Below are 287,969 nucleotides of genomic sequence, written 5' to 3'. Positions count from 1 at the left end.
CACCATCGGACTGCCATTCCCACCCTCCCGGTGCTCCCTGCCAGTGGTGGCAGCAGTCACATGGAAGCCACACTGGTCTCTTCCCACAACATGAAACCCCTACGCCCTGCAGCTCTACCAACGCTCTACCTGCTTAAAACGCTCCTCTGCCAGAAGGAAGGAAACATGTTCAATCCCTGTTCATGAAGTCTTTCTCACCCAGAACTTTATGCAAATCCCCAAGTCTATATACTGAAATATCTAGTGCTGCTTTCAAATGCCAATATTTGATTCTCAGTTGGATATACATTTATATTCACTGTTCATACTCACTTCTAACCACATTCCACATGCAAGCCCCGCAAATACAATGTGTATGTGGCCAACAAACCCTCTCCCCTCTTTTTTGTGAATCCCACCCACACCCGTGCTTCCACGCTGCATCTCAAGACCCCGCAAACATAAGACTGAAGCCTGAGTCTGCTTTTATGTGCGCCTGGGATTTATTCATGCATGCAGAAACACTTGTGCCTGGGACCTAAGGCATGCCTATATATATTTGCTGAATGAGATGTGTATGCTTGAGGGTCTTTCATGCATGTTAGCAGTACAGGTAGAGTGACTATATCTGTCTGTGTCTGCATGCCACACAACGTATGGGCGTCTGGTCTCACGCATCGTGCCTACGTATAGCTATGTGCACACTTGTTCGCGGACCGACCACTGCATGCACCTGCGACGGCCCGTATCTTTGTGGGAATTTCTTACACTTTCTGACTTTCTCACTACCGGTGTAGCATGTCCACCAGGTATGAGCTACCTTGAATCTCACAAGTTTGTTTTTTCCTCAAAGCGCTAACCACAAGTATCCAAAGACCGTAGGAAACTCTCATTTAATATTTAAAAGCACACAGTTATAGAGGGAGGTCTGAAAAACGTGTAGTAGCCATGCTCTAAATACTCAGTAAGGAAATACAACCGCCCCCCAATATAGGTGGTTTTTTTTTAAGTAACAAGTGTAAACTTTTGACTTTTGAGAGGCTCAAGTCATGACTTTTTCATGCTGGAGGCTGGTCATGGTACAAAGCAAACCATACTCTCTGCATCTTAGTGTTTTTCACATCCATCCCTATGCCAGAGAGCAGCACAGAGAGCACTAATGAATAACGTCACTATTTCTAATAAAGCACAAGCTAAAAATATGTCCTCATGCATTCTATATGCATATGTAAATACAGAACCTATTCTGTGAAAAAGCTCTTGGAAATGTTTTAGAGAATTAAAAAATGCCATGCAATATCTCATAGACTCCTGACAAAGAAGCTAGTCCAGCATGGCAGGATTAAGGCGGAAAATGAAAGAAAAAATACTGCACTTTTAAAACCTCAAAATTACCATTAATAGCCTCTCTAATCACAACTATATTGCACTTCGGTGATCTCTTTCTTATGATGGAATATACCTAGTTTTGAAACAAGTACTCTGTGCACCACAGAAAAGCCAATTCTCTCCTCTAATTTCTAGCTGTGATATGTGCACAATATCAAATTAAAATTTATCACAGGTTTAGGACTAGGATGTTGGCTGTCTTGAACTTCAGATCGGGACAGATTTTCCGAGGTGTCAGCAGAAAAGGGGAATCGCCTGTGGAAAGAGTAATTCCACTGCCAAGTGTGTTTTTGTTTGCTTGTACTGGTGTTTCTCTACAGACTATAGACAGGGATGTAGATACAGACACAGATACCTGCCTGTTCTCCCTAGCATTTACTCACCTTCTCAGTAAGGTTTGTAGCTGGGCACTGTACATTTGAGGTTACAGCAGGTGAACTAGGGAGTACATGGGTGCATGGGAACACCCGCGTGGCTCTGCAGTCACGGCAGTGACTGTGGTCTAGACATACTCCAAAGAGGTGACAGATGGAGCTGGGTCAAAACAGTGAAATATCAGAAGTCCCAAAGGAGCAGATGAGCAAGCAAAGCTGAAGTGAAGGAGATAATATTAATAGACGGGGCTGTTGTAAGCTCGTACATTGGGCTCCTGAAGTATCTAGCTGGGAATATGGCTCTTCGACACGTGGGCAGGGTTGCCCCTGGAGGAAGGACTGGAAGAAAACAGCTGAAAAATGAAGGAAGAGTGGGGCTGTAGGGGTTAAAGTGTGGGCCGAAGACACCACAGCAGGGACAAGTGAGAAGGAATGTGGAGCAGATTGTGATGTGGTGCTCTCAAAGTAGTTCTAGGATCTAATGAGAGGATGTAAAAGAGAAGGCAATGGGGAAGGGAGAAGTAAGAATGGATGGAAAAAGACTAGGATGGAGAAAGGGCAATTTTGAAGAAGACTAGGACAGCTGAAGATGGGGTAGTAGGAAGCTGAATGGTCTGTGCTAGAAGAGAACAAGAAGAATCATGTATTGCAGAGCTTCTAATAAAACCACAGATCTCTGGATTCCCTACCCCTACTCACCCCCTGCCACCGGTCCTCTTCTGTCAGCAAATACGTGTGAATCCCCCAGCAAAGTAAATTTGTCTAATATTCCTGCTGTCCACGCACGGATGACAACTCACCGCTCTTATCAGTTTCCCTGTTAGCTCAGAGGGGCAGGGAGCTCTGTGGTAAAGCTAAAGGCTCCAGCCCTAATGGCATTTACAACAACATGATGCTGCATGATGGAAGGGGGTTTGATGTTTTTTTACTGTTTGCTTTTTTAAAAGCTAGATAATTGCACATGTAAAATATGCTTTTAATGAAGACTAGGTTGCAAAATCAATACTACATAATGAGAAGTGCTATTTTCTCATTCGTCTCCTTTGCATATGCATATGCAAAGTAAATAATTGCATACTTTTTTCCATGGGATCTCTGCCACATTTATTTTTCAGGGTGGAGCTGCATCAGGACTACATAGTGGAGGAGGACGCTGTCTACAGGGGTTTTTCCACATTTGTTTCAGCAAATGCAGTAAATGACAGTACAGGATCACGTGAAAAAGGATGAGCTCTTGGTTAAAGCAGCGAGTTCTGCTTTAGGAATGGATTCAATCCCTCCTTTGCCACATAGTTCTCATATGATGCTGCATAAGTCAGTTAAACCACACTTCTTGCAGGTGGCCACGAATTTCATGCTCCTAGTTTCTGGGTATCTGAATTGACATTTTGTGGTCTAATTTGCAGAAGTGCTGAATGATCCCAGATGAAACTGAATTCAGTTGGTGCTAGGCATATAAAGTGCTCTGAATGAAGAATATATCAACTTCTTGAGATAATCACGGGAAATATTAACCATCTCAAACCAAGTAACCAGAATCTACAAAACCTTAAACTGCAGATAATTCCAACCCAAGCCCATCCCAAAGCCATCACACCCAAGAGGTAACCAAATGTATTTATGGCTGGTGATTCTTTTTTATGGAAAGGGGAGGAAGAGGCATCCTTCTGCTGTTCAGCCTGATACCCCAGACGGTGTCCTGCCCACCAAAAACCCAATTCCAAGATGGTGCGGTAAGGTTGCTGTGACTCACCTGGCCCTCTCACAGAGACCCTCTACTGCTTCTTTGCACGTGTGTTAATGGTTCTGCCAGGTAGGACCATGAGCAAGTCGGATACGGCTGCACGGTGGTGGGAGTGACGGTGGTGGGAGTGACAGTGGAGGGGTCAGGGACTCTGAAAGTGTCCAGTTCTTCCAGGCAAAGGCACTGTCTCTGGCACACTGGAAATTAATGTGTGGTTGGGAAAGTGAAGTCACCAGGAGGGCTCAGGTGAGTTTCCAAGAACTGCTGAGTGCCAGTGGGGCCTGGGGAAAAAAGTGGGAAGAGAGGGCTCAACTGTGTGAGGAAGGCTTTAAACTTGGGGGTAGGCAGGTCAGTGATACGAGTCCAAAGGTAATTGTAACAAATGGTAGTTTATGGGGTTTACAAGATGACAAGGAAACATCTATAAATGCATGAGCAGGTGGAGGATGACCCTGGAAAGAAAGCCGCAGAGCCACAGCAGGCACACCATCAGTTTCTGTGCCCCAGCTTACAAGCAGCAACTTGTTTAAATCTCAGTAAGTGGCCCATTAGCCCTCCAATGTGACTGTACGCTACAGCAAACTAAGGACAAGAATAAAAGCGTAAAAGGAGCCTGTGAGAATAAAATCAGAAAGGCCAAGGCAAAAAAGTCAATATAATTAGCAAAGGAAAGGGAGGGTAACGAGAAAGCACTTCTATACATTAGAAGTTAGAGCAAGACAATGGCAAAAAAAATGATCTACCCTTCGACAAGGATGGAAAACGAGTAAGAGGTGACACAGAAAAAGCGAAAGTGATTAATGTCTTTTTCACCTCACTCCTCAGCAAAAAGAATTAACTGTGACCAGTTGGCTAAGCATTAATGTCTAAGGTTAAATGACAGAAAGAACAGAACAGACTACTTCAGTTATTTTTCAGTTAGCCAGACCTGACAGAAACCAACTGAGAGCATGTGGGAAACTGGCTGAGGCAATCCTAGAGCCGTGAGGGATCCTTTCCCGCAGCACCAGGGGAACAGAAGACGGGGGACAGGTGATTGCAGTGCCTGGTTGTAAAAAAGAAGAAAAGCAGCTTGAGGAATATAGGCGGAGAAAACAGCCTAACTTGAATTGCTGGAAATATACTGAAACAAATAATTAAACAAAGTTTTCTTTTGTGTATGGGAAATAATGAAATGATAAGTAGAGGCCAAGAAAGATTTGCCAGGAACAAATCATGCCGAACCAAGCTAATTTCCTTCTCTGACAAGTAGCAGGTCTTATGGACAATAGATATTGCATATCTTGACTTGAACAAGGCTTTCAACACAGTCTCTTGTGATTTCTTGTAAGTGAGCTAAAACGAAACTATTGTAAGGTGGACTCATAGCTCCTTGAAAAAAAAAACAAACCCTAGAAGAGGAATTATCGTCGGTTCATTATTGACGTGGAAGAATTATGGAAAGCAGTTCTGCAGATGCCCTTCCCAGGACTCATACCATTCACTATTTTCATTGTGTTTTGGAAGATGGCATATCAAGTATGGCTACCAAATTTGTAGAGAAGGTTCTACAAGCACTGTGGCAGGATTAGCATCTTGATCAATTGAAGAAATGGTCTGAAAACAATAGGATTTGGTGCAGTAAGAACAGGTGTAAGAACATTACGCTTAGGTAAGAATAAACCCCCAAATGGAGAGCAGCCAGCACGGCAAGACCTGCATAAAAATGCCTTGGGGATTTTGGAAAAGCTCAAGCTGACTAAAAATTAACAATGCCATACAGGTGTGGAAAAGCAAGTATTGTGCTGAAATGTATAAACTGGCTAGGTGAGATACGTGAAATAATTTCTCCACTCCTACTCAGCAATGGTGAGGTCTCAAACTGGAAAATGGACTGATTCACTTTGGTCACCGAACTCAAGAGAGGAATGGGCAATTAGAGAAAGTCCTGAGAGCGACACAAAGAACTAAAACTTTTTAAAAAATTACCCTGGAGGGCAATCTCAAAGGACTGGATTTGTTTAGTCTAGAGAAAAGAGGACTGAGAAGAAACATGATAACAGTCTTCAAATATGTAAAAGGTAGCTGCTCAGTGGAAAGCAGTAGGTAACTCTTAATGCTTAGAGGGGAGCAGAGATCTTAAATAGTATCTAGAGTTACAGTTTCTGCTATATATAAGGAAAAACTTCCTAGCTTGGAGGCTAAGAAAGCCTTGGTGCCAGTGGAGGTCATTGAGTCTTTAGTACTGATGGTTTCAAACACGTCTGAAAAAGTCATCATTTAGATATTGTTGAGTGTGTTTGGGAAGGGGGGTACTAGACCCAAGGGCAACAGCTTGTGAGGCAAGTGTACACAATAACTTGCAGACACATATTTGAAAGGCATACATGGCATCTGGAGCTGGGAGCCATGGCATCATGAGAGTGTCATCATCAGATAAAGCGTCTCTAAGTTCCCAGTAAGTTCTTTCCAGCGCACATAGCCTCAAAACAGGGAAAAAGAAATCAGATCTAATATGCAAACTTTGAAAGGTTTCTGATCCCTAAATAATTTCTTGAGATCTCTTCCTACCTTCTACAATTATAAATAGACACAGGCTGTGCCGGAATGGCTGAATTACTGCTGCAGTGGTTTCCTGTTACAGGTGAAAACCAGATACTAAGCCTTCATTGGTAACCTATGCAAAAATTAAAAAAAAATAAAAATCTAGCTACATCATGTGCATTTCTGGCAAAAGGAGCTTGAAATCCCATCACCTGGGAGACAACCAAGTACTAGCATTTCTCCTTTATGAGAGGACTGAAAGGTTTTGTCATGAATTTGAAAGACTGTTTATGTTGCACTGCCTTGCAAACACTTGGGAGGCAGCGGTCCTTGTCCTTGTCCTGGGGGCCTGCTGTTCTGAATAGCCAAGCCAAGAAAATGGTGTGAGAAGCAGCAAAGGTACAAAGAGGGTGAAATGACATGCATGAAGCTGCACAAAATGTGTATAATATGAGTGGGACCAAAACCCAGGTCTTTGTGGTGTTCACACCAGTACCATCCATCTTCTTGCACTGCTGGCAGACTGTAACAGTATTGGTTTCAACAGTTAGCTTTCCTTTACAGAGAACTTCTGTGAAGGTTGTATTTTATGTTGGCAATGACCACAAAAATATTGCTAAGGCATCTTTCTAGTGCTATGAAAGTGATAATGTTATTCTATGCAATTAAAATGATGCCTCCTACATATGTGATGCCTCTCCCCAGCTTTACAGCTGTTTGCCATGTTCTCTGTGAGGGTATTTGCTGATAAATTGTGTTGTGGGAATATAACAACATGAACAAGGAAATCTAAACTGATCCAATTGTTTAATCTAGTTTAAACCTACATTTTCTCAGAGGAATCCCTAACCCAGATTAATTTAGAGAAGTGACGAGGTTTGATCCCATCATCACCCTTATAAATCACACACGCAAACCCCATGCTGTTATGTTGTTATTAATAGTCCTGACATGTATGTGTATGCTTATAATCTTCTAAATATATGAGGAAAAACAAAAAAAATAAATCAAACAAATACGATTCTCCCTTGTTTCAGTGGAGCCCACCTGTCTCCTGCTTCCCGAGGGAAGCCCTGCATCATGGCTTCAGATTATTCTGTTTAATAAACTCTAGTTCATTAAAGCAAAGAATGTTCAGCCAGCCTTTGCCTCTCTTACGGAGACAGTAACTTCTGCACCAGCTTACCACATATCCAGGTTTCCCTGGACATTTTTTCTTTTTCCAGTAAAAAATTGCGTCTGGGCAGAAAATGGAGATTTCATACATTTCTTCAGAATCTTCAGATATCAGACAGTCTGACTGGAATTGTGACTTTAAGCGCAGCTGATAGATATCCGACTATTATTGACTGCCCTATTGCACACCTGCAGATCAGCTCTATGCTTCATGCACTGCCAGGCTGGTGTTTCCAAGAAGCATGAGAGCTATTGTGCGTATATTGTAGAGGTGATTGCCACCTGTGCAGGACTTCTGATGCAACAGGAATGGTTTGGTTTGGATTGGATTTACTATGCATTCGCAGACCATCTTATACCACCTTGCAGAGCAAGTCAAGATTTCAAAAGCCTCCGATTTGGTGCATATGTGTTACCCAAAACATGCGCAAGTATTTTTGTCTGAGAAATCCCCACAAAAAAATAGTCTCTGTAGGTCCCTGTGGAGATATTCGAAATACTCAATAAACGAGAAATAGTTAAGGCTAAAACCTAACTTACACTATGCATTCAAAGGTTCAGGGGAAAAAGCAGGTGAGAATCTGTTGAGAAGAGAGAGGAATATTTGGGAGAAACGGTCAGTCTATGCCAGGCGTGTTTGGCGGGTGAGGAGGCAAATCTACCCCTCCCCAGCCTGCCTGCCTGGCAAGTAAGCTAGCTGTGACATGCTTTACTCCCACTTTGAGAAGTGTTGTATATCCCACGTCATTCATTCCGCAAGATTAAGGAATTCTCTCTTGGCATGACATAAAGAGTATTCGTCAGGCACCTTCTCTGTTTCCCTCTCATGCTGCAAGCCAGAGAAAGATTGTCGTGGTGAAAAAAGGCCTTGCCATTTGTCTTGGTTTCTTTATTATGGAGTGAGAATTTATAATTGTCCATAACAAATAGGATCCTTTATTTTTCCCGGTATTAACTTCAGTGAACAGAGCTCACTGGAGTCATACTACAAAGGAATCTAGTCGTAGCAATACTATATTAAGAACTCTATTCAGTGAAATGTGAATAATCTCAATTAAAGAATTTTAAATCTTTCAGATAATACAGTTATTCATGCACGTGCAACCAGCAGTAGATGCCTATACTGTTACAACCAGAAGCTTCGAGTTCAGTTTTTACAGATGACTAATGCAGTTGTTGCTCAATTTCTACAATTAACACTTGTGCAAATGCACTGTCTTTTACAAAGGTCAGGCTGCTTACAGGTGTTTAACGTTACTCATATCATCTACCTGGGAAATGAGATCACCTGGGAATTATGTAGGTTTTAAGAATTTAATAGTAACAGGTTTTTTTAAAACTATTATGAAATTTCAGGTCATTTGTATTTCTGTCTGGATGGGAATTCAGTAGCAAAATGTCTTTTTGATAGCGCTTCAAAACCCCACACAACAACGAGACTTCCAAAGAGAAAGTAAAAGCCAGAACATTTGTCTGAACTCCCCCAGGAGCTGGAAGATTTGGGGGTTTGGAATGAAATTATAGATTTGTGTCTGAGGCTCCCTTTATTTTTTCGCAAGAGAAAAAAACAAGACTTGGAAAATTTATGAGACAGCCTGATATACACTGCACTGGAATGACTTTGAGAATCACTTGGCTCTTCCCTTCTCAACAAACGCAGCCAGTTGTGTCCCAGAAAAATGATAGATAGCTTATAGAACGTTAGCAGCTGGCTAAGGAAGCGTTGAACAGCTCAGTCTGAAACCAAGCAGGACCAACACAGTCATGGTGGGACAGGAAAAACATTGTAAGAGGCTAGCAAGCACGTCAGCTTCTGCCACTGTTTAAAGCACTCCCCCTTCATTCTAGCAAGGAAGTATGAAAGAGTCACTCCCGATTCTGCAAGGTGAAAGAAATGCATTCTCCAGGCTTCAGTTCAAAAACCATTCCACGTCCTCTTAATGAACATACAAGCATTTTGACTCACCCACCTACCTCTGCATCATTAGAATGATCCCCCATTGCACAATCAAGAGCAGAGAGTGGGGCTGCGTCCATGTCTAACTTTGATCTTTCTACGCTTCTCAAGTCACACATGAAAAAGCATAACCTTGGCGAAAACACTTAGCCGAAGATAATCTCTAACATGAAGGTATTCTGGGTACAAAACTGGTGTTTGGTCCTAAGTTTGATCTTGCAGTTGTAGGTGCCTAATAAAATGTGCAGACCACAGGGATGCTAGCTGGTGGTAGACCAGGCTCATCCGTGACCTTTGAGAACTAAGACTCCTGACAGATTTCTACACCACTCATTCTTCCCTTCCAAAAATCAGTGCATGGATCTATTATATTTAAATCGTGGGCATATTCAAACCAATCTACATTAAGAACTTAGTGGCTTTCGAAAAGCTAATGAAGCTTGTAGTAAATCTTTGGCGTAATATACTGCAAGTTCTTCAGTGAACGAAGTGACAGAACAGTACAAGTCTGTCTTAGTGACAATTACAGGCCAGTTCTGCATTCGTGAGCATGAAACTTTAAATTAGTCTGAACTTTTAAATGGGATTCTACCACAAGAAAAGGCCTGAAATAGAAATCAGAGCTTCTATACTTTTGTCTCGATGATTTTTGCAGGAAGGTGCTCAATCTAGAAATGAAAGCATACTCTGACCTCCAGACCGGAAAAAAGCATGGGCTGTGGGGATCAACCCAGGGGTATTTTAATAGCATATGCATCATTTCCAGTCATAACACTTGTTGGCCTTTCTGTGCTTTTAATGGCATCTTAGCTATCCCATTGCCTTCAGTGAACTTGCAGAGAGTTAACTCAATGTAGTACAGTAAACAGCTCTGTCTCATCTGTAAGAGGGAAAAAGCTCCCGCTTGTTCAGTCTTTTCTTTTTATTCACGGCTAAGTAACAAAGCAAAAGCCTTGGAAGACAACACTTCAAGCACGAATACCTGAATGTGTAAAAATCGAGGATCGGCTATTCCTCCCATACTTTGAATAAAAAGTCAGAACTCTCTCTCAGGACCGCAACCTCAGAGAAAGAGACAAAAATGATACAGCCAACAGCTGAAAACATTCTGCAGCATCATTTCTTCTAGATACCAATCTGCGTCTGAAATCTCTGACTTCTTAGCTTTTGAGAAAATCAGTAGGATTTGCTTTCTGCTTACAGCCCTGCTGGGTCCGTTCTGCAATTTAACACACAATTTAACAACAAAGCGAGCTTGGTAGGAGCAAGAGTGTGTTGAACCTGAGTTACTAAGCACAGCAAGTTAGGGCAAGCACGGAGCCTGGCAGCAAGGCACGCAGCCCTCCCAAGTGTGTGTGTGTGTGTGTGTGTGTGTGTACACACACGTGTGCGTGCACACGTTATTGTCCAGCAGGTGAGAACAAAAAGGTACTGTCTTTATGAGGTACCACAGTGATCCTCAACGGTGCATCCCATTAAAATAAGGATTTTCAGACTCGCTTCAGCAGCTGCAAGTGTCTGGGAAAGAGTCACACCTTTTTTTAGTGGAAGGTGATCTAGCTGTCACGTTTCCTGGGACTCGCAGTGTGTGCAGGGCAATTGCAGTATCGGCAATGCTGCCAAGAATGAGGTGAATCAGAACGGAACTTCGCTGTCAGAACCGTATATTGTATCAGCAAAATGTGAGGATCTATGTACAGAAGTCAGGATTAGGTAAGCCACAGAACAATTTCTATAGCAAATGTGTGTGAAAAACAATATGCGGAAGATACAGCAAAACAGATGACAGCTGCAGGAAAGTAGGAAGTCAAATAGCCCCTTGCAGAGATGTTATGAATGCTGATACACAAAAAAAATTATTCTAGCAATTCCCATTTCCACTGGTGAAATTAGATACAAAAGATGGACACCGTGAAACAATGAACTGTATCATTGCTTTATGGGATGTGGAATTGTCTGTATTGTGTAATAAGATGTTACAAGTCTGTGAGGCAGAACAACTTGTGCTATTCTCAGCAGAATAACTCAGGGCAAAACAGCAACTCCTTTCCTTGGTTTTTAGCAGCGGAGTCTGCATAGTTCCCTCCCTGCACAAAATTGTGCAGAGGATATGATACAATCAGTAATTCTCAAGATCACTTCTTTCAGCTGGCGCTTCTTCAATGTGTCACATTCCCAGTTCTCATGGAAAACCTAGATTATAAGATAGGAGGTACCAAACACCTACCTCCTGTTAATAGGGCAGTAATGCACATAATTATACCCAGCGCTTTACACCCTCTTCCCCTCCAATATTGGCAATGCAGCAGCTGACAATATTGGCACGTTTCCATTGGCACCACCAACTACTCATGCTCAGCGCTGTGCCAACATCCCCTGATGTAAAATTAGAACTGTAAGACCACATCCTGCCTTCCTTTGTTTGCTCACCTATTTAGGCAGCGGTTTCAACTGAGCCTGAACCGTCCACTCCTATGCGCGTAGAGGGAATGGTGCACAAAGGAGCCGTTCTGTCCAGCGCTCCCACAGCACGCTGCGATAACACAGATTGATACCAGTGGAGAGAACAACCTCTCCACAGCGGTCACAGACCACTGCAGACATTGGTGGTGCTCCGGGCAGCATTCACGCTAGGGATTTTCTTTGCCAACAGAAAGCCCCCTACAACACCGCTGGCGTTTCTCTGCTCATAGAATATGCACGATAGAGGCTGAATCTTAGCTGTAGCCAATGATTAAATGACGTCACGTTTTCATTTACCTGGGGTTCCAATACAATGATCTCTCAGTAATTCCTTCAACATCAGAAGAAACAAATACTAGCAATCATCTTTACTGGCTATGATCATTTCCATGGCAATGCTGTTATTTGCCTAGTGCTTTGTGTGTGCCAGGCACTCTGTGAAGAGGAAACAAGACAAAGCCCAAACTATTTACAGTGTGATGAACTGTGTCTGCAGCCTATGGTAGCACTTCCACAGTAATTCCAAAGGCATGCATGTGTGTGTACACACGCATACATGTTCATGGAGGAGTTGTGGGGCTTGCTTAATTTCCAGACAGATCAAATTTGGCTCAACAACCAGCCAAATAAATGCTGTCGTTGGTAAGCGGAGGTGAGAGGAACAAGCATGTGGAGAATAAAGAGCAGCAGAAGAGTGAGACCATGGTTTTGGTGGCAGCGTTAGCATAAACTGCGGAACTGCAGTACCAGCATCACTGTAATCTTGTCTTTTTGTTGGCTTAAAGTGCTGCGGAACTGTGTGACATCTGCTGCAGAGATGCGCGCAGGACACTCATGCAAGCATTACTGCAGGTGAGTGTGGGCTGTGGAACCAGGGGGTGAATACACAATACAAGAACAACCAAGAAATGATTAAAATAATGAAACAGAAGTTCAGTTACCTGTAAGAAACAGCAGCTCCGCCCTGTGTAGCATTTTTGGTGGTTTTAGACAGCCACTGAAAGAGCAGTAAAAATTGCACTTAGAAATACATAAGAAGCGAAAAATGTCCTTTAGCAGAGTGGTAAGGCCAAATTTGCCTTTTTTAAGCTTAACTGCCTGGGCTCTAAGCATTTCTAAGTCTTGAAGCTGAACAAGCCCATTATCAGTATGAAAATGCCAAAGAAAATGGAATGCTTTAAGTTTGCTTTCTTTCCTATCTTTCAAAAAAAAAAAAAAAGGCCTTTAGCACTTTGTAGTTCTACGAAAATGAATAACTAACAACAATGAAATTGTTCCATATCATATAAACAATGGTCCCATATCTTACTTTTTTGTAGACAATTTATATCTATCCTTTATTTGGCAAGGACAGCAACAGGTCTAGCTTTATCTATAGCTAAAAATATAAATACAGATATCACACAGCAAATGACTGTCAAAGTTTTGAACTGAACCTGTTGAAGTTCTGGTAGGTTCAATCCCGCTTTTTTCCATAATGTCACCAACAACTACTGTTTATTATCCATAGTAGGATGTCCCAGTTTAAACAGATTCTCTTTGGTTTCTCAAATTTGGCAGGCAATGCACAATGTGTGTACCCTGAAAGAATCCAGGTAATAGCTAGACTTTTTCATGTTGTGTCGCATCCAAAGATCACTTATTAGATAGATGATCACTGAACAACGCACCTTTCCAGAAAATTTTATGCTTTCTAATACTAAGCCCTTGTCAACGAACCAGCTCAGCTGTTTTGCTATTTATCTATCTGGACTGCACATGAAAGAATGATGCATTTGTTTCTTGCTCTTCGGCTGCCCTTCCAGACGACAAACAGGTTTCTGTACGGGACCCAGGAATAGAAGAAGGAGGACTAATATATAATATGTAACTTGGCATTGCATGCTTTGAGAGTGGTGTTTGGAAACAAGGAGAAAGTGAAAAACAATATGTTCAGTGGAATTTTCCTTCATGTATATATTTTATCTGCAGCTGCAATGTACGGAGGCCAAGTTATTTGAGGTGAACTGGAAAAGAAGCAATAAAATGCCATTAACTTTAGTACTTTAGAAGTTAGGGATGGAAATGACCCATAAGACCTCTGCCAGAGAAAGACTGCTCCTTCCAGGACCGCGATAAGTACACCAAATAGGGAAGAGAAGGAAGAACATGCACCATACTTAAACCCTGCCTTTCCATCCCCTGCTTGTCCATCCCCTGGGCTGCGCCTATCTCCTCATTCCCAGGTGGCACACTGTTCCAGCGGGCGCTGCTCTGATCCCATCGTTGCCCACCCACAAGCTGCGCCGGCGCAGGGAGCCAGCTGTGTGGAGGAAAACCGGGGGTGGAGGGGGAAAGTGGACCTTCAGAAAGGTCGCTGAGTTATCCCCGGCGCTTTTCAACAAACAAACAAATGTTATAATACGAGAAAATGACAGGCTTTTCCTCACTGAATATGGATGAGAGATTTAATATGAAGAAAGCCTATTATCAGTATATAGTTGCAGTATTTTCATAAGGATTTGTCCTTCAGAGTTGGATTATACAACTTTTCTTATTACAGGAATGTGAAGATTAAAGATCCCAAATGCTCTATATTTTTGAGTTGTTGTAATAAATGTGCCAGGAATCTGGCGAGATTTCCAAAATGCATTTTAATCCATAGTAGCTGAAAGTTGTGCACTGTAAGCAATTTTCATTGTTAGGTGGAAGTAAATATAAATTACTGAAGAATCAGAAAATCCTGTTCCAACTAGCAGTTTGCACAGTATTTCAATCGCATGCGTACAGTCTTTTGGAAGGAAGGAAGGCAAAAAATCTGTGATAAACTACCACTTAATGACACATTTTCAAAAACTAGATGTTGGTTGCATATAGAAAAGCTCTTCCCGCACCTCCTAAACTGCACAAACAGCTTTTCTATATGCAAACTAGCATCTGCAGTACATACGCACCTATATCCAGGATGGCGCATATGCAGAAATAGATGTGAAAATTGAGACTTGCAATTGTAGAGGCCAAGCTGAGGTCCCTTTTAAAGTTTGTCTTCAGGTACTAATTTAAATGCATAAAAGAGAGGAAATTGGAAGCTAATCTTTCTCCTCTCCCCACTGTACTTATTTCGGACTTTCCCCACTGCGTTAGATATGAAAGGGTCTGAGAAGAAAGTATTATCGTAGCTAATGCAGTGCCCAGGGTATGAGTCATATACCAGAGTGCCCGCTCCTGCCTGTGGACAGAGGGACTTGTAACACAAAAGGCTCTGAGGAGGAGGGACAGCACTTGAGCAGCCCCCAGCTACTGGGAGGCTGGAGGTGGAGCTGGCTGGTGATAACTGGATGGATGGTTTCCATCACATGGTTAATGACTCAGCATCGTTATCCCAAAGTATTTATTTTTTCATCTCTACCAGCTCGTCCAGCACACTTGTGCGGAAAAGAATGGGGGGGACTGGGAGAGGGGAGGCAGGCATTAGGGTCTGTAGCCTTCACGGAGTGAGAAGCACGCATATTTTCCACTGCTGCTTTGCCATCTCTGAGGTTGTAACACTACGACTGTAACACCATCAGAGAGATTCCCACCAACTTCAGTGAAGCCTGGGTCAGGGCTCAGGCACCTCTCAGTCAATAAATACACCCTTCTCTTCCACAGCAGCAAGGAATTTTAACCCAGTTGCCTGTGTGCACGCATATTGCTTCTACACGCACGCATGCAGCTGGAATCCCGTCACCGAGGTTGACAACAGGGAGGGTGCAAAGCAAACATCGACTACCCTGTTCCTGCATCCTCCAAAATATCAGGAGTTATGCCTCCCCCCAACACTGGCAACTGCTGAGTACAAATGGCCGTGACAAGAGTGGGAGTAATCAGCGTATGTGCAGTATATACTGATATGTAGCTGCTGCAGCCCTCGTTCCCTTCAGCTGGCTCCCAGAATAAGAAAGCGATAGTATGTGTAGGTTTATTTTAAGTAGGGCTAGAGCACACATATAGCTGGCTTGTACACAGTCCCCTGCAAATAGTGCTACTCGATGGGATATATTATGTCACCGTGGCCCTAAATACCTCTGCTTTGCAGACTAAATTCAACACATAACTTTTGAAAAACAGTAACACTTCCAGTATCTTTTCTGTTGTCAGTGGAGAGGGGAAGTGTTAATGTGGATTTTGGTGCTTATCTGTATTTACTGCTAGCCCGCTGGCTCTCTGTCACTAATGTTCATAAAGACACCCACAACAATGAACAGTGGAGCCTTGCTAATGCCTCCCACCAGCCACATGGCATGCAGAGATTAAGGTTGGAAGGTCACATATTCCTTCCCTTTGTTTTCATTCCCCATTTGGCGACGACCTACCATGCAAGGGCGCTCAGTTGACTGCACTGTTTGGACTGGAAGGCCTTTTTCCAGCAGGAGGTACGCTCGCTCCCTGGTCTTCGAAATGAAACCCGATCAGCAAAAAGAAGATGAGCCCAATCCTGCACAAAAGTATTTTAAAAAATTGATTGTTGTCATTGAAGTGTTAGCGACTATCTTGACCCCGCGTCCTGCCCCAGTTAGCAACGAACAGAGATTCTGGGGATCCCAGTTCCTAACGAGCACAATCGCTGAAGGCCAGTTTGTACCAGGCATCTCGGAGCTCCATGCTCCTCTTTCCAGCACTAAGTGATTGCACATTGTATCAGCAGCTGCTTTTGCCGCTGAGAACAATGCATGCATATGCTGACACAAGAAATAGCCCGTTAGCTATTTTCTACCTACTAAGAGCCACCTCTGTGTGCAGTCTGCTACATGAGCAATATCTTCTAGTGCAAAGAGCAGATTTGTTGGCTGGGCAGTCATACTGCATGTAAGGTCACTACTATCCACTGAGCTTTTCTACCATCTGTGCTTCTCTGTTCTCTCACTTAGAGGGGGCAGCCAAAGGCAGAATCCAGCTCTTAATTTAGACCCCAAATGTTATATAAAAGTTATTTATCCCAGATGGACTCGGTCCCAGAAGTCGCTGCTATAAAAGACTTGTTAAACAGTCAATTTTATAAACGAAGATGAATCAATGCCTCCCCACGTTGCCAATTTGTGTTTCGTATTCCCTGCTTCTAGGCATGTACTCACTTACTAACCCAGGTACACACCCAAGGAGTCGGAAGAGCCCCTTTGAACTTAACAAATAGGCCATGTTACCAACTAAGAAAATGCAGTTTGTGCTTAATTTAAATTTGCTGAAGTTTCAGACTTTCAGTCACCTTGCATATCAAGCAGAAACAGCCCGGAGAGACTAGAAAGACTATCAGCCAAATTATCTCCTGATGACGGATATTAATATTTGCATCAATTTCCAGGAAGAAAAGCGAGGTGGGAGCCAGCATTTTGAGAAGAAGCACCCGTTCTGGATGGCTTCAAGCAGGGTTCACTTGAGCCTGAATTTCTGCTGGGCAGCCACCAATTGCGGGTGCTGCTCCAAGGAGTCCTTTGGTCCAAAAAGAAAATCCCGGGTATCTCAACTTGATAGCTCAGAAATGAGGCATCCTAAATCACGGTACACTCTTGAAAAGATGGCTCAAAGTCAGCGCGTACTCAGGAAGTCTGAGAAACACTAGGAGACTTCCCCTCCGAGTCTCGTCCTGAAGGACAAGACTCGCATGCAGACCTGATGGCATAACACACGCTTGTGCTGCCTGATCATGAGCAAGGTTACCAGCAGTTATAGAAAAGATGTGCATAATGTCCATATCCTCACTTTTACGGATAAAAGCTTGGTAAGTGAAAAGAGGAACATCTCAATTACATGAGCAAGTATGGTATTTGTCCTCCCTTTAACCTAATGTTCTGAAGGGTGTGAAAGATTAGCATTAAGGATTGCCACAGGCCATTTGCTGTAACCCTATCTATACAACTTCCTGAAACAAAAGAACAAATTTCAGCTCCTAGGTAGAAGCCTTCAGGCACATGAGAATATAACCAAAGAATAGTTTACCGCAAACGTGGGCTACGTGTAGAAATGAGACAGATCAGTGGTTTACCTGACACAAGAAGAAGAGGTTCTGAAGGCAAAATGTCTCCTAAAGTGCCTGCATTTGGTGAGCGTAACCTCATGGAGGCATCTAAGATCTCATGATTATTTCCTACTCTAAGCATAAAAAAACACTGACGTTTTACTGATAACATTTCATGATGGCTGTGTCTAAAAGATGCTTTTTAAATACTGAACACTTTACCTGGCAGTACCCTCTCCTCTCTTTTTGGAGAATTAACCCCGGCCACAGTAAATTAAAGAAGAAAATCACATGTTAAAACTGCTTGAAAAAGTAATCACAGGGCTGAAGCATACGTTAACATACCCAATGCAGCACAGTGAAGTGGGAAGCCTGCTAATAGCCTTACAATATCAGACACAACAGGTTGCTAATTTAACAAGCTTCACTAATACAGGATTTCTTGGCCGTTTCCCCCTGAAGTAGGCATTTTTGCCAGTTTTAGTTCCTCACTAATTTTGATTCCTCACACTCATTTTTCTGAATTTTTCATCATGCTCATTTCCTACGTATTTATTTATTTGAGTGTAACAAATCCATCTTCCCAGTACACATGATTCTTAATACCCCCAGCACGGATTGTAGGAGGCTAGCTCTCTCAATGCGTAGGAACTAAGGGACTCTAGAGCATACCTGGGAAGTCGCTGGCTAGTACTCAAAGGGACTCTAGGTGCCACCTTGTTGCTGGGTGTGCCTTCTATAGAGCCAAGACTTCACATCGTGTGTTTTCAGAGAATCATAAAAAGGTGACTTGGAAGAATCGTCGCTGCCCTGCAAGTTCATTCATGTTACAGTGTGAAAATGTGAGCAGAAAATAAGCCAGCTTCTCCACAGTAAGCAGCAAAACTTCCCGTGAACTCACTGAGACCATTTGGCTTCCTCTGCATATTGAATCTGCAATTTTCTTGTAATCTTGCTCTACGCTACTAGTGAGATAGTGCTGCCTCTCCCAGCCTCTCCATGAGGACAGTTGGCCAGCAGCAGGTCCTGTGCATGCTGCCTACCTCTGGCACCAGTTAGCAGGACCCTCGGCCAGGAGAGGTCCTCGGACCTCTCGGTTAGAGGACCCTCGGCAGGACCCTCGGCACAGCAAGGCTGGCAGGGAGCGAGACCGGGACCCCACTGCAGGAGAGGGGGAGCAGTCTTTGCAGAAGCTGGGTGAGGTACGAGGTGAAAGTGTGCAAGCAAGAAGTGGAAGGCTGGGACTTTCTGTTCCCTGGCAGGGTAAAAGGTTGGTTGAAACAGAGAAGAGGTAAAGGAAGATTCGGGCTGGCCGGGAGGGCGAGGGGGAGGGGAACAGCAGTGGGAGGCAGAAGTCAACCTAGTGGGAATAGGATTTATTAGGAGATTGTTAATTTGTTCACTAGTGAGGGCACGTTAACCCTTGTTCACGGCAGCCAAGTACACACAGACTTGCACACCACACACAACAGCAGATGTATTTTTCACTCGCACAGGTAGCCTTAGCCCATGGACAAGAAGTAGTGGGATATTTTTCCCTTCTGAGTTCTAGGTCTTCCTCACTCTGAAAGGGATCAGGGTGTCTATATGGGCTGTTCAAGCTGAAAGAGTGAGATTCATCTCTAGGTGATCACAGTTCAGGTGTTCTGCAACAGGCAGACATCTAAGGGACAACAAAAATGTCACCCAGAATGAGGTAGCTGGAAAAGCTTTTCAAATCCAGGACTCTCTGAGTATCACACATAGCAGAAGACCAAACAGGACAAATTTTGGAAAGGAGGGTAAGCGGCTCTCCTTCTAATGGAAGAGAAGTCAGCAACAGGAGGTCTGTCATCTACCCACCTAGGAAGAATGAGGTCAAACTCATCTGCCTCTGCTTCATCAGTGGCTTTAAAGTTGTTGCTATGTCCTCTCCCTACCTCTGAGCTCCCCCATCATCCTGCTTCAGGTGAATAATGACAGGACCCAGAGGAAATGGTCTGAAGTTGCGGCAGGGGAGGTTTAGATTAGATATTAGGAAGAATTACTTTACTGAAAGAGTGGTCAGGCACTGGAGCAGCCTGCCCAGGGAGGTGGTTGAGTCACCATCCCTAGAGGTATTTAAGAAACATCTAGATTTGGCACTTCAGGGCATGCTCTAGTGGCAGAGATTGTAGGGGTTTGGGTTTTTTTGTGTGTATATGGTTGGACTCGATGATCTCAAAGGTCCTTTCCAACCATGAAGATTCTATGATTCTATGATTCTCTCCTTTGCCAGCTCCCATTTCTTGCAGACATGATGTGATGAAGCATATGGGAAGGATGTGCCCTACCAACTGGATGCAGGATTTGTTTAAATGAGATTTACATTGAAAAGGTACAGGGACCTGCTCAGACACACCCAAGCGCACCCGTGTTCTGCAAAGCTGTCTAGTGTTGGCAGAAAGGCATTGAGGAGGGCTCGCATCATCCTCCAGCTTCCCAAGAACTGGAAGATCCCAGGGAGACCTCCCTATGAAGAGGGCCATGTCTCTGTTGGCAAACCTAACCACCGCCGCTCACTGTTATTGTGGCTGTGTTGGTAGCTGTAGCAACCAACCAAAGGACCAAAGGCAGATAGAGCATTTAAGAACCATTTCTTTTCTTTTTAAACCTGTGTCACAATGATAAAAACCTGCGATCTCTCATTGCTCCACTGTTTCCAGCCCTGCCAGTAATGGCTATGGAACAGCAGGCAGAGTCCCTAGCTCCAACTCTTTTCTCCTGTGGGAAAGCAGCTACTTTTTCTACCGCAGAAAGTAAGCTTTGGTTTTGAATAAACTGGGGAATAATGCATCAGAGGGTGCCCCTCCGATAGATACAGCAGAGGGGAACACAGCTGTTGGGGCTAGGCCTAACAGGGCATAGCTGCTTTATAGGGATATAATCCTTTCCTGGGTTACTTTCTATTTAAATGGCTTATGCCTTCAGTTCTGTTTGTATCGCACGTTTCTAAGGCAGGGGAGAAAGACCTGGGCTTGTAATCTGAGACACTTCTTGTTCAGCGTCAAAAAACCCGCATGAATGCAAAGGCTAGGAAGGAGGGTTTCATGAAAAGCGTCCTTTGGGATTTGCAGCTATCTGATGATACTGACCCTGGGCCTTCCCGATGGCCAGCTAGCGTGTTTCGGGTTTAGTCAATACTTTGCATTCACATCCAGGACAAGTGGAGTTCAAATTCTTCCCAACAGACTAATTAGGCAAAATATTTAGAAATGCTGTAATTCCATTCATACTTTTGCCATAACATTTAGAGAAACAACGATGCTTTTCATATTCTCTGATACCAAGAGCCTCTGACAGCGTCTACGCTGGAAAAACACATAGTCCCCCCAGTGTACACACAGTTATACCCAGGCCTTCATAGCTTTTACGACAGAAATACCTGCTGCACCAATGCACATGCTCCTCAGCATCCAACATTTGCTCATATGGGCACACCTGAGAAGCCTTTAATTGGATTCAGAAGGGCTTGCATCTGTTCAATAAAAGGGCAATATCGTTTACAGCAGTAGCAGAAAGATAATCAGACAGGTTTATTCTCTGCCAAAATAGGCAATGTATATTTACAAAGCTTTTCTAGTTCCTTTGTTGTGCATTCTTTCCACACACCATTACAGAAAGATCATGTTAACAGCAGCGGCCGCTGTGTGGTATCATATTGCCTTTTTATTTTTCCAAATAATTAAAAAAAAAAAAAAAGAAAGAAAAGAAACGAAATCCCGGAAATGTTAAACAAACTATTCTATTTTCATTAGGCTGTAACAAAACTATTAAAAACCTCCTCGTCTTTGGGGTGGGGGGGGCAATACTAACATTCTCCTGCCTTTTTTTTTTTTTCTGGATTAGAGCGTGTCATGATGAAAACATCACTGCGTCATGATCAGCGTGCTTAAGAGTGCAGCCAGCCACTTCCAAAAGGGTATAAAAGCTAATGCCCAAGAGTTTATAGAGTGACAGAGCCAATTCTAGTACTGATTTATTGAAACTCAAATTGGAGCACTTAGATTTCATTTCTGCCAAATGATGTCGTTGGAATGCCTAGTTATTTTCTCATGCGAATAACCGAAAAAAAAAAAAAAAAAGCAAGCAAGCCCTGGAACTCTTAAAGGCCTTCTCTTTTTGTCAGGCTGCAACAAAACCGGCACATTTCCTGGTACTTCTCTTTTGCCAGTGCTTTTTAAACCATTAAGGTATTGTTTGTTTGCTTTTTTTAACATAAATCCTGAATGGATCTTCTGGGTCCAGGTACATGACGCAGCAATCCAGGGAGCCGCGGGCTCCTCCCTTGCCCTGCTCCGCTCCCGTTCTCTGGTGTGTGCCTAATCCTGTAAACACCTTAAACAAGAGCTGGCTTCGGGTTCTACTATTTGTGCTATCAAGTGGGAAGGCATTTTATTTTTCTGAAATGAAAGAGCCAATTTATGCCCTTTTATGGACCATTTGAGAACTCGCTGCAGTGGAAACTTTTCTGCAATAAAGGTTCCCTTGTTTATGAGCCCTTTGTGTTGCAAGTTGCAGTACCACTTGTTACACTTAGGGAGCATCCTGCAGGCTCTGGTAAGGAAATCAGACCTTCTCATTCCTTCTCCCCAGGATTCAACACGGGTTTTCCAACGCTGTCTTTAGCCTGCCGTCAAGTTATTACAAAGCTGGTGAAAAATACTCTATCTAAAGCAAGTTTGTTCCACACGTGGCCTGAAACGGTCTTCCCCAAAACGAATAAGTGCATATTTATGGAGTAAACCATACCATGGGATCCCATACAGTAAAACACCTTTTATTTGAAAGATGAAACTTCCTGTGACCCAAAGCTTGGCCCAGTTCCATTGAGAACCACTTACCCCAGCCCCGTCTTGTTTAAATGGTGCCCCCAAAGCTCTGAAATAAGCCGAAAAAGCTATCATTAACAGGAGCAATTCTGCTCTCTGTTAAAACCAGTTCCATCAGTATTGATGCTGCAGTAAAAAAAAGCAGTCTTTATGCATAAATTGGTCCTGCCAGAGGTATTCATGTTGCCTTTTCAGTTTTGAAACAGTGTTTTTGTTCCCAATTTACAAAAAGCTTCCTTCACGGCTGAGTCAAAGACCAACCTGACAACCAGGGAAAGAAGAAATTTAGCTAACAGGCTCTATCAGGGTTATAATAAAACTACAGAATGTGTTTGTATCTCCATCTAAAAAATGAATAGAGGGAAAAAAGAGACAAAATATCTATCCATCTATCTGTCTGTCTGTCTGTCTATCTATCTATCTTTCTATCTATCTATCTAATTTTAAAACTTCAAATACTACTTAAGAGAGCAGGATGTGGTAAATGTTATTTTTGAAATGGGAACATAAAATTTCAGTCAGTGATATTCTTTTGGCAGCATTATTTAACCACAAATGACAGATAATAATCAACTGGAGGAGCTGGGGGTCTTTTAATACCATTAAGCTATGAAGCTGTAGAAATGACAGCAAAATAATTACTGTTGTGCTTGTTGAGTCGTAGGAGCTAAGCTCCATGTTTCCATGGATATAGAGTTTCCGGTTTGGTCTCTTCCTATTTAAAGATCAATACTGAGCTAAGGAGAAAGCAAGATTCAATTCAACATTTCCTTTGGTGTCTAAACATTGATATTCTGAAGCAATGGGCAGCCTGAGCACACACATACAACCTGGGCTCAATCCAGACCCCCCCATTCACCGGATGCAAAGTGATTGAAAAATCATCTTAGCCACCCTCCAGGGCGTCTTTACTCCACCTCCAAAACCATGATATGGCAAGAGGTAGAGGTGGCTGGGACAGGGCTCCTTGGCTTTTGTGACTTCCAGGAAGACGTGTGGAATCACACACCATCAGCTCTGTGCCCAAGAGGTTCTGTGATCACCAGTGGGTCAAACTGTTCTCTCTGGTGCACACTCCTGCCTCCTCCCCTTTCCCCACATGCATATTCCCTGTTGACGTTCCCCTCCATCTTGATATCCTCGTGGTCACACTAGTGCTCACGTGGCCATATGGTCACTAGCGTGACCATGAGGATATTGAGGCAGAGGGGAACATCAACAGGGAATATGCATGGAGGAAGGTGGTTGCATGGACAGATCAGTATAAAACTGTCCACAGGGCGGTATCATGAGTACTTTGACTTACTAAACCAGCCCTAAAGATGGAGTTAAAGAAGAGCCCAATTTTCATTTCTCCATACCTATCCCACACTGAGCTCACAAAATGGAGAAGCTCATACCAGACAAGCAAATACCAAGCTATTGCTGGTTTATCCATTCTAGGCTTACAAAATCAGCTGGCATTTGGTCAACGAGGTTATTATTTATTAGGATGTTTCACATTCAGAGCAATGCTCTGCTATTCAGTGTAAAGGTGCCACCCTCACTAAGTCAACAGGCTGCGGGAGAGCAATGTCTGCGCAAAACAAATCGCACCTCAGAAATATGTGTGCCCCAGACTGAGGAACTTCCAGAGCTGCAACCATGACACCAGCAAAGGCAAACAAGTCAGGCAAGAGATAATGAGAAATCGTTGTGGAAGATAAAAATGGTGAGAATTTATGGAGTAGGTGGGCAAAACACACTTTCAGACCAGGCACTCAATTGGCAGAAAATGGTAACAAAAGCTGTTTGACATTTCATGGTGCAATTAACTTGTGTGGGGGCAGAGAGTAGCTATAGCTTGCACATTTTTAACTGACCTAACTCCAGACTCTCGACAGTGCCATTGGTGGGGTACGGCAAGGCTGCCTGATGCCAACATCTGTGAGCATGAAGAAGGATCGGGGTGTTTCCCAACACTTCCTGGCATCCGTCTCCTGGCAGCCCAGGCTGTCTGTGTCCCTTCCCGGTCGGTGTCCTCCGTGCCTTCCTTTTCCCCACTACATTACTGGACAGAAGGAGTCAGGAAAAACAGAAGCTTTGAAGGCAGTAAGTCAGCCAGCTGGACTGGAATTCCTCGCTAAGAGTAGTGATTTAGATGAAGGGGTGCTAGCAGAGGAGGATTAACATTATCAGTAGCCATCATTTAATCAAGGACATATGAGAGAAAGAGAGAGAGAGAAACGATTTTAGCAGTGTGGAAGGGGCTGAACTTCAGCTGTTTAATAGAGAAAGCTCAGAAATACCATGCTCGGAAACTCTGCAGGTGGGGTGACTAGACAGAGGTGTTGCCAGCCTAATTTGCCTCCCACTCTTGAACAGAACACACAAGCAATGGTTTCGCTTCAAGCTGCAATGCTGTTTTTTTGAATCCTATTATCACCCATTCCTACATTTCTGAGCAATTCTCTGCTCAGGCTGAAGTTTCCTCACTTTGTCTCTGCGTCAAAAAAGATTTCGTCGGATCCTTTCAGCCACAGCTGAATTTTGCAAGAACAAAAAATACATCTGCAAGACGTGTGGGACCTGACAGCCCTTCCCATCTCCTCGTCACATCGAGGAGCACAGCCCTTTGCAGCGGTCTTCAACGAGGCTGAGCGCCTGCATCTTCCCCCTCCCCTCATCTCAGTAGGATGTGCGTGGTGCTCAGCCACTTTGGAAAAAATCAGGCTATTTCCACAGAAATTAAGTCATCTCTTGGCTAAATCCTATCATGTGCTGTTCAGCAGATGTAGGGGGCCTCTTTTTCCGGCCCGTATAGCTGATCAGGTTCTCCGCGCTCAAGAAAGCGCTAGCACAGAGGACCAGCTCACCATGTGGGCAAGCTCACGCAAGAGCTTACCGCGGCATGTGGTTTTGGGGGGGTGGCTAGTTTATTAGGCTTGCTAGCACGACAGCTGCCTTTGGAGGAAGGCCCGGGTGTGTTTTCGTTTCTAGAACGTACTGCCTCAACCATCCCGAGGAATCTTGGTTTGGCCAGGAGGAGCCCTGCGACTCAGGGCCTTTCAGCAGCGTTTCTTCCTCCCTAATTTGGGCAGGATTTAGCTCTGCAAGAGCAGCGTGGCTGAACCTTAAGACCATTCTTTTTTAATTTTTTTTCTTTTTTTTTGTTTTATTTTATTTTTAAATAACATATCATTACACGCAGCACACAGACTCATGAATCAACCTGATTCTGTTGTGACAAGTTTAGCTCTGGGTGTGTGATCTGTCCTAGGAGATCACACATTTTTTCCTTCTTATCCCTTTTAATAGTAAAGTACTCTTGCCTGCCCTCCCTTTCTTCTTATTTAATCATCAGCTCTTAAAATGACGCGGAGAATAACACCTCCATTTGCCCAAACTGTTCAGCCTGTCATTTGACATCTTTCTCTCACAATCACAAAACAGTTTCCCCATTTACTCTCCTCTTTGGCATGGACCTTCTGGTTCCTTCTTCACTTCTTCCTTTCTGCGTGTGTCTAATACCAACTTGTCTACCACTGTCCTGCTCTGGCATCAAAAAAAAAAATGGAAAAGAAGACAACTAAAGACTGTATCGAAAGAGCCTTCTGTGGAAAAAAGAGGAGGCTGAACAACTGTTTATGTCTGCAAATCAGCTGACAATGGGCAGGTAGACAGTAGGCCGACATCTGTGATCATTGAGTTGATCAGTGTCCTTTCAAGTCCTTTGCCTACGTCCTTTCTTTTTGCTCTTTCCCACCCGCTTTTTTGTCATCTCAATAGTTGGCCACCATAAGGTCTTTGGGACAGGGACTCTTTTTATTATATGTGGCTGTGGCGTCTGGAAAAACAGGTTCTGAAAATGTAAGCAATAAATTGGACTAATTTATATCACCCTATGAAATGTTACATGCAGGTCAATTACCATTATACTCCAGATCTAAGATTCACCTTCACTCATAGGACTTGACATCTCCAGTACTGATGTATGCTGCACAATTCAGCATACCATAATTGTCTTATGACCTTGTAATTCTCTTTTTTAAAGATCAATACAGTTCAGTTAAAAGATTTTATGAGAGCAGAAATAAACACTGCAAGCTACCAGCTGTCTTCATCAGGCAGAATGAAAAACCAGTCCCATCATCACAAATACAAAAAGATCAGATGGCAAAGGACGGAGTAGTGTTGAAGAGAGAGTAATGGCATCTGAACACCCCTGCCAGTGACCTTTACAGCTCCTTGAAGCAAAAATACCAGCCTGGAGGATATGTAAAATGCTGCTGAGATGTACCTTGAAGAAAAAAGGCCATGCTCCTGAACTGAAGTGAAAGCAAGTGGGCTCCTCGAGCACTTTCCAAGGTGGAGCAGAATTATGCCCTGTTGTCCCTGCTGGGCTGCAGCCTGCGCTAGTCTGCTACCTAGGAAGCTGCAGAGGGTGGAAAATCACCAGGTCCAGGAGCTGTCCCACCATTGATTTATGCTGAGGCATTCATTATTGAGCTAATCTCCGCTGTACAAAGAGACTGTCAATAATGCCCTTGGAAACAGACCTCTGCCTGCAGAGCGGGCACAACCCTGCCCCTTCCCCAAGCAGCTGGGAAGCAGGCTTTGGGACTGTCTCACCTCCAGTCACCGCAGACAGTCCCCTGCTTCACTGCCACCAAAAGGGGCAGGGGTCTGGTCTTTCTCACTCTCCTCCACCGCTTCCTTCTCTGCTCCAAACCCTGCCTCAGTGCTCAACTCAGCCCTCAACGAACAAGTGTGGCTCACTACACCATTAGAAAAATCTTTGCTGGGTTTTTTCCTCTCCACTGCCTCTTGGCGAGGACGAATGAGAAGCCCTGTCCTGTGGACTGGGCAGTGGGAGCAGGGAAGAGGGAGGGAGGAGGCACAACCGTCGTGTCAGCCTGCCGGGAGTCAGCCAGCTCAGCCCATCTTGCTCAACGACACCCTCAGACCGTGGGCCGTGACAACCCCTTCGTACAACTGCACCTCTTTCACCTCCTCAGCCTCTTGCTCCACCTTGCACCCCATCTTGCAATTGCAGGTCCTGACAGTCCCACCGGCGGCTTCCGCCTTGTCCTTGAAAGCAGTGAGAGACCCTCCCCATCATGGCAGTACACAGACAGGCCCATGGCACCCATGTGGCTGTGCCCTCACGGGAGCGGGCATGAAAAGGGGTTGGCGTGCCGTGGGTCAGCACTCGGAGCTGGGGGCCTCTTCATCCGCAAAGCTGGCAGCTGACTCCCACTGCCTGGTCTTTGTGGCCTGTCTTTGTGCCTTGACATACTTTCTTCTGGCCACCAATATAAATGACAAATGGCTGCAGTAAATTTTCATCTTTGCCCTCCTATTGTCTGTAGGTTGTTAATTGTACATGGCTGAAGTTATAAATCGCTGCAATAAATTGTCATCATCGAGTTATCACCTTTGAATTGTTCATCAGTTAACAGCATCCAAAGAATAGCCAGAGTGACAGGGAGCAGGTTTTATGACTCCTCTGTTTATGGCTACCGAGCAGGCAGCGTCTCCCCTACCTCACACACAGGCATATCTGCACACCGGGACACCCAAAACCACTCCACCAAGGACAACCATAGGGAGGAGCAGCAGCAGCGGTGCGCAGCAGAGGGAAAGATCACGGCTGGACTGCACCTTTCCTCGCACCCCGTTGACTCGGTGCCACCTACAGATTTCACTAGATCTGCTCTTGTTTCATGCGACCTGCTCTCGTTTAACGATTGCATGGCTGCCGGACTAACGAAGACGGCCAGGCCTCATCTCTCTGTTCACCACTGCTGTAGCCAGCGGTCTCCTCTGCTCTCCAGATGAAGGAACTGTCTCCTGCCCAGGGAAGCACCGCTGGGTTTCCCCGTCGCGTGGAACAGAACGGCTGCCCTCTGGCCAGGGCTGAGCTTTAAAAATAATAGCTACACTACCGCAAACTATCATGAGGCAAATAAACAAGTCATCCAGACATCAAAAATTGTCAAGGAGCTAGTCTCCTGCTGCTTCTCCAGCACTGAAATAAAGTCCTGCTACTCTGGATTTATACCAGTTATATTTGAGGCGAGTTTTAGCCTCAGGTTTCCAAATCCTTTTATTGAATTAAGGGTAGAATTCCTGTTTCCAAAGTTTCACATCAACATGACAACACTGAAGCAAACAAGAATAGTCTATTTAAAAGCAGACAAACATTTCGCAGATGAAAGACAAACACTGTAGGTATTTATTAAGGCCCTAATCCAGCCAAATCTTTAATCCACTTAGCAAAAGAAAAAAGCTTCAAACAACCATTTTCAAGATTCTCAAGAACTCCAAGGCATCTGAAATACTTTACTTCATCTCCTTCCTCAAAGGTATCCCCTCGATGAAAACTTCTTGGCTTTTCTGGATACTGCTGTGATGAAAGACCACAGGACCTTTTTGTGTTTTCGCAGCATCACAGAGAGAGACCCTCTTTGCAGCCCTTTCACTGAATCACTTTTTTCTTTCCCTCTCAAATCCAGGCTGGTCTTGAAAAACTCCGTAAGTGGTTGGATTCAACACCGTATTTTGGAGTAATCCTGCCTCATTTTTTTTTTCCTTCCATGGCTTTTTCATGCAAAAGACCTGGAAGTTGGTGGCTGAGAATGCCTAGGTAATTTCTGTCCTAATGGAGTAGCGTTTTTGAAGGCTTCAGACATCACCACCACAAAATATTTTCACATGAAGGATGCTCCCTGCATACACATAACATATTCCTCTGCCTTTGCCTTTCTTCTTGGGGCTCTTTTTGCAACTGCTGTTACAGAGCTGCCGCGCCTCTTCTGCCACAAAATGGCAGCTAATGTGGCTTACGTATATGTGTCCCCATCTGACATTTTTTTTGTTCTTGGTCTAGCTTCCTCCAGGTGTCTTCAGTTTTGTCTTTTTCAGGCCAGGTCAGAGTGACTGCCATGAAATCCAGATTCTCTTTCTGTGACAAAACTCAAAAAGTATATTCCTCTGGTGCCTATTCTGAGAACCTAGAGAACAGTTCTCCTCAACGTAGCCAGTATGGTAAAGAAGCTTATATACAATGCAAATTTTTTTCATTCCAATGGCTTTCTTCCTAACAAATAACGAAATTTAAGTTTTAGGAGAAAAGCTGTTTGAAGAGCTGCCTAAAATATGAAGTTTTCCGGAATTGCCTTGTTTCCAAGAAGAAAAAGAACATTCGCCTGTTTTTAGATTAGCAGAGGAATAAATACAGATGATTAAATATATCATGAGTCTGAATTTATTTTTATTTTTCTGATGATCAAATGCTGTGAGACTGGCTTTGTTGTGCAAGGTTTTTCCCATTAGTTATTTTTAGGGGTTTTAGATTGTATTTTCCCCTAACTGGTGACATAATGTCTTGTTAAGACAATTGACCCAGATAAGACTATGCCAACTTCATCAGAATTGGTCTTATGCATCTGGATTTTTGATATTTTGGTGGGTCACAGACCAATAGTCTCTGTGGCATGGAAAATATTTAATTTTTTTTAGACTGCCAGCTTCAGCAAGACTCCTCCAAGTTGACACTAGTTAACAGTGACCTAATTCAAGCTTGATTGGACAAAGATGCCTGGCCCTAAGGGAAACAGTGCAAGGCAACCCGCAAAATTCAAGGGTGAGGCAGAAAAGCCTTGTCTTATGGGTCAGCAAGCAACCTGAGGGAATATTGCTGCTTCAGAATATCACCAGCTATCATTTGGGGAAACGCAAGTCATTGCATCAACATTTTAAAAGCTCCTTCAGTAGCTGACTAATCAATCATCTTCCTTCTCCAGACGAAAAAAATCTCTCCTAGTAGAAAGCAGTATGCCAGCAAAACAGTGCCACATCTGCTCTGCACTTCCAGCCCCTACTACACAAGCGTGCAGAAGACTCTGAGAACTGAAGAGCTTGCACTGCCCTCGTATTTTTAGTATCTTCTTTCTTACTTTTCTGTTCCTTAGTCTGGTTTCCAAAGGGCACAAAGCTACAGCGATTACGTTGTTCGCCCAACTATTCCCACAATAGTTCCCACAATAATATTGCAACCCCGTGGTCTCTCTCTGCTAAAACTGACCGAGAAGGGGAGGCTTCAAAGAGGTGAGAGGTGAGGTTTCTGTGCCTTCCTTCTAACCTGGCAAGGGAGAGGTGTGGGACCAGTGCCTCCATGGGAGCGAGCAGGCAGAAGCCAGCACCTTGTGTGTGCCAGGCGGCCCTGGCCAACTGGCCAACCTGTGGGCAACAAACGGCGGGGCAGTCAGCACACCTACGGCCAGCTGCTTGCTCAGCCAAACAGGCAGGAAAAGCATTTAGGAAACCGATGGTTGAGAGAGAGGGGGCACAAACCCACAGGAAGCAAAGCTTCTTCCTCCTGGAACAACTTCCCTCATCTTTTGTTTTAACCAGTTGTGTGGGCTGCCTAATCTCTTTTTAATTTTTAAGGTGCAAAAGTAAAAATGTAGCAGCGTGCTGGTCCTGCGTACAACTATAATGCAGATTTTAAAAATACAATCACCAAAACGAAGGGGCACCCAAAATAACCCTTTGAACTGAGTATGAAACTACCAACAGACTCAGATCATTAATTTAAGTGTTCAATACGATAATTTAGGTGAGATTTACAACAAAACTTTGTATTCTGCCTTCTAGAGTTGAGCTCAAGATTGCGTAGGGCTGGTATTCACTTGGTGACTTAACTTTTACTAAGATTGATTTACTTTTTGTTTAATAAAGTATTTTAATCCTGGATCGGTGTAGTTTTACTAATAATTGCATCATACTGATCATGTGTCTCTTGGTTTTATTTTGCTTTTAAAAAGCATTTTAATAGCATTTCTAAAATAAAAGCTGGCACTGACTCACTTTTATTTCAGTACATAACACGGGTCCAGAATATTACAGGGCCTGCTATGGAGACCAGGTTTCCATCTGACTAGGTCTCCCTAGGGAACTAGGGGTTTCATACTGTTGTTATATTTTGCTCGTGCATTTAGAGTTGGCAGTAAGTTTCTGGGGGCCCTGGTCCCCTCCCTCCTGCCATTGACTCACTGGATGACTTGCATTGCTGTCCAACCTCAGCCTCCCCCTCCTCCCAGCCTTACTGCTCACCCCCAAAACCAGGTTGGTATCTAGTCGTCGTTTTATTAATGGGATTACATGATCAATCCTTAAGCAATGACCGCTGTTAGAAGGAACACAAAGCCACTTTGATCCTGACAAGCAACTACCCTTTTAACTTGATTGCTGCAATTTAGTCCCGAAGTAAGAGAAGCTGTGGAATTCTTTGGCTTAAAATTTAGCTAGAGAGCAAATCAGAGGAATAGTTATGTATTGAGCCTCCAGAATGCTGGCAGAGCCCCTTCCAAACTTTCCAAATTCATCCCCAGACGAGTCTGCTTAGAACTTGACTGGTGGAAGGGTACAATACACTGTGCCCTTTTATGAATTAAGGACAATGAAGTATTTGAAATGTGAACTATTTTTGGACCTTGCCAATGTGGAATCTGACTGTAGCTACTGAAGGAAATCTGGGCAGGGCCAGAGTGTCGATATAGGTAAGTTGCACGTGTCCAATTCCTGTAGCAACCCTAATGTTTACTCTAACAGACGCAGTGTCTCCAGGTATAAAATCCAGCTTACTTCTTTTATGCAGTCAGGAATAGCAGTGATGTAAACTAACTCCTTGGATATCGATCGTCCCAAGAGATACGCTGTTCCTGACCGACCACTATGAGTAAGATCGTGACGCAGAGTACAACCCAAAACCCTCTGAGCAGGGGATGAAATATTCAAAATGAGAAAAGGTAAACTGCATAAGCAACCTATACGCAAGACCTCCGACCAGAGCAAGCCAGCAGTGCTCCAGTAATATCCGCAGCTCGGTTCCAGCATGGTGGCACGGGCACGTTTCGCAACAAGCAGCTCTATTTATGCAACTGTGGCAATGAGTCTCCAGCTGATCATGAAAAGATCACTGCCACTGCACCTTCCTGGATAAGGATGACTGTGCCACAGTGGGCATCTGAAAAGCTGGCATGGCATGTGCTTAGAAGCCTTTAAGCACCCTTTGTATAGTATGTCAGTCAAAATGCTGCTGCAGAGGTTGACACGTCTTTTGCCTTAAGCACTTCTCCTGCTCACGTGTGCATTACTGCTGCTTTAAAGCCCTGAACAGATACTTTGGCTTTAAATCATATAGGTTCAATTTCAGTAGCCTTCAACTTGGCAATCTTATTCCAAGTGTTTTTTACGATGGCTTATGTCAACCACTGGAGCCCAAAATCACAGATTAAAAGCTAGACCACTAAGAAAAAGCTGTTTCTGAGGATTCAGAACTCTTTTTTTTTTTTTTTTGCAAGGAGAAGCAATAAACAGAAGACCTTCCTGACATTTTACTCAACAATATAACGCTATCTTGAGACGGTGGAGGGGTTTCACAGGAAAGGGGAAAACAATGTGTGTGTTTCAAATTCAACTCCTTGCACCGTTGTTTCTGTGTGGCTACAGAAAAGAATATGAGAATTTTTCTAAACGGCTTGTTGGTATGGCATGAAAATAATTGATGCCAAGTGCTCAGGAATGAGTCTAGATGAAACAAATGGACTACTTAGAAAATCTGTGCCTTCTTGAAAAAGACAAAAGCTCTAGAGCATCAGAAAGATCCTTCAAACTCAAAACCAAGAAAAAGCACTCTGAAGGCTCAGCAGCACCTTTCTGACATTGTGTTCCAAGGTTTTTTCTATATTACAACTCTGTAGTGCATTATCATTCCAATACTGTTAACCTTCATGCTAATACATCCTTTACACAACCGTGTGAAGAGCTGTTTATGGTAATACAGCTATTCCCAGGCACTAAGTGGGATACTTTCATCACAACAAGTGATTTTTGTCTTGGTATAACTGCACTACCACTAATGACTATACCTTTATTAAAACAATACCAAACCATAAAAACCCACACTTCTAACCGAGACAGTTACATTGGCAAAAAAATGTAAATGTAGGCCAGTCCTTAGCAATGATAATGTTGAAACACTGGCAACTTTATGAACAGATGAACGCTCTGTTGAAAAAAACTGTGACTAAGAAGACTGAAGATTGAGAGTATGGCTCAGTGGGATCTGGCTAGCACCCTATAAAACAACATCACACTTCCCTTATAAAAACCCTGCCACCGAAATACCACCCAAACATTAGAGTGCTTGGGAATGAGCAATGAAGGAATCAAACTGCTTCCCTCCTGCTGAATATAATCCTTCATCACTCACTCCCACCTCATTATCTCAGTCACTCATGGCCATGCATGAACTGCTCTATCTTAGGCCACAGTTAAGTCTTCCAATACCCTCCGGTTCTTGGGAGATTATGTATTTGCTGTTCAACCCTGCTGCTCCTCCACTTCCCGTCACATCCAGGACCTCCTCCTCAAGTCCCCACTGTTCTCTCATCTGTGTTGTTTTTTCCTGCACTCTCTTCACAAATATCACCAGTACATGCATGTTCTCCCAGCAAACTCCCTCCATTTTCACCCTCCAAGGAACCACGCCTCAGCCCATACTGCCTGCGGTTCAACAGCTCTCAGACGCTTCATCTCCTTCAGGTTGCCCAAAGGTTGCTCTCCCTGAGTCTGTACATTCCCCGCACCATGTAACGTTCCCACCAGGGCATTCAAGCCCACGCAAGACCGTTACTCCTGTGTGTGGTAAAGGATTCTGGGGCACTCACACATGTGGCAAAAGCTTTGCTTTGGGAAATGCGACACATTTGCTGAAACATTAATGCAAAGCTTAGAAACATAAAAGCATCTGCCAAACACTGATTAAAAATTTACCGTAGCTGCTTATGAAAAACATAAATGCTTGTTTGAGGCAATGCTATACACTGTTGAGAAACGTCACCATTTCATTGACTGAGTTAACTTACCAAGTCTTTTTTAAGCAATGAGGTGTGGTAAGTCACTGCCTCTTGCTTTAAATTAGGAAAACCTATTTCCTCTTTCATTCTAAAGCCTATTTCTTATGGGTTTATATCCTGATGATAGGGGGGATCTAATTAACCCTTTACATAAGCTCCGCTAGGCCTATTCCTGCATACCTGCTTATCTTAATGTGAGCAAATAAACTCCGAAGATGACACAGGAGCATTCACATGACTCAGGTTACTAACTCCAGAAAGCCACTGCTATTTCCAGGGCTGAAACCACGGTGTGAAAATTATTGCATAGTAAAACCATTTCAATATATGTGTACTAGCCTTTTAGATAATATTTAGAAATTACTCAGAAATAAGCTGCTCTTAGGATAAAAGCTGACAGTATAGGATCAGGATAATCTACAGTTTATGTAGACTTTGCAGCTCCCAGTCAGCCTGTGCTCAGCCCAAAACAAAACTAAGGACCTCAGGATTTACACATGCACGGAGTTCCTCCATATCTGTTGAATTTAATCCAATCTTTCCAAAGCTCTTGTCTGCTACTTTATACATTCCCCACTATGTTAAACAAAATCCTCTTCTCAGTATCATACCACATAGGCCATTAGTCTTTGCAACTCCTTGTAAGGAGTATGTGATTAAAACAATGCAGAGCTGATGAGAATTATCACTGTCTAAAATGTCTCTCTCTTCCCCATGGGTTCTTGGCGGGTCACTGCTTCCATCCCAATTCCCTGAGATCCTCCGCTCCTGGGCACAGCAGAGGGGCTACAAGGGGAGGAACAAAGGTGGCTCCAAGCCACTTTCGCGTCTCATAACCCGCGCCAGGCCTGCTTACGCCGCGCTGGCTTGCAGGCAGCCCCCTGGGGGCCCTGATGTCAGCTGAGAGTAACCGGTTGCAACACATTCGAGTTCCTCCCCGCCAGCTCCCCTTGGCCCCGCTTCCATGCCAGGGGCTGCAGGGGGGGGTGGTGGCAGCGAATCCCTCTGCCAGCCCAGGAGCTATACCTACTGGTGTCCTCACCCTGAAGGCAGAGAGCAGCCAGGCTGCTCCCGCACGAGGCAGAGGGGCCAGCTCCCAGCAAAGGCCGTGGGCGCTGCGTCGCTGGGAAGTGGAAGGGAGGGAACAAGGTAGTAAGCCTTGTTTTCCAGTGAAATTTTTCCTCTAACTACTCATCCGAGGACGTTAAAAGGCCTGTTTCCATGACATAAAACATCACCATCCCTTAACGGCGCTTATAAACAGGGCACACAGTATTGCAAAATGATTTCCAGGTTAATAAAGTGGAGGAATCACTAGGATGAGATAAGAGAAGCACTGTTAGTCTCACTGTTCCCCATACGTAAGGCACTCGGTTGTTCCAGCATCACCTCCAAGTATAGCTGGAATTAAGCTACAAGCCTTGTTCTCTCAAAGAATTTGAAACATTAAAAAATGTTGAAATACACGGTTTCTTCTCCCTGCCCTTTTTCTACCTCTGTTTGTTTGCTTGCTAATGATTACTTCAGCTATTTGTGTTGAAAAAGTCACCAATTTGGCCGATAAAAAAATATCATTAAAAAATCATTGTTTTGTTTGAAATCATGGGATCTACCCTCCGTGCTCTAGCCTGGTGCTTGGACACGCACGTTCAATTCCCTGTTCTGCCACAGACTGCCCGCATCACCTTGTCCACGTCCTTTTCTCTGTGTGTGGCAACAGAAGGGAGGTGCTTGCGTTTCCTCTGGGGAAAGAGAACATAAACCGAGAAAGTAAATCCAATAAAGAAAGCACGATATTCCAATACCTTAGACAGATAGAAATATGTGTAAATGTAATGCGATCATTAATTTTCTAGTCACTGGATTAGCACTCTGAATAGGCAGTGATAACATTTGCTACAGCACCCCATTACCTGTATAATCAGTACTGGCACAGGAGGATTACAAAGCCTGCGACCATGATTATAAAGACTCCTGATTTCTGGAAGCTTTAAATGTCACTGATAACACAAATCTTTGTTAAGCCTTTCTGGTTTATGCGGTGATGGTGTCAGTGGGGAGAGGAGGAGGGAGATGAGAAGCCGGGGCAGGGGAAGCCGGGAGGAAGGGAGTGGGGAGGTGGCAAAGTGTGTGTAAGTCTCCTTTCTGTGTTGATACACAGCCCAATCAGAGGTCACTGGAATTAATGGAAAGATTCCCACTGATTTCAGTAGACTTTGGACACAGCCCCAGAAGCTTCAAAATGTAAACAGATATGGGTACGTGCCTGCCAGTGTAATTTCCCCTAAATAAAACCACTCCAGCATGAGAAGAGCCCCTCGAACACATGTTTGTGGGAGGCAAGCTTGGGGAAGAAGAGCACGCCAGCCTGCAGCCATGTGTCAGTAACAAAGGATCACCACAGAGCCTGGGTCCCTCAGCTCTGAAGAGGGATATTGGCACTCAAGGATGCCGTGGCCTGTGCTCCCCTATGTTGCTGGAGCTGTCACACACTCCACAGAGGGGTCTGGCTCTCCAAGAGGCACGTACCACCTGGATGTGGCCAGCAGCCTTAGCTCCTGCGTAGCCTTACTCCTAGCTGCTGCCGCTGAGCAGTTCCTCCACTGAACGTCAGCAGAGCCTCGAGCCAAGCAGAGGGGAAACTCAGTAGGTGGGCTGGCTTGGCTCCAAGTTATCAGCAGGTACCCAAAAAGGAGGGGGACTTCTAGCACGAGCTGTTGCGTCAGAGATGGGCCACAGACAGGGAAAGGGTGAATGTAAAGGGAATACCAGGATCAGGCTGCAGTTTCCAGTTCCCTCCAAGCTGTAAGAGCAGGCAATAGTGCAGCCCTGAAGTGCAGGCTGCTGCTGGAGGGCATTGTATTATGTCCTGCTGTTTCCTTTGAGCTAGGTCTAGCTTTCACAAGGCCAAGCAAGAGGCAAACCAGGGAACCGAAATGGCTGAAAATTAGCCCTACAAAGGAGCTGAGACAACCCCTGACCACACAAATACTGGTGCCAGCATGGGGAAGGGCAGCACAAACTGGCCAGAGTCAGGGCGTGGAGCAGAAGGTACGTCCAGGGGTGGTGGCATTGTCCTTTCAGATGCAAGGAGAGCAGAAGTCAGGAGGCTGAGGATAGGAAAAGGTTTCTACAACTGGACTCAAAGCACGTCCTCCAGAGAGGGAACAGAGACAGAAGGAAATGAGGAGTTTGATCCTGCTCCCAGTGAAACCAGTGGTTCAGGCACTGACTGCAAGAGCAGCAGGATGGGCTCCAAGGACATATGCAGGACCTAGGAGCTCCTGGCAGAGAAGCCAGATGCCCGAGCTCCTAGTCAGTATAGCAATTAAACTCTTGCTGAAGGGCATTGCCACTGCAGTCACCAGGATTGCACCCATTCACTCAGAGTCCACGTTGTCCTTCAAAGAGCAAGTATGACTGAGAATTTAATTCCACACCTTGACTACAGAGGATATTGTGAAATCAATGTCAACACACCCCGCGTTACGTTTATTGCTCCTCTGGCCATTTTGCACCCATGCCTCGTTAAAAGTAAGTAGCAATGGAGACTACCCAAACATTTTGAGAGGTCTGAGACTTTCTATGCAACTCTCATTTCAATTGCCCAATTTCTTTAGGAATTTTACACTTATCTCAGTCAGTCTATTAACTCTAAATATTATAATGATGATGAGAATATTCACAGCAGGAAAACAGTTTTGACCTGGCATTAAAGACACAATGATTAATGTCCATATTTAGCTGTTCATAGTAAACATTTTCCTCCTGCTTTCAGAACAGGAAAGTATTTCAGCACATACCGGGATTCGTTGTAACATCATTAATCATGATGAATTACCCTAGTATTCATGTGGATGCAAAATATAATTCCTTGGGAATTTCACTGTAGCTTAGCATTAATTTGTATTTACGCTATTACAAACTCCCATTCCCTTTCAATCCTTCTTTTTTGCAGTTCCCCCAGGTTCTCTTGCATAGTCACATACTGTAACATTTCATTTATTTAATATTGCTTTCTTAAGTTTGTATTATTTGTTTGTTGTTCTTTGCCGCTTTCACCCACTCAGCTATTCATTCATTCCTGTTAGAAATTAACAGGCGATGGCAAAAGCAACTTGTCCTCAGTGAGAGTCATAAATTCACCACCACACTTCACTAAGGATACATGACAACAATACAACACCACAGTCTCCTCTCTCTTTCCCAGCTCCCCTACTCAGATTTTCAGTCCTCAGTCCTGTAAGTCTACGTTGCACTTAAGCGTCTAAATCTCTGTCACCAGCTGGTTCTTATGATATCCCATTCTTAAATTCAGGCACTACAAGTTACCAATCTTAATAAATTATAGGTCTGAAAGTGAGGGTATCCCACAGTCTGGGATCAAACAACATCTCATCTTCACTGGGAACACTCACAACAACAAAGTCATTCTCTCCTTCTTCAGTTTTAATGGGGAAACCAGTATAAAAGACCTTGGAATTAACAAAAAGCATGAGGCCTACATAAGTTTATGCTTAAACAAGCTGTCCTGAGGGCAACTACTGAAGTAATCTGGCTGGAAAGACCAAAGAGCAGATTTGTTTGAATTAGTGCAAGGAAAAAAGAAAGAAAATTTCCACTGCCCCAGAAAAAGAGTACTGCAAATACATCCCAATAATTTGTCCTCCAATAATAGCTATTATGTTTAACATGAAAAAAAATCTTTATTCCTAGCAGGCTTAGATAATATACCTCAAAATATTTCCTTGGTGCGTAGATGTGCATTTTGAACATCTGATTAAGACATTCTTAGCCATGGGCACTGTGTATTTTTCTTCATACGTCACCCTTTTTACGCAATTATGTTGCGTGTTGTACGTATTTGATGCATGGAATATTTATGTGAAAAGATGCTAGCAGAAACATAGGCTCTGCCATAACAGATGAGGCAGCTTGTCCATCAAGCCCCAACACCCAGTCTGTAAGGAAAACATTCCCTGTTGGTACAGTAGGAAAAAATTACTGTCCAAGAGAGGTCAGAACCAGAATTCTGGATCTGAAATCACTCAGATTTTGAGAAAATTAGGACCCATCTCCAAAGCACTCATTTGGAGCCCTTCTCAAAAGGCTCCAAATTCTAATTACAAGTCCCTCTACTGTACTCAGGAAAGATTGAATACAGATTCAGGAAACTTCCTTGAAGTTCAGCTTCCTGAAGCCCTTAATTAAATCACCGTATTAGAAAAATTAAACACAGAGAAGGAAAATATCACATGGGAAAACTCCACATATTATTGTGGTATGAATAAAGTCAGGTTTCCTGCTGTTTGTTGCCCTTTATCCCCTACCCAAACCAATTCCCTGCTCCCTTTCCTATGAATCATAGAATCATAGGGTTGGAAAGGACCTCTGGAGATCATCTAGTCCAACCTCCCTGCCAGAGCAGGGTCACCTAAAGCAGGTTGCACAGGAACATGTCCAGGCGGGTTTTGAATGTCTCCAGAGATGGAGACTCCACCACCTCTCTGGGCAGCCTGTGCCAGTGCTCTGCCACCCTCAAAGAAAAGAAGTTCCTCCTCATGTTTAGGTGGAACTTCCTATGCTCAAGTGTTTGCCCATTGCCTCTTGTCCTGTTGCCGGGCACCACTGAAAAGAGCCTGGCCCCATCCTCCTGACACCCACCCTTTAAGTATTTATAAGTGTTGATAAGGTCCCCCCTCAGTTGTCTTTTTTCCAGACTGAAGAGACCCAAATCGCTCAGCCTTTCTTCATAAGAGAGGTGTTCGAGACCCCTAATCATCTTGGTAGCTCTCTGCTGCACCCTCTCCAGCAGTTCCCTGTCCCTCTTGAACCGGGGAGCCCAGAACTGGACACAGTACTCCAGGTGCGGCCTCACCAAGGCAGAGTAGAGGGGGAGGATGACCTCCCTCTACCTGCTGGCCACACTCTTCTTGATGCACCCCAGGATGCCATTGGCCTTCTTGTCCACGAGGGCACATTGCTGGCTCATGGTCATCCTGTTGTCCACCAGGACTCCCAGGTCTCTTTCAGCTGAGCTGCCCTCCAGCACATCAGCCCCTGACCTGTACTGGTGCAGGGGGTTATTCCTCCCCAGGTGCAGCACCCTACACTTGCCCTTGTTGAATTTCATAAGGTTCCTCTTTGCCCAGATCTCCAACCTGTCCAGGTCTCTCTGTATGGCGGCACAGCCTTCCGGTGTGTCAGCCACCCCTCCCAGCTTTGTGTCATCGGCAATCTTGCTGAGGGTGCACTCTATCCCTTCATCCAGGTCATTGATGAATATATTGAAGAGGACTGGACCCAGTACTGACCCCTGGGGAACACCACTCGTCACTGACCTCCAACTAGACTCTGTGCCCCTAATCACGACCCTCTGAACTCTGTCTTTCAACCAGTTATTTATCCACCTTACTGTCCATTCATCTAGCCCACTCTTCCTAAGCTTCCCTAGGAGGATGCTGTGGGGGACCGTGTCGAACGCCTTGCTTAAGTCAAGGTAGACCACATCCACTGCCCTCCCCTCATCTATCCATCCAGTCATGCCATCATAGAAGGCTGTCAGATTAGTCAGACATGATCTCCCCTTGGTGAATCTATGTTGAGTACTTCTGATAGCTTTCTTTTCCTCCACATGCCTTGAGATGACGCCCAGAACGAGCTGTTCCATCATCTTTCCAGGGATCGAGGTGAGGCTATGAGATTCCTATCAAGCAAGAAACAGCACTCAGTGCAGCTAGTCCAGGGCTACGTATGGTCTGATCAGCCTTCAAAATGCTTGCTACTAAACTGACAAGCAAATGCCTGAATTCTGCCTGCCAGCCCCTCGGTGATGGTATTGAGTTGACCTTCCCTCTCTCCAGATTGTGATGTTCATGAATTTAATACCTTTGAAAACTCAACCTCTCTATCTCATGTAGCCAAAATTAGCCAAAAGTGTCCAAAGTGATAGAGAGGGGAAGAGGAGATTGACCGTGATTACACAAACCTCAATTCCTTAGGAAACCAAGTTACAGCTACTGAGGACCAGTGTCACTTCTGACTCATACAGGCATTGACTTAACCAAGGTGGGGCAAGGGGTCTTTACGCTCACCTTTCTCTTCCTAGCACAGTCCTTTGTCTCCCTTGGCACGTGACATTGCCACGTGTCTGCACTGGCTGCCTTGTTAGGTAAGAGCTTTTCTTCCCCAGCTAATACAAACTGTATCATCTGATGGCATTAGATTGCTCTCTGCTATCAAACACTAGATCTGCAGTTATCCATAAATCTTTGGTTACCAATTTTATTACACAAAACGGTGAGCAATTACTTAAATTTACCTTATGACTCATTAGAGATCAGTTCATTAAGTAACCCCTCCTTGTTCATTATGAGATATAAATTCACTCACGTACAGCATTTCATTGTATCTATATCCATCTCCTAACGCACACGTGTATTAATATTTATATATGAGATAACTGCTGGCATTTATCTATGTGCAACTTGTGAAATATCAAGTTGTTGTGAGATACCATTGTGTGGCTCCAGAATTCACCATTTGCTGACAAGGACTATACCACTTATTGCAAGACACAGGAGCAAGGCTGGTAAATAAATCCTACCGGTTTGTCACAGTATCACAGAAAGCTTGAGGCTGGAAGGCATCAAGCAGGACCGCCTAGAGCCAGTTGCCCAGGACCATTTACAGATGTCTTTTCAAGATCTCCAAGTTGGAGCACTCCACAACCTCTCTGGGCAACCTGCGCTAGTGCTCGATCACCCTCACAGTAAAAAAGTGTTTCCTGATGTTCAGAGGAAAACTCCTGTGTTTCGGTTTGTGTCCGTTGCCTCTGGTCCTGCCACTGGGCACCACTGAAAAGAGCCTGGCTCCATCCTCTTTGCACCCCCCCTTCAGGTATTTCTATACGTTGGTGAGTTTCCCCTGAGCATTCTCTTCTCCAGGCTGAACAGTCCCAGCTCTCCCAGCCTTTCCTCATAGGAGAGTTGCTCCAGTCCCTTCATCATCTTTGTGGGCCTCCACTGGGCTCTCTCCAGTGTGTCCCTGTCTCTCTTGTACTGGGGAGCCCAGACCTGGACACAGTGCTCCAGGTGTGGCCTCACCAGGGCTGAGTAGAGGGGAAGGATCACCTCCCTCAACCTGTAACACTCTTCCTAGTGCAGCCCAGGATACTGGTCACCTTCTTTGCTACAAAGGCACATCACTGGCTCATGTTCAACTTGGTGTCCACCAGGACCCCCAGGTCCTTTTCTGTCAAGCTGCTTGCCAGACAGTCGTTCTCGATCACATACTGGTACATGAGGTTATTCCTTTCCAGGTGCAGTACTTTGCACTTCCCCTTTTTGAACTGAAAGAGGATCTTGTCAGACCACTTCTCCAGCCTGCCACTATCCAGAGGTCCCCCAACTGGACTTTGTACACTGATCACCACCTGCTGGGCCCAGCCATTCAGCCAGTTTTCAATCCACCTCAGTCTTTGTCTACTCAGACAAGAGCCATGTGAAGCAAGTTTTCTCCTGTTTTAGATTGGCAAATGCTCCATGACACGGCAAAGGAAGCAAGGTACTGACTCTAGCCTTCAGACCTCCATGGGAGGGTACATGGGGAGACTCCCAGGGCCACTGGAAGAAGACAGAAGCAGATAGTCAATGCTCTCACAGTTGGGTGGGGTCCAGGCTACTTCACACTGTCCAAAGTTAGAAATAGCTGACCAAGATGAGCTGGAGAGTGCTGAGAAGCAGCACAAAGCTGCAGCAAAAGAATGACAGGCACCCACAAGTGAAAAAAATCCTTTGGAAAATCGAGGCAGGAAAAATATATAGCATGTTACGCTTTATTTGAGGGGGGGTGTGAAAGGGAGGGTTAGTAGGTCAGCCTATTTCTTGTGCTGTCAAAGTAAAAATTAGGCCCTTTTAGACTCTGACTAAAGTTTAGTACCTCTAATATGTCCTGCACCTAACACACAACCCTGAAAAACTACACTGTAATCATAACACAGGTATATTGCTGCTCTGGAGGAACATGTGTGTGTGTGGTACGAGGTATGGAAGGCATTGACAATAACTGTATAAAGGGGTGAAAAAGAGGGAGCCTCTGTGCTGAAAATGGGCGAGAGGATGTAAGCCAAAATGTTAATGATATCATGGGACATGGAGTGGAAACAAGCGGGAAGTATTTTACTCCCTTGACAATTTGTTCTCGACTCAGTCAATTTAGTAAGGATGATTTGTGAGATTTAAAATTGGTCCAACCTTCAAAGTCCACTGATGACACAGCAAGAAACACAGCTCAGATTGTAGACTTCCTCTCTGGTCAAAACCAACAGGGCCAAGGCTCATCTCTGCTGTCATCGGACAACTGAAAGCCAAGATAAAGGCACATGCCATGCCACGCTGCTAAACTTTGAGCTTCCACATCTCCAAATGAAGGGCATCACGAGGCCCTGATCTGATATCACAATATTGACAGGAGGTGAATGTTCACGGCAACAGCTGCCAAAGGGCAAAGTATTCCTCCTTAAAGATAACATCACCCAAAACAGGCCCGCTTCTTTTTTTAAAATAGACTAACAAGCCACTGTATCTGGGTGGATCACATGGCTATTGTGTGAGTCAGACCTTGAGATTTATTCAATTATTACTCCATTAAGACAAATTGTCAATGAAGTCAGTTTAATCTGAAAGGGGAAGTGGAGAGTGGAACAAGGGAAACTTTTACCCCCTGGCCATGTAGATCTTATTTCAGTCTTATTATATGGCTGAAAAGCACCTCAGGTGGTCCATAAGGCTCTGCTTCTGTGAACACATTCTGCACAAGTTTTCGTATATGTTTAATTTTACTCAGGAGTATCCTCAGCCAACCAGGATTGAGTTTAAGAGATATACGATGATCAGGCCAAATGACAGCATTTTATATTTGGACCTATTTTAGCACTGCTTCTTTGGCTCTAAAACATAGTTTAAATCCACATCACCTTTAGTCTTCAATTTTTTAAGTAATCTTCTCTTGCAGTTGTAAAACAATTATATCCTTTAAAAGGTCCAGTTCTGCATGCACAGCAGTGGCTGGCTTTACTCTGCTGTGAGAGGAAGAACTGACCTTAATGCTCCACTTGATCAAAAGCGATTGTGTTTTAAAGTAAGAGTTAAAGTTAGGATGAACTAAGGAGCTTCAAATAATTGCATAGGCAGCTGGCATAATAAATCGTTAACTTGCTATACGCTTTCTCCCACACACTGTTAAACTGATCAAACTGGCAGAATGCTTATAAGCTACACCTCTTCAATAACAGTGTCCAAAACAAGCAAACTCTGCATGGTTTGGTTTGTACTATTCTTGTTTAATCTGGAGCAATCTTGTTTAAAAAAGAATTGATCAGTGCCCAGCAAGATTTTGTGATTAAAACCAAAACAAAACATGTTGGGTCAACTTTCCTCCTGATGTCATTTTACTCATTTCAATAAAACAACACTAGGAATGCCTATGATCTGTGCTACATACTTGCCAACAAACTCTGATCAATGTACTACTAAGATAATAAAAATACTAACAAAAAAGCAGAGACTGAAACTGGCCTCTTTCCTGCTCCCAGTGAAGACAGAGTAAAGATCTGCCATTTGTTTGGAACAGCCAGCGTGAATAATAGCAATGTGAATGCCAATTAAACCAACCAACTTTTTCCCCTTTCATTTTTGTAGTTTGATGATACAAACGGCCACTTTTATCTTTGGTGCTTCTTCAACAAACCATTCCCTTATTTTCACTTGAAAAGCACTGTGGGCTGGATTGTGCTGCCTCTCACCAATTTTACAGTGGTTGCAGTGAAATTATCCTGTATTTACACTGCCAGAAACATCAGAGAGTAGTAAAACCCTACCTGTAAAGACATATGTTGATACTCATTCAATAGTGGATGCGTAAAAGCTAGTCACAACTCCACTGGAGGATACACCAGTGTTAGAAGCTACACTGCCAGCCTCCTTGGAAACGCGTTTCTGCTTCTCTGCCATCCCTCCTAGTGTGAGGCAGAGCGGAGCAATGACTGGGGCATCGCAGTCCATTCCTGAGATCAAACTCCCAGCTCTACTCTGCACTTTGGGCAAGACCTTTGTCTTAGTTCTCATCTTGCTTAAAACATACCCTCACAGGTGCTTTGAGACTTACAAAAGAAAACCTTGATATATGAAGAACAGTCTCGGGCAAGTAGTAATCTGAATAATTTAAACAGTTACGTTCTCACACACTCACAGCTGCTTTCAGAGAGGACAAAAACCAGATACACTTGAGTCAGCTGTGATTTGCTGACCTTGGAGGAGGAACTAAAAGCGATTACCCTGTTTCTCTTGGCATTTATGAAAGACATGTTACCATATATAAGAGGGGGAGGGAATGAAAGAAAGTGAAGCACTCATGTCATGATTAAATGTTGCCTAGGCTAAAATTGGATAATTGATTTCAGTGTGATTCAAAGTGGCTCATCCATTTTGAAACACGAAAGATCTGTTGCATCGTCTTCCAGGAAACAAGGGAACGGTTGAGGTGCAAGACATTTGCGGGGATTAGGGACCAGCTGGGAGGAGCTGATGAACGGAGAAACAGTGGAAACCCGTTAACCCTAATTATCCGTTACTTACAGAAAATTCCCTACACAGAGGCTGCTATTGCTATTGCAGTCTGAAAATGCGGAGAATAAAGAAATAAATAAGAAAGATGGGGGGTGGGTTTTGAGGGGATGACACTTCAGTTGGTGTTTACTGAGCCATCTCTTGACAAGCAGTGACCTGCAACCATTTCTCACTGTTTTCTCCGTGTTCCACACAAAGAATAGACGGGCAGGAAAGTAACAGTGGTGCATTTTGAGGTATGTGCATGTATATGTAAATAAACAAACAAATAAACATGCAGAGGTATAGGTATATATGTGCATTTATATACATATATATGTGTGCATATACATACTTCAAAGTATATATATGTAGGTATGTGAAGTATCAATGGCATACGTACATATACCTGTCTCTCTCTTCAACTTACATATATCTGTCTCTCTCTTCACAGTAAACAGAAAACCACATCAAACAACACCAAATTGTGCCAAAACACAATTCTACAAACAGTAGACTTCACTTCTATTGTGAAGTCTACCGTCTTGGTTCACTCCAACTTTTTACACTTAAAACCAATTCTATCTAACCTATATTTTCAAGGTTTTCCAGCTTGCACCCCTAGAAAATTTCCAGTGGAGCTGCAGATCCCTCTGTAGTGATTCCATTCCCATGCCAGTAGGCTCACTTTCTTTAAACACCTCTCAATGACTGCACAGGAACAGTCACAGACCAACAAGAAGCCCACAAACTGCAGGTTGACAGTTGCTGCGTGCATATATATACCCTATTCAGTGGTGATTTTTTCACCTGTTTGTCACTCAGGCTCATGAGAAGACCCATACAGCCTTTTTGTTAAATTTGCACAACCACCTCAGGCTCCCATTCTTCCATCTGGGAAATCTCACCCACAACGAGGTCATGCAGTGCTGGAACAGCTCTGGACTAAGCGTGGACACACAGATCAACCCCGCAGACTGAGGGCAGGGTGCTTAGCACAGCCCTGACATTCTGGACTCGGCACACATCCTTTGCACAGTTATTCTACACAGGCACAGAGGCCCTCTTTATGGGACTTGGGACATCTGCCCGGCAGCTGGAAGTTCAAGGCAGGTGCTCACCTTCTTCCTTTTGGGACGGCACAAAAGTTTCTGGGTAGAAGAAGGTAAATCTGGACGTGTGACAGTCCTGCTTTTGGATGAGATGTTGCGCACGCAGAAACGGTGGCAGATTTTAACTGTTATGTTTATGTTGAAAATAAACAGATTCTCTTAAAATCCTGTTTAAATCTTAAAAAATCTGACCTATATTTCCTTGGTTTGACCCTTATGTTAGCAGCCATCGTTTAGTCCTTTTTCTTTATATCACTTTACATCTAATTAGCAGTTGAACCATTCCAGTTGTTAAGCATCATCACCCTTACAATATTTTCTACAATTCTGCAGCTGTAGAATTTGTCCATACAAAGTCTTTGAACAATGAAAGAAAAAGGAGAAGGAAACTCAAGAAATATTTTGTCCCGCGTAATAGTTAATTATAACTACAAATCTGAAATTTGCAAGTTTTCTTCTGTCCAGTCTGTCAAACACCAGCACCACAAAATATTTAACAAGATTTGGATTCTGAAAAGATTTATTTCTAGACTTAACTTTAAGCAAATAATTACTTGCATTCGTAAATCCAGGGTTAGTTTTCTGTGGAAAGAGGTGTCAGAATGCCAATACATATGGCCAGGGACATTTTAGCTGATTGAGAAATACATGTGCTTTTTTTCTCTTTTTTTTTTTTTTTTCCTGGAAACAGATATGTCCATTCTAGAACTTTCTGTCCCAAATTAACCCTATTTAAATTTAAATACTGGAAAAATTTCTCCCAGAAATGGGGTCTTTATCTTCCTTCTTTGCATCAGAAGTTATTCCAAACCTCTGGCCAGCAATTTTACATGTTCTGTATTGATTTTCCTTTGCTGGCACCTTCCAACAAGGCAGCAAAGCCCAGAGGCGGCTAGCTGAGCTCAAGGGTATTTGCAGCATTTATTGCAATAGACAACCCCCTCGACGGGAACCCACATGGGAATGTTTAATCTGGCCAGTCAGAACAGGCCAGTTAAACATCAGCTGGAAAAAGCACTTGACAACATCCTGCGGAGAAGCCGCTAAGCACTGACAGGGGCTGATGAGCAAATAGATTTTCCCAACTCTGTTTCCTGTGACTTGCTCTTCAGAACTGTTTAGTGGATTACAATACGCAGCTCATAAATATTAATTTTTATTTTTGTTTATACCATCGCAGTGGTTTGAAAGACGTTTTAAAGATAAATTAAATGAGATTCCTCTGAAGAGGTCACTGTTCATCAAATACAGAGCAAATCTACGGGTGAAGAAGAAAACACCTGGGAGGAAGGACTGAATGGCTATGTGACAGTCAGATGCAATGAATAGCTCTTGAAACCTGAAGATGAACAGGAGTCCCTCCAACCTGCAGGTAGAATTTAACATGAATTTTAGTGGACTGTCAAGGCTGGAATCAGGACTACAAAGGTCATCAAGGGGAAGCCAGCGTGACAAGAAGCCAGCAACAAATTTTAGACACTCTACGCGACAGGGAACCCAGGCAAGGGGCTGGAAACTACTGTCCTCCTGTCCATCCTCCTTCTGTCCTCCTAATACCAACAAAGTGAACAGAGTTGCGAGAGAACGACTGCTGCGTAAATTAAAACATGGGATAATTCTTCAAGCCCTTCTCCAATTTTAGAGCAATGTAGCTCCAATCATTCTAACTAAATTACCTGTGATCTTCATGGGGCATCTCAGCCCCATTAGCCTCATGTGCTCCATGAGACCAGAATCAAACTCTTTCTTTTTCCAAACTAATAGGCAAAAAAAAAGCATTGACTACACAACATATATTACAAGGATGTACAATTTGCTGGAGTAAGGAGCACAATGACATGCTGACTAAAGCATAGATTGGCATCACTGTCATTGACACACTGTCAACGATGGGTTCACGTTACACCTGAGCACAAATGTTACTACGCAGAACAACAGTGTAATATCAAAAGCTAGATCACATTACTCACCCAGACTGAAACAACAGATTTATTGACAGAGAGTAAGCTGGCTATGGTAGTGCTGCTATTACCCCGAATCAGTACAGCTACGTTCATGAATCAGAAAGATTTCTGTAACTGTTTTTCAATAACTGAGTTCTTCAGTGAATTCTTAGTTCGTAGCAACAGCATGGTTTTATACTGTGAGATGGCAACAACATTAGCACGATTTTAAGGAACAAACAAAATGGCCCCAGTGTCTATAAACCAGCAATCAGCAGCCTCCCATGTACTGGAAAAATATCCAGGAGGGTGTTACTGACACTGATCCAGAACCAGGGCAAAAAAATGCGTGCTTAGATATTTCTGTAATGCATGTTCATTTTCCAAACCAGCTTTTAGGACTCTGGTATTAAAAATGACTGAATAAAGGAAGGAGTTATACTATTTTTATTTTAATTTTCCCCTCATTTGAAAAAAGGAAAAATGTAGTGAAGTGTCTACATCTACAAAAATCCTGATTTCTTTTTCTTCTCTGCTTAGGAGGAGTGTTTATTCAAACAAACAAAAAAAAATACAAATAAAAGAACCCATATTTTTTTGTTCATTTTTCAATTCACTGCAATTTGAAATATAATCATAAATAAATGTTTAAATATAATTAAAAGTAAATATAAATAAAAGTAAATATAAAACCCCCAAAACATCGAAAATGTGAGACTGCTTCTAGCAATATTTAATAGACAACTTTGCATACAACGCCTTTGTGCATATCTTGGTAAGCAAACCTGGGCTTGCTACTCTGCAACATCAAATCAAAAGTGCAAGGCAAATTCCAAGTAACACATTTAAAATAAGCATCAAAAGAATATGATCACAGCAAAATCACATATATTATAGCTCAAACAGTAGTTAGAGGGTGAAGGGAGGAACTGTAGTTTGAGGATCAATGGCCTGAATTTCGCAGGAAGTCTGATAAGATGATCATGATGGTCCAAATAGGTTTAACTAGCCTTTTAGTGCATTTGAATTATTATATCCCTTTATTACAAGATCAGATATTCTTTTATCTAAGAACACCTACCACATTCAGTGCTCAGGACTGACAGCACAGAGCTAAAGAATAAGTTGACTTTTTTCTTTTCGTCTTCACTTGTTAGCTTGTGGCTTCTGCATTATACTCTATATACGTATACTTCCAGTCCTTCACTGAGAGGTCTCCTGGAGGTGTTCGCATCCCACTTTCACGCTGACAGACAGGGGTCTGAAAACACTGTTCAGTGGTCGCCACCTGCTTCGAGTCAATGAGGTGGGTATTCTATGAATAAATAGCAGGTGACTTTAATTAGAAGCTTGTCCTAAAACACACATGCAGAGGGGGCAAATGATCAGGTTAGTCTTCTTTCATTTATCCATTCTCAGGGTTTTGGTTTATAACTTTAATACTGTTTTTTAAAGCATCAGGGAGAGTCAGGGAGACCGATACCCCCCACAAACAAATACACATCCTATCTGAATGCACTTGGTTTTTATTAAGTGCTAGTTTTCACTTTTTTCCCCAGCTATATTCATTTCAAGAGTTCTTCCAGGTAAAGTAGGTGATGTGACCTCTCTGACATACCACATATTTGTCCCCATCTTTACAGAAGAGCTCTTCTGCTTCTGAACATAACTACATGTTGTCCCTTATCCACGCATACTAGATGATAGATATAAAAGAAAGGGAAACATGCAAATAGTTTTTTGGAGCAGACTGGCAGTGGATACAGCTCTTGTGCATTTAGCTGTGAAAAGTTTGTTCTGTTAGAGCTGTTTTTCAGATTACATTGTCCCTGAGTCATTTGGAGAGAAAGAAGACTGTGACACCTCTTGTAGCATGAAACAAACAAACCTTATTTCTTGCGAATAAATAGAAGAAAGGGAAAAAATGAAGCTGTGATGATCAATTTAAGGAAGTAGAAGAGAGCTGTTGCCTCTTCTTTAAAAAACTAATTGCAGTTTCCCCGTAACTATAGTAGAGTTTGTAGCGGCCTCCTCCCTTACTTTCTCACAGCAGATGCCTACAAAACCAGATTCATGGATCCTCTCTTCAAGCCAGGTGGTAATGAAATGATGATACAATATTTCCAGCTCTTAGCACAACCTGCAACTTGTAAAATGCTGAGGTGTGCCCATAAAACACAGACAAAAGTAGGTGGGGCTACTACTTAATAGTAGTCATAATAATAAGATATTAACGATACCGAAAACTGAGTGGTATTTACCATGAAACTCACAGAGAGAAAAAGTCCTTCGGCTATTTTCCAATTTCATTAGAGATTAGCTTGTTTCTTTTTTTACTCCTGCCCAACATAACACTATTCTGCTTTCTGCACAGACTTAGAGGCTTGCGTGTGCTGTAGTTGGCACCGTTTTACAGTGAGGTGTAATTTATCTTTTAAATTTTGCTGCGATGGCTGAGGCCGATCGTCATTTGTATTAAGACCCCGCAGAGGTCTTGCAGCAGGTATAAATGACATTTATGCTCACAGCACAGTATCGTTCTGCTGCCAAAGTCCTTGCGTTGGCAGGAAACACAGGCATGGGGCCCTGGCTGTCCAAAACGTGCGCTGGGTCTGGCATTCCTCTACCACGCACGGGCGTCCTTCTGGAGAAATTCACGCCTCTGCTTAAATAACACGGGAAAACCATTCCTTGAGATGTCAGTGAAGGCACACAGTCATGGGCCTTGGATTTTTTTTCCCTTGGTCTCCATTCACCAAAAGTACAGTGGCTCCGTCCGTTGTCAAGCGATCACTGCGGAGAGGCCTTGTGAAGTGACAGAAAGATTTGCAAAGGGTTGGTGAGATTCTGAAATTTTTCATACACCTTAAATTTTACTGTCACTGCTGTCAATATTTGTTGAAGCATTTTATGGAAGAAATATCTTGCTAAAAATCTAGCAATAAAACTGGGCAATCATTACAATTAAAGTCCTTCAGGTCAAAAAAACCCACAGATTATAAATATTCCTTTTTATCTCACCCGACAAAAATGGCTGCAAAACCAGGACAGGCTTGTAGATGACACTTGCACCTGAAGCACAGGTACAAGAGGTATGATATTTTACTTTTCTGTAGCAGTAGTTTTCACTCCAAAATGTTAGGTACATTTACTCTTCTAAGTGCAAATTCTGAACATCTCCTAGGATTAAAACAGCCGTATATACAAAGATTGAGGAGCCTGACAGAGAAGCTGAATCTTGGACACTGAATTTACTTCAGCCTGCCGCAATTTGGTGAAAAACATGCAATGGAAGTCCTGTCGCTCTCTTTGTTCTGCTGTTGGACGAGTGCCATTGAACACCATGAGAACGGTTTCTGTATCAAACTGCAGTTGCTGTATTCCTCCGGGCTCTCTAGTGTGAAGACATACCACTCTGTTGTAGAAAAGTCTGATTTGTCTGGTTCCAACATACAGCCCAAGAGGCAGTAAGGTGTGCCTACAACAGGATGGGTTAAGCTAAAACTTGAATTCCTGCTCACTTGAAAAATAATTGTCGGACAAAATGCAGTTTTGCTGACTCCATCGGTGCTGCCCATATCTGCAAGCATAAATGAAGGGTAATGCAGCTGTTCATCTCAAAACCGTTGTGTATTTTGACAGTGTGGTTTTCCCCTCTTGCTTCCCTCTTTGCTTGGCTCAAACAATGAGTCCGTCCGCTGATGTGCAGAAGAAAAACACAGCACTCAGATGCCAGAAACTATCTGCTGCTTTTTATCAGCTCTTTTGCACCCCTCCCTTCTTGCAACCTGCTAACAGTATCCGTAAGGATACGTCCAAAAAATGAACATTTTAGGTGTGGAGATTTCAGAACTATTCAAGCCTTGTCCTGTGCAGACCCTTTGCAGAGATCTCTTTTGCTCTCAGACAAGACAACTCCTAGTTCTGGGTGTGCACACCTGACGCGAGCTGCAGATGCCACCTTCTCTATAGCTCTGGGGACCAGGCTCTCCGTTGTTTGCCTTCTGTAACAACACCTCAGTTTCTTATAGGATTGGTTTTCTCTTTTTTTTGTGTGCGTGTGCATGCAACAGCTGGTTATGCAATCATTTCGGGGAGGGGGCCTGGCAGGCAGACTCCTCTGAGATCACACTCATCAGCCTAAAAAACCACCACTGGTGTTTGTGATACGAGCTCTCATCCAACAATGCTGTGGTGCGGAGGAGCCTCAAAAATACCCCAGAATGTCAAGTAAATGCCCCTCTCTTTGTGTAAACAAACGCACAGTCCTCACAACAGGATTTGTTTATGCCAGTCAAAGAAAAAAAAGCATAGGGGCGGTATACGTTACATGTATTATCCTGTCTGTCACATCACCTTCGCTGTCTCGTTACTTATTTATTTATGTTCAAGCCAACTTGTATTCCGTCTCAGGCATGGCAAGTGCTTATATCTCAGGAACCGTGCCCACATTTTACATACCAGGAGCTCGGCTCAGCCTGGGGCTGCTTGCGATTCCCATTACTGTCAACGGGAGCTGCACATGTCCACCCGGGAGGCAGCGTCCCTTCAACCTCCTGGTGCCATGTCTGCTGGTGAGCCAAAAATTAATATTTTATAGCAGAGAAAAATAACTGGAAGCAGCCCTGCTACACCGTAGTAGCCGGCGCTGTGCGTGATGTATAGCATGCTGCCTAGCAATGTTGCTAAGCAACGCAGCACCATCCAAGAAAATCCCGCATTCGCTCGTAGTGGCTGGTGGGGTGGGTTAGACGTGACACTTTGCACACAGAGCTATGCGGAGAGAGGTGTGCATTGCTCAAGACTATTACGGCCATCTCCGATGGCTAATACGTCTCCCCTATTATTCTCCCTGCACTGATGAACCACTTCACAATGCGCCGGGCGCCGCAATAATTTTCCGCTGAAAAAAAAAAAAATACCTCCCCCCCACCCCACCCCCCACGCTTCCTGTTTCTTAATGCTCTTCAAACCTGATTTAGAGAGTAGCGAGTAGTGGAATTTTACAGCTACATCCCATGATGCTCTCGCGCTCGCTCTCAATCCCATGGCCTGGCTCATACCTCAAACTAACCGTAAAGTCAGATCACAATGATGTGACTCACTATTATAACTAAAGATAGATCTTGTCAAAAGCAGTCATGAGCCCTGGATGCTAGAGGTTGTTTATTCAGCGTTGTGTTTTGGGGTGGGTATTTTTCCTCTCTCTCCTGCCTCCCTAACTTTTGACATCCAAAGGTCTATCCCATGTTAGTGAGTATGTGGGTGAGCCAGCAGGTACGGCACACACTTTCGGTGATCTAGGGGAAGCCATGGACGACCTGCACAGAAGTCTCACTGCGGGCGTGAGTTCAGCCTCACACAGGTCCCAGGTCAGAGCTTCACAGTGGCACGGACTGGGGACTCCCAAACACCGTGTGGGCACGGGGCAGGACAGCCACAGAAAGGAAGGAGAAACATTTTTAAGAGAGGTTTCTTCTAAGTCTAACAATCTTCTTTTTTTTTTTTAATAATGTTTACATACCAGCTGTTTTCAAGTGTAAGCATTCGTCTGGAGCATTTATGACCCACACAGAACAAAGCAGCACTGGTGCACGAGATGAAGAGAGGCAACCTAGACACCAACCCAGACAAGAGGGGCTCTCATCCCAAGAGCAGCAGCTCCTGCTAAGGCCACAGAATGGCTCAGCATTGGACAGGACAGGCCACCCCCTGTGGCCAGGAAATGGGGACAAGGAGAACACAGGCTCTGGTGAAGCTCCATGGGCATAACAGGTCTGTGGGGCAAACACAGCTGGGACCTGGGGAGATACTGTCATGAAGGAGAGCAGCTCTTGCTGCTGCAAAGCTATCTGAATTCCCCCCAGCCTCAGCCACCCAAGCATGGGGAAAGGAGGATTGACTTCGATTACACCATAAACATAGATACGGAAACTGGCAGGTGAGGGAGCTGGAAATAGTTCTTTTTATGGACATATTGGATCCATTTCAGCCCTGTATAATTCCACTAGTGTCAAAGGCATTACATCAGGGGCAAAACCAACTCATTATTTTCAACCTGGCCATTTCCTTTTATGCCCTTCATTCAGGAAATCCCTATGCAAGTGCATGATTTTAGTCATGTGAATATTCTCACTGGAGGCAGTGTGACTGCTCATGTTGAACACATGCATATATACATGTGGGACTGGTGCCTAAAACAGCATTGGAGGGAAAGAAGAAAGAAAAGTAGTGTGGGAATACCTGAACAACAATGTACTGTGAGGGTCTGTGAAAAGTGTCTGCCCTCTTGGGTGACAGTAAAATTTCCGGCTATGTTTTCCCTTTTAAGCTTGACAATTTCTATAAGACCAGCGGCATGTTTAGGAAAGCATTTTAAGGTATGGCTGCTGTAAAGGGGGGGCTGGTGGTATGGAGAACAAAATACCCAAAGGGCTCCTAAAGTATTTGAAAAAAATTTTAACAAAGCAGCTAGTTATGCAAATGTCCTTTGGGGACTGCAATCTATGTCTGTGACTTTCACAACCTTGCCCTGATTCCCTCTCCTGCACTTGCAGGGAACACCCTAGGGGTCTTCATAGGAAGCCTCAACATACGTATTTTTCTGCATTGCTCCTGGCTTCACATTTCTGGCATTCCTCAAAAATCATGACTTCCAAACACCAAGAATTACGAACTCCAACCAGTATCATGTCAGCAATGTTCTACAGAAATCTTCTAAACAGTGACTCTCATATATTTATATCTCGCAGCAACCTAGAAGACAGACCAGGAAAACATCAACCAAAGAAATTTGGTTGAGGAATCCCCGTTCAGTTTCTCTGTTACACCCAGACTACTTTAAAAATCCCCGTTTGCAAAAGCACTGCTTTGACCACTTTACGAAGACCTTTTTCAAAAGGCTGCGCGCATGTTGTAACGTCTGGCTGCAAAGTGAAATGTAACTACAAATCTTGACCTATCAGGTTTAAGCCTTCGACATGTGATCTGAAGAAGGGTGACTTTCACAGGTACCATACCGCAAGATAAACGATTCAATGAAGTTCCTGAAATCAGCAGTTACTCTGGTTTGCAGCACAGTAAATGAGATCAGGTTTGCCATAATAAATGAGTCCATAAAGAAGCTGCTCACATACATTGCAAAACAGTCTAACAAGAGTCAGAAGACTTGCTGAATTAATTTGTCATTACTATGGGGTAAGAGCTACTAGAAATAGTTATGTCTCTGACTCCTAGAATAGACTTTAATTTCTTATGCTCATCCAAATGAGGGAAAACACCATCTTCATTTTTTCAAGTGCCATGCCCACCAAACTTCCCCTTACTTGCATGTGGACTCTTAAAATTTGCTAAGAAAGCAACCAGCTCAGTTTCGTCCCTACTTTCTGTCTCAGGTTTATGTATTTGCCATTCAAACGAGACAGGCAAATCCATGAAATTCATTTCACAGGACATTGAGCAAATGGAATGTAGAATAATGTTCTTTAGTTTCTGACATATGATCGAAGACAAGTTTGCTACAAGGAAAGAGAAGGAGACATGCCAACAGCCCTGAAATGGATAAAAACCTTGTTACAATAACCATAGTTAATACGCAAATAAAGTTATATTATTAGTATTGGCTTCCCTCTTGTGGTAATGAGTAAGCTGTAGCCCTAATATGTAACCAGAATCTGCTGAGGCATCTGTCTAACACAAAATGCTGCAATATGCTCATTGGGCAAGATCCTTGCATCTATGCCCAAGACAGCTAATTGCAGTTCAAGGCAGATGTGAAGACCTACATGTGGCAAGTGGATGGCAGGCTGGGGTCTCAGCTCTACAGAAATACCTCTGACTTGAGAATTTCAGAGATCTACCCCGCTATGACTCAGGCCAGTATCTGGCCCAAGTTTAAATGAAGGAAGACAGGTCTTTCACTCGAAGGTGCACTTTCAGTCCTAACTGAGAGGGTGTTTCTTGTTCCAGATCTGTTCAGTCAATGACCTCTGCTGATTCTGACACTTTAGTGGGCATTTCTGTGACAGACCTCAAGAATATGGACCAACACCACTAATTCACTGTGATGTTGCCATTCTTACACCAGAGGTGAGTCTAGGTTAACATCTCACTTTCCATGGCAGTGATGGAGCAGGCATGATGGTCCTCCTCTTCTCTATTTTCTCCATAGCCACTTGCACGTTACCATAATTTGACTGACATTTGTGAATTTACTTTTTTTTTTCCAACAGCAGTGTGTGTGAGAAGGTATCATTGCTATTAATAAAGTGTGTTTCATCAACAGAATTTAAAGCTGTTTATAAAGGATGTTGGTCTCATTCTTGCTTTTTTACAGATGGGGGAACTGAGGCGCAGAATAATTAGAAGCCAATCAGAAGGCCCAATGCAGAGCTGAAAATAGATCCCAAATCTCCTGAGTCTCAGTGCAATGTTCTAACCACTTCTCTGACAATGTGTGAAATGGTAAAGCTCAGCTATTAGTACTACCGACACCAAAGCATGTCTATTGTTCATGTATTTTCCCAAACCAGTTCTTTTTACCGTTGTTCTTTCATGGACGACCTCCAAAACACATCAAAGTCAAACGTTTAAGTGAGTCCCCACCACCTTTTCAAGTATAAAGCCTTGCAGAGTAGTGCTTATTTCACCAACCTATAAAAATCTTATCATAGCTCACCCTTAAATTAATTTTTCAGGTTTTCTAGGGTATCTTAAAAAAGTGTAGATTTTTTTAAGTCTACACTTTAAAAGTGTAGATATTTTGCCAAGGAAGCTACAAGCACCTATTTACAACAGATAACTATGGTAGCGTGGAAAAGAAACTAGAACACCATGAGCACCCCAGAAGTATCACATGCACAATAAAATCATAACGATTAATCATTTTATCATATAACAATGCTAGATTGAAACCTCCCTCGGAGGGCAGGAAGATGTAGGCTTAGATGCTTGGTTTTGCAAATATCCCTGTGAAGAGCTTTCCATAGGGTGTTCTGATGCTAAGGTCAGTGAGTTCAGTCACCTAACACGATTAATATTGCTCCTGCTCCTATTCGGAATGCCCCTAGCCATTTTTGTAGTTTTACAATAATTCTTTCCAGTTTGGAGGAAAAAAAAAAAAAAAAACGTTTTCTGTCCCCTACCACTGAGTGAAAAACCCTTTTCTTAATGGGAAAATGAGTCAGGTCTTCCCCAGGCAGCAAGATTTTAGTGGATGGGTCTCTGCCTGTAAATGCTTAGTCCCTGCAGAGTCAACGTGACAGAGCACTTGAACTTACCTGCCCGAGCGGAACTGCTTATGGAGCAGAGGTATGGAAAACAACCAGGTGAATTAGATTCAGCGAGAGCACCAACTGTTCCTGTGGAAGATAAAGGGCAGCCCCTGGGAGAGAGGAAAAAAAAAAAAAAACCCCAACACAAAAACCAACAAACAAAAACCTTCCTTCAGCAGCTGCAGGAACAAAAACACAGTAGCAATGGGGAGGTGAGTCGGGTCATAGATTTTCTGTGACACATTCTCTGAGCTGAACTCGAGCACCATGAGAGGAAAACTCCTCCACTTCTTGTAAATAACATAAACGTTTTACAGAGGTCAGGAACTTGTTTGCAGCTACACCCTGGCTTCTTAGGGGCTCTCCCAAACTGACTCTGGGAATCCCAGGCTCAGCCAAAGGGAAACAGCCGGGTGCAATTACTGACCTGTGGGTGCAGAACAGCATTCAAAACAGGCCAAAAACCTTATGTTTCAGGTGAGTTGCAAGGTGAGGGAGAAAAGTATGCAGTGTTTTCCATAGTGTTTAAAAATTTTGGGTCACTAGTATAATTACTAGAGGTTATTATGAGTTGTGGGTTTTGTTTCTTTTTTTAAAGCAGCTGGCCGTGTTCTGCTGGAGGGTAAGTTTGTTGTGTTTTGTGGCACTGACACGCTCTTATCCCTGTGAGGACCCCAGATATGTTGTTGCAAACCTCATCTCCTTTTTACCTCTACATGCTGCAAGTTCTATGTGGAATGGTCTAAGTGTTGCTACAGGTTTTGTGACACTTCACGCAGCTGGGCCCTGATCTAAACGCATCCCTACCACTACCACGGTTGAAGAATCATCCCATTCTTTCTAGAGATGTGAAAGTGCTGATTACAGTGAACTCTGTGGCTGTTATGCCTGTGTGAAGCCCAGGTGTCTTCAATGTAAGCGCAAGGGTGTGTCTAAATGTATCTAAACTCAGACCAAATATTTCCAAGATTTCTCAAATAAAAGGAAAATAAAACATATTTTGCATGATTTCAGTTCTAGTCTGCCTCAACAGGAGAAAAAGGTGATGTTTATAACATTACCGCATTTACTGAGTACTTAAAGGTTACAATCCTACAAGCACTAAAATGGCAGACCCACAAGTGAATGCTCTTCCAGGTGTTTCTCCTGGAAGAGCTTGTAAGTGTTCAAGTGCTCACTAAGTGACCAAATTGAAAGCAGGGACAGAAGTAAAAGTCAAACGATGAATGACTGGCAGTTTAATTGCTTTGTAGGAGGGAAAGAACTCCTAAAAACTCCCATATAATGATGGTGGAGGAATACCATTATTATAACAGATATCCAAATACCATAACAGGCTTTATCAGGGTTTAAATTTTCCTTCTAGTAGAAGGCATAAAGGTACAAACTGCTTATCACCTGCGGGATTTTACTTGTCTAAAATTAACCTGTGAGAGGCGCTCTGATTTTAATTCTTGAAACCACCATCAGGATTTGACCCACTCCCTGGTTCATTAAAGTACCCTCAGCTCTCAGTGACTTTAGTCTCAGTAAGCCAAATTTTCTATGTATTAAAATGCTACAAGATCACAGAATATTTCATAACTACACTAACAAAATTTGGGATACGGAAACCCACTTCAAATAATTCCATTTTCTACACCATTCCAAAACTTCAGTGTACGCACACTGTCACAAAAAAAAAGAAATAGATACATTTATTTTTTGCTAAAAAAACACCCAATATTTTTCTACATTTTAGACATGCTTTTCTTAGTAGTGTAGTTATTAAAATTATTGAGAAGCATGGTGTTATGCCAGGCTTAAACCTGTCGTAGACTATGCTTGTGCCTTTGAATGCCACCACAGCAAATGCAGCCAGGGATAGAAGAGAGAACTAAATTCCAATATCCAGAATCAAGCTTGTTGGTGATACTGTCTTATTTCTGGTGGGACAGTAAACTGTATTTCCTAAAGAGCATTATTCTAATTCTCTGGTTTTGACGTAGCCAAAGCGATCTCTTCGCTTTCAATTTGTAGCAACAGCAACACCTACTGTTTAAAGTCTGCCCTACAGACCTCATGCAGCATGCTTTCCATTAACTCCATGCTTTATATTTCAATAGCCCATCTGAGCTACTCGCACCACAGAAACTAATTACTTGAACTTGGCAAGAGCTCTGCGAAGCAGGCAGGCCTTTTACCATCTCTTATGGAAAAAAAGATGGAAGAATTAGGGAGAGTTTAATCATTCAAGATAGCGCAGTAGCAGGCAGGACCTGAGTGAGTTGCTCAAGGTCACACAGAGAGACTGACGAAGTCAGAGCTGCCTACCCTATCCTTTACCTGGAAGATTGTGTCTTTGCCCCAGGAGTCGCTTGGATCTAGTTTATCCGAGGGGGAGGAAATTGCTCATTGCGTTTCAGTGGTAGCTTCGCTGTGTTAGAGGGCAGCAGAAAGGTCTATGAGGAAAGCACAGCTGACATCTTTTCTGTTGAAGAACTCATGCAACGCTTGCTCTCCTGCGTTGCCTGAAGGGAGGGATGCGTGCGGGTGCGTGAGTGACAGGGCCCTTACAGGCACGTGAGAAAGCGCTGCTGGTCGCTGCGCCCCGTTACAGCAATTGCAGGACCCTCAACCAGCCCCTGTCGCCCCAACCGCTCTTCCCATCCTGTGTCCCTTCCACCTGCAAAGCCACCAACACTGGGGCTGAGGGTAACCCCACACGTGCCGGGCAGCCGGAGGCACCCAAGGGGAGCCATTACCCTGGTCACTCCGGTCCTCTCCTGAGCCCCCCCCCACTAGGCTCTGCCTGAGGAAAAGCCACCTTCAGCACCAGGCTTTGGGAAGTGGCGACAAGGAGGACATGTCACCCGGAGCTCCGGGATGCCACAGGGGCCCCTTGCCTTCACCCGAGGGCAGGCTGGCCGGCCTCCTCCCTCAGCCTTGCCCGGCTGCTTCTGCTTCGCCCCCAACCTCCAGCAGGGCCTGGCCAGGCAGCTAGGAGGGCGCTGGAGAGAGGGAGTGCGGGCAGTGAGAGAGAGGGGCGGCCCTGAGGAGGCGGTAGCGGCCGCCCCCCCTACCCGGCCTCAGACACTACAGCCCCCGGCAGCCAGCGTGGCGGGACGGGATGGCCCCTCCCCGAAGGACTACATTTCCCAGCGTGCCCGCGGGAGGAAAGGAACGGCGGGGCGAGGGGGGCGGTGTCCGCGCCTGCGTAGTGCCCGAGCCGCGGGGAGGGGAGCGGGCCCGGCTGTGACCTCGAGCGGCGGTCGGGCAAGATGGCGGCGGCGGTGGGGCGGCTGTCCCTGAAGGTGAAGCTGGCGCGGCAGCTGAGCACGACGGCGGCGAGGCCGTTCTCCAAGCTGGTCAAGGTAAAGGGTGTGGGGGGGTCACCGGTGCGGCGGGCGCCGGTTCCCTGGCTTGGGGCCGCTTTCAGCGCCCGATCTCTCCGTCTCTCTCGCCCCCAGCCCCCTATCCAGGTGTACGGGCTGGAAGGGCGCTACGCCACCGCGCTGTACTCCGCCGCCAGCAAGCAGAAGAAGCTGGATCAGGTGGAGAAGGAGCTGAGCCGAGTGTGGGTAAGGTGTTTCCCCCCACCCCCGCCCCCCAAAGCCTGCCTGTGCCCGAGCGGGCGCGGGGGAGGCAGCAGCGGGGCTGGGCCGCCGCCTCTCCTCAGCAGGGAGGTGGGCTCGGCGCTCGGGCGCTGTGGGGGTCCCACTGCCGGCTGGGCTGGCGTGTGTGCCGCCTGCCCTGTGCACCCGGGGATGAAGTTGCTGGGAAGGGATGCAGGAGGAGGGTCAGCTCTGAAAGAAGCATACTGCAAGTGAGCTACAGCCAGGGCCATTTCACTCCCGTCAGCTTCAGACCTCTTCATTCTTACTCGGGGGATGACCGTGTTGCCTGTTTTGGGTGGTTCGGTTAGGCCTTGTAATGCCTGGAGAACTCCTGGTCTTTATCATTTGTTTGTTGATCCTCTTAGACTCTCCTGAAGGACCCCAAGCTATCCAGTGTTGTTATGAACCCTCATACCAAGAGTGCAGTTAAACAAAAAGCTGTGAATGATGCTTTAGCAAAAGAGAAGATGTCCCCTATTACTGTCAACCTGATGAGTGAGTAACCATTTGAATTCTGTACAAGTACAAGACCAGTACTTATTTTTACTGGTATCTAACCCAGTCTGCTCCTAGTGGGTGCTTTAAACCCTTTCAATGCATCTGCCTCTTCCAGATTTGCTTGCTGAAAACGGTCGCTTGCGTTACACTCCAGACATCGTTTCTGCGTTTGGGAAGATCATGAGCGCATACCGAGGAGAAGTGCTGTGCACAGTCACCACTGCACAAGTGAGTTAGGAACCTCTAGATCAAGCTTAACAGGTGGCAGTGTAAGAGGCAAACTTCTTTAGCTTAATTTATGCTTATAAATATTTAAAGGATGGGTGTCAGGAGGATGGGACCACGCTTTTTTCAGTGGTGCCCAGGGACAGGACAAGGGGTAATGGGCATAGGAAATTCCACCTAAACATGAGAAGGAACTTTACTTTGAGGGTGGCAGAGCAGTGGCACAGGCTGCCCAGAGAGGTGGTGGAGTCTCCTTCTCTGGAGACATTCGAAACCTACCTGGATGTGTTCCTGGGCAGCCTGCTCTAGGTGACCCTGCTCTGGCAGCGGGGGTGGACTAGATGATGTCCCTTCCAACCCCTGTCATTCTGTGGTTCTGTGTGAATTTTGCTCTCTGTAGTTTAAGTACTTTCTATACGAGTAGCAAGGAAATATCTCACCTGTACCAAGATGGAAGTCTTTCTGCAAGTAGTTTTTTGATGTCGAACGATTATTGGTCAAAAATTAAACATGTTCCTCCCATTTTAGCTTAACAAGCAACGTCTTTCCTTCCTATGTGTGAACCCAGTGGCTGATAAAAGTCAGCCTGGTCTGCAGATACAACTGCCCCTGTTCTTATTTCTGGCACTGGGATCATACAGATAGGTCAGATGAGCTATTGGCGAGAGCAAGGCAGGTAACTTGACAGGACTGAGAATGGCTGTGGTGCTTGGTGCTTTACTTCATGGGGAGCAGCTACCTCATTCACCACCTGCAGTAATCAGGACAAGTGGCTAACTCTGAAACAGCAGGAAGACTTTTTCAAATTTATCAGATGGGCAAACCTGGCTGGTGCCCAGGAAGGTGAGAGGGAAGATGTAAACGTTAGTCTGGAGGCACGGTGCTTCTGGCACTTCAGTAACTTCTTTGTTAATGGATCCGTCCCCAGGTCTGGTCAGCTAGGTACGTAATGTAAATCCATAGCCCTTGGGTAGGGCTACAGAGAACTGCCTACCTGGACTAAATAAAGACACTCATCCTCTTCAGGTTGGCTGGTTCTCTGTAGGCCACAAGCACAGATTGTCAGTCTAGTCGGTAGCCTTCAGGGACATGTGAACTCACAGGCCTGTGCAAACCTTTCCACAAGTTTTACTAAATATTTCATGTGTAAAGCTGCTTTCCTGCTGCTTCTTTGTTGTTGTTAGCAGTTTACGAGCCAAAAAAACCTATTAAATAGAAATTATTTAAATAGCCATTAACGGAAAGCCACTACTCTTCGTTGAAGTGCCTTTTTGTTTCTGTCTCAGTGGTACCTGAGCAACTTGTAGGGGAAGCAAGGACAAATTCGCATTGTCTCTCCCACAGGGATGCAGAGTTCTCCTGTGGTGATGGAGAGAGGCGTACTTAGCCAGCAGTGTTCCGCAGGCCTGCAGCAGGGCTGGGAGCTCACTGCCAGTGACCCCAGTCCCTGCCCAGTACTTTACGTGAAACCATGTTTCTTCTCAAGCTGGTAATTTTAACAGTTAGAAACAGCAAAATTAATCTTTCCTCATACAGCCTGAACGCTGCTGTGAGGTAGAGCTCAAGGTTTTCTGTGAAGCGCTTGCTTTGGCACGTATGGATTCCTGATGCTTGCCATCTGAAGATGGCAGCATCAAACTTTTGCCGGGAATATATACACAAATAACACAGTGTTTCGTGAAAGTAGGAGGGCACAAAGTGACTGCTGTCTCTGTGCTGTCCTTTGGTTCCTGTCCAAGAAGGCTACTTAATCTGCCTTCCTGGTGGAAGTGTCCGTCTTTGTAAGAATCTGAACAGAAAATTTGGGTTCTCATTATATCATTTGAGTATGTTTAAGTCCTTTGTTTTCCTTGTTTTCTGTTGATATTTTTCAGCCATTGGATGATGCCAGCCTTACTGAGCTAAAAAGTGCTCTGAGTGGATTCATGGCTAAGGGAGAGGTCTTGAAGCTGGAGACTAAGGTCTGGATTTTTGATTTCTAAATGAAGTTCATGTTAAGCTTGACTTCTGTCTTTCTGATCTTAAAAAAAAATAATAACAACTTTACTGAATCCAGTTGCTATATCACATAGTTCTGTGTTTTTGTAGGCATGCTGATGCTTTAATTACCAAAATCTTAACTTTGGAATACAGTGACTACAAAGTTATCTTTAAAAAGGGTCTCTTAAAGGGTTTTGGTTTTTTTTACTAGTATGAAAATTGTACACGAGGCTAACATTTTTCCTAATAGAATTTCTGTTCAATGTTTCTTCTTTAGACTGATCCGTCAATCCTTGGTGGCATGATTGTCAATATCGGGGAGAAGTACGTGGACATGTCAACAAAGTCAAAGATCCAGAAACTCACCAAAATCATGAGAGAGACTGTCTAGTAAGCTGTCCTAGTCATTCACAGCAAAACCTGTCAGATGGAAACAATAAAATTATTTCTTCTTGAAAAGATGGTGTAAAGTATTTTGATTCAGAAACGCAGCACTGAGGGAGAGAGGTGATGAAGCTGCAGTGAGTTTCACTTAGTCCTCACCGAGCGTCTCATGACACAGCTTGAAAACCTAACTCACCGTGAATGCAGGTGGACCTTGGTCTGAAGGGAGTGGAGAATAGTGCTCTAGGAGCTGATAAATGGGGTCCTGCTGCTGAGGTTCTGCCAGTCTCCAGAGAAAACTTTTGCGCAGGATATTGTCGGGGCGGCGGCGCAGCAGTCCTCTGCTGCACATTTCTGTGTGTGGGAAGCATGAACGTTGGAGCTGCGACTGGTGGATTCTTTCATAAATACAACAGTGGCTGTTAAACAGTCAGTGCATTGTGCGTCAGGCCCAGTTTACTTCCATGCCTGTATCACTGGAGGGAGTTTTGTGTATCTCTTTCTTAAACTAATTGTGTATCTTTTAAACTAAAATTGCCCTTTAAGAGCTTACTAGTGAGAGGCTAAGGTGTTTGTAAGAGAAAAATACACGAATGTTTGGAACGGGCCCGTAGTTCTCAACTAACGAGCACTACGGCAGTGTAGGCATGACCAGCTCTGTGTGCTTCCTGGCTAGCATTTGGACAGGAATTTGTAACTGTCCCACTTCTGCCTTGAAGTGCTGGGCCTCTTGGACAGGCTTGTAAAGGAGTGCAAAACGCCTGTTTCTCACTGTCGGTCTTCGGACAAGAACTGCTGTTTGACTTAATTTTGGATGAATACCGTTCCTGCAGGGATGGGGCAATGAACTGGCAGTGCTAGCTCGCTCCGGTTGGATTATTATTGAAACCTGTTAACCTGGCACATTTGTTTTTATTTTATTTTTTTAGAATATTCTTCATAAATAGAAGCAGTCCCTGCAGGGGGGAGAGTATTTGGCCCTTTGCTTTCTCTGGTATTTGGCTCTGGGAGTACATTTCCCCCAGAGCTGCTGGCTGTACCTCCTGCCTGGAGGGGATGTAGGAGAAGTAAAGGCTGAGCTCAGCTTCTGGGACCAGAAGTGGTGGGAATGGCTGGGGGTGGAAAGGCCCTGAGGCAAAATGAAGTGCTGGTTCTGGGGGGGCTGGGAGCAGAGCAGCAGGGTGGGCTTCTGCTGGGGAAGGGGAGGGAGTGCTGAAGGGTGTGGGGTCAGTGACGAGGGTGGGTGGCCCCTGCTCAACTGGATCAACTTGGCCTGGACAAAAACAGCCCTAAACAGCTGTTGATGTGTTCCATCGCACCTACCTCTGCAGCGGCTGTGGTTTCCAAACTGGAGCTCTGGCTCCAGTGCTGTCCCCTTTGTGCCAACCCGGCCCCAAAACAGCTGGGGAAAAATAGACATCCTCGAGGTGCAGGCGTCAGCGGGTGCTGAGATAGGCGAAGGGACCCGCTGCTAAACAGGAGGGTACCAAGGGTATTGCCCTTGGGGCAGCTGGCCAAAGTCAGTAATTATTAACAAAAATTAGGGGAGAGATCAGCGTGGGACTTCCCATACCGTCAGGCAGCAGAGCCATGGGCGGTGGGTGAGGTGCCTGGCCACACCGCAGGGTAATACCCACACGGTGATGGCACCTGGCCTGGCAAGCAACTGCCTTGGGCTGGGTTTGGATTTGTGGTGGTTTTTTTGGGGGGGGAAGGAGTAGGGTGGGGTTGTTTTTTAATTATTATTTTTCGATAATTTATTTTTGCTGTCTTACTGCAGATTGGGTCAATTCTCAATTTTCAAATGTGGAAAAAAGGCAAACAAGGTGTTAACAGAGATGGAACGTGGCATGTGTCAGGCACCAAACGCTCTAAGATATTCCTCCGCTGCTGGGTCTAGCACTTTGCTCGTACCTACGTAGTCCTATTGTCAAAAATACCAACCTGAAGATTTACTTAATGTGTCTGACGCCGTATCACTTCTTCAGCGCGTCTCAAGAATGTAACAGTACGCAGTTAAACTTAAAAAAAAAAAAAACCAAACCAAAACTGGATTTATTCTTGCATAATTTCACTTGCACAACTACAGTCTCATCTGGGTCAAACAAATCGCACAGCCTAAAACCTTGTCGGCAGTTTCCACCTCGGTGGCCGCAGTCTGGGAAGCGGCACAATTCCTCAAACAGGTGAATACATTTTAAGGACTTTTGCTTAATTGGACTGTGTCTGTAAATAGAATTATTTAACCAAGAGCGGGTGAGGAAACAACACATTGAGAGCAACCCAAGTACAGTTGAAATCGTCTTATGCGAAACAGTGGTGTCTGATTCATAATTATTCATTATACCGATTAAGAATGCTTTAAAAAAACAAAAGAAACCAACTTCACAGTATCAGCGTTTTACTGTAGAATAGTTAGATGTGATGTAAATGAACAATACAAAATAATTCCATTTTCTCTGAAAAAAAGAAAAGTAACTTTTTCTCCTATTTGGCCAGATCTTGACATACACGTAACAGTTATTTTTATGATGCCTTTGTAATTTTTAGGATGTTATGAATACTACAGACAGTACAATACTTCCTTTTTTAAGAAAATAAATGAGGAGACTAATTGATATGACTTGTTTAGCAGCAAAAAGTGCACCAAAAGGTAACACCACCACCACCAGAGAGGGGGATTCCCCGATTCTAAGTATTAATATTGAAAGAAATACTATGGCTATCTTTTTTTTCCCCAACAATATAACGACAACGAAATAGAACTTACCCCTTACACAATCTGCAAAGGCGGCTTGCCGGAATACTGAATTCCTTTTTGGCAACTTGAGGTCTGGGATAGGGTAATTCCACAAAGCCAAAGCCTTCCAGGAAAAACCTGCCCCGTGGAGGGGTTGACTTTGCCTTTTCCCTGTGGGTTGGGGGTTGTCTCGCCGTGGGGGGAGCCTGTACCTGCGGCGGGGGCTTGCTGCGGCCCTCGCCAAGGTGGGATGGATGCGGGGAGCACAAGAGGGTTGATGGAGGTCCCTCTACCCCAGCATGGCCTTTCAGATGGTGCTGCGCGGACACCCCAAGAGCAGCCCATCTGGGGGTGAGGGCGGTGGTGGTACAAACCCGGGAAAGCCTGGAAGAGGCGGTGAGACCGAGCGAGAGTGGAGACAGAGGGTTGGCCAAGCAGCCGCACCAGCACCAGGAGGGTGCTACGGACCTGCACCCAACCTTCTCCCTTCCTCCTGGCAAGAATGGGTCATACCATGGAGCACCCACCACAGCTGGGAGGGATTTCCTTTCCAAGCCATCACCCCATGGACGCCCACCCATGACTTTTTTTGGGAAGGGAGCAGAGATGCTGCTGCTCACCAAGCTCTTCTTTTTTAGCTCTGCCCCTATTTCTTCCCTTTTTTCCCCTGACTCCCTGGCATGCCAGCCCTCCCCTTTCACCTGCGCCCACCACGACGGGCAGGAGCTGCTGCCTGGGGGGTCTGACGGGGGGGCTCAGGCGAAGAACCAGCTCCCTTCACTTACACAACGCATTAAGATCCCAGAACCGACCACTAAATCCAGAGTCAAGGACACTCCTGCAGCTTTACAAGCAGCACGAGGCCTTCACCTACAGTCGCAGCAGAACCTTTGACAACTATATCAAGCAACCAGACAAGTTTAACTTATTCTTACCGCCGGTCTTTATTTTTTTTTTTAAGTTAGGTCCTAAATATATTCTCCTATGTACAGAAAAATAACCTCCCAAGGACGGTCCTTATTTTAAAATACTGAAATGAAGAAACAAAACTGGATGCCTACGAACACTTTTCTGTTAGATTTACTCAGTATTTGACAATGACAACGTAGCTGGTTTTTTATGTTCTATATACAAATTATCACACACACATATATAAAAGCGTGTATTTAACTATAGATACATCGATACGCGTGTAGGACAAGAGTGTTGGGGCTAAACAAACGCCAGGCTACCTGTGGAACGTACGTACAGAGCCAACCCCTCAAAGCTAAGGGGATTTAACCAGATTCCCAGCTTTTCTGTGTTTCAAGGGTTTTGACCGCTGGATTTGAATAAACCGAAATATCCCAGTGGCAAACAGAGCAGTATGAAAGTAGACACCACTGTTGCAGTAAAAGTCTGTCCTTGTCCCATCTTAGTTTTGAAAATGTATTTAATAATATTACAAAAACTGCATTATCCACAATGTTACCCCCCTGCCCCAGCCCTACTCGCACGTAACAAAAAGTGATTTACTTATTTTCAAAGGCTAAAAAAAAGTTGTAAAATGAACATTTAAAAAGTTCCCTCATAAAAACTCGTGTCGAGAAAAATATCTAATAATTAAGCGCATCTAGAAAAAAAGTTCTGTAATTTATCAGTCGTTTGGCTTAGCGTCAGCTCAGCGCCGCGCTCCGTCTTTCAAGGTGCCCAAGTCAGCTCACAGGCTGCGTGCAACCTCGCAGGCCTTTACAGACTGGCTTTTTACCAGCTCTATGCTTGGCAAGCCACTTGCTCTTTCCAAGGCCAAGGTCAGCCTAGTGGGTTTTTTTTTTTACTTTTACAGTGCTTCCAAACGTGTTACAATCTGTAAGTATATGAATCACGATTTGCCCAGTAAATACAATTCTGGTGAGTTTAGAGGCTAAAACCCCTTTTGGGAAGATAAGGAAGAAAAGAGATCCGGCTGCAAAGACTATAAACTACTTTGGTATTTTATCTTAATCTTGACTTTTTATTTGATGTCCTATTGCAGTCTCCCAGTCTTTACAGCACACGAACCAACTTCATAATGTAGGCTCTCAATTATCGAAGCTTTTTTGAATGCCTCCATGCGTCCCCAGTATAGCACCTCAGGCACCCGGCTGGCTTTACGTACACCTTTGCACTGAATTGGGGCACGAATTAAAAAGTTCAGCATCTGCTGAAGTGCTTCGTGGAGCCAGGGGCCGCGGGGCTGCCACAGAGATGGCAGCTGCCAGATGAGCTGTGGTGGAGACGCCTGGAAAGGAGCCTCTAAACCAGCGCTGTTTCACACAGCTGAGCTTCGGGCCGTGGGGTTAAAGGGAAAGAAAGAGCAATGCTTTCCAAAGGACTTAATTAATTACAGGACAGAAGCTCTGGTTTACTCACAAGATGTACGCAGAAGAAAAACGGCAATGGAGCAAGGCGGTGAGATGAGGTGAGACGCATTTTCCAGTCACCCACTGCGTCCATTCGTGCAATGCAGACAATGTTTGGCTTGGAGGGAGCCAACGGGCCCAGCAGGCAGGAAGAATCACGGCCAGGAGGGGACCTGGGTGATCTCAAACATGATCTTCAACCCCCCCCCGGCAATGAGCTGGAGCCTGTAGGCTCATAGCATGGGCAGCGGGAGCTCACAGGCTGGCACTGCTGGGAACGATGGCATGGGTGGGTGCTCAGGTGGACCTCTGAAGGGGAAGAGCTGAAACTGCTCTGGAGGTAATGATTTCCATCTGCATCCAACCAAGCACAGAGGAAAATGAGCTCAGGTGGTTTCCCCGAGAGGCATCTCTGAAGGGCCGACTCCGGGCCACAGGGAGAAAATGCTCTGGAGGCAGATGGACAAGACCAGGCTGATTCTTACTGGTAATCAGAACAATGATGGAGAGGTCCTGAATGCGGGTGACAGGACAGACATCCACCCTGCTGATGTGTAACAGCATCACCGGCAAATACCTCACACAGCTCCAGCCTGGGGAAACAAGTCCTTTGAGAGACAAAAATCTGGCACGTTGATGCTGGCGCAGCAGATTCCCTGTGCGGAAAGGGCACGTACCCATGGAAAGGTACATATCTCCTGGATGGTCGTGAGAGCTGCCTGGAAGGCACCAGGAAAGCAAAGAGCCTGACAGCAACATTTACAAGCCCATGAAGTCCTTGGGAAAGCATCTTGAAACGACACAGAGCCTAAGCACCTCAGAGGTACATCTCAGAAGGTAATTCCTGGAAAGCTGAGTGTAAGGGCTGTTAGAAACACTGGAAAAGCTCCACTTCTAGAAAAAAGTGCATGCAAACTCCTGCAGAAATATAGAGCTGCACTAAACCCAGTGTGGTTCTCCCAGGCTGAGGACAAACACATGGTTTGTTATTAATCACTATTGTTACTATTACTATTATTATGGATGCTTGGGGTCCTGGATAATTGAAGTTCTGCTGTGAGGATGTGGATCTGATTTTAAACTAAACCCACTCAAAACAAAAAAAAAAAAGAAAGGAAAAAGATTCCTTTCTCTGAGGTATCATGTCCTGTCTGCAGCCACAACATTGACGTTCTGCCTGTCCTCAGGTACCACTATCTCTCAGAATTCACATTAATAATTTTTAAAAGTGGTTCCCTTCCAGTTTCTGACCCATTAATTCAGTTCTAGTACAAGACTTAGAGCCCAGAAAGCACTAGAAAGAAATACCCCTCTCCCCTCTAAAATGAAAGTACATAAGGGAAGAATGCAATTCCCAGAATTAAAGCTTGGAAACCAAACCACCGGTTTGGTGGTGCAACTCTTTCCGTCGCATGTTTTCTTACAGCTGCGGATTTTGCTCTTTCTTCTCTTAGGGTTTTTTTCTCCCAGTCGATCCAAAGCAAGACCACGGTTCCAATGCAGGCAGTGAACGCATTGAAAAGTCACAGTATTATTTTTAGAAAGGCCTGACTGCCAGCCAAGGAGTGTGATGCTGACAAATTACTTCTAAGCAAATGGTCTGCTCCGATAAAGCGGAGCCTGCTAAAAAGGTAGAAATGAAACCCCATTTTGAGAGCCAGTCCCAGTGGCCCACGTACCAGTTCTACCTCACCGGCGCCTCATTTTAAGGCTGAGTAATGGAGAGACCTTGTACTCAGCCTCTCTTCAAGGATGAATTCTACCAGCGCAAATGCAGCCAGCCAGTCTCAGAGCTCCACAATACGCAGGTTTACAACCTCTGCGTTTTAGTGGGGACGCTTATCTGCGTGAATCCGCTCTTTCAATCCAAAATGCGATCAAGTATTATCTGGCCTTTGATTTTGTCGTTGGGGTGGTTCCGCATAACACTAGGAAAAGTTTACACACGTCTTGATGGGTCCGGAAAGGGACCTGTGAGCTAAGGTGTGCTATTTTACGAAGATAACCAGAGATCAATAACTAGGGTCTGAAAAATAGGGTCTACATAAATACAGGTATTCACTGCCGGTAGCACAGACGAGCAGAGCTTGGCCTGGCAGCCAGCACATGGCGCTCCTAAGAGGATGGCTCGTTGTGGTAATGCCAGCTGACTTTCTAAATACACGAAGAGATACCTAACTCCCAAGGTATCGCTGTGTGCCTCTCCCTTCCCCCAACTCTTCAGAACACGGGTGGGATTTAAACAAGCCCATGAGAACTTGCTGTTTGCTCTATGGAAGCACTGGCAGGCATACAGCTAATGAGCCTCTTCCTTCAGTAAAAGGCCTGAGCTTTTACAGCACGAAGTCCCGGGTGAGCAGGAAGGTCTATGCAGCCACGGTGGGTAGAAAAGCAGAAACCTGCAATCCGCACAGTGAACGCAAAGTGATGCGCAAGACTGTAGCATCCCTGAGCGGGGAAAACCAGGCAAGAGACAATGGGTTCCTAAGAACCTTTGGCTAACCCTGACGGAAAGCAGTTCCATCTAGGAAAGCCAACGGTGCCAAATATCCTACAGAGCACTGAGGGCGAGCAAGCAGGAAAATAGCGACATCCCGATGCACAGTCAGCTGGCTCTAAGGGAGCCACACTCTGTCCTCAATGCACAGGGATTAGGACAAGCGTCCTCTTTAGGATTATAGACCAATTATGAGGGATTCGTTAGATATCTGTGAGCCGAACCCCAGCCTTTCATCATCATAATGTTTGCCTAACTCCGATTGACATTAACGGGAGTTAAACATTGCTGTGCATCGAGGGTGAGTGGGCAATCGCAAGCGGTGGCGGTCCGGAAGGTGCTCAGTTCTGTTACAATTCCCCAAGATGGGGCAATCATATACGCCCACGAAAAGGATCGCCCACGAAAAGGATCGCAATCCAAGAGGAGCCCCTGCAGCTAAGGGTCCCCCGCTTCCGACACCAGTTGGGTCTCAGAGGAAGGTGCAGCTCCTCGAGGCTCCCTTTGAATGCCTGGCCAGGATTTCTGCATTACACCCACGGTCTTTTTTTGTCCTGTTTGTCTATTTAGTTGTTACTATAATCCATGCTGGTGAAATGATACCATAAAAATGTGATGCTACTTTTTGAACACTGAAATGAACGTTCACCGTATTTGCAGCTACTGAGTAAAATTAGGACAGCGATAAAAGGTTAGACAATGACATTTAATGTTACTCCATTAATAGATTTTATCACTTTTTTTTATCCTACCACAACAATGTGTATTTTCATATACATTATATTTAATAAAATGTATTGATATGGAATTAGGAAAGCATGGGTTTAGTACTATTTACATATTTTAATTGAAACAATTTTCTTAACAACATTGAAAAATAGAAACTTAAAGTTCTCTTAATCGTGTTTTCAGCCAGTTAGTGGTAAACAAATGCATGCCTAGGAAGTTAAACTCCCTCTAAAACGTGGTCAGTTGAAAGTTTCTAACTAAAGTGTGTATCTCTGTTTTGTTTCAAAAAATACATAAGTATGTCTGTCATTTCTGATACAAAATTCTACACTATCTTCAATAAATAAATAATAAAGCGATTCTGAAAAGTATGAAATGTAAACTTTGTCGTCCCTCCAACATACATATTTTTTTTTTTCCCATTGCTTGAAACATTACAGTGGTCTTGTAGGAAATTATAGTACACAGACACTTCCCAGCACAGTTTACACTTATTACCATACTGTATCTACCTATCCGTTATGAATATATCCTAATTTCCTAATGGAAATCAATAAGACTTGTAGTGCTAGAGAACACCGCCTATACAGGAAAGGTGGAAACCAGTACTGAAAGGACATGCAAGGAACACCAAAACCTAACAACAGGCTCCACAAGAACGTTCACATGCTAATGAAACAGGCTGACACCTCCCATTCGGAAATAAAGTCCTTACAAAAATACCAGTGTATGCATGATAGGTCATGAACAAAGAGGAATTTTACTCTTAGGGGCCTATTCTCTCTCGGGTCCAGACTCGGCAAAGCACTTACGCGTGTTCTCAAGGGAAACAAGACGTATGTGCACACTTAGAGCTGGTGCTTTGCCAAACGGGGAAAGTTTGCTGGATGTGGGGCCGCACGTGTGTATTCGTAGAGTGAAATGGATACATAAGCCCTGGCATTCCCCCAGATGACAAGGCTTTTACTTTGGGGTTACCCACTCTGCACCATCACAAGCATCCAGTACCGCTGCCACCAAACCTGCCATCACCCCGGCTTGCCACGAACACCTTCGTGAGCTACAGTGTGCCGCTGCCCTGAATTCCGTAACACCATGTCAAACACAGTTAGGCACGGCACTGTTTAATACCCAGTCACCACTGATTGCTTTGCAAACTAGATTCTGTGGGGTAGAAATTAGCTTCCTGAGCTAGAGTCGTGATTTTTTTTTTTTCTCCCCCGCTGCGGGCGACAGATCATCCATCTGCAGTCACACGATCGAGCAGCAGTAGTAAAGTAGCATCAAAGTGGTATAGCACAACCTTCAGCAGGGCGCTGCGTTTAATCCTTCGCTTACTGTTAGAACACTTACCGTCCTATAGAAAGCCGCAACTTCCCAAGGTACCGAGTGGGTGGAATCTTCTGGCGTGCAATTCATCTCTGTGCAGAAGGCCCGTACATAATTTATTTTCAGGGGCAACATGAGTCATGAAGTGGTATGTTAATAGAATCTTCTCTGTTTATAGATATAGACTATTTATTTTCTAAGTCTTTTCAGTACCGTCATGAAGATCTTCAAAGATCTTCTTACTGCGTAACTGCTCCTTCCATTCACGTTACATTTACACACAACTTTGCTGAGCAATAGGCACAGAATTCCTTAAGGGGGAAAACCCTGCAGAAAGCCTCCAAAACGTAACAACATTGCCTTCTTCATGTAAATTAAAGACTAGGGTAACTGGAGCAAGCGCAGCAACCTATGTGGTTTGCCAGCCTTTCAGACTGGAGCACACCGAACAACTAGGTTATTTCATAAACCCAGGAAACTAACCTCAAGTTCCACATAGAGAAATCGAGGGAGATCTCCTCACTAAATTGGGATTCATTTTTCAGTGAGAATTATCAAGGCACAAAGATGCTCCTGTTTGCTTTGATAACCCTCTTACGTGTGAAGGGCAAGCAGTAGTTTCATATCACACCAATAAGGATTTTGCTTCTGCAGACACCTATTGCAGTGAACTCAGACTGAAATAAAGCATCGGTCCCTTTCCTTCTAAGGCTCATCAAACAATTGCAGGTCTAGTCGGACGACTATCTCTCCTGTTGGGACTTCATGCAGAAGGAGACACTTTGTAACTGGTCCCTTTGACCCCTGATCCTTCTTAATGTCTGCCACACGGATCTCTGTTCTGCCCAAAAAGTCTGAAATGCAAAAAGACAGCATGCTCAGAAATGACACGACTGTTTTACGTTGCAATAAGATGCTAATTTGCAGAAGGACCTAAGCTTCCATCTGCACACAACAAAAGAAGAAAACAAGTCTTCGGTCCAACTATATTTTTGGAGTTGAAGAAGGCCAAAGGCTGCTGATCTGCATAGAAGAGGATTTTAGCTGGATCATATTAGACAGCAGCAGCATTAAAAATAAATGGCCCCATAAGCAGAAAAATCCACTATGTAATTCACAGCTGCCTTGCTTCAGTAGCTTATTTATTTTATGATATTTTAGAAAAAAGGCCAAAGGCCGCTGCACAGTTCACAGTGAGTGTGAAGCCCTCTGGAGATGATAGAGCCAAGGAGCGCATCACACCAGCGACAAGGTCAATGGGCCAACTGGTGCTGGCCACATGAATGACAGCCCTATCCGAATACTTCCTGAGAGATCATGACTCCAAAATACACTCTTCAATGCTCCGTACATTTATCCCAGGTTATTAAATAAGAATGGGATAGGAATCCTGGGTTCATTTCTGTTGCTGTTATTGCATATTACAGGAACTTGAAGAGACATTTCTCTTCCTCCCGCATTAGTCTATCCATTTGCAAACAGCATCCAGAGTTTTTTAAAGACTTAGCAGAATTGCAAACCACACTTTAGTTGTTGTCAAGTTGCACAAGAAAGGAAACCCCCCCAAAAAACAGAGACAGGTTGATTCTTTTTGCATGACTCCGCTGGGGAGCAATGGTGAGTTAGGGGCTCCTGATATGCAAAGGGGTTCAGTATCGGGGTTGGATATTTTGGTTACAGGCCCCTTCCAACCCAAACCATTCTCTATGATTTACCTCATCAGGCATATACCTCTTTAAAACGGGAGATTTGAAAATACCCTTGGAAGGGCGGCAGCCCCCTACATACCATCTGGGGAGAACTGGTCCCTCTCGAACACCGTAATGCAGAGCACGTCCTGCTCGAGGTCTTTGATAAAGAACTGGCAGTTGGAGTTCCACTTCGGGTTGAGGGTGTCCTGTATCGTCTTGGTAATGTGGCACTGAGAGCCCATCGTCACCTCACAGTACGGATTACTCTTTCCTGGGAAGACGGAAATGAAAAAAAAAAAGAGAAATGGTGTTTTTAGGTGTGTGATCTTCTTCCTAAATGTCCTTTTACTCCTACAGCCAATGGATGGGGGAAAGACTGTGGCCTCGCTGCCATTACAATGAACAGGGACGCAGTTGTTCAAGGCGCTGAGCACCTTGCACTCTTCATTTCAGGACTTTGTGGCTTATGATCTCTTACGATATGGCTTAGGTGGTGGAAACTAAGTTTGTCTGAAAGAAATGCTTAAGTGCAGTGCTGACTGCTACCGAACTGCACAAAATGACTTTGGCATATTTTAAGCTCTTTAAAATGGCTTCATTGAACAAAACCATGTTTTGGACAGAACCTCCTTCAAAGTTGTCTGACGAATAGGAATGTCTTCTTCATAGAGCACATTATGGAAAACGCAAGGCACTTACCATGGGACCTGCAAGGTTTTAGTTCAATGCCTTCAACAATATTCACCATCAACCTCCCAATGCCTGTTGCTCTTTGCGAGCGAACTGTGGTGAAACAGAAGAGGAGAGAGAAAAGTCATTAACGTGTTTTCCTGCCCACGGACTTTTCCACAAAAAATACATCCCATGCTGTACCTAAGTAGGCTTTTTCTCTCTTCTTCTTTTCGGTCTCTATGTAAAGTTCTGAAGCAGCTTTGATCTTCTGAACCCAGGCAGTCCTTCAGAAGGAAACGGAAAAAAATGTTGCAAAATACCATTTCCATTTTTGCTCCCTGGAGCACAGCGGACAAAAGTAAATCCGGCCCTCCTTCCCAACCAAGGCCCTGGCCCCATCACAGGCTCTGCTACACTGAAGCTGTGTGCCTGGGAGAGATCCTACGGGAATTTATAGCACCTGCAGAAACCTAACCATCCCAAGCTAGCAGATCCCACCACACAAAGAAAACTCAAGAGAATGACAAGCAGGAGGGACTTGGTGAGAAACCAAAAGGTATAGATAACAGGTTTGCTTTCACCAAGCTTTTTGCTTTATTGTAATAAACTAACTTCTTATAGCAGAAGATACAAGACAGCTATGTCTTGATCCTAGAGGTTTCCTACCAAAATCCTTCTAAGCCTCAGGACACATGAAGCATAACTCAGGAAATACACTGATGATGAATGACCGTGGTTCCCTACGGGCCCTTCTGGGAAATCATTTCATATTTAAGAGACCGAGTGGAAAGACTGACAGAGAAAAAGCATAGAAGAAGGGGTCCCATGGGTCCCCAAGGGCTTAGAAGAATTGCTGTGACATATGAGGGAACCTGAGACCTGAGTCAAGGCAAAATGAGAGAATCTAGAAGTGGTGGATCCATTTCTGATCCTGAAATGAAGAGCTGCTGCTCTACAGGGCATTGCAGCCACTTACACAGATTTGGGTCTGAACACTCACCTGCATTCTGCACAGAAAGCTGTTTAAGAAAACACCTAAGGACAATTCTGCCTCCCAGCTCAGCCCTAAATGGTGAACGGCAGCTTCGGAAGTATACCAAGCCTTTGATCCACACAGGTCTTTTAAGATTAAATAGGCAAATTAATCACTTGTTGATGCTAATGTTGCTCTTAGTTAAAAGCAAGTGAATGATGAAAACCTGGAGGTATCTCACCTAAAATGCTGCGTTTATTTAGTAAGCAATTCTAGCATAAAAGAAAGTCAAAGGCTGTATCCCGTATAAGTAAAGGCATTTGACTAGAGCGCCCAAATTTGGACAGCAGTTCCCATGAGTTCTCTCTATGATGCCTGGAGAGAGGCAGGCACCTCCAGAGGGCGTTCAATATGTGAAGATCCTTCCACTGTCTCCAACCGTCTCCTTCCGCTGACAGTTCAGCGTAGGGCGCCTAAGCATCTCACTGAAGTTCCTTGAGCTGGGTAGGATGAATGCGGTGCAGAGTTTAGATGTTTCTGACTTATCCCTGTGAGTGCTCTGACACAGAACAGGTAATTACCACTACAGTCTGATTTGCGCAACACATCCTAAGTTGAAAAGGCCGTGTCAATTTTCATCACCAAGGGTCTAACCATGATGCTCATGCATTCTGTGGCATGGAGGGACAGACAACATCCCAAAGGACAATGGGAATCCATAAAAGTATGATCTTTTGCAAGAAAAACTACGTGTATAAGTAATAATGAATAACACAGGCAGGCAGGGAGCAAAGACGTTTTACACATTTTTCTGCATCAGAATTTTTAGGGGCCGTATATTTGCAAACTGGCATAATGCCACGTCTATCCTATGGTTGTGGTTTTTTCTGTACTTTCAGGTTTCATTTTTTAACAGAAGTTATCTTTCAAGACCTTGCATTTGTGCAAAGAAACCTCTTCCATGTGAGTGAGTGTAATGCTGTCTCTGTAAGCTTGCCAGAGACAAAAATCACCAGCTGAGGTTTTGGGGTTGCCATTCTTTTGACTGTTTCAGTCTGAACTGAACCAGGTTAAAACTAACTGGGTTTTGTTTGGTAGGCTTTTGCTTCAAGTTGTAATTCTGACCTGTTTCTCAATCTCATTCAACATACGGCCATACAAATGCTTGCACTGGCTGGCACAAACAAACGGATGTTAAGAGAAGAAGGTAGGATTGCATCTTTTGCCTACCTTATTCTAACGTAAAATGTTGTGAAATATGGCCTGTACATCAGCCCTCCTAGGCATTTCACTGTTGGTCTTACTGGAATTCAGGAAACATCTTTCGTTTTCCCTTCTTTTCATATATTGACTATCACAATAATCTCGAGCAGAAGGAATTCTCCAGTCACGTAAGATAAACTGCTCAGAGACTGCTATGCATGTGTACATCAAATACATTCACACCAGACTTTCCAAATTCAGTATTAACGCAGCCTGCGCAGGTACTTACCTTTCATTAATGCTCTCAGCCCGGAGTGTATAGACTCTGTCAATGTGGGAGATGTGGAAGATGGGCTCATCTCCAGAAGGGTCTGTGGGTAATTTTACTAGTACCTCATTTAGAAAAATGGGCTGTAAAACATTAGGCAAAGCTAGAGTTCTACCGCACAGTATCTGAATAGATGCATTCAACACAGAGCAATTTACAACAGATTTCTTTTGTGCCTCCATATCTTTCCCCTTCTGCCTGCCTCCCATCTATCTTCAGATATGTCATTTTTGGAATTTTCTTATTGTCAAAGATGTAGGTGCCTCCAGAGTCTGGGAACACTTCTCTTGAAGTAAGAAAGCAGTCCCATGAAGCGCAGCAATCTCTGCTTTCCCACAAAGAGCAGCGAACGCTGCTCTCCCCATCACTCCCCGAGACATGTGATCTCTGTTGGAGAGGCTGTTTTAGCAAAACTTCAAAAGCACCTCCTCTTATCTCACTAAGGCAAACAACCTGCTTTCTCACCATCAGTCCCTGGAGTCCCCAGCATATGCCAAAGCTTTCAAACCTCTTCTATATAAAGGCTATTGCCTGCGCGTCCAGTATGGGAGCTGCTGCCTGCTATACGCACTGTTAGCAGCTCAGTTATATCTTAGTCACCATTAGTTTATCTTAGTCACCACTTAGTTATCCGAGTCACCGTTTAAGAGTGGTACTTACAGTTTTGTACATTTTGTATTGCAGATTAGACTTGGGGCTGAAGACTTTGTCTGTCCCAGAAGAGCCAAGAGGTTTTATGATCTGAGTGAGGAGGAGGAAATCGTTGAAGAGAAAGCCGTACAGTTCCTTGTTACTCTTGGCTTTATAGAGTTTCCCACTGTGCAGAAACTTGCGTGGTCCCAAGCAGTTTGTAACAGAATTAAATACGAGTTGCTGCGAAAAGTAGAAGAAGAACAACAACGCACTGTATAAAGTAAAACAATCGAGGTTCCCCTGAAAGAGATCAAATATAGTTTTGAGTCCTGACATTGGTTTTAATTTGTGTCACAGGGATGACGAGCAATGTTTCTGTCTTGTGCATGATAAGCAGTGCAAGTTACAGAAATGCTACATGAAAATTAACTTTAAGGCAGCCCATCAGTTGCAGGGGGCATGGCCTGGACAGGCAGAGAAAAGTCAAAAGCATTTGTGCCTCCTTTTGAGTTTCTCTGCCACGCGCATGCATCTCTGTGAGTGGAACGGAGCTGATGATGACTTGTCCTGGATTATAGAACCATAGCATCGCCTAGGTTGGAAGGGACCTTTCAGACCATCTAGTCCAACCATTAACCCGACACTGACAAAACCCATCACTAACCATAACTCTAAGCACTATGTCTACCCGTCTTTTAAATACCTCCAGGGATGGTTATGCAAATGGTCTCTCCAAATGCTGAGCTTTCTTAACAAGGCCTGGATTTCTGAATTGTGTTTGGAACTGGCAGAATTTAAGACTCATCCGGAGGTTGTTACCAGATGAGTAGCAGCTTGCCCGTTCCTAAAGTGTCATTTTCAGGTTTATTTTCGCTTGGTGTTCTTGCCCTCCTAGTTGGCCAGGTAGCTTGATCTGGAGTAGCTCCTTTTACAGATCAGAAACTTCTCGGTCAGAAAAGGGGAAGGCCGGACCACTCCTTGCCACTGATTCAAGGCTGCTGCTACTGGCATCACCATGTCAGCAAGCAGCCAGTTGGTCTTTCAGGTAATATTTTTGGCATTCTAGAGCCAGGCATCATGTACAGAAGATAAATGCAGCCATCTTCCTTCAGGGAGTATTTATAAGACAGCTGAATGTGACTTTGACCCTTCTGAAATTGTCATACCTGTCTTTCCAAAACAATTAGATTTCATAAGATGAAACACAATGTTTTCCGGTTTATAATCCAACCAGTGCTTCTTTTTTTTTTTTAAAAATTTTCTAGAAGAGAACTCTTAATGCATATTTTGAAAACTAAGTTGTGATCTGTCTGCCTCTATTATTTTTACCAATAATAGGGAGGCCAGCAAAATATCCTCCATCCTTTTGCAGGATATACCGACACAATTATTTTCTTTATAGTTTCAGTAGAGAAGATTAGCATGTTACCTTAAAAAATAGTATGCAATGGTAGGTAGTGATTCTCTCTGTAAAGTCTTGAGAGAGGCTTGATCAGTGTTCTTGAGTTTCCAAAATGCATACAAAGTTTTATCACAAAAAAAAAAAAATCTGTGATGAAAGCACTCCAGGATGGTCAGGTATAGCTTCAGGACGAGATACAGCAGTACAATAACCGCTGTATTATAAAGAGCTATGAAACCGGAAAGTTGTGGTTGAAAATTGCGGCACTGAACCTGGCACTGGTCCAGCGGCAGGCAACAAAAGCAGCATTTATCATATAGAAGGCAATAACACCAGCAGCAAAAAAAGGATTACGTGCAGGAGTGAAAGGGAGCCAAAGAAAGATGAAAACAAAGGACTGAAGATTATATGACTTGATTAATTACACCGTTTGTCCCCTGATGCAGTGCCGTAAGTGAGCCATGGTTCCTTCCCGACCGGTGAAGAAGCGTACCCACATTTGCATTACTCTAGACAGAACATTTTTTTTACCTCCGACAGGCCTTCACACTGAACATGAGCCTGGATCCACTCCAGCCTATCTGAATTTTCCTTCTCCCGCACACCTTCATTTACTTGAGAACATAATTCTTCTGCTTTCTCAAGAGCATGCTTCAAGTGACTGTGGTCTGGGTGGTTTTCAGGAGTGTTTTCTATTATCTACAGATAAATAAAATACATTAGCCTTTTCTGTTATCTGCAGTTAAAATGTATTTATAGTACACTTCTCTTTTATTTCTTTACTTTCATCAGAGCCAGCCAGTACGTTTCAAATTTCTTTTCCACCTTGACAAACATGAAAAATAGGAAACAAACTCACAGTCTGTTTCCGAGTAGCTGAAGTGAATGCCCGCCTGCAGAGCCTTTACATCAGTACGCTGCTCACTCTCCTGACATAACTATGCAAATTCCAGCCATATGCGGAAATACACCCACGACTGTTTAAGGACTCTCTTAAATGCCAACATCCAATTTATAGTTCTTCCCTGCGAAAGTCTTGGGCCAAGTTCAATAACATTATTCAGGATGGTAAGCGTTAGGCAACAAATGAAAGTTAGGAAAGGGTTGTAAGTCATCCGTCAACGTAAGCTGCGCAGTAAGGTAACTTGAAACAATTTGGCGTTCAGGCTCGCACACTGAATGTCATTTACGAGACTATGGAGGAGGGAACGGCACTGTGGAAAATGGCAAAGATGAGCGTAAGATTGACTCGTTACTCCTGTTATCTGAATTTTAAAGTTTTCATTCAGCTTTTACTCCCATCCGGTTCTTTGTGTGCAAGTTTCACCTCTGTTTCTAGTGGAAATCCAGAGTCATTTTGCTGAAGCCAAATGAGTTACTACCACATCTGCTCTAGTGTGATCAAATATAAAAGCATACCCCATGTTCCCTCGCACATCAGATACCTAACAATGATAAAGCTGGAGACAAATAAGGAAACTTCCCTGTAACTAAGCTATAAGCAAAGCAGCATCAAAAACATCATCTTTGCAAAAGAACGTACATTTTTAATTATTAGTGGGTATCTTGTTACCCGTTGCATAGGCTTTAGTAGAAAACTTGATAGTGGCATTCCTTTACAGCGAGGATCCATTGCTAACCTCTGAAACATTAGAGAGGTAAAATGGTGTTAGTCAGTTTGTTTAAAACCCTGCAAAATGAGCTCCTCCAAGAAAAAAAAAAAAAGGTAAGGCAACAAATGAACACCAGGCCTCAGCTGAATCTGTTCTTAGATCACAAGCGATATCAGTGCAGTAGAATTTCCTGTATTTTTTACAAGATATTCTTCACTGCCTTTCCCGTACAAGAGAAGGGCCTCTTCTTACTGTCCCAGCATTTTACAGCAAAACGATTATTAAACAAAGTCTTTTATGGCTCTGTAGTCGTTTGAAAAAGTATATTATTTAAACGAAAACATGTACTCCTTCAATGAGTCTGAAGATTCTTCATTCTAGCCCAACACAGAGCACTATTTGAGGCTATGTTTTGCAAATAAGCAAAATGATGAGCTAAATTTACGGTGTCCAAAATTCAGGGTGATTGCTTCTTTTCTTACTTTAACAAACTCCTTGAACTCGGGGACTTCATCTGTCTTCTGCTGGATGAGCGCTGCCCCATTGAGCTGGCAGCTGCAGAACCGAATGTAAGGCTGCATGTGTGGCAGCTGAGCCGTCAGTATGTCTCCGATCATCTTCACTGGCATCTTCTCTCCAGACATCTTCTTACGCACACGCAAAGCCCTAAACATGGAAAGGTCACGTGTGTTTTATAAGCAGACCGCTATAGAATGACTCCTCATTGATGAAATAAATGGTTTGATTCTTATTCGTTATTGAAATAGAGACACCCCTGAATATTAAATAGATCAGCCACAAGATTTATCGCATATTCTAAGAATACAGTAATCAAGATTGCACCCTCAGCCAATACCATTTTTCCCTCTTGTGGTAACCAAACTGTTATTTGACATTAACTTAACGCAATGCCAGATCAGATACAATATAAAAAGGAATGTAATTTCCTTTTCTATTAGTTTAGAGAGTAACAGACATGCTCGTGAATGAGGGATAAAAACCTTACCACTACTTTAAGCTTAAAGCCACTTCTAGTTTTAGCCTGGTTTCCTAAGGAAAGGATATCTATTGTCACTGAGTTGCCTGCATTTGTTCTATCACTATCATAACTTTTCAACTTGTGGGGCATTTTCAAACACATTTTATAAAAAAGGAGATATCTCAAAGTTACAGACTCGATGATCTTAAGGGTCTTTTCCAACCTAAATGGTTATAAAATTCCCGTAAGTTCAATGAAAATTAACAGCTCAGTAGGGAAAAAAGCAAGTTTATTAGTCCTCTTGCTTATGAAGATACAGGTTTAACTCAATCCTTACTCGGTTTCTCTGGCAATGACCAGAGGAGCAGCCTGCATGCACGTGCCTCCAAATGAGCCACAGCATTTACTGCGTCTCGCTGAAGCAGTAGGGACGGGTGAGAAGGATGCAAGTGGGAAGACTGCATCCATCAGAGGCCACAGAGAACGACAGGAGAAATAAAGGTACTTGCACGGCGTGGAGTTTCATGGCAGACAGCTGGAGACTTTGGAAGGAAGGGTGCAGGGTACACTGGACACAAATCCCTAGGAAACCAGGCTTTGTTGGCTCCACTTCTCACTAAACAACTCATTCAGGTGCTATAAGCCTACAATAACTGAAGGAACGCATCAGCTAACTCAGAATAAGGGAGGCAGAGGTTGCCGTGCCTTGTTTTGCATTCACGGATAATAGGACTGGAACTGGGTATGGGCTGTGACAGAGGAAGTAAAGGTCTACGATGGGACTGCGGGTAGCCTTGACAGGCGCTACTCTTCAAGAGAGGTTGATCTTGCCTTCTGGAGCACACGTACACCAAGAGCAAAGTAAGCGCAAACACTTACTCAGCAAAGAACTGATGGATTTTTCTCCACAACAACAATAAGTCATAGCACACACTGTTAATATTTTGCTTTTTCCAACAAGTGAAAAAGCATGGCCCTTTTGGTTACTGCTTGCTTAAGCGGCAAATATTTTCATGCAGCTAAAAGGAGAAGCAGGGGGAGAGGCCCACGATTTTGTTATTGCTAAGTATGGGGGAAAAAAACTTACTTCAGTAGTTTTATATTGCACATAATCAGCTCCTTCCAATTAACAAAAATCATAGCAACTTCTTTTTCTGTTAGCAGCTCAGATTCCATTAGTGGTTTCTGGAAGATCTACAGATTCAGAAAATTAAGCAATTTAGAAAGTATATGGTAAATATACTTACTTATTACATCAGTCTTAGTTAAGACTGATGTTGCTCATTTCCTTAGTCTGGAGGTGAGAAAACTTCACATCAGAGTAGCACTTGACACTCAGCGGAACAGACTTCAAACACGCGCTGTGCCCTAGAGATCCACAGTGTTCCCTGATAATAGGTTTGTCAGCAGCGTATGGCTTTAAAAGAGAATACTCTAAATTTGTGTTGGTGGTATTGATTATGACCTGGATAATGTGTTTGAAACTTAGGAATTTTAGTCAGGGGTATCCGGCAAAACATCCCAGGATTACTTTGATAATACAACTTAAAGTACATTTTACGTTGGACTCTTGTATGGAAGTCCTGATTTATGTTATAGTGTCTCAGGTTTGCATATCTTGACCTCTTTTTCAAAAAAGGGCCTTCCCTCTCTGTCAAAAGAATTGTCTAAGTCAGTTGCCTGTACTAATTCCCTTTTTTTCCACATAAGAGATGCACCTTATAACATTTAAAGAAAATCACAGAAAGTGATAACTGAGTGCCACTGTGAATGTGGAAACTGGCACATAAAGTGCTTCAAGCTTTAAGATCTTATACACGAGAAATAAATATTCAAAATCAGGGCAAAAAGGGATCACTAGAATGATACTTTAAACATCAGCGTTTTGGTGACAGCAACACAAGGGCTTAACATTAGTTGCACCCACACCCATACATGCATGCATATATCTATAGATATAGATATATAGATGAAAATTTTATAGAGATCATCCCTAGGAAACCAAACACCGCAGTGACACAAAGTGAGTTTGCACACTGAAATTATTGATTTACTTCAAAAAAAAAAGAGTGATTAAAACCTGCTCCTAAAGCTGCTGTGCCATCTTACCTCTGTGACCAACTGCAGATCATTCACATAGTTCTCTTCTGTGACAATGAGCTCATGGATGTATCCCTGCCTTTTTCTTTCCGTAGGTGTCAACATATCCAGAAGATGCAAGTCGGCACACCCTGGAAAACATAAAAGGATCCTGGATTTTACTTACGGTCATTTGCAAATTGATTCAGACTTGTAGCAGTTCAAATAACACTTAATGAACGGTAACTACTGCCTGTTTGGTTCGCTTAATCATTATTCACGTGTAATGGCACAACGTTATCAACGCTCCATCTCTTAGTGACTCAAAACATTGTATTTAACACACTAAAAAAAAAAAATCAATCATCAAGGCCGTTACTAAGTGATAACTTTTCTCTGGTGGACAAGCTTAAAAGTCCCCCTCACCACTACCTGCCCTTTTCCAACCTCACTCCGAAGTTCACCGTGCCCTGGAGTTGTGTCATTCAACCGGAGCCACACTGTAAAACAAATCCCCAAAGCGACGGCTCTTAATAAAAAAGGGGGCAAAGACTTCATGTGGTATTACTGCCAAAGAAAATGTAGAGATATTGTAAAAGGGAACAGAATTAGGAAAGAGTGCTACAGTGACCTTTAGGGTCTGATGGGCACTTTGGAATTTCAGCTTATTTATACTCTAAATTCCAGGTCAGCCTTTATCCTTCTAGTCAAAGTAGGCATCCTAATCAAGAAGGTCCTGCAGAGCTTATTTACCTCTTTGCACTTCAATTAAAATTTGCTTCCAAATTTTGAAGGACGTGAGCCAGAACACATGAAGGTTAGTGGAGATCGCTCCACAGGTTTCTCTGATTTATAGGCCAAGCCAAAGGGCTTTATTATTGTTCTCCTTTATTTTCAAATGCATGGGGAAAGTTTGTAACTAAGAACTCATCTTCCATCAGTTTTGTCCTTTAATTTTTGCAAACCATCTCCCTTGTGTTTATCCTATGTAGATGCTAGAGCTTTTGTCTAAATTCTAGAATCTCAAATTTTATTTTCTATTCAGAATTAGAACAGAACGTTTCATTACAGTTTTTTCTGGAAGCCAATACTTTTCAGCTGAAGTTAATTAAATTCTTCTGAGACTGTCAACAGAATGTTTTCTTCCAGTTTCACTTTTAACGCTACTTTTCTTACTTTTCTGCGTAACATAAAATGCATTTCAAAAAGCAAAGGTAAGGTGTTTTCAAACAGGTTGAAAACATTTTGCTTTAAAAATGCATCATTTACAACTATTTCTACACAATCAAATTTCTTCAGTTTAATTCTTTCCCCTACACCCCAGTTAAATATGGGCAAATTCTCTATTGAAATCGGCCCATTGAAACAAACCTTCCCTATGGAAAAAGTTCTGACAGAAAAATATTCAAGGGGATCTTCACTTCATGGAGTTTCAAATGGTCAAGGCTTTTTTTTTACGTTGTTCACCAGCATCGACAATGAGACCAACCTACTGAGATCTGACAGGGATGAGTTTTGATCATTTATTCGCATACGCTTTCAAAAAGTGAACCACTACTGCTCCTAATCACATCACTCTCCGGCCCACTCCATCGGTTCTTTGCATATGAAGTTAATACTTAGATAGTATTTGCTGGATTTTTAGCTTCCTGAATGTAACTCAGGAGCTGATTCTGCACTGTGCCACTAGCAAGGTCCATGTGTATCACCATTAAATTTTTCATGGACTATGTATCTTCAACTACTGCTTCAACCACTCCATGTTCCTGAAAAGGTAATCATAGATTTGACTCAAAAAAAAAAAAAAAAAGAAAAGTAGATACAGACAGTCGAGGTAGTTTTCTTTGTGATTAAGAAGCTGAGCTGAAAACAGATCCGATTGGAAGGATAAGGATATTGATAATGCTCCTTTGAGATACAGCACATTGCAGTCCTTTAGAATAAGTAGTCAAAACTTTGCTTGAAATACAAAGTAGGTTTCGAAAAATAGCAATTTTTGTGCCAAAATAATCAAAGCACTAGGCACACTTCAAAAGCCAAAAGTTCAATTTCTGTTTAATAAATGGCTGCTTCAGAGCATTTTCTTAGTTATCATGTAAATCAGAGGTACAATAAACAGAATTAGTTCTCCGCATGCACTGTCAGCTTCATTAAAAGCGAACAAAGTGTTTAATTATTTTTCCCCAGAGACTGGGGAAGTTTGCTGTTCAAAGATGCCGATGACCTTGGTTTGAAGTGTGGTTTCCAACCACCAGCCTTTTAGAGGAAGCATTTAACATTTTGAATCGCAATATATTTTAGCGGCTAGCTTGACAGCCAGCCAACTGGGAAGTCAATGGGCTACTCTGAACTTCAACAAAGGCTCTGCTTTTGAACACCAAATACTTGGGAAAATAGCCTGCTTGAATCTGGGCAGAACATGCAGGAGACATTTTTCTGATAAGGGATTTTCTTCATGAGGTGCACAAGCACTAAGATTTTGCTTGCCTTTGTATTAAAAACACCAAAGAAGAACCGGGTTCCTTTCCAAGGGGAAATGTCAGGCCACAGGGCTCTAGCTAGTTTTTCATGGACGCCAAAGGACTGTGCAAAGTACTTTTATGAACATCCAAATTCCACTTGCACCTGTAATAATACTATTCATGAATCCAACCCACTAAAAGAGACTCCTGCTAGGGCTGGAAAGTGCCCTTGATATCAGACATTTGCACTGACAGATGGGAAAGCTCTGCTGTGGGTAAAGTATGGCACCATACCTCAGTGTAGAACTGGTTAACGTTTCTAACTTAAAGCACACAGACAGTCCCTCATGCATACAGCCATTCAGGTTCTCAAAATCAGACACTGGGATTTGTCTTCAGTTATGGAGTGCCCCATTCTTTCATATTTTCTCTCCTGTTCTGAGAAAGCACAGTGTTGGATCCCATCTGGAAGGCGCCCAGTTTGCATCCTGAGCTACAAGCAATCTATTAAATTCAGAAAAAAAGGAGGAAATTACACTAGCTAACTTGGTATGTTCACAGTACTGTGAATATGCAAATTTCTGCCCTTTAATTGAATAACCAGTATGAATTTTGCATTCGCACACGCTCACCAGACTGGTTACTCTGTCTGGACTTACAGAACCAACATAGAAAATGCTGTAACTAGAAGTCCGTGCTTTGACCTTCTACCACCATAGAACCTGTCGGACTAAGGGATGCTAGAAAGGCAAAAAATAATTTCAAATATCAGTCTAAAAAGTAAACTTCTTGTTCCTTTTCCTTACAAAGTCAGCCCTGAATATATGGGTCTTACAAGCTAAGCACTAAGCTTGAAAGCAATGCTCAAGAGATGCTGCTTTTTTAGAAGGGTGGTTTTGCTGTGGAACTTACTGATCTACGTACATGGGCACAACTTCTGATTTCTTCTAATTCGGGGAGACTTTCTAAACAAGTTAACTGCCAGATTTCACTGTAAACCTTACACTGGCCCAGTCCGTAATGACAAGATCACAGTAGACAGGAATCTGTTCTACCATAGGGAACCAGAAGCAGTAAAAAATTATGTCACGGTTTTCCTCCAAAACCTTAAGCGGGGAGAAAGAGCGCTCCTGGCACCATGATAGCATTCCTTCACTCAGATTACAGCATTTCGCCATTCCGTCTTCTTATCAACTAGCTTCAGACGCAACCACCAACTTCCCGTAAGCATCTTGTGGGACAGACCCTCCACTGAGAGACTGTCTCCAGCTTTTGCTGAGGACAGCACAGTCTGGTGACCAAACAGATCCCTCCATCTCAAGCTTCTGTGATGCCAAATCCCGTTTCACAGCTATTTTCAACAGTTCCAGCATGTTTATAATTTCTCAACAGGTCTACTTGAGTTTATTGGTAGTTTTCCTTTGGGATGGATGGAAGCAGGCTCTAGCAACAAGTCCGAAAAAGTCTCATTTGCAAAATATTAAGCATTACTTTGTTTTTGCCAAGACCAGACAGCACCAACACATGTGCCTCCTCCTCCTGTTCACACCAGTCAGCTATTGTCGGGTGGAGGGACTGCCACTGCCAATCCACACAGGCCAAGCAACAGACTCAAGAACGTTTTGTAACATTTCAATTTTCCTTTTTTTTTTTTTTTTTTTTAATTCTAGAACATGCCCAAGTGCTAAAGGCAAGTTTTGTAGTCCTCAACAACATACGCTTGTGATACACTACCAGCATCTTCATTTTGCAATAGCAAAATCTTTCTGCAGTGTTTTTGGTTAGTACCTTAGTTTCTATGAAAAAAAAAATGTTTTAGTATTCAATCAAGGGAAGGAGGCAAAGAAGAAAGGCGAGACAGTTGGGAAGGAAACCTACTAAATCCTTTCAGAAAAAAACAGAACATGTTTACCACTCCCTTTCCAGGATCCACTCGGAGAGAATAAAATCCTACATGCGAGGGCATGGATGCATATAAAAGTATAAATAGGCGGAGTTAACTGATTCCTGGACTGGTTTATCTCACATCAGGTAACGTGAAATCTCATCTCTGAATTACGACCCAGGACCTATCTTGAGCCCCTGGCCACTTACTGTACAGTAAAGGCAAATGAGCCAAGAGCATCAGCCACAGATCCAAGCCGAACTGCACACTCCAATTTTACATTGTCTTCCACAAAAATAAAGATGCTGTATAGGTATTTCACCTGGAGTCAGAAATGTGGTAACTAAATGTAGTGTTCCAAAAGTTAAAATACAATATTTTATTATTTTTTTTTCACTTTCTTAGGCAGACCTCCAGCCATTGTCTTTCCCGGCTTCAGGTCTTCCCCCAAAAAAAAAGAACTGCAGTGAAGGAACCAAACCAGATTTATTTGAACACTCATTTGGATCCAGAATAACTCCAACATATGAAACAATTCAGCAGAGAAAACTGCACTCAACAACATGAGCGTGTCGGAGAAAACATGAATCCGGTTTCAGCTGTCCAGGCCAGGGCACGGAAAACCTTTATTCGTGATGCTGATTGGAGCCCAGTTCAGACCAGCACTCTGCCAGCGCTGGCACCAGTTCACAGCCCTATACTGGTGGGTATCAAGCGGAGCCGGCAGCATCAGGTCAGCAGGCTGTGAGTACAAACTGGCACCTGGACGGACGGACCAAACGCAGAAGCTGGGAACTGCACAGCGTGTAGGCACAGAGCTTTCTTCTTGCTGCCAGGGCCAGCTGCTGCCGAGCGCTTGGGCTCAAAAAGGTAGGTAGAGCACAAAGAAACAAATGAGAGGCTTGTGCTAGAAAACGAAGCCAAAGCCTGTGATCGAGGAGCACCATAAGGCCACAGGGAATTTAACACCTTCTGAAAGCTTTACGCCCACTTGCTGTTGCACAGGTACCTCCAGTATAAACATCTTTCCGCCTATAGACACCAACTGCTACCTTTCCCATTAAACGCTTAAATAAAATTATTCCACAAGATTGAACTTGCTCTAAAATCTGACTTCTTATTCCGTGTCGCTCCACAGGATTAAAAAAAGTTACAGAAGAAGAGTTACAGGTTTGATTAAAATTACTTGCTGGCTCTATGCAGACATTGCAATCTGAATTTTTGTGCTGAGCAGCAGCACAACTTGGCTACGGGGTGCTTCTCCGGGTTTGTTTTTTTTAAAGAAGTTTCCAAATTAAGATGTATGGCAAGGGGAGGGGAACAAAATAGCTACGAAACTTGATGTAACAAGTTACAGAAATCTGTTGTGTATATCAGATTTATGTTTCCACATACTATTAATGTTACTAGGCTATGTCAGATAGTTAAGATAACTCTCACAATTTCTCCTTGCATGAACGATCGCTCAAAATGAATCCTTATTCATGGTAAAGTACTCCTTTGCAGGCTATCAAAACAAGTACAAAAGCCCATAAAGTCTACAAGCAGGAAATGAAGTCTTTGTGAAAATAATTTACGTTTTTAACTGCATCGAGGACAACCTTCCGAAACCATTCTTTCAGGGTTTGAAATCAAAAGGTCACCTTAGCGCTATTTAGCTAAGCACCAGCTTGTTATCTAGATGTCGGTGTGCATACGCTTAGCTTGCAATTCAACTGATTAAGTAATATTTGAGCTGTATTGTCCCTAGACTTACTGTAGTTGTCTAAAAAAAAGTTAAAAATAAGCCATTTATTGTAATCAAAGAGAATTGCTTATGAGGAGACAATTAACGAGAAGTTAAATAGCTGGAGTCAATAATCACAAAGAATTAAAAGAACTGCTTTAAAACCAGAGAACAAAACCAGAACACGCAGTTATTTTGCTGCCTCGCGGGAAGGTTATGGTAATGGGCCATTTTAAAATGTGGTCAGTGAGCTCACGGGGACTGAAAGACGCCACTGAAGCTCTGAAAGAATCGAGATTTAAATAAAACTGATTCTGAATACAAAGCAAAGCATTCTTGATAAACCCGCGTCTTAGACTCCAAATTGTCTTGGACAGATTTAAAGCATCGGAATTGATATTAACAAATGCCCCTAATAAACGCTTGCAGAAATTCCTCCTCAGCAGCTGAATACAGAAGAAGGACAGGAAAGACACTGAGGTGCTGGAGCGAGTCCAGAGAAGGGCAACAAAGCTGGTGAGGGGTCTGGAGAACAAGCCTTATGAGGAGCGGCTGAGGGAGCTGGGGTTGTTCAGCCTGGAGAAAAGGAGGCTGAGAGGAGACCTTATTGCTCTCTACAGCTACCTGAAAGGAAGAGAGGTGGGGGTCAGTCTCTTCTCCCACGTAACAAGAGATAGGACAAGAGGAAACGGCCTCAAGTCGTGCCAGGGAAGGTTTAGATTAGATATTATGAAAAATTTTCACACTGAAAGGGTTACCAAGCATTGGAACAGGCTGCCCAGGGAACTGGTAGAATCGCCATCCCTGGAGGTATTTAAAAGACGGGTAGATGTGGTGCTGAGGGATACGGTTTAGTGATGGGTTTTGTCAGAGTTAGGTTGATGGTTGGACTCGATGATCTGAAAGGTCCCTTCCAACCTAGACAACTCTATGATTCTATGAAATTCATCTCAAGGTAAACAGAAAAACTGTGAACAAAAAAACCCACCACCACTTGGAGTAGTCTCTCAATCCAGTCTCCTCTACATCCCTCAAGTGACAGCTCATTTTCCTGAGCTCCTGTGCAAAGGGAAAAGGTACTTCACAAATGAAAATTAATACAAAGAATGGGTTCAATGGACTAGGCAGCAGTGAGACTGCTCTTTTCTTTATGTTGACTTAAAATACAAATAAAATTGAAAATCATCTGAATGGTTTCTTGGTTTTGTTTATGAAAATCTTGTTTCAGCCTTGACTGGGACTAGTGCTCATTGGCTTTGCAGCCACAAATTCAAAGACTGCAGAAACAAGCGTGGACACATTTCCATCACAGGAGGCAAGCGTTCTTTTGGAACTAGGTTTGCGTGCTGCAGTCCGGATCTGCAGCTCTGGGAGAGGACCGTGTGCCTTAGGAGGTTAAAGATCTTCTCAGATGAACCAGGAAGGAGGAGAGAGGGTCAAAACTGGATTGAGACTGGAACGCTATTTTTTTGATGGAAATAGTCCATTTTCTTTATTAAAGAATTGCTTTCATACTCCCTTTCTCATATTTGTGTGTGTGTATATGTGTGTGTGTGTGTGTGTATATATATATATACACACACACACACAAGCAAAAAGCAATCCAGACAGGTAAGGAATAATACATGCAATATCTTGTTTCCTGCTATTCAAGGGAAATAACTGATTATGAGGAAGATTAAACACTACCATGCCAAGCTATAGTAGTACACTTAAGAACTTTAATAATTGAGTAAATAAACATTATAGGTATTTCAACAATGTATGTCAATATAAGCCACAACGGTTTGAATATCTTCGTCTAGAACATTTTAAATGTGTTTTGAGGTTCTTGTGGGTTAACTATTCTGAACAGTAGTAGAGTGATTGACAAAGCTGTTGCTCTATTGAGTAATACACAGTACTCTTCTGTCTGAGGAATCCTAGCACAACGTGTGTACGTGCGTGTGTGTGTACATGCACGTCTGTGTGTCTGTCTGTGTGTCTGTCTACCGAAGGACAATTTCAGGCTTTTCTTTTCACTTCAGCGGAAAAACTGACGCCAAGAACTTTTAGAGCACTGTGATTTTGAAAATCTTTTATGAACCATCACTCTCAGCAGTTTTAAGAAGCATGTTAGGAAACATGTAGCCTGCAGATAATTATAATAGCTTTATTTTTCTTCTCACTTGAATTAATGAAAAAAAGAGCAGCATCTGAATCCCCTATATCCAAAGTATCGCCAATATTTCAATACGTAGAGAAAGTATGTTTCTGGCCTGAAAAAACAAAATGTCCCTTAGGGCAAACGCCTTTAGTCAAGTTATAAATCTTTCAACACAACAGCTCATTATGGGAAAATAGAGATACCCTTTCATTAAAATAACATTTTAATGCACAAAATATTGAAAGAATGGAGTAAAATCTGGCTACATCATTCTCAGTAAGCAAAACAATGAGTACTGAAAATTACAAGTATTATGTTCTGTTCAATTTCTGTCATACCAGGCAGCATATTTTTCAGCAAGTGGCTATGGTGGGGAAGAAAACTAGTTTGTTTTTTTTTTATGGCACAGAGGTAAATGATAGATTTGTGCATGTTAAATACTATCCTAAAAAGAAAGATAATCTGTGCAATTGTGCATGTTTTAAGACTAGAGCTTCTGGCATAAAACACAGAGCCTAAGTCAATGTAAACCCATAGTAAAACAACAAAGTATTCTTAATTCACCTACCAGTATAGTGTCAAAAAATATCAACTGGTTTGTAACACGTAGAAAGCACTGAATAAAGAAAGGTGCAAAAGGTTGCAGATAATCACGATCAATCTCAGTAATTATATTGAAATAATATTCAAAGAAACAAGACAAGTGTCATTCTGAAATTAAACAGGTAGGCTTTCAGGCTATTCCGGTGGCAAATTCATTACATGCACTAATGCCACTTGGTGAATTCTGTGTGTACACAGCAACAAGACAACAAACACATTTTAGTCTATCTTTTATATGAAGAATTTAATTATCTATACATGTAACTAATTTTAAAGGCTGTATTACAGTTGTTAAAGCTGCAGGTTTTTATATATTTATATAATTTACATTCATATTGATGAAATACTGAAGTGCAATTGAATAAGGAGCTTCACTTGTTCTTTGCACTGCATGACGGGTCGGAAGGAGGGAGATGGGGTAGGATTAGAAACGCTACAACACTGCCTGCATGAAATTTAGAAATAAATGAAATACATAAACCAGAACATAACTAAATGGTAAAGTAATTAGTAGAATGGCTATATTGTGCTTGAGGCATTGGGAAGAGAGGGATTCTGCACTGACAGCACCAGGCATTTCATCAAGAGCTTGTAACTAATGCTGGAAAGACAAACATGGCTTAGCTACAGCACATCTACTACATAAACTTGACTGTAAGCTCCGTTTAATATTAATTTGTATAAATTCCACAGTCTAGTTTAAAAAAATGTAAACATTGGAAATTAATTGCAGGGAGATATTTCTATACATTCTTTCTTGTCAGGAAAATTACTTGTTCAAAATGCGTTGTTCCATAGTCATAAGAAAGTAAAAATGAGAAATCAAACTTCATGTAACCAAGATGAAAAATCAAGAAGTTAATTCTCAAATCCCACATGAATGTAGCATTCTATTGATCTCTGATAAGAAAATGCAAAAAAAAAGAAACATCTGAGACAAACACAAAACAGGGTGTTTTCTAATGGTATGCAGCTAAAAGTAATGTGCAAAATAAAATTAACATAACTGGGATAACAACATTATGCAAGGTTAATATCTCTTGCACTGGAAGGAAGTTAATTTCTTCTCTCCACAATGTATTACACACTCAACAAGGAACATCTGATACATACAGTACAATAACTACAACAAAATACCTTATCTGTAATAGGGCACATTTAAAGTTCCTTAAACTGATTTAACTCCTTCTGTTCTTTTGTAATTAAAAAAAAAAAAAGGGAAAAAAAAAGAAGACATATTGACAACACTGGACAAGTGAACAATAAAAAAGAAAGATACATAAAGTCTCAAATTTATGGACATTTGGAACAATTTTAATAGCACATGCAGCATTCCTTGATAGTGGGTCTTTTTGCACAAACAAAATTGCAATGAAGGAATTTAATTTATACTTTTCCTTTAAAAGGCTAAAATACATATTTAAAAATAATTTTAAAACTACTGAAAGCACCTGTGCAAAGGTGGAAAAATTAGTTTGGTAACTATGAAAGCCACAAAAGGACCCACTATCCTCTGATTTTTTTGTGTTTTTTTTTTTTTTGTTTCATTTTAATTTTGCGTCTATATCTGTAGGTAATTAACTCAAACATTGCGATTACATGCAACTAATGTAAAATGAGGTAAACTGCTCTGCAGTGTGTTCTTCTACTCAGAAGGCAGTAGATGATCATGCTGGAAGCCACATGATCAAGGCTGCATCTCCCATCATCCCTCTGGGCAGTGATATGGGATAGTGGGTCTCTTTGAGGACTTTCAAGCCTGAGTGGGGGATGGACAACATATGATTCCTAGAAAAAGGAGGAAAACAACACATAAGCAAAACAAAACAATGAGCAAATTCAAGCTAGGAAAATGAGTCAGGCATGTAAACAGCATGGTGCAAAAATGATAAAGGGTAACATGCTACAAAGGGAATGGGAACTAAAAATAAAACAAACATAAAATAAGGTTTGCATTACAGAAGGTCTTCAAAGAGACTTTGACAAGTGCAGCAGTGGTGAAGCTTTGAGTTCTGCAAACCACAGCAGAATCACAGCAATGCTGCATGTTTCATCTGGAAGTACTACACAAACAATCACAGCAAGGCAGCAGAGAGGGTCACTTACATTGCTGGCTTGGGTCCATGTCTGTTGTCAGCTTCACATAGTTGGATGGAAAGAGACCCACTTGTCCATTCACCTCCCCTTTCCACCAGTCTGGGTCTTCCTTGTTAAGGACGTTTATAATCTGGCCTTTATTGAACGCTAGCTCATCGTCATTCTGTGCAGTGTAGTCATACATGCCAATTACTTGGCACACTGTAAGATAAAGGAAGAGGTCTATCGCACTGGTAACGTTTCAGCAAAACATAAGCTATGCATAAACTGACTACGAACACTACAGATGTCACAGTATAGTTCCAAGACCCTACACTGATCTGAACTGGTCCTGCCCCTCTCTCCTGGGCCCCTGTACAAGTGCTTAGCTGAGCTCACAACAAATTGGCTCAAGGTGATTTAGAAAAAAACAACTAAGTTTCCTAGCAGCCTTGCTCTCAGTCAGCTTACCAAGGGCTCAGGATCACAGTAGGGAGGACAGAGCACAGCAGTGCAAATGGAGAACAAAGTAGCCTGCCTGGAACTGTACTCGAGATATTTTTGTTCAGAAGGGCTCAACAGTAGGAGAAGATTTTGCTAAAGTTTTAAATTTTACGAAAAAGTCAAACACTTCAAGGACGTTAGCTTTCTATTGACACTTCTCTTTCACTTTTTTTTCTTCCTTCCCACAAAAGTACCACATTTGTTGTACATTTATAAAAATACCATTTTGCATCCTCACTGACCTGTTCTGAAAAATATCCTTTCCAACAGAACTCATAAATGGACAGAAAAGTCTCAGAAACTAAGTTACCTGAAGTAAGTTTCACTACCTGAAGCCTGAAAAAGGCACTTCTCTAGTTAGCACCAGACAGGCTCAACACAGCTCTATAATTCAAGAGAAAGCCAATGGTGATATCCCTGTACTACTACCAAGACATCAGGAACACAAAGATCTTGGAAAGAATGAGAAAAATAAAAAGCATCCTAGGCCATTTTGGCTGCCCTACTGGCACCACAGGACTGCTTCCAGCAGCCTATTTTCTATTTCCTTACTGCGAAACTCATCAAATCTGCCTGGTTCTCGAAAATACGGCCCTTTCTGTTCAATTATAATAGAGCAGTTTTCTTAATTCTCTAAAGCAGCAGGATTGTTTATTTAAATATATAATTTCCTCTATTTCTCTGATGTTTTCTCTATGCCAAGTCACAGGGCTTCTGGTATTTTGCCTTGAGACACAAGACTTCTATCTAATTAGCCTTGCTGTCAGATTCTCTCCATTATATTAATCCCAAAATTTTCTTTTAGTTTCATTCTTGTACTCAGCCAGCAACTTATTCAAATTTGTCAAATAGCTCCTCTCTTTTTTTTTTATTTCAGAAATGACTCAACTCCTTTTAGTTAGTACATTGTGGCTGTTTGCAAAGATCATAATCAAATAAACTCCATGTTTAACAGGACTCTGCATACGTCTCAATATTTAGCTTTGTTACTTGCAAATGGAAAAAAAAAAAAGAAAAAAATTTAAAAGGGGCACTCACTGTCATTTGTCACACCTAACACATCAACTAACCAAAGCATACGTTTCCCCAGCATACTGGAGATAAACCAGTATTTCTAGGAATGTATATTATGGTGTACTCCTGTTTTAGGTAGTTTTGTGCTAACACAAGTTCAAACGTGTGAACACCACTGATGTTCACATTTCAGTTTAAAGACCTGTGAATCTGTTTTACAGCATTCTTGTAGCAGGTTTACAGGTTATCACTAATATTAAAAACAATAAAAAGTTTAAGCTAGACCGTACCTGAATACTATATATACATTAACAGATTTGTAACCCTTTCTAGAATTAATTTCTCTCAAAGATTTTTCATTCAGACCATTCTCTTCTACTTCAAAGAATTTTATGAGATTTGGTGCCGTCTGGTACTATCATCAAAATATCTAAATAGTCCAACAGGATCCCAAGGATCACCTTAAACTTTGGGGGGTAATTTAAGAGAATTCTTGAAGAGATAGGACTTCTCAATCGAACCTGAAGCATCTTGATTGTATTTACACTTGGTCACAAAGCTTAGAATACACCTTAGTCCTACATAGAAAGCCCTTAGAGGAGTCCCAGCAAGGAAGTTCTTCACTTATCTTAAACTCCAAAAGCCACTAACTACAGAAGCAAGCTATAGCCTACCTTCTCTGAGCTCCAGTGCTTTTCAGCCATTTGTTTGCTTTTCAGAAAGATCGTCTATTGATTAATACTAGTCCTACTGCAACAGCAGAGGGAATCCAGGTTCTCAAACAACACTCAAGATCAGTACAGTCTATGAAGCTGTCTTTCTTTAAACAAGAAGAATGGTTGAAACATGTTTCCCACTACTCCTATATTGTGAACTTCCTTATGGCTGACTAGCTCCAAGTAGCAGTAACAGTTCTTTTCATTTCTCAACACCAAGAAGGACATGTTCACGACACAAGTTTAGAAGGGAACACATACAAAGCAGTCAGAAATTAAGGAAACCTCAAAGTATAAAGCAAAAGCGTCCATGCAACATAATTAAAAAAAAACCAAACATGACAGCTGTTGAAGTCATGCAGTTTGCACTACAGTATGGCAGATGGAAAGGATATACATCAAAACAAAATGACAAAAGAAACAGAGGTTTTGACGATACTAGTTTCTGGTGGATCCCCTATCTTCAAAATCCAGACAGTAATGGCACTCTCAGACCCTTCATAATGCACGACCTTGGGCATTATTCAACACTTGTAGATGGTTTTCTTCAGGCTTTCCATGTCTTTTCCTATAGTAAGCCTCCCCACTAACATACTTTCACTATGAAGATGCTTCTCAAGCATTAACATCTTTAACTTCTTACATTAACCACACAGTTAGTGAGATCATCTATCATAACAGAAAGACGAGATAATTCTTCTCATCCTCCAAAATGAAAGGTCTATAACAAAGTTGAATTGGATAAAAATGAATGTCATTAAGATTTTGATATTCTGTAGGCAATGAAAAAAGTGCTAAAAAGTTTATTCTGTAAAAGTTTTATTAGCATGTGTGAAAACTCCCAGAGTGTCAAATCTGAAATAATTTTAAAAAAAACCCCAAACAACAAAACCATATCCCATCATATTACCTTGTAAAAAAAAAAAGTTATGTGTCTCAGTGCTGAGTTATCATTTTAACTGCAGGACCCAAACTCGTGAGTCTTTATAGGAGTCTGATTTTCTGCGTCTCTGTGACTAACAAAGGAGCCAGTTAGCACCATTTATAACATTTGCCTTCTCTAATAAGGTGCTTTTATTTATACCAATGACACTTGAAACTAATACCTCACTATTTTACTCTAGTTCCATAAACTTCATGATAATCCTTCATATATATTTAAAGGAGAAAATTATGCTCACTACCATTTTTCTTTTAGAAACATTTATTTCATTTTAATAATAGACAAAACAGTCAAAAAATGGCTTGGGGAAGCAGCAAGCTTTTGCCCCCTGCCACCCCCAAATAAATCCAAACAGATAACCACGTCAAGTCTTTTGGGTGGCATATGGAAGAAAATGCATCCATTCTACGTGTTTTTGATTGACAAGAATCCTCTTGACTTAGTACTACACCAACTCACAAGCCCAAAATGGTTCAAGAGTGAAACAGTCGCAAGGAATGAACTTTCTGTTCTCAGTCTTCTGCTTGGCTCTATACCTTGCAGTAGACTGACAGGACTGTTTGATACTGCCTGTGGTGGAGCTGTAACAAATAGCTTCAAAAATACAGTGGTTTATTACTCTTGTATTCTTCCATAAACCTTAAAATAAGTAGCTATACAGGACAAAAAGCTACATCTTCATTTGAGTGGTTTTATCGCACTTCACCTTAGGAAAAATAAAAGGTTCTGAATGAGAGGTGCTTCAACTGCAAAACCCATGGACCATCCAGAACCTTCAAAAGCTCCTTTACTACAATTAATGCAAACAAACAGGACTGATAATTTGAATGTTTTACTCTTTCAAGATGTGATGTCACTGATAGCTTTTTAGCACTCTACAGTTCAGACCTGAGGAACCACCACCATAAATAAACAGACCAATTGTATGTTCTTCTCATTTAAAGGAAAAAAAAAATTAAATTAAGACTTTAACCAAAGTGACTAGTATAACAGATACTAAACATCCTACTCAATAGTCTTAATTATATTTAGAAGTCCTATTGTAAATGACACATGTTACAAAAGCAACTTTGTTAATGCAACCACGCTGCTTACCTGAAGGTAATGCTGTTGATTTAGGTAGCTCGGTTGGTGTAGTTTTACTGGTACCAGGGCTCAAAAGTTTTACATAATTAGCAGGGAACCATCCTATCTGCCGTTTTTTCCCTCGTGCCTAGTAAAAAAACAATGCTTTTAAGAGGATTAAGCACATCAATAGATCTTAGACAAGGTAATTCAGCCAATACTTTAACTACTTGCACTCACGCTGATTATTTTAGAATAAGAAAAATGCATTTTATAGGGAAAAAGTCAGCTATTTTTGTGGCAATAGTTTAATATCATGATAGTTCTATTACATGAAGTAAGCTTTCCTAATATATAAACAGTAGTTTATAATATTGAAACAGTAGTTATCTACTACTAATTTGAGTGATTTTTCACTTAACAGTGTTCCTACTTTGTGTGCTTTATAATTAATACTAAAACCCTGATCCTTCTGAAAGCTTTCTCCCCATTCTGTTTAAAACCTAACTCTAGAATATTAGGCTAGCTATTGCATTAACAAGGGGCAGCATTTAAATGCTTTTTCATTATGCAAAGAATTGCATTTGAATAGGTACCTGGATTGTGATAGTTTAAGTAGAGATCAGGAATCCTAATTATCTCTTTTCTTTTGAAGAAACGGTATTTAAACTTTTTAATAGCCTCTCCTGCCCTAACCACAGAGTATAAACATAAGTCACGTTAATCAAGTGTTAGAACAGCAGCAAAACATTACGTCAAGAAAAAAGTGGGTAAAGTTTGGATTCAAATACAAAAATCCAAAGCCGGATTCCAATCAAACAAAAATCAAGCTTTGGCAACCACAAATACATATGGATAGACACTGTCCAAATGATCCTAGTTAACAGATGTTAAGGTTTTGGAAAGTACACTAGATGTTCTCATACCTATCTAATCAGAGAACATCAGTAGGAAAACGCGGTGCACACGTGCACTAGCGTGCGTGTGGTCCACGTGTGTGTGCTGAGAGAGCAGCAGGTTACCATACACCTGGCAAACAGCAGCGCTCGCTCTACAGTTTGTAACGCAGCTGCAATTAGTCACTGTCAGAGACAGGATATTGGGGCAGACGAACTGTAGGTCTGGTCCAGTGTGACAAAGCTCGTGTCGCCAAAGCAGGACAGGAATCTGACAGACACGGCATCCTGTTATTTCGACAACTGCGTTGTTCATTGCAAATAAAATCAGAAGAAAATAAAAGGTTATTCTAAAACTTTGAACCAAATCTCAGCTTCTAAATCTATTAAGTCTACATTAAGAAGTACTTTAACTACTTATTCTCTTTTTGTGTTGTTAGAAGAAGATGGGAATTTTGGGCATGTAGAATTTTGCCTTTTAAAAAAAGTAATGTTAATTTCAGTAGAGAAAAAGTCATCTAACACATGTACAATTCTTTAACTACTTCCTTCCCTCTCTTTTTCTTTACTGAAAAAGAAAGCAATTGATCTAAAGTGTATCTATCATTCATTTTAAGCTGTCCTGCAAGATTGCATTAAACTTTATAAATATGTAATGCTTAACACGTTTGCCTTTTTTTATCTCCACTCTGACCCCTAAGACAAGTACGATCAAAATTTACTTGAGGCTGAAACTGAACGGTACATATACTTCTAAGAAATATGCCACTTTGAAATTAAATGCATAAAGAAAAGTTAATATTAGTGACCTTCTCCAAATCTTGTCATCATTTCACTACTTTTTTTTTTTCCAGGGGCAGGGCGGTTGCTGCTTTTATTTTTTATGAATTCCTCAAACTATTTCACCATACTGCTGCATTAGCCTTCGTGCTCCCATAACAAAGGAGCAATAACTAGTATGACAGTGTTGGAATAGAAGAATGAAAAGAATAAGTAGGGATCTGCTAGCGAAAGAAAAAAAACATATGTAGGATAATAAGTTGTAAGGTATCCATAGCTACATATGAGTATTTACACAACCAAAAATTAATTTTTAAAAAAAACTCACATTAGCCACTAAGTGGTAATGATGACAGCTCTTGCCCAGTGAAGCTTATCTTTTATCTTAAAATATATTTAATGTGAGACTCGTTAAAGCAACAAATTAACAACAGCATAAAGGCTAGTGAGAATGAAATTCAAAGCAATCCTGGAAGATGATTTCTCCACTAAAGACATGAAAAACATACCACCAAAAAAGGCAAAAAGGGCAGGTAGTAACATGGAAAAAATATTTGAGTTAGAGCATCTCCATTGCAAAACTAAACCAATTACATTCTTTCATGTAATATTCACTGTTAAAAAAAAAAATCAAACCAAACAAAACCTTATTCAGTGGTACAGAGCATGACTGGGAGAAAAAATAAAAAAAGGCAAAAAGCCCAAAAGCTTTGCCACTGAAAGTCATTGAGAATCAAAGTTTCTGAATTGTCAAGTTCTACTCTTAAAGAAAAAAAAAAAAGGTTAAAATATTTTATTATCTATTATCTTCTGATACAACACTAAAGCTCTCTCCTATCTGATGCTTGCACCAGACACCATTCTTTTCATTCTTCTACATGAAACTGAGATGGGGCCATTAGACTGGTATGCTACACGGTGACATTCATTAAGCTACCTGAAAAAGCAGTGGCCATCTTACAGAAACCACTGCTGTAAAATACTTCTCAATCTTTCAACAAAAGGGATAGCCAAACATGAAAGTTCCACTTTCACAGTGCACATATCTATCAGCTGATCCGAATGCACATGACCATATGCATGGTCACTATTGGAACGGGACATACACGTAGAGCCTGCCACTTAACCCAACAGTCCCATGCACTCCCGTTGCATGGCTGGCTTTCCCCACCACCTGACAACTGTTTTTTCGCTCACACGAAGAAGAGTACTGGCCACAAGACCGGGAGATTCAAAAGCAGCCAAAACAATACGCCCTAAAATCCACTCCTTTCTTATAGGTGAAGGGCTTTCAGGAAAATGAAGAAGAGAGTGGATTGTAGGCTGGGTCTGATTCGTGAGATTGGTATCTTTGACTTACAATGAGGCAAAACGGCATTCTCCTGCTGTCCTCCAAAGCTGTTTCGATTTCAAGGAATTGGAATGTATGTATATTTTTCTAAAGACATTTTATTTTTAAATAAAATTGCTTCTGCTTAATTGCAGAACGTTTTCAAAATTATTTATTATTGATGCATTCATAGTTTTGAACGATTAAAAAGTTAGGGTTTTTTTTTTACATGGAATTTTATTTCAAAAAACCGGTAACTAACTTGGAGCTCTCCTTCCCACCAGCCACCTGGATTCTTCTTTCTGATAAGAATCAACTGACCAGGAGCAAGAGTAAGCTGTTCTGGACCCGTTGCTGTGTAAGAGGCAATAACTTGGGCAATTTCTGTTAAAACGAGGGAAAAAAAATAAGTTAATTTGGAAAAACCTGAACACATTCTATATAACACTGACTCTGCTATTATGACTGGCACAGTATATCCTTTTTGTATTTCTTTCCATAAACTTGCTATGTATTTATGTAGCTCCATTAAAACATATGATAATTATGAAACAGATCAGAAGTTCACAGCACTACAGGAATGCAGCAGCTCTATGGGTAGGATATAAGAAAATATTTGGAATAGAGAAAAATAATAATGACCATCATTAGAGCTATATGGCTCTTAAAATCAAGTGTCATAATTCTCTTTTCAAATAAATACATTTTGTAGCATCAGTTTGGAATAAGACCCCTAAAAAGATCTTGATAAATGTTGGTGATAATGGTGATAAATGTTGACAATAATATAATGAAGTTGTGGTAACAGAGATGCAAACTAACGAAGGCCTGCAGAAAATTTCTCACCACCAGACTAGACCCAAAAAATGAGAACGTTTTCAAAACGTATGAAGCAGGATTTATTTTGAAATCTTTATTACATGAACATTAATACAAAACTGGTGCCTTACTTGATCACCTACCAGCAGGAATCTGACACAGAGTAACCATGAACTCACAATTATCTCTCCGTTAAATGAGACAAAGCAGACGACACAGTTTACTCCGTTTTACCATGTTTGCAGAAAGACAGACAATAACTTAGTTACCACAAAGTCTGGCAGGGCTAATCCATTTTTTGAACAAATTTGAGCTGACCGGAGCTTATAAATGGCTGTAGGTATTTTGATGTCCTACTGATAGCTTTTAAGTCAGGTTTAGCATGTCATCGAACCGTGTTTAGAGCGATGGAGAATATGTTTACTATGATGATTACTGGGAACCTTTCATAAGCAAAAGATGGTAGATTTGGTAACTTTTTAGCTTTTCATAAGCTAAACCTTTCAGGTTGCTACATTTACATAGTCCCTTTTTAGTCATGAGTTAGGGGGAATCTGTGGGGAATTTTTTTTTTTAGCCTTCATGTAGTTGTAAAGGGTCTCAGACATCCAAAGCAGCACGAAAGTGTTGTTATGGCTGAAAACTCAACTTTAGGATCCCAGTACACAGTCATTCATAAGTATTCTCCAGAACAGAATGATCTAGGGGATGTCGGGGGTGGGGGGTTGGAATGAAGAATTTGTTTGGGTTTTTTTTGTTTTTATGAAAAACCTTTCCTGGAATAGTAAATTCTGACCCTGTGTTTATTTGGCAATGCATCAAATAAAATTGGGGACCATCAAACAGCCAATGTGTGCACTGAGTTTGGCTGGTTATGGTTGTGGTCTAAGACTATCCCAAAACAAGCCCACAGCAGAGCCAGAAGTACAAGATCACAGAAATGCACCTCAACCGCTTCAGTGCAAAGACAGCCAGCTTAATTTAAAACCTCAGTAATTATTGGATCACAGATAAATACACTGCTTGAGATTTTAGCTTTTAATTTGAAAATCTTGATAAAAAAATATCTTCATCAGTTATTTTCACTTATGATTACTGTTTGTATATATTTTAAATCTAGCCTATCGTAAAAAAACAGCACTGGAAGGTGAAGCAGAAAAAGATCACACCTGGCATCAGTTTGTCCCTTTATAAAACAGCAGAAAGCAATGCAACAGCGTGTGTGAGGTGGACTAGCAGTCAACACAGCAACAACAGCAAAAGGGACTGAGGCTGAAGGGAGCGAGCGCACAGAAGTGGTCTCCAGCTTTCTCATGGGCAGCTGTACCAAGAAAGTAACACAGTGCCGGGCACCGTCCTACTTGGCCCTCTCTGTCAACAAGTGCCAAATTTCCTGTGGCCAAAAGAAACAGCAAAGGCGCTCAGTAACAACACATCACCCACAGGCTGGGAAAGGAGGGGGGAGTCTGCTGGTAAGGCAGAGAAAGGGAGCAATCATTGAAAAGGCAGTTGTAGGCAGAGGAAACCACAAAGCCAACTCCTTTGAAACAGAGGGAGGCTTTGTTGCAGGGAAGAAACAACAAAGTAATTTGAAGACCGCCAGGAAAACGATGAGATGGTTTACTTAAAATTCAGAAGAAAAGGATGCTTAGGAAAATAAAAAATGGTCAGAGAATCATTCAAGATGTAAATGAACAACATAAGGAGGATGAAGAAGCAGAGAGATGACAAGCAATCTGAGGCCACTGCAAATGATGACACATGCAGAATTAACTACGGCAGAACCTCCTTCATGATAACTCAAAGAGGGGAGAGGCAGGCACACAGAGGTGGAACCAAACAGGTGATGAAAAAGCCACTCGCCGAGAGAAAGATGCTTTAAACCTGGATCTGGAACTTAGACAGCGCACGAGGTGTGAAAGCAGAAGACGGAAGAAAGAATTTCTAAGTAGAATATAGTAGGTGATGATAGGAGAGCAGAAAGGTTTACACAGAGAAAAGCCAGAAGCAGCACAGTCTGTCCTGTACAGAGGCAAAGCAAGCAAGCTATTTGGCAGGAAAGATGGCTATGCTGCTAGAAAGTCTTCAAGCTCCCTGCATTTGCAGGTTTTTTCCACAGAATCCCATTAATTCCTCCACCCTAGAGCCATTCAGGAAGCAAAATGAACACAAACAAACAATTAACTGTGGAAATTTGTCAAAATAATTTTTTTTTTTTTTTTGGTAAATCAGGCAAAACCCTCTCTCACTGCCATGGTAATTGTAATAGTCAGTATATCATACCAAGAGCGCAAAAATCTTACACTTTGCATCTCTTTTAGAACAAGAAACTTCTCATTTTTATTTACAAAAAGATTATTTTTACAAGGCTCCAGGTATCAGGTATCCTCTTTCACCAACCTGCAGCAGAAAGAATTTTTATTGTGGACTGTGTGTTAAATAAATTATGATATGAATTACAAGTTTAACATTCAGCTCTTGCATGTCACAGAGAAGCAGAAAGTTAAGAGAAAACAACTCAGCCAAAAAGTTAAAAAAAATAATGAAATAGCTTTCCTTCCAGGAAGGACTTTTTAATTTTGATTTATTTAAGTATTGAATTACTGAGAAGAGATCCAATTCAATTACAGTCCAGGCCAAAAAATGTGGCATCTACTAAAGCAGGTACATTTAGAAACATAAATAAATGCCTTCTCACGGATATAATTGTCCTCATATTGCTGCTTAAATTCGCAGAGAGGAGTTTCTTTTCCCTTGCCCTTCAACACACGCTGTTACCAACTCCCACCCACTCTTCCTGCTGCGTCTAGAATAAACAGGAATATTTCACCTCATTCATTAGCATTTCACTTTTATTGGCTGAGCACTTGAGGTTCATTTATAGCCAAAACATCCATGAACCTCCTGGCTAAAAAACAGGCAGGACTGTTCACAAACTGTTCTTAAATGCCAAAAGATTCTGAACACAGCTTTTGTCGACATCCCCCCAGTCTCTACTTCACTGAGAGTTCCAATCCAGACCAGCGATTATAAAGCTGGTATTCCAGGTTGAAGTCTTGCCATCCATCATTCTCCCACGCATGGAAAAAGCAGCCAGACCTATCAACACCTTCTTACTATTCCTACCAGGTATCACTTCTAGAGGTTTTTCCAGATCTCTATTCTTGTCTGCCTCTCTTTGAGCTTTCTATGTATTAACATAACTATTTTTAATCACATAAATTAAAGTTAGAAAGGGCGGGATGTTTACTTCCATAGATGGATCAGTAAAGATTTGGCAAGAGAAGCCCATTGCTAATACGTCAAGGTAAAATAAGCCAAATGAAGTGAGGGCTGCTACAATCTACTCTCCTCCCCTCCTCCACTTACACACTTACGCAGTGAACCAGTTCAAAGAGACAAAGCAAAACCTCCTGCTCACAAAACAAAATATGCATATGCATGTCTGTGTGTATGGAAATACGGCAAGATTTGGCAGGTCACATCCTTGAACCATTTCACTGTGCAACCAAACAAGCCTCAGAGAAAGGGACAGAACGAGGCTTGGAGCACCCCCCTAGTTTGGTTCAGCTCAGTGCAAAGTCATCTCTTTGGTACAAAAGCAAACAAATCCACTGAGGGGAAAAAAGAAGTGTCTTTTGGAAAGTTTACAAATGCCTGCCAGTAGCAGAGAATGCACTTTTCTAATGATCTTTGGAAATACTGTAAGGAAGGACAGCCCCCGCTATCCTCAGAGCCAGGGGACCTCTTTCTAGACGAAAAGTAACCTGTAATATGATCTTCTGCAATATGACCGGGCTTGACAGGCAATAAGCTACATAGCCTGGATACAAGGTATAGGCCCTCGAAAATAAGAAGCAGGCACAACAGCTCACAGAGTCCATGTGTACCATATTGTGTAGCGTTCTGGGCAAATGCTGTAAAACCACAAGGTAAGAATGTGTACTTCCACTTTTAGAGGCACGGACAAACTTGGGCTTTTTGTAGGCTTCCACTGTTCTGTTCAGCAATCTATCACGAAGTTTACATCCGTTTTTGAGCAAGCAGATTTTTATTCTCTAGCTATACACTATTTAGTAATTCATACATGCTAGATAGGATGACTGACAGATTGTGCATCATTTTATTACAGACAACAGTTTTCATCAGTGCAAATTACTATAAAATGACCAAGAGCAAACATAATTTATTTTAATGGAAATGATCTTGTTGCCATTGAACTTGAAGTGCTTAAGAAGCGATATAAGGTGCTGTCACAATATATGACTCACCAGGTTTCTTCCCTAAGCTTCCCGTTTTTCCAGCTGCTCCAGGAGCCTTGAAATAGAAAGTAAGATGTAAGTTTAGCACTCATATTTATTTCTCCAGTATATGAAAATTATTTACTATGTTTCGCTTGAACACACTAAACAAGGATGTAAGTAAAAAACTCTCATAGGAAGATTCTGTTCTTACAGAAACCCTTACTATTTTAGATAGCAATTAATATATAGGAACAAATACCAAACAGTGTATGGAAGTGGATGACTAACTATATAAATGTGTAGACTTCTTTCCTGAACTTTTCTTCCTTTCACCGACTGCAAATACCAATGTAATTCCAAATTACATAGCATTTGAATCGTAAATCCGCCAACCTATAGAATGTGAATTCTGTCAAGTGGAGTTAAAACAACAATAGTAGTTTTCAACTCTACAAGTGACTGGATTGCAAATATGCCTAAAAAACTGACTGGACATAATTATTTCAATACTGTCCATATTATGGTTCTAAAATTTCTCATATGACACATTAGCATAGTCCGTGTAGTCACTGCATCTTTAAGACGAGTCATCTGAACTTTGTAGGTGGTGTAGTAGTAAAAACCCCACCACTATTTTTGTGCCTGAGTGAGAGCACAGGCCACTGAATAGCAAGGTACTATATATCTGTAGCTATTTCCACCGAACCTGGATGGGAAGAGATGGGGGATGAACATCATCATCATCCCGGTCAAGAGATTTGCAAAAAAGCCTTTGAACAGTCATAAGAAATCCAGCAAGCAGTGAAATTAGTTCAGTTCAGTTATGTATAGGAAAACAGCAATACTGAAAGATGAAATTTAACATGTAAAGCTTTCATAACTTACAAACTTAATATTTTTTTTCCCTTGAGAACACTGGTTATTTGGGAAGAGCTACCTTTATTTATTTATTTTAATGCACTCAGAGGTCTACTGATATACACACAATTACAGCATTCAAAACTGTGTGTGGCCTCAAATCTGCCCCTTGCAAGCCCTTCTTCCTCAGCCATCTTCCAACCCTTCTAGTCACCACTCCCGTCTAGGACAGCTTCCCCTTGCCTCCTAAATAATTGCTTCATTTTCTTCACAGTACATTGCCACTCTTCCGCAATAAAGGGGTTTGATAGGAATAACAGCAACATAACAAATCTAAACTGTATTTTGGTCAGAAATGTTGAATAACCATAAATATCCTCTTGAAGCAAGGCTCACAACACTTCCTCTCAAGTCCCCTCAACTTCTCCTTTAGGATACTTTTTACAAATTTGGAGCCTACATCAAATGACTTGAAGGTTTTCACAGAATCCCAATTCCTCTATGGAAAAGAGCAGCTTCCTCCCCAATATTCTCAATATTAACTTGATGCTTTGAAAACTTGTGGATTCTGGCAGAAACTAATACAAGGAGCAACTGAAAAACTAGTTAGATGACTGAGAAAAAGGGCCATTTTAAAAATGTGTATTGGTTTTGAATGACTCTATAAAATAGATTATTAGATACATCTTCAGTCTGTCTTGAAGATTACATAGCTGTTCTAAGACCCCCATGTTTTGAACATCTTTCAGAAAAGCTACTAAAGAAGCCTGATCAGAAGACTGAACTATAGCACCTCACAACACCGTATTAGTCAAGCCAACCCCATCTAATAACAGCAGAAAACCCAGCAGAGTTGGCGTTGCCTATCTCACAAGTTGTAACTGGTAATGGAAGGTAAGAGGCAGGATGGAAAGAAATTTATTATTTTTTTTTTTTTAATTTGGCACCAAAGCACCTTACATACATCTAGTATACCACACTTCTCCTTGATGTTTTGCAACTTAAGTTTTGGGAAAGCGTATAATTTAAGTTAAATGACACTTGGATACCGCTGTCTCAGTGCTACTTTCTTGTCATTGTAGAAGACTGATTATAGTTACTTTCCACAAGGCCAGCAAATCTTCCTTTCTTTCCTATGGTCCTCTCTCAGATACAAAAACTAAATTTAGGTTTGGGGACAAGGAGAAGATGGTCCAGACAACGTGACTGCAAGTCCATCAACAGTCCCCAGCAGGGAAGATTAAGAAGTGTGGAACCAAAGGTGATAACTGGCACTGATATGGTAATATCAGGAATTAATTCTGCTTTAGAAAGAGCTTCTGGCAGAGAAACACCCTCCTCAATAAAGAACAAGTGTTTGGACCTTCAGAGAACATACTCCTCCAAAATATCCTATAGTCAACATCCCCATTGCCAGATTAGGAGCATATGGACAGATAAAACGGGCTGTGACACTGTATCTTTACAGTTAACTGGGAAACATAAAGATCATTTTAAGAGAGAAGCTTCAAAATCACCTTGACCAGACTGAGTCTGAACTCTGTTTGAGGATTATCTGAATCCTTGGTAAAAAAGCAGAAAAAATACATAGAGAAGTCCTGCAGTACTTCAATAAATAACTAAATAAATAATGCATTTAGGAGGGACCCAACTTCTGGCCCACAGAGCAGATGGAGACGTATTTTGTATTCTTTCTGTTGAGAAAAACACAGTGGAGAGGACATACCCCATTCTATTTTCCTTTTGAACACCTGAGACACAAACTACATTTTGTGACAAGTGATAAAGTCTCGTGAAACAGTAGAGCAGAACTTGCTTTTTTAATTTAATAAGGCACAGCAGTAGACTTTCCAGTTGTGTTGTACGGTAAGACCCTTAGAATTGAGATTAAATACATTCATACTACTATTATTTTCAGAACATTTATACAAAGTTTCATAACTACATTTTTGTGTTTCCAGGTACACCATATGAGCTCCATACCTTAATGCAGAGGTAATTACCACCAGTCTCAAGAAAGGCAGTGTAGAATAAAAACCTGTTACAGATCTGTATCCATCTACCTCAATCTAATGAAAACTCTGAGAATGGACCATGAACCACTGTCATTGTCTATTTGAAGAACAAAGACTTTCACTCTGTTCATAGGTTGAAACTTTAAGGAATAGGAAATAGTTTAATTTAGCAATTTGAGGTGAATGGGTAGCCTGGATTAGGTACAGAAGAACAGATTCAAAAAAAATTCTTCTGATGTACAAGCCATTGATATTTGAGGCTTACAACTGTTTCTACAAACTCCCTACTTGCTGTTGAAAGATCAGTACTGCCTTACTTCTTCTTTGAGCCTAAGTCAATAGTGCAGAACACATTAAATTAATTTACTCTTTTAGTAACATTTTCCACAATCAGCCAGCTGTCCAAGCACAGCAGCACATCTGAGAGTTAACAGACAGCCACTATTGTGAAATCCTTTGTAAAAACTGGCTCTGTGAACAAGCTGAATAGCAAAACACTGTACGTGTAATGGCAATTATCCACTTGGAACAAGAAATATGTCCTGCAGGGCATATGAATCACTTTATGAAAATAAGCAATCCAGATATCAAGACCTCCATGAGCTCTGTGTTTTTTCCTCCCCCTCTCATCAGGATTTTATCGGAGGATGTGATTTTCACCAGCAAAAAGGGCAGTTGGAGAACTTTTTGATGAACTGCACTTAGCTGTTTCAGCCTCAGACAAGCTGAGATCTGAGAAACATCACATTGACTTCTCTAATAAAAATAGTTTTCAGTATTAAATGTCTATTTCTGAGTTCTCTACAAAGATGATTTGCCAATGTGTGTGCCTGTCTCTCACCAGGCAGGACAAGCATCCAGTCCTTAAAGGCACACAAAGGGCAGCTCTGCACATCTGTATATGAATTCTCAGGTTTTGAGATTAAACTCTGTTGAGAATATTTTAAGGGAAAACAAAACCAGTTCCTTCACAAAAGTTCCGAGGAAACTTAACATTAAATAACAAGAATGTAGCTGAGATTAAGTAACTAACTAGCAACTATTACTATCCACCTATGAAACAGGCTTCACAGGGTTTTAGAAGGCTGACAGTGGAAGTTCCCACTCATCAACTACAATATGAACTTAGAGGTAATATAAAGAGACTTAGGGCACAGTTTCGTGATCACAAGATATTCCACAGGTTAGGAAATTATCTGTACACTTGTTCCGATACCTCCGTGGGGCAAGCCACCATCTTTTTGATGTACGTGAAGAGTTCCTGGCAGGGCTGAACTATAATCCATATTCCAGACTGCAAAAAGGAACGCTTTTCTTAGCCATGTAAATTCCTTGATACAAACCCACAAAGACCTCTGCTGCCACAACTGAAGGATGTTGCACCACTCAGAGGAGAATCAAGCTGCTAGACTTGGGGACAGAGAGTTCAGCATTTCTTGTCCACACTCTCACTGAGGTCTCTTGTCAGGGTAAACCTATACCCTACCACAACTTACTACTGTACAAAATTTACTCTGATTTCAAAAAGACAATCTAGCCTGCTGTGATGGGCTCCACAGTGCTACAGCTACAATGCTTCCACTAACTGAACCATTAAGTACTCCCCTTCTAGTCTGCGACCTGATCTAACTATCTGCTGCTCTGTAGTCACTAGATTTGATGCAACTGAAAGGTAGGAATGAGCACAGGCCTATCCAAAACTATATACTAAATGTAAAGTATGTTGTTTCCCTTCTGTAATGAAGTATTTAACACAAAGCCAGCTCAAACTAATCTAAGCCGATGCTGAGGCAATCTTGCCTCCTTCCCTACTTTCCTCCCCTATTAATTCTGGTACTGACATTTTTTTAACCTTTGTTAGGTTGATTCAGATTACCACATCAGAAGTATATATTACTTCTGCTAAACTGGTTTTCTGCTCTGCTTAGTGTCCTGAACTGGTTTATTAACAGGCCCGATGAAAGACCGTGGTAGCAAAAGTGTGGCAAGTAGGACCATACCTGTGCTCACTTAAAATGGTTAAAAATGATCATTTTGCATGAGAAATAGCGTGGCCAGCAGGACCAGGGAAGTGACCATGCCCCTATACTCAGAACTGGTGAGGCCACATCTCGAGTACTGTGTCCAGTTTTGGGATCCTCACTACAAGAAAGACACTGAGGTTCTGGAGCGAGTCCAGAGAAGGGCAACAAAGCTGGTGAGGGGTCTGGAGAACAAGCCTTATGAGGAGCAGCTGAGGGAGCTGGGGATGTTTAGCCTGGAGAAAAGGAGGCTGAGAGGAGACCTTATTGCTCTCTACAGCTACCTGAAAGAAGGTTGTAGAGAGGTGGGGGTCGGTCTCTTCTCCCACATAACAAGAGATAGGACAAGAGGAAATGGCCTCAAGTCACGCCAGGGAAGGTTTAGATTAGACATTACGAAAATTTTTCACACTGAAAGGGTTACCAAGCATTGTAACAGGCTGCCCAGGGAAGTGGTGGAGTCCCTACCCCTGGAGGTATTTAAAAGACGGGCAGATCTGGTGCTTAGCGACATGATTTAGTGGTGGTTTTGGCAGTGTTAGGTTTGTGGCTGGACTCAATGATCTTAAAGATCTTTTCCAACATAAATGATTCTATGATTTTATTCTATGAAACTAGTGTCTTAATGTGCACAGAAAAGCGTACCTCACAACACAAGGGAACAACCAATCAAAACTGGGACAGGACTTCTCCAGTGTAAGACTGTTTGGTTCTCGTATTAGTAGTGCTAGCGATTGACTAAAATTGTTACATGATGCAAAATATAGATGACACAGTCTTTCATTGAGTTGTGTAACATACACACAGAATTCAAGACTTGTGGAAAAAGCCTTACTATCCAGATTTCTAAAAAAAACAGTAATTTTTACTTATTTATTTACTTTTAAACACCCTATTATTCTTTGAGACATAAACAAGAACTCCTCTCATCATGAGATTAGTATTGTATTCAACTGTGATTCTAAGCTAATTCCTGCTAGTAGATGAATTATCCTCTCAAACATATGAGGACTATAAATGAGAAAGTGTCTTTCTTTAGAATATCTAAAAAGAAAGAAATAAAATCTAATATGGACATGTTCTATCAGATTATTCCTGGATAAAAATCAGATGAAACAGAACCTCTATTATTCAGTCAAGAACTTTCAAATAAATATAGTAGTTAGCTAAGTTTTGTTGCAAAATTTGTCCCCCTTGATTGCAAGAAAATGGCAATAGGGGTAAAAAAGATAATAGACTGAAATATTACTCTCTCCTATATCTTTTTCAAAAAATAATGGCAGTAAGATACAACTCAGTCATTAAAAACTTACCTGGGGAAGAAAGAACTAATAGCTATTCTGATTTGTCTCTACAAAACTGCAAAGTTAACTACTAACATATGCAAGATTCATTTTAATATGTGATCCACAAAGTTATTTACAACTTGATATTGTAAAATGCAACTATTATTGTTTTCCCTTTCCAATCTCACATTCAGTGAGACTGCAAAATATATTTTCTTCCCTTATGATCCACTGCCTTGGAACTACCACTACAACTCCAAACAAAACATGCCTCCCCCAGCTCAATTTTATAACATTTCAATATGTCTCTACCTCAGAATCTTTGAGTCTCACATAATTAGATGGGAAAACTCCTGATTTATCACCCAGTGTTCCTGTCCACCAGTCGCCATCTTTCTTTGTCACAAGAATCATATCACCTTGTTGAAAAGTTAGGTCTCCTTGTTCAGAACTCTCATATGTATACATAGCAATATACTCTGTAAGAGGGAAATAAATACAGAACATGGGAAAACACTTGATAAACTGCTCAATTATCATTTGCAAAATCCAACTAATATAATGTAGTCTATTCATGGTCTAGATAGAAGACAAATTTATTAATAACTACTCATAGAAACCTCAATATTTAATGCATAAAATTATATCTATCAGAACTAAATACAATCTATCAAAAGGCTGCTTCTGTAGGATTTATTTTTTTTTAATAATTTGGTAGTATAATTAAAATGTACATAAATTATTAATTTATATCAGAAACGACTCTGAAAAGATATTTGCTAATGGTTTATGGTTTGTGCTGATGATTAGAATTTTCAGTCTTGAAGATGGAAAGTCTCAGTATCCAAATATCTGTAGATGCAGTCTTCATCTTACATATGCTGTTTGGCTCTCGTATACAATGAATTCTTTCATTACTTGGAGCTCTGCATGAAGGGCGCACATCTCGTTGCATCTTACGCAACAGATGGCTGGGAAATGTTAAGACAAAGCCTGAATGTGTTCTGTTTTGTTAAAACACAGTCAACCACTTAGTATTCAAGTGCAAAAACACTGAAGTAGACTGATGTTGAGAAATGCAATGTATAACTCAATCACAGAACTACATAAATTATTACAAAGAAGAATTTCAGACAATTGAGTAACATTTTCTACACAACTTGATACATTCTTATTTAACTGAGCATTATCACACTTTATATGGGCACAAAACAATTTCTGAAGATTATATTCTCTGCTTCTAGGACCAGCTCTGGAGCTAAAAGCAGTTCACAATATTTCACGAAGACTTTCATACATATGTAACAAAAACATTCAAGTATTCCACTGCAGCTGGCGATTGTTCTATTTGCTCGAACACTAAATCTGACCAAAAAGCTTAGCTCAGGGAAGTTCAGCAGGAATTCAAACCACAATTACTATCCTTAATGAAAGCTAAGACATGGTTTGTCTAACAACTGCAGCTGAAGAACAGACATCAGTTTGTATGCACGTGCACACAAACACACACATTAAATATCATAATGTATGCTATACAGATGGATTTTTTTCTTAAATCCTTTAAATATAATACAAGATGCTAAACACATGCTTTATTATTTCTTAAAAATACAGGGGTTTTTGAAATGTTTTATTAAAAAGTTGCGTTCCTTTTTAATACAAACGTATAACATGAGATATCCCATACTTTACAAAAAAAGACTTAGCATTTCTACAATTGCTTTTCCTCAAATACACAGTGAGCAAGACTAGTTGTATTTTGAAGTAACTGGTTATCTCACTTTCCTCGTTACATGGATCTTTACCATTCCCTCCTTTTAATTTCTGTAGTGCTCATGCCAGTGGCAAATTAAGTACATCAGTAACCAAAGAGACTCTCTCACTTAAAATTGCATGTAGAATTGCAGTGAAAAAACTTAAGGTGTGCTGTAGAGATTATATACAAATGTTCATTTGTAACCTATATTTAGATTCATTGATTTACTCTGACTGTGATTTAAATTAACCTAGCTGACACTGCACTGAAGTGGATTAAGAGTGTCCACACAGTCTGTTAACACAGCTCGTGTGGAGACATTAACGTCCAGCTGAAGGGTGGCAACAGCCAGGAATGCAAGTCTTTCAAAATCCTCCAGAGGCCTGACAATTATCTGTCTGTGCCCCACGTTCCATCTTTAAAAATGAGGAGAAATCTTCACCACAAGGATCACAACATTCTATAACTGATTGTAATTTCTTTAATTAAAGAGCTTTAATGAAACATTGGAAGTGAGCTTTGCATGAATTTGAGAGATTTATTTACAATTCCCGACATCATGAAGTACAGGTACAGATGTGCTTATTTGGCCCTCAGCAAAATCCCATTCCAGATTGGGAATCATTTCCAAAATATTTATGCAAGAAAGAGTACAAACTACAGATGATATTTTAATGGCATGTGAAATTATTTCTTCTATATACATAACGTAAAAATTCTTACTATAACAATTTTAAATCATTCTAGAGGCAAATTGATTTGCAATTCAATTTTAACAGGCCTGACCTTAAAACACTAAGATCTGATTCTAAGCTTGTTTCTGGTAATAAGCAGACTTATTCTATTTAATTACATAGTAAAATACTATTAATGCCGTTTAGTTTGAAACACTTACCTTCACCTGATGTAGTTGCTTTTGTTGCTGGTGATGCTACTCTTTTCAGACTAGCAGGACTTTCTGAGGAACCAGAATCCATGCTTTAGAAGAAAATAACGGTTATTTAAGAAATTAAAACTCTTCAGAAAAATTATTATTATATTTAAAAACTAAAAAATGCATATGCATCCATAAGCAACTCCCTACATTTTAAAAGAAGAGAATGTAAATGTGCAAATTAAAGCTTTAAAGTACAATGGCCAGTCATGGTTACATTTAGGTAACTGCCTTAAATACAAAAGTTTCTGCACCTCCTCTTCTCCCTCAGAAAAAAAAATAAATCTAAAATCCTTCCCATTTGTATTACTAATTTTAATGTTGCCTTCACATTATACAGAACCAGATTTTGACTGCTTCATCCTCCAAGAGTAAAAAGTGATTAAGTTTTGAGGTACACCTTTCTATTTTGGGGAAAGATAATCTATGACTGACATAGCTGTAATTCATAACATCCAATACACTCATTTGCAAGTCACATAAAATGAAGACCATTCATTAAGCTTTAGATCTTTTGTTGATGATGCATGACCCAAGGAGAACTGAGGTCAGATTTCTTATTCCTCACATGAATTTCCAGGGTTGGAAGTCAACCCCCCCCAAGAAGAGAGTCATATTAAAAAAAAAAAAAGGGCATTTTTACAGAGTAGCTTCTAAACTTCAAAATTAACTGTGCAACTCTTCCTATTTATTGAACCCTTACAGTACAGAAGTAAAGTATGGCAAAAGCAAATAAAATACCTCGTTGACTTCCTAATGGGGCCTGAAATAAGCTTCACATACGATTTAGGAAACCACCCCTTTTGTCCTTGAACCTCTCCAAACCACCACATATCTTGCTGCTCCAAAACTGTGATGATATCATTTTTATTGAAATTAAGGTGGTTGTCTTTTTTCGCTCTCCAAGGATACAAAGCCTGTGCTTGAAGCCCCTCCACTTTTTCGCCCTAATGCAATTTAAAAAAATTAAAAAAAAAAAAAGAAAAGAGACGAGAAGTCAGTCATGAACCACCTTTCATAAAGAAAGCAGCTTAAGGAATTATATTCTTATGCTACTTATATAGCAACAAAACACACAGACTCTCCCTCAAATGCATAAAGCAAAGTCAGTCAATTAAACTTACAAAGTAATACCAAAAATGTTTACAGTTCTCCTACATTTCTATCTGTTAACACATAATCAATACAAAGCAAGATTATCCACTGTTTTGCTTAACAAGTTAAATAAAGTTTTATTATCAAGATATACATATAATAAACCCTCTTGAAGCTATTTTGGCAGGACTTAAAATAAACTTCACGGAAAATGATCTTTTCCACAAATTATTCACTGTACATTCCAAGTTGGTTTTTTTTCCCTCTAAGATACTAAGTTATTTGGCATTTTTCAGAACACATGAGCTTACAAGAACAGTATGTTGTTCAGTTGAGGAAGGGGAAATGCCTTAACAGATGGACGGTATTCATCTGATGGGAAGCTTTGCCATTGCTATTCCACTTAACTACATAATCCACTTTGGAGTGAAGGTTATTGTCATGTGATTCAGGAAAACCCCAAGGAAGTAACCCAAAATTGGCATCCTGCCAAAACATTAAGACTGGACCACCAAAATTTAAAAAAGCCAGTACAGAATAGCAGAACAAGAACCGCTTCATGTTAAATTCTGCCACAGATTTTGCAAATGGATATGTACTACCTGTTCATCGCTCCAAACTGAAATAGCTTACCTTTCTCAGAGGGCCGTTTTAATGCATGGTCAATGTTCATACTTTGCTTTCCAAACATTTGTGCTGGGTCAGAACAGTTTTAATGAATACAGGTGCTCACCTGACCCAAGACAGGAGAGGGAGATGATCCTGTAACAGTGGCAGGAGTGAAGGCTGATCGCTGCCGCAGCTGCCCTGCACTGGGGACAGTCAAAGACGGTTGAGCTGCCCAGGCATCCCAGTTATCAGTCTCCGGTTTCTCACTAGTGTTTGTTGGCCATCTGAAAAAAAAGAAGGGGGGTGGGGGTGGGAAGAGAGAGAATGATGTAATTCCTACCATTTTCAACTGAATAAAAACACTCATGCAGGAAGATTGTGCAGAAAAAAAAAAAATCTACATTGTAGGTTAAATTCTTTTAATTGAATATTCCATGAGCATAACTCTCGGGGGAAGTAGTGCAATCAAACACAGGCTAACAATAAATTTATCTTAAAAAGGCAATCTCTAAATACAGTTGCTTGTCCTTGCTACTTAATGCCAGCTGTTCCTGCAATTTAGCATCATTTCTTAGCTGTGCCCCAATACAACAGAAGTTCAAGTAGTGCAGCCTGTATTATATACAGCGTAAAGAAGTAACTTAAAAGAAAAAAAAAAAATCATCATTCTCTTCAAAACAGGTTTGAAATCTTCACACCTGCACGTCACTGACCTCTCACATCGCTTTCCCTTATACATCCTTTTGCTGCTTCTCAACCAAATCCTTACCTTTTTTCTTTTGCTTTAATTATTTCCTACTGACTTCTTTCAACTCTTTAGAGTTCTACGCAACCTCTTATCCTTTTTATGTTATCTCTTGTCCTTTAAAATGCTAAATCTCATAATCCACATCTGTCTCCAGATAACCACTTAAATGAACAAAATCACATGAACTCCAGGAGTGTAAATAAAGCACATATCTTAAACCTAAGTTTCCTTTGCCTGTTACTTGTGCTATTAGTTGGAGTCATCAATTGTTGTCCACCTAGACTGTAATAGTGTCCAAAGGCCACAACCATCCCAGACCCCTGTATCATGTCAAGGACAGAATTATTAGTATAAATGCTCTGGGACTCACTTTGTATTGAAATTAAATATTAATTTTTATTAAAAGCATGAAAGCATGCATTATCCACCTAGTGCAGAACAGCTTTGTCAAAAGTATGATTTATTAAAAAACAATAAAATCCAGTATGTGCCAGACATCTCCAAGCAGCTCAAGATTTAGTCTTACCTCCCCCCCTCAGAAAAATAACTGCTTGTAGCAAAATGGAGTAAGTTTAAATAACTGGAAAAGCCACTGTAACCTACTTGATGTAAATTCTGAAATAGAACACATTATGTACTGTAATATTGCACAAAGATATTTAGATGTTAGTTTATAAATATGTATTAGATGATCAAAAGATAAGACAATTACTTACCCAACCCCATTTACATAGGGCTGATAATACTGCACAGAGCATTAAGTTGAGTTACCAAGATACCTAGGGAAGGTACATGTTCTACTTGCATCAATCTTATTAATGTTGTGATAAGGAATGAGTAAATCAGCTTTTCACGTTAACTGGCCTTATATTTTGTATAATCCAAGTTGGAAACCTTTAATGAGGACTGGTGTCAACTAATTTAAGAGAAGGAAGGTGAACACCTTGGGATTTCCACCTTGTCACCACCCTCACGTAGGAATGCCTCCTATTCGCCATCTGTCTTTCTGCTTTGCTCAGGCAGATATGATGGGAGCATGGTTGAAGTTCCACAAGGCTGCAATTTTAACTATTTACTATGGAAAAAACATTTTACTTCAAACAAGCTATTTTTATTTTGCAATCTTGATACTCTGTGTTAACTGACACCACAGTCAAATCAATTAAAAAGGACTCCACCACACTTAAGGTGATAATCACTACTCGAACATACGTTGAACTGAAGTCTGCCCAGTTATTGGCAGTTGTAGCACACTCTGTAGAAGCAGGAGCTCCTAGCGATGTAGTGGTTTCATGCACAGAAACTTTAGGTGCAGCAGCCGCCTCAACTGCTGGCTTTACAGAAGCTGGAACTTCATTTTCAGGTATTTTCTCTGCATAGTTTGCAGGGAACCATCCAGTTTTCCCCTTCAATTCTCCACCAAGCCACCCTGGTTCTCCAGTCTGGCTTTCATCTACCTGTAGATACATTAAGTTAGAAAGTTAAGAAACATAACATACAAACAGAATTTTTACTTAAAACAATCTGTCTCGTCCACAGTAATTAACTTTCTCTAGTTACAGAGACATAACACCTTCATTACAAATACAAGTTCCACCTAGGTAGAATTTTGTTGTTGTTATTGAATTTACCTTTGGAGGATTATGTTGACAGCTCTTCCTTCTATGGAGTATTAATATATAAGGGAATGTTTTGCAACACAATACTGCTTTGCAATTGTTTTTTTCTTTTTTATCTAAGCTAAAATCAAACAGATTTCTTAGTCATGATGTAAAGAGTTTTATTTCAGTCCTGATGCACAAGCCAAGCATGGGTTTTTAAAAAGTTGCTTGAAAGTCTGTCGTAGTGCAGCAGACTTGGGAGAAGTTAGTTCTAGAGAAATCCCTTAAATACCGATATTGCTGGTTTAACTAATACAAAATGCAGTTTGAACAAGTTTTCCTAAATTTTCTCTTGCAGAAAATACAACAAAAACCTACAGTATATTAAAAACAACACCCATCAAACAATTCTAAACAAATGCACAGATTTGCTAATATATTTATACAAAAACAATTCCGTGGTAAGTTTTCATCCATGAATTTGCAGACTGCTGTTCTTTCCCCTCACTCTGATACCTTCGCCAAGCCATAAAGGACTGGATGAAACAGGGCTATTTTCCCAGCTGTATTTTAATTCCTACTTACTGATTATTATAATTGTGTTAAGCTATGATTTTGCAAATTTCACACTTTCCTGTTAACTTTTCTAAAACGTTCCACACATTTGTTCTCCAAGCTCTACTGACGGACTACTTTCTTAGTCGGCTATTTCAACAAAAGTGATCAGTTCAAATTCTGTGAGCTGCAGCTAACCACATTCAGCAAGAATGTGGAAAAGTATTTCACTCTTGCTGCCCTGGTGAATTGATATGATGGCTAAATACTTCCAAGGCGATGTCAATTGCAGAAACTTTTTAGAAGAAGAAAGGCAATAATTGTATTCTATAATAATTTTAGTAAATTTGGTGTTCTAGCTATCTGATCTCTTTGATAGGTCAAAAGAATCTCAGTTTTCAAGAAAACCCTTACATATGAATAGGGTTTGCACCTTTGACGTGTAAATAACGTGTGCTTTGTACAACAATCTGCTGTGCATAGCTACAGATTCCCCAGCAATGGTCAAGTCAGCAGTAAAACCGGGCCAGTAATGAAAAGTCTGGTGACCAACCCTACACAGCAGCTGGTTTTTGTCGAGTTTCTCTAATCTGCTTAGGCCACTAGCAATCAGTATTTCAAAATACGTATGAGTTTCAAACAACAGCATAACTCTGCTGACTGTGGCAGATAATAGTACAGCAGTCAGAGATGCTTAAATTTGCACTTCTAAGTCATCCGACACTATTTCCTAAAAATCCATTATCAATGTGAGAGGTTTGTTGATAACAGAATGCTTCACGAGCTAAGGAATAAGAAATAGTATCTTTTTTGGTCAAAGGAGTTTTCAAGATATGACATTGTACAAAAATAGCACATAGTAGTGTCTGGAGCTGGATGCTCCAGTTGGAAACACAGCTATGAATTCACTCTATCGATTTTAACAAAATATAAGCCAACCAGCTGCTTGTTTGGAGGAGAAAAAAGAAACAGTGGCAAAAAAAAATTATTTGTGGTAATGGTGCAAACTAGTTTTTCTAGACTAAAGGTGGGACCATTCTTTTGCCTAAAAGTGACTGAAATCCAGGCAGCAAAGCTTCTGCCTCGATTGTCCCTGGCCTAGTCATTTGAGCTGCTGATACACTGCTTTGCCTTAGGCCAGTTGTTGATTCTTCGACTGCCTCCTATTGTAATTTGTATCCCACACCCCTCATTTGGTGCGAAACAATCCATTATTTCTGCTTTCTGTTGGGTCTATTCTCTTTCTCAGTCCCTATTAACTCAAAGCAAACCCAGAAATAAATGGACTACATGCTTGACTGGTTCAATGTGGTTTTACTGCAGTGCAGAGCAAAATTTCCACTGCAGCACTGAATAGGATTGTTAAAGCGGTGGTATGAGTGATGGAAGGTCATAGCAGAGGGTGAATCTTGGGAGAGAGAGGGAGAAACGGATTATCAGCACCTGATGCCAAGTTCAATAATCCAAGCAGTAACAACAGTCACATAGTTTCTACTCTCATTCAACTGCTCATGTAGTAACTAGAATCACTAACATACAAAAGAGTAAGGACTGAAAAGCCAAAAATCTGTTACGGTGATCTAAAATGGGCATCTTCGAAATTAATCACAGTCATATAGAAACCATTGTGATTTTTCAGAAAGAAATGTTTTGTACAAGCAGAGAAAAAAAAAAGATTATCAATAAAACAGCCTAACAGGGTACTCAAATTTATGCTTATTCAATACAATTAAGTTTTCTACCTATACTCATGAAAAGGCACTTTGAAGGACAATTTTAACTCTATCCTTCGTAAAAAATCTGGTTTCTCAGTTATTCATATAAAATATAATTTTCACCTGCAGTACAGTATCGGAACTTTTAAATACATTCCCTTGAACTTCTTTAAAATTCGTTTGTTCTAATTTTCTTATGTTTTTACACCCACCATCCCCAAGTCCCTTTGACAAACTATCCCAGATTATTTTTTTCCAAAATACAACTAGACTTTAAGTGTACACCAAGTAGTGAATTACAGTGTGTGTGGTTTTATTTATCCAACTGTACTTTAGAGCCATGGCTTCCAACTACTTTTTTCCAGCAACTTAACACAAGTGACAGGAGTAACAGCAACACAACTCTTAGCAGCAACAGCAATAGGTCCAGTTATTATCTCTGTCAAGAGAAGGGCTGGCTTTGCAGTGTCCTACTCCACTTTGACCTAGCTTGCGTATCACCAGCAGTGCACGCACACACAAAGAGAAGCCCTGTTTTATGGTAGATATTCACTCTACACATGAACCCAAACCCTAATATTCTCATAATCAAAGCTAAACAGAGTACCAATCATCTGTTTTATTCAACTCTTTATCTATTAAATGACCATTTTAATTCTATTCCACTTATAGGCTTTTGGTCTAGATATTTTGAGACTACTGGAATTCCTGTTAGAATGCTGAATATAAGCTCTGCAGGCCAGAGGCCATATGCCGATTATGCCTACACAGGATCTAACACAACAAGGCTGTCTGTGTCTAATACAAAGAACATTCATTACAACTCTCACAATCAATAACTAAAAAACCTGACAACAAACTATCATGAAATTGTTTTAGACTTTCCATGGAAGCTTCTTTATGTTTAAGTTATGTTCTCCTGCTATCAGAATCGTTACAGTTCAGTAATTCAATAATTCACCTGTATTTCACTGAATTATGCTTAAGGTTTTTTTAAATAAGCTGTACTACATAAAATATTATCAGCAACAACAGAATCCATTCATTTACTTCAAGCTGGAGCCTAACGGCAGCGAATGCCTGCAGGACTTGTTTTGTAAGAGTGCTATCCAAAGGAAAAGAATTCCATACATTGTATACATATATTCATACACATAATAAAAACTTAACTTCCTGAACAGACAGAGCCCTGAAAGGGGCATGCCTTTCTTGGCTCAGAATATTTGTTCCCAGACAAAAGTTTGCTTAAGCTATAGTTAGGATCAATCTAGCTTACAGTGAAAGAAATATAAGTACATAGAAAAGTAAGAAGCAGAGAAAGCAGAAATCCAAGTTAAGAGAAAATATAAAAATATTGTAATTAAAAAGTGGAAGAATTAAAAAAAAATACAGCCATTCCCCACGCATTCTCTCAACCATTGCACAAGATACACCAGTGCTACAGATAACTAACGTGTACTGGAAAGTCAGGCAAAAGAAAGCCCTCCACAAATCTGCAAATTTGCAAATACTTTTCCTTTCAGAACAAACCCTCATCCTTCTCCCTCATTTCCACCAAGACAGGTCTCAAGATTCATGCACAGTGTAAAAGTGCATTACACTGTTGTAAAAACTATTTACAAGCTATACATCTATTAAAGCCACAAGTCATTCTGACATAATGAATTCTGCAGTCCTATTTACATCCAGGATTTAGGCCTGGTTCCTGTGTGTGCAGTCAATGGATTTGGGCTTCAGCTGGATTCTTTGCTCACGGCAGTTACAGTTTGGGTGGTATCTTCTGTACAGCTATATGATTACAGGACATGACTGCACAAGCCCACACACACGAAGCCATTTATAAGCGTCAAAATGGTGAAGTGCTAAATTTGCCTATGTTTGAGCACAGTTATTCTAAACGACACTCGTTGCACACAGTAAACTGCTAACTGTATAGGTCAACTTAACTACAGAGTTGCATTTATGTCATAAATAAGACACACTTTAACATGTAAGCTTGTAAATTATTATTTTCCAAAAAAACGTAACTGACTCAAACCTTTTAGAACCACAGGACACAACAAACACTTAAAGGACAGAGAAGAGTCTAGGAGTCCAAATGCCCATTATCAAAAGTAAGTTCTGGTCCATCGCACTTAAATTACTTTTGACAATGTGAGCTACTTTGTTCATTTTACCCTAGGTGGATTCAAAAACAAGTAAACTACATGGTAACAAAAGTTGTATTTATGAAAATGAATAAATTGCATAGACTTCCTGACAGTCATATAGCACACTTACCCATTCCCTTTTAACCTCCATCAGGAAAGCAATGATTTAAAGCAAGGCAAAATTATAACACATTTCACAAAAGTGTCTTACTTATATTAACTTTTCAAAGAGTAGCCCATTTAAGCAATTACTACAGAGCAGGAGATAAATCCCACAAGAATCAGTCATCAGGTTTAATTATTGTCAAAAGTAAGTTAAATAAAGGAAATTGAGAGTAGTTACTCTACTTTTGTAGAGTAAGTTAAAATAAAATCCAAAAGTACAATATAAGAAGACTCAGATTACCTCAAACTCTATTTAAACATGTGAAGTGCTCCTTAATATCATGGGTTTTTGGCAAAAATGTTATTTCCCTGCAAGCCTACCTAAGAGTGATCACTCTTACTCAAGGAAAAACCAGTTTACTTATTATATGCCTAGGTTACAACCTATTTCCCAAGAAAACAAGAGAAGACAGCATTTTTCAATAGCCTGAGGAGACCCACGTACCTGTATCCTCTCTCATTTAGCAGCTGACTGACCAATACTACCTCCTGATGCAGAACACCACATTGCATTGTTACTCCGAATGGCATCAGGCCTCTTCCTGAGTCATTCAGTAGTACTACTAATCCAGGATTTAGCTTTTATCTTCCAAAAGCAGAGTCTAGTGTCACAAATACTTCACTGTGACACAGCCGAATCAATAAAAAAAAACAACAACAAACCCAAAAGGCTAAGAGACGAAGGCTCGTCTCCCCAGCATGCTTTTTAGAAAATAGTTATCATTACAACTTATGAGAGTCCACCAAGCATATTTTTTTCCAAAATCAATTCTTACTGAACTGTGCCAAAACACAACAGCTCTTAAAATCTATTTTGTTGGGTAGAACACTATAATGAATATACTTTCCCACAGTGACCAAGGTATCATTTAATAGTTACAGTAGGAATTCCCATTATGAATAGACATATGCATATTAAAATCATACTGGTAATTTATTAATATTCACATTTAATAACTGCAGTCATTAACAACAGAACTATAATTTTAGAGATAATTAGACACAAAGCAGAATATTGCTTTAGAGTTTAACACGACAGTTTCACGCTGACCATACCCTTGTATCTCATCATCTACTTAAAAAAAAAAAGGAAATTATTCTCTCAACATACCTACAATCAAATTTTTACGTTTTGAAGTTTTTATTTTGTAGAAATGCCCTTTTATCTACTGTATATTCTCTTGAAAATAAATGTAGAAGTATCTCACAAAAGAGTTAAGTAGGTAAAAGAGTAAGTTATTGTACAAACAATTCCAAGTTACAATTATACTAGATCATTATGTCAAAAAATGTCACCAAAAAGAGTTGTATAAAAAATTTCCATTATTACTGAAGAAGTATCACCACCATACAAAGACTATGTTAATGTTTATGTGATCATGACACAAGTGTAGCCATCTTGTAGTTTAGCATAATTGTTTCACATAGTATTACACCGGATGTAACATTCTCTTAATAAACGCAATTTTCCAAGTTAAAAATTTTACACTGCTCTTGTACTCTTATAAAAAGGGAAATTTCTTATTAGAAACACAATCTATTCATCAAAGTCAGTGTTTGATTCCACACATAACAGCCACTCTCTTAACAGAAAACAGCAGCAGCTTTATTCCCTAGGTACCTTGGAGGACAAGAAACCTCTCACTGAGATACCTTCTGTATAGGAACCTTTTCAAACACCTTGACAGACACGCACAGCTCAGCATACAAAAACTGATACAATCTACTCACAGATTATGTTTAAACTTTACACTTAAAATGAACTGTAGGAAGCTATCCACTATTATAATAGGGTTCCTATGTCATATCACATCTTTTTGGTATTCGCAGAAATATTTTTTTTTCAAGTTTCTAAAAAAATCTTGCTGTATATAATTTCAATCACACAAGTGCAAAAGATTAAGTAATTTTTTTCAAGTAATACCACAATCCCTTCTTACCATGACTATGTCGCCAGGCTGAATAGTGATTTCATCGTGGCTTCTTGATTCAAAAGGATATAGTGCTCTATAATACACTATTTTTACATCCTCCTGAGCAGAAATAGTTAGAGGAGCTTTTTCTGACCGAAGGAAAAAAACACACAGATAGAAAGAAAAAAGGTCAAACCACATTATTTTTAAATATTTGAAAAATGAGGTGAAAGTGGAGACAAAAATTAACAAACTATACACTGTCTGTAGGAAGTATATTATCCTCCTTATACACAAGGGAAAACATGAAAAGGAATCTTTTAAAATACAATTTTCTTACTATTTTCTTTTCTAAACGTCAGGTAAAATATTATTCTATTTTAACTTTTATGATATATACAACTATTTTCATAGAAAGAATAATGTACTTATGATGCAACATATATGACCTCTCAAACGCTTGAATGATTTCGTAGGTTAAATCTGATCAGCCAAATGTTCAACTCAAACAGTGATGTTCTTGCATATATCAATGGTATCTCCCAAGTACTTTTAGAGCCTGCTTGTGTAGCAGCTTCATTTGTTGCCTGACTATACTTCCAAGAAAGATGTTTCCAAATGCCCTAGTACATACAGATTGGCTGAAAAGAAGACACTTACAGATGGTGTTTTTAAAAGATTACATGCTAATGATGCATTATTAGAAAAAGAAGAATACAGAAAAACTACAGAGATATAAGCTAAATTGCTCTTGTATAGTGCACTTCCCATTTTGCCTATTTGGTCATAAAAGTGCTCCCTGCTACTCTGCACAAAGAAAACATAGCACGAGGACATATTAAGTCAATTATAGATTTGGGCTAAAAGATAGAAGGTGATCTCCCCTTTATGCAATATTTGATCAAATATTTAAACAGATATTACATTCTCAATCAGTTCTCTTGTCTACGTACCAAAGCCAATTAAGGGGGAACCATGATTCCCAATATGGGCAAAAATCAGGTTACAACGCAGAGAAAAAGCTCTCAACTGAAAGCGATCACATGCATAACAGAAAAAAAGGAATTAAGTCTTAGACTTCAGGACATTTGTTCAATAAACAACATGCATGTGGAAGGGGGAAGAGGAAAAAGGATAACTAAATTACATATTGCTACTACTCTAAAAAATCCCAAGGCATGTATTCCACACCAAAATAAGAACTGTAAAGAAAAGTACAGAAATAATTTTTGACATCTTGCATCAAGATCTTACAACAACTTACAGCTAAGATTGTCTCTTCAGCTGGCACTGTGACTGTGCTTTATACTCTACTAAACACCGTACTTTTAGGAAGAATAGTGAAGCCTAACAGAACAACTTTTTGGAGTCTAGAGCTCAATACATACACTATTTACTTCAGTAAGACTAGCAATCCAGTCTTGAATCACACTATTCTTCTGTATTAAATGGAAAGACAAAAACAGAAAAGAATTGTTCAAGAGACATGCGGAACAGCATTTCTTTATTTTTTCCTCTACCTGCGTTTGACCAAGGAGCCTGGACAGCTGGCTTGATTGGCTCTTGATGTGGTTGGAAAAGCTTACTGAGTTTCTCTTGCATTTCCTGTTTCCCCTTATCCTCACTTTCCTTCTTCTTGGTTGTTTCTTCCCTTTTTTGCTTTTCATCTTCCTGAATTTTTTTTGGCCACTGAAGTTCTTCTTCTGGTTGCACACGATCAAGCCGCTGTTTATCCCGTTCCTGGATTCGCCTGTTGGACAAATAAGGTGTTTTTTCAAGCCAGTCAAACAAAAGACCATAAAAGTTAGTTGTCCTTGTGTGTGATCTGTAGTACAAAGCATACTCTTTATAGCTGTTGCATACCCTGTAAGAGCTGTTAATTTCATTTTGGTGAGTTATCAACCACTCCACAGCATTTTCTTACACAATGACTCCTAGAGGGCAAAGGATAAATACTCAGAAAGATTTGCTATGACTCCATATATATTCATAAAGGAAGAGCTGTAACACTCAGACAAGTGAGAGAACATTGTTTCATGTAACCTACTACTAAGCGCAGGCCTTCATTACCTTGAGTTGCTTTGTCTTTGCATTTAAAAAAAAACTACCTTTAATTTTTTATTTTAACTCGCATATCATTTCTATACCTTTACAGTATGATTCCACAGTACTCTTAAAGAGGTATAGAGCAACGTGAGCATACAGAAATGATAAACTAGTTATGTTTTGGAGCTGAACATAAGATAGGAAAAAACACTGAACACTACTTTTTTTTTGTAACAGTTCTTCAGGGATTCGTAAACGCTAAACTTCACCTTCTTTATTGAGGCTGTGATCTCTTCTCCTCTACAATGACATAAAAATATTTAGCTATGTTTTTCTAATTTTTGTATGAAACTTTGCACAGCTATCTTAGAACTGTCTCTTAGTCTGCTCGCAATGCTCTGAAAATGATAAGCTTGATTACATTCAGCACTTTACTCTTTCAGTCACACCTCTTCAGTTCAACAACACCTAGGTCTCAACTCAGGGATTCAGCAATATTTGTGTATTCTTTTTTCATAGTTTTCCATGAGATTCATAAATCCTATGTGGCTGTTTTAAGTGAGGAACCATATGAAGAAAAGAGAAAGACAAGAGAAAAAAAAAGTCTCCCTTGGCTGAAGAAACAAAACTCCTTGGCATCCAAGAACCCAGACATAAGCCCTTTGGTTCCATGTAACTGTAAGGCTGCTTTTCAAAATCTCTTCCCAAGCAGTCTAATTCAAGCAATCTGAGTATCCCATTATATCAGCATTGCCAGTTACCATTTTCATTTGCCCCACAATTCCTTCTATTTAATTAAGGCCTGTAGATACCAGCTACAGCTATCACCAGACATTTCCAATAATGAATTCTTCCCATAAAGTTTTCCCTGAAACACAATAAGCGGCAAGTGATACACTTCAATTTTTATCTGCTCAGCACTGACTTCAGCTCTAAAATGCAGGAAGAAGTCAGGAATACCGATCAAATTGGTTCTGCTTATTTTCTCAAATCCACAAACATCCTTAGGTAAGACTCAAAATAGCCAAATCAGGAAAAAAAAAGAAACAAAAAAACAGTAATCAGAAAATACAGCAACCCTCATCCTCCTGTTGACGGGCAAGAAGTAAAAATATCTGCAAGCTTCACACAGCACTCTTACAGAACCATTCAGAAGATTTCACATTCCCAACTGTGAAAGCTAACAAATCCTTCCCCTCTGACAGAGGACAAGACAACAGAAGAAAAGAATAAATATTCTCTGCCAGTAAAAATTTGCACCAGTAAAGATAACTCTAAAGGGCTACAACAGATGCACAGTGCACTTTATTTTGTTCTATACTTCCTTCATAGTAACAAAATTAGCAACAAACACACAACAACAAGCTCGTCATCACAGACTTGGCCTACTCTATAGGATATATTTTGTCCAAGGACAACATGAATTCCTGGAGAAAACGGAAAAAAAGATAAATTAATTCCTTAAGGGTAAACATCCACTTTCCAAACAGTAGGTTGGCACCAGAGGGCAAAAATCTCATCTCCATCAATATAAGTTTTAAGTTGACAAGAATATTTTCTGAAAGATGTCAAGGTACCCAATATCTGTTTAAGATGGCAGCTACTAACTTACAAGCTCAAAAAAAAATATCTTTGGTTCTCAATAAAATTGCTGATCCCATTTCAATATTCCACATCAGTATACTATGAGTAGAGGTTAAGACACCAGTGTGAAGCATATCACTTCCTCCTCTGTGAAATACTGCTACAGTTTTCCACCTTTGATGTTAAGTCATCTAACAAGTTAATAAATGCACTGTTCTGTCAACCTCCTATTTTCATCACTGAATTTGTCCTTATGTTCATTTGCAAAGTATTCAGAGCCAATTACTCAGCAGTTTTGTTGCAACACTGAAGCTGCACCACATACGGATACAGAGCTCAATTTTCTTTTGACCTGAGTGGTGTCTTACCTGGTGAGTTTAGTCAGATGGGCTTTAGATAGAAACATAATTAAAAACTCAATTTCCTAATAGAGTGATTAAGTCTTCCAGTACTTGTAAACCAAGTTTGCTCTAACTGCTGGACTGAAAAGAGGAGACACAAATGTATCTTGGGGGGTGGGTGGGTGTGGGGTATGCGTAATTTCTTTTTGCCTTCCATAGGAGCTGCAAGATTTTTTTCTTTGATTGTTATGGAAGCTAATATCACAAGTTGAAGACAAGGAAGGGAATAAGAACAGACGGAGAAGCTAAAGAAACACAAGTCTAGGTGTGAGCACCACAGCTTGGGGGTAGGAACAGAAAACTTGACATTCTACTCTTTTCCTTACTTCAAGACTCCTGATGTGTTAATTATTGTGGAATATGACCTCTAATCTCGGATTTACCTATACCTGCTTTTACTCTTTTGATTTCCCTTTTTCTCTCACGAACTGCATTATACCACTCAGGCAGGTCTTACCCCAAACATCAAGAATAAGCTCTATTCATTTTACTCAAATGTAGGGTTCCCCCCCCACCAAACTGTATATTACTCCCACAATCATGCAAGTCTGCATGGAATTAGTCTTAAAATAATTAAGATTAAATATCCATCAGAGGTCTTTAAAAAGACCCCTATCATCCCCAAATATGTATGTCTGTATCTTTATTTGCTCAGTTAAGTTACATGCACAATTCAGTGCATAATTACCAACTAAAAATTGTTAAGATGGTTCTGAGTATAAAGTGATTGTGGTTATATCCATTAAGCCAAAGGTTAAAGTGCACATAATCATGTTCTTAGTTTATTCTTTCTTGCCTTGCTTTCACTAGAGCTATGAAAAGGCAGCATACTTCCGTAACCATTAAGGCGTAGTATCCAGGTTATGAGTACTAATCATTTACCTTAATCATTCTGCTGTCTGTTGGAAATCAGTAAGACTGGCAGACTGCTTTCATTATCAGGTATACCAATTATGATTATTTATAAGTTTGAATGTTTGGGCAGCATTATCAATAACGTCTGAATGCTGAACTAGCATGAAAAGTCAGACGTGAAGTTTTCCATGCCAGAAGTTTTTCTTTTTTAAATCTGATTTTTAAATTTCTGTTTTTCTGGCAGGAAGGAGAGTACTTTATTTAATATTCTGAAATAGAATATTTTTAGTGTTCCTACACTTGCAGTACTTCAGATGGAAAGCTTCTTGTTTTCCAGGAATTTAATTTTTCGTGATCAAAAGCTGTTTTCTTAGAAAGTTTGTTATTTCTGAAGTTGATCTTTAAGGTCTTTAAAGACATAGGGTTTATGTAAATGATGGAAGAATTATCTAAACTTAATTGCTTTCTATGTATAAGATTTCTGTTTGAAGATATGGTTTTCACTGAGATCTTGTTTTAGTTTTGCCTGAAAAGTGAAAATTAACTTAACTACTTTGTCAAGTAGTAACACAGGCTATCAATTCACTTTAGGTCACAGTCCACATAATGCTATAACCAATAATTTAAGACCTATTGCTTTCAGGCCTTTGTTTTCATCTCTTGACCAACATTTGTTAACATTAAGAGTATAAAAAACCCACAATTGCTAAAAATTAAATCAAACAGCTACTGATAAATGATGTCAGAATAGAATTGGTGACTGCCCTACATGCCCTTCATTTTACATAAACATATTATAAGTACACGTAGAAAAATATTTCCAAGCGTGTAGCAGAAAAACATTAGCTCTATTTTATGTTAGTGTGAAGACAGAGCTAGTTACTACACTGTTCAAGAACCTCTCTGGGCGCAGAAGTACACTACACATTTAAGTAACACTGCTGAAGTCTGTACGTATCACTGACAGTTAAAAGAGTCACAAACAAATGTAGAAGCTGATGTCCACAGCACACTTCTCATTCAAGGATAAATCAAGAGATTCCCCAAGTTTTAAAATAGATCGTCTGCACTGAAATTAAACTTGGGTCTAGGTCTTGGGTATTCTTGACATTTAGCAATATATTATTGAGAACAGATCATGCTCCTGGGAGTGCAAAGTTCATTTCACTTGTTTGCAAAGTGCTTTGCACCCTAACACCTCTACCAAAAGGGCTTATATTAGAGAAGTTTGCTACCTTTGAGCTTCTTTTTGCTTTTCCAGTTCTACTGTCTTTCTTTCTTGTTCCTTCTGTTTCAGCCTCTCAGCTTCCAAGTTCTTTTGCTTCTGTAGCTGCTGTTTGTTATGTATTTCTCTCAGCTCCTAGAGAAAAAAGTAAAATACATGTAAACATATACTATGTGAATCATAACTAATGGCCCCATATATTTCATTGTGAAGTAACAAAACTTGCAAATGGTTGGATATTTCTCTTCAAATTTACAGTATTGCCAAATGCATTGGCAGACTTCAATGTCTATAAACCATTTACTGTTTTCATATTTTTATCCCTATAACCTGACATGTTAAAGGGTTAAGAAACAAGAAAGCCTTTTTTAAAATGGAAGCCTAAAAAGTTGTCAAAAGTTCGACAAAGCTTCATCTGAAAAGTCACTTATGTTTGTGTTTGCCAGTTTGTTGAATTCATTTATTAAATTCCATAGAAAAATCTGCCTTCTGAACTGCTCATAATAGCAACTGTTTCAGTTAATCAGTTTTATTTTTAAATTAATGGTAATTGACTAAAGAATCTTCATGATTGTTCTATACCCAGGAGGTTTGATTCCCTAAGCAATATCTTTGGGATGAATCATGGCACAGAGAGTATTCACCCATATAGAAGTCAGTTTTCCTCTAATTAACTGGAAAGACATTGCCTGAAACGCTTAGAATATAAGCAATAATAAAAACATCATCTTTTCTTCAAGATTTGTTTTCTACATTAAGACCTATTAACACAAATACAAATTTTATCCTGAATCTCTTCGCATAACCTAGAATTTTGTGCTAAAACTCCTCAGTATTACAAGGAAAAAAAAGGATCACTTTACCTATGACAACTGAAATTTTTCATTGAAAATAGTTCACTTTAAAACCTTGATGTTTTAATGAAAATACAGTACAGAAAAATATGCAGAAAAAGTTTGTAGCAGTAAATTGTTTCTAAATCTGTATCTTACTAATGTCTACTTTTATTGAAATATAACTTAAATCATGCAAGTTTGTTCAGTTCCTGTATCCTTAAAAGCTTTATCTTATTTAGGGATTGAAACAATTAATCCTGAAAGTATTTGGATAGTTTTTCAGAAATTCACATTCTACAAATTAGCCAGAGACTTCATGTCACTGTCCTCATGCACTGACTGAAATGTAGAAAATTGCATAAAAGAAAAAAAAAAAGAAAAAACTAAATATCAATTGATTCAAAGGGCCAAAATGAGAAAAGTTTCAGTAAGTTAATTTCACAACATTATTAGTAACTTCTTAGCTATAGTGTCACAAAAGGTGAAAGTTAATACTTGTTTATTTACAGACTGTACTTGCACTGTATCTAAAAATTTCTAAAGTAATGCATGCATTAGTGCTGAACGACTGCACACTGTGCAACATCAAATTTTAAGATGTCAAAATAACTGTATTATGAAGAGGAGTAGCACATGACCTTTGCAAGGTATGAAAAACACTTCTGATATATGGATGAAAGTTTAAAAAACAGTTAAGTTGAACCTCGTATCCTAGCTCTCAGTCTCATTCCTGATCCTCAATTTTAAACCCAAGGAAAACTGAATTCAACATCATTAAGAGATAATCAGTTCTTATACAAGTTTTAATTAAAACTCTGCTAAGGCCATGAAACTCACTGAAATACGGAGATAATTTGGGCAATACCACATTTTATGATCATCGTTATTTTCCACAGTCGCATTAAAGCTTAGTAGATAGTTAGGATCTAGAACAGATATTGCATAACATAAAATAAACTACTCTTGCAAAAAAATCACCAGAGTTATTCATGCAGGATATTGCCTTTGGGAAAATTTAAATCCTGAATGCCCATGGTTATAAACATTCATGCATAACCTTATTTTGGACTATGGAAAAGAGCTACTTTAAAGGAAATATACTCGCAATATTGAACATAACAGGTTTTTAGTAGTTGGCCGTTAAAGAGCAATGAAATAATAAAGGGATCAGGAGACTGCAGTGAACACAGTTGGTCAACTGCACCTGGAGCTAGAGGTGGCCTCCGACTGGACTATAAATTTCTGAAATGCTATCTGGAGTGAAAAGTCATTTGCAGTAACTCTATGTTATTAATTCAGCTTCTTTAATGTTGTCACACTTGTAGTATATTGAGGTACAAAGGATTTGACCCTTGTTTCAAATTAACTTCTCTGAGGGAATCACAGTCCTCATCTTCCCCTACATGATCACCTGAACCCTTATTTGTACCAAAAAACATGTACAAGTGCAAGGACAAATATACAACTGTAAGAACATCAGCAGTAGAATGATTTACAAGCATTCATCTGAAAGGACATAGATGAGAAAGTGGCACTGTTGAAAGCAGTTTTCCACTTGGCCAACAGTATTATGAATTTTTGTAGATTGCAGAAATCCATAAATCTAAGTATCTACAAAGCCCTTGAAGCTCAAAATACTACTTCCATGAAGTATCAAATATCTTTACTAGTATACATGATTTTTAACAAGCTGCTTCTCTTTTCTGGGTAAAGAGACAGATTCCTGACTGCTATGTTTAGTCCAGCTTTAGCACAGGCTTACGTTTAGAAATCCTTTGTTGTTCTACTTGCTCTAACTTTCCTTTACATTGATGTCCCTTCCTGGCACTTAACTTTGCATGCCAAGAAGCTCAAGATTCCGAGTCCTGGCTGACGAGAACTCCTCTAGCTATTGAGCACAGAGATCTGGGATAGTCACACCTTTCTAATAAGGCAACACTTATTGTTGCCTGTTGTTACTTGCAAAATTTTAAGCTATTTAGACAACAGTGCTTTCCAAGTTTGTTTTTTCTTCCCCTTTGCATCTTTATTTCAGACTCTGGTGTTTGAGCAGTTGAATAGAAATAACCACTAGGTAAAGAAAGAGGAACTAAAAATTATTTAAGAGTATGAAGGCTATCATAGTTAAGCAAAAAAGTCCAGTAAATCTCAAAAGCTTTAAGTGAGACAACCCAGATGCAAGTATCTGAGCTTAGTTTACTTTCTAACAAGAAATTTGTAAACTAGAAAGGATTATTCAATTCATCTATATACACAGAATCAGGAGGAATCTACCTACCAATCAGAACATTGGTATTTTCCCCCTTCAGAAAAACTTCCCGAGTTTGCAAATACAGAAAAACAAGTTACAACTTACAAGACATCTGTGCAGTAATCATTATTTACTTCCACTAGGTGTCCAATTACAAAGCTAGCCCAAACTTTATATCTTAATTATAGTTTAGACATGTAAGTTTATCTCACCATTAAACATACGATATATGCCACTTTTACTGCCAAAGAGAAAACTTGGGAAGTTGTAGCTATAAGCCATGCCTCCATGTTTGTCTGAAGCAAGTAGTTTCTCATAGTATGAGTACATATAGAAGGATCACTAACTGCTGCATCACAGCAGTTAAGTGCTGCTGCCAACTCAAATAATTATTTTGTTTGCCTATTTTTGTCAGCTTATTTTGTCATTTTAACTATATGCTCAGCTAAGTTAGACTATCAAGGAACACTTTACTAATTCTTTAAGTTTTCCATAGACATTTTAACAGATTATTCCCTCCCAGCTAAGTCAATGTGCTAGGTTCAGTATTTTTTTGAAGAGATTTTTCTGTGACATACCTGTAACAATTACGAAAGTCTAACCTAGCTTATGCTCCTAGCACTGGATGCAATTTTTTTTGAGATTAAAAATGCAATATATATCCTTCTTTGCGTTAACTAGGAGGAAATAGAGATTTGATCGGTATCTCATGCAACAGATAGATGCTCTGTTGCTTTGACAAGTACCAGTGGGAGGATGGGGGAGAAAGAATCAGTATCTCCCACAGTGCTGTAGGACACCAGTTGAACAAAATTATAGTAACACTTCAACAGTCAACAGAATGAAACATTTGCCAGCTGAATATTCAGCACAGTCCTACACTCATCTTTTACAGACACAAGCAACTTAAAAGCTGTACATTTACAAATCGTATATTGTAATTCCAAAGACATAACAACGCTTTGCTTGTTTCTGATGTGCAGGACAAAGCATGTCTTACCTTAAAAGCAGAGAGAAATTGTTACCTTTCCACTTAATTCACAAACAGACTAACAAGGATAATTTTGAGATGTTACAGTAGCCACATTTAGGTACCCACATAATATTGAGTATGAATTAAAATATGAGTTTCATACAGTAGAGTAATATTCACTATATACAGACAAGTCATATTGCTATGAAAACCGTAATGTTAGAATTGTTTAAGACCAAATTTTGCCTTTTGACAGAAAGACAATAGAACTTAGGGTACTGCAGGGGTTACAATTCAAGACTTCCATCAAATCTTCTCCACTTGAGACAAACCAGAGCATTTGATACCAGAGGAAAGAACCCTACAGTTCTGTGCTCACTGAGGCTTTCCCACAGCAATACTCTTCTACCTCATTCCCCAGATCCCAAAGCGCCTGCTTTGTTCTTGACAGAGAGTGTTCCTCCTTTCACCCCATATTATACCTATGGGGGATTTGATAAAGGGAATGTATTGCCATATCTCTCATACCTGGAATCACAAACGACAGTGCTATGTAGGAATACTGAACATAAAAGTGTTTTCTTTTTAAAAATTCTGAACACCATGACCAAAATAGGCAATTAACTTAAAATCTTGAATTTTCAGATAAGCAAAAGACAAAAATAACTAACTAGTACCTTGCCCAGGTTGCAATTCAAGGCACACTCCTCATCTAAGCAGTAAGGATTAGATAAGGAATCAAATTATAAACTCTTCTCTTTGGTTACGTTTTAGTGCTAGTACCTCTTCTTAAATACTAACTTAGTTAAACACTGCACACTCATCTGTTTATGGTAAAGTGAAGCACATAACTGGAGGAAGTTCATCACTCAGATTGAGATTGTTGTGTACTGCCTGAGTATGGCATGGAGACCTTTAGAAAGGAGTCTAAGTAGTTGACGCAGCCCAGGAGAACTGCCAGGCACTGCAGCATTGCATCTTCCATTGCCACTGACTGGAAGAAAGAAATGCTCAAATGTAAACAGGCATTCATATGCAAGACTTGTCCAGTGCACACTGACTAGACAGGGACTGACAACAACTGGAACATGACACAAAATGTAAAACACTTTTAAGAACTTGGTTCTACTTCTTCACCCCTTTTTGCAGGCACTGAGAACAGCTTCTCAGCAAGACTAATGTATTTCAGAAACACTAATTAGTTGTCTTCTCCTGTGCAATAACACAGATACGCTCTAAATACTTGATTCTTCTATGCTATATGAAATGATTACTTGGTCTTTGGAGACGAGAATCATATTAAGAATTATTATTTCTTTATTTGACAGTATGTAATGACTGACCTTTGTAACATTTAAATGTAAATTCACACTGAATGTAGAAAGAATTTGTAAAGGTAAATTATAGTAGGACTATACACATAGAAACAGGAAACCCAATATAAAGCCTTCCATTCTACAGAATTATTTTTTAAAGTAGAGAAAATAAATAAGTGCCTAGTTACATTTTACTAATATCTGTATCACTTTTAATTATTAGATTTCTAGGCTAAGATTTTTAAAGAGTAATGAAAGTTAGACTCCTTCAACCATAATTCAGGACACAAAAAAGTGGCCCAACTTTCAACCTTCTTACAAACTCAGTCACTTAACTCTATAGCCCAATGTAGCACAATCCACAAGACTATTATCTTCTCTGATAAAAAGGCTCAAATCTGATTTAAAAAAGATATCTGACCAGATGCAGGCTAAGGTACCTATTTCTCTGCTAAACAAGTACTAACGGTTTCCTGAAACCATGTGTTTCTACCTAAAGATAGTCAATAAAGATACTTGAAACTACCCGTTTTGAAATATTAATAGCATTTTATACTCCAGAAAGTTTTTGAAAAGGAACAAATTCTATGAACACTTCCAACTCTTGAGATGTTACCTTGAAACAAAAGTAACTGAAGTACTTCGGCTCCAAAGGACTAACCAGAAGAAATTTAAATCGGTTGTTTTGGAGGGATGACAAAAGATCCAGTGGAAAAAAATGTTTAATTTATCTCCCTAGTCATTCATATATGCTATTAAGACATGAAGCAAAGATGAGGTAATTTAACACTTGTTTTAAGTATTCCCTTATTGCAGAACATAAAAACTGTAATATGGAGGCAAATGCAGTGCAATCCACTGTATTCTACTACGGTGTTAACAAGCTGAACTGTAACCTAAAATATATTGTAATATCAGGTAAACCTTACGGTCTTAAAAGGCACACTAGATACTGGTTAAATTGTTCGTTTTATCTTGTACTATATGGCATATTTCTGTATCCGCTATCAATCAAGCATTGACTATTTCAAGAGAATGAATCAGAAATGGAGTTTTGCAAAATTTAAGAATGTATTCACATAGGCGATTAATGCAACCAGTGTTCATAGCCAATATGGAATAAGTCTCAACAATGATGACAAAAGGTTATAATTTAATGTTGCTGTCAACTTTGCTATCTCTCAAGCATTTAATCAAAACTAGTTTGGCATATTCTTTGTACTCAGAGAGCAGTAGCTTACATATTTACCATTTTGCTTCTGTTTTCTATTAAATTAAGCATTTTGACTAAGTAAAGACACGTATTACTCCCTCTCCTTGTAGGAAATAAGTGCAAAATGGTGTAAGATGGTATATACCTACAGAGTATTTAGAGACGTGTTTGGTGTTTGTTTTTTTTTTTTTTCCTGGGAGTTCACAAACAGTACCACATCCCTCTGCTTCTCCTCCAGGAGCTAGTTTTATTACAGAAGGCAAAGCAAGCACGAGTGCCACTCTATCACTTGTCAGAGAACAAAAGCTACACAAGACAGTGCCAACTACGGTGCTGCTGTCCAAACAGTCTCCCCATCAAATGTGCCTCTCTCAGTGAGTATACTGAAGCACAAAGTAAGAGCAGATCATCATAAACAAGTGTATCAGTTTTAAACCTACAAGAAAATTTAGAAACAGCCTTGATCAAAAATGAAGCTTTAAATTTATTTATTTAATAAGAATACCTTTTAAAAATAAACATTTCTGTATTTCCCACCTTTACATATTAGTTTACAAGATAAGAAGCCTTTATTATATTTAGAGCTCAGATGTGGCAGGATTTTTGATACATTATTTGAAAAGGTTTACACTTAAATGTGAGCATTATACAGCTGACTGATAATTATACAAATTGCAAGATATTGTAGCACCAAATGAGCCTGCTCTATTTATGCACCCAGTTACTAATAAGTAAACAAAAAATTCTTCTGTTAATTGGTGAATCTATTAATTTGGCAATTATTTATAAGCCATTTTCTACCTATTTCAAACGTAACAGTGATCTTTACAGTGGCATTTCCTAAAGTTTGTCACAAATTTTTGATTGAATAGGTAAAAGGATCTGAGAATTACGCAAGTTCATAGACTACTTTGTTTTGAGCAATATTACCTAAGAGACAGGTGTGCTCTGCCTTGGTTTAAGAACAGAACTTCCACTTCACATAAACTCCAATAAAACCATGAGTCTTAAGAAAGCTTTCACTAGCTTTGTGCATAAAGTCTCATATGCAAGGCATTCTGAGAACGCTCTCCACAACAGCCGCCATTAAATCACTGCTGCACACACAGCATCTCTTAAGTGATTTCTCTGTCACTGTATTACAACCAGTCTGAGCTCACTCCACGAAAAGGTATATATGCCTTTGTAAATAATTAGATCTAGTAATAAAATCATCCAGCCCCCCCCCCCAAATACATCTTGCACATCTAGTGAAACTACAAAAGGGAGAAGATATAACTCTCTCTGAATTAAGCTCCCATCTCTCAGTTTCAATAGTATAACTGCCCCTCTTAAACTCATCTCTTCCAAGAAAGCAAAGAAAGCTGCTGCGAGGCAAAAATACCAACATACAGCACCAAAAAGTGGTCTTCCTATAAAGCACTGCTTCTACACATTATGAAATGCAGAACACAGTATCTTCAAGCCAGAGGAAGCTTGCTGAAGTCTTCCCAAAGAACTGTCTACATTTTTAAATAATTTTCAGCATTTAAAATAACTCTAAATACTAAGATCTGAACAGAAAAAAAAAAAAAAAAATCAATTTTCCCATTAAATTGCAAAATAGTTTACCATTAGTCAAGGTATTTTTGGATAGATGGAAGACATTCTGATAAATCAATGTCTTTGTTTAATATGCATCTTCAATTTTTAATTATCATTAGCTTGTTATTTGTTAAGTCGAGCCCTTCAATATTTAAAATATTGAATTTTGTTTGGTTTTTTTGTTTCGGGTTTTTTTTTTTAGCTACTGTCACAATACTAAGATTATTCACCCCTCTGCTCATGTATAAACTGTTTAGATCATTTATAATCAAACTGAATGCTGACAATTTTAGAATTAATATCCTTTGGTCATACTTATCTGCAAAACACTTCAAATGGACTCAATTTAAAAAAAAAATCACCCCAAAATCACAGTATGTTAAGATCTGTCCAAAAAGCATATATAAAAAAAATGTGAGGAAAGCATTCTGTTTTCTCTTAAAATAAATTGCATGCATTTTGACTTTTGTCTCTTACAAGTCTGCAGAGATTCTCCTCGCCTTTCTGTCTCCCTGCCTAACATCGTGAAAGTCACCTTTGAATTGGAATTGAAACAGGGAGTGGTATGGTATACAGCTTTTAATTTCAAACTTCAACTTCAAACACGCCTTCCATCCTAAAGCATGTGACATAATCATAGCTGATCTAATTTCAAAACAGAAACATTAATATATCTGTCATAGTGCTTTTCCTTCTAAATACTTGTAGCACAATTTATTAGACCTTGCAGGAAATTGAGTGTTTTTCTAGTCAGCTTTCAGGAGAAACCATCAGTTGAATTAGCAGATAAACTACTTTAACATATGAATATTTTATGAAAAGATGAAAAAATGAATGCTATTCATAATAAAAGACTGATCTATAACTTCTCTCTGAAGAGCACCTCCTCTACTGACTTCTACAATTTCTGGCATTGTCTTGTGCAGAAATAAACAAAAATCACACAGTTTTAACAAAAGACTGATCAATAAAGCATGAAACCACAAACAACGGACAACTACATTCAGGAACAAGTATAAGCTTACGAACAGCAGATAAAAATTCTGCATGTCAGAAGAAAATCAAGTCTCTTTAATAAAGATTTCAATTTGAAGTACTGATTCCAGCAGATTTGTTGACGTATTGCAGTCTTGTACCACTTTGATGCAAAAGGACAGAAACTGGCAATTTCATATTTACAATCATGGGTCTGGAACCAGAGCTCAAATTTATTCTTAAATAGATTCTGCAGACTAAGTTGATTCAAACTCCAAGTTTGTATGTTAAGTAGTATTTTCTTTAAAAAAAAACAAATAACAAAAAAACCCCACAACCCAAAACCCTCAAAAAGATAGTTGAGAGCATTCCCCAAACTGACATTTTAAATCAATCAATCATTCTAGTTCAATATTTTTTCCATAAACAAGTTAGAAAATAATTAACATTTAGAAGAAAGGGTTAAAAAGTCTAGGATTACCTTCAGTTGATTATTGAAAATATCGATTTCCTGAAGTTTAGATCTGGTTTCTTTTTCTACTTCATCTAGCTGGTCTCGAAGCTGTTGACGTGCTAGTTCCTTGGCTTCTAAGGCTCTTTTGATAGTAAGAAGAGAATCTCCTGTTTTTAAACATATTGTCAAATAAGTATTTTCTTACACAGAGAATTTTAGGTCATAGGAAGCAACATTTTTCAACATGCATCTGCCAACACATAAAAAGAGATTACAGAGTACACTGTGCAATGCAGCATCATGTCTTATACAAACTTAGACATGTACAGAAAGACTTACTGTGCAAACTGTTCTGTTGAACTTGCTTTAGCTGATCATTAAGCAATTGCTTTTCTGGAATCAACCTTCCAAGCATCTGCTGAGATTCCTGTATAGAGGATAATAAGAAGAGAGAAAACAAGAGAAACAGACAAAAAAAGATGAGTGAGGGATGACTTCAGCCATAAGATCTCTTATTTTTATTTCCTCTGAAATGATTCTTTACTTTTTCTCTCACTAAATTATATATTATTGCTATTATCCAAGCACTATCTGCGTGGTACTACCACTCAGATATATTTCTCTAACAATACAAAAAAAGTAAGCATATCAAATTTAACCGTATTACTTGAGAAGTGATTCTCATTGAGTACGTAACTTGGCTTGATATTACTTGAAATTCAGGGGAAATAGACAACGATAGATTCCAGTAAATGTTTGAACAAGCACTTACGAACCATTTCATTCTTATTTTAATAAATGAATATTAACTTTGATCAGGAATAGAAAGGCAAATATTTACAGTTTATTTAAAGAAGAGAAAATAAAGTCTTTCACTTTGAAGGAATGTATTATGGCCTAAAGCTATGCAACACAAGCTCTGTTAGATGAGAATACTTGAGTCCCAGATCTCTCAGTTTAGCTCTCTTGAAAGAGGATTATGATCTCTCTCAATTTCAAGACATGGTCATAAGATTGTACACTGTTACATTACAGGAGACCTTGCACATGAGAAATTCCTTCTTCAGAGGAATGTTCTTGCTCCTTCTGAAGGATGAAGTGCTAATTCATATACCTTTCAGAAGCCTTGACCTCCAACTTCAAGTTGTCAAAATGTATTATAGAAGCATGAGGTGAAACAGCTTACTTATAAAAGCTGCTTGGCTGTCAACACCCCATCTTTCAGACAAACTAAGTAATTTATTTCAGCAGTTGTCTTGAATTGCAGGCTTTTGAGGAATCAACCATCTGACAATTTCAATTTGCCATTTCAGATTACAAATTACATAACACAATCCTAAGAATAAATGTCACCTAATTGCTTAATACTAGAATGAGTCCCATTAAAAGTTTTTAGTTTTTGTTACAAGAACACGAGGTTGACCATGCTGACATGACTTGGAGGTTGTCCCACTTTACTCATGGCAGGCTTTGATTAGGCATCTGCAGTGTACAGCTCAGATTTTATGATTATGTACTGACTGAATACTACTGTAATCTCTTTATGTTCCAGAAAACATACTTAGATAGCACAGCAGAGTCAAGGATAAATTCACAAAGTATCAAAATTAAGACAAACTATGCATCTGACTATTAGGAGTTACATGTGTCCCCCACTGTTCAGCTGCGCTGCCTATAGCATCAGCAGATCTTTTTCATCCCTTCAAGAATATTATGAAGGCCAGATATTCCTATTATGGCACTATTATTCCCTACCTAGAACCAAATGACAAACAGCAATACACAATGGACCATTTTCTAAATCGTCTCCCTAAGAGGGCCTGCCTCCTTTCCAACAACCACCATTACCATGTTCTTAAACTACAGGCAAAACACTCATTTGTGTTCACACTTTCCCTTCCACCACACCCTCTCACCCAAATACCCGCATGCCCCATGCCATAGTTTGTGATGAAAAATGTGAACACAGTATTATTAAATTAGTATGCCACACAGGCACCGTGGAAATCACAGAATCACAGAATGGTAGGGTTGGAAGGGACCTCTGGAGATCATCTAGTCCAACCCCCCTGCCAGAGCAGGGTCACCTAGAGCAGGTTGCACAGGAACAAGTCCAGGCGGGTTTCGAATGTCTCCAGAGATGGAGACTCCACCACCTCTCTGGGCAGCCTGTGCCAGTGCTCTGGCACCCTCAAAGTAAAGAAGTTCCTCCTCATGTTTAGGTGGAACTTCCTATGTTCAAGTTTGTGCCCGTTACCTCTTGTCCTGTCCCCCAGGCACCACTGAAAAGAGCCTGGCCCCATCCTCCTGACGCCCACCCTTTAAGTATTTATAAGCGTTGGTAAGGTCCCCCCTCGGCCGTCTTTTTTCCAGACTGAAGAGACCCAAATCCCTCAGCCTTTCCTCATAAGAGAGGTGTTCGAGACCCCTAATCATCTTGGTAGCCCTTTGCTGCACCCTCTCCAGCAGTTCCCTGTCCCTCTTGAACCGGGGAGCCCAGAAGTGGACACAGTACTCCAGGTGCGGCCTCACCAAGGCAGAGTAGAGGGGGAGGATGACCTCCCTTTACCTGCTGGCCACACTCTTCTTGATGCACCCCAGGATGCCATTGGCCTTCTTGGCCACGAGGGCACATTGCTGGCTCATGGTCATCCTGTTGTCCACCAGGACTCCCAGGTCTCTTTCAGCTGAGCTGCCCTCCAGCACATCAGCCCCCGACCTGTACTGGTGCAGGGGGTTATTCCTCCCCAGGTGCAGCACCCTACACTTGCCCTTGTTGAATTTCATAAGGTTCCTCTTTGCCCAGATCTCCAACCTGTCCAGGTCTCTCTGTACGGCGGCACAGCCTTCTGGTGTGTCAGCCACCCCTCCCAGCTTTGTGTCATCACACAAATGAAGTTTTCAAGTAGCATAATCCAAGAAAGGTGGCATCTAGTAGACTATATGTATTGGTGGACAAACCTCAAGAGAAAAAGGAAATGAAACGGTCTTTCAAGACACAAGGATATCAAAATTTTATCATTCCAATTCAAGAACCATTGAGATAAGCCAAATAGCAGAATGGATGTCAAAATGAAACAGGATTTACAGAAAAATTATCATTCTTCAAGCACAAAAAGTAACACGGGACAATATTTCAGGGCGGAATGTAATCCTAACCTTAGTTGTTAATTTTTAAAGGCCAGAATACTTCTAAACTCTGGACTACTCAAACTATTCTGTGTATTAAGATTGGAGAGTATTTAAGGACAGAGAATGCCAAGGGATCACAAGGCTCACAAATTCTGTTTCCTGAAATCACAGACAACCACGTAATAAGCATCTATTCCAACAGCATCCACAACATGCTTTTCTACATCCTTTAGTTGTACTGAAGAAACAGATGAAAGAAACTAATGGCATCGCCAACACTGAAGTTTCATGCAACAAGAAATTTAGAAGAATTCAATAACGTCCCATATAGCAGCAGAAGGCAAACAAAGCAATCAAAACCCAGTTCCTGTCAATCTGATGAGTGAAAGTTCTCTTCTGATCCTACACCCTGAGCAAGAGAGTGTATGAGAAACTGAGATACCACTATACATCTTACGTCTCTGCCACATACTCTGCTTCCAGTGCTTCAGAGGAAAGCCAAATTACTTGGGAGCCCAAGTGTTCATCAAGGAGGCAAAGAATCCCTGAAGGTAACCAGCAGAAGCCCTGTAGACAGTATAAACTTAACTCAAACACATACAGTTAGGGTGTTTGGAAGGTGGAATCCTTCCGAACATCTCTGGAAATAACCACTCTACCAGATATCAGAGATTCATATAACTAACTAGCACAAATTTTCATCACCTAGGATTGTTACACAGTTTCTTCCATGAGTTTCGTCAAACTCCATCCTGAAACTAATTAATAGGTTGAAGAATAATTACTCCTTTGAATTAACTCATCATTCTGTAGCAAGTGTCAGGTGTATTAAACTAAAATACTTCCAAGTGAAGATATACCACCCTACAAAGATAACTGACAATATTGACTTTTTAATCTATTCGAGAGTTTAGAGGATCAAAATCTCCTTTTTAAAAAGTCGCTTACTGTTTTTAGTCTTTCCTCTACAAATTAGACAGTAAAATTTACAGGATATTTGAGAAACTAATCTTTTTTTTTTTTAGGAAAAAGCTATCCACTCTTATACGTTCTCCCCAGATAAAATTTGGCCTTTTTTACAAAATAGTGACACTTCTGCCTGGGATCACAATCATGCTAAACCACTCAAGTGACACTAACTGAAATATTAATGGTTGAGATGAATGATCACCTGAGAGAAGATAATATCACAAAGCTACAGCTATTGCTGTCAACTTAAAAAAAAAAAAAAACACAAAACACAAAACACCTCAAAACCAGAAATCCAACAAAACAACCGCCAGGAAAGGCAAGCATGACTTTCATTACAGAAGTGCTCTTACAGTCATTGTGAAGGAAGCAATTTAGAAAGTGAATAGGCATTAACTAATCTGCTGGACACATACCATCTAGCACCAATTACAATGACCATATACAGTTAAAAAACATTAGATATAGTAGTAATTCCAAAATGAGTAAAACGTAGACAACTGTGCCAAATTCATTGTACTTCGCCAGATGTTTCAATAAAGACAAAAAAAAAGGCAATCTGCTTTTCAGCCATTGTGACTGGCTAATAAGCAGCACAAACTGAAAGTTAGGAAGGTAAAGAATCCCTCTGCCCTCCTTAACTTTTTCTTTCATGGTGACGTAGTTAAAATCGCTGCATAAAAACTGTAGGTAAGGAAAAAGCACATCTACGATCAGCCAAGGATATGATTAAAAATTCAAAAAATTGTTAATGAGTCTAGAGAGAACACTGACCCTTGTTTATTTAGTACTTTTTAAAAAGATACTTAATTTGTTTCCCAGTAGTGTTGATTTCACTTTTTTTTTTTTCTCTTCCCTCTGAACCTTCCATTTACTATATCCAGCTGTGGAAGCTCATTCCAAGTTCTTGATAATAATGATATTTTCTCACTTTTTTTTTTTTTTTTTTTTTTTTTTTTTTTTTTTTACAATGTCTCTGTCCTGGTTTCAGTTTCTGTCCTGGTTTCAGTTGGGATAGAGTTAGTTTTCTTTCTAGTAGCTGCCGTGTTTTGGATTTAGTATGAGAATAATGTTGATAACACATACTGTTTTAGCTCTTGCTAAGTAATCTTTACATTCGTCAAGGACTTTTTCAGCTTCCCGTAGAAGCTGAGAGGGAGCATAGGCAGGACAAGCTGGCCAAAGGAATATTCCACACCATAGACGTCATGCTCAGTACATAAATGGGGGTTGGCCAGGGGGCAGGAATCTGCGATCAGTGCTTGGGATGAGCTGGGCAACCAGTCATAGGGTGGTGAGAGCGACTTGTGTGGTATCGCTTTATTTTGGACATTCTTTTATCATCATTATTATTATTATTCGTTTCCTCTTCTGTTACTGTTGTATTAAACTGTCTTTATCTCAATGCATGAGGTTTTTTCCCCCCTCCTTTTCTCCCTACCCTACTCGAGGCGGGCAGGAAGGGAATGAATGAGGGGCTGTGCGGTCCTAGTTGCTGACTGAGGTTAAACAACAACAGTCTGTTATAATGGGACACCATCCCAACACATTGGTCTTTACTATAAAATAAACGACTTACAGCTTTTTACTGTAACATATCATTTTTTTCTTCTTAATTTCTTACATTATGACAAAAGCAAAGAGCTACTTCATCTTTTCTGACTACAGAGGCTAACTGAGCAAAAGTTACCAAGTTAACAGAAATGACACATGAAAGCAGGATATGGATTCAGTTCAATTTATTGAAATATCAATGGCTATGAAGCTGCTTAGCTTCTTCTGAACTGAGTTACAGTACCTTAGACCATTTCTATGGAAAGATTTCGGAACAGAAGGGCTAGAGGGAAATTCAGGTGGTTATTGCTTTTATATGGAGATTGGCTGTGCACATAAGATCAGTAGTCTTTAACTTATTCAGGTAAATAGGGGCTTTTCCATGCATTTGATCAAGCATAGTCAGTTTTTTGTCTCTTTGAGCCAGTACTACTACGTGTAACTTAATTTCCTACACTTGATTTGATGCCGCTTGACCTTTTCAAGTCAATTTTCAGTCACCAATACAGGAGCATTTCGTTAGAGATAGAAGAATGATTTCAAGCCTAACCATGGTAGTTGTTTACCTCACAAATATCCCTTAACAGCATTTCTTTTTTGCTATTGGTTGCATCAAATGGACACAAACACTGCAAAAGAATATGATCCCTAAAGTATATTCTTTATAACAAGCTGCTGCCAAAAGAAAGATGTCTTATGAAAGGCATAATGATGTACACAAAACTTCAAAAGAAATGCAAGATGTTTTCAGAAAGAAAAAAATAAAGTGTGAAAAAATACTCAAACATAAAACAAAAAACCTGAGCTTTCAAATTCTGGTTTTGTTCAAATGAATGTACTACATTAGTTATGCTTAGAAAGTTGAAATGGAACAGTAGGATTAGGTTTTAAGATAGGTTTTACACCTAAGCCCTCATAACATAAGTCTGAAATTCTCTTTGTAGTGCTGGAAAAGCACTTAGAGCCCCCATTACTGGCCAAGAATTAATTTCAAGCAATATAAAATATTTAATAAAGAGAAAAATACCTAAATCAAATACTACAACTCATCTAGGAGCCTTTACAAATTGACAAGAACATTCTTTCACTAAAAGCAGACATCAACTCAATTTCATCTTTAATTTGACAAAGGATTTTAGATAGAGAAGTAGGAAACACGAATGCCAGGGTTAGACCAAGAACTAACAGGCTTAACTCATAACTTCAATTTTGAAAGGTCATTATTTTATAATTACAAAAAAAAAAATCATCATCACAAAGCCACTTCAAAGCCAACTCTTTCTTTCAGCACACACAGCAATCACCACCAACAAAAACAGATGCCGCAAAATTTCATTCTCCTCATCCTCCCAAACCCTTTAACACCTTCAGCCAAACAATTTATTTACTGCTCCCCACAACAGGATTCCATGAGGATGAAACGATAATCACAGACACACCTTCAAGTGTAGGAAGCAATCCCTCGACATGTCTGAAGAACATTCATTTAAAAGAATGACGAATTATCTGAAACGATTCCTTATGCGCAAGGAACAACACATCTTATATTGTGGCAAATTTGCTTGGGATATTGATGCAGTTGAGGAGGTCAAAATGCAAGCCTAAGAACAAAATTAGAGAACATTTTCTCACCTGTAGCTGCTGTTGCAAATGGGTGATTTCTGCAATTCTCAGTTCTCTAGATTTATTTGTACTTTCAATTTCTTGTCTTTGGGTAGACAGCCGACATCTGATATCCTGAAGCTTTCCCTCCAACTGATTTTTTTTATCATTCTTTAGGGAAAAAAAAAAAGAAAAATATTTCTCTTTTTTTACCAGAATGGTTTGTCATGCAAGGCAGGATCTAAACAGTACTCTTATTCCATATTTGAAAGTTGAAATTTCAGAAAATAAACATGGCCGTACCACAGTCACTTCTGTGTTTGTGTGCTTTATCTGCAACACGATTACTTACTAGAGCTTCCAGCTCAAATTCTAAGGTCTTCTTCTTTGCCTTCAGAACAACTATGTCCTCTTGTTCTTTGTTTCTTTGATTTAGTAGCTCTTGCCGACGATTACGCTCCCACTCAAGTTGCCGTTGCCTCTCAAGTTCCCGTTTTGCAGCCTGTAGCGTTAAAAAAAAAAGATCTATTTTGAGAAACTATTCTAATCGCTAATGTTCATATTGTAATGTGCAAATAAAACATTAATATAAATATACTGCTAAAGTGTGGACTAAATATGTGCCTCTATTTGAACACACAAATTGCTCAATTGTTTACATGCTCGCTTGAAAGCACTGGTGAAATTGGGCTTCACTGTATAGCAGATAGGTGACTAAAGAGCGTATCACTCCGTTTTAATCAGTTTCCCCAAGATCCAATTTTCTTATTTAACAAGTTCTTTCATATTAAGGCTTCATGAACTCTCCAGGATAGCATCAAATCTCTTTCCAACATCCAACATTAGACATTATGCGCTTTTTAAAGAATAGACAAATGCTACTGCATTAAATGCATCATTTGTCAATGTGAGAAAATAATAGCTTTTTAAGTTAACCAGTATGTGTTTTCTTTAACAAATTAACTCATCGCAGGAAAATCATGAATACCATCAATGCCCATAAGTTTTTCTTCATTCAAGCATCTCTTTATATCAAAGAAAATAATAATAATTATTATCTTTAAAGAAGTCAGAGGTTAGGGGCACATTGTCCTAGATCTAAGTGTCTCATCCATTCATTTCACATGAAAAATAAAGATAGCTGACTCTTTCCTTACCTTCAAAAACCCAGAAATTTAAGTTAATTCTTTAAATGTTCACTTACTAAAAATGACAGTGAAATATTTTGTGTACACATTACATTTTATTTGTAGACATTACATTTCTAATCAAACACAGCTGCCAGTGACATAACCATCTTCCTTTTGTTCAGCTGATTACCTCTCTTCTTTCTATTTCTTTCCTCCTTTCCTCTTCTCTCTGCCGTTCCAATTCCCGTTGTTTTTCCAACTGCTTCTCTAGCTCCAGTTGTCTTTTACGTTCTTGCTCCTGCCGCTCACGTTCTTTCCTTTCCTGCTCTGCCCGTTCCAGCTGGGCGAGACGCTCTTGTTCTTTGCGTTGCTGTTCAAGGAGAGCCTGCCTCCGTTTTTCAAGTTCTAGATTGCCACGTTCAAAGTTCTCCCGTTTTTTATCTTCAAACGTAACTTTAATGTGTGGAAACATGAAGCAAACAAGAATTAAAGTCTGCTACTGACTTAAAATAAAAATTAAAAATCCTTATATGCTGAATCAAAGTCAAACAACCTTCCAACAGTACTAGATGCAGCTCTCAACTACTGATAATATAGCTGTACAGGTAATTCTAGGTTTTATCATTAGCATTTATGTTGTAGAACCCTTTAAATCCACATCCTTAGGAAACCAAGGTGTGAACTTCGGTTCCCATTCTTCAGGCTTCTAGGTTTCTCCATAAAGCCCAACAAGTGGGTATAATTTAGACAACACATTCATCAGCCAATCCTCTTTGAGGACACAGGATCTGGAGTTCCTCTATATATTTGATAATAGCAGCAGTACAAGAACCAACACTTTAATTACTACAAGTCAAAGAATGCAGCTGACGATACCATCAAAAAGTCATTATGCAAATGACCAGAATGTATTTAAACTTGATATTCTCATAAGATTATGCATTACTGTCAGGAAAAGAAATGGCTTGCTTAAATTCTTGAGCAGATGAGCTCAGGAAGACTTGATTCCTGCAGATTCACATCCTTAACACATACTGTCCTAAAGAATGACCTCAGTTCCAGCATGGGTTCCGTGACATTCTTCTGCAATATCAGGGACTGTCCTTTCCCTGTTTGACATTCCTAGGCCCCTCCCTCACAGTTCTTCCAAGTTATTCTTTCCACTTCACTTTGTTTCTTTTCATACTCTGTGTCCCATACACCATATTCTATATTTCTCTCCCTGCATGCCCAACATGTACATTTTTGGCGTGCAAGTCAAGAGATAGTAGATATTTACTTCAAAGCGTGCACCACTGTTTGACACGTTGGCTCAACATCTGCTGAACCAGTTGAATTCTTTTATTTTTCTAAGTTTGGACCCCTTTCCTATTGCAAGTCACCAATTTTCATAAAACTTGCAAAAGTTTAACCACTTTGATGTCTGTCAAGTTTGTTTAAAATTAGCCATTGGGTTCAAAGAATATTAAGATACAGACTGACAGACAGCGAATGTGGTTATAACTCCCACCGACTCAGGAAAACAAGCAAAAAGGTGAAAAAAAAGTTATGTCAAGAAAGTCAGTTATAAGGAATAGGTAGAAGAGCAAAACACTTGCAAGTAGTGTGGACATTAAGATACCATGTTCAAGGCTCAGAAAACACAATACCATTAAGAAGAAACGGCTGGTTTTAAAATGGCTTGATTTTACTCAGCAAAATCAAGATAGCTACCAGAGATATCAAAACAAAGCCTATCCAAAGTACAAAAGAGAATAGAACAATTTCTAGCAAATTAAATAAGTAGTTATTGGCTTGTGTTACTATGCTTAAGGGGAAGCTTCTAAAAGGATGTGAAAGCCAACAATAAAAACTTTCAAATGTCTCAAAGGAAAAACAGAAAAAACACCTAGCCAGATTTAGCAAAGCCAATGAAGAAAGCAAGACACCATCCACTATTATCAGTTATCTTCACCATTGAAAAGCTATATATCAAATACAGTAAAAGGCTTATACACTCTAGTTCATCTTTAACTGAAAGCAGAAATGGTTTTAAAACAAAGGTTGCCAAATCCAGACAATGCTAATCCATAGTTCAAATACAAAATTAATGAACTACTAGCTGTGCTGTGTAATCCATCCTTTAATCAACGGCAGTGCTGTAACACTAGAAGATGACAAATGCAACACCAGTCTTTAAGAAAAGACAGTACCATGATCCCGAAAGCTACAGACAAGTTAGTCTATTCCCACGCTGGGCAAAGTAGCAGAGGCTACAATAGACAGAGAATTAGTTATTATACATGTATTATACATGACTAAACATGATACCATGGAAGAACTAAGGCAGGAAAGAGCTACCTCTCAAGTCTACTAAACCCAATTCTACCAATAAGCAAGTTGAAAAAGAAGATCAAGTCAACAGAAGAATACTTGTGTGATTTCGAAGTCTAATTAAGAAGCTAAGCCAAGGCAGTGGTTGACTTTCCTGACACTACAAATTGCATACCAAAATACTCTGATGCCAGAGACACAAGACTTAGGCCTCAAAGAGCCAATACAGGAGAGTTATATCTCACCTGTGACCAAATGTTTCTTTGTGAGACCTCAGTAAGGGCTGCTTCAGCAGTGCCTGCTATCTCCCTTCATCCTCCTACAGACGGGAATAACCCAGCAGACTGCCAGCAGCGGTTAGTTATAAAATACAAACCAAAGACAAGAGTTTTACCTGAATTGCTGACATGTAAATCCCCTGAACTAACCTAGTATGGAAAGAGACAGAAGGTCGTTGGGAACTAACAAGCGGTTAAAAGATTAGAATTAAGGGGTGAAATAAATTACCAACTTTCACAATGACAGAAAGACTCTTAGTAGCCTCCTTCAAAGATCTCTACTAGCAACTGTGCTGTTCAGTGTGCAACAATGATCTGGGAGAGACTGAAAAGTAACAAGACACCTTCCGGAGATGATGCCAGATAGTCATGGTATTAAAATAAAAACCTGACTGTGAAGAGCTTGAGAAGAATCTTACAAACTGAGTGATCCAGCAATGAAAAAGCAGAGGAAATTCAAATGTTAATGGACACAGAGTAGCATACATGGGGAATAAAATAATCCTAACTAAACACACAGAGTCATGAGCTCTAAAATGGTTAACACATTTGTGGAAGGATGTTGGCATTACTGTGGAAAGCCTTCTAAAACATCAACACAGCTCTAAGCTGTGATCAAAGAGGCAATACAGTGCCAGGAATCAACTAAAAAAAAAATAGGAAAATAATTTAGATCAAAACAGAAAAGCATTATTATGGCACTGCATAAATCTGTCTTGTTGCTACATCTTCAACTGTGTGACATTCTGGTCATCTTAGAATAAAATAGAGCAAAAGTAAAGAAAGTACAAAGAAGAGTGAGGGGATGATCAGAAGTGTTAAGACATTTCCTAACATTTAGCCTTTTAGCATCTAGGAGGCTTTCTACCCCCCCCTTTTTTTTTTTTCTCCTTTTCTTCCTTTTTCTCTTTTTTCCTTTTTTTTTTTTTAATTTTCCCAAAAGCAGAGCTACTAAAGCTTGTACAAAAACCACGTTGTTACACACCCTGCAATGAAACAGGCCTCTGTATGTATATTGTGATCTTTTAAAGAGCACACAAGCCAAACTACACCTAAATCAGAAGACGAAGGCAGTAAAAAGTTTTCACTGAAGTCCTATAATAGGGCTGCAAAGTGCTGCCTCTACACATAAGATAAACAGCCTGAATGTTGTTCATATCTCCATTGCCACTAACACAAAGGATCATGGAACAGTCACGAATTAGTTGGACCAGGCACCGTTTTGGTTATGCCTCTGACATGTCACAAACAGATCTGGAAAGAAAACATTTCTTAATAAGCCTTTATAACTCCACAGCATATAACCTGTTGATAACACCTTTCTGATAACAGCATACAATACATCTCTTTTTGTTTGCTCACCTGGTAATTTCTTTTCCAGCTGCTGCTGCTCTTCTTCTAATGCTGGTTCTTCTGGTAACCTTTGGTCTACAGATACTGAGCTTACAGCAGATATGCCACTACCAGAGCGTACTCTTCTGTCAATAAAATGAGAATTTCAAGTTGCTTAAAAGAACCTATACCTGCCAAATTAATTTATGATTTAATGATGAAATCATAAATAAAATGCAATGATGTAATGCTTTATGATATTTATTGTTCCCTCAGTGTTGTCCAGAGGATTTTACTCACACGTTGCCATTAAGATAACAGTGCCCTTCAGAGTCCCAACAGCACACACTGGTGACCTGAGAAACCTAGTTCAGAGTTCACAGCTCCATGCAACTTACAGATGTGTTCAACCCTGTCACCAAGATCTCTTACTTGTGACCAGTCTGAAGTTGAGGAAATGCCAACTTAAACTATAGCAAAAGTTGCAAAGGCAGAGGAAAAGCTCACTATAGTCAAGCTAAAAACAAGACCCCACGTGGAATAAACAACAAAACGGTAATCTTCAGGGGGATACTTAAAGAACATTAAGCTATGATTGTATGCAAACATTTCTTTCCATTGTTACTGTCTTCCCACCCACTTCTCCACAAAAAAGTGAAACAGAGAAACAGAATTAATGACTCATCACTACTATTCACAGATACAACTGTATCAAAAGATGCCTGAATTTGCTACAGTGTAAATTCATAGCATGTTTTGAATTCCCATACATCCCATTTGCTCCACAGAAGTAGAAGCTTGAACTGTAATACTTTAAATTTATATGGCCAGGCTGAGTAAGTTTTGGAAGGTATGCTAGTATAAAACATTGACCAAAACTGTATTCATACAAGGAATTCTTGCTAATTCCAGCACCCAGTACTTGTAATAAAACCAAAAAGCTAGATAAGCATTTCCCAACGAGAAGTTACTCTGTGCCAGAGATGCGGTACAAAAAGGAGAGGGGTTACTTTTCCATCTCTTGCACTTTACAGTCACAGGACAGCTTTCCCAAATTAAATAAAAATTTAGGCACAAAACTCCAGAATTACAACCAGTTACCTAAATGAAGGTGGAATATACTCTGGAGGCAGTACAGGTGGCAGCGGCTGACCAGACATAGCCACATCAATTAAGTGCATAGCCAGAATAAACTCTTCGGCTGTAAGTTTTCCATCTTGATCAATATCAGAAAGGTTCCTTTTTAAAGGGAAGGTACAAAGTAAGTAAATTGTTAAATATTGAAAATCATTGTTAAAAAGCATAGTTTTAACGTATTTAGCTCCAAATTAATTCAATTTTTCATTTTTTTTATGCTACTTTGTTTCTTCAAAACAAATAAAGAAAAAAAACCCCAAATGCTTCACTATTTCCCCATGTTTCTCATGCATGTCTGCCTTGAAACTACCCTTATAGCCACGGCTTCTACCTCACTTGCTCTTTGAGTGCTGCCTGTACTATATGCTATATAAGTAATGTTAATCAATCGAGTTTTCTTGGACACGTTGTGAACATCCACTACACAGTATCATTTAAAAAAGAATCAGCTCAGGTGTTTGGTAGAATTTTTGGTTTGGCCTCCTTCTTCCCTGGAGGCTCCTATCTCACATTCCAGAGCACACATTTGCATTAAAATCAAAGCCATTAACATTCTAGTCCTGACAAGCACAAAAACATTTTAGCATTGTGCACATATTAAAAATTATGGAGTAACATCTCTGGATGGCCTAAAACCAGTGCTCCAAGAGATGCACAAAATGCTTTTACTCATGTTAAGGTGGTATTGGACAAAATTTAACAACCTAAACATCGGCTTTGTTTCTTAGAATGTGGCACTCCAATCATGCAGGAAAATCTCCCATGATACTATGAAATCAAAGGTAAGCAATTGATACATTCTTTGATGTCTCAAGGCACAAGACTTTGTTTATGGGATTTAAATTTGGAAGACAATTATAGCCACATTTGATCCATGCTTGCGTTGCTGAACTCCTCAGGCTAGGGCACAAGAACAAGCCAGTAAAATGAAAATCTAGCACGTCAAGGTATAAGTCTGGTCCACACCTTTGTTACTGAAATACCAAAACAGCTGCTACAGAAAAGCTGACAGGCTGCGTATCAGTACTTCACTTTGTGTGTCTAGAACTCAGTGAATCCAATCCCAATACAGACGGACAAATACGGACCCAGAGAACAGCAACAGCGATTCCATTGCCAGAGAAAGGGAGCAATACTTAGGACAACAAAAGCTGTAAAATCCATTCCTTATCTCAATAGGCTTGGCACTTTTGAATGTCAAATATTAAGAGAGTTATGTTTAGAACTCCTGGAGTATGCTGATATCATTCCCCTGCCCACACAACCTACTTAAACGCTGGCAACAAGCAGAGTATTTTTTGGTTAATCATCTGCTGGATGACTGGGTTGGTATTTTTTTTTTTTCCCCTTACAGTAGCTTTGTTAGGAAACAGAGAAGGAGGAGAGAGCGCTTTTTAAGATATAACAAAAAATGCAGTGCTTAGCAAAGAAAGCAAGTGCAATTGAACCACCAGTTAGAGGAACAACACAGCTGACATCCTCACACAGGTTAGTGAGTTGACAATAAAGTATAGAAGTTAATTGGAAATAACTTTCCATGTGACAATAAGAACACAATAAACTTCAGCAAACAAGTTGAAAGGAAAAAGAGAAGCTGAGACAAATCCTCTATCCATTATTTTAAACGTATGTAACTCCAGCCCCTTGGAAATAAGCCCTTAGAAACTCACATAAAAGGCAGATGAGCCCCAAACCGTTCTGGATTAAGCTTCCTTTTGTACAACCTGTGCAAATGTATAAGTTTCACTGGTGTTGTATCACATATGGCCAGAGATGTGGAAGACATAGGAGGCTGAACATCTGGTATTCCTAAAAACCCCATAATTGAAACCCAACTTACAAAACATCTACGTGCATAGCATAAAAGATGCTCTATTACTTTTGTGAAGTAATATTAATACAAGCACAGCAGTGTAGATTTTGTTTTATAAAGTTATACATTAGAAAGAGCAACATATAATGATTTATCAGTAGAGGGAGACTGAAAAGGGAGAAAAAACCCACAGAGGTTTAAGTACAGTTTCCAGTTTGATGGAAATTGATAGATTTATTTTTACCATATTGTAGCCAGCTGAGCCTGTGGTAAACTTGACTGCATAAGAATAGTTCTTGCTTGTGGACCTAAAAAAGTGAAACAAGGATTAACAAACAAATAACCAACTTTCTCCTTTTCTTGCATTACCAAGTAGCTACTGCACAAGCAGAGCTTAGTTCTGAAGTTCTGAACAGGCAGCACCGAAGAGATGCTACCAGCATGAACTAGGCTGTGCCCCCAACGGAAAATATATAACCCTTCCTTTCCCTAAAACAATCGCTCTGATTTAAAAAAAAAAGCTATGAAAGGCAAAGAGATGCTACCAGAACTAGTAACACTAACCCAGAGTACCATTCTAGTTTCTTTCTGAAATTGGATAGGCACCCTCATCAGTGGATGAACTGAACATTGTGAAGGGCTGCATGAGTTTTCACATAACCCATTGTACCATTTCCAAGAATCATTTCCCACCGCCAACTTAGCTTGCAGAAAATAAAGGAAAGAAGGTGATAAAATGTTCCCAGCTATGATGAATATTTGCTTCTAAACAAGATCATTAAGCACTTGGGAGATTTGAACAGAAAAAATGTTGTTGGTGGCAACAGAGAGATGAGACTCTCTTACTATCTGAATAGCATTCTAAACGCTATTATAATTGGCCTCTTAACAGTTCAAAAAAAGGAGACAACAAAAACTTCTTCAGTACCTGTCAAGTGTCCACTCATTGTTTTATCATGGCTATTGAACAGCTGTCTGTACTTCAGTCTTGATGACTGAGGTACAGCCCACTCTGCCACAGGAGGCACACTAGAAATAGGGGGAAAAAAAAAAAGGATAAAAACAGGATAAGGGAGGAATATAATTTTAAATTTAATCACATGAAATTAACAAGTACAACAGGATGAAGTGCTGCACAGAGAGAGTTTTATGTCTGAAATAGTTCTTTTCACAAATATTCCCTTCTATTCCTGAAACCACAACAGATTTGACTTCTGGTTTGAAAACGTCATAATTCAGTGTCTTAGAAGATGTTTTTTGGTAAAGTTGAATGACAGGCCTAAGAGTTTTGCTTTTTTCTTTACTAGCAGAGAATTAAGTAGCCTAAACAGTTTAGAGAAGCTAAAAGCTTTTACCTAAACATGAAATAGGAAACGCCTTACCACAGTCAGAAGTAATATCTCATTTTACCCTGTCTTTTAACTGGTTATCTTAGCCAAATAATTCATAAGCTGATGAAGCAAAGCAAATGTAAAATATGCTGAAAACATAGAAAAAAGCATGAAAAAGCTACACTTGAAAGCAATCAAGTTTTCTCGTAATGGAACTCAACTGACAAATGTAATATTCCCAGTTCTAATTCATTCACGTAATAGGTTGCGTGCTGTTATTTGTAACTATAATTTTCTGTGCTCGAAGGCTGACAAGCCTTTCTACTGAAAAACAGTGAGCACAGTTTTTCTGTCTTTAGGCACATTCAAAATTTGTCCTGTTCTGCTAAGGCTGAAAAAAGGAGAGGGGGGGGGGGGGGGGGAAAAAAAAAAAAAAAAAAAGGGCAGCCAGACTAAATAAGCATTTGTAACAGCACATCAAATTACAGTTAAAAGAATGAACCAAAACCACCAAATCCATTTTCCTTGGTCCACTAAGTAGATAGCATGGTAAGATCCTTCAAAGTTGAGCTGAGAAGGATTATGTGAGTACTCTACTAATTGACCTCATATCCTATTCTCATATGACAAAACCCAAACCAGCTAATACCTCTATTTCTATTTCCAAACCATTGTGCTTTAATAATACTCTTTCATGGGAACAAAGCAAAAACAAGCTGCATCTTAAATAATGAAAATAAGAATTGAAAGTTTAAAAAAAAAAAGCTGACTATTTAAGTTTTATCCATGTGAATTCCTCCCTCACCGGTTTTGCTTGATTTGGAGTTTCCACACCAAGTCTACTTTTGTCTTACACATATATATGTACCTTGACATGTGAGGTAAGGTTACTACGCATTAAGTAATGGAACTCTCCTTCATGGATACTCAAATGGTAGTTTTGGAAGAAAAAATGCTGGAGGACAAAACAGTTGACTCATGTATGCCAAACACCATGCATGCCAAGAGTTCACTATGGCTGGCTCGGCAGATGGAGCGATAAAAGCACCACAAATGGAATTCTGAATTTCACCCTTCTCAAAATTCAAAGTAATTCTCAGTTAGGAAAAAAAAAAAAAATTACTTCACTTTTACATTTAATTTTAATGGGCTTGGCTCTTCTTCTTCCCTTTCCATAGGCTCTGCAAATCAATTACCTTGCTATCTACTTCTCCAAAATAGGACTTGAAGACACACACCAGTTCACCACTCAGCACTAGCAGCAGTCTGTGAAAGAATACCCCCTTTATTGCTGGCAGATGTTTTAGAGTTACTGAAGAGTGACTGAGCTAAGGAAGCTCCAACTCCAGCCCAAACAGATTCAGAGAACCACGCAATTTCACCTCAGAAAGGAAGTCATCTCACCTGAGGCTCATGCCTCTGTTGGCAATAAAAGCGACCAGCAAGATTCAGATATAGCTAACCACAAAACTATAACAGCCCTCTTATGGAATATCTAGAAGCTATTTCAGCTGAAGTTTCTTGAACTTCATTCATTATAAATACTTAGCGCTATTATAGACAAAGCTTCTTGTACCTCCGCAAACTATATTAGAGCATCACTACTACATTCCTGACAGTACTAGATTTCAAAGAGAAAAAGAATGGTTTGTTTTGAAAGATTTTTAATTCTATTTGACAATAACCAGTAGTGTCACTTATCTAATACCTGGGCACAAGAAAAACCTGCAGCAGAAAAATGAAAATAAAAAGATAATTAAATAACGTCCCAAGCCATTTTCTTGTTACAAAAAAAATCTGCAGTATAGACCTGTGAGAAAGTTTGATTTATAAAGATTTTGGGAAATTATTATCTTACCTCCTCTGAGGAAGTTGTATTTTGTTAGATAGATTCTTTGGACCATCGTAAAATACATTTTGCCTAACCGTACATTTTCCTAGGCCTTGAAATAATCTAAAAGCCTTTTAGGTGATTTTTCATGCAGAACTTGAGGAATATATAAGAAACAGTTACGTGGAATGCATTTTAAATATGAGAACTATTAAATATTTTGCTTTTTAAAATAATCCTAGAGACGCTAATTTTAAAGAATATTACTTGTTATGTTTTCACACTAACAGGAGTGCCTGTGCGGTGTTACACAATGCAGATTGTGTTTACAGAGCAAATACTTTCCTAAAAAATTAAGTTTTCAACAATTTGAAAATAGTGTCAACACATACTATAATAGTTAATTATTATATTTCAATGATTCACTACTCATGGAACATTCCTTGCAAAACCACAGCATCCTATGAAATCCTGAAGTAGTATCTCAGCAGGAACTGATTTCTGCAAATAAATATTATTTCAGAAAACAACTTTGCGAAAGAGAAGTAGTTTTTCTAGCTCTGGGGAACCAGATACACACATACACTCATTCCATACCAACTTACCTAGCCACATCAAACGATTGTGCCTTTTGCAGTTTTGCGTTTAGCTGTGATCCTGGACCAGATCTACTAAAGGAAGAACTCTTTGGCAATGTGGCTGTAAATAAGAGAATACATGTATTTGTTAGTATTAGGATTTTAAACTGTAGGATTTCAATGACATTCATTTAGTTCCTAACATCATTATGGTTCTTCTGACAATATCCCTTTTAAAAGTATTAAGATAAGTTAACAGTGTCTAACAAAATAGGTGAAAACACACAGGCACTTCTCTCATGTTTTTATTTTTGCAGTTTTACACAAAACCCTGTTGATATCCAATTCTTTTGTGAATAACATTAGAAATCATATGTAGTCCAGTATTTTAAAGTAATCCCAATGAACAGTAGTACTTTAATAGTTATAAATAGATAGGAGAGGATCAATTTCTAGGTAACAGTTTACTGGCAAGCTAGATTGATCGCACTGCTGTTATAACAGGGTTAATATTTTGCTTAACGTGACTGATTATTACAGTACAGTACGTCCATGTTCATTCTTTTAACTGTTATACAAGTTTGCTAACCAATTACATTGGGCTAAACCAAAATACAGTCCCTACCCAGAGTCATTCTTTAAAGTAAGTTAGAACGGCTAATTCCACGTCTACTGTTCTCTGGATCCAAAGCAAATGGCAAAATAATTTGTTAAGAGCAAGACAGTAAACAGAGTCTCAGTATGTAGCATACCAGGATGAGCAAAAGCAGGCAGAGGCTGTATAACAGCAGGAGCTCCATTAGCCAGGGGAGGTACTGCTGCTGCAGGAACAGAAGATACTAATGGTGGAGACATTCCTACTACTGGAATAGATGCCATTGGCACTGGGGCAACAGTTGTAAGAGATGGCATGCTGGCAATGCCCCCAATACCTAGGGGCAAGAAAAGGAGATATTTTTTCTAATTTAGAGACTCCTAATATGATATAACAATTTAACTGCAGCCTGCAACCCAGCAGTAAATGCAGAATTAAAGGGCAAATTGAAATGGAAACTTCCACACACTCCTTGAAAGAACTCTTACAGTCCACTGCACCATTAGCATGGCAGGGGAACAAAACAATGCAGAGGGAACAACATACCACTTTATAATGTATGCATATAAGATCACACTGGATGCAACACTGACCAAAAAAGTCCATTAGCATTTGCTGAAGAAAAGAATTGTTTGCCTTGAACTAAATGAAGAGCAGCACTGTCAACTTCCAGTGAGTAATGAACCCAAGGCCTACATTTAGCCACAGCTGAAAGGAACAAGCTTCAGGATAACTGCTTGCAGCCTATTGTCAAGATGAAACAGTGCAAAGCTAATAGGGTAAAGCACAGTAATGAGGTATTTTAGGTGTAAGCACAGTTGCATGGATAACAGGGAGGTTAAGGAGGTCCAGTCATGCCAATGGGAAGAATGAGGGTGTGTGCAAACAGCTGAGATCAAGTTTACAGTGAATGAGAAAAGACAATATCACAGATTTTGCTGTTTTTCTTCTGTGTTTGACTTTATTATGCCTTTTCTCACTTAAACCAGTATTTGCTGTGTTCAATTCTACTGATTTCTTACAGTCAGAAATAAAACTGTAAAACTTGTGGAAGTAACAACTGGTCAAACACCACAGTTTATCAAAGGCACTATTCTCTTTTCTTAAGGAGAGCAGTGATTCTCAGGCACCAATCAACTTGAGTTATAGCAATGACTAAAACAGAAAGGTAAAGAACCTCTCACTACAGAATAGAGCAGAACATCAAGGTATCCAACACGAGGTTCAGCTTCATTTAGTTTTTTTCCTCTCACCATCCCATTTCCCCTACTTTTTTCCTTGAAATGGTGGCGACCTTGGCAGTACTTAACCACGAGAACTGAAGCAGCAGCTGTTCTGGCTAATACCAGTGCAGCACTGTTCAGAAAATAAAAGCAGAGGGGTGCATTACTGCCATGACTTACAAGAAGTCAAGAAAAACATAGTTAATCTTGCCAAAGCTGGAGATCCTTTAATTGATAACAGTTTAAATAAAAACTCCATCACTTTGGAATGCACTAGCCCTGCTACCTGATCCATCTTTTTTCCCCTGCAAAAAATTCTGTTTGCAATATATGGGGAGCACTATAAGACCTGAAGCAAACAGGACCTCAACTTACATTATTCAGTATGGTTGAGTGCCAAAAGCTCATTGAGATATTTTTTTTTTTGGAGCATGTGCATGCATGTGTCAGCATTTGTTTTTGAGTCCATGTACGTTTAAAAGTACTTTGTCCTAAAATTTTCTTTTAGAAACTGCAAAACAACAATGAAATTCAACTTAGGTTGCTACAATACAAGCTACCAAGGAGGAAAACAAAGAGCTTACCAAATCCTGGTGCACTAGGCAGAGCAATAGGTGGCTGCTTCATGACAGGAGGCAGTGCAGAAGGGAGTTGATAACCTTGTAGTTTTAATTTGATAAGTTTCATAGCTATTGAAAACTCCAACTGATCCATCCTCCCATCATTGTTCATGTCAGCTAGAGCCCTACAAAATACACGATTTTCACAGTTAGACTCTTAAATTATGAACTTCAGGAACTGACCTAGGCGTGTGCATACAGGCATGTATATTCAAGACTAGTTAATTTCCACTCAAAATAACTATGCCTGGATAAAAACGGTCATGAAAGAAGACACTGTTTAAACCAAAAGCTTCTTGATTTCTTTCTTAGAGTGATTAATAAATATTTTTAAAGTCAGTTTCCAACTCTTAGAGGAATTACAGTGAAGCATCTAGAGAAGAAGGGTTAACGTAGTTCTACAAAAACTTTGCAAAAATCACACAAATGAAACTACATGGTACTACAAACAGCACCACAGGGAATCAAATGACTTAGTCTGTAAATCTGTATTTTAGCTACACTTAAAAGAAAATGTTCTTTAAATCTGTGCACTTTACTAGACACCATTACATCTGCAAGTGTACAAATGTGTTTTCAGTTAAACAATAGTACTAAAGATAAAACATTGAGCCTAGACTTGAATAGGCTTTCATGTAAAGTAGTCTGACTTAAACAGTCTTCTTTTTGTTTCTTCATTTGATGGTTAAGAAAACCATGCTCAGCAGGGAATAGGGTTGGGAGGTTGGGGGGAGAGAAGCAGGAAGAATGCTAGTTCCTGCAATTGCAAACCAAAAATCAGAGTAAATGTAATTAGTTGTAAACATAGTTTTAAACATTATGCTTATTTCTTTGCATTCATTTGAAGAATTAAGTACATATTTCAGTATTGGGAATAATACATATTTTTAAGTTCATGCGTACATTTCCATGCCACAGCCATGACAACACAAAGGACCCAGGCAGTCTAGTTAAACCAGAGTTTTATTTCTTATCAAATCCCTGTCAAGGAAAGATTTCATGTTAAGTATGTGAAAAGTTATCAAGAAAATACTGCAATAAATTGACATTTATTTATAATTGTTACTTAAATAAGTAGGTAGTCAGGTAAATGCAGTGGCAAAGCATTCACAAAATAAAAATCCTCTCAACCCAACCAAAAAAACCCTAGGAAAACTCAATGAAGTGGCAGATCCCAGGAGGGGTTGTCACAGGTCAACCATACATCTTAAGAGTTTCCCCTGGTTTATATCACCAGTAGCATTTCCCAAAAAATGGGGACACTTCAACCCTTCCTAACACTTATAAAACAGCATTTTCAGCAGTGTAGCTGTCTTAATCCATCAATTTTGATGTCACGAGGCTAAATAATACTACTGAAAATCCATCAGCAGTATTTAAAGAAGAAAATCTAGTCAGGAAATGGTAGACTCTGAGGCTTACAGTTAAAAAGAAAAGTACGCATTGCACCACTCCCTGAAAGATGTTGAATTACTACATATATTTCATTGAAGAACAAGTTTTGGCTGTAAGAACTTCTAGGTGTTGTTTCCTGAAGCTTCGTATCACAGGGAAGTTTAATTTATACATAAAATCTGCCTACTCTTGAGTAACTTTAAACCTTCTCCTAATCCCACTACCAGCAAGTCCTTCAAAGCCTAAATTCAGTTAAAATTGATTCTGGGACCCACCTAGCATAATGTGATTTGGATTCAAGCTTCAATGTTGATCGCTTAGTATGTGGTTCTTTTGACAAATAATTAGTTAAAAAGATCCTATTATATCAGTCAGACTTGATATATGGTAGTCCAACCAGCAGGAGGGAAGGCAAGCATGGCAAACCTGGACCAAGAAAAGTACAAATTTGGAATGGGTATCTCCTTTTCCTTGCAGAGCACCACTGCTCTAGAGTCTCAGCTTCTGATTGCTCTTCCACAAAGAGCAAGCAACACACTGGTACCTCCTGATGTACTGGCAGGCTAAGTTAAAGTGGAAGATGTCATGTTTTTGTCCTCAAGCAACTTGCAGAGATGAGTGAGAGAACCATAGTGAAGGCAAAGGAGCCTCCATCCTATGGGTGTTAAGCAACAGCAAGGACAGACTGCAATAGCTGTTAATGAAAAATGTGTATTACAAAAGGAGAGGTATAGTTACTTCTAGAAAATAGTTAAAAAGTAGTCTTCTCACATTTTGTTATTGAGATTATCCATGTTCTGTTAATTCTAAAGCACAATTTCTCTGGACATAAAAATACTAAGAGTTTAATAGCTTACATTGTATCTTTCTGTCCAGTGGGTCTTACATACCGCAAGCCACTATGTGCAAACTTGCAAACAGACTGCATGTACGCAGTATGTTGTGCTTCTCCTCCTATACAATCCAACAGGTATAAAACTCTGCATCTAAAATTTTCTCTACATCAGAAATGTTTATATGAACTTAAAATTCCTGTAAAGAGTCCAAATATATTTTGAAGGAATTCACAGTTTAACTATGACAATTAAGAATACCCACTCTATTTTTCAACAAGAGCATGGAAGTGTCCCACAACACGCTGTAGAATTTTTGCTGCCCAAAATCATCACTTAGGCTTACAAGGAACAGTAACTCAGTACATTTTCATATTCTTCTTCATACACCTTTTACTTTTTACAACTAAAACAGTTAATGTAACATCCATTAGTTGCCACCTATAAACAGTGATATTAGATTTCTAAAAGTCTCACTTGGGAGAAATACATGCTGCAAGTCTTACAAACCCAAAACATTCAAGAGGCAAAAGGTATTTGGAATGTTAGAATGTCAGAAACTTAACGGCTTAATGTATTTGCTGAAGTGCTCCCTTTCATGGGTTTTGCACTAGGAAGTAAATCAACAGTGAATAAATACCAAGGGTAAGAAAGCCTCATTAGAAAGTTACAGAGTATTAAGAACAATGGAAACCAGGAGAAGATAATTAGCATAATTTGACCAATGCCTACAAGCAGACACCACACCTTTTTGAAGGCAACTAAAGAAAATTCAAAAATGTACAACAAGGAAAATATGGGGCAGTTTTAATGCAAATTTAGTTCAACACTTGCTTAGCCATTCTTCTGTCAGATGCCCAGTGGAAACGGAAAGTAAAAAACAGGCTTATGTAGCTAGCAAGATGAAGATGTGCATAGGAACAAAGCTAGAGAAATTGATCTGGATAAACCTATTCTCGCAGATTTTTGACTGCACTCCAAGCAGTCAGCGGTCCTCCAAAAGACAACTTGTTCCTCAATATACAGAGAAGTCAGTCAGCTCCATAGTGACCAATTGGCATCGACAGCTCAAATAAACAGTCACAATTTTCCTTACATCTTTGCATCTAAGCAAAGTAATCACACAAGTTGTATTCTTAACAGTCTTATTTGTTCAACCTAAGTGAGTTCTACATCTGCAAATACTTTGATATATAAAATTTAAGCCTTTCCATTACTAAAGCACAGACAGAAGCCCTCAACCTGTTATATGCATAGCCACAAAAATGCAGTAATAGTAAATATCACATTGTAGACAACCTTGATTGTCCAGGTACTATTCACAGAGGGTACTGCTAGAACACAGTAAGTCTTTGCATTCTACATGAGAAAATATTAATTGTCCAGTAACAAGAAACTTCGATGTGCACCAGTCTCATTGCTTTAATTGAACTCCTATTCACATAATCATCAGTAGCTTTCTTTTAATTTAAGATCTGACCTTCCGTTCAACTCATTTCCTCTACATCAATGGCTTTGTTATTTAAATTAACAGCACAAATTTCAGTGAGAAAAATTATGTGCACACTACAGAATTTATACACATTTTTACAGCATGATAACAAAAATCAGCTTTTGTGTGACAAAATCTTTAGTGCAAAAATAGGAAAAATTTTCATTTCTAATTACTGAACCTCAAGTCATGCTGTTAAGATTACAGTGCTACTTTTGAATAAATATCACCTTAAATGCAGTGAGTGGCTGACCGGAAACACTACCTAATTTCACTGTTCTGCTTCTAATGAAATTTGGAAGAATGTAGTGTGCTTAAACGTGTTTCATCTAAGGTCTGTCCGGAACCAGTGCAGAGCAGTAAACAGATTAAACATTGACTAAGTATTTATCATATTTTAGAGAACAGGCATGTGTTTATAACAGGGGTTTTCTAATGAGAATAGCTGCAGCGGGCTTCATCACAACGTCAGGTTTCAGGTGCTGACAAAATTCTTCCCCTACAGATCTTTTCCTCCTCCTTTCTCTCCTCTCTTCTGCAGAATGTAAAGACAACTTGATTATTTTCGCATTTATGAGGTGCGGAGACTGAGTATGAGCAGTTTGTTCTGTCAAATATGTTTATGATTAGCCCACAGCAAAAAAAAAAATTATCTCCATGAAAATAGCACAGTGTTAAAACAAGGAAATCTCCTTGCAGTTTAAAAAACCTGGATTTATTTAGCTTTACATTCCCATATTAGATTATACAATCCCATATTGCATTATAAAACTCATCCATAATTGGAGACGAGAAATTGGGTCTTTAGCATCAGTCAATCAGTGTATGCACAGCAAGAGTTACAACTCACAGAATCACCACCCATAATCTTTCACTCCCACACTTGGACACAAATTTAAGAAGGTTATGAGGGAAGCGTATGTCAGAAATATGTGAGTCAACAAATGGCTTTAGCCTGTCCTGAAAAAATAACTAACTCTAAATGCATGAAAAACAGATGGCATTGATTATTTTAGTTCTCATTTAATTCCAGAGAGACAGGCTACACAGAAGATGCTTTTTGAGGCCACCATTCATAAGGGCTTTAGAAGAAAGCCAGATTATTGCCTACTTAAAAACAGTTATCTTCCGAGCTATTGCAGTCTCAATTCAAAGCCTACTTAGAGGCTTCTTAATAGATTACCAGCTTGGCAGACTCCAAAGCCTGTAAAGGGTAGAACAGTAAAGAAGTTGTCACGACAGACCATAATAATTCCACTAATTTGCTTCACTGAGGTCCCACAGACAACTTTTTTCTAAAATGAATGATGAGTAAAAAACACACAGGAATTCTCAATGCTAAAAACCATGGAGCTACTATTTTTAAGGAACATGAACTCTGGGAAAGCTTTGATTAATAGCAGAAATTAAAATAAGATACACTCTTTAGAGTCTCATCTTAGAAAACAATTACACCAACTGCAGAATATTCTCAAAGCAGCTCTTGAGGCAGAAATCATTTAACTGGTACTTCATCTTGCTAGCTAGCATTTCTTGAAGTTCTAGTGAAAGTTATTTTTTGACAATACAAAAAATGTCAATTCAATTTTAATTAAAATATAAGACAGTGAAAATCCTTATGCTGCTCACTTACGCAAAAAAAATTCTCTCACTCATGAGATAATATCTTTGGAAACTCATAGAGATTGCTTTTTCTGCAGAGAGCTCTGAAAGCAATATGGCCAATCACTTATTAGGCAAATCCCCCCCTGCAGTTCCTTTGCCAGTTGTGTTTTTCTATGCAAGAACTTCCATAGCAAACAAAACAGATGAAACTTTGTATTAGCATAAGCTTGTCTACATACAGCTGTAGGTAATCCTTTATGAAACAAATGCTAGGCCCCTATCTTGCAGGCAGATTAAAATGATCAACTGTATTCAAAATAAGTAGACTCATTAAGAATAAGAAAATGCTTCCAAAACACAACATACATACACTTCCATATTTCTAGGATCAGAAAATTAATCTGAAGAGTTTTAAAAGTTGCTCTAACTTAGATCCCCCTTAAAGACTGTTGTACCTCCCCTTCTCTCCCTCTAATAATCAAATGCTATCTTAAAAAAAAATAATCTATTCAAGAAATAAAGAATACCAATAGAAAAGAAGTTTTATACAGCTCCTATCTCTCACAGGGATTCTAGGCTGATTACTCCAGAACTGGCCCCTCTATTAAAGTACTCACAGATCTGTATCAATGTTAACAGAGATTTAGATAGACAACATCAGAATATGGCTATTAATTGACAAAACAAGTATGCCACTTTGAGATCTTACCCCTGGGAGCTAAGACAAACAATGATTAACATTTCTCAATGCAGTCTTGAGCACACTGTGATGTCCTTTGCAGGCTGCAAGGGACTTCTTGCCACTAAACAGTCTAACTTCTACTTTTGCTGTGGGACAGCAATGGTCTGTGGTAAATTACAAACATTCACTGATAGATCAAAAGAGTTAAATCATTCGACTTGTGGGAAAAGAAGGATGTTTTCCTCTTTTTTTTCTTCCTTTTTTTTGGTCTTTTTAAGAGGTCTTACTACCACTACACGACTGTTTTCCTATTTGGTTATTCTAATTCCAACTGGGAATATGTACAAGTGATCTAGATTTTTACTTAAATATTTACTTCTCTTAATTCAGATATGATCAAAAAAAAGGAGAGAGACAGTGAGAAAGGAATGTCTACATGCTTTTTTATGATTTATAAAGGCAGCACGAATAAGTTTTAGTTCCGCTTTATTTAAAAAAATGTGCAAGTTCAGGTCTTGTCTCTATGACAACTACAGAACTAGTGGAATGATTCTCTCCCTCTCAAGAGGCTGAAAAACTGAATAATTCAGAGAGGAAGAGATTTTTAGTCAGACTATTTACAACTGTTTAGTTTTGTTAACACCTATTTAAAACTAATGCCTACAGAACGTTTTTGGAGAAAGGATGTCTTGTTTAAGACAAAACTTCTTTTCCTATTTAATTAAGAGGCAAGAGAAGTTCCAAAGGGACATCTGAACTCTCACTGAGTCTTCAGAAAATAAGATAACCAGACCAGATTTGATATTTGTAAGATGAAGATAATTTGAAAAGAAAATAAGCTATTTATTTAAAAGCCATATAAATCCAGCCACTTTTAGGCGTGTATATTTCCAAAGCAATTGTTTTTCTTGCAAGAGAATAATTCTCTTCTTCCTCCAGTCAGAGCAAGATTCTGCCTTTAGAAGTCCATACTACAACAAAAAGTTTTTATAACTTCAATAAACTACTCTGTCTTTCAAACAACAGAGGAAAAGTTAAATAGATTTGTTAGAAGTTATCCATCCCACTGCTGCTTTTTTCCAATCTAGAATGGGAACCAGCATTATTTCATTCTGTCTAGCACCAAAAAAAAGTTTTAGTAGTAATGTAAGTTATGAATAATCTATGCAAGTTAGCATGTCCGAGTCTGGCAGCATCATATAATTTGGAGCAGAAACAATTGCAATCCTGCATGAAGAAACAGGTAGATTGTAGAAAAGTTTGTGAGGCGTAATATACAGCAATGGAGATTTTGATTTGTCTAAACTCATCAAGGAATAGTAAAAATTTCAAGCTGTATCTCCAACTACAATGGAAATAGTCTATGCCAGCCTTCATTTTTGTAACAAATTTTGAAAGTCTTGCCTAGGCTCCTGTTAGAAGATTTTTAATACCAATTACTGCACTTAGCAACTGTATTAGGACAGTTTTAATAAAGTCGAAAACATTTAGTAATCTGAAATGAGGGTTGAAAATTGACAACTTCAAAAATGCCGTTTGAAGAAGGATGCCTGCTTCCAATAACTGAAACTAGTAACTTAAAAACTCAGCTAAAACATACTACAAAGCATATTTGCCTTGTAGACTTTTGGAAAGCACACTGAACTAAACTGGTGATTTTAAACCCCAGACTGTGAAATACAGTTACTGTCCAAATCTGTACCAGTAAACCGCTCTGTGACATAACTGCAATTCTCCCGTCCCCTCCCACATACTCACCATATCTGTGCTAATACCGGTTGAGGTAACCCAGATTGAAAAAAAAAGTTTCTAGCTTGATCACCTATAAAACAAATAGGACATCATTTCAGAAAATGCTAAAAATACCTGTAAGAGAAGAGGAAATCATGACTCAAAAATATCTAAAACAGAAGCAACAGTAAAACCATAAATACTTAATGCTACGTATACATAACAGAGTATGAGATTTAAGCTTATTTTGTCACTTGCAAACCTACCAGGTATTTCCAACAAGCACATACTGTTTAAGCCTGCAACAGACTGCACCACATGAAGCCAACTGGGCATACACATTTAGGACAACAGGAAACGCATGGTTCACAGTGCCTAATCTGTGCTAATGGCTCTCTTTGCAGGAATCATATGCCTTGTGAGAAGAAGAAAACTTTTTCTTCCAGGAAAGTATGTATCAATATAAACTCTAACTTAGATTTTTTGGAAGTACAATGCCAGTGAGCTAGCACAAACTAAAACAGGTGGTCTTTACCCTGATGTGAACCTGATAAGCCACCATTAAAGAAAGCAATGGAGTATTTCAAAGTCATTTTCCAACCACCAATTAAAAGTAAGGATAGCAATACAATTACAAAAAGATTAGATACTTGGAAACGTGGCCTGTAAAGGAAAGTTGTAAACAGACTAGAAACACAGCACTAAATATCAAAGGAGGTCAAGAGTAGTATTTTGTACCACAACTGTCATGTAACAGAAGCAGAAACAATCAATTATATACTTAGAGGCACGCATGGCTGTGATGAGACTCTGCTAAGAATCTGATTCCAATTTCACACTCTGGAAATCCTCTTGATGGATCAGGCAGCAAGAAAGGTACAGCACTTCTCTACCTTTCCTTTCAATTGAGCACCAGAGTTTAGATAGCACTAAAGAAAATTAAATGCAACAAAACAAACTAACAAAAGAGTAGGCTTCTTATTGACTTTAAAACCAAAGCAAATTAGTGGTGTTCAATGAAAATTTAGTAGGATCAGTGCAATTCCTTTACTTGAAGCTTTGCTTCCCACTACTTAAATCAATTTTGCCATTTAGATTTTTTAAAGAGGTCATCCACACTGACTTCACTAGTTTAAACAATCAGTTTCTGAAACAGATTTCAGTTAAATTGAGACATCTTTATTTAAACAGATTTCTTAATCTGTTAGAATGCTAGCATGGTGGGTTGGTCCCAGGCAGAATCTAGGCACCAAAGTCAATCACTCACTTCCCTTCCCCCAGCACGATAGAGAAGGGAATAGGGAGAGCAAAAGTGAGAAGACTCAGAAAACTTGTTGGTCACGATAAAAACAGTTTAATAAGTGAAAGCGTACAAAAAAAACCCCCACAAGTGATGCAAAAGTAATCACTTGCCTCCTCCCTCAAGCTCAGTCTCTGAGCAACAGCTACGTTGGAAGACAACAGCCCTCACCCCAGTTTTTGTTAAGCATGGTGATATGGGATAACCCTTTAGTCAGTTTGGGTCAGCTGTCCTTGCTGTGTCCCCTTCCCAACTTCTTGCCCACCCCCAGGGGGTGGTGCAGAGTGAGAAACGGTGAAAGCCTTGAGGCTTTGCAAGGACTGTTCAGCCATAGCCAAAACATCCAAAATACAGCACCATACAGGCTGCTATGACGAAAGTTAACTCCTCCTCAGCCAGACTCAGTACAGTCAGTTAATTCACTGAGCACATTAAAAGAACTATAAATATTACTAGACATCAGGGTGATTCCACATCCTGAATTCTAACTCTACGGTTTCTATCTATTGTGGCTCTACACAATAGAACTGCTTCAGAGAGCCACAGTTATAAATAATTTTAATCCTACTTACAGAAAAATCAAGTGGCATAAACCAGGTATATAGCTGGTAAATAACAGAAAAATACCAGAAAAGATGGGGTTGATATGGCAAGGCATATGAGAAATGGGATATAAAATGAGGAAGATCAGTTCAATTTTTTAAATTCTTATGCCCAAATGTTGCCCAGGCAACTCTGTACATATTCCGGCTCATTAGCTAAGATTTAATTAAATGAAATTAAAGTGAAAACTATTTCATTACCAGTGATAAATCCAGATGTTGGTTTCAGACTATGGAACTGTTGATCATGTTTAGCTCTTTCTTCCACAGTAATAGCCCAGATATCCAGGTTGCCTAGTTCAAAAGAAATGGAGAAATAAAATTAAGAAACATTATCTAAAAACTACATTATTTTTATTTCTGAGTGTAGTTATATCATATCATACTGGACCGCTGAAAACAACATACACAGAGAAGCCATTCATCCAAAGTCTATAGTTGAAAGCTCTATGAATCCTGAACTAGCCAGTTAGGACTTATGAACTTACCAGAACTAAGTGTTACCAAATTAAGATAACTGCTGAGTATTGATTCACTTATCTGGCTCATACAAAAATTCAAGTCACAACCAGGCTACTCAAAGTGGAATCAAACTTACAAATGGGCTATTAAAAGACACCATCAGCATGCCAGAGGATATAATGCAAAAAGTTCGTAACACTAGATATTTAGGGGGTGGGAGGTCATTTGCCTCCCAGAGCACATACAGCTGAAACGCAGGTTCTTTTAACTAAAAGGTACTCCAAATAATCAGTTGTGTACACCTTCCTTACTTGCCTAGGAAAAGTCCTATTCAACCAGATAGTAAACATTTTTCATGGGCAAAAACAGCAGCAGAAGCTGTTCTCTTTTCAGAATGAGAAATCTGAGTAAGAATATGTTATGCAGACCGGATTCTTCACACCACACATAAATCGGAGGTGAATATTTAGTTTACATTGAGATCTACTACCCTTCTACAGTGCCATGCTTACACAATGCTTTCTCCAGTTCTGCCTCCATTTTTGCAGCAGTTCCTCTCTCTCTTCTTGCAGACATTTCACTTTCATCCTTCAGATTATTTGTACTCAGAGAAAACATATCTCAACTTCCACTTCAGGCCTCCAATGAACTCTCTAACGCTGTGTTTCAGGTTTGTCTCAATGACTTCTAACCAGTAAAAATTATGATTTCAACATCTGTAGAACTACATGCACTGGTGCACCTTCCTGTAACACCTACTGTATAGGAATGTAATGATATGAAGGCATCTAAGTTAATGGAATCACTGTTTTATTGAAGTAATATAAAAAGATAAAATGTAGACTTGCAGAAAAATAAAGAGGAGATCTAGCATTCACTCTGTCTCAGCACTAAATTCTCAGAGATTAAATTTCAGGTAATAAGGTCCACAAATACAAGAAGTACTTCAAACTGCTTATAGCCTGAGGCAGAATCAGACTCAGCAGTTATGAAGAACGTGAGAATTTCCTGCTTGTTTCTGATATTTAAAATCTACTTTCATGTGGCAAAACATACTTTGGAGAGAAAAGGAAACAGACAAGGGGAAGAAAAACATTCCTTTAAATGGTAGATTTCATTAATGAAAGAAAAGCTGCATTCTTGGTAAAAAATTATCATGTCAGTTTCAGGTAACCTATTCTAGAAAAGAAGCAGACAGGTCAATAATACCTAAATTCAAAGAAAGGACATTTTAAGATTAGTTAAAAAATCCCAGAATTTTACTGATTAAGCTCACAGAGGCACTGTAAACAGATTTCATAGCTGTGCTCCCTGTGGAGATGAAACAGGATTCTTCTTTGTATATGAACCTCCCAAAACACAATAGTTCAGCTAAGCAATTATCTCCCCCATCTTCTCATGAACTCCTGACAGGTGGAAAGGAACGGTGTTGATTAAGACTTTACGACCAGTATGCAGACTAGGCCAACTAGTCTAGACCAACTAGGAACAGATGAACATCTCCCTGTATTGGAAACATGACAACTCCAGCCTAAGATCCTAAGGCTGGGTGCGTTAGCTTACACAAAGAGGGAGAATTCCTTGAATATAAAGTGTGGAGAAAAAAAACAGAACAACAAACCAACATGAAATTTGCAATAATTCGTTGGCTTGCTCTCTCTCAGTTTGAGGTACACATGATTCTGGTACCAAAAAAAAAAAAACCCTAACAAAAACCCACAAACAACACAACAACAAAAAATAAACCAGCTCTTCCTATCCTTCCACAAAGAAGGCAATAATACTCAGAACTAAAAACTCTTACGGCATGAGGTAACTAAAAACATATTCTATTAACTATTTAAAAAAAAAAATTGTTGATTTCTTGTCTGTAGTCCCTGTACTAGTACAAATGATTGTCATTATTTACTCTTCCAGATAGAGATTTGGTTGGTATTGAAACAGTATGAACATCAAAAGAGCCTATGTTAAACCAAGCAAGCCTAGTAGCCTCTTCAGTCAGAAAAGTATGAGATGAATGACATCTCTGGCATTGCCTTGTTTCCATCTTCTGTTATTTGAGCAAACAATAAGACCTATGGGAGGGCATGAAGCAGGATCTTACTGAACACCAAGACATCATTCATGGCTTCAGATTCTGGAAGCCAATACAGAGGTTGTGAGGCTTTTCAAGATATTTGGATACAAAAGAGGCAGTCACCAAACCACAAAATTGACTCATAAGCAAGCTATTCTTGAATGCAGTGGCAAGCCCTCTAATCATCTTTTATTTTGCATAGCTTAGCAATCACCTCATCTGCAAAAGCGAAGCAGTGGGCTCTCATATATAAGCTGGGCATTTTCTTCTCCTGGACAAACAGACAGAAGGTTGAGCATACCACATTCTTCCCAGTAATTATAAAAATCCTACCATGCCTACTTTTTTTTTTTTTAATTAGTAATCCTTAAAATGACCAGTGTTCTGGAATATCAATGAGTCACCCCAATTTAAATATTGGGTGCTATGCTGGGGATGATAAATTTCCCCATAAAAATTGGAATTTTCTTTACACCGTTTTTTTCTTCTCACAACAATCTTTTTGCTGTCATTCTTCTAAGAGGAGGTATGACGCTATTTGGTAGACTTGGCTCAAGTATGACTATCATAACAAATTTCCCTCACATCACATTAAAAATCAAAGATACTCCGGAAACTACATTAGCCACATGCTTATTTCAACTTCTTCTTTGTGGATGAGAAAATTTGTTTGAGCAGAAATAGTTAATTCCTTCCTAAAGCCTTGTACTAGAGTTAACAGGATCCTGAACAACAGATGTAAGATCAAATGGTAACATATAAAGTTGAAAAAAGAAAGCTGCTATCCATGTGTGATACAATGAAAACTCTCTGAAGATGGCAGAGAAGAATACTGTGTAGACAAGATTCCCAGTAAGCTTGTGTGTCCATGTTTAAATATGGGTCCATGCAAAGCACAGCCCTAAGTAACCAAAAGGAAACACTTCAGTCGAAACCAGCAGATTTTTTTCACATCATGACTTCTCTTAGATTGTGAAAAACATGGTGAAATGAAGCTATTCAGAACTTTTTACATGATCTGAAAGGGTATCCTACATGAAACTGTCCGGTGAGTTTATTTGCTCAAAGCTTTCGGTAGCCACTTTCACTCCCAAAATGAGGAAGTCTTGGACCAAACAAGATTTCATTCACAGAGGGCTGGACTTAAAGATAATCGAGGCAATGAATTGCAGCTTCTGATTATATGTTTGCTCTAGCTATCATGTGAAAAAAGATGCTTCTGTTGTGTTTTATGGACTGGCAGAGATTGCATCCAATCAACTGTGTTTAACAAGGATTGGGTTTCTCTAACAACATACTCTGAATAACATGTGTGTTTCCTGAAGTCTCCTACTGAAACACTAACACTAGATACAAATTCTTAGCTATATCCAATGTTCCTAGCTGCAGCTGATCGAAAAAAACAGACTTCCATATATATTTATATACATACACACACTTTTTTGTGTGTTTTTGTATGCATATTTATGTGTATACATGTATATACAACCACACAACAAGAATCATACCTGCATCTCCAGAGAAAAGCCCTTAACAGATGCAACATTTAAGTGGAACCAAACTAGTTACTTAAGGTCTCAGAACTAAATTTTATCTTTATAAGCTTTCTTCAGATCAGTTGCAAAACTGGGCTCAAGAATGTCTTTCATGTGAATAGCAAAAAGTAATGTCTCTATTGCACTACCAGAACCCTTCCTGGATCCTTCAAAAAGACTGAAGTTCAAGATGCCATACCTTCCCCTGTTATAAATGGAGAGCTAAAAAATGCAGCATCTTTGTTCTAATCTACACATGGATTATGGGACAATAAGGAAAAGAAATTTGAAGTGATAGCATCCAAAGGCATCTGCTGTACTTTTTAGCAATTAAAAAGTCCAGGAATCCTCAAAGAAAAAGCATATCCAACTGTTAGCCATGACTAGCGCAGAATTAGGCTATGCCCTACTGCCAGTGGTTGAGTGGCCTGAATCTGCCCTACAGTTCCAAACTGTAGGACTGTAACGGATCAATGCACAAAAGAGGGATACAGCACAGCTTTTCTGTTTGACTCTTCTGAGATGCCTCTGCAAAATTTCATGTGTGTTCTCCAATTGATCTGCAAAACCATCACAAATCAGATAAACTATCATCTCAGAAATATATACTATCCATAAACACTTCCATACAGAGCATATTTGGAAAGCAATAGATTTATGCAGAGTTTTTGTATATAAGAATAGTTCAGAATACACTATAAACAACTTACCCCCAAAAGGTGTTGGAAACTGAGCCATGGTTCTTTCACTTTTAGCTTGTTAATAGATGCCTGAAAAAGAAAAAAAAAGATAATAAAAAAGTTACATTATCTTCCATCTTGGATATATTTTCTGTACCACCACATAATTAATTGGTACAGCAAAAATAAAGGCAATGAAGAAGCAGGATCATATAAATACTACATGCAAGAACTGTTACTTACAAGAGAACCGGTCTGATTTTTTGCACTACCCTATGCATCCATGAGTGCATTTTCATACTAGTAAATAGCTACATTTCAGTTCTGTTTAAAGAATGTCCTCAAAAACAATCTTCATTTACAAACAATCAGCAACGTAATACAGAACAGAGTTAACTCAGCCACAACAGACGAGATCTCAGTGACACTGCTCAAGGCTGCATTATTTTACCGGGTGTTAGAGCTCTGCTCCTAGTTAAGGGCAAAATTGACTCTATTTCCAACTGTTGAAAACGTTCAACATTATCAGTGGTCTGGTTTTTTATTCCCAACAGAAAAACTCGTGAAATGCACTGTTTTGCTTAGAGTTCCTTTGTTTTAAACAAATTACATTAAAAAATGAAACTAAGATTTCAAGACTGCTTTACCCCCAAACTAATAAGCACATTTAATAAGCACATCCAAACGAACAAAGTGCTAAAGGTGACATCCCAAGCAAAACCACATTAGTTGGTGGGAGATACTCTCAAGTTATCACTGCTTGCTTTTCAAATAAAAGCAATCCACACAGTCTAGAAATTTAATCTTTAAAGAAAAACGAAAACATTTTTCTTACTCCACACAAAGACTGACATGAACTGCCTGAGCCACGAGGACAATAGCTAGCAACAGAGCCACAAAACAATGAAAAAGCAGCCTCTTGTCCTACTAGATTCCACTCATGTTTTCCAGGCAACAGGAGAAAAGCGAAAAAAAACAGAATCAGAAGGAGAATAATTTAGACTGCTTGAACAGCAGCAGAAATTTATCAATATCACTAAGAAAAGGCATTAACTTGCATCAACAATTTCCTTTTGTGTGAATTTCTTGTTTGCTCCCCTCCCCATCCCCCTTTCACACTTCCCACATACTCTTCTGGCTTCCAACTTGGGAACCTACTATATATACACTCCACAGATGTCACTGCAGAAAAACCCACAGCACTTTTGTAAGCCAGTCTCCCCATCAGTTGTAATTTAGAGAACCATGAAAAAAATACTGAATTTTTTTTCTCATAATTTGGCAGAGCAACGAAGCATGGTACATGACTCAGAAACCTTCCTCCCAAATGCCAGGTAACACAGCCAATGCTTGCTGTGCATGAAAATAGTATTATCTCAAAAGCTTAAAATCACATGCATACTGATACAGTGTCTTCAGAATAAGCTGTCTTAGTGGTATGGCTCTTTCAAAAGCATTTCTAAGTGCTAGAAGATCAGCACTTTAATCTTTGCTTATGTTTTCTTACTCTACTCTGTTGCAGGCAATACCTCTATTATGCTTCTATTTTTTAAAACTGCAAGCAAACTCTAGTTAAAAAAAAAGAAAAAAAAAGAGTTCTCTGAACTTCCACACATATACTCTTGAATCTTACAGCACAGGCATTTTTTATGCTTGAGTGTTAAAAAGATAACATGAGAGAGCAGAGCACAGATTCTCTTCCTATTTCAATATCCCAGAGTATGCAGAAGGACAGGAAAAGTACTTGGAGCAGTAAAAAGGAGGACAAGAGACTTGAAAAGGAGAACTAGAGAGTAGGTTGGGGAAGGGTGGTGGTGGTGTTTCTTTTGGTTTAGGGTTTTTTTGCAAGCTAGGAAAACTTAAATATTGTAAATACTGGGACAGAAGAGTGCATAAAAGGATTGAAAGTGTTCAGCCGCTTAAGGGAAGATACTCCTCCACAGATTACTAATACTCCAAAGGAATTGGTAGTTTATTCTTCCTCTACCTTGAACACATCAGAAAGAGGGGAAGGAGTGGGAAGTCTCAAGACTAGCCCTGTGCTGGATGCCAAAGAAAGCATAAACCATTCTAAAGAGCTTCTGGAGAGAAAGAAAAGAAAAAGAAAAAGAAAAAAACCCCAGGAGTTAGCAGTAAACAGATTAAATAGCGATGGGTAAAGCAGAGAAAAGGAGCAGAAAGCTATGTTTAAGCTTGAGAGACTGAAAAACAAAATAGAATAGACTGCAGACAGACATACAATAGGAAGCAGACAGATGGAGAGAAAGATCAACATATTCCAGTAAGACAGTAATTAAAGTTTGCTGTTTATTGCCAATGTAACACCCAACTTCCACAACCAGAGGTTTCATTTTACATGCCCGAGGTGACACCAAGGGCCGTAACTCTACAGGAATTAAACTTCACAACCGCGGACAGTTGATTCCAACAATTCAGGGTCTGTTATATACAAAAATGAGGGTTAGAAGAGATCAGAAATTTCACAGCATTCCAATATTAACTTCTTAGTTTTTAGTTTAAGTATCAAAGAGCCAGAGAACCTGTCCTCCAAGGAAAGACTGAAGGAGTTAGGTCTTTTCTCCCAGGAGAAAAAAGACTCACAGGGGACCTCATCACAGTAGTCCAGTATTTAAAGGGTGGCTACAAAGAGGACGGAGGCTTTCTCTTCACAAGACACCAGATAAAGAAGGGGCAATGGGTACAAGTTGCACTGGGAGAGCTTTCATATCAATGTAAGAAAGGAATTTTTTACATTGAGATCAATCACTGGAATAACCTCCCCAAGGAGATTATAGAGTCCCCATCACTGGAGATTTTCAATATGAGGTTGGACAGGGTGCTAGATAATCTCATCTAGGCTCCCAGGAAAGGTTGGACCAAATGGTCTTTTGAGGTCCATTCTGACCTAGGCTATTCTATGGTTCTATTTTTTGCATTGAAGATCTCTGGGATGGAGACTAGGTATTATTGATCCAAAAAGCATCTGGCATAGTCATTATATTATAAATGTATCACGTGTTTTTGAATTATTGTAATGAAAATACAAGCACTGACATTCCAATTTGCAATATTATTTTGAAACATTAACAAATTGTTCTACATCTGCATTCCTTATACCCTAATCTCTACTGGTTCCACAACAGCGTTAACTCCTCTGCCTTCGTTGTTCATCCCGAGGCCCCCACCAAGAAAGAACGCATAGTCAAAATAAAAATCATGTAGGAACCAACTGACCAGAAAGCTGCCAGAAAAACAGAATGGGTAAACTGAGCTCCGTACCATTCCCTTCAGGAAAGCAGTAATTTCTCTCTAACTAACTACTGATATTCATGTTTGCAGGAACTTCAGTCTCTCGGCAAATTTTTGAACTCCATCAAATTCAACTGACATTGACCATTGAGTTCAGAAATTATTCAAGCAGGAGGAAGGAGAGACAATAAGGGGAACCACAACTGCACTGTCAGTCAATTGTTGAGAAACACAACTGCACTGTCAGTCAATTGTATGCACTGTTTTGTTAGAAAGCCAGCACAAAACTCTTACCACAAGCAAAATTATGCTAGTAATGAACTGTTAAATAACTGTTCATCAAATAATTTATTTTCCACAAGAATCAGAAGATGCAACAGATTCTAAAAGCAGTATGAAGTAAGAACAATACAGAACACTGAGCTACTCACCTTTACTTGTCCACAAAAAAACCATCCCTACCCTGAGATTTGACAAACAAATCCAACATTAAACACTTCCTTCTAACATACATCGCTTAATCTATAAATAACAGAGAGATATACATCTAATCTACACACAATATAAACCACTAAACACTACGATTATTCACAAGTTCTGTACTTCCCAACTCTCCAGAAAAGGCATACACACCAGCTTTCAAATTCACAGAGTGGCAGCCACATCAACCATCCTGCATGCCCTCTCCTCACAAAGGTCTGTGCAGCACCACAACGTGTTTTTGTTCTCAGGTCAGTGAAAGCACTGTAACGAACAAATGATGTTCCAGTAGATCAATAATCTGCAAATGCACACAAGACGCATTATACACATCTGCTCTCTATAATTCTTTTCTGCGCAGGATTATTACACTACATTGTTATGAGCAGGCAGAAAGGATGCTGGTTGTGAGCATTGTTTCAGTTTCACTCAACATCTACTGTGTTCAGGGGTTTTACCTCTCTGTCACTTGGGAGGTGGAAAGCCCACAAGGTCTGGGAGTGAACATTTCCAGTGAGGAAAGTGGGGAAAGAGAAGAGTGTTATCTCTCAAAAATAATGGAGCCGATAGGACCAGATGAGCCTACACTTTTCAGTCTGAAGACCAACGCTATTTCTCAGAGGTAAGGAAATGGGCAATACTCGGAGGTAGGTTCTCAGCCCTGATTTGTCTTCCACTGTGGCAATCCTACCGGAATACATACAATCCTCCCATCCATGATCTCCCACAGACTTCAGAGCGCAATGAGGCTTTCCCCATGCCTGATCATGGGGGATGACGGAATGTCATACTGGCACATGGATGTAAAATGTAGAACAAACAGCAGGACCAAGGCATTCAAACAGGCATAACTTTTATATTCTCTACAATTAGAACTTTCATAATCTACACAATTATTTTTATATACAAAAAAAAGTGTTAAAACATACATTTAAAAGGTTATTTTATCAGGAAAATTTGCTTACACCCAGCTCTGAGCAAGGGAGACAAGGAAATGCCCAGACATCTCAGCTGTTAGCACTCTCTCTTCCATCTTACACTATTGCAGGTAAGCCCAGAAATATTTTATTTCCCATCTTTCACTCCAAATAATTTAAGCTCTTCTCATAAACCAATATTCTATATAGAAGCAGTAGTCTCTTTGATATATACTAGAAGTACTCTTTTAACATTCTGCTCCTCCTTAAAGGAGTGCTTTCTAGACTAAAAGTTATTCATATTTAAACATACACAGAGACTAACTCCATATGTACATAAGCCCAGATTGTATCTAAATTTAAGCACTGATGCCTTATCTAAGTTTTTACCTTGACGAAATGATCAGGTTGAAAACAACTACACTAAAAAGACTTATGTGTAAAAGTCAGACATGTATGAAAATTCCTTCCACTGCGTATTGTATATGGACTTTTAACAGTCTGGCACAAAACTTTATTATAGTTTCTATTTAAAGTTATCTGTGCTCTTCTAGGACATGTTTACATAGAAAACTGCAATAAATCCATAGAAGGTACACATTAAGAGCAATTTAGCTATTTCAGTGCCATGTGTCTTTATATGGACAAGTTTCACACAAAAAAGATTACATTTTTATTTTCCTTAAAACGCAGCACAGCACTTCTATTCCTAAACTATCATTCACAAGATAATTTAGGCAAACAATTCAAGAAGTAATTCCTGAGGCAAGTTATCAGTCACTTCCTCGTCCTACAGGAAAAAAAGAAACAAAACCAACCAGATAAAAACCCCACATCCTTCACAAGAATTCCAAATTATTACAAAATACCCCCAAGCAGGATGTCATGTGAGTATCACAGACTAACAGTAGGTTCTGTTGTTTTCCCATGTTACATGGGAAAAGCCTTTATACTAGCATTACTAAAAGGACTCTGATAGTTTCAGCAAAGCCTGGGAATTTTAGACAGATTTTGGAAAACACTTTGAAACATTCATGTAGGTTTCTTGCTCTTTGGAGATCAGATCATTAATACAGTTACCAGTTTCAGTGAAACTTTTCAGAGTTTCTGCTCTTTACAGGAATGACTTTGGTGGACGAGAAGCTCAACATGAGCAGGCAATGCGCACTTGCAGCCCAGAAAGCCAACCGCATCCTGGGCTGCATCAAAAGAAGCACAGCCAGCAGGTTGAGGGAGGTGATTCTGCCCCTCTACTCTGCTCTCATGAGTCCCCACCTGGAGTACTGCGTCCAGCTCTGGAGTCCTCAGCAAAAGAAGGACATGGACCTGTTGGAATGGGTCCAGAGGAGGGCCACGAAGATGATGAGAGGGCTGGAGCACCTTTCCTATGAGGACAGGCTGAGAGAGTTGGGGTAGTTCAGCCTGGAAAAGAGAAGGCTTTGGGGAGACCTTATAGCGGCCTTCCAGTACCTAAAGGAGGCCTACAGGAAGGATGGGGAGGGACTCTTTATCAGGGAGGGGAGCGACAGGACACAGGGTAACTGTTTCAAACCAAAAGAGGGTAGATTTACATTGGATATCAGGAAGAAATTCTTTCCTGTGAGGGTGGTGAGGCACTGGAACAGGCTGCCCAGAGAAGTTGTGGATGTCCCATCCCTGGAAGTGTTCAAGGCCAGGGTGGATGGGGCTTTGAGCAGCCTGGTCTAGTGGGAGGTGTCCCTGCCCATGGCAGGGGGGTTGGAACCAGCTGATCTTTAAGGTCCCTTCCAACCCGATGCATTCTGTGATTCTGTGTGATTCTGTGACTTCTAACTCTAAAGACCTTCACAAATGTTAAGTTCTACTGTTTCTTTTATTTTTAGCCAAGCATCCAAACGAGATTAACAAGACTAGTCACCATTGCAAATGCTTTTCAATATCTGTGGCAATGATCAAACTCTGAGGTCACTTCTGTATTCACAGTATCTATCTTCAGCTATAGGGAAAGGATAACCTGACCATAAAAGACAAAAAATCACTGTAAACCCACCAAGCAGGCAACAGGTGTAGTAGCAAGGCACTCTTCTCTTCTCTCCACACTAAGTCAGAAGACTCTTCAAGACTCTAACAAAAAAAGAACTCCTTACTTTCTTAAAACAGCAAAAATGGAGACATCTATCAACCCAATGCTATCACTTATCAACAACTGTGGTGGAAGCCCCAGACTAACAACAAAAATAGTGTTTCTGTGTACAACAAATCTGCAAACAGTTAAGGACATTGTTTATTTTCTGGCCATGACACTGTCACTTTATCTTGTTCAGTCACATAAGCTTTAAGTTTCTGCAGGAAAGCCCTCCACAACTACTTCCACAGGAACTACCAGGTTTTTGTCTGTTCTTGCTAAAGTACTACATAAGGGACACACTGTCCAAAACACATTTTATTACTTCAAAACCTCAGGGTCAAAGTTCAAGAGGATGGTTATGAAGAACATTCATATGAAGAACATACGAAATCAGACCTGTACCACTCAAAATTCTCAGACAAGTTTAAGATCCAGACGACAGACTTTTTTTGCCATCCAGATAAACAGCTGGCTTGCTGTCTTCCACAATTTGTCTTTCATTAAAACAGTACTGAGTTTTCCAGGCTACACTAACTCTTACACTTCTGGGTGAAAGTTTTTCACATTTCTTTAACTGACACCTAAATATTATTATTAATAATTATTAATTTAACCTGAGCGAGGTGTTCAGAATTTGTCTTTAACAAACCTACAAGATTATTTCTTCTGAAAGAGTTCAGAGATTAATCCCTTGAAAATGTAGTCCTTTTCTTCCTCCAGTACAGGAGATGCAATTAGATAACTGGTTATTGGCATTAATATCATCCCTCCTGCTGCAAATGAGAATGACAATCCCATTTCAAAGCTGGGGATACTATGGCAGGAAAGCGTTCTAATTCATGGTAGAAGTTAATAGTGTAACTTGGAACAGAAACCTAATTCAGTCTGGTCATGAACCATGAGAACATATTTTGCACATGGGTATTACAAGCAGCAGAGAAACTAAAATGATAAGGTTGGAAATGAGAAGTTAAAGAAACAGAGATCTTCCAGCGTCATTACATTCTGCACCTTCATCCATGTAAGAAATGTTGCTGGTGACTATGTATTACCAGCAGTACTCAAACAGCTCCCAAGCACTCTAATTAAAATATTTCAGGATAGTATGGGCTATATAATCAAAGCAAAAGCCTTTCCCTTAAGCAGTTCCCAGTTTAATCAAACAGAATTAACATTAGGAGGAAAGCAAGCAAAGGCTGTAGTGATAAGATCATTTTGTTGTATAGTCTGGCTAGCACAATTTGAATGGCTCTTTCTAATCTTGTACATACATGGGCTGTTTTTAATCTTGACAGCATTTCACCCAGTAATTCCAGTACTGAGTGAACTGTGACTGAATTACAGCATCTTTTTAAAGAGATGACTAGCTTTCATTTAAAAAGATTTAACATGATGGAAAATCCACTTCATCACTCAACTGTTTCTAAAATCCTTATTAAGAAATAAAATAAATATCTTCGTTTATTTTCACTTTAATATTTGTTCATTCTGAATCACCAAACCTTGTAAAGTATGAATTATTTTCTTATTTTTCAGAACAAACATTAAGTAGTTTCTTAATACTCAAAACTTTCATTTTTTCTTTTTAATTGTCTTTATTTACACAGGTGTAGTAATAAGGTGCTTTTTTGTTTGGGGGGTGGGTGTGGGTGTTAAAAAGCTTCATTAACACAACTGCAGTTGGCAAATTCTGACTCCTCCCCCTTCAAAACAAATTCTAAAACTAGAAATCTGAAACAAGAATTAGGGAGTTAGGTATATATGCCACACCTACAAGGTAGCCTTAAGAATAGCCTGGCATTAACTTCAAGAATGATTCAGTAAGGAGCACAAGGAAATGGATCATATCACTGATAGATATGAAAGTATTGTGCTCTCTCAGACCCTCAAAGTCTATTTTGTTTCACAAACATGAACTTGAGCAGTGATCTCAACTGCCAGTGAGTAATGGTTTATAGTTATACTGACTGCTAACAGAATCAGATAGAGCAGATTGGTTCTGCTATTTACATTACAGAAAATGAAGACAGTCATGCTTTATTTCAGAACCGTTAATCTGGCTGTCTCCATGGCTCAAGGATCACTAAGCAATGGCACTTAGAAGATACACTCAGAACAAAAGAGAAGTGGCCAAAGCTTGGAATACAGCCTTAGCCAAAGAAAAGCGAAGCCTGAGTGCTCTGTAACACCTAAGTCCTAGTTTTATGTTATTTGTATATTAGTCTATTATTCTAAGAGGCTGATACGTCACATCACATCTTTAACTTAGCCACCCTTAACTTTTTAACTCTTAGCTTTTCAGACAGTAGAGCACAGTTGTTTTGAAAGCCCAACATAGCACTGCACCACTTCTATTTCACTACGCATTTTTCCCTTATCAGATTTCTAATCTCTCCAGTCCACATAAAAAAGTAGCATTGTTTCTTCCTTTACTGCCTCAGCAAGAAGTAGCCCAACTACGAGATAACAGGATTATGCTTCTTTTTTTTTTTTTCAGATTAACTCTTTCCTTATTCCTACATCAACTATCACAGCAAAGCTGCTTCCACCGCCTCTTGGCCACCTCCTGTAGTGAGGTGGACACTACTATATTACTTGCAAGTCAAGAAGGTCACATAAATATACCAGAGGGTAGCTGATAAATTTCTTCCCCTGCTTTCCTACAGATTCCCACTACACAACTCTGCATGAACGCTCCTATGTTTCACCATACTGATCAAGCATTACTCCAGTGTTCCTGCCTTCTCAAGGCATCATTTTAATCTATCATTGCTCCTTACCTCCACTGCAGCTAAAACCACCCTAACTGCAAGGATGCCTTTTTCATACGCCTGCACAAGCTCAGAAGTCACAGAGGTGAAGATGGTGGACCTGTGAGCTGTGCTTTCAGTCACAGGACTGAAACGCAAAGAAATTACAGATACAGTTTAGATCTGTGCTCCCCCTTTCTGAGTAGGCCAACGTAACTGTCTCTAATATTAGACAGACCAGAATCAAATGACTCAAAACCCAGCTTGATGTTCTCAGAGGAATGAAGACAGTGAAAGGGATAGGTCAGAGCCATCAAGTCTTTCTTGGACAGCAGTAGTGGTCTTCTACGCCAAGATTTCATTACTTGTAGGCCTAACCTAATCCCACGTAGCTATGCTGTGCAAATTCCCATTCTTGTCTGAACTTGACAGCTGATCATTTGAAATGGGGACAATGAAAAAAAAGGAAAAGAAAAAAAAATCAGATGTGCTAAGTTCTTTCATTTCACATTGTCCATCTCTGCCCCAAAGTAACAGTTATGCTGGGGGGAATAGTAGGAAGGAATAAAATGCCCAGAGTCAGCACAAGTGTAAGTCAAAAGAGTTCAGGATCTGCATGTTCACTCCCTTTCCCTTCCTCAAAACCATAAGATACAAAGGTCTAGTAGGGCAGAGATAGGATAAAGTTGGTGATATAAGAGAAGGCACAGATGGCTCTGTCCTTTGAACTACTCCAGTGTAGGTCAGTTTGTCCTCCATAAGCATCTGCTTTTCTGAACTCTTAGAGGAAATGGGATCATCAGTTACATAAATGCAGTGGTACAGCAAAAACAGTTTGCTACAGCAGATTTGTCAAGCAGATTTTCAAAATAGTGCTTTAATAGGAAGAATCATCCAGCATCAACAAAGCCTTATCAGCATCTCAGCAGTTGTGTCAGACCACATCACTATTGACTGAAGTAGCCAACATCTCCCACCCATGTACCTTCTGCTCTGAATTTCTTCAAAACTCTGCCTTCCTAACTCTTCTGTATGACATTAGGAGCACTTTCAGATACCAGAACAGACATATATTATGTCATTTAGACAAGTATTCCTGTTATTAGCCTTCCTTCTGGTCACACTTCACCCTGTTGTCCAGACACAGGTTGATAGCAGTCATTCTCTGTGGCTTACTCCTCTACTTTTTTTTCTTCTAGTCACATTGATTTCCTTGAGAATGTCAATTCAAGAACTTTGATCTCAGGGCAAAACTCTCTCTGAAGGAGACCTCATAAAATATATAAACATTCCTTGAACCTGCCCTGAACATGAGTAGCATCCATAATGGATGTCTAACCTCCCTGCACTTAACCAAAGAAAAGACCCCGGAACAATGAAAATGCATGGCAAAGACTTGCTCATTGTTTTTGTTTTCAAAAAGAAAAAAAGAAGATAATTTCAAAAAGAAATCACTTATCAGTGAATTGCCCAAAACCATTCAGCAGCACCTTGTGAGAGAAGCTTGTTCTTTGGAGCTAGACCAAAACAGACGTTAAAACAAATCCTGAGGATGAGGATGCCTTCCTAACTTTTTTGGAAATAACTTTTTTCTTCCACAACAGAGCTTCCCAGAGAAAAGGGTCCCACAAACACTCTGCAAAAAGTTATAGTTTCAGCTGTTGGGGTTATAATGACAAAGCAAGCACTTAACAAAATTCTCAAGGTTTAATTATGAGGATTCTCACATTGAGCTAAAAAAAAAAATCTTATTGACCTATAAAGCCACCGATGCAGCGCACACCAGGCAATTCTCTGTTCTGTGGCACTAACATGCAGGTACAGCCCTGACCCCAGCACTGTATAAGGCAACTGAATGTATTTGTGTACAATGCAGTGATCTAAGTACTGCATTCACCCCAGTTATCTGACCCTTTTGATTTCATCACAAGCAACTCATATAATTTATAAGTAATAAAAAGCATACAGCTATAAAAATAATATATATGTAGCACAAGCTTCACACGTGTGGGTATCTACACAGAGTGCCATGTCACTTAGCATCAAACAGTAAAGTTAAATCCTTTTTGTTACAAGGATGAGTTTAAACAGTTATATGGAGTGCAGGTGCCCAGGTGCTGGCAGTGGGGAGCTGCCGGGGTGGTCTCTCTGAGGCTCCAACAGACCCACCGCAGGGCACAGCTGAGCCCATCAGGCAGGATGGCAGCGCCTCAGGGAAATTGTGTGTGTAAGGAAGGGCAAAACACTGTCTGATGGTGAGGGGAAAAGCGTGAGCAACAGCCCTGTGAGCACCGAGGTGAGAGGTGCAGCTGCTCCAGGAACCCAAGCAGGGATCCCCCGCAGTGACCATGCTGAAGCAGGTGTTGCCTTGCAGCTCATGGAGGGACCACAGTGGAGCAGTTATCCATGCTGCAGCCCATGGAGGACCCCAAGCTGGAACAGATTTATCCTGAAGGATTGCAGCCTGTGGAGAGGATACAGCTGGAGCAGGGGAAAAGCATGCAGAGGAAGAAACAGCAGAGAAGAGGTGTTACAGACTGAGCCCCCATTTCGCACCCCTCACTGTGCTGCCTGGGGCACGAGGGAGGCAGAGAAGTCGGGAACGAAGGAGTGAAGTTGAGCCTGGGATAAAAAGAGGGGGAAAGGTGTTGTTTCAATTTGTCTTTGTTTCTCACTATCCAAACCTATTTTAAGTGGTGATAAATTAAATTAATTTTCCCTAAGTCAAGCCTGTTTTGTCCGTGACTGTAATTGTTAAGTACTCTCCCTGTCTTTATCTCAACCCACAAGGTTTTCCACCCCATTTTCTTCCCCATCCTGTTGAGGGGGAGAGTGAGCAAGCAGCTGGGTGGGCATGTGGCAGCCACCAAGGTCAACCCATGACAACATACTAACTTATTTGTAGAAACCAGTATTCCATCTGTGGATGATCCTGACCCTTTAGGAGACTACATAGGAAATGTCATAGAATTAGAAAAAGCATTAACAGATAGAACTGTTCTGACTTACGAAATCATTTTTATATAATATAAATATACATAAATAATGAAAGTATGTGTGGACTGACTCATACAAAGTTTACCAAATTTTGGCTTCTGCTCATTTGGCACACAACAGGCTTTAAGAGGTCAAAGCTCTCTAAATACAGTAACACAGCGAATAAACTCCAATGCTACATTTTAGTCAATGAAATTGTGACAAACTGTTTAAAAAGAGGACACAGTCTCTTTTCTACTTCAAGTAAGAAACATATACAATAAGCAGTACCTGCTATACAGGATACAGTTCAATAATCCTGTCTTTCTGAAATTGAAGATCACCTGAAGGCAGGCACCTTTAGCAGAATAGAGAACTTTACTAACAAAACAATACAAATAATAGTTCCCAGGTGAATACAGAGAACATATTTGAGTCTAAAGCAGCTGACATACTGCAAGGAGTTAGTTACTTTTTGTTTCTTTTATGAAGTACATAATTTTATTTAATTAGAGCTTTACTTGTTCTAAGATCAACTCTTTTCCGTGAGCAGGATCATCAGTTCTCAGCTTTACAGAAAATGAAATATTTCTTTTAAAACAAACCCAATTAAAGCAATGGTATGTAGTTTGATAAAGGAAAAGATACCTTTGGAAAAAAAGAAAATACTCCAAAGAGCTACCTGATGTTACCTAAGGACAGCAGTGTACCATTTAACACAAACTTGCTTCCAGCAGACAATGAAGAGACAAAACAGCACTTTAAATAGCAACTGCATTGGGAAAAAATGCAAATGTTGGATGAACAGATAGTGAAACTTCCTGTACTGTTTTTCATACAGTGATAAGGACAGACCCTTGGGCATTTGTAAAATTAAGGTATTTCCTTACACTAGAAAGGTTGCTTATCAGACAACAGTACATATGGAGGATAAAGGATTCTCTTACATTGTCAAGAATGCAAAAATTGCATAAAGCTTAAACAAGTAATTAAATATGTTAAAGCTCAATTGCTAGAGGTAATGCCTCTTATTTAAAATATGCCTAAGAACACGCTAATAAACTGAAGTAAAAGGGCTTAACTGCATACAGCAGGGTATATCCCAAAGTAAGTTTTTGTTTCCTTTTTCCATCAGGCTACTTATTCCCCTCCAAAACACCTAGGAGCAACTTTCACAAAAGTGCAAAAACTTTTCAGGTGTGTCCACGAGGTTAGGCAATTGATATACACAATGGGATAAGGGAAAGAAAAATGTTTTGCAAGATGAAATGGTAGATGGTAAGCACATATATAAAAGTTTTTAAAAGTACATTCCAATTTATAAATCCTATTTCTATATTAAACAGAATTATCAACTGACTGCAAGTACAGTTGACTGGCACAAAAAATTATCTAAGGGCATGCGACAATTTTCCTTTCCAGATGACAAGCATTCTTGCTATCAGTTCCACATAAATCAGTCTCCTGCATCTCAACAACAATCGGAAAAGTTTCAATCCTTGGTTGGGGTAAAAGATACTTCAAATGTTAAGATACAAGGACACGCATAATCCCACTGAATATATTACTGGTATTAATAATGAGTTCAGAAGCAGCAAAAAATGATAAAAACAGAAACAAAAAGAGGAAGGTTTTCCATATAATTTCACTAGAATTGAGGTGCAAGTATTTATGCAACACAGAGTCCTTCAAAGCACACATACAGTGAGGTTAAGGTTTCCTTCACTACAAAAAGAGATAGGAAGAAGCAAGAGGTTTTTCTGAAGAATGGACAGATTTCAGCTTTAGTCATAACAAGCAGGGTGTTGCAAACACTACTCCACAGCAGCACTTTCTAACTGCTGAGCAGCTGAGGGATCAACGGGATCACTAAAACTCAGTGTCACCAAGTTTCAGGCTGCAAACACCTCACATTTCTAACAAGGGTTGAGAATTATTTCAAGCCTACGCAAGAAACAGGATATACACACAAACTAACCAACTCCAAGAAAAAAAAACTACATACAGAAGACAGGACTTTTTTAAAAAAAGATACATATATCAAGCAGGTGCTCATTCTCAGTACATAGATATTTGCAGCTAAGAAGATGGTTTCTCTGAAGAATGCAGGTTACAGGGGGAGGACACCATATGCACCATGATGCATGATCTGGAAAGCAGGCTACTTTTTTATGGTCCTTCTGTAAATGACCAAAGAAGTCTGTATGGTTAACAATACTGAAAAGAGTAATTTCTCTGTACTGAAATGCTTTAATACCTCTTCCCAGGATAAAAATTCCTTTCCTTAAAGAGAATAAGAACATTAACATTATTGTTAGTGCTAATGGTTTATTTGCTGTAAGTCACAAATCTGCAGCATGGGGAGGTTTATTTACTGTAGCTTACAAATTTCTCCCCTGCGGGTACTTCAAAAGTCATCTGTTTTTCAGTACCTAGTAATCAGGAAAATTTGTTACAAGTCACATTATGGTTGTGGGGCTGTCTTTGACTAGGAAAAAAAAAAATCAAACTGCAAAATTGTAATACAATGCTCTGATTTCCCAACATAATAGATCTAAAAAACCTTTCAAGTTTGACTCAAGTAGAAAGTGAAGACAGCTATGAAAACAAGCCTACTGAACTCCTTAAAAACCCTCACATTCACAAGTTTTTAACATGCTAACTATTAAACAGTGTCCAACTACACATGTAAGTACAGTTCTGCTGGTACAGAACAGTATGATCCTTATTCACTGAAGTTGTGGGGTGGCAGCACGTTGATTACTATGAAGACACACCCTGAACCTGACCCTCAGACTTGTTTCTTCAGCAGAGGCAGGGACAGAAAAAAGTAACTTAAGAGATGAAACATTTATATGGGAACTAGTAAAGAAAGGTCAGAGAGAGGACGGTCAACAAAGAAAGAAGTAAGACAAACCTGACAGAAGTGCAGGAAGGACATGATGCTACAGCAGACTTAACATCCACCTCATAGTTCAAACACAACTCATTCCTACCCTCCATCAAACTCCCACAGCTCTTCCAGCACTCATGTAAAACCTCACAAAGATGAAGCTTTCCAAGTTTCACACTTCTGAGATCAAATACACTCAGAAGATGATGTTACACCCATCACCCAGTGATGACACAAAACGATGATCTGAAGACAGAACTTTGTTTTAGGATCTGACTTCCCTAGAGATTAGTATATTTCTTTTTTTAAAGTAGTCAATAGGATTGTAAGACCCCTTCTTTTTCATCTTCCCTCACACTACAAGCCCTAAACGACGTTCTTGTAGAATACAGATGTTGAAGAAGTGAAAAACTCTAGCCATCCTGTTCAATGTGTGAACTTTTAAATTCCTGCAGTAGTCATCAGCACCACATCTCACACAGACAGTTCTCTCTTGGTATGTTTGTTGCCATGAGCTTACTTGGGTTCACTAAAAGTTAGCGTCTGTCAAGACAAAGCCATGATTTGCAGGGCATCAGACAGAGATGCCACCTCTAGTACCAATTTAAACAGTTACCAAGTGAAACCTTGTGACCAAGTAAAGAAATATACATCATCTTCACTAAAATGAGAATTCTGTGCCTAAAAACCTAGTTCTATAAAAAGAGGAAATAACCACACTAAAAAAAAAAGGAATCTGTAGCGTTTAAGTTACATCCTTACAAAGGCTATGAAGCTGTCTGCCTTCTCTCCATTTTTAATCTTGCCATCAGTAACAAGATAAGAGAAATTACAGAATGTTATTTCCCATGCTTTGTTAACAATTACAGCTCAAGCTCCTGAAAAGCTGGTTAAACTTGTGCATCTTCAGCATATTATCCTCCCTTATGGTTTCAAGACTGATAGGATGAAAGACATACACTGAGAACAACCAATATACTGTTATGTCTCCCAAACCAGAAAAAAATATGTCTAGTCCTTAATATTAAACAACTCATGTCAGTTCCTTCCTTTCTCTGCCAATTTCAAGTTCAGGACAAGGCATGCAGCCAAAGCTTAGAAAGATTCTGAAATAAACAGCTCACAAAGTATGTGTACACATATGTAGCAACACTGAAAAAACATTTGACTCCATGTAACAGAAGGGATGTTATACATATGCTACCAAAAAGGAGATATCTTAGTGAATTTAGTTCTCCTGATGCAAAGGGCATTTCTTAATTGCAGCAGTTTTAATTTTTCTCAAATTTAAGAAAGGGAATTTAAGGAATTCTTCTGTCTTTTTGTAAGGTGGGGTTTTTTTGCACTCTCATTGACCAGTTTTGATCTCATCTTAAAATGGAACTTTACATGCAGGATTCTTATTTTTTCTAGCTGTTCAGGTGACTGTAATCTACTTATCTAATTTGACTAAGTAGTTCTCATAAGTCACTTGGTTTCCAGCCCCAAAAGCACAGTATCCATGGCAGATATGTATCATACCTAATTCAGTTATCACTTCTCACAAATTGAAAACAGTACTCTATTAAGATTTCTTCTAAAAAACCATATTAAGTAAGTAACATTAGTTTTTCAAGATTCTCCACTTTTTGGTCATTCAAACAGGCACTTACTATTAATATAGCAATAAAATAATATTGCTAAGTACCAAAAATTGATTGGAGAAAGGGGAACCTCTTTTTATTGGAGGAACAGGAACACATCTCACTTTGCTAAGAGGATCACATCTGTAGGTCATGAATCAGGCTTACGCATATATATATTAATACATGGGGGAAGCAATAGCAGAGATCTGTAGTTTAAGATTACAAGTGACATTTATTTTCCATTACAAATATATTAACATATCTCCATGCAAGAATGATAGATATCAAAAGTTCGTACAATTTATAGCGCAGAAGGAATAAAAGTTTGCGCAACTTACAGCTCCCACTCGCAGTAGTGGATTAAAACCTCACAGCTAAAATTATTACAATCCCTGTTCATTCAACCTACTCCAGAAGGTACTGAAACTTCTAAGGTGCTTTGCCTCTTGAATCGGGATCAGGATTACTTTATTTCTGAATCTGGATTGTTGAAAATAGGGGCAAGTTTATCTTGAAAATTGAGTCTTATGACTCCAACAGAAGTTAACTTGAGGAGCATTTTCTGCAGCAGAGACATCATCAGAAGAGGCTTGGGGACAGCTGTGAAGGAAGCTTGAAAGAGCAGAGGCTAGCATAATTGGCAGTACATTCAGCAGTAATTTTTCAACTCACACTGGCTGGCTTCAGTACAGCACGGCATACTCTAAGAGTTGGCAACCGACGAGATTTTAAAAATAAACTTTGGATTCTAAAAATACATTTTTGATTATTTACCTTCTGAGTTAAGATCTGAAAATTAAAACTGGCACTCCTTCATCAATCATTACAGCTAATAAGTTACCTTATGAAATGGCAAGGAAGATTTTCTTGTAGTCACTCGTCTACAGGAGAAGTGTAGGCTAAAGATCTTTTACATTAAGTTGTCAATATTTCAGCTATTCAAAAACATCATACACTGAAGCACTTACAACTAAACCTTCATCAGACAAAAAAGCCTTTCTCAAAAACTCAACAGTCTAGTTTTCAACTCTCCTGAAAAATACCAATGGCATTTACCGCTGCTTGAAATGAAAGGAAAAAGATAAAATGAACTTTCTGGAAAGAAGAGTTGGCTACTTGCAGGGAAAAGAATCTGAACTTTTGCTTCAAAATTAACTTGTTCCACTACAGGGAAAGAAAAAGGTAGTAAGTCAACCACCATCTGACATCAGAACAATTAATATATGTCTAATCAAGAACCAATGGAGGCACTAAATATTCTAAGTACAATATACAGCATTTTCTATTAGATATGTTCAGCTACAAAGCTGTGAACAGTGATAACAGGTCCTGCGAAGCAGTAAATTACAGTAAGTGTGGGACACAGCAAGAGTAAGATCATTAAATTAACTTCCTCTGAAAACCTAGTGACAATAACTAACTTTCCTAAAGCTACAGTACTATTTTCTATCACTTTTAAAGCTTCTAGAGCAATATAAATCTTATACATAAGTCAAATCAACTTTCTCACATAAATGAGTAATAAAGTACCCGTAGAGATAAAGTTACATGAACATGCCTCAGTTCTCATCTGCTTAAATACTGCTGCTGAGAGTTTCAGAATCCAAGAACTCAAAGTACTCCTTCAAATGCACAGCTGTTTCAGTGCAACTTTTAAGCAGAAAAGCCCAAATAACGCAATACAAAATTCCAGTAAAAAAAATGCCAGTTCATACGCTTAAAGGAGAAAAAAGCAGCAGCAAGTAATCCTCAATAAAACCTGCCAGCAAGCATTGCCAAGAGATGTACTGACATTCTAGACTGAATAGGCCATTTACTCACACACTTTTTTTCTTTTTCCTTCTTATTTTTAATTCTCCAACAAACAACATCCTTTGTTTGACAACTGTTTCAAGCTATAGGAGTTCTACTATATGGCAACAGTTCATGTTCTCACTTTAAGACCTGATGAAAAAATCTCACTATTTTGACTACCAGTTCTTAAATGCTAAATACATGACAACAATTGAGTGAATAACACAAGTACCTGGGATATACTTTTGTCTATGGCTCATTTAATCACTGCTTGCACAGCTGAGAATTGGAATGCTTGAGGAGCAAGGAAAAAAAAAACAGCACCTCCAGTTCCTTCGAGATACTAACAAAAGAGAAAAAAATTTGAATTAGGCCCAGCAGAAAAATCAGCATCTTCCAACCCTGCAATCATTACTTTATTCTGTTGAAAATTTCCTCTTGGGTTAACAGACCAAAAATGAAGTCTTAACAGAGGACTCAAGAAACCTGATTTCCAGCAGCCAGTACACTGTAAAAGCATGCAGTGTTAAAATCCTCAGAGAACTGAAGGTACCAAGTAGAAGAATCAAGTTGAAGTAGAGACAAAGAAACTAGGTACCAGTGCAAAGATTGAAGACTAACAAGAAAATCTAATGCCTTGGGACAACGTACACTATTTACTTGTTAGGAAATACTACGAAGAGATCTACTGTCTAACAACAACAACAATGAACAAGGGAGCCAAACTTTCTTGAAACACAGACTGCGATGTCAGAGCTAAAGCTAGAAATGACAGCTGGTGACCGACATCAGGCTACACAGAGCAGTAAGTTTTCTGGTTTACTCACCTCTTCCCTTACAGTAATCTACTTCAAAATTTGGGTGGTCTTCCATGGGTCTTTCTGGGAAATTAATTTCATTACTGACAACTAAGCAAGCTATCAGGCTGCTTCTAAACTAAAACATTTAGAATATTAAGACAGAACTAAACATACCTGCCTGAACATACAAACAATATACAGGCATTAGAACAAAACACATAGCTTATATCAAACCCTTGAAAGAAGGTAATGCTTAAAAAATTCTGAAGGGATACAAGACAAAGAGCATGAACCATCCTGACCATAGCCTATGTTTCAGGCTGATTTATTTCTGAGTAATAAAAAAGCTTTGATTACATAGACAAATACTTAAGATTTGATCTTCTAGAGGGCTGCGTATGGCAATTCAATTGAACCCTGGAAAAGGTTCTCTCTGTGACAGCAGAATTGATCTGCTTCAGTAAACAGCAATTTCAGAGTATCAAGCCCCAGAAACATATCTAAATCACTTGTGAAATAAGCATTATGAAGAAAATAAAATAAACAAAACCCAAAAAGCTCAGAGGGGAAACATAGCTGTTCAAAGTGGTATCGAACAGTTGCAAGAGAGATCTAACTTTGCGATTGATTACGGTGCAAAATTAAGCGTTGCAGACATATAATAGAAACTCAGTTGAACCTCATTTTTTAAATGCTTATCTCTAGAATGGCATAACAACTGAACTGATACACAAAAATGCAAGAAAAAAAAAAAATGAGCCACAGCATTAAAATGCTACAGCCTGGCCAAATATGAGTAACTAGATACACAGTGCCAGAGGTCACAGCATCCACCAGCAGCACTGCTCATGCAAGCTATTGAAAAACAGTAATAAAGAAGTCCTACAAGGAGGCACTAAGCCAGCATCATCCCAAGGGAGAAAGAACTTAACACATTTTTTCAGTTACCTTGCCAATAACCTCCCCACTGTATCCAACCCACTAGACATTAAAATCTGGAAGAGATATAATGATTCTATAGCAACCAGCTGCTGAGATATTTTTCAAACAGAATGAACTGAATACAACTGCCAAATACTTTCCCAACAAATTTAGCCTGTTTCTAGTGGGAGGAGAAAAGTATGTTCACTGCTGTGATTCAAGATACAGTGCAAATCTGAGGTCATTACAAAACTAGGGCAATTTAAAACCAATCAGATAACCAGGAATAGGTAAATAGACTGACACACAAATTGTAGGTATGCAAGTTGCTACTACTCTGCAAGGACAGACACATCACTCAAGAAGCCTCTCCTCTGGAGCAGCACTTCCATAAGACTTTTTTTCCACACTGGTTATTCCCATCACCCAACAGGCCAACTTTACTAATACTTCCATGTCCCCTGTAACAGTCTATTAGGGAATTTTCTGGAGATTTAAAACAAACAGTCACATGAACATGTCAGCTCCATGGTGGTAGCTGCACACGTTCTGTAAACTCTCAAAACAAGGCAGTAATTTGGTTGTCTCTGTGTTTAGATGCAACGACTCCTGCTATAAGTCTCACAGCGTTCATATCCGTAAAAAGGTTCAACCTTCCTATGTATGCCCACAAGCGCATCAGCTAAAGCATTTTTCTCAGCAAAACAAGAATGAGAGACCGTGAGAATTCAAGAGCATGGTTTCCCTTAGCTCATATACAAGAAAAAGGAAACCTCTAGGTAACTAAGAAAAATCAAGTCTAATGTTAGGTTTATATACACTGTCCCAAGTGCGTAACCTCAGAAGATGTATTTTTAGAGGTCTAAAAATGAAAATAAAGGTGGAAGCCAACTAACTAGGTAACCTCTGTCTGTTTCCTTTTATCACAATAAGGCTCTGTTTCTATTTAAATATTCACGGAATAAAGTCTTTAATCTTTAATGAGAGACAAAGACAAGCTAATACAAGACGGAATTATTGGTAGACTATATTCATCTGGATTCATAATACAGTACAGGGGTAACAACTGAGCTCAACAGATAGATATTTAAAATACCTTAGTTGAGAAAGGCTCCCATTTTCCCTCTTTGGCTAATTTTGTTAACCTATGTTATTCCATCTGTCTTCCCCAGCTGTAGAGCATGGCTCATCATAGGTATCTAAGCTACTTCAGAAAAGTACCTGAGGACTGCCAGAAAAGCCAAGAGCTTCCTCTTGTACATGGCCTAGTACAGAACTAGAAAATACTGCTGCCACCTTAAATAAAATAATCAGAGCAAACCAAGTCTGGAAATCTGCATACTGGTGTATCCACACTATTTGTGGCTTTCTGTCCTTTTCTTGTCTTTTATATTTACTGTCTTTTTAAACCTCTCTAGCTACAAAGTATCCCAGGTGGAGAGTAATTGCACGCATTGTTCTCTCTGGAGGATTCAATGAACTTTTTTTTTTTTAATTTATTTATTTCTCCCCTCCCCCTTTTTTTCCTTTTTGAAGCTGGGAAAGGATAATAAAACACAATAAACCTCCACACAAAAGGAAATGAAATTTCACAAGAATTTCAATATGTAGGCTTCCTAGGTTTCATTTCAGTGCACAAAGTTTAGCTGAGTCAGCAATCTTGATTCAAAGCGCTTGAGGGTTTGTTTGTGTTGTTTTAAATACCAGGAGTAAATTTCTGTCACTGTTTTGAACTTTCCAAGCAGAATGCCTCCTTTTGATTTTGAAGATAACTATTTAAGAGATTCAGCATGATTATCCCTACATACACTCAGGAAAGCTATTTCAATGTAGTTGTTGCCCTGCCCCAACTAGCCTGTACTTTGCTTTTCCTAACAAAACCCAGGTGGTTTAATTTAGGATTGCATCACGGTAATCCAGGAAAAGCAGGAACTTGGCATTGCCATAATAAATTCCAGAAAGTCTAGGAATTAAGCAGCTCCAGCAGGGAATCCCGTTTTCCTTGGAGCTACAGCGTAATATTTTCCTGCTTGAAGCACGTAGAGCAGGGGAAAAAAAAAATGCAAAATTATTTCTGAAGCTTTGTACGATTTTTGATTACAGAAATTTTATCATCTATCAAAACCACCAAAGAAAGAATCCTCCCTCTTACTTACACAAAGGTCCTTAAAACTCCACTAAAAAAACCCACACCACACAACAGGCAGAAGGTTTATTATTTAGCTATCAATGGAGCCTACCAAGCATCGAGAAACAACTACCAGCTGAAAAGACTACAGTCTTTCAGTCTGCTGAAGTTTCAGCTAACATGTCATCCCTGGAATACATTCAATTCCTCAAGCCAACAACTAATAAGAGCCAAGACGCCAAAAGGTCAAAGCTCCATTTCTCTTATTCCTGCCTCTGAGCAAATGGTGAGACCAGGAAGAAAAAAAGAAAAAAAAAAATTCTACATATTCCTACCCTTTTCAGTCCTACAGTTCTCCTCCCTTCTTGGTAAGGTCTCTGAAATCTGTATCAAGACATAAACAGGAGCAGAGTGAAACTAGCTCAGATCCTACTAGTTTGTCACCTGCCCATGAAATTCTGAATTCTAATATGGAAACCTAAAGTTTTCTGCTGTAATTTGACAAAGCAGCAAGCAACAGCATAAACAAATGGTGGTGCCTAAATACTCTGAGATATCATATCACACCAAATTTAGTCTTTGCTGTACAAAGACTGTATTTAAATTAAGAGTTAGACCCTGTAGGATCAGATGATGTTCACATCAAAAAGGCTTGCTTTTTTTTGGGTTTTTGCATCTTCTTTCTTTTAAAGAAAGGCTTTATCAAATAGTCTCAATTTTTTCTATTTTTCTTCCATAACACCAGTAGCTCTAACCTGGAGGCATTAAGATGGCTAGTCTCAGACACATACACACACAAAAAATACACTATGCTGCTTTTGTTAATCTAAAATCCCTTTATTTCTTTCTTATTCACACAGCATGTCAAACACTACCACTTGGTTCTGGACAATAGGCTTCCAATGCAAATTTAGTTTTTAAATTCCATTTAACCACCCATACAAATGTTATCACTAACTAGTCCACAGTGTTCACCAGGATCTTCCCCATAACATCACCTGAGAAGTCTTAGGTAATACAAAGAGATTAAAACAAAACTTTGCCAGATTTCCTAAAACAGAGGAAGAACAAGAACAGGCACTGAAGTATCAAGGTCTTATATAAGTTAGTAGAATACATCAGCTAAGTTTGTGCAGGGCTTGGTTGTTGTTAGTTTTTTTATTTAGAAGACAGCTTTACTTAGGGACACTCTAGGTTATTAATAAGTACTCATCTTTTTGTTTGTAAATTCTAAGATACTAGCAGATTAAACTCTTTGGGTTAAATTCACCCAACTAGTTAATACAAATAAGTTAATTTTTTTATAAGGCATACAATAGCATTTGTCAGCAGTTCAGAATAATATTGAGTACTTGACTCAAAAGGGTGCATCTTTTTCCCTCCTCCCCAAAAGAAACACAAAGCAAAATCATTTTTCTTGTATCATCTACAGACACGTAAGCTTTAAGCAACCCTCTCAGACTTAGATGTTGAGATTAAATAGTAGCACCAAATGTATGTTCACAACACATTTAAGGAATCAATCCATTGCTGCATTTGACATATTAAAATCAGCACTGCATCTGGAGTATTTTGTATTTCTGTTTCACAAGAGTGGATTCCAGTTATTGTACCCAGCTATATGACTTACACTTCATCCATAACTTCTGATTGTGCAAAAAGGATGACTCATTAATCAAAAAAGCATGAAACTTAAAATGAAAGCGCTGCACAAGCCTCAACTCCATTCAGATTATTCTGATAAGAACGGTGGTAATTAAGAATGTTCTGAGCATGCATAACACCCTTGGCTTCCTATCAGTGAGCGTGGTTCAGATACCATAAAAGGGTAATAGTGGGAGGAATCCACTACAGAGTGGGAGGATCCAACCATTTTAGTTCCACATTGACTAAAGATCTCCTCTTCAGAAGTCAAGTGTCACCATCTTTGTACCACTAATGCCATCCGAAGGGCTCTTGGCTAACAGGAATTTTCAGCACTAAGATAAACTTAGTGATACCAACTAAGCCACTGACTCCTGATCACAGCCAGTTAGAGCATATTAGTAATGACAACATTACATCTAGTCAAGTGCTACACCACACAAAAAAAGAAATGCATTTGCCTTCTTCCCCTGTCCGTGTCATCAAAGAGTTTGGCAACATTTCCTTGAAGCAATATCATTTTTCAGCAGGCACTATGTACAAGACAAACTTAATTTCTACCATATTTCTTAAAATTAGCATATTATCTTCAATAGTATGTTGCTATTTGTTCTTTTACGAGCATATTATATTGCTTACTATGGTTTTAAGTAGAGTAAGTACAGAACAGTGGAACATGCAGAAACCTCTTAGCTGGATAATGGATGTTTTCAAACTTTGCCATTAAGCACCTCCAAAATCCATGATGTCCTGCCATGAATTTAAGTATAGATGACCAAATCATGTGAAAACATATTTTAGCACTTTATGTTTTGAACTTTTCCTCTGAATTTAAGTTTTACAAATCAGAATCAAAAAAGGAGACAACTATAAGGAATAGTTGGAGAAGTATGGGGGCAAACCTTGATATATGTCTGGTTTTTAAATTTAGTACTTGCCCAGATACCTACAGCAACTTAATTCCATGCTACTTTATTCTAACAAAAAATTCTTCCTCCTTCTCTTTGTTGTTTATTATGCTGTTTTGCAATTTGAGCAGACACTGAAGAACAGAGGTATTAAAATTGAATGTTTCTTTGTAGCTCTACAAACTATTTCCAGTAGTTTACTTTATACAATCTTTCCTTGCTGGGATTGGTTCTTACAAACATCAAAAGAACAAAATCAACGAACATCAAAATACAAAGTTTAAGTGGGAAAGAACACCTGCCAACCTTCCGACAGTACTGAAACACACAGGACCATTAAAGTGAAAAAAATGTAGATAGAAGGGAAAAAAGAGGAAAAAAAAAAAAAAAGAACAGATAAGAACAATGTTGACTGGTAAAGGCAAAGAGCTAGAAAAGCAAACGTTGCAGTAGCACAGGCAACAGATGCACCGAAGGACCAGATCAGACAATTACTACCTAAAAAAGCCAATTATACTGAATGCCCATGCAAAACCAACCAACCAAACAAAAAAAAAACCCAGTCCTGAATATCACAGGAGTCTATCTGTCTGCCCGAGAAAAACAAGAGAGCCAAGTTTATCCAACTGGGACTCACATGAGATTAAAAAAAAAATTTCAGTATTTTTGTTCAAGAAATTAAACTATTACACCATCCCTTTTGGTACATGATCAGGTTACTGGCATTTTATTACAAAACAGAACTCTGAAGTTGTCAGCTTTTGTTTATGATTCTCTGTAAGAAAGAAAGAATCTTACTTCCCCAAAATACCCTGATGATTTATGGAAGCTATTAGAACCTTACCCTGGTTAGCTGAGCTTCTGCCTAAATGTTCTCACCACAAACACAGGAATCCATATAGAATCTGTACACAGCTGAAGGCCACGTACATGCAGGGAACTCTTCACAGGTGCATCTATATATTGCAACAGACTCTCTTCAACTGCCAGCTTTGTACGGGCACAAGCACATGTTCATACAAAACAGCTTGCAGGATGAGGGCCTAACAATGAGAAGCTAATGCCTAAACATAGTGTAATATAACTGGAATTAGGATCTGTTCAACCTTTATCTTCTTTGGTTGTAAGACTGGCAGAAAAGATAACACTGAAGTTTTGACCAGTTCTGCCATGACCTATTAAGAAAGTTACTTTAAAAAACATTAAATATTGCACCTCACAGGGCAGTCCATAATCTTGTGCTTGTGAATTTGAAATTGTAATATAAAGCTAGAGTATGCGAAAAAATATATTTTTACAGTTACTAATAAGAGACTTTTTTTTAATAAAGAGGTGGTGACCTCAAAAAACACAATCAGCTTGATAGTATTTTCAGTTTTCAGCACAGCTATATGAACACTTAACATACAAGCACTAAGTTTCCAAAACACAACCATAGGTATTAAACTGTAACATTATATGAAGATAGCCATCGCTGATAAGCGTCTGAGTGTCCCTGCATAAACTCACCTTGACCTTTGAAAGTTTGATATGCAGCTGACTACACAGCTTCTTCAGCTAAATGGGCACCCAAGACTGTTCTATTCTGTATGGACACACAGTTGAATTATCTTCCTAGTAGTCAATAATGGATTTCTCCTTTACAGTTCAACTGGTAGGGCAACTAACAAAAAGTTAATGCTTATCCTGCCAAGTATACATTATTTAGAAAAAAAAAAGATAACTTTTTTCTTTTGCCCCGAAGATAGCTGGTTGCTCTTTCTTAAACATAGAGCTAGACATCATTTTAATATTTTTCTCATATACTGTTTCTAGGTACTCACACTGAGAAACTTAAAATACTATCAGAAATGAATAAAAGTTCTTGTTTCTCCAATGCAGCTCTGACATGGGTACCTTTGGATCTTAGCAGGCCTACAGAATCACAGCTGGAATGCAACAATTTGAGTTGTGTATCGCTTACATTTATTGACAAACCAATTACTTTGTAACGTGTTGCAAAACTGTGACTGATTGCTTAAAACAATTACTCTCTCATTTAAGAGTTAGCATACAGTCTTTACCTCAAAATCTTAATACAGTTCTACAGATGTCTCTGATCACAAAGCAAGGACAAAGCCGAGGAAAGCTGCCTGCTGGTAAGCTATTATAGTGGTGATCTTCAAACCCTAATGAAGTTATCAGTACAGAAACTCTGGCTGTCAGATCTGAGGAACTAGAAGCCTGTGTTTTGCATTACTTGCCACTCAGTATCTTCATCAAGTGCTCAAACATACAGTTTTAATTTTAATGCAGAATTGTTTATTTTAGTCCTTCAAGTTTTAAAAATTCTGTTGAAGATACCTGTGGGCAGCTAATACAATAAAGGTGATTTAGTTATGCCTAACACACTCTTCAGTAAAAACACATACAAATCATAACACCAAACAATCACAGAAATTGACTGCCTGTTTCTTTAAAAAGTGAGGGACCAGAACAAGATAAAAACTGCAGTTAACTGTGAAGGATGTTGGGAAACCCAGACTACCTGCTCACAGCATGTGTGATTCTAGCTGAAAGTTTCTACTATGAAGTATACATTCCATTAAAAACTTCACTTTCCATTGTTTTATTCTCAGTTGTAAAGTCTGGTAATTACTTTTGGAAAACATCTTTCGAAAGTACAGCTAAAAGATAAGTAGAGCAGCTAACTATTAAAGTGGTCCAAAGATACTACTTTAGATTTACTATGTGTGGTTTGAGTTAGAAATTTTCTAAATGCTGTAAATAAGTCCTCATATATAGCTCATTAATTATTTCATAGGTATATTTAATTGTTTTAAATCTTATTTACAATGATGTATGAAAATACAGACAGCAATGTGCTACAAATGAGTTTCATTATGAGTCTTCCAGAGAAGTCCCAACCATTTCAGGTACCTCTCCATGAACCCTCTTCCAGAAACCATAGATTTAAACCCAGGTGTTCTCTGTATTTTGGAAGTATATTAATAACTATTATCTACAAATTGTGCATTTATACGGAGCAAGTAAAACTGTATCTTGAAATGAGGCAAAGAGAAACCACTGTCCAGTCATTTACAGTAGTCATCCTCAGCTCTAGATCCTTAAAAGATATTTAGGTAGAGAATCCCCATGGAAATTAGAAGGAACTACCCATCAAAATACAAAGGAAAACCTGAACTCTCGAGACAACAGGTCTTCAGTGAAATTATTTTAATAGTATTACTAGGGCCTGCTAATCTATACTACTAGCACTAGTGTTTTTATCTATAATACTACAACATACCATTAAGCCCATGATTTTCAAGGATTGCCAGCACACAAAAACTTACTCTTATAAATCCATAGTATTTAGACTTCAACTGTCAAAACTGCGGTCACTACAAATATCCTGTGGGCACAAACAACCACAAGAAACAGAGCGGGGGAAAATAGATTGAGACTACTGTGAAAGAGAATAGACAGGAGCGATTTAGGTTTCAGGCAATTAATAATATGATTATTTCAAAATTCCAGACACATACAACACTTGTGAAAAGTTGACTTTACAGAGAAAAGGAAAGACAACCTGAAATGACACTAATTAATTCAATTACCTTAGAAACAACACATGAAAAAGGAAAATATAATATCCAACATATGTAAGTTTAATACATTTAATAAGAGAAAACCAAACCAAGCATGTACTACGTCATTTAATTTTTCTGCATTTTTGACTGACTGCAATGAAGGGAATGTTGTAAAAATGCACCTTTTGTGTCAGGAATAAAAGAAAAAAAAAAACTACAAAATTTCCTCCTCAGGGAGAGAGAGAAGCCCTCTCTTCACTCCTCGCCACACAAAATTATTTCATGTCCATACATTTTCTATTCTGGTCAAGAAGTTAATCCTTTGACACTCTGAAGTATCAAACTGTCAAAAATTCCAGTTTCAGTTGTAGAAAAACATTTAAGATTAGTAATTAGAAACTAATCTTTGCTATACAAACAGTGCACAGTCTATAAAGAACTTGACCACCTCTTCCCCTTATACACACACAGAGCTATGTAGAGACATTCGTTCTAGACAGGTGGATTAACCAGACATCTACATGCATACTCCAAAACTACACAATTTTTGTCTCATTGTATGAAGGATCAAATACAGTTATATATACTGCAATCTACAATTAAAAGTATCAAGACATACTTACAATAACAATGACACCCAAAAATATGGAATCTGCTATATTCTTTTTTAATTTTAGAAAGCATACTCTTAAAAAAAGGGCAACTACTTTTGCCACATATCATACAGAAATTTTAGCACCTCACAGTAAGGTTTTATGTGCACAAGTAATTTACCATTAGATCTCAGACTGGACAGAATTTCTAATTGTCTACCACACCACCCAGTTTCATGCTGTGCAAGTAAAAACAAAACCAACTTACTGTGTAGGGGGCATTTCAAGTTCAGCAGCTGTATTAAATACAGTAGCAATGAGCATTCAGAGTTCCTAGCAGACAACAGGAGCAGAAGCAATCTTTTGTTTATTTTTATAGTAAAAAAACTATAAAAATAAACATCTGATCTCTTTGGTTCCTTGCAGGTTAACTACTGAGCCACCACCACCTGAAATGCGTACTACAAACAAATCTGTCTGCTTATGATTTATTCTACTCTATTACTAAAGACAGCAGAAAAAAACGTTCATAGTCGATAACCCTCGATGATGATCTCATTCCTGAAACCATTGCTTACATTTTCCTTAACTTTTTTATTTTTATTCTACAAATGGAACTCTTGCATTCCTATTTTCTCTGGCGTTATCCTGCTAAAAACCAAAAGTACAATCCATGATTACTGTACAAACATAGACCAGAAAAGGCTATTCAACACCATAATTTAGAATTATTTAATTGCCAGATTCACGTTCTTTCCTGAATCCAAATCTATCCTAATTGCATGATTAGAGGTATTAAGGAAAGAGCATGCAGACTTTCCACCAAACAGCTAACAGCAGCAAGAGACAGAACAGGCACTGCAGGTCATTGGTTTATTTTGAGATACCAAATCTTATTTTACTGTACCTAAGTAGTTACTCCACAGAACAAGGATATAAGGAAAATTATCAAGAAAACACAGCTACTCTGAAAAGAGTCTTATCTGGAATGGAAGACAGTGGGATATTATAGATGGAACACTAGAACTGAAAGAATTAAGTGTGGTTTATGAAGCAGCAAGTGCAAAGAGCAGCCTGCTCAGCTCAAATGAAGTTAGAGCCTAATACACTGGAGAAACTGTTCAGAAACAGTTCATCTGTATGAAACATGACCCCTGTAAAGCTGCCAAAATCAGTGAGAGCATACAAGTGCTAATCACGCAAGCTAAAATGGCTCAAGATGCTTTGACTTACATGCACGCCTAAACATAGATGACTGCATATCCTACATTATAAGTTAACAAAAAGAACACAACTGTTTTCTTTACCTGTAGTTCTATATGCAACCAGTATACCTCATCATCATCCACAAGCAAGTATATCCCCCACTCCTGTACTTGTAAATCTGAATACAGCTGACATGCAAGACTCCTCCTTCCATACCTCACCCCCTCAAGCAGGGCTTTGGAGATGCAGTGTGAGCGTTTTAAATCAGAAAGAACTCCTCAGTAATCAATTCACTGGTATGTTTCAAAGTATACTGTATAAAAACATCACCAGGTCATACTTATTGAGGGAGGTTACTGGTGACTAGAACAAAAAGGCAAAAGAAAGACAGACAGGTTATCTAAAACAGCGTGAAATAACACTGCACAGTGGAATAACACTCTCCAGAGTCATCACTACCTAAAATACACAGCTTGGCTGTTTGTTTTAGGAAAAAATACATGCCTTTGGAGACTGACTTCAAATACTTTGTTAAAATACATAGCAATCACCTTAAATATATATTGCCATGCAAGCTCTAAACAAAAAGCATACTTTAGAACTGTGGGGTGGGAAGAGGCAGAGGAAAACAGAATGTTTCTTGCTTTAATGAGTATCACACCATCGCATCTGGAATGCTAGTTATTTTACTAACAAGAATTATTTACTAAACAATACGCTGTAACGATCTATTTTCCATATCATGACATCCTCACCCCACAGAAAGGTAGAGTTCACAAAAAACACCGTTTTCTAAAAGCAAAACACGCATTTCTTTTGAAATAAAGCAGCTGAATCAGAACAAAAGATGTCCACAGGAAATATTATCCACAAAGTTGTCCGCTAATCTGAGGCAAACACAAATAAAGGGACGAAAACCCGACCGTGTACCGGTTTCCTTTTCCTGACGCCCTGACAACATTCCCTCGTTCAATTGGTCGTGTGCCCTTTCCAAGCCGTAAGGGATGGCATTCCTCCTTCCTTCCCTTCGCACCAGGGCGGACTGTATGCGTCGAAGGGGCAGGGAGCAAAGAGGACGGAGGCAGCGGGAATAATCGTTACTTAACGCGGTAAAGGCAAACCCGCTAACCCGCAGCCGCACAACCCACCCCTTTGCATTCCACGTCCGAGATTTCCCCCCCACCGCCCCGGAGGACACGGGTGGCCGGGACACGGCTCCCTCCGGGAGCGACGGCTGTCTTGTGACGGCCAGGGCTGTGCTACCACCGAGCCAGCGCACACCAACCGCGGCGCTCCCCCCGCCGCGCTGCCCCGCTTTCCTCCACCCACAAAAACCGTAGCTGCGAAACCCATGCCGGCGAGGTACCGATAAAAATTAAAAGAATAATAGTGGGGAGAGAAAAAAAAAAGGGGGGGTGGGGGGCGGCCCGAGGGAAAGCAAGCAGCGGCAAGCCCGCCCGAGCGTCGCAGCAGCCGGCGCCGGACCCGCACGGCGGGCGCATCCCGCCTCACGGCTCCGCGCCCACCCGCGGGCCGCCCACACCGGCGACGACCAGGGCTGCTAAGGGAGACGAAGAGGAGCGGGACCGCCTCGCTCCGTGCCGGGCACCCGGAGCCTGTCAGCGGGCCCGGGCACGGGGACACGCCCGGCCGCCGGTACCGGGGCGGCAGAGGCAGCGCAGGGCAGAGGCGCCGCTGCCCCCCCGCTCCCTCCCCGGGTGCCGCTGGCCTAGGTTGAACCGTCGCCCCTCCCAGTGAGAGTCGTGTGGCGTGTGTGTGTCCCCCCTCGCTTCTCTTCCCGTCCCCTCCCGCCGCCGGGCAGTACCTCATATCTGCGCGGGCCGGGGGGCCCAGCTCACACCCATGGCGACGGCGGGGGGGATGGAGGAGCCGGAGCGGCGTCCGCCACCACCTCCGCCAGACGCACCATCCCCTCCCGCTGCCTCTTCAGCCACCGTCTGGCGGGCGGCGGGGGGGGGGGGGAGGGGGGGTGGAGCCCTGGCTCGCGCTAGCCCTCGCCCTCACAGCCGCCGTACTGACGCGCGGCCGCGGCCTCCCCTCCGCCCCGCCCCCTGCGCGACGGGCAGGCGAGCGCCGCCAATCAGAGGCCGCGAAGGCCGCAGGGACCCTGCCTCCTCCAGCCAATCCGGGCTCGGCCGGGCCCGCTCTCGCGCCGAGGGGGTCAGGGCGCAGCCGGGGGGAGGGAAGGGGCGGCCGGGCTGCCTCCTCGCCGCCAGTGGGGGCGGGCGGCCCCTTTACTTTGCACAAGGGTAATTCGAGGCGGTGTCTCTCCCTTCCCTCGCACCCCCACACCCGTGTCGAGGCCGCCGGCCCTGCACCCGGGAGGTCACGGACGCTGTAAGCCCACTGAGCGGGGCGGCGTAGTCTCCCTCCCGCCTCTCCTCCTCCCGCCTCCTCGAGGCGAGCGACAGGCGCCCTAGCCAATCCCGCCTCTGCTCTTACCGGCGAGTGGCGGCCGCTGTGGCCAATCACGAGCTGCAGTGGGGCGTCTCTGGGCAGCGGGGGGCGGTGCCCGCGCTCGGCGGAAGGGCGCCGAGGTGGGAGCAGCGGCGGAAGTAACGGTTTGTCATGGCAACTGCCGGGCGCGGGGTGGCGGCGCTTCCCGGAGGCTCTTCCCTCTGGGTGCCCGGGGTGGGTTTGGAGCCTCCCTCCGTTTGGCGTCGTCTCCGCGCCGGTTTCCTCCGCGGCGGGCGCTGAGGGGCTGTTGCGGCGCCGCGGGTGACTCGGCGCGGAGACGGGCGCTGGTGTGGGCAGCGGTGCCTTCCCCCCTCTGCCCCGAGCTGCTCTCCGGTGTGGCAAAGCACCGGAATAACTGCAGCGGCGTGGCTGGCGGCACTAAGGGAAGTGGGTGGCTGCCCTCGGGAACGTGTGCCGAGAGTCCGGCGAGGCGGCCCAGCACCGCCGAGCCCGGGGTGCCCTGCAGGGCTGGCCGGGGTTGTGGCGGGCTCCAGCTGCCGCGCTGCCCTGCGTTTATGAACGGCCAGGTGCCTCAGGGTGGTCCCTTCAACCTCGGGCGTGCTCTGGGGTGTTCATGCTGGCTGACAGAAGCAATATAATGGTTTTCTGCTTCTCTGCTCTGTGCTTTTCTTTTTCCTGTAACTTGAAGAGACCTCTCTTTTTTTATTTTTTCTTTCTCTCTAAAAGGCTCTTTTTTGTTGAAGACAACATATGCCAAGTTGTGACAGGAGAACAAAACCCCAAGTTGTGATTTTTCAGTGAAGTCACAAGCAAGGTTCCTCGTATTCCTGCACCGGTTATATCGCCCTTTGTCTGAGGTAGTCAAATTCTGTCCCTTCCGGCCTGGGTGGCAAACAATCCATCTACTGCACTGGACAACAAATCGGTAAATCCTGTGTATCATTCATTGCCTCTTACTGTACATCCTCAGTCCCAAGGATTTGCTGTATTATCAACAGTATGCATGTAAGCTGTTGCAGGAAACACTTTATCTTGCCTCATCTGTTGATCCGCTTTAGAACTTACATTGGAAGGACTCATAGGCCCTGTGTTGCTTGCAAACAATCGCTGTTCTGCTTATAAAGTAATGTACAGCTTTAGTTACTTGTTTGCTCTATAGATACTGCATGTATTACAGTTGGGTTGCTGTGTCTTTTTTTCAGATCACTATGAAGGCCTTGTATTGTCAGCAGAAATCACCTGGAGAGGAAATGACATTTGTCTTCCAGGAAAGAGTGAGTTCCGATCATAATAGTACTATTAAATAATTTGGTAGAAGAAAAAAGTGAGGCTGAACGCCACGTGGGAATTGAAAACCTAACCCTTCTGTAGGCTTAAAAAAACTCTGGTGTAATCTTTGCACACACAAGCAAGTAAATGAACGTAGGGGAGGTGTATTTCACCATCATCACACAGCACTTGGCAAGACCAGTGCTAGACTTCCCTGTGCAGTTTTGGTGTCCATGTTTTAAAAACAAGTTTTGCAAGCATAACGCATGAACCCTGGCTTCATATGGATTCACATCTCCTGGTTGGATTTTCTGGACACTGAAAAAGTAGAATTATAGCTTGAAAAATTTATCATGTTTGCAGTGTTCCTACTGTTATTTTCTTTCCGCTTGTGAGTTCTTTGCTCTTAGTGAGGATTGAGATGACAGTGCAGCCTTTTTCTCAGAGGCACTGATAAGTTTCCTTTGTCTAGCTACCTATTTTCCTATGACCTAATGGAACAACAAGAAGTCAACAATTTTTCTGTCAAATTTAGCTGAAACTATTGTGCTAGAGTCTTTGTCAGTTTGATGTAAACATTAATTGGAGACTTGTGTACACATCAGCTTGTGGCATAAGGCTAAAATAGGATGTCAGTGAGTGTATACTGTTGCAGTGGGTTTCTGAACAGTAGAAAAATGCTTATGTGGTTTTGAGGATGTGAACCTGTGTTCTTAAATCTCTTATAGGTACAGAATAAATTACTATACATACCTATGTATACCCGTGTAATATAGACACCTAAATATACCTACGAGCCATATATCAAAATGAAACAATATAGTACTGGTGAGAATCTTGCTTGAGTAGATGCAAAATCCCAGTAATGGAGCACATCTAACAAACTGCCTGAAGAGAAAGATGCAATGAGATGGGTGATTTTGATACTACCAAGGTGCATATTCATGGAGCAGTCTTAGATCTACTTAAACTGATTGTGAAATTGTGCTTTTGCTGAAAAGGTCTGTTCACGTTTCAGCAGCACATTTTTGTTCCCTTCCTTATAATGGTTTCAGGAGTCATGCAGCTGTAAGATGAGCTGGATCAGCTAGGTGAAAACAAGTAATTTCTTACAAGTTAGTTCACATTGTCGTGATGGCTCCATGATTGCTAGCTCCGACACAAAAGAGGGGATAGGAATATGTAGGTGCTGGCAACAGGTGAGCCAGACAACTCTAGTACAGTCTTAGGGAATGATTCTGCAGGTGTCTCTGTAATGACCGGTGCTATGGAATCATCATCATAAATAGAAATAAATACTGAAAAAAGTGAGGAAAAGAAAAGCTAGTTGGATGAGGAGACCTTAATAGAACAGAAAGTGGGTAATGAAAAGTCGGTAGCTTGGATGAAGAATTTCCATAGCAAACCTTCCTTATATGGTGCTTGGTCAGTTCCTAATAATGACATATTTAAATTACAAAGGCAGGAACCAGTTAACAGCACAAACAATTCATCCTCTCCTTTTGTTCTTAAGAATTGTATTCCTTTATAAAGAAAAGCAATTCTATTATGTACATCCTAGCAGTACTTGGGTTCATTGAGCTATGCATACCAAAAGGATAGTTCCAAAAGACAATATAATCTTAAATTTATATAAATTACATAGGTCCCTTAGATTCTGACTTTTTATTTTCTTTTTTTTTAAAACCAGAGATGCAGTATTCCTATAGTTCAACAGCTTAATGGCTTTTCTGTTTTGTGGAACAAGGAGTGAGAACCCACTTTGGTTTGTTTGAGGAGCAGGAGGTCAGTTTCACTGGCAAAATGCCTTGCAGTTTTAAAGGAACAGCATGCGTTTAACTCAGCTGGGGTGAGAAAAAGTTCAGCTCAATATTCCTTGAACAGAGGTTACTGTTCATGTTGCTAAACCTAGGAGAAAAGCAACAGCTGTTTCTTGGGAAGAGATTAAAAAAAAAAAACAAAGCTTTAAACACTTACAAATATAACTTAACTTCAGAAGTAGAAACAAAGCGCTCTCATGGTAAGTGTTTCACTTCCAGTTCTAACGGGCATCAACACTGCAAACTGCGTATAACATGGAAATACCAGATTTTGCCTCCAGTACCTGAGGTAGCTCGTCAACAGTCCAGAATTCAACTTGTCTAATTAAATACTTCAAAGTAGCTGTACTTAACTACTTAAAATCATTTCCGATATCAATCCCAAATCCAAAAGTTGAAATAGTAAGGGGAGGCTTCATTAGCAGAACAATTAGCCATTATTTGTGGAACTTAACACCAACTCTGACCAGTGCTGCCTCTTTGACACCATCTGGACTACTCAGCAAGTTTTTCAGCACAGTATGTCAGACATTCATGTCAAAACTGTGTTAAAATTCTCCATCACTCTCGCAATATATTTTTAATATTAAAGAGCTGCTCCGTTCTGTTTGTTAGACAGACACTATGGGGGTAATTACATACAAAAATTGTTTCAGATAAGGGTGTGATATTTAACTTGCATTAAAAAAAAAAGAAAAAAAAACAACACCAAAAAAACACAACCCAAGAGAAAAATAATGTCAGTGTCTGTTAAGGTTTAGTAAGGTCTAGTGGTCAGTTTGTTACAGTAATATACACGTACGCAAAATGGTGTAAATCCATTGTGATATCAGCTCCCTTTTCATTGAAAAATAATTTCTTGTTCTGACTACAAAACAATCTAAAAGAAAGACTCTGTTTCAAGAGCTTGAGAGGACCCTAGTAGCACATTCACGTTGCATTGTGTAATATAACGTCTGTAAATTTGTCCTAGGAAAACCTTCCTCCTACAAGAGACAATGATGTGAAAGTACAAGTTAGAGCCTGTGCGCTGAGCTGGATAGATACAAAGGTATTTGCTTATATTTTTTATGAAAGCTAGAGGTGTTTACAGTTTCCGTTGAAGATCTAAGCCAGGGCCTTAGCTGGTAATTGGCACAATTCCATTTATGCCGTCTGAGGATACAGCTTTACTGCTGAGAAAGAGGGCGCAGGATTGATGTGGTATTCTTGCATATCTCTTTAAATAAAAAGCACCTGTAATTTGGTTCTTAATATGTGGAGAAAGATCAATTGTCATTTGTGAGTTCTCTTACAGTAAATCCTTTTTATCATCCTCTGCATACTGACTTTAAGTCACAGTTTGGCTTGCCTGTTCATAACTCTGTTTTTATTTTTTTTTAATATGCTTCTAAATTTAAATACAGGAAATCAGTGCAAAGGTTTTAATATTAAATGAGGAATGTGTGTACTTTTTTCCCCCAGATAACATTTTGGTAATGGCCCAACTTTCTTACTGTGAATATCAAACACTGTAAGATTATAATAAATACGCAAATTTTAAGCCTTAGTAAGAATGTTGTAACCATTATTTTCATTTAGCTTCTGTCAGAAATTAAACTGGAAAAGGAGCTTCTACCTGTTGGTCGAGAAATTTCTGGAGTTGTATTGGAAGGTAAGTTAGTATAATTGTCTTGTGAGGTGTGGAGCTAGAATTAAGGTCTGGTAATCCAGAACAAATAAGTACTGTTTGTATGGTACGCCTTCAATAGTAGGAACTGTTTGCTTTCTTAATGAGGCTTCCCCTAAGTCAGTAATGATGCTGAAATGAAAGTAAAAAAAAGAACTGAACTGTAATTCCTGCATATCTCTTCAGAGTTTTAAAAAAAATAAAAATTGCACATCAGCTTTCTAAATCAAATATACCAAGATCTGAAGGTATTACCTGCACATGCTATAGCTGCCTTTAATTTATTTGTAAAAATCCTTTGTTGGAATAGTGAAGACAAAATAATATTTCAGCAGTGTTTCACTGACATATCCACGTTTGATGTGTAGTTTAAAGCCTAGGTCTTTCAAACACTTATACGTGTGTGTACTTGCATGTAACTGTTTGTGAATGGGGTGCCAAAGTTTAGTGAATTAAACATTTGGGTTTGGTACGTGCATATTTAATAGAAAAAAAATTTTCACTAGCAGGGTATGTTTTTAGTTTTGTGAGCTAGTGATAGAAAGTGCTTTCAAATGCATACTTAATTTCAGCTATGAACATTTATCTTCATACCTTCTCTCCTCCTTTTCATATATTCGTGAGTTGGAAGAAAGGTAACCTTTTTTCAGCCAGATGATGAAGTGGTGGGTAAGTTAATGCTTGTGTGCCTCATCAACTAATACAATTAATAATATTTTTATAATGAATGGCTGAGGTTATAATCGGTGCTAAGTCTACACTTAGACATTTTTCAAAGATTCAAGTAGTGTTGCATGAATAAACTCTTATAAATGAGAATTCTATTCTAAAAGTGTTCTCTTAGGGAAGTTTTTTCATTATAAGTCTGGAAGTTCAGGTCCCCACCTAATGTAATCTGTCATAGTCCTACAGCATTCAGCGAATCTCTAAGAATACAGACCTCAGTCCAATTAGCCGTGTGAGGTGAGTGTTCTAAAGGCAACACGTATCTATTGCCTGAATACATACACAATTATTTGTATCTATAACACCATCTTTATCTAATTAATATGTATCTTTTGATTTCTGTGGATGATACAAAGCCTAGGCTTATATTTCCTGTCTTCTTGAGGATGATATAAAAATATACTTTTAACTGCTAGTGATGAATCTCTTCTTCAAGCATACTGAAGACTGTTCAGTTTCTTCTAAGTCAAGTCAACTCCTCTTCGAGTAAAGAAATCAGGAGTGGTCCTAACTTAAACATGAAAGTAGGTTCACACCAGTTCTGCTGGATTTTCTCAGTTACCAAAAGCAATACATGTACTCAGGTGTTTTGCTAAATACAAGGCCACATTTAAAAAGAAACACTGATTCAAGCTGCTCATTTTTCCAGAATATTCATTTTTACTGAACGTTAATGTTCTTCAAAGTGGACTTGTTTCCTCCCTACCTTAACCACAGGGAGTCCATGCTTTGTGATCCTGTTATGACATTCTTATCGGAGAAGCCCATCAGAAAGGCAAGTGGTAGTCAGTGTACTTTTTTTTGTTTGTTTAAATCAGACCTACAGGTCAAAAATCACACAGAAAATGTTTGGGGCTTTTCTTTTGCTGGTAAAACTTTGGCAGACCTTTCATATCACTAGCTTAAATCTAATGAAGTAAGATGTGTGATTATTATTATTTATTCACCACAGAAGGTGTAATCCTTTCAGTCGGGAATTAATATTCCATTTTATGGAATGGCTTTGCTTTGTTTCATAAAGTAGAACAATTATGGCCAGGCATTTTCTGGTTTGCATATGAATTGACTTTAAACTATGAATCGTATCATTATTGTGAACAGTATTGCTCTTTTGGCTAAATATCTTACTGACATATGCTGCATCTGTTGAATATTTTAAAATAGTATTTGTGTTTCAATCACCTTCTGTTGTAGCTGAAGGAATAACAGTTTCAGTAAGTAGTTAGCGAAAAAAAAAACCTCTGAAAATATGGACCTGAGAGGTCTAAGTGATGTTCTAAATGGCTGTGGGAGGGTTGGGTATTTTTTTGTGAATTATGACTTCATTCCATTCTTGTTAATTCAAATGTAGAATAAGTAGTTTGATTCAGCTGAGCTACTTCAGAGTAAACCTGACATTAAGGGAATGGAATCTGTACTTGGGTCATGTAAGAAGTGGCTTAATTTTGTCTGAGACTTCTGTTGTCTGAGTTTTTTATTCTTGAGTACTGAATGCTTGTGTGCACAGAAAAGTCAGAATTACACATATGGAAATAGGAAGATAAAACAGCATTAAATATTTTTGTCCCTAAAAGACAGAAACCCCACTTCTTTAAATACTGAAATCTTATAGCATTCCCTTTCAAACAGCTGTTCAACCTTATGCATCCAATACAGATGCTATAAAGACAAATGATGGAAGCGAAATATTTATGTTTTGCTAAATCTTTCCTAACAAACATGCTTCCCAGTTACTGTTGCTGTGAGTTTATACATAGTTAATGAATGAGCAGCTTTAAAAGAAAATGAGCTATTGCCAAATGGTTTGGTTACCTCTGTGTTTAATAACATCAAACTGTCTCAAAATATACAATTGTCAGAAAAATATTTCTACTTGAATTTTACAAAAAAAGCCCGTACTTCTGTCCTTACTGAGTTTAACAGTAGTAATATGGTAATAGAGACCTTATTTATGAATCTACTTTTTTTCATGTAAGAATAGCACTGTGCTCACTGGAAGTACTTGGTGTGTTAAATCATTAATCTGTTCCTAAAATCATATCAAGAATTGTTTCTCGCTTTTAAAATTTTTCTGATCCTTCTTTAATTTCCCAGAGTAGATTTCTTTGTCTATATAACGTATTCTCTTACACATAATCATTTGTTCGGTTAAGAAAAATACAGTAGTAGAACCTCAGACCAGCCAAAAATCTTTTGGTTTGAGATAGATTCTTGACTTCCTTTCAGAGTTACAGTCAGTTTTGTTTGTTGCTCTCAGAATCTTTTAGCAATCAATCGTGCCATGTTCCTCATTAAAATAAGTGCAGGGAAATATTCTGGGAGTTAAATTGGCCACAAATACTTGGAGGCATGAACCTAAATATAAATGTACCTACTTAGATTTACTGGTGGTTAGCCAGTTTGCATGTCAGTTCTTCCATATGCCCTGTAACTGAAGAGATGAATAATCAATGCACAAAAGCCCTATGCCACGTGAAGTATTTTTGACGAGTAAAGTGAAAAATCTAATTTTGTACTTGTGTCAAATGCTTGGTGTGTATAGCATACATAAAATAAAGGTCTATACTTCATGTTGGAGCTTTTGTAAGCATTATGAGGTGTACTAAGGGGCACGGTTCTTTAAGATGCCATATGTCTTTCCTTCAGTATAAGGATCATGTTTTTGTGAATGGTTTTAGAGACCCTGAAATCAATGTGAGTTGATGGCAAAGTATAATGACTCCTTGGAGGCTGTCTCGAGTGTTAGGAGATAATGTGACTTGTTCCTGAACTTTTGCGTCTGTCAAGAAAAGGAATGTCTTCATGTATTATTCATTCTGTGTTTTGCTTTTTCTATAGTAAGATATGTTAGAAGGCAAACTGATCTAGGTGCTGAGGCTACTTTAGTTTACTACAAGGATATGTTTCTTAACATTTGAAACATAATACTGTGTTAATCATCAAAATCCAAATGATGCTTTAGGATAGAAGAGTTATTTTGTAGGGACGTTCTTTCATATATGTTTATATTTTGTATGTTAAACTGAAGCATTAGAGGATGACTAAGTTATGAAAATAAGATAGAGTTGATAGTGATGTTGTAAGAGTGTGTTCTGTTCTGAGATTCTTGCCCTTCTTGCATTATTTCCTAATTGCACAATAGCTGCTGTAGATAGCTACTTTAGACTTTTCATTAGCATTATTCCATAGATAAACCCTTGAGAGATCTGTGCATGTATACAATACGAGAGCTTGATTTTCTTCTTTGTTAGCCATGGCCCAGAGTAGAAACAGGAGCGCTCATCAGAATGAGAGCAGTGTGAAATGAGTTCAGACATGACCTGATAAAAAAGAAGTGTGCCAGTAGCAAAAAGCACTCAGTAGTGTCCCCGTTCTTTTTCTCCCCAACCCCAAAATGCTGTTTGGAGCACCTTTGGAACCATCTTGTGCACTTGCGCCCATAGAGATTACAGGCTGTTACCTTGCCAAGTTTTCTTTACCTGTCATAAAACTGACAAGAGGGCAACTGAACCACAGACCAAGGGGGACTAGCAATTTCATTAGGAGCTCGTTTTGGTTATAACATCCACTTGTTTGAAATTAAAGGTCTATGTTCAATTTTTTTTTCAGGAATTTTGCCCCTGGATTCCGAGGAGTCTGGTCTTTGTGAAGTTGTTCTAGTTCATGAGCATTATTTGGGTACGTAGCTCATATATTTTGCTAATATTTACATTTACTGTATCTTTAGACTTCAGTTTAGCTTTTCTAATAGGGAGCTAATTAACATGGACCTCTGGGCAAACTTGCTCTGTATAGCAACAGACTGTCTACTCCATCTGTTCGTAGAACTTTGAATACTGTATACTCTGAAGGGCTTTTTCTTTGCTGTTATTGTTTAATGGGTTAATGTTTTGCCTAAACCACACAAGCTGATTCTTTTTTTTTCTTTTCCTTTTTTTTCCCCTTCTGACTTCCCTTTTTGTTGCTTCATTGTCTTTGTACTTTTTCCTCACCTCATCTGTCACATAATTAAATGAGGAGAAATTTGCTTTCTTCCTCACTTTAACTCAATCCAGGAATTCATTTGTGACCAGACTAAAAGATGGGATAAAATTAGCGGACTAGAAGATGGAGAGAGGAATTTTCAGGGAATGAGGATTAGGGAAGACCTAGTATTGAAACATTCTTTTCAATTATTGTGAGTTTCCAGTCTCCCCTTTCTGGGCATAGAGTGCTTTAATGTGTAGAATACTATATTTGGGAATCTCTGTGCTTCTCCCAAGTTTGTTATATTACTTTAAGCGAGCTATTCTTTTGGTCAAATTAGTTTGTATTGGGTTTCTGTGACTGTCCATGAATTCAACATGTGTAGTTATGAGGTGACTCCTTTAAATTTGTTTATACCAAAGCAAAATCCTACTTTATTGTATAAAATATTGTAAAATATCCTCTGTGTGTTTTTTTTAAATGTGACAGGTAAACAAGTATTATTTATGTTGACTTGTTTGAAGATGAAATCTTCCTAACTAGCTATGACAGTTTTTTTGCAAAATAAGCCATAGCCTCATGGAGATGAAAAAGTAAGGTTTATTCTTTCTAACACTTAAAAGTACAAATCAAGCAAAATGAAATCTAGAGGTCTGTGCTGCCTTGTTGCTATTTACAGTAACTGTAGGCAGAAAATATTTCTGACTGTATATTACCTTCAGTAGCTTGCTTTGTGCTAAGTAGTATGAACTGGCACACAAAGTGATGATGCTGATGATGGTCTCTGGAATTCTTTTCCAGCACACTGATAAATGAGCCCAGATGGTCGCATTGCGTGTGTTGTTTTACAGTTTCACTGATTCAGGCTAACCTGTCAATTCCGATGCTATATAGGAAGGGACAGACCAAACTTTTCCAGTCTTTTTCTTTTCCTAGTGTGCCTCAAGAGGATTGTGCTTACTTAGTTCAGTTCTATGCTAGACTCAGCTGGGCTATGATTTTCTATCTTAGTAATGAGGTCTCTGCTAAATCCTGTAAATTGCTGACATTAAAAACGGCGTTTGAACTTGTGATTTCTAGTTAAGAGAGTACTTCATTAATGTTACCTCCCCAGGCTTTTAAGCATGTGGATAGAATGGGAAAACTCTTTAAGCGTCTTGTAGATAGAGACAGCAGAGAACAGAGATAATAAATAATATTATCTTCACCTTTATCTCTCTTAAAATGTGTTATATCCTCCACAAGCTATTTATACCAATGGATTATGAAGTAGAAGATTCTAACCTATAGAGGAAAAAAAAGAATTAGGAACTCATGGGTTGGAACTTGCATTGTATGGTCTCTGTGTCGGAATTATCTTTGTGAAAAGGAGAAAAGATCTCCTCAGATCATTTCTGTCAAGAGGTTATGGTAGGAAGTGTGTCTCTCTTTTTTTTTTTTTTTTTTTCTTTTTTCCTGTTTAAGTATTATATTTGTATTTGAACTTGCCCACAAAAGTGCTGCAGAAGCGAAGTGATTATTCTCGGAATAACAATTGCCTTTTCCACTTTGAGTCCATGTTGCTAACCTAGCACTACCATGAGCCACAACATAGGAATATTGCCTTTGTGAAGTACATCGTAATTATAGCTGTAGATGATTTGACTTGTATAATTTTCTTTCATGTTTTAGAAATTGATGAAGTCTAAAAAAGAATCCTGAGTGAAATGTCAGGGACATGCTGTTTGGTTTTTTTCCCATCTGGTTTCTTTGTTTGTTTTTTCCCCATACTTAGTTCGTAAACCAGAAAAAGTTTGTTGGGTTGAAGCAGCCGGGACTGTTCGTGATGGTGTCCGAGCATACACAGCTTTACACTACCTTTCCCACGTCTCTCCTGGAAAAACTGTCCTTGTAATGGATGGAGGAAGTGTAGGTAACAACTGTGCAGTACTAACAATTTCACAACAGGAAGATTATCTCTGCCATAAGTATCTGTCTTATCACCAAAACAATTGGATTTCTTACAACATACTAAACTTATCAAGCCTTGTATTTTACTCCTGGCAGTGCCGTTAACATAATGGATTAATAGGAAAGGCCCTCCCACATAGGACACTGAGCCAAGAATAGAGTCCTTTACATGTTGCGTGGGTAGTGAAGAGAGGTAGTTCTTTTCTGGTGTTGCACATTGACATAGTTTTACTCGAAGCCCTCAGGTATAACTGGAGGAAAGTGCCTTGATTTTTTTTTTAATTATTTTTTTTTATTCCTTTCCCACCACTGCTTTTTAACTTCTCTTAGATATAAATAATTTCATTTGCATTACTCCAATCTTTATTGCTAATGAAGACGTGGAGCTTGCCTCAGCCAAGATTCATTAATGTAAATGTGGCTGGGGCTTTTTCTTGGTAGTGCTTCTTTCTTCAACAAGCAAGCAAGCCCAAAGCTGCAAGTTGCAATTGCAGGTATGGTACTTGTGTTACTTAAAGTAGAATCTGAGCTATTTTGTTGAAGAGGAGAACTAGTTAAGTCTTGAAAGTTTGTTCAGAGCTTCCCAGTCAATGAAAGGACTTTTTTGTCCTCACTTGGAAAAAAAGCAGATCTGTGAATATTCAGATTTTTGCTTCAGATGTGTTGTATTGAAGGAGTAAGTTCATTTCTGAATACTCTCAGAATACTCAACTGCATCAAATTGTTGCTGTAAATAAACTCATCTACCTTTTTTCTTCTGCAGCCGTTCGGTACAATAGCTATTCAGTTAGCACAACACAGAGGAGCTAAAGTAATCTCTACTGCATACAGTCTTGAAGACAAGCAGTACCTGGAGAGGCTTAGACTTCCTGTGGGTAAGTTATATTCTTCAGTGCTAAAGTTTACACTAAAGAATGTCTCAAAATATTTTAATTTTTTTTCTTTTGAGTCTGTAGACTTATTTCAGTAGCTGAAAACTGAAATACAAATTTATAGATGGTCTAATTAAATAGTTTCAAAATTTATTCTGTATTCCATAGGTGTTTAATTTCGGTTTACGTGTATTTACTGACCTTTTTATTCTTCATTTAAATTGTAATGACTGTATCTCAGCACTTTCCATCTTACACAATAGTGTTCGAGTGCTGGCTTTTGGCCTAACTTCTCAAGAAGCCTTTTCATTTTATAACATTGTTGCTTGCGAACAAGAAGAGAGCATTATTAAATCACTGGTATCGCAGTGTGTAATCTAGGTACCTGAGCCAGAGTTCAGTTGTAATGATATACTAGAGATACAGTATTCATCAGATTCAAATTACTTCTAATCGTATTTTATCAGGCTGCTTGGCAGCTCAGTTTCAAGTACTGTCATAACTGTAGCTGCATGCTTAAAGGCTCTGCATTTTCCTATTTTCCAAATGAGCTTTACAATAGATGTAATACTTGGATTCATCTATGACTTCTTCGATTTCTTTTCTTCAATACTAAAGTTTTTGGGTTTTTTTCCCCTCAAAATAACAGTGCTATTTGGACCATGGAAAAAGACTCTTATGTAAAAGCTACTAACATCTTTCCTGTTAACTTTTTCTTATTTCAGTGCTGTAGAGTGAAGGAAAGTAGATTTCTTTATTCAGACAGTTTTAAAATGGCATTGCAAAGTCCAGTTTGATTGCAGTCCATGAACTTTCCTCTACAGTGAACAAAAGGTTAAAACTAGTGTCTGATAACTTCCTCCTCAAAATGCGAAGTCTGCCCCAGTAGAATCACCAACTTTTATTTTTCAGTGTATGATTTTTGTTGTCATTCAAAGAAGTATAAGAGCAGCTGTGTCTCTTGTAAGAATAACTTTGTGTGGAGAGCATTGTGTAGTCAGTTATATATATTGCAGTCCCATCAATCAAAATATATATGGGTTAAGATGAGATCTGATTAAAAAGATAATGCCAAGGTTAACTGTCCCTGACTCTGACTCCTTTCTCCTTTGCTGTTTTGCATAGTAATATTGTTAGCAATCTGGGCTTTCCAAATGGAGAATTAGAGCAGTTTTCAAATCTCCTCTCTCGTTCTTAGTGACTCACTAAAATCAGGCATTGCTGATATGCAGGTGCACATAGTATTGTCCTTGTGTTCTCCCTGCTGGCTCAAGAATAGTAAGCTAGCAGAGGGATGAAATAAGCCAGAGAGCTGCTCTTTGGACACAGAGAGAACAGAGTTCTTGTCAATTTTAATTCCTTTCTGGCTCCCGAGAACAGAACTGGCAGTGGAAGCACAGAGACAACACAGTGTGCATGTGCATTCTGGGGCTGCACGTTCACACACATCTGCAGTGTTGGGGAGTGATTCACTTCCAGCCTACCAAGCAAGCATTTAGCTCTTCCAGTAGTGGCTTTGGAGTGCTGATAATGCAGCAGGAAGTGGAGTGCTGTGCAGAGGTTATTACACAAGAGCAGGGAGAAAGACAGTTTTGCTTTCTGACCTTAACGATCTTCAACAGGGAACCGCAAAGTTTTGTGGTGGAAATGTAATCATTTCTTCCAAGACCTGGCAGACTTAATTCTCTAGATTTTTTTATATTACCCCTATTTTTTTGCAACTTCACAAAAAAGCTATTTTTTTTCCTTTTCTTATTTCAGAAGTCTTTTTTACTGTAATAGTAGACATTACAGACATTAGAACTTAAAGCATTTTTGTGAATGCTGTTGATATGTAGAGGTTTGTTATACCAGCTGTGGATGGATGAAAGAGTAAATACAACAGACCTAAAACCTTGCTTTGTAATATTTTATAGGTATATTTTGCTAATGATATGAAAACTTGATTAGCCAAGAAAGGACTTTGCGATTAATATTATCGTAGTCCTTGTAGTACATATGAATATGACTTTGGGTTGCTTGGCATATTTACTTTTTGTTGGTGTGTTTAAGTGATATGAATGTTAATATAAAATAAATGTTTTGTTACCCAAGCGGAGCTAGCTAAGCTGGCTGTGGGTGGAGGCTTTTTCAATTTGTTTTCTGCTTGTTTAATGGGGTTTTTTTGTTTAGTTTTTAGCAAGAGTTTATCAGTTGTCAATGAGCAGCAGTTTCTGCTATCAGTGTATAGCATAACCGGCTGCTTCGTAAAATGACTGAAATAACCATCTCTTGCAGTGAAACACCACTCTTATATTGCTCGTGTATGTGCTTGTTTTACAACGATAGGAGTTTAGTTTAGCAGTTTTGCAAATGTTTGTGGAACATAAACATTAGGGGGAAAAATTTAATTGCAACTTTACTTCAAATAAACAGATACAAGCTTGGTACAGAATTAAAAAGAGAACGAGTTTGAGCGTGAAAGCAAAAAGGCACTGTTTTTGTGTTTTGGGTTTTTTTTTTGTTTGGTTGGTTTATTCTGTTGTTTCGTTGGTTTTTGTTTTGGTTTTTTTTTTTTTTTTAATAAATACAGTTCCAGTGCCTGACATAGAAGTTCTTGTTAATGTTTATGGATTCATATTTAGATCAACAGGATGGGGTCTTTGCATGTCTTCAGTGATCTCTGAGGGAAATATGATAGTAGTATGAAGGAGGCAATTGTAACAAATTTTGAAATTTTAATGCCTATGTTTTAGACTAGAGACAGAATCCTACATAAATAAGGTGATGAGTTTCTGTTAGAATACAGAAGAAAAAAAAATATACACACACACATATATTTCTTCTGTTCCCTAGGTTTTCATTTTTGTTTGGTTTGTTGATAGATTTTTAATTATTTTTTTTTAACTAATATTGAGATTTCAGTGGATACGTTTCTGGTAAGAACTCATCAGTGATTTCATAGCTCTCTTGAGCATGTTCAATAAAGCAAGTAGCGGATCTTTTGTGTGACAGTTTTTAAACTCTGTATCTGAACTTACTGGATGAGAGTGAACTCTGGTAGCAAGTTGTGGAAATACTGATGTTTCTACTTCTCACCACCAGTGAAAGAAGAGAGAAACTGAAGCCTTTTTGCCAGTCAGAATAATGTTACTTAAGTTGTGCAAGTCAAAGAAGAAGAAACGGAACTAATTTACAAATGTTTTGTGAGAAATTTTGCATAAATGACAACGGATTATAGAAAATTATATTATCACTTGTTGCTGAGCCTTTTCCACAGTGAAGAGAAATTGTTACAGCATTTTGCTAGGAAGGAAATTGAACCAGATTTTGATGAGTACTGTGTGAACTGTTGTATTGAGTTAAGTAACAAAACTGGCTAAAGAGAAATCAGAAAACAGTCAAACTGACTAAACCATTGCCTTTCTTTTTGATAGTCAGGCTTTGAGTCTATTAAATCAACATTATTCTCAAAAAGTGAAACTATTTGCAGAAACTTTATACCCTGTCAAATTGCCACATTAAGAAAAAACTTACGGGGAATGTGACTATCATTATTAAATTCATTTGACATTTTTATTAAGTTATGACAACGTGTGTTCTCTTTAGCCAGATAATTTGACTTCAGTGAAGAAACTGGATAATTGACCTAAGAGTTTGAATGCATCTTATGATTTGATTGGAAGGATGGGGGGACCAAAACCCAAAGCATTAACTGAGTATTTGTTAATATTCTTCTTAACGACCAGTTTCTTGCAATTTTTCTTCTCTCCTTCCTTCCCATCCTGTGATTAAATTCAAGAAGGTATACGGCAGCCTTTAGTGGGTAAGTACACATTGCAAATTTAAGTTTAATCTACTATGATTTGAAAATGTGCCTCCAAATTTATTTAACATGACTTCAGTTATCATTTTGCTGATAAGTCTTTGGCCTGTTTAGTTTCTAAATGTTTGTTCTCCATCATAGTTATGAAACAACTGTAAAAACCTTACCTGCTACTTCTCTGCCCTAGTTATTCATGATTCTGTGGTTTATAATCATCTGTAAATATGGTATCACAGATATATGAGAAGAAAATGTATTAGTGACTTTCAGCTCAGAAATATTTCAAGAGGAAATGTAAATATGTCCATATAAATATTTATTTAATGACCCAGAGAGTCATTTAGAGGTTAAAAACATTATGCAGGAAGTAATATATTAATGTTTATCCATTCTTCGAGATAAGTAACGATGTTACTAAGCATTATTTTAACGAAAAGGTGGATATAATAAGATTCTAAGACTTGCTGGAATCGTAAGAAAAGTCAGGTCAGTGCCTCGTGACTGAATTCATCGCGTTTTTACACGTTTACTTCTGACTTGCGCTGGGAGACAGGGCGCCACACCAGGGAGAATAGGTTTTTGTTTCCCACTGTGATTGTGGAAGCAAGAGAAGGGCTCTGCAAGGGACTGGCAGAAAATGGTAGTTTTTATGTAGAGTGAGGGAAGAAAGCTATGCTTGGAGAACTCTCCCAAAACATTACTGCTGTGGCTATTTGATAGATAATTTGAAAGTTGGGACATGTGAAATAAGGTGCCTCCTTATCTTTTCACCACTCCCTTTTGCTTCAATAACACGGTTATTCACTCCAGAGCTTGCTATTTTTGAAGTGACTTTGGAAATGAAGAAAAGCAAAGAATGAACTTACAGAAGGATTTCTAATTCTTACAGGAGCATACTTATCCTCTTTGGCCTAAACAGACTTCTGAGTTTTACTGCTGCATTAAGCTAATACATAGTTTTGTTGCTGATCTTGCACTGTATTGGAAAATGAAAAAAATATTGGACAGGGTTTTTTTGACTTAGCTGCAAACTTATGATAGTTTCAGAAACTAGAAATGTTCTGTTCTGCTCGGAATCTAAACTCTACGTTTTTACTGTAATTGACCAAATATGCTGCTCTTTCTAGCTCGAGTCATCGATGTGTCCAATGGAAAGATAGATGTGGCAGAAAGCTGCTTGGAAGAAACTGGTGGCCTGGGAGTGGATATTGTTCTAGATGCTGGAGGTATGTAACTGATGAAAATCTGGTCTTCAGAGTACCATTAGGAGTTGTTTTATTATTTTTATTTCCAAACAATATAGGTGGAAGCTGCATCACCTCAAACATTTATATTTAGTTGTTTGTTCCCATGCAATTTTATGTATGTGTCTTCACTCAGTAGATCTCCTTAAGCAAGATCTCTTTAAGGTCTCCTCATATCACCCTCTAGTGGAAGTATCTAGTACTGTTAGTCATCTGCCAAATTTGCCTGAAATTTTCCTCTATTTAAAACTGAAAAGAAAAAAAACGTGTTTAAAGACTAGAGCTGTGACATCATGGTTTATGCTACCTTATTTTAACACAAAAATTACGTCATAATCGCCAATACTGTCAACGTGTTTTATAAAACAATCATGATCGTTGAAAAGTCTGAAGTTACTATTTTTAGCTGAAACAATTAAAGAACTTCTTAGAGCTCCACTGAAATGTGTTAAAAGAAATATATATTCAATTTGCTAAATCTTGTACTTTCTCAGATACTCTTATGTGACAAATAGCATAATTTAATTGTAGTGCTGTTCCAGACAGCCATCTTTCATTGTGTGTATTGATATGCATATATTCCAACTCGTTTGTATCTGAAGACATAGGACTGTAAAGAATCCCAAGACGTGGTTTTCAGTGCAGGAAGAGATGGACATTTCATTCTGAACAGAATTTTCTTCTGAGCTTTAATGACTTTGTTCTTCCCCCCTCCCCAGTGAAATTATATAATGCTGAAGATGAATCAGCTTCAAAATCACAGCTGCTGCCTCACAAGCATGATATCATTACTCTTCTTGCTGTTGGGGGACACTGGATAACAACAGAAAAAAATCTTCAGGTAAAGATACTGTGTCAGTAAGTTAGTTTGTACCACAGTATATATATGAATGTGTCTGCGAGCTTCTGTCATGGCCGAGTTGTTCCCCACTGTTCAATAACATCAATTTTCACTTAAGAAAACTTTCACATCCAGAAAATGGGAAGTATACAGCATTAATAATAAATACTTTTATTTTCCTTTGGAAGAATTTTGGGGCTGCCTTCTCTAAGATGACAGTAAGTTATTTTAATAGCTTGGTATTCTGACAAATTTTAAAGGACCTATGTTGTTTGGCTCAGGGTATTAAACTGTTTTTAAGAAGACAGAAAAGTGTCATTTAAAGCTGTAAATGTTCTAAGTGTGCTAATGGGTAAGGGCTGGGTTTTGGTTTGGTTTGGTTTTTTAACCATCAATATAAAATAACTATTTAACCTTTTTTTTAATAGGAAAATATAACTAAGTATCATTTGTCTTCATTTCGTTTAAGCTGGATCCTCCAGATAGCCGTTCCTTGTTTCTTAAAGGAGCCACAGTCTCCTTTCTGAATGATGAGATATGGAACTTGTCCAATGTACAGCAAGGGAAGTACCTCTATATCCTTTTGATGGTCATTTTGAATACCGACTGCTAACATGAGTGGATGGAAATATACCTGAGAAACCAACTAATAGATTCTATTCTACTCAGTCATGTAACCACAGGCTTAAAGGCTAAGCATACAGTGCAACTAAAATATAATATACGCTCATGTTTTAAGCTAGTCTCTGCATTCCTTCTAAATATATGTCTCTACATGCTTCATTAAAAGCAGTGCTGAAATAGAAAACACACATTCTGAAGAAAACGTGATATTTTGGTTCAAGATTGAACCAATTAATTGAAGATTTGAATCTGTAAGTTTTTGTATTATGCACATGACAGTTTGGAAATTTTTTTGTTGTTCTTCTTTTAGGCAGTAGATGCGTCATTTGTAAATCTTAATGCAGTCAGTTTAAATGCAAAATCTAAAATATTTTGGCTTCGTAACCTTTTCCTTATTTGCAATGTATATTAAAATTTATTGGGCGAAGATGTGGGTATGGGAAGAGGAATGCCACCTCCATTTGCATTACCTACATTTGGTCTGAAGCAGCTGGACTCAGAGCTTTCTACTAGCATGGCAGTTTTCAGTGGATCACTTCAAGTAGTGGAAGGTTTGTCCGTTTATGGCTTTAAGGACCCTCCCTCTTCCGTACTGCACTGCACTGCAGATTATGAGATCTGCTGAATCACTTTTGCAGTTTAGCAGCACGGCAGAGGCAGGTGAGGATTAAGTCATTATATTTGTGAAACGACTAACTGTACTGCAAGGAAGCCCTCCCCTCCTCCACTAAACTGCAAAGTAGATTAGGCAAGGTCAGGCACACTAAGGAAATATTTCTGGGATGCACGTTACCATGAATCGTTTCATAGTTTGGTGTTTTTCTTGAATGCTTACTGAGTAATTATCCACATACAAAAAGTAAGCTGACTAAACAGTAAGATTTCTTTTGTCATCTGCTGGGGCATCTTTAACCACAACAGCACATTTTATCACAACAGGCTTTAAAGTTGAAAGGAAAAATATGCGATCTTTTTTTTTTTTTTGTATCTGTATATCTTGTGAAATTCTTCAGCATATGGCATTAATATAATCTGAAGAAATTGCAAGGTGATTGCTTTTCAAAATGGCTCGAGCTTCAATTATTAACCAGATTGCTTTTAAAATGAAGGAAGGAACTTTTTTTTTTGAGTTTCATATAAAGACTAAATACAGCCTCGTCTGTTGCACTGTCATGAATGTTAGCTGTTAACTCAAAGATCCCTTCCAGATGCACAGTGGTGCTCCAAGAATTTATTTTGATATTAGAATTTACCTCAGATGTCTATATGAATAGTAGGGATAGTTAACTGGTACCGAAGTCTGTCATCTTCATTCTGCACCAAAAAAAATGCAATTGCCATTCTGATTGATTAATGTTGTACTAGTGCAGGCTGCATTTGTGAATCTTTTTGCTTTATTTTTCAAAATTCTATTTTCCGTATCTCATTTCTGTATCCTATTTCAGGAAATTAGGGGGTTTTTTATATATAACAAGTGCATAAATCTGATCTAAAGATTGTAATTAAGGTTAATTTACATTTTGCCTTGATCCTGCTGGTTTTGTATCAATACAGGATACTTGCCAGCAAACACGATTATAGAAAGATATTATCTGTAGGCACCTTGACAGTCCTCCTAGATACCCATCTTAGAAGATATAATGGAGAAATTATCAAGTAGCGTTTTCAGGTGAGATGTGATTTTTTTTGTTTGTTTTTGTTTTATTTTAATTCAGCATTAGAAGTAGAAAACTCTTTCCAGCACTGTACGGCAAATTTACATTGGGATGCTCAGGAAAAGATGCCTGACATAATTTATATGGAGCAGTTTATGGACTATTTCTGTTTGTAGCATAGCAGGTGAAGCAGAAGAAAATTTGGTAAACCCTGCAATTTTGGTATGGCGTATTCTATGTCAAAATTTAACAGAGGCTGCATATTTTTTTCTTGGTGGAGGAAAAGCATGTATCTGGCTGCTCAGCAGTGTGTCTGATTTTAGAAATAGTGTTGGCTGGAAAAGACAATAGGTCTGTCTAATACTCCTCTGGGAAGAGTGACAGCTTCACTAGATATGAAGACTCCTATAATGAGGTGGGAATGGCAGATCCTTTCTCTTAATGCAGGATAACTGTATTGCTGTTGAGCAAAAGCCTCACCACCTCCCCCCCCCCCCCCAGCCCCGTAAAAAGAATATTGTTTAATTAACTTCTGTTTCCTGTTTGCTTTAGGGCTCTTCCCTTCTTCTGTGAATCCAAGCAACGCTATAAAACTTTTATTTTGTTTAAGGAGCAAAGTTTACATAGTGAAAGTAAAGTCTATAGCAGTAGTCCTGCAATATTTCTGTTGATCTGAGCATGCTCACCAGACATTTCTGACATACTGTTCCATTTCAGGCCTCAGCTGGATGAACCGATTCCATTGTATGAAGCCAAAGTTTCTATGGAAATAGTTCAGAAGAATGAAGCAAGAAAAAGACAAGTCATCCAGTTCTGACAGGGAATTTCCTGATTTCTAAGCCTGTGGAAGATGAAGAAATGTGATGTATTTGAGAAATAAATTAGTGTACACTTTCAAATAATTCTGTAAGCAGAATTTAAAGATCTTTTGTACCTCAGTACAAATGGTCTGTGAAGGTCCTGTGACTTCATGGGTTTTTTTGATTCAGTTGAGCAGAATGTTCCCATGAGCAACTTCTGAAGAGGCAGTCTTGACACACAAATTTTGTCTGCCCTGGCCCAATTACAAATGTTAGTAACATCGACAGGCAAACTCAATTGTTTTTCAACCATAAGAAATTAAAGGGAAAAAAAACCTAAAAAACTGGTGGTTTTATTAGTCCTTCCTTATCCAGCCCCTATGTCTGTATTTACCTTTTGCTTTTGACTGCATTGAGACTGAGTGCTCTCAGTGGTACATTTAGTATTTAATCCACATTTAAAATTGATATTTAATTGAAATCAGAATTGGCAAGGAAGCTTGAGGGGAAGGATATGAATCTGACAGTATGAGTTCCCCCCACAGCTGATTTTCTTAATTTTGGCAACCAGGCAGTAAACCTAGTGAATCTAGAGTCCATAAGCTGATACGATTGTGTCATTCAGATGTTTGAGGCACTTTATGTATCTTGTTACTGTAATGTTATCTTTGATATCTTTCCAGTAAGACCCTCTTGTGCTGTGCACTTTCATTTCCCCTCTTTTAACCTCAGTCCTATGCCTAGCACAGCTCATATCTGTTTATCCAACATCTTCCATTACCGTGCAGTGGGGAAGGAACTGCTGGTTTTATTTCTTCAAAGCACGTGGCTTCCTACTTACTCATATTTGAGAGCAAAAATATTTTTTTCTCTTCAACTGTGCTATTTATTTTCACTGTGTAGATGGCTCAAACAGCAGACACTAGCACTTTAAACCAGTGTAAGACATTGGAACATTTGAGTGAAAATAGATTATCTAGAACCATGATCAGTCTATCTTCTGTCATTCAACGGACTTGTAGTAGGTTCTTGATAAAAGATGTAAGGGAAGCACGTAAAAGCCTGAGTAAATCTTATTTTACTACTAATGTGACGTAATACAGCCTTGAAGCTAAGTGATACTTTTACGCACAAGTGTACATACACATACATCTAAAGCACGTGCATCCTGTTAGTTTGACATTTACTCTGAAGCTTTGTACCCAACTGCTTATTTTTTCCTGGGGTTGTTCATTTTAGCTTAAACGTTTGCAAAACAAAGTAGATCAAACAAAATAAGAGCTAAAAAATAAGGCTTAATAAAACAGGAACGACCACTGACAAAACTGCAGAAGAAACATCTTTATAATTTTACTAGATCTTCTGTCAGTAGATATGTTGCTCCTAACTAAATATATAAATGCCTTTTGAACCCTGTGTACAATGGACTGAGGGCAGCTATTGCTGCAGTGGTTGTGGTTTTTCAGCTAGATCAGGTTGTGGAAGACCATTATTATGAAATTTATTATGAAATTGGATGCTGGGTTCCTCATTGGGGCTAGGATGTCTCATCATTTTCTAACGCTCTTTAGTAATGCTAGCTTTAGGTTTACGTGTTTCACCAAGAGGGTTCACAGACAGGCGATGACGTGTGGCTGATGCAACTATAACCCTGTCCTGGTGTCTCCACAGGTGTTTTTTGCCCTGGTGCGGCCACGTGCTGATTTTCGTGATACCTGACTGGAGAAATCCATTCTGCCTGGTTTCAGAATAGAGCCAGAGATCCATTTACGTTTTTTGGCTGTAATGCTTCTTTCTTACTATTTACTAGCCGAGGCAGGGTGTCGGGATTTCCTCTTGCTGCAGAATTATTTTCCTAGAAGTAATCTCAGCGAAAAGTGCTTCTCACTTCTCTGTCACGCGAGGGAGGAGCGTTTTGAAACAGGTGACTGAGAACTCGTGGACAGCTGTCACCAGAACGATTTCTTGGCAGTCTCCTAATCGGTAGTTTTTAAACGGTTAGGGCTGGAGGAAAAGAAGGGGCTGGCAGGAGGCGGCCAGAGGCGCCTTCTCGCGTCCCCGCCGGGCGCCGGGGGAAATGGCGGCGGGCGCCGCCTTCCCTCCCTCAGCGCCGCCCAGGGGCGGAGCTCGCCCTTCTTCGCGCCAAGCGGGGACAGCCGCTCCCGCCCGGCCATGGCCGCATCCGCCGTGCCGGGCTACTCGCCCGGCTTCAAGAAGCCGCCGGCCGTGCTGCGGCTGAAGCGAAAACGGCTGCGGAGGAGCGAACCAGGCGCCGCTCCCCCGCCCTGCGGCGAGGCCCCGCCGGTCCCCTCCGCGCCCGCCCGCCGCAACCCCTTCTCCAGCCTGGACAACGCGCCGCGGGCGGCCGGCACCCCACATCCCCGAGAGCGGAGCCGGCGGCCGCCGCCACCACCGCCGGCGGGCGGGTCCCCCTCAGCAGCGCCCTTCTGGCAGGTAGGGCCGAGCCCCGGCACCGCGGCGGCCGGGGGCGGGGGTCGCACCCCGTGGCGGAGTGGGGCCGGGGGGGCGAGGGAAGGAAGGGGAAGGGCGCCGCCGGCAGCCATCGCACCCAGCCGGGCGCGGCAGCCCCGGCCCGGAGCCCGCTCCCCCTCAAGGAGCCAGCCCCCGGCCTGGCCTTGCTCTAGCTTTGCGCGCAGATCGAAAGCAAGCTGCTGCACTTCATCTGTGGGCGCCTTTTGGTTGTACCGAAGGGTGGATGCTCGCAGCACGTACGTGCTTACTGTCACTCGTGAAATTTCACTGTGAGGGGCGTTTTTTAACTATCGACCTGGTTCTTACTTTGTGCTGCATCTTACGCTCCTCTTTCATTCAGCTTTTAGAGTCCGTTTGTGAAGATAAGCCCGCCAGGAGAGCAGAGCCCTCTGAAAGAACCGACATCCTCGCCCTCACCGATGTACGAAACTGCGTATACTGCTTCTGAAACATATCCGGTTGTTCTCAGGTCACAAAAAAGGCTGAAACTGTTTAACTTAGTATTTTGATGGTCCATTTCCATCTAAGATGATGTACTAAAAATGTCAGTGTTCAAGAAAATTTAAATTGCCCTGAAGTTTACTGTTATAGTGGCAGTCTTTTAAAAGCCAGCCTTCTTCCTGATACCAATAGTGTTATTGTTCTAGTTGACAGAGGTGGTTGCCTTCTTCCGGTTTTATTACCATGTTGACCATAGTTCTCCTCTTTCTTAGGTTTATATTTTGTTGAGATAAGGATGTTCTTCAAAATTATATATCCTCTGCAGTCTTTTATTCAGCTGCAGAAAGGGAATAAACACAACTTCACCAGGCACATAGTAAAGAAAGAATTCCTGAAAACCAGTCCTTGAAAGAGAGTTTCAAGCAGATAGTGCCTAGTGTTGTTACGGGTTCAGCAACTTACTTAAGTTCCGACTAACTTAGCAGAATAGAAAAGTGACCTCTCAAAGAATGCAAACTGTCCTAGAGCTCCCCATGGGTTTTTTTGCATCCTCTAGGAAGCGTCTGATGTTACAGTCACCAAGAGAGGATGAAATGAAATGCTGTTTTGGCATGGAAATTCTTGTCTTTATAAACTTCAGGCTAAGTTTTCTTTTTCTGACTCATTCCTCCTTTTGTCTGTTCCTAGTTTATGACTTTTGGAAAGACTCCTGTGAATGAAAACCCTCTTCTGCTTTTTTATAAACAATACAATGCCGTATTTCTATTAGAATCTGTTACTGACTAAAATAATCAGTTGAGTATAAACTCTGACTTTGGTTAGCCTATGAACAGGCAAATTTTGTGTAACTTGGCATCCAGAAAATCTGTCTGCAAAAGCTTTTTTTTGAAGTATGTCTCTTAACTTAATGCAAGTACTTCCTTTAGGATCAAAATGAGCTGTTGCACTGAATTGGACAAAAAACATGCAGGAGACGACAGGTTCAACTTGTCTTTTTATAGGCTACTAAACTCAAGATGTTACATCTAATAGCTGTACTCCAGCATCTGGCCTGCCTGCCGGGAAAGTTATATGGGAGGAGACCTAACCATGCCAAAATATAAATAGGTGGGTTTTTTAAATTTTCTGTGGGTTAACTGATGCTATTTCTGTTTTGTAAGGACCTTCATTTACCTGTTGCTGTACCCGAAGTTCCCTCCTCACCAAGACATGAATTTCCTGCAGACTGGAGTATTAAAACACGACTTCTGTTCATGTCTTCCCAACCCTTTACCTGGGCTGAACACTTAAAAGCGCAAGAGGAAGCTCAAGGATTCGCTCAGCATTGTAGAGCTACAGAAACAAACTTGCCACAGAGCATACAGGTAATCATGCTTCAGAGGGTAGCTGGGGGCTCCAGCTTTAGAAAGGAGAACATACCTTTGCACCTTTCCTGAAACACGCTGGCAGTGAAGGCTTGGTTCTGTTTTGGTTTGGTTTTGCATTAAGGCTCACTTAGACTACTAATGTAATTCCACCCATGGTTTGTACTTATAGCGATCAGTGAGTGGTCATTTAACTTCAACTGTGGTCATTTAACTTCAACTGAGGAGCAGTCGCCAGTTGTTGTCCATCTTTCTTCAGTCTGCCTTAGTCACAAGCCTGGGATTATTTTTTTTTTTAGTACCTAACGTAATATTTTTTTAACCCATCACGTGCAATGCTGCCTTAAGTAAAGCATTACTGTCCTCATAAAATGCTTTTTGACGTCCAGGAACCAAAACTGTCGACAGAGCTGCGTTGTGCCTTTCAGCAGAGCCTCGTTTACTGGCTTCACCCTTCACTGCCATGGCTGCAGCTGTTCCCTCGGATTGGGGCAGATAGAAAAATAGTTGGGAAGGCTAGTCCTTGGTCACAGGATGAAGCCTTGCAACAAGTGCTAATGAGTGACTGGTAAGTGGAACCAAACAACTAATGTATTTAGTAAGATTAAGACAACAGGATTTTAATTGATGCACAAGTTCTTTCCATTTTTATGAGAAAGCTTTTTAATTTATGCTTTTCTCTCAGCTAGAATGCTCATTATTTTGAGGACCAGATTAAGGAAATAGATAACTAAAGCTACCTTCCTGTGTTAAATGCCCCTCTCCAACTCTAGTTGTTGATTTGGGTAGAATTCCATAAATCCGGTTAGCAGGTTGCCTTTGATGCTTCGTGTAAACCCACGTGCTAGAAAGCAAGTAAGCTGGAAGAGCACGTCACTCGCCAACAGGCTGCGTTTCAGAGGAGTGCAGCTTCCTCGGCATTGAGCACATCTCAGAATCTGGCTGGTCATTCAGAATGCTCCCACGCCTGTGCAGAGTACACATCGCTGACACCCAGCCAAATCCACTCTGATGTTGTCAATAGCAAAGAATTAACTTCAGTTACAGAATTGTTTTATTCCGATTTGCAGGTCCGTCAGCTTTACTTCTCTGTACAATCTGCTCAAAGCCAAACTGTGTCCCTACTTCTATGTATGTACCTACCAGTTTACCGTCCTGTTCCGTGCAGCTGGTCTTGCGGGAAGTGACGTTATCACAGCTGTAATTTCTCCCACAACTAGAGGTTTAAGGGAAGCCATGAGAAATGAAGGTAAGGTTGAAATCAGTCCAACTAGGATTTGAATAACCGATAAAGTGCATTAGCTGTGTTACAAAACCATTCACTGCTCCCTTTCCTCCTCTGTTCAAGGCATCGAGTTTTCTTTACCATTGGTAGAAGAAAGTAGAACCAGGAAACAGAAAAACTCTGAAGTGAATTTGGAAACTGAAGTTGCCAACAGCCTCGAAGTGGGCGAGTATGTAATAAGTCTTGTACAATGCTAGAATTCAAGAGTGTCTACAGGCTCCTGCACATCCCATTTGGAAAACCTTTGTTGGAGGAATTGCTCTCCTAATACTGACTTTGTGTTTCATAGGGAACCAGCTCCAAGCGATGATGATGATGAAAGTTTCTCTTGGCTTGAGGAGATGGGAGTCCAAGACAAGGTTAAGAAACCAGATGCTATTTCTATTAAACTGTATCCTTTCTTTGGACGTCAAGACATATGATATTGGGAAACCGTGCAGATGTTATCTTTTTGTGGTATAGATTTAAGTTTTAGCAAAGCTTTTGAGAACTTCCTTCCAAATATTAATCCTCACATTACTGCGTATTAAGCGACTCTGCATGTCTCTCTGAGTTTCTTTATGACGAGTATTTCTAGATGCTTTCCTCCTTGAAGGAAAAGCCATTGTGAATCGTTGATGTTAGGTCACAAACTGATTGTGTCATCTCACTGGAAAGATTTGTTAGGTTTTTTTAATTTTTTTAAAGAAAAAGGGTGTGTGCTGATGTAGGCTAGGTTTACACTTGGAAGTAGTGTGGCAGAGCGGGGGCACAGCTGTAGGCCAGACCAGAACAGCTGATTGCTGAGAACCTGTATGTGTTTCAGAGGGACCGATTAACTGTCTCCCTCCGGTTCCATTTGCACTTGGAGCACCTGAGGTTTTTAATAACGAAATCAGAAGTCAGGTTTAAGATGCTGCTTAATATTTGAAGAACAAATTGAATCAGTGTAAAGCTTTGTGGTTTTTTTTGGTTTTGTTTAAATGGCTTGATTGGTCAGAGGGGGATGGAGGGGTTTCTCCTGGGGTTGCACTACTTGGATTCTTCCTTTGGTGCATCAGTGCTTTTCACTTCCTCGTGGTTTTCCTTTGACTCCAGTCAATACAGTCGTAAGGAGAAGCACGAGGTGCAGATGGATCACAAACCCGAATCCCTTGCATTAGTGAAAGGAACAAACACATTCACCTTGCTGAACTTCCTGATAAACTGCAAGAGCCTCGTGGCTGTTGCAGGTCCACAAGCAGGGCTTCCACCGACTTTGTTGTCCCCTGTTGCTTTCCGAGGTGGAACAATGCAAACACTCAAAGTAAGTAACACAACTGTCTCTTTTTTAAGAAGAGAAAGTTGTTTCTTCACTCAGTAAATTAGACGCTGATTTTATATAGTTTTCCTCAAGTACTGCAGAGTAATTTTTGTTGCTATAGCCATTCTGACTGCCGTACAGACCGCCTCCTAAATCGTATCTATCCGCGTAGACCTATGCTGCTAAACTGAAATCCCAGTATTTCCATTCTTCACATCCTGACAAATAAGAGGTGAAGCAGACTTCCCAGGTACTAAAGTGGTTCTTCAAAGATTCTCCTGAGATCTTGCGGGGTCTCAAACTATCAGTCATCACAGTCGCTTGCGACAAGGGAGCCTCAGAACCATGGCTCGCCGGCTGTTACTATGAGGAGGTGGTGGGTGCTAAAGGATGCGCTGTTTATACAGGTAGCGCTTCCACTTGTCTTCGGCATCTCGTCTTCCCCTAGAGAAGTCGTTCAATACTGTTCTGCCGTTCATTTTGTTAATACTGTATAGCGTTCTTGTGTCTCACCACCGGTACATCTTAGGAGTTGTTACAAAGACAATAAAACCATCGTAATGCTCATGTATGGAACAGTAAGTTGTCAATATTGAAAAGTATTTTGCACTCTTAACGGGACTGTGGCACTGCAGTATTATTAAAGTAAATGAGAGTTAGCACTTAGATTTTGTGTGTCAAAAGCTAATCCAACGTGTCTTGTCTTCAGGCTCGCAGTATAAATGCCAAGGCCAGGGTTCACTTGGCGTACGAGGATATATTCAGCTTGGAGGTCGTAGGCCCCATCATGCCTCATTCCCTGCACGCGCTGACCACGCTGCTCAAGGCCGCGCAGAGGGGAGCGTTCTCTGCTGTATTGTACACACACGAGCCAACGGCTGTGTTTAACGCTGATCTTGGCACTGCAAGCCCTGCCTTAAATAAGGTAAGGAAACTAGCAGAGACAGTCTTTCCTGTTAGGAATAGTATCTTTATTACAAACCATAGGACACTGAGTGACACAAAACTTTCCCTTAATACATGGGCTTACACCCAGTTACTTGTCATCACCACCTGGCAGTCCCTGTGGCTTGTCGTTCCCTCAGAAATTGAGTCATCGGAAAACAAGCTTTTCAGGAGTTCCCCAGAGGTACACAAATCAACATTAAGAACTACAGGTATTTCAAACAGAAATACCTATTCCACATCTCTCTTTTTCATGTGAATTTCCGCAGGAAACCGTACGCAAGGATCTTACTGCGTGTGGACTGCATCCTAAGACTTTGGATCAACTGAGTCAGTGCCCAACACTGGGAAAATCTTCCATCCGATTTCTGGAAATGAAAGATTACACTTATACCTGGAAGTCCTAGGTATGCTAGTTCCATTTAATGGAAAAGAATGCTCTCTAGTGTGCAGTTGCTGTACTTCATTCGGATCTACACGGGCAGCAGCACCTATGCAGTACCGGGAGGGATACAACAATCTAGTTGCACGTTACAGACAACTATTGCACATCACCCATCCTAAAACACTTCAAAGGACTTTTAAAGGGAATGAAGGAAAAGGCCTTGGACACCTCCTTTTGTATTTTAGAAAGCCTTTTTTAAATAAAACTTGATAAAACAGGATTACCTTTTATTGGTCTGCATTGCGTCTGGAAGGTCTGTATTCTTCATGCACATGCAATGCTACTGCTCTGCGGTAACTCCTAACCGTTTCGGATGGGTGGCATTCTTGGCATTGCAGCGCCTTGCCAGAAACGTGATAGCTACACCTGGATATGTTGCACCTCTTGGTTTAGAGTCGGCTCTGACCCCCAGACAGATGACAGTCAGATGGACACAGAGTTCTGGCTGCAGCCGACTCAGATTAAAAGGTTAAGATTCCTCAGAACTGCTCGGCATCGCTGTCTAATATTCCCATCCCCACACTTAGGTTAAAATGAGCTAGATGTTCAAGAAGCCGTTTATACAAACTATCACCTGAATCGGAACAAGTTGGAGGAATAGTGATCGACTCTGATCAAAGACAGAGAAAATGAGAGGCAGCAGGAGGCTGCTGATCTGACTCTATGGTCATGGCAATAGTTGAGTCTATTAACGGGTTTAATGCAGTCTTCAGGTCGAGTAGTCAGAGCTGTTATTTTGGAGATGTGTATCTCACTTTCTACACAGCTATTGGGTAACCGGATTCCCGTAGCAGAGAATACTAAATCTGAAGAGCAATATGTAGAATATAGAGTACAATATCATGCCCTCCAGCAAGACTTCTAATTCAAGTGGTATTTTGGTTAGAAAATAAAGCAGTGCTCCCGCCACCTGGTCAGCTACCCTCAATCTTTACTACAGTGCCGTTCTGCTCACCACCTCAGAATCTGCCTGTGGTTCTGAACCGGTGACGTTAGTCTGTAGCCAGGTCTTACCTGAGGAAAACAACCTGTAAACTTAAAGATGTGGGCACGTATAGAAGTTACTGCAGACTGAGGCATTGTGAAAGCTTCCTGTGCCGTTCAGTTACTTTATATTGACACCACTTGATGTATCTCACCCCTAAGAATACAGCATGTATACAATTACACTGGAATACTTCATGTTTACATGTGTTAATTTACAGTAACTACCATGAGTGTGTCGGACTAGCGGTGCGCTGAACAAGCCGACATCTAGAAAACCTAGATAAAGGGCAAGTCCCTCTCTTATGATGGAAAAAGGCACCTTAGAATATTAAATACTCTGATAATGTCAAGTACTCCATTCCTGGTGGAGTTCAGGGTAGTACAATCCAACTTTAATCTTTACCCTTCTCCCTAACTAACTAATCTAGAAGCAAATTACTGAACTTTTTGCTTGATTAGCATCAGACACCAAGTGTGAAAAGCCAGGGCCAGGGGCATCATGGGGACTAACGAAGACTGGGTTTCTACAGTGGCTGGTGTGTTGACTGCACCTTCATTCCCCGTCACTTCTTAAGAGAACAAGTTAACTCAATGCCTTTTTTTTTTTTTTTTTATCATCTGCCTCCATCAGTCAAAGCCTCTACTGCTGGGCTGCCATAAACTGACCCCTGGCCCAGGGCTACAGCTCACAAACAGCGGTTCTCACAGTGGCCACATTCTGGTGCAGCTACCCTGGCTGTCACATGTGCCAGCCCTTCCGAAAGCCGCTTGTGACCTCGGAGACACTGCCCCAGCTCTGGAAGAGGCAGCACCTCCCGGGCCTGCGCTTGAGGAACAGGCCAACTTACAGAGCGTGGCAGCACATGGAACAAGTTCCTGAAGGCTATCGGAAAAAGCAGTTCTGTAGTTGCCTCTGTGGGAAAGCGATTTTAACCAAGCCAATAACCATTTTGGTATGTGGACTTGAGCCCGTCTGTTTCTAGAAAAATACAATAATTACTATTAACTTGAGTTCCACTTTGTATTTTCCCATCTAGCATGTGAGAGTTACAGAAACACTAAAAAAAAAAAAAAAATTTGAATGGCAATTACATTCTTGGAGTCTAGAACTGTGTCATTTCAAAATTTTACCCCCACATTTGTTTTATCGCATGCTTTGCGCCATTAGCTGAGCTGTAGCTCCCCCCTGTACTGTAAACTGGCTGGTGGTTGTACGTCACAGCTTTGCCTGTAATTTCAGCAGCAGCTGCCCTGGGATTCAGTGCTGTTCTTGAAGCGTTCTTGGCTCCAGTGAATTTTCCCTATAAAAGCTACAGCACTGCACTACCCAAGCCTGCTGCTCTTCTACCTGTTTTCCAAAAATACTATCATTATTCCAGCCACTTGTAGAGCAGTAAGATTTATTTATTTAACCAGTCCAAATGGGTGAATTTTCATCACAATTACAATTCGTGTGAGAGAGCTAGAGACTGTAGCAGTTGATTAAGATGACTTCATACAGTTTTTGCCCTTTAAGAGTCAATTTCAGAATTTCCAAGGCATAGGAATTTCACCTTCCTGCTCTTCCAGTCCTATTTACAAACTACAGATTAGAAGGCTGCCAAGAAATTGTTCTGGTGGCAGCTGGCCATAAGTTCTGGGGCACCCGTTTCAAAATGCTCCTCCCTGGCGTGACAGGGAAGTCAGAAGGGCTTTCAGTGAGATTACTTCTAGGAAAATAATTCTGCAGGAAAAGGAAATCCAACAGCCAAACAGATCACGTCTTCCACCGGCAGGAGTCACAGCCTATTCACCTTTAAGACAGCTGAAGTGCTGCACAAATAACCAGGTTCCAAGAGAGCGTTTCCTAGTTGTTCTTTTTAATATATCACTACTTATCTATTCCTGCATGCAAAGGACACTCAAACCAATTCAAATTTACAAATTTAACAGAAGCACATCGCTGCACTAGCTTTAGATTCATGTATCATTCTAAACAACAAAGAACGAAACTAAAACAGAAACCTCAAGAACAGTCATAATTAGGGCATCACAGACCTTAATTATTTTCTTTTTTTATATGTCTTCCTTAAGACCAAAGTTTAAATCCACATACAGTACCACATCTTTAAGGCATGAAATCCAGAACTTTCCTAAACGGTTGTGTGGTTTTTTAAAATGGAGTCTCCAATGGGACTGAATTCATCTGCTCCTTGCTGCTGTGAGATAACACGTATCTTTACATTATACATGGGGAATACAGACCAAAAAAAAAAAAAAAAAAAAAAAAAGAACAAACCAAGAGATTGTGCTTTCCCAGATTTGACACTGTACAGCTGCGACACCAGTGCTGACACGGACACCGCAGACTAAACAGAATGATCGACATCTCTCGTGTTTTAGCTCTACCAAACCAGACATTTAAACAAAAGTCTGATCAGGATCTGCTCCCACATCCCGAGTTAATCACTTTAGGTCGTACATCAAAAAGCCAGACTTCAGCTAAGACAGATACAACACCCACTTCTCTCAGAGTAGAACTTTCCATTGTCGCACCATCGTATTTACTTTTGGTTTTTATACACACCTTCCAACTAGTTCAGCAAACGAGGCAAGGAGACCTTCAAATACTTAGTCAGAGACTGAAGGTGAGAAGCCAAAGGGAAAAAAAGTTTAATTAAAGACAACTACGTCCATGAAAATTAAGATTAACTTAGGCATTTCTACAGCACTTTGACAGACTAATAAGGGGTTTTATTTCTCGGAAGTGTGTGGTGGAGAACCAAATACCATTTCTCTGCTGTACACAACATCAGACATTGATCCTTGGGGCAAAGACAGACACCTTGTTCCATAAGAGTTGACAGAATACACACAAAGTCACCTTAGTCAGTGGAAGAGGAGGTACTCGTTAATTCTTCACCTCCACATTCCTACTACCATTGCAAAGGTCATTCACCTCAGGCCTGAGCACAGCCTTGCTGCGTACAAACTGTGTTTCGCAAACTGTGTCCCAGAGGAAGCTCTGGTCAGCAGATGTGACAGAGAGACCTCGAAAAGACTTTTCTGAAATAAGCACCCGAAAGACTGGAGTCTGTAAATCCTGGCAATCTGCTCTTCACTCCGTCAAACCTGGCAAGAGGTGTACAACGCCCTTTCCAATTCAAAGTGCACATAGCTAAAGTACTAATACTTCTTAAGTTAAACAAAACAAAAAAAAAAAAAAAAGAAAAGAAAAAAGAAGGAAAAGCTTTCTACATCCTCTCCCTTGTCAAACTGCCAAAACTCTGGATCGGGCTGTCTCCTTGTGGGCAGAGTGCCATTACGGAAAATTTAAGCCCAAGGAGTTAATTTGGTAATAGTTCAAAGCAACCACAAATGACTAGAACTGATTCTGCAACCCTAACAGCTGCTGATAATCTTCACAAAGCGTACTTCTACACTGTGCGTTTCTTCGAAAAGTTGTTTTGGCATACATTTTAATTACTGTTTACTGACCAGTGATTAAGATTATGAACTTGTGCTGCTTTATTGACCAAGTCGGGTACAACAATTTAAGCATCATTCTATCCCCTCCCCCCCACCCCCCCACCCCGAATCCAGTTGTAGATTTGTTAAGAGTTTAAAATTCACATTAACCACAAATTCATACAATCAACATCAGGCAGTGTGTTAATTTGTTTGGAATAGACAACTCCGTCACCTCCCTCTCTTAGAACATGCAGGGAGAGTCACCTTTACACCGCAAGTCTCATCGGTTCCATTGCTGGACTTTCTGCCATCCCTTTTTTGAAAGCCAAGTCTTTTGCCTAATCAGGTCTGTCCTAGAGTATGGGCTGTACGGCCAGTCGCAGTGCGCCACCCAGTTAGACCCCCTCCCCCCCAAAAAAACAAAATGGCGAGAGAAGCCGCGGGGTTAACACCGTACAACAGGGCTGCCCGGGCGCTCTCTGGCGGGGGTGACGGTACTGGCCCAGTATCTGTCCAGCAGTACGCGCCAGCCTCGACTAGACTAAGGTGAAGCCGCCGCACCACCTTTTACCAAGCTGCCGGCAAAAGTGCGCGAGGAGCTTTACCGAGACCAGGGAAAACCGCAGCGTAGTACAAAACAGTATGAAAGTGTTAACATTCTGTCTTGAAGAGAAATTGCATGAGTTTTTAAAACAAGGGTTTAGATTACTGATGCCTCCAGAGTCTGTCGTCTGATTTAGTCGTTTAAGAAATAATTACATCACTAATGTAAACAATATAAACATACCAAAAACTAAGTATGATTTAAATACATTTTGATGGTACAAAAGAAAAACCTGAAGGTGTCTGTACAGTTTTTACAACGTGGGAATTGCCGATGTATTTACAACATGAAAGGGCAAATACCATTTTTGTGCAGAGTAAAATTATCTGAAATAATGTCAATATAAAAAACAATATCTAGCGGTGTGAGGCACTCCTAAACATGGTGGTATTAACCATGCTTTCCTTTGGTACAAGTCCCATCGCTTGGAGAGCCGCAGTTGCTGCTGTGGCTTTAGCATGCTTCTTATTAAGGCTGGCAAAAGTAGGCCTGTATTCATTTCCATTGACTCTCACCTGTTTATGAAAGAGGGGGAGGAAAAAAAGAAAGCGTTAGAAAGTGCCACTTCACTTCCGTTTCGAGGCCGTGCTAAATAGCTCCTTGAAGCACATTCTCTACGTCACTCCTCTTTAGGGGTAGACAAAATCCACGCCTGGTCTGTAAGCTCAATCATTTCCAAATAGTAACTGCTAATACGAGGTATGACATGAAAAAGAATGCCCACATCATAAGCTAACTGATGGACAAGAGGACCTAAATCTTGCTCGCTACCTTTACAACAGTCAGGCTCAACACCACACCTGCAAGTAAAGAGCAAGACCATGATACCACACAGGTTAATAATTTCAGTAAGAAGTGGAAGAGCGTGTTTCTTGAGAGATTTACATATTAATGTGCTTGAGAGCTCCGATTTGGCCTTCCCAGAAACAGGACTTTGAAATTAGCAGTCCTCAGCCACCCCTGAGGTGGCTCGTATGTTTTTATACAAATATGAACATGAATTTCCATCGCCTTTAATAGAGAGACTAACAGCAAAAAAGGAAACTCAAACGCACCTTAAAGATAAAATGTTTGCGATGATCAGGCCCACTATCATCCACCAACACAAATTCGGGTGGTGACCATCTTCTTTTGTTACAGATCTCCATCAACGCAGAAACTGGATGTTTACCTAAAGATAAAATGTTTTTGAAATTTCAATGCTGCTATCAAAGCAATCATTTTAAATGAGATTTATTATTTTTTTAGACAAGTAAAAATCTCACCTGAAAGATCCTTCATCACAACATAATGTCCAGATCTCTTTTGTGCCTTCTCTCCCACAGCAACAAGCCCTAAACAAAACACAATAAAGTTTATATTTATGATTCCCACGTGATTTCCATATTCTCAGCAGTAGAGCAATTAACACCTATCAGTGGAGATGAAACCTGGAGACACCATACAACTGTCTTTGCAGAAGTCTTTCAAACCTCCTTTTTATCCAGCATTTTTTTTCCCTCCATACTACATGGAACTTTCTTCTCAACTGCTCCAGTAAGACTGTGAACAAGCCAGGTTGTAGAAAACTTTGAGTAGTCCTTTGCAAGTCAGGAAACACCTGGTTTTCCGTGCTGCCTTTGGAGAAACACTGAGCAAGAGATAAACTTATAAGCATTCTCTCATTCAGTATTTGGTTTGTGCAACCCAAAAGCCATCCACTTAAGATAGTTTGCCTCCAACATACAAAGTATTTCCACTAAATGGTAAAAAGTGTACCCAGTGTGTCCTTTTATGACACGATTAACACAGCAGCATGTTCTTATAACGTGTGCTCTTTTTATTTAACGGTATTCAAATATTTATCCTTTACATGCAAGTTCACAGCCCAATTACTGTGATTTCAATCACACTGGCATATAAAGTAGCAGAAAAGCATGCAACTGGGCCCCACGTCAATACAAAGAGCACAGGGTCGCAGTGGAAGTCACTGTGAAACACAGAAGCAAAACATCTTCCTTTTTAAAATCTTGCAAGAGTACGAAATAAAATGTATCAAACGCCAATAACCATGAAGCACTCGAGTTTCTTTCCATTCATTTTGTCATTACCTTAAATACACATAAGCAAAATACCTGATCATTTTTTCAGAATTTCTCGGACTTCGATCCTTCAATATTACTTTGTTTCTTACCTCAATTTGTTTCTGTTCCTGGCTTTGGTGAATAAATACAGGGAGATACTGCAATTGTTTCCAGTTTCTTCCTGTTCCTTCAGCTTTTTTTGGTTGGCATTTTGTTTTGTTTTGCTTTAAAAGAAAATCCTTCCCTCCTTGACAGATTTTCGTCCTAGTACTCATGCAGCTCCTCAGTAGGGACTTTTCAAGTGGCATGAAACCCTCATAGATAACAGTCACTGAAACAAAGCTCTGTGGGTTGTTTTTCTATCCCCTAACCAAATTTTATATCCAAACTAACCAAAGATTTCCAACCAAAGAAAAAACCTCTCGTGCCATTCTCTGCATTAATGCTGTGTCTCCCTTACTCTGAGTCACTGACACTCGTCTCCCACATCTTCCCTGGTACCTCAAGAGGGATTTTCAAGAAAGCTGCAACGGACTCTGACAAGCCCTGCTGATGGACCCAGCTTCTTTGAACACGGACAACCAAAAATATACCGGCTGATGGCAAAGCCCAAGAAGGGTTTGGTTTCAATGCTGTCTGTGAGACAAGTGTCAGTGATCTCACTCGGCATCTGGAAAAAACAGGACCTAAGGGAAAGCTATGGCAAAGGCAGACAACCTTTTGGTTCATGTCTTAGTGCAGCCAACTGAGTAACTCCTTAGCAAACTGCTTGTTCCTGCATCTAAAAATAGTATTTCATTTGGGGGACAAGTTCTACAAATGTGTTTAAACCCTTACAAAAGAAAAATGGGTTGGTTAGTTAGTGACAGACAGACTCCCAAAAAGTTCTGACTTTTCTTTAAACCTCTATGCAGAACTTAAAAAAAAAAAAAAAAAAACAAAAAACAAAAACCAAAAACCAAAACAAAACAAAAAAACCCAAAAACGACTTTTTACACATTTAAGCATCAAAGAACACTAATGTTTGAAGAAGCTGTTCAGCTACTCGTCATAAATTCAGTTCTCCTTCCTAATGCACGGAACATGCTGCCTCTTCATAATGCCAGTTGTCTCCCTATATTATAGGCTGGCTGGCTCAACATTACAGATTATTCTTTATCAACACAGAACACCTTTACATTTTTTGTGGAAATTATCAGGTAAGATTGCATATATGATAATAATCAAATATTTAAAAACTATGAAATTAAAGCAAAGCCTGACCATCACTGAGATTATCAGTATTTTCAGATGAATCTATCACATGCCAGGAAGAGGCATCCTTTAACTGCACCTAAGATTTCTAACTGTTATTGAAGAGCGTTCTGAACCGGGAAGAACAAACTCTCTGTTACAGAATATCCAGCACAATGAGGACCTGATCCTGTCTCAGGCCTTAGGGCTTGATGCTTGAAACTTCGGTCCCAAATTCTGCAGGCATTAAGCAAATTTGTACCAGGAACCACATGAGGATCCTGGGGCACACTTCTAGAACTGGGAACTTGAGCTGTGACACAGCCGTGTACCACCACCGTGATTTTCATGCTCAAAGAGTTCACAGGTTGTGCAGCAATACTCCCTCTTTCCTATGGCGTGACAAGAAGCAATCAACCTAACGAAGAGAGGTAACCCTTCCCTCCTCACCACAAAAATCCAGCACTGTGTTACGCAGCCTGCTTGAGAATATTAAACTGAAAGTGACCGTTTTCAATTTCTTCTCTCTGACTGATATAAATCAAGCTAAAATGAAGGAACTCTTACCAGCACCGCGAACTTTACAAGACAACAGGAAGAAAAACAGCTGAAAAGCAGTCTGGTCATTATTCGCACATAACAAAGATGTCTGTATTGTTGTGTTCTGTACTTGGAGGCTGTTGCACTTCTCTATTTATAAAACCCTATTAGGCCGCTAGGTCTTTAGAATGTAGAAAGCAAGCAATGGATATTTTCATAATGTAGGCCTGCTTTCTCATTTTCTTCCTCCTTGCACTTAATATTTAAATGTTCAAATTATATTTTTCACTGCTAGCTTGGTCACCTGAGCAGTTTTGAACTATCTCCGTATTTGAGAATTAGCAATTTTGACACCTAAAGATTCCTCCAACAGCATCTCCGCAAATAACCTTCATAACATTTGCATTTATATGCCTTGTTATCTTACGAGCTCAATTATGAGCACTGACAAAAGTTAACACAAACTCATAATTCAAAGTATTTTCATGCTTTAGTATCAGATGTGATCTATTTCACATATTAAAGCTTCCCAGTTTTTAAAAATATTTAGGAAAACAGAAGTAAGAATTTGTTTGCCTGCAGTCGGTGTTAATTTCTTATTTTGGAAACATACATAATAGAGCACTTAAATCATAAATCTCGACTGCTGAAATTCTGCATCTTGTATTTAAAATGGGTAGAACTTGTATAGGTATTTCAGATGGAAAATTTTCATAAACATTCACTCTGAAAACAGAACTCTTGCTGAATATGCTAGTGAGATGGCAAATCACATAAACCACGCTGCATGTGAATAAAGGGATCGTTCCTTTTAATCAAATGAGACAAGTGCAACAGTTCTCCACCTGTGGCCACAGACTACATAAAGAGGAGGAGGAAAGACTGCCAAAGCAATCTTTGGAAACAATCAGGGAAACATCACCGCAGCTGAGCAGAGGTGCCTGCAGCAGGATCAAACTAGGAGACAGAAGAGCAGGGAGATCACATGGACAAAAAAGGAAACAGAATCCATTTGCACGACCTAAAAACATCAGCATGACAGCCTATTCGTGTCAGGGCTTCAGCTGAAAGGCATCAGTAACTCGACTCCGTAGCTCTCATCTCCGTCCTTCCTCCCAGATTAAAACTGATTGAACTATTCAATCTTCTATCCTGCTCCATTCCTGCTTCAGCCACTTTCTCTAGACCAACTATAATGGCTTTTCCACAATTCATTTCCCTGCCCATGCCTCCGCCATATATCCAACCGAAGCCCATCCCTAAACTTAAGAAGCCCTGAGAAGCACGTTTTAAAATGGAAGGGGAAAGTTAGGGCAAGTTAAAGAACATCTGGAAGAGTTCACAGGCATAAGGACAAAGCCTACATACATAATCCAGGGCCTGAAACGCTAGCACCAAAATCATCTACATCATTCTGCTAATTTTTACAGAGAAGCTATACCCAGAAAAAGCTTACTACTTCAAAGATATTTTGCCTATCTCCAAAGCAGACACAAGAAGTTTTTACTGCCATAAGACATTTAAGAAAGGGCTTACCTTTTCGATCTGTCTTAAAATCGACCATAATAGGCTCAACGCTGCCTTCTTTGTTTTTCCCAAGGCCTTCTCCTTCTCTCCAGCCCATTTTTCTCATCAGTTGAGCTCCCATTCCTCCAGTTACAGGGGCTGCTCTTAAGAACTGATCCTATCCAGAAAAAGAAAAGTAAAACAAGTCCTAAAGTTAGCACTGGGGTTTAAAAAAGTAAGTGGGAGCTTCCAAAAAAATGTTTCTAACAACCTTTCACAGACTCAATTCAAAAAAAATACACCTTAGCTTTATATACATTAACATCTTGTATAAACCAGAGTTCACGCAGACACACGAGACACAACTCAATATTTTCAAAAAAGAACAACTTAAGAAAATTCTAATGCAATCCAAAAGTGGCAAGGGACCCATTTCAGACATATGTACTTAATAAAATGATAACCGTCCATTTTTAAACACGCTACTTTGGTTCCAATGCATCTCTTCGCATCTTGTGAAAGGAGGCAGTGTTTACTGTTTAACTGGCAACATGTGTGCCAAGTGTACCTAGTTATTGAACAAAATACAAGCACATTTAGTAATGACATTCACAGAGTGTTTAGGCGTATTTTAAATATTAAAAAAAAAAAGTTTCCCCATTTTATTATACAGCAGTTGCACATTCAAGTTCTACTCTGAAAATCCACATGAAACATACAGGTTTTTCTTTTCTTTTTTTAAAGGAAAAAAAAGGCGCTTAGCCACACAGTTTAGCAGCAGTAGTCTTCACATTCTTTCAAATCATCATTAACATAATACTTGTTAAATGGTGAAAGCTTATAAACAGAAATTTTAAAAATCTGTTTTGATGTAAAGAACTTTAAAAACTCCTTAAATGTTTACGTACCTAGGCCTCGATGGCCGCAGTGTTGTGAATAGTAGGGCTGGCATTGACCGTGGCAAGAAGGCAGCTACAAGGATTTGACCCTGAAACAAGTTTCCATATAGAGGGGTGAAAGTTCACAGGTTATTCTGTGAACTATCATCTCTCTTCTGCCCCCCCCGCTGACCCAAGTAAGTAAGTCAATCATTTCCATCACAGCAAAAAATTGCTTGCCTTAAAATATACAAGTTTACACACTGGCACTGATAAGTCCATCAGTTATTTCGCATAGTAGGTTAGATGATACAATGCCTAGTATTTTTGTGAAAATTTTACTTACTATCAAAGCAAATTAATAGAACGGCTTTTTGTTTTGTTTTGTTTTTCTCCTTTGAGTTGCGCTTGCAAAAGTAAGTGTTTCCCAGATTTGGACAAAGGACTGACAGGTCCTTGGTTTCAATTTGTACGTAAACAAAACCAAAGTCTTACTTTTGCAGAGACTAACAATAATATATTTTTAAGGGGATTTCAAATTGCCAACTGACACACACTGATGATGCATGTGTGTAATCCCCACTATACACGGTGTTAAAAAAATTAATAAAAAAAAAATTGCTGAAGATTGTGGCAGGACTTCTCCAAATATTTACCTATTAAACAGTAAATACCTATCAATCATGCAACTGGGTGCTGCATTTAGTAACAAAGTGCTCTGATGGAAGAGTAGAGAGGCCAAGTGCACCTCTCCAGTTCAACTTTTTTTTTCTGACCGGTGCAGACCATGCAGTGTGTGTGTATGTGTGTGTGTGTAACACAGAGACAATCAGTTTCTTTGATACGAACTGCCTCAATCTATACACCTAGAATGGCTTTTACTTACTTCCATTTTCATCCTCCCCTCTCTTTTCCAGGAACCTCTCATAAGAAAAGGGCAACCATGCCGAGAATGATACAAACCCCAGTCAATGTCACCCTGGGTTCCGTTTCCTCTTTTGTACCTGCTTTGCAATGATAGAATTTTCAATATAAACATCTGTTTCATTATCACCAGCGCGTATTCAGTTCACAAACGACAGAACGCAATTTCGTGATGAGGTCATTTTAACGTTACACAGCTTTCTCACCACACCTGTAAATGTACTAATTCAGGGGCTAGGAGTGGTGTAGAAAGGAGAGAACAGAATCAAAATATTGCTATTTGTAGCTAAAATCAAAGCCCCCGGTTCCTATATAGGAATTACCAGAGCCTGAATAAATTCCAAATACTGAAAATAAAGAGTTCTAGATTCAAAAGTGCAGTTTACTAAAAACACCTCTTCTAATGTGTGAATTCAGAACCCTATCTGATAACTTTTAGTAAGAATTTCTTACACTATGCTGACTCTTAAATATGTACAACAGAACCAAGAAAACAAGGAATTAGAAAGGAAAGTTTTGTTTCATTACAGAATAGCTGTACTTGTGCATCACGCTAAAAGGCTAAATGAAATAATTCTGGTACCAATATGAAAGGAGCCAGGAGAAGCCTACTTTGATTCCGTTTACTGAAGAAGCAAAGAAGGCCTGCAGCAGGGGAAAATGTTCTGCTTTCAGTTTGTTTGTTTTTTAAATAATAAACTGAATATAAATCTCTAATGTCACCTGTACAATTATATTCTCTATTTTTTTATAACTTAAATGATAGACAACTTCACTCAGCCCATGATTTAATAGAGTATGGGTAAGAAGTGCTGAGTATGGGTTAAAAAAAAAAAAAAAATAGTGCTGTGTTTGCAATTACATTTGAAAACGTAAAAATAGTACAAACCTTAACAAGGGCAGGGAAGCAAGATACACATTTCCTTTCAATTTTAAAAATCATAAAAGGCCAAGCCTCACAAAATTATTTAGCAGTTATGTACCCTTGCAGATCTGTCCCATAAGGAGGATATCAAATTGAAGAGTATGTAATACAATAAAACTCCAGGTTTCTAAGTATTTGGTTACTGTTGTTGGAATTAACTAATTGTTTTAAAAATAATTGTTCTCTTTCATTCATTCATCCCAATTTGAGTAAGTCTGCATGAAAATTTAGTATCATTTTTCTCATCTTTTGATCGCTAAAGTCTACTAAAGGTCAGCCAATAAAGCACACTTCCATTCTGCCAGCAGATGGAGACAACTAATAAGCCCCGTTCTTGTGTCAACACTTTTTCTTTAAAAAGGAGGCCACAGAGTAAAACCTGATTATTTAAGAGAGTTTTTTAGCCATTTTAATTAAAACTATTATTCTTTTAAAGCTATCTTAGGGCAACAAATTTTGGAGCACACGAATGCCTGAATTACCATTTAAGGGCTTAAACAAGCAGACATACACACACAAAAAAAAAAATCACATCTGGAAGATGTTTTTACAGGGTTTTTTTTTTTCTGAAAGACTACACAAGTTGGACAGTCGCCGTCATTTAACTGCAACAGCTGTCTTTGGGCCACAACATGCAAAATATTAAAGCCATAATTATTTGAGAAACCTTAAAATGCATCATCAATTTCTGCTCTCTGAAAATAAAATACCAATTCCTTCTTACAATGCTGACATGGAATTGGAACGTAAGTTCTGTGATAGGGAAGGTTCATTTCTTTTCATCAATAATTTATCAAGCAAGAGACAGCAAAGCCTTAAAGGCACTAGGCGGGCAGTTTCAGCTATAACACAATGGGCTGTCTTAAAGATTACTTTAAGACTAACTCCGAAGAATTTCTCTGAGTCAAGTACCAGGAAGAAGCATCTATCTTTGGCAAAACTTCAGCAAAGTAGCTGAATTTTCCATTAAATAAACTGGCACTTTTAGTAGCAGCCACGCTTCTTCCTCAATACAAAAGGAAGAATACCTTTCTGAAGAATCCCATAAAATGCCTTACAAAAACTACGCTCGCAATCAGCTTCAGGATTTCTGTTCATAGCTTTTGTGTATAATCAGGAGAAAGCACGCTGAGGATAGCTGGAAAAAGAGACATTTGAGGGCTGAACAGGGAGCCAGTCCAATGTAACGAACAGTTCATCTGCCTTGCCCTGTGGCCTTCGTTTCCAAGGAAAGCTCATTGTGTCATGTAAGACAATAAGAACACAAGTATTGTGATAAGTGGCCTTGCTAGAGGGTTATCAGTTCTTGTGCAAGTGACAATCACAAGACTTAGTTTTACCGCCATCGTTAGTGCGAGTTTTACTCATCTGCTATGAATGTGGAAGAACGGAAGTGACACTGACTTTTCAGAACTTGCTAGACAAAGCACAGCACTCTACAGCTGTAGTAAAACCGTGTGTCATGCTTTAACACAACTGAATGAGAGAGATCCCAAACACTACCCTGTGAGAGTAAAATGTTGCAAAAATCTTGTTTTGGAGAACAAGTTTAGGCAACAGAATTAAGCTGATAAATCCAGGAACTACTGGTGAGCGTGGGAAAGTCTGAGTAAGTAGACCTCAACAGAAATTGCTTGGAAAAAAAAAATTAGACCACTTCCTCTGATTTGACATTTATTCAGCAGCACAGTGCATTTGTAAGGAAAAAAAAAAAAAAAAAAGCAGCAACCTCCAGAACAAGTCAGTCATATTTGTGAACTGATTACACCAATGATGATAAACTGAAACAGAAACCACTTTTCAAAAGAAAGAGATATCACCGTTCATCAATCTGTTTTAACGATACAAGAAACCTAACAACATATGATTCCTTTATGAATACTGCTCAGAACCCTACGTATGAACATCATGAATTAGCACATTACTTAGAAAAACAAACCATACTTCTAACTGGTATGTTGATCATTCAAGTATGCCAACGTTAACCACTTCAGTAACTAATTCCCTCAAAACTTTACTGAGATAAAATTGAAACTGCAGGCATATTTTGGTTTGAGTACATATTACCTCTCCAGAATCTTTTTGAAGTACAAAAAAAAAAGCTGAAATCCAAGAAATGCAAAGTGAAGACAGCGCTTATCAAACAAGCTCCCCGAGTACTTTTAGTTTTTCTCCCCTCCTGACACCGCTCTTCTGTTTTGTTACATCTATCTAGTTTTGTGATTCTCTGTCAAGCAGAGTGTCTGTAGATGTTCTAATTCTTTGTCACAAGTGACTAGCTGACATGGGCTCTGTTTCTGCGGAACAGTGCACATCCACAAGTCCTTTTACGGCAATTGCTTATGGCAATCTCCCAGGCAAAACGCCTTCAGTAAACAACATCTTCAGTCAGAAACGTGCATTAATTTACACACACAACACACTCCAATAAATTCCACAGCCCTACTAGCAGATGAAAAATTTACAAATACTAGGGGGTTTTTTTGTTAATGTTAAAATGCATTTTCTTAGGACAAAAAAAGGAGTACAAGTCTGACTTCTCAGTGCTACGTTGCATAATTAACAGGAACTAAGTCACGCAACTTCAAGTACCTAAGTAAAATACAACCTGTACTTTGCATTTCATGGTTGGTTTGCATTCATGTCACTGAGAAAGATAACATGCATTCAGAACCCATTATCCCTACTTCACTTTTTCTGTGGAATCATTCTCTAACCACAGGATGTGCCTCCACATTAAGTTCATCAAACCTAAGTTTTGTGAAGGTTTACACAGGCCCCACCATTCCTAAAAAAAAAAAACAGGACGAGTCTTGTGTAGCCCCTAATGCATTTTGTAGAGGGCGCATGACTGTAACTACTTGTCATCTCATGAGTTTGATGGCAATGTGCGTGCAAATATGGAACCTGGAAAGAGCAAAAGAAGTCAAGCTGAGGAATGCCAGAGCAGGAAAGAGGACCGTGTCCTCATCTTCTTCACCCAACAACTCTTCTTGTTTCCAGTAGCAGCCTCCTTTCTGACAAACCACATGATGCTTGCTAGGGAGGACGCCTACTACTGCAAACCACTACATTTATACAGCTGTGAGAAGAACAGAAGTGCTTCTGCCAGCTCACTATGATTTCTAGATTCAACAAAATGTTCCAATATGCTTCTGCTCCTCACAGCAGTCATGTTCAAAAGCCGGACACCAGACTCTTCTCTCATTTTCTCCCTATAAAGTGTTTTGTTTGGGTTTTGTTGTTTTATTTGGTTGAGGTTTTTTAAGCAGATCAGAGTGAAGTTCAAAGACTGAGGGAACACATGTTTGCCTTCACTTAAATTTTTGTTAGTGGATACTCCTGTCACTGTAAGGCACAGAACCTCAAGGAATGAAAACGGGATGAGAAGAGGAGGCTTGGGAAAGAGATGATCAAAGCTGCTTCCTTTCTGTAGCCTTGGGAACCCACCCAAGGTCCTGCAGAAAGGGAGGACCCTCCTAGGCTTGCTCATCTCTTCCAAAAGCCTTGCGGTAGAAAAGCTCTCCTTTTCTCTCCAATACATCCCTGATGAGTGCTTTATATCTCTAAGTTCCTCCACCAGGGACAATCATTGTAATCATCAAAGCCAACATTTCGTTACAATCTCAGAAGTTAATAATTGTTAAAAATAAGACTTTATTATCTGTGCTCTGTATTAATACTGAGAAGATCCAAAAAGACTCCCATCTAGCAAGTAACTTGGATCTCTCTGTTGCCTGGCTTTCTGTATTGTTTGGCTATATAAAGTGGAAAAACAAGTTAGTGAATCTTGTCAAAAATATTTCTAATTTTAGGATGTTATAATTCCAGACTTTTGTGTTCAGTTTACACCAACTTTTATGGAAAATTCTAGCTAAGCCTCAAATCTAACCTACCAGTTTTAAGGGCTGTCTTAACTCTGCGTTCTGGAAGGATAAGCAAGATACAGCATATACTCAACTACATCACTTGCAAGACTGACCGCCATAACTCATTATTCTTTTTGCCTGAAAGGTGGATATTGCTTGAATTCCTCAGTTCTACTTCTTGAAAGAGTTTAGTATTCAGTTTCAAAGATGAAGCATGAATTATTAAAACTTATAAACCGCATGTATGTATGACGCACCACACCGTCAAAATAAGCCAGTATTACTCTGCAGTAAGAGGTAACTATTTCACCGTAGGATGACATTCAACTTAGTAACCCAACTGCAACTCCTGGTTTAACATTCCAAATCTTTGGCTCCCAGAAAACACTAGTGATACAAGTAGAGGCAAAGCAGCAGTCAGATAGAACCAAGTCAAACAAAATGGCTGTTTGGGACTTGGTTCACTGAAGTTGATGCCAAAACATCACTTCGATAACATCGGGATCAAACCTTGCCTCACCTGTCCCAATCCTGTAAAAGTAGTGATGGACCTACCACTGCAATCATACCAATATCACGAATGGCATTTCAGTGTAAGATAACAGTATATACGAACCAATCTGATTCAAATAGCAGACGCACACCTTATTGAAGTACTCTATGTCATGAACAACACCTTAATGCACAACAAAATGGACACAGCAGCAGCAAGTATCTAAATCGATCAAAAGACAATGATTTAACTCAACCTGTTATATTTGACACATGCATTACCATAGATTTTTAAGGCATATTTTTTGCATTTTCCGATACTTCCACTGCTATTTAAAATGTGATAGTTAGACAAGTATGTGTGCATAACTTCTACCTTTCTAATCCATGCTTGGGGACCACTGTTGGTCAGCTCATCCGAGGACAATATCTGTGCTCCAGTACTTCCTGTGAACTGGCCAGGTATGGAGTTTGATTGAGCCCAGGCGTCAATCTAGAAAATAAAAATCAAATGTAAGACTGAAATAAAAGCGTGCACATTTTTCCTTTGCAATTCTCTGTTGCTTCTCAATAATTTTCATGATGATTCCTCACTAAAATTTAGTGCTGTGTTCATTAGCACTCATTTGTAAGCAGACACTCCAAAAAGCTGAACATCTTTGTATAGCAACCCTAAAGCCTGAGCTCAGTCCAGCAAGTTCATTGTTCACAGTTTGCTTATCCTCAAAATCAGTGTTACGAAGTGCAAAATAAAAGCAGAACTTTTAAACATGTGCCCATAAACCAGCCTTCCAAAAACCTGTACCTAAAATACATAATGAAAAATCAGCTGGTGTGAAGGTTTACTTTCTCTTAAGTTCATCAAAAGGATGAAAAAGTGCAACATACCTGTTCCTGTGCACGATTTAACATGCACATGGCCTCTAAATCAAACGTGTTTTCATTAAGCCTTTTCTGAGCCAGTGCTCGATCATTCATAGCTGTAGTTATGTCCACGCCCTAGGAAGAAAAAGATTATTTTTAAAAATATATCAGACCACAATAATAGCCATTTGATGTGGAAAAAGCTGCTGTAGAATAAATACAATATACTACAGATACTACAGCATCGTTTTACACATTGAATAGTTGGTTTGATACACAAACAGGCAACTTAAAAAAAAATCCTGGGACTACTTGTTAAGTATATCCAATATGGGCTTTCCTAAACAAATACAAAATCTGAAGTTAAATTATAACACCTTGATAACTTAGTATCACCTGCACATACAAAATATCAAAACAGTTATTTTCAGAAAACAGTTCTGGTGCATAATACTTAAATAGAGAAGCATATTGTTCAATGGAATCTCAATAACCAACAGAATTAGATGTAATTTATCTAGGAATTAAGAAAAAAAAGTCTTCATACAGTTGTTCACATGAGCATCCTACGATTACGTCACACTAAAACTTCAAGTTAAACATATAAAAAAATTACAGCAAGAATCCCATGTATTCCATGAACTTGGCTTTAGTGTTTTAAATCTTAATCTTCAGCCTAAAACAGACTTGCATAAAAGTAAAACCAAAGTGCTAGCTCATAAAATTGATGGTTTTGGATAGACCTGTGCTGCTGAACTGGCATAAAGTGTAAAGAAAAATAAATCTGAAACTATCTCACACATACTGATTAGAGTCATTTGGGTAAAAACATGGAACAAATCAAGAAGCTTAACGCAAACCTCTGTGCAAAGCAATCAATGGAGAAATCCAAAATATTTGGGGATATAAAGATATAATAAATTATGGCTAGCACACAGCTCTTTTAAAATTATTTGTGCCCTGTTCTTCAGACGATCTGCATTTTATGGATCATTCTATTTTGAGAGGAGAAAAAGAACAGTGCTCAGAGACAAGTGAATTTTCCCTGGATATGCGAGCAAGTGAAGGAGACTGAAAGAGCTGTAACTGTTTGAAACACAGAAGAAACCGGATAATCAAAAGAGCAGGTGGCACATAGATATAAAGTAAGCGATGGTTTAATTATTATTTTTTTAAAAAATTTGTTTTACAAAAGACTTATCTTTTGTTAGTCACTATCTCAATAACCTTAGCCTCTCACACATTATATTAGAATAAAGGGCCAGTAGAAGAAACTGATTTAAAATTGCATTTGCTGAACAGAAAAATACAGTTAATCCACAAAATCCCTGTCACAGGAACCAGGACAAGAATTTAGTAAATACTGAAGAACAGTAAGAGACAGAAACAAATGTCTACAATGGCATAAAACAGGTTAATTATTTTTGAACTCTGGCTATTAAATCTTATTTTAAGATGGGGAATTTTTTTTTACTGTTTAGGACAAAAAGCATTTCCTTTGGGAAGATCACTACTGAAACATCTGGCACTGACCAAGACAGACTTAAAATCCCGGAAGTCCTATGCGTCTATGAAGTGGACTTCAGTGTTTATTTATTGTCCCAGCTGACAAAAACACAGATCATAAACAAGGCACAAGAAAATTATAAGATTTTCTAACAACCACCTGACAGTCACATAGGTACAAGAACGCCTGTTCAGAATATAAACTTTCTTGTGTTAATAAGTTCCCCCTATATAGTTAAAATAATTCTTTAATGTCTTGTTTGTGAAACTTGTTCAGGAGATAAATAAAAGTTATTCTACTCACCAAAAGCTTCAATCCAGCAATACACATAGGCATGCAAGTAGTCCACTGAAACCACATTGGGACCACTCACATACTTAAACACACATGTGTACTTTAGTGCTTTACCGGACTGGGGCCTATTAGTAGATACCCTGGTTAGTTAGAATTCCCATATACTTTCCCCACATGGTCAGTCACCATTTTGGAGACCATCATGGCTTTGTATTATGTCAAGACACTTGATGGCAGCTTTGCATCTTGAAAAAAAAAAAACAGCTCTGCTTGAAGTATGAAAAGTTGTTATTATTTAGTCAAGTAAAACAGTTTCAAGTTCAGCATGCTATTCTCTGTAAAGTTTTGCCTTTCCAATCCTACTTTTAATAACATCTTCCCCACAGACAAAAATTGCAAATAATGAAGCAAGAAAGAAGAGGCTGACAACAAAAAGCAGGCTTTTTTGACATACTTTGTAGGTCCACCAATACATCAAATGCATTTACTACTTTTTTAGATCATGATGGCTTCTCTGCGTAATAGTCCCCTGTGCATGCTCCAAACTTAAATACAACACTTCAACTCTATACTTTCAGACTTTCAAATATAGCTTCTTTCTCATAGGCTTCTCTGCCTTCTAGAGACATGCTAATACTTCAGGTTACTCAAGACTTTTTCCTCCATCTCCTACTACAACAAACCACTATATTAAGAACATAATGTTTTATTAAAACAATTCATAATATATCAGCAGGGCCATTTTGGACTGCTTATTCTCGTAACTAATTCTGTGACTTGAATAAAAACATAACAATAAAACCAATTACGTATTTTTCAATGTCAATGTAGACTTGCATCAGAATTGCCACAATCAGATTTCACAATTAGCAACAATGACTGGAGGTAAATTATATGCCAAACTTCCTGAGGATCCACGCACATTCCCCCTCTACCCTAGTGCAACAGGAAGGGAGCTTATCTGGTTTATTTTGCTCCAAGAAAGCCGTTTCAACCACAAAGAGTCCTCATAAGCATTAAAAAAATTAATCAGAGAAGCACTCTGTTACCTTTCAGACTCCCTGGAGAAACATACATGGATTCTGCTACTACAAGAGTATTCCAAAATTAAGGATTGTCAAACCCAAAGGGGATGGTATGCTCTGCTGTCAGCTAATGACCCTTGAAATCATCCTTAACACAAACCAAGTTAAGGTAAATGCAAATAAAAATATTTATTTACAAAATATAAAAACAGACAACAGTGTTACAAGCTTTTATAAAGATACACGTGACAGAAAGAAAGTTATGTTTAATGTATTTACTCCAATGTCAATTTTTAAGGCCTTTTCTACATACTCAATATACGAACCATCAGTGCTTAGCCAACCAGTTTGTCAAAGACACAAGCCCAGTGTCATTGGCAACCTAGATGCAGACATCTAAAGAGCTCACCTGAACTATGAGCATATCATTAACCATTTGAAGGACAAGACTTTTTACCACTTGGTAAAAAAAAAAAAAAAAAAAAAAACCACAGCCAAATGTTAGTATATAATGTTTCTGTGCTATGAACTTTTTACATATAGCCTAGTAACTGGGAATGACATTCTGCATGAGCATTTCAGAATGTTTGTATTATTAGTGGTTCATAAAAAGACCAAACAGCAGTTACCATCTGCACTGAGGGAACGACGAGTTGGGTACCTGACTGTCAAACTCTGATGTATACCGTGAAAATACCTGTTGAACGAGCTATATTTACTGTGCTTTTGGTGCTCTAGACACAGAAGAAAATATCTTCTGTGCTTCAGGAAGCAAATTGTACAACCTTAGAAAGTTCTTGAAAAACAAAAAGCACCAAGTGGAGAGATCGTTTCATCAGAAATGGATGCCAAGGCTTTTTTGTTTATTCACTTTGAAAGCTATGAGAACAAGTCTTCAGATGGAGAGAGGTAACATCAACTTCAAAAAATTTACATCTGTTTTAAATATTTAATTTACTTAATTACAAAAACCCCACAAAGCATCCTTTTTAAGACATTTCAAGGGGAAAAACATTTGGTTTTTTTTTTTTAGTTTATTGCACATACAATTAGATTTTCCTTTGGAAGGCCACATGGAAGACAACTACGTGAGAAAATGTGACTGTAAAGCTAAAAAATTACGAGATACGTCCAGATGAAGCCGCAGTTTGAGAAACTACTTTCAAACCTATTTTTAATGGACTACATTTCAATGTAGTGTTATTGCTCTAAGATTGGTAGAACAATTTTAATTATTATTAAATTCATTATTATGAAAGTCTCCACTTAGGGTATTAACCTCTGCAGGAAACTGGACAAGAAGCTTGCTTTTCACCTTCAAGCAAAAGTTTATATTCTATTCTAGAGACAGAGAAGTCACTAGTTGACAAAAGCACACAGTATGGGTACAGGTTGCTTTTGTCATTACCCATGTGAACACGGCAACCAAATTCGAAGACCACAGCAGTTCAAATACTTAGCTTATTAAAGTGCTGGATACTACCTACGTAAGCGTTTGGGTGTTTTTGTAGACTGCAATTTGACAGCAGACTGACCAGGTGATGGTTTTGGTTTTCTTATATGATATGCTTTCCTTCCCTTCCTTACCTCAATGGATGGTTTGGGGAAAACATCATCCTTGCCGTCGTCTTTGCCTTTTTCAACTGGAACCCATTCTCCATAGACACTATCTGCTTCTTTTTTCCTATGTTGAGACCCAGATGAAACAGGGAACTCCTTTGACAAGCTGACCTGATTTTTTGGTTGTGGTGGTGGTGCTGGTTTTATGCTGGGAGTCTTAAAGAAATAAAAGTAGAAAAAGTTAAAAACAGAAAACACACAATACTCACAGCATGTCTTCAAGAAAAAATTTACTGTGTACACTTCATATTAAGTTTTCATAAAATAGTCATTGTTCTTACTAACATCAAACTGAAAGCCTTTATAACAAATCATTTTAGCACAGCCCTAAAAACACACAAGTGAGCACCAAACTATACCATAAGATGAAACAGATAGAAGCTAAAATTGCTTAAGTTGGCTTCAGCAGCCAAAAATGTGCAAAACCTCACTCTCACAATTAAATCTCTGTGCTTTCCCTCCACCCCATCATAAAAAGAACAATCTTAAATCTGGCACACATGCATTTTGTAATGGAAAACTCCAAAATAAAATATCACATGGCTGTGATATCCACATGATGATAAAAGGCTCTACATTACTATACAGAGAGAAAGCAGTTTTCAACATTTTGTTTTCTAGTTTTTCATTATTTTTTAATAGCAGCATGAATCTCAAAGTAAATTAAGTCTATGAGCTTGTTTTCCTTAGAAAGTATTGCTAATATATTAACAGTCCGCAGAAATCTCTTCTACAGGTTGCTCTTCTAAGAGGCAAACAGAGCTCAGACAGCTCACAACATTGGGTAAACTCCTACTATCAAAGGAACATAGATTGGAAACGGTAATAAGACTGGAATCCAGAAAGAATGGAAAGAATGATACTAAAAGGGTAAAAACTGCGGAAAATAGGCAGAGCAGCCCATAACCACTGAAGAACATTCCTCTTTGGAGCTGGTTAGAATCCCAAGGTTTCCTGAGTTTTGTCATACCGCTTTCTAGTGGTTCAATATAAAATATAAATCTATTTCTACCTTACATCTTATGTAAATATGTATTACTGCTTATTTTGTGTACACCACAAGCTATATATATATATATCGTACTTTATACGCTGCAAAATCAGAGCAGACTTTCACAGGCACAACCCCCCCGCCAAAGATACAACTATAAAAAAAAAAAAAAAAACAAACACCAACCCCAGAAACTAATCCATGCTTCAAAGCATACAAATCCCAGGTGCATTTAAAGAAATGCTCCCTCATTTTATTCCTTCCAACATATTCATATCCAGAAAGAGTCAATACAAGCTCTGACAGAGTCAAAAGCAGTTCCCCCAAGGAGGGGGCTTAATAGGACATTTAGAGCCTCTTAGTAACAGGCAACATCAGTGATCCTCATTCTTAACACAGCATTTACTTCTCTATTGGCTAATCTCAAAACTAACATTACGTTCTTCTCCTTTAGCGAACACTTGAGATCTACTGAAGTAGCAGACATACGAGATTTGGAGTCTGCACAAAGCTGATGGTATCATCTTATTTAGGTGTTATCTATCACCTATTTTAGGTGTTATCTAAACACCTCAAAATGTGTTTAGAATTTTCCTGGGGGGTGGGGGGGGGTGGGTGTTTGTCTTTTAAACAAAAAGCATTTTCCAATTCCAGTGCTGTTTACAAATTCATACTGTATTTTTGCAAATAAAATGTGAAGTAAAACCAATCCTCTTTATATTATTTAAGCTTTAAAAGCGGCAAAGATATTAATGAAAAGAAAAAAAACAACAAACCAGTTTCAATAAAATTATAGGAACTACCAAAATTTCATAGACTGCAGGTAAGTTTTTTATTGTAGCAAGAGTACTTTAACAACATCCCAATGCAATTTCACCAAGATTATCAATCTCTGCTTAATTCCTGTAAAATTACTTGCATTATTTAAAAATAACCACATTTTAAAATATTGACAATTAAAGAAGTACTCACACTTAAATTGAAAAAAATAGGTTTGGGTTCACTGAGCTTAAAAGGATGATTATAGAAAGGACGTTCTTCCTCCTCTTCATCAGAAACATGAGGTTTGTTCACTATCACATCATCTGTGCTTTGAGCAATCTTCTTGCATTTCTAAAAGGAGAAAAAAAAAAGGGGGGAGGACATGACAGCTCTGAATAAACCTGAACCTTCAACCAAAACATACAAAAGAACATTTTTACAAAAATGTTTTTTTCTTCTCTAAAGCAGAAGGTATAATCTGGGTAAATCTTTTAGCGATGCCGTCAATATATACACTTTTGACATTTTACACACATTATCAAACACCTTCCTAGGTTTGCTAGGCACTCATGCAGCAAATAATTTCACAGACATAAAATTTCAGCAGTATACTGTAAAACCTGGTACATACTTCTAGTTGCAGAACGTATGTCTAAGGCTGCAAACATTCCAGAGTAGGAACTGACTGGTTGTTTGGCATCCCACATAACTAGCATATTGCAATCCGACAGAAACTTCACTATAACTCACAAAACTTAAGAATTAATAGTTACGATTCTACGTTCTACTGGTGGTGCAGGGACCTACTCAGAAGCAGTGGCTCCACGAGATCTCAGATTTCTTCTGAAATGTTTTGACGTTGGTCAGGTATGCAAGACACCCCCATTTTATATTCAACAGAAGTTGAATATAAAACATATAGGTGCTATAGGCATATTGCAGTCAAATGAGAAGAGAGCCTCCAGGGAGGGGGAGGCGGGGGGGAGAAAACAAAAAGACGTTCTAGAGAGGCTCAAATATTATGATGAAAAACTGTTTACTGATCATGGTTATCTGCACCGAGTGTTTACCAGTAGCAACTATAACCTAGTCAGCCCAAAATGCATTTGAGAACGTTATAGTCTAGTACATTCCCATTCGTGAAAAGTACATTTAGAAGACATTTGAGGACTTAATATTTAAGGAAATAATACCGGTAAAGCGAAGCCATCATCGGATTTCATTCTAATGCAAGTTCATACTATGTAAATCACATCTGTTTGATTGTTGGCATGTAAGGAGCAAACACGCAGCTCCATCACTAAAAATCAAGACAATTAACGGCACTGCTCTCACCATTCCTTCAAAAAAAAAAAAAAAAAAAAAAAAAAAAAAAAAAAAGAGAGAGATTCCTGCACTCTCCTGTGCTAAGACGCCTCCAAACATTGACTGAAGCACATTCTTCAGGCAACAGGAAAAGCCTGCACTATCTGCAAAGCTAATCAACAAAATGTATTACCTATATTAATTAGGTTGGCTCCCAACTAATTGGAAGCAGTCTGTCCAGTCTGCAGGTTACACTGCAGAGAGGAAAGACAACACAGCTAACTTTACAGGAAGCTGAACAGGCTCCAGAAAGGGTTCTCCTCTTGGGCACACTACCATATAACAATGGCCTAGGCTGCTTCTGCGGCCAATTTTGATTAAATGGAACAGGAACATTGTCCAACAGATTCCCACAGTTGGAAAGGGCAAGGCGGGGGCAGGTTTTAGGCTTCCAGATTAGCACTAGCTACACTGGATCTTGGTCAGGTTACATGAACCACTTAAGATGTCTGCACAGTGTATCTGCACAATCTCAGCTTTTTTACAAACAAGTACTTCTGCTTCCACTAGCCCACGCACAACTAAGAGATTACTTTTCAGCAATTTGACATTGCTTAATTTCAGATGTTATTCCCATCAACAGGTATTTCAGAACTGTCACGCTGATGATGCAATTTAAAAAAAAAAGAAAAACACAAATAAAAAACACCAATCCAAAAGCACTTCCCCGCTCCCCCCTCACTCTATTCCAAATTTTCTCTAGTTTCTGGGGGAAAAAAAACTACAGGGAGATTAACAAATTGAAAAAGATGATATTACTACAGTAAAAGGACAAATAGCAATTTTTTTCCCCACAATCAGAACAAAAACATCCCATTTGTAGAAGTGAACTGCAATGGAACAGAATAGCAGCAGTATTTTTTCTAAAATTATCTTAAGAGTGCGTATTAAAATATACAGAACTATGTGAAGCCGGCACTTGATTTTTGACCCAGAGATAACATTTAACAATGTGAAATTCACTAACTAAAGTAAGGCCATAAATAAATAAAACCACCAGAACCAAAAACTAGAAGTGAAAGCTTTGGTTTTTATTAACAGGACTGCAAGGAAAACTACCAATTTGTACAAAGTTAGAACAGAATCAAAACAAAACAAAAAAAAGGCAAAAGAATTGGATTTCATGTATTTCCACAGAATTAAAATACCTGTTTTGATGACTTAAAAAGAACTGTGTAGAGAATAAGGGCTCAAATCACCAGCCAGCTTACATGCTAACCAAGCACACAGAATGACAGCTTGCCTACAAGTCACAAAACAACAATTTGCTTATTTTCAGGTTTAATACTGTTGTTTTCGCTTACCTCTGTGAGCTCCTTTAGCGTATCTCTTGATGACTTCTGATTGGCTTTGTCGTCTTTCTTTTGAGATAACAAAGGCATCAGGCTTGGTGGTAAGGGAACACCAGACTTAGCACACATGGCCGCTGCATTAGCTTTGGCTATTTCAAGTAGCTGAGCCTTGTCTAAAAAAAATTGTATTTTTTTTTTAAAGAAAAATTATTATTTTTACAGATTCTTGTTTTAATAATAAGCAAGCATTTCTGTCAGACTAAACAAAGTACAAAGACAAAACAAAGATTTTACCCATGCCATGCATTTTTATGTTCTATGAAGATAAATAAAACTGTACTTAGTTTCTCAGGACTTGTTAAAATTTGGTCTACCCAACAGACAAGTGAAACTGCAAATTTAACACAAAGCACGGGAGTCCAAATTACAGCACTCAAAATCATCCAAACCCCAGAAGTTCTTTGCCTATTTTACCTCACTGATTCATTCTAGTATTGGAAATACTACGTCATTTCTATATAGCATAAATTCCAAATTTCTATTCCACTTCTAGCCATCTCTGAAAAGCATTTAAAGGTCTTGAGGAAGTCTCCAAGTCCCCCAGTACGTAGCCTGAAAGCTACTTACAACTAACCAGCAGAGAAATACAAGCAGTGAATAAAATCTGCATTTGCATAAAATACAATTACAAGCAAAACTGTTAATAAAACAGTATTTTGCTTTACTAAGGCAATAAGCACATGTGGCCCTATCACAGAAATAGTAAATGAAAATAAAGTTATGCTTTATTTGATTTGCCAGTTTGCAAATGAGTTACCATTATCTCTGCAAACATAAAAGCTTTATAAAAATCCTGAAAGGACAACATTCCTTTACCTCTTAAGCAGTAAAAGTATCCAGATACAGACTTGCTGCACAATCAAAGCATGAAGGCAGAGTCAAGGATGCTTACTAATTCTCATGTTCTGTACAAAAATACTTCACTGGTAGAGGGGCTTCCATGGTAACTTTATGTTACGGGACTAAAAGGATCAGATCCTGAGGTCCACAAAAGGAGGTTTCCTAACTCACTGCATAAGTGCTCGTCTCCCAAAACCTCCTTTCTCCATATGTAACTTACTACCTAAGGAAACTACAAGGCCTTTCTTTCTCCAATCAGAGAAAAGATGCAGTTCATTAGCATTTTTTATTTTCCAATCAGCTGTGTCTGGGAATACTATCAGAAACAAGTCTCCCTTCCCATTAAATTCTTATCATGGGAAAGAGGCAAGACAGGGTAATGGAAGCAGACAAACAAGCATTACAGCTGACAACAGAGCTAAGACCTCTCCAACTGACACTTACTTTCAAATATTCTTTCATGCCCAATTTGAGCTCAGGAAAACTAGAAATTCCCAAGTTTCTTACAGAATACTTGGCCTTTACTAACCATTACAATAAAGTGTTGCTCGAGGCTGCAACATACTACCTTTGTATAAAAGCTCTATAACAAAGATATAACCTGCTCTGAATACGCTTTCATCCAAATGGTAAGCATTGATTCAGCTTCAATGTAAAAGTTCCTACTGGAAGTCATTGCCTAAAAATAATGCACAAAACGACTTCCAAGAAAATCCTTACGAATGCTACAGAGATTTAAAATAAGACTATATAAACTAACAGTATCACCTAAGCATGGAACTACTGAAAATAAAACTGTCACTCACCCAAGTCTGTAAGACGTTTAGGTGACCTGCTGGAAAATCGTTCTGATGACCTCGACCTACGACGATCAGGTGATCTGCTGTATCTTCGTCTCCCTGAAGATCTTGACCGTCGAAGTCGAATTGGTGACCTACTAGAGCTCCGTCTTCTTCCTCTTGACCTTGATCGCCTTTGACGAATAGGTGTTCGACTCCTGCTCCGTAATCTGAGTGATATTCTACGATCTCTTGAATCTGATCTTCTTCTTCTTCTGTCAGTAGATCTTGATCTATTTCTCTGAGATCTCTTACGCCTGTCTCTTGATAAAGAACGTCGCCTTCTTGATGCTGACCTTGACCTACTCCTCCTTCTGTGCCTTGAACGCGACAACGAGCTAGACCGAGAGCGACGATTAGATTTTGATCTTGATGCTCTTCTCCGTGTTACTGATCTGGAGCGATTCCGTCTAGAGCGAGAGTCTGTATCATACCTCTGGGATCTGCGCTGTGAAGACCTGGAGCGCCTGCTTCTAGACCTTCGTGAAGATTCTTTGTCTGCTGTTTTTTCAACAGATTTGGATCGACTCCGTTGGCGAGCAGCGGACCTGGAGCGCCTACGTCTAGACCTCCGCGAAGACTCTTTGTCTGCTGCTTTTTCAACAGATGTTGATTGACTCCTTTGGCGAGCAGCGGACCTGGAGCGTCTACGTCTAGACCTCCGTGAAGACTCTTTGTCTGCTGTTTTTTCAATAGATGTGGATCTACTCTTCTGGTGAGCAGCAGACCTGGAACGTCTACGTCTAGATCTCCGTGAAGACTCTCCGTCTGCCACTTTTTCAACAGATGTGGATCGACTCTTTTGGCGAGTAAGAGACTTTGAGCGTCTGCTTATAGATCTTCGTGGAGACTCTTTGTCAGATATTTTATCAACAGATTTGGATCTAGATTTTTCACGTTCGGAAGACTCAGAACACCTACTTTCATGTATAAAGGAAGAGTCCTGTTCCTCCGACCTCTCAAGAGGTGTGGAATCCTGTTTATCTTCATCTGCCAAAGAGGGCTCCACATCCTCACCCTCTTCACCAGTGGTAGACCTTGATTCATGATCATCTGACGACGTGGAGTCTCTTCGTTCAGCTGTCAAGGAGGTCTCCACATCATCTGCTTCTTCACCAGTGGTAGACCTCGATTCACGCCCATCAGGGGATGTAGAACGTCTGTGTTCAGTTGTCAAAGAGGGTTCCATGTCCTCTGCTTCTTCACCAGTGGTAGACCTTGACTCGTGATCATCTGATGATGTGGAATCTCTTCGTTCAGCTGTCAAGGAAGGTTCCATATCCTCCACATCTTCACCAGCAGTAGACCTCGACTCATGCTCATCTGAGGATGTGGAATGCCTACGTTCAGCTGTCAGTGAGAGCTCCCGGTCCTCTGCTTCTTCACCAGTGGTTGACCTTGACTCACGTCCATCAGGAGACATGGAGCGTCTATCTTCAGCTGCCAAAGAAGGTTCCAAATCCTCTATTTCTTCACCAGTTGTAGACCTTGACTCACGGTCATCAGAGGATGTGGAATGTCTGCGTTCAGCTGTCAAAGAGGGCTCCCCATCTTCCATATCTTCACCAGCGGTAGACCTTGACTCATGCTCATCAGAAGATGTGGAGTCTCGTCGTTCAGCTGCCAATGAGGGTTCTGCATCCTCTATCTCTTCACCAGTGGTAGACCTTGACTCATGCTCATCAGAAGACACAGAGGATCTACGTTCTGTTGTCAAAGGCTGCTCCAGATACTCTGCTTCTTCACCAATGCTAGATCTTGACTCATGCTCATCAGGGGACATGGAGCGCCTATGTTCAGATGCCAAAGAGGGCTCCCGATCATCCATTTCTTCATCTATAGATTTCTGCTCATGGCCCTCAGGGGACACAGACCTTCTATGTTCAGAAGTCAAAGAGGACTCCAGACCCTCTTCCTCCATGGGAGATTTCAGCTCATGACCTTCCTGATATGAAGATGTGGAATGTCTACGTTCAGATATCAAAGAGGGCTCTAGATCCCCTGTTTCCTCACCAGGGCCAGATTTCACACTGTAGCCATCAGGGGACATGGAGCACCCACTTTCATGCATTAAAGAAGGCATTGCATCATCCGTTTTTTCAGCAGGGATGGATTTCAAGTCACTGCCATCAGGGGACATGGAGGCTCTATCATTTAGCGTCAAAGGTTCAAGACCGCCTACTTTTTCAACAGTGGCGAATCTCAACTCCTGGCCATCAGGGGATGCTGCATGTTCATTTTCAGGTGTTGGAGACAGCTCACCCACATCTGCTTTTCGAATAGGGGTGAATCTTACCTCCTGGCTCTCGAAAGACAAAAGATGGTCATTTTCAGATGTGAAAGAAGAATCCATATCCTCTGTTTTCTCAGCGTGAGTCAATCTTGATTCATACTCTTGAGGGGACAGTGCATGTTCATTTTCATATGTCAGAGAAGGTTCCTCAGCCTCTACTTTTTCAATAGGGCTAGACTGCAGCTCCTGACCTTCAGGGGACATGGCACATTCACCTTCAGACATCAAAGACAGCTCCTGCACCTCTGTTTTTTCAACAACAGTAGACTGCAACTCGTGACTATCAGTGGACATTGAACTTTCACTTTCAGATGATTCAGAATGTTCCTCCATTTCTTCCTTTTCAGCAGGACTGGATCTCAAATCATGGCCTTCAGGGGATACATCATACTCATTTTCAGACAGCAAAGCACACTCCTGCACCTCTGTTTTTTCAGTAAGAGCAGGGAGCAACTCCTGCCCTTCAGGGGACGCAGCGTATTGACTGTCTGACATTAGTGAAGGCTCCTGCACCACCATTTTTTCAGCAAGGGTAGACTGTAATCCTTCGCGTTCAGGGAAGATGGTATATTCACTGTTGGATGTCAGAGAAGGCTCCTGCACCTCTTTTTCAGCAGGGATGGCTGTCATCTCCCGGCCCTCAAGAGATACAGCATATTCATTTTCAGACAGCAGAGAACACTCCTGTACCTCTGTTTTTTCAGCAAGGGAAGATGGCAATTTGTGACCTTCAGAAGACACAGTATATTCATCGTCAGGTACTACAGAAGCCTCCTGCATCTCTACCTTTTCAGGAGAGCTAGATCTCAACTCCTGGCCCTCCCAAGATACAGCATATTCATTTTCAGACATGAGAGCAGGCTCTTGCACTTGTATCTTTTCAACAGGGGGTGACCGCAACTCCTGGCTCTCAATGGACACTGAACATCTGTCTTCAGACATCTGATAAAGTTCCCGTATCTCTGTTTTTTCAGCAGGGGTTGATGTTAACTGCGGGCCATCAAGCCCTATTCTGTATTCATTTCCAGCTATTTGAGAAGGCTCCTCTACCTCAACTTTTTCAAAAGGGGTGGATGTCAACACATGACCATCAGCAGAAACAGAACATCTGCTTTCCAGTACCAGAGGTGTCTCCTGCACTTGTATTTCTTCATCATAAGCAGATCTCAGTTTGTGGCCATCAGGGGATGCAATGCATTTCAGTTCAGATGGCAAAGATGGCTTTTGCACCTCTACTTTTTCAGCAGGGATAGGTGTCAATTCATGACTGTCATGCAACACGAAAAGCCCATCTTCAGGTGTCAAAGAAGTCACTGGGGCCTGCAGTTTTTCAGTAGGTGTGCTTACTGATTCACAAACATCAGCAGACTCAGAGAACCCACCTTCCAGTGGCTTCTGTAACTCCACTTTGTCAACTGCAGTGGATGTCAATTTATAGCCTTCAGGGAAGACAGAACACCTAAGCTCAGATGCCAACGACAGTTCTGCACCTTCTGTTTTCTCAAAGTAATTGTGTCTTGATATATGGCCATCATGGCACACAGGAATTACATTTTTAGACACCAAGAAAGATCCTGTGCCCTCTATTTTTCCAGCAGGCAGGTACCTCGATTCAGGCATTTCAGAAGATTCAGAGCAGTCAACTTCAAGTACTTGTGAAAGTGTCGGACCATCTAAATCTTTGTCAACGGATGATCTGGACTCATGAACAGTTGTGAATGCAACCTCCTGCATTTTTTCAAAAGATGACACTGCAATGATGTCACCCGAGACCTCAACAGGACCACACTCAGATGTTAGGGAAACAGCTGGAGCCTTTACTTTTTCAACAGATAAAGATCTTTGGTCATTTACATCAGGTGACCTGAAAGACCCACCTTCAGGCATCAATGGAAACTCATTTATTTGTGGAGCAAAGCTGGATCCTGACTCATGTCCGTCAGGAGACCTGAAGCATCCACTGTCAGAAACCAGAGAAGGCTCATGCATCTGTCCCTTTTCAATAGGCAAGGAGGATGATTCAGAGACATCAGGGAACACAGAGCGTGTAACTTCAGGTGCCTGAAAAGATTTTTGAGCCTCTACTGTTTCAAATGGTAGTGACCTTGACTCAGGGCTGTCAGCCAACTTGGAAGATTCACTTTCAGGTACTTGCAAAAAATTCTGAAGCTCTTGTTTTTCACCGGGGATATGTCTCAATTCATGACCCTCGGACAAGTCAGACGGTACACTTTCAGACATCAGAGAAGATCCCTGAACCTCTATTCTTCCAGATGATGAGGAGATTGTCTTGTAATCATCAGAAGATACAGAGCATCCACTTTGAAGTGTCAGAAGAGGCTCTGGACCCTCTATTTCTTTGAGAGAGGTAGATCTTGACTCATTTTCATGGGATGCAAAGTGCTGAAATTGCATTACCAAAGAAGTTTCTGGATCTCCACTTTTTTCGACAGATGATGATCTTGACTTGGATGTGGAGTATGTAAGTTCAGGTAGTGATGAAGACTCCAGAGACACTGCTTTTTCCGCTGATCCATTTTCAGATGTCACAGGAAGCTCTGAAACCTGTGTTTCTTCCACAGGCACGGATCTCAGTTCCTGTTCATCTGGGGTTTTGGAGCTATCAAGTTCAGACATCACAGAAGGCTGCAGACCCACCGTTTTTTCAACAGATGAGGAACTTTTCTCAAGACTATCAAAAGTTTGGGAAAATCCACTTTCAGATGCTGGCGGCAGCTCTGGGCCATTTATTCCTTCAACAGACAAAGCTACTGATGTGGGACCATTAGAGGATTTAGAGCTGCCTTCACTTGCAACAGAAGGTTCAGGAACATCTACTTTATCAGGACATTTGGTTGACTCTGTGAGTTCAGAGGAGTCCACATGCTTGCTACTGCACTTTACTGAGGATAACTTATTCTCTCTTTTTTCTATAGACTTGGACCTTGACTTAACACTATCAGAGGACTTGGACCGTTTCCGTTTGGATTTTTTTGAAGACTCCTTGCGTTTTTTTTCAACAGACCTAGACCTAGACTTGTAACGTTCAGAAGATTTTGATCGGCGACGCTTAGATTTTCGTGATGACTCCTTCTTTTTTTCCACTGATTTGGATCTAGACTTGTAACGGTCAGAAGACTTTGAGCGCTGACGTTTAGACTTTCGCGATGATTGCTTTCGATCTCTTTTTTCTACTGATCTGGATCTAGACTTGTACCGGTCAGAGGACTTTGAGCGCTGACGTTTAGACCTCCGCAGAGATGCCTTCCGACCTCTCTTCTCTACAGATCTTGACCTAGATTTCGAACGATCGGAGGAACCAGACCCTCTATGTCTGAACCTCCATGAGTATTCTTTGCCCCCTCTCTTTTCTGAAGACCTGGATCTTGATTTAGAACGGTCAGAGGACCTGGAACGTCTGCGGCGGGATCTCCAGGAGGACAACCTGCTCCCCCTCTTTTCCACTGACCGTGATTTAGACCTGTAGCGGTCAGAAGACCTGGAACGTCGGCGCCCAGACCTTCGGGAGGACAGTCTCTTTTCCACTGACCGTGATTTAGACCTGTAGCGGTCAGAAGACCTGGAACGTCGGCGCCCAGACCTTCGAGAGGACAGTCGCTTTTCCACTGACCTGGACTTAGACCTGTAGCGGTCAGAAGACCTGGAACGTCGGCGCCCAGACCTTCGAGAGGACAGTCGCTTTTCCACTGACCTGGACTTAGACCTGTAGCGGTCAGAAGACCTGGAACGTCGGCGCCCAGACCTTCGAGAGGACAGTCGCTTTTCCACTGACCTGGACTTGGACCTGTAGCGGTCAGAAGACCTGGAACGTCTACGTCTGGACCTTCGGGAGGACAGGCGTTTTTCCACTGATCTGGATTTAGACCTGTAGTGGTCAGACGACCTGGAACGTCTACGTCTGGACCTCCCTCTCTTTTCTGCTGATCTGGACTTAGACCTGTAACGGTCAGATGACCTGGAACGTCTGCGCCTGGACCTCCGGGAAGACACTCTTCTCTCTCTCTTCTCCACAGATCTGGATCTAGATTTGGAATGTTTTTTTCTGGAATCTGAATGGTTTCTGCTCCTAGAACGTGCTCTTTTAGAGGTCAAACGCCTGGAAGTAGAACGTGACCTTGATTTTTTCTTCCGCTTCCTAGACCTGGACTGAGACTTGGAGCGACTCCTTTTTTGTTTCTTTGCATCATGCTTTTTATCACTGCTTCTATGGCTGCTTTTTTCCATAACTTTCTCAAGTCTCATCAGAGTCTCCTTCATCCGTGCCGCCACATCAGGTTGCACATCGGATGTTTCTGAATCTCTTTTCTCTGACTCCTGTTCTGGAGTGGCTTCTTTGACAGCCTCAGCCGGTGGAATGACTTCTGACTGACTTGCCTCTGCCGCAAGTACTGGAACTGCTTCTGTAACGGTCTCAGGTACTGGAACTGCTTCCAAATCTTTTGTCTCTGCCTCCAACCCTCCATCTGCTTCTGCATCTTTCAGCCCTACAACAGTCTCAGGAAGAGGTGCAGTTTCCAAATCTTCTGTTTCTGCAATGTGAGCTGGAGCTGCTTCCAACTGTTTTGTGTCTCCAATTATTTCGAATTCAGGAGTCCCTGCTGAATCTTTTTCATCTGCTGCATGTGAAGAACTAAAAACTGTTTCTGCTATTAAAGGCTCAGATGCTTGAATTTGCTCTGCATCTTTCTTCTCAACCAGTATCTCACATTCAAGAGCTTGACCTGGAACATTCACATCCTCCATCTGTTGACCCTGCACTCCTTCTGCATATTGTACTTCTGCTGCCACTTCATGTTCCGGCATTGCTTCCATATCTTTCATGTCCCCTGTTTTTGGAACTGGTTCAGAAGATCTCATTTCAGCAGCACTCAAGACTTCTGGTGCCTCTTCTGTGCTCTCCCATTCTGCAGCAGGTTTTGCTTCTAGTACTACTTGCAGATGCTCTTGTTTTTCAGTGTGAAAAGATTCTGGAACAGCTTCTGAAGCATCCTCTAAAACATTCACCACCCCAACGTTTCCAAACTTCTGGGAAGCTTCCAAACCTTGGATATCCATGTGTACCTCAGGCTCTTCAACTGCTTCAGAACCTTTCACCTCTACTGTCGCAGACTCTTTCATACTTTCCAACAACCTCAATTCTCTAGTTTCTGATGCTGGCTCCAAATATTTTGCTTTCATTACTTTCTCTGTTTCTGAAGCTTCTTCCAAAACTTTTACATTACTAAGTGAGGGCTCAGTTTTTTGCATGCCTGTCCTCCTTGTTGCAATTATATACTCAACAGTAGGTCCCTGAGTTCTCACATCTGTCAAAATCTGAGATTCTAAAGTTCCTTTCAAGTTTCTCACTTCTGTCACTATTTCTGATGCCATAGCTTTTTCTTCCACTCTGGGCAAAGACTCTAATACTGCTTGTGAATGACCTACTGTTTGTTCCCGTACAGATTTTGAACTTGCTTCAGATCCCACAACCATTTCCAAATTTTTCATCTGTGTTAAGTGTGAAGTTTTTGATCTCGCTTCCACATCTTTCACCTCTGCAACTTCCGACAAGTTGCCTAAACCTCTCACTTCTACAGTGGCAGAACTGGTAGCTGGTTCAGAATCCTTTATGTCCCCCACCACCTCAGTTTGTGAGGTTCCCGTATGTGTCATGACCTGAGAATGCGAAACGATGGAATTCCCTGTTCTGCTTGCACCAAGGGGTTCTACAACTGTTTCTGCTGTGGTTTTCAAATGTACCATTCCTGCTAATGTCTCAGACTCTTTAACTGGTTCCATGCTTACAGATGCAACCACAGATTCAAGAGTCCTTTCTGTTACTGCTACAGGCCCTATAGTTGTTTCCAAACTTTTCATTGGTCTCGCAGATCCAATGGCTCGGTGACTGGCCTCCGAGCCTGCTTCTACTCCTGCCATACTACCTAGATTTATTTCTGAACCTTTTGACACCGCTGTTGAATCTAGTGTGGCTGCTAAGCCTCTAGCTACAGACCTACAAAGCACAGATTCTTCTGAAGCTTTCACACCTTCCATTTGCAAAGATAGGGAAATTGCTTCCAAACCTCTCACATTTGATTCACTCTCAGATCTTAATACTCTCAGTTCCTCTGGTTGCCTCAGTAACGAAGTACCTTCTGAATCTTTTGACTCTGTTACAGCTACAGGCTTGAGAGTAGGTCCTGAAATTTTTGAAGTATTAGTATTTTCCAGCTGCAGAGTAGCTTGGCTTGTTTCTCGACCTTTTACTCCTGTTAGTGCTGTAGCTTCCACAGTTGCTCGTGGACCTTTAAAACCCTCCACCATCTGGATTTCTGGAGTTGTTTGGGGAACGAAGGTCTGCACAACCGCTACAGGTTCTTGAGTTGCTCTTAAACCTTTTGCATCTGCAGCCACATTTACATCTGTTAATTCCGCTGGAAGTGCAGATTGCTGGATTCTATCCACACTTCTTGTTTCTGTCAAGACTTGAGGTTGTAGGAACACTCCTGAGGCATTCAGCACTGTTGCAGGGTCAGTGGTACCTTCCACATCTTTGACTACTTCAACTTGCAGACATTCTTGAGCCTCTTTGACTGAGCTAGAGCCTCTAGCTAGTTCAATACCCTTCACTTCTGTAACAGCTCCTGATCCCAGGAGTATTTTGGCACTTTTTATTTCCACCTGGGTCACAGCAGTCGCTGCAGGTATTTTAAAAGGATGTTGCAAAGACACATCTGCCTTCAAGACACTTGAACCCTCCATGGGGCTGCACTGTGTCACTCTCAGATGATCAGATATAACTGAGGGCTTCGCACCCCCTAATTCCAACGATCTTTCCACATTTTTCACATTTCCCATATGCAGAGATTCTTCAGTTGCTTCTGGAATTTTCACTTCTTCCACGGCAACAGGCACGTGAGCTACGTTCACAGTATTCAGACCCACCTGATTTGCAGGAATTGTTGTGACATCACTTGCCAAAGACACAGATTCTGCAGCTGCTTCTAACTCTTTTGCTCCCGCCTGTGCCATAGATTGTAGAGATGCTTCTGAATATTCCAACACCTCCATAGTCTCAGACTCAAGAACTGTATCCAAAGCTCTTACTTCCCCAGTGCCTTTAGATTCCAGAATAACTTCTGAAACTTTTAGTGCTTCTATTACCTCTGAAGCTACAGTTGCTGACGAATCTTTCTGAATTTCAGTTTTATTGGCAACTCCCAATGGGATGCTAGACGAAGTATCATGTCCAGTATCAACAAGAACATCCTTTTCACTTGCATGAATAGCTATAGGATAAATAGATTCATGAGACTGTTTAATTTGTTCTTCTCTAGTGCAAATTCTAGTTTGAGTTATACTAGTATTTTCTGGGATAACAGACTGGCTGCCTTCTATATTAAATGGAGGATTTGTTGCACACAAAGTCCCCTTCTCACTTCCAAGATTTTCTGTAGATTGCTGAGAATCAGTTATTGAATGAGACGTAAGTCCTAGAGCTTGCCTATCAAGCTCCCCACTGGCTTTTAAGCACAGTTCTTCTGGTTGCATGTGGACAGACAGATTTGCATCTCCAGATCCTCCATGCTGTACACTCAACTTGGAGCTTGATTTCTCTGGCATCAACTGAGAAGCAGGCTGCAAGTCTGCATGATCTCCATGACGTGTGCTCAACTTCGACTCCTTTGGCTGCTTTTTATGCTTTTTCTCTTTCTTCCTTTTCTTCTTCTTTTTCTTCTTCTTCTTACTTTTGTGCTTCTTGTTCTTCTTGGATTTTTTCCTAGGAATTTCATCTTCACCAGTGGAGCTTCTTTTTGTAGACTGAGTACTATTTTTCACAGTATTTTTGTCTACATCTAGAAAAAATGATATATTCCTTGTAAATGTTATTAAAACTACGTTTTAAAAATTCTCTTAGACCAGTGACCAAGTACACAGACAGAGGTACAAAAAATTCAGACTTGAAACCCATGCCTTCCTCACTAAACTATCTTACACAAATAGCCCACACTGCCCTTTCAGCCCTCTCACCCTTCCTCTCAGGAGTCACTTTAAATAAAAATAAGCCAATTTTTCTCAAAAGGTTAATAAATCTTCTTGGTCAGTAATGCAGGTCCAGTGGGAACATCACTCGTTCCAGGAAGTACGTGGATGTAATTCCACCTATATTCAACTGGGTAGTGCATTCTTCCAGGAGGCTGGAAATGTGCTTTAAAACTACACAAAGCTGCACACAGAAGTGAAACAAGAAATCCCATTTTCCAGGTAAATTATCTAAGTAGTGCTATGCTTATTGTACAAAATGTGATCAGCCCATTATCCTCTACTATGCTTTAACCTGTGAGTGAGCCCAGTACTACTAGTGCGTCAGAAATTATCGAAGCATATTTACTGATTAAGTTCCTCACAGACTAAGTTCTTCAAGCAAATTTGGGGAAACAGCATCTACTTCCCCAATCCCAAAAAAACTTGAAGGCATCATAGGCCACCAGCTGCTCAGACTGGACTGCAGTTGCCACAAGCAATTGCAGACCTCCAAATACCTAATTGAATTTTTGCTTCAAACAAGAAAGTAAAAAATAAATTCGGGTGACTGCAGAGACAAGCAATCACTGAGGGGGAAAGAAAAGATGATGACTAATGTTTCAATCACCTTCTTTTAATTCTATACCTCATTTCCCTCTGCATTTAACCCCTGTTAGGTTCTTGCCCTTCTTTGGATCTAGTGCTATGTTTTCATGAGAAATGCATTTCTATTAAAAACAATTTGTTATAATTTCTCTTAAACGTGAACTATATATCAAGTGTGCTTGCATGTTATCCTCAATGATTATTTACACTGGCCAGTGCAACAATATGCATTCTCCAATTATAATCTGGCTGTGATCACAAAGCATACTCTTTCAAGTATCTTAAAACAATACAAAATCATTCATAAACTCTTGGTAATTGCAATACTATTAAATGAACGTGACTTTAGATTCCATAAACAAGTATCTTAGACAGTTTTAAGCACATACATTTACGTAGAATAAACACTTTAACAAAAAATAGTGTTTCCACCAACACTCTTGTGAATGCAATGAAAAGGATAATGAAGCAGAGTCAAATGACCTTTTCTACACTGCTTTTTCAGATAATCTCTGTTGTCCAACAGCAATGTTAACTCCTTTCCAGATATGAACAGTGGGAAGGTTTACCATAGGTTAAGTTCATTAACTTCCAGGTTAATAAGTCTCATTTATTACCATGTTAGCTCGCCTCATTCTTCCACGATAGAAAAACAAAAATAAAAAAAAACAGATGCCAGCCTAAAGTGCTGCTTGTACAGCATAACTGAACGACTGTTGAAAGTGCAAGGTAAACAAGCCACTGTGCATAAAAGAAAGAAGAGGCAATTCCAAAACCTTGCAAAAAAAGAATCTCTGAAATAAACAATTTCCTACACTGCCTCCTAAAAAAAAAGACAAATCACTCTAGAACTATACTTACCAAGCACATCGCAGTCACCTATGTTTCAACTCCGAAAAATTAGAAATGCAATAATTAGAGCCTTTATGTCACTAACTCTCCTGATACAGAAATCTTACAGAAAGGACTAGTCCCTTGAGAAGGGATACTCATGCAACTCTTTGGAATAATAACTCTACTAATTTACTGAAGTTATGAGATTGTTACACAAAAATTTCTTAACCTTTGGAAGATTGCAATCTGAGTATCTACATTTTAAAGGTAAGTGCATTATTCAACAACCAAACACCTTACTCTGACAGAAGAGATAATCATACAGTTCTGAATTCTAATAAATGATTTTTAGGAATAATCTTGTAAACCAATCCAAAACAACACAACAAACAATGCTTCTACCCATCAGTACTATCTTTGTTAGTAAGAACTGCTCATTGAGACCCTGGAGTAGATAAATACAGAATAAAGCACAATTATATCTAGAGAAAAATTATTTATACATTTTAGCATTATTGTAATGGAGAGAAAAGAAAGTAACTTTTTCACACACTAAGCAATGCTTTCATATAATAACCAGCTTCAATTTTTAAGTTATGTATTTCTCCGTCCATCTACGGTTGCAGATGACAGTAGGAAAAAAAAATACAAAACTTAACAAACATTACAATAAACATACAACTTTTCAGACGAAGCTCGGTGAGAGGAGCAGTACCAAAAAGTATTTTTCATCTCTGTAAAACTGATTAAATTTTAAGCACTACAACAAGCCTCTGAAACAACGTACTTGCCAAATGTGTTTTCATTTACCTGATTTGCACTGCAGCTCTGTATCAAGGGCTCCAGAGAGCACTTCCTCTATTTTCTGCACTATCTGATCATTCTGACGACTCCCAGCACCAGCACCAGTGTCATCTGAAGGATTGGCTTGCTCAGCTGGGATTGTGTCACCATTGGGCTGGCCTTCTACCTTTCCACTAACCAAAAAAAATATCAACATAATACAAGCAAATTTGAGCCTTTTTTGACTTTTTTTTTTTAAATTCATAAGCATTTATTATACTCAACCCTTCAAAACAGTATTTTAGCCTCCTGAAGAAGCCATGCTGTTAGTGAAACATCTACCTATTGATTAGCTTCCACTTAATCACAACAGAAGACGTTGTGATAACTGAGTATCAGGCACAAGGGAGGAAAACATGTTCTCGAATATGCCACACTCCCCGTACTTTTATGTAAGAAGTTGTATAGGCTCCCCTCACAAAATAAGCACCCATCACTCACTTTTCTCCATCAGACTTTGCTTACTTTGCGAGATAAGACTGGGGAAAAAAAAAACTAAGCGAGCTTAAATGTAGCAAGATCAGTTAAGATGAATCGCCCAAGACGCTCCCCCGTTCCCCTCTTACCCCGACACAAGGGACCAACGCCGAAAACGGGGGCGCGCTGGCCAGCCAACAAGGCGTGCGAAAGCCCGCCCCTCCGCCCTCCTTCTCCCCTCCCCTCCCCCCCCTTCCCTCCCTTCCCGCCGTGTTTTCGCTCAAGGCGCTCGCAAGGGCGCGAGCCCCCGGGGCCCCGACATGTTGACGCCGAAACGACCCGCCAGGTGCCCCAGGCCGCGGCCCGCCTCCCTCCGGCCCTTCCCCTCCTCTCCCCGCGCGGTAGGCCCCGGCTGCGCCGCCTCGCCCCAGGCAGGCTCGTTTACCCGTCGTGCTGCTGCTGCTCTTCCTGGATCTCCCGGAATTTGCTAACCACGAAGGACCGAAAAATCTGCTCGATATTAGTCGCCATGACAGCCCTGCGGCATCGGCGGCCCGCGGCCCCCACTTCCCCCGCCGCCGCGCTCCGCTTTCCCTTCCTGCCCAGACGCGAGGCCTCCAATATCCCACAAGGCACCGCAGCAACCAGAGGCCGAGGGCCCGTGCTGACGTCCTCGCTATACGCCCTCTCGCGATTGGCTGCCCTCTACCGGATGACGTCGCAGGACGACAGCGGGGGGGGGGAGGGGGGGGAAGGGGGCGCTCTAGCCCCCAGCAAAAGCCATAGAGCGCCAGCACCCGTCTGGCTTCCGGGGGGAGGGGGGGGGCGACGTCTCGTGTCTCGGCTCCCCCTCCCCCTTCCCCCCCGCCGGCGCGCGCGGCGCCGCCATGTTGTTGCGCTCACCCCCCCACACACACCCCGCCGGCCGCGCGCGCCTCCCGGCGGCTGCCTACCCGCCCCGCCGCGACCGGCAAAGCGCCGGAGGGCCGCCCTGCCCCCTCCCTCCCCGCCCCCCACACCGGATGAAACCGTTAACTGCCGTTGTGCCCCTACACCGACACCACCCTCCCCCGCCCCGCCGCTGCGCCGTTCTCGGCCCTTCTCGCGCCCCGTACACCGAAACGCTGCGCCTCACCACCACCCCTCCACCCCCCCGGGGAGACGGGAGAGGGGGGGGAGTCGGTGGAGGGCACCATGGTGGCCGGTCACCGCCAGTCCCTGCGGCCCTGTCCCCGTCCCCGCCACACACACACACACACACGCCCCCCTCACACAACCCTTTCCCCCCCTCCCCACCCCCCGCGATCGCGTCCGTCTCCAGCGCGGCCCGCGGCCGTCCGGGCCTCCGCGGAGAAGCCCCGGCGGCCGGCACTCACCTCACCGAGGGCCGGAGCGGCGGCGGCGGCGGTGTGGGGGCCATGGTGGGCTGAAGCGTGCGGCTGTGCGTGTCGGCGGGCTCGGGGCCGGTGGGGGTGGGCGGGAGCGATGCCATTGGTCTCCATGGAGCGGGGCCTCCGCCGCCCCGTGTGTGCCGAGCCGAGCGCGGGCGGGCAGCGCCTAGCAGGGGGGCCTGCCCGCAGCCGAGTGCTGCATCACCGGGCCCGGCGCGGCGCGGCGCTGCCCTCACTCACCGAGCGGCGGCTCCATGCGAACGGCGCCCTCCCCCTCCACCTCCGCCCGCCCCGGCAGCCAGGCGGCCCGGCGGTGACACGCACCATGTGCTCCGGGGGGCTGGCGGCGGGGACGGGGCGAGGTGGGAGAAAAATGGGGAAGAAAAAAAAAAGGGAGGGGGGGGGAACAAAGGAAAGAGAAGGGAAATGCCGCCGCCAATAAAATAAATTACACCTGAGGGGAAAAAATCAGTTTGTCCCGAGTACCGTCCCCTTTGTGCTGCCCCAAAACAGATTCACAACTCTATACGTGTCTAAATATGACTTTGTCGTCTCCGGTCCTGTAAAAATGGAATGACCCTACAGCTGGAAGGCTCTTCCCCCCCATAAAGCAGAATAATCCTATAGCTGGGAGGCTCTTCCCCCACCCCCATTTAGTTTCTTCTGGTGGCATGAAGTAGTAACTTAGGGATGGGTTAGCTGACCTGCAATAAATGTAAAATGCCTCAAAATCTATGTACAGCCATTTAATTGCTGCCAGGGTCTTTATTTGCAATGTTGGCCTCAAGTTCAATGTGGCAAGACCTTTTAAAAGCAGCATTTGTCCTTTACTGTGTGTTGCTGGGAGGCGGCCTGCCTTAATACTAACTCTGCAAAAATAATGGAATTGATACTTGTATCAATTTTCTTACTTTTATATCACAGTGGATTTATTATAATAGAAAGTTATATTTAAGAGGCCCTTTTACAAAGAACCTGTACCTTCCGTGCCACACCAACACTGGTATAATGTAGATCTTACCAGTATATAATTTCTGGTATTCGGTGAGCTAAAGATTGAAAACGTTTCACTTGAACAATTTCAGACATACTTTGATTCCCCTGATGCAAATGGCCTTGCCTAGACCAGGCACGCTTTTACCCAAATAGAAGTAGCGATACCCTACACAGGCATAAGGTCACTAGTGGGGGACTGGCCGTAACAATGAAGCCGCAAAGGTTTTCAGCACGATGAGATCGTAACTCACCCCTTCCCAGCAAAAACAGCTGTACTCAAGAGAACAGCAGGTTTGACTGGCGTAACTTAACCTATGTTAGGGGCTTCAGGCCAAAAAAGAGCCGTTCCAGGCAGGGATCACAACTCCGATGCCAGCCAAGGGGAGGCCGCACCATGGACCTCTGCACCCTCAGGGAAGGGACCCCTTCCAGCTGCAGTTATTCATTCAAAGTAGCTTAACTACACTGATATCCCCAACACTGTAGGCCTCCATCTATACAAGTAAAATCGTGAAGAAAGGTACAAAAAAAAAGAAAAAAAAAAAGCCAGGGAAGGATTTTAGTGCGTGCTGCACATTTTGCTCTGGTTCCCTAAAAATGAGCACAGACAAAGTAAAAACTATGAAAATCACCGTTTACAGAAATGAGTCTCTGCGGGAAAATAACTATTCCTGCTCTTCCTTCCCCTCTCTGTTTGCTGTGAAAAGACACAACCCTTCAGTTGAACACCTTCATTCAGTTACGTCTTGGGTAGTTTTCAG

The 287,969-nt window shown here is 40.2% G+C and overlaps 5 protein-coding genes across 30 annotated transcripts; 3 read left to right on the top strand and 2 right to left on the bottom strand.

The window, feature by feature from the left end:
- The first annotated feature begins 61,435 nt into the window (after positions 1-61,435).
- Positions 61,436-65,026, top strand: ATP5PO (ATP synthase peripheral stalk subunit OSCP). The gene is made up of 6 exons (XM_074601519.1): positions 61,436-61,621; positions 61,718-61,828; positions 62,230-62,359; positions 62,478-62,590; positions 64,462-64,548; positions 64,845-65,026. The coding sequence occupies exons 1-6, from the start codon at positions 61,529-61,531 to the stop codon at positions 64,956-64,958; spliced, it is 648 nt and encodes a 215-aa protein (XP_074457620.1). The 5' UTR covers positions 61,436-61,528; the 3' UTR covers positions 64,959-65,026.
- An 8,229-nt stretch (positions 65,027-73,255) lies between these two features.
- On the bottom strand, positions 73,256-213,027 carry ITSN1 (intersectin 1). Of its 16 annotated transcripts, XM_074601338.1 has the most exons (42): positions 212,764-212,901; positions 184,258-184,368; positions 180,406-180,465; positions 175,823-175,915; positions 173,747-173,810; positions 165,946-166,106; positions 164,296-164,475; positions 163,571-163,664; positions 160,732-160,832; positions 160,048-160,111; positions 157,955-158,092; positions 156,884-156,999; positions 153,121-153,383; positions 152,153-152,302; positions 151,831-151,971; positions 144,883-144,970; positions 144,571-144,710; positions 139,915-139,995; positions 134,952-135,076; positions 130,351-130,580; positions 128,858-128,979; positions 126,883-126,897; positions 121,944-122,188; positions 120,108-120,267; positions 119,021-119,226; positions 118,241-118,323; positions 115,902-116,068; positions 109,437-109,482; positions 104,609-104,730; positions 101,371-101,488; positions 97,129-97,320; positions 86,231-86,352; positions 85,209-85,315; positions 83,625-83,808; positions 83,073-83,171; positions 82,061-82,228; positions 80,155-80,367; positions 79,456-79,577; positions 77,192-77,274; positions 77,018-77,101; positions 76,416-76,589; positions 73,256-75,481 (listed from the first exon to the last, which is right to left on the bottom strand). In XM_074601338.1, the coding sequence occupies exons 3-42, from the start codon at positions 180,431-180,433 to the stop codon at positions 75,333-75,335; spliced, it is 5,238 nt and encodes a 1,745-aa protein (XP_074457439.1). In that variant the 5' UTR covers positions 180,434-180,465; positions 184,258-184,368; positions 212,764-212,901; the 3' UTR covers positions 73,256-75,332. The 16 variants fall into 16 exon arrangements, with proteins under 16 accessions (XP_074457439.1, XP_074457430.1, XP_074457493.1 ...); XM_074601329.1 differs by lacking the exon at positions 184,258-184,368 and having other exon boundaries at positions 212,764-213,027; XM_074601392.1 differs by lacking the exon at positions 139,915-139,995 and having other exon boundaries at positions 212,764-212,908.
- Positions 213,028-213,108: 81 nt separating this feature from the next.
- On the top strand, positions 213,109-234,945 carry CRYZL1 (crystallin zeta like 1). 6 transcript variants are annotated; one of them, XM_074601482.1, is made up of 15 exons: positions 213,109-213,296; positions 214,104-214,302; positions 214,580-214,651; positions 217,440-217,517; positions 218,048-218,120; positions 218,760-218,804; positions 222,471-222,539; positions 224,602-224,735; positions 225,541-225,652; positions 229,431-229,454; positions 230,582-230,680; positions 231,418-231,539; positions 232,009-232,114; positions 233,787-233,832; positions 234,536-234,945. In XM_074601482.1, exons 3-15 carry the CDS (start codon positions 214,586-214,588, stop codon positions 234,633-234,635), a joined length of 1,074 nt encoding a protein of 357 aa, XP_074457583.1. In that variant the 5' UTR covers positions 213,109-213,296; positions 214,104-214,302; positions 214,580-214,585; the 3' UTR covers positions 234,636-234,945. The 6 variants fall into 6 exon arrangements, with proteins under 6 accessions (XP_074457583.1, XP_074457588.1, XP_074457598.1 ...); XM_074601487.1 differs by lacking the exon at positions 213,109-213,296 and adding an exon at positions 213,398-213,520 and having other exon boundaries at positions 229,434-229,454; XM_074601497.1 differs by lacking the exon at positions 213,109-213,296 and adding an exon at positions 213,398-213,520 and having other exon boundaries at positions 232,009-232,106; positions 233,718-233,832.
- Positions 234,946-236,572: 1,627 nt separating this feature from the next.
- DONSON (DNA replication fork stabilization factor DONSON) lies at positions 236,573-243,093 on the top strand. The gene is given in 11 exon segments (XM_074601317.1): positions 236,573-236,786; positions 236,789-237,072; positions 237,452-237,532; positions 238,713-238,916; positions 239,306-239,484; positions 239,987-240,165; positions 240,265-240,370; positions 240,491-240,592; positions 241,288-241,486; positions 242,193-242,408; positions 242,698-243,093. Coding segments are annotated over 11 exon segments (1,779 nt in total). The 5' UTR covers positions 236,573-236,695; the 3' UTR covers positions 242,836-243,093.
- Positions 243,094-246,488: 3,395 nt separating this feature from the next.
- SON (SON DNA and RNA binding protein) lies at positions 246,489-286,815 on the bottom strand. 6 transcript variants are annotated; one of them, XR_012589091.1, is made up of 13 exons: positions 286,198-286,815; positions 284,372-284,538; positions 271,771-281,952; positions 270,077-270,237; positions 267,618-267,758; positions 265,622-265,810; positions 261,233-261,343; positions 260,721-260,837; positions 254,165-254,244; positions 253,287-253,434; positions 249,180-249,248; positions 248,970-249,085; positions 248,041-248,429 (listed from the first exon to the last, which is right to left on the bottom strand). XR_012589091.1 is itself a non-coding variant. In XM_074601270.1 (12 exons), the coding sequence occupies exons 1-12, from the start codon at positions 286,311-286,313 to the stop codon at positions 248,271-248,273; spliced, it is 11,676 nt and encodes a 3,891-aa protein (XP_074457371.1). In that variant the 5' UTR covers positions 286,314-286,815; the 3' UTR covers positions 246,489-248,270. The 6 variants fall into 6 exon arrangements, 3 of the variants coding, with proteins under 3 accessions (XP_074457371.1, XP_074457381.1, XP_074457404.1); XM_074601270.1 differs by lacking the exon at positions 254,165-254,244 and having other exon boundaries at positions 246,489-248,429; XM_074601280.1 differs by lacking the exons at positions 254,165-254,244; positions 286,198-286,815 and adding an exon at positions 285,267-285,456 and having other exon boundaries at positions 246,489-248,429.
- Positions 286,816-287,969: the final 1,154 nt, after the last annotated feature.

Source organism: Larus michahellis, chromosome 1, assembly GCF_964199755.1.
Source record: "Larus michahellis chromosome 1, bLarMic1.1, whole genome shotgun sequence".
In the NCBI taxonomy this organism is placed as follows: Eukaryota; Metazoa; Chordata; class Aves; order Charadriiformes; family Laridae; genus Larus; species Larus michahellis.
Note: the sequence above shows the minus strand (reverse complement) of the source record. Positions and strands in the feature narration are given on the sequence as shown.

Bases quoted from the DNA above. Each gene is read 5' to 3' on its own strand.
- ITSN1 (XM_074601329.1), bottom strand. From the start codon at position 180,433: ATGGCTCAGTTTCCAACACCTTTTGGGG. The intron at 158,093-160,047 runs GTAAAAATAAAT...CCCTTTAAAAAG, and splicing joins GCTCAGCTGGCTACAATATG to GAACCTTTCTGATATTGATC. The intron at 151,972-152,152 runs GTAAGTAATCGT...TTTTCCCTAAAG, and splicing joins AATTTGAGCTGGAAGCTCTA to AATGATAAAAAAAATCAGTT.
- SON (XM_074601270.1), bottom strand. From the start codon at position 286,313: ATGGCATCGCTCCCGCCCACCCCCACCGGCCCCGAGCCCGCCGACACG. The intron at 270,238-271,770 runs GTGAGTGACAGT...AATTTTTTTTAG, and splicing joins TAAACGTCTTACAGACTTGG to ACAAGGCTCAGCTACTTGAA. The intron at 253,435-260,720 runs GTAGAAGTTATG...TTTTCTGGATAG, and splicing joins CCCAAGCATGGATTAGAAAG to GATCAGTTCTTAAGAGCAGC.
- ATP5PO (XM_074601519.1), top strand. From the start codon at position 61,529: ATGGCGGCGGCGGTGGGGCGGCTGTCCCTGAAGGTGAAGCTGGCGCGG. The intron at 62,591-64,461 runs GTGAGTTAGGAA...GATATTTTTCAG, and splicing joins GCACAGTCACCACTGCACAA to CCATTGGATGATGCCAGCCT. The intron at 64,549-64,844 runs GTCTGGATTTTT...TTTCTTCTTTAG, and splicing joins TCTTGAAGCTGGAGACTAAG to ACTGATCCGTCAATCCTTGG.
- CRYZL1 (XM_074601482.1), top strand. From the start codon at position 214,586: ATGAAGGCCTTGTATTGTCAGCAGAAATCACCTGGAGAGGAAATGACA. The intron at 218,121-218,759 runs GTAAGTTAGTAT...TATATTCGTGAG, and splicing joins TTCTGGAGTTGTATTGGAAG to TTGGAAGAAAGGTAACCTTT. The intron at 218,805-222,470 runs GTAAGTTAATGC...TTTTTTTTTCAG, and splicing joins GCCAGATGATGAAGTGGTGG to GAATTTTGCCCCTGGATTCC.